At 61.7% G+C, this 266,377-nt stretch overlaps 12 protein-coding genes across 28 annotated transcripts; 3 read left to right on the forward strand and 9 right to left on the reverse strand.

The window, feature by feature from the left end:
* Positions 1-13,189: 13,189 nt before the first annotated feature.
* On the reverse strand, positions 13,190-17,162 carry RFNG (RFNG O-fucosylpeptide 3-beta-N-acetylglucosaminyltransferase). Its single transcript, XM_045984694.1, has 8 exons — positions 16,794-17,162; positions 16,227-16,275; positions 15,625-15,727; positions 15,335-15,488; positions 15,038-15,126; positions 14,763-14,928; positions 14,213-14,295; positions 13,190-14,126 (listed from the first exon to the last, which is right to left on the reverse strand). Exons 1-8 carry the CDS (start codon positions 17,079-17,081, stop codon positions 14,045-14,047), a joined length of 1,014 nt encoding a protein of 337 aa, XP_045840650.1. The 5' UTR covers positions 17,082-17,162; the 3' UTR covers positions 13,190-14,044.
* Positions 17,163-17,194: 32 nt separating this feature from the next.
* GPS1 (G protein pathway suppressor 1) lies at positions 17,195-22,586 on the forward strand. Of its 4 annotated transcripts, none has more exons than XM_045984687.1 (14): positions 17,195-17,266; positions 18,171-18,263; positions 18,918-19,099; positions 19,603-19,767; positions 19,841-19,976; positions 20,084-20,161; positions 20,326-20,386; positions 20,797-20,882; positions 21,112-21,206; positions 21,377-21,482; positions 21,557-21,637; positions 21,718-21,855; positions 21,942-22,076; positions 22,165-22,586. In XM_045984687.1, exons 1-14 carry the CDS (start codon positions 17,234-17,236, stop codon positions 22,237-22,239), a joined length of 1,464 nt encoding a protein of 487 aa, XP_045840643.1. In that variant the 5' UTR covers positions 17,195-17,233; the 3' UTR covers positions 22,240-22,586. The 4 variants fall into 4 exon arrangements, with proteins under 4 accessions (XP_045840643.1, XP_045840644.1, XP_045840646.1 ...); XM_045984688.1 differs by having other exon boundaries at positions 20,329-20,386; XM_045984690.1 differs by lacking the exon at positions 17,195-17,266 and adding an exon at positions 17,484-17,660 and having other exon boundaries at positions 20,329-20,386.
* Positions 22,587-22,837: 251 nt separating this feature from the next.
* DUS1L (dihydrouridine synthase 1 like) lies at positions 22,838-29,827 on the reverse strand. 3 transcript variants are annotated; one of them, XM_045984693.1, is made up of 14 exons: positions 29,238-29,827; positions 27,645-27,891; positions 27,059-27,167; positions 26,541-26,591; positions 26,124-26,236; positions 25,555-25,637; positions 25,307-25,410; positions 24,971-25,115; positions 24,726-24,822; positions 24,557-24,645; positions 24,026-24,171; positions 23,708-23,745; positions 23,365-23,440; positions 22,838-23,249 (listed from the first exon to the last, which is right to left on the reverse strand). In XM_045984693.1, exons 2-14 carry the CDS (start codon positions 27,879-27,881, stop codon positions 23,110-23,112), a joined length of 1,428 nt encoding a protein of 475 aa, XP_045840649.1. In that variant the 5' UTR covers positions 27,882-27,891; positions 29,238-29,827; the 3' UTR covers positions 22,838-23,109. The 3 variants fall into 3 exon arrangements, with proteins under 3 accessions (XP_045840649.1, XP_045840648.1, XP_045840647.1); XM_045984692.1 differs by lacking the exon at positions 29,238-29,827 and adding an exon at positions 28,480-28,853; XM_045984691.1 differs by lacking the exon at positions 29,238-29,827 and adding an exon at positions 28,173-28,395.
* Positions 29,828-34,486: 4,659 nt separating this feature from the next.
* FASN (fatty acid synthase) lies at positions 34,487-52,296 on the reverse strand. Of its 2 annotated transcripts, none has more exons than XM_045984722.1 (42): positions 52,043-52,296; positions 50,309-50,442; positions 49,507-49,659; positions 48,186-48,359; positions 47,867-48,067; positions 47,635-47,757; positions 47,432-47,547; positions 47,216-47,350; positions 46,231-46,699; positions 45,966-46,153; positions 45,688-45,877; positions 44,998-45,092; positions 44,734-44,868; positions 44,447-44,650; positions 44,155-44,270; positions 43,681-43,856; positions 43,392-43,583; positions 43,229-43,309; positions 42,927-43,115; positions 42,550-42,729; positions 42,262-42,462; positions 41,413-41,717; positions 40,769-41,161; positions 40,529-40,693; positions 40,328-40,446; positions 39,974-40,128; positions 39,637-39,840; positions 39,315-39,465; positions 39,054-39,232; positions 38,848-38,967; positions 38,616-38,738; positions 38,280-38,503; positions 37,993-38,194; positions 37,749-37,900; positions 37,547-37,638; positions 37,141-37,292; positions 36,795-37,040; positions 36,369-36,557; positions 35,916-36,146; positions 35,593-35,816; positions 35,411-35,509; positions 34,487-35,264 (listed from the first exon to the last, which is right to left on the reverse strand). In XM_045984722.1, exons 2-42 carry the CDS (start codon positions 50,433-50,435, stop codon positions 34,875-34,877), a joined length of 7,560 nt encoding a protein of 2,519 aa, XP_045840678.1. In that variant the 5' UTR covers positions 50,436-50,442; positions 52,043-52,296; the 3' UTR covers positions 34,487-34,874. The 2 variants fall into 2 exon arrangements, with proteins under 2 accessions (XP_045840678.1, XP_045840679.1); XM_045984723.1 differs by having other exon boundaries at positions 50,309-50,468.
* A 3,075-nt stretch (positions 52,297-55,371) lies between these two features.
* CCDC57 (coiled-coil domain containing 57) lies at positions 55,372-146,612 on the reverse strand. Of its 7 annotated transcripts, XM_045983997.1 has the most exons (21): positions 145,701-145,891; positions 137,322-138,318; positions 136,879-137,078; positions 136,238-136,628; positions 133,792-133,900; positions 127,499-127,600; positions 126,212-126,369; positions 126,015-126,089; positions 120,729-120,929; positions 116,941-117,099; positions 113,727-113,889; positions 113,153-113,287; positions 108,151-108,373; positions 107,419-107,574; positions 103,153-103,256; positions 100,166-100,336; positions 95,893-96,082; positions 86,331-86,437; positions 81,484-81,615; positions 80,785-81,001; positions 55,372-55,978 (listed from the first exon to the last, which is right to left on the reverse strand). In XM_045983997.1, the coding sequence occupies exons 4-21, from the start codon at positions 136,618-136,620 to the stop codon at positions 55,776-55,778; spliced, it is 2,988 nt and encodes a 995-aa protein (XP_045839953.1). In that variant the 5' UTR covers positions 136,621-136,628; positions 136,879-137,078; positions 137,322-138,318; positions 145,701-145,891; the 3' UTR covers positions 55,372-55,775. The 7 variants fall into 7 exon arrangements, with proteins under 7 accessions (XP_045839953.1, XP_045839952.1, XP_045839951.1 ...); XM_045983996.1 differs by lacking the exons at positions 137,322-138,318; positions 145,701-145,891 and adding an exon at positions 146,530-146,612; XM_045983995.1 differs by lacking the exon at positions 137,322-138,318.
* Positions 146,017-157,014, reverse strand: LOC123930085 (basic proline-rich protein-like). Its single transcript, XM_045986293.1, has 8 exons — positions 156,784-157,014; positions 156,215-156,481; positions 155,666-155,755; positions 155,168-155,422; positions 153,665-153,780; positions 151,003-151,090; positions 150,119-150,273; positions 146,017-147,073 (listed from the first exon to the last, which is right to left on the reverse strand). The coding sequence occupies exons 1-8, from the start codon at positions 157,012-157,014 to the stop codon at positions 146,017-146,019; spliced, it is 2,259 nt and encodes a 752-aa protein (XP_045842249.1).
* SLC16A3 (solute carrier family 16 member 3) lies at positions 154,799-164,917 on the forward strand. 3 transcript variants are annotated; one of them, XM_045986435.1, is made up of 6 exons: positions 154,799-155,043; positions 160,346-160,488; positions 161,474-161,721; positions 162,120-162,263; positions 162,554-163,312; positions 163,939-164,917. In XM_045986435.1, exons 3-6 carry the CDS (start codon positions 161,499-161,501, stop codon positions 164,193-164,195), a joined length of 1,383 nt encoding a protein of 460 aa, XP_045842391.1. In that variant the 5' UTR covers positions 154,799-155,043; positions 160,346-160,488; positions 161,474-161,498; the 3' UTR covers positions 164,196-164,917. The 3 variants fall into 3 exon arrangements, with proteins under 3 accessions (XP_045842391.1, XP_045842390.1, XP_045842389.1); XM_045986434.1 differs by lacking the exon at positions 160,346-160,488 and having other exon boundaries at positions 154,800-155,043; XM_045986433.1 differs by lacking the exon at positions 154,799-155,043 and having other exon boundaries at positions 159,345-160,488.
* A 136-nt stretch (positions 164,918-165,053) lies between these two features.
* CSNK1D (casein kinase 1 delta) lies at positions 165,054-196,480 on the reverse strand. 3 transcript variants are annotated; one of them, XM_045986437.1, is made up of 10 exons: positions 196,077-196,480; positions 189,288-189,398; positions 178,411-178,559; positions 177,690-177,918; positions 177,085-177,255; positions 176,579-176,727; positions 174,776-174,947; positions 174,049-174,188; positions 170,997-171,061; positions 167,766-169,868 (listed from the first exon to the last, which is right to left on the reverse strand). In XM_045986437.1, exons 1-9 carry the CDS (start codon positions 196,150-196,152, stop codon positions 171,029-171,031), a joined length of 1,230 nt encoding a protein of 409 aa, XP_045842393.1. In that variant the 5' UTR covers positions 196,153-196,480; the 3' UTR covers positions 167,766-169,868; positions 170,997-171,028. The 3 variants fall into 3 exon arrangements, with proteins under 3 accessions (XP_045842394.1, XP_045842393.1, XP_045842392.1); XM_045986438.1 differs by lacking the exons at positions 167,766-169,868; positions 170,997-171,061 and adding an exon at positions 165,054-165,252 and having other exon boundaries at positions 196,077-196,238; XM_045986436.1 differs by lacking the exon at positions 170,997-171,061.
* A 2,180-nt stretch (positions 196,481-198,660) lies between these two features.
* LOC123930086 (serine/arginine repetitive matrix protein 3-like) lies at positions 198,661-199,979 on the forward strand. The gene is made up of 3 exons (XM_045986294.1): positions 198,661-198,736; positions 198,823-199,379; positions 199,635-199,979. Exons 1-3 carry the CDS (start codon positions 198,661-198,663, stop codon positions 199,752-199,754), a joined length of 753 nt encoding a protein of 250 aa, XP_045842250.1. The 3' UTR covers positions 199,755-199,979.
* A 24,078-nt stretch (positions 199,980-224,057) lies between these two features.
* CD7 (CD7 molecule) lies at positions 224,058-227,834 on the reverse strand. The gene is made up of 4 exons (XM_045985424.1): positions 227,319-227,834; positions 225,698-226,012; positions 225,320-225,450; positions 224,058-224,595 (listed from the first exon to the last, which is right to left on the reverse strand). Exons 1-4 carry the CDS (start codon positions 227,392-227,394, stop codon positions 224,488-224,490), a joined length of 630 nt encoding a protein of 209 aa, XP_045841380.1. The 5' UTR covers positions 227,395-227,834; the 3' UTR covers positions 224,058-224,487.
* A 1,532-nt stretch (positions 227,835-229,366) lies between these two features.
* Positions 229,367-242,567, reverse strand: SECTM1 (secreted and transmembrane 1). The gene is made up of 7 exons (XM_045986397.1): positions 242,447-242,567; positions 234,099-234,247; positions 231,924-232,022; positions 231,251-231,562; positions 230,463-230,519; positions 230,123-230,286; positions 229,367-229,808 (listed from the first exon to the last, which is right to left on the reverse strand). Exons 2-7 carry the CDS (start codon positions 234,178-234,180, stop codon positions 229,794-229,796), a joined length of 729 nt encoding a protein of 242 aa, XP_045842353.1. The 5' UTR covers positions 234,181-234,247; positions 242,447-242,567; the 3' UTR covers positions 229,367-229,793.
* Positions 242,568-259,830: 17,263 nt separating this feature from the next.
* On the reverse strand, positions 259,831-260,975 carry LOC123930087 (testis-expressed protein 19.2-like). Its single transcript, XM_045986295.1, has one exon. It carries the CDS (start codon positions 260,881-260,883, stop codon positions 259,831-259,833), a length of 1,053 nt encoding a protein of 350 aa, XP_045842251.1. The 5' UTR covers positions 260,884-260,975.
* Between the last annotated feature and the right edge of the window lie 5,402 nt (positions 260,976-266,377).

Genomic DNA, 266,377 nt, shown 5'->3' on the forward strand with positions numbered 1-266,377 from the left:
TGAGTGTCCGCAGGGGCCCCGCACTCCTTCCAGGACGACCGTGGACACTTTCCTCACCAGGCCTTGGGCTGGGGCCGCCCCTTCCCCTGTGTCTCCAGCACCGGGAGAAGCAGCCAGCTCAGCCCCCGTCCCCGCCGCGGCCTGCCGGGGGAGCGGGGCGCTGCTGCGGGTGTGGGGACGCACGTCCCGCCCACGGGGCCCAACAGAGACCCAGGGCCCAGCCTGCTGCGGGTGCCCAGCTGCTGCCAGAGTCCCTCGGAGCCTGGGACCCAGAGGCCACGAGGGCCACCCGGCAGAGGCGCCAACACGCGGGGCGGGGCAGGCAGACCTGGAGGAGACAGGGCCTGAGGGCCTCCCACAGCCTCACGCATGCCCCCAGGCCCCCCCCAGGCACACCACGCACCACACATGCCCGTGCACACACTCGCCCTGATGTCTGCATTGCCGCCTGTTTTCTATCCCTGAGATTCTGGCTTTTTTTTTTTTTAATATTTTATTTATTTAACAGAGAGAGAGACAGACCGAGATCACAAGCAGGCAGAGAGGGAGGCAGAGAGAGAAGGGGAAGCAGGCTCCCTGCTGAGCAGAGAGCCGGATGTGGGGATCAATCCCGGGACTCCGAGATCACGACCTGAGCCGAAGGCAGAGGGTCAGCCCGCTGAGCCCCCCAGGTGCCCGAGATTCCGGGGTCTTCAGTCTCCCGAATCAGCCATCCAGGGGCTGCCCTCCGCTCCAACAGGCCGTGGAGGCTGCCTTCCCAGGGATCCGGCTGAGGTGACCACGTGAGGGCACCCACACCCCAGGGCAGGATGCGAAGGGTCTCCGTGTCCAGATCAGGGCCGATGGAGCGAAGACTTGCCAAGCACCCGGCAGCGGCCCAGGCCCCACACGGGCTCACTGCAGTCTCGGAAAGGAAGGTCATCGGCTCCTCACTGAGCGACACGTCTAACCACCACAACCCCGCCTGTGCTCTGTGCTTGGGACCCACCCAGAAAGGGACCATGAAACAGGCCCCCAAAAGGGTGTGACCCATGCTGCGGCAGGCGGCCTGTGCACAGAGTCCCCGCCCGAGGCTGGGGGCCAGGCGCAGGTGCTCACCTGCCTTGCCGCGGCTTGCATGGCGGACCCGAAGCCCTCTCAGGCTGTGTGTAGTGGAAAATTAACTACAGGGGCCTGACCCTTGTCACTGCTCCTGGGACAGGATCTCCAGGCCCCTACCAGGTCCCGCCCAACAGGCGTGTCTGGACTTTCCTGGGAGCCTGGGCACAGGGTCGTCTCAGATGTGATTTTCGATGGGGGCTCAGGGCCTGATCTCTGGGGGGATACGGAGTCTAAGGTCGGCCGGCCACACAGGAAGCCTCCCTGGTTGGCAATATTCCATGGGCATTGTCACAGGTCAGGACTCCAGTGGGAAGAGACAGTCGAAGGTTGGCCCCTCCCAGGTGCCACCCTCTGTCTCTCTCTTTGGTGATTTTCCGTATCCATTTGGTGTCACAAAACTGTAATTCTAAGGACCTCTTCTTGATACCAGTGGGTCATTCTAGTGACTTATGGAAACTGAGGATGTCTGGGGTCCCCTGCATTTGCACCCAGCTGGTCTGCAGGGAGGGTGTCACTGGGGACCCCTAAGCCGCTGCTGTCTGAGATGAGGGTTGTCTCCTGGGGGTGTCCCCAGGGCTGCCACTGGCTAAGCTCCTGTGGCACAGGCCAAAGCTGTAACCTCAGGGGCTTGATGTAAGGACACCTTCACTCCCGCTCCCACCGTGGCCGGGGCGGCCGGCCGTGCAGCGACTCCAGCTGGTGCAGGCTCCGCTGCCTGGTAGCTGTGCCGTCTGGGCCCTGGTCATCAGCTGCACGAGCTCTTGGTGACACACATTCCTTTGCCCATGGCCTGGGCTGGGATGAGCCTCTTGGTCCCACCCACTTAGAGCCACTGGGGCAATCAGGGAGCAGCTGAACGTTCTCCACCGCACCTGGCCCGCCCAGCTGCCTCTACTAACTGCAGACCAAGAGGATACACCTGCGGTCATCACTCGCTCCCTCAAACGGCCTGGCCTCTCTGAGCTTCCCAGTGACCGCCCACAGTTCCCAGTCCTTCTCACCTCCCGTCGTCCCTGCAAACCCTCAGTGCAGGCCCTCCTCCCTCCCCGCTGATGGCCCGCAGCACACAGCCTGTCTGCTCTCCGCTCCCAGCCCTGTCCTCCTGGAGGAGCCTCTGCTTCACGAGTGACCCTTGCCTCCTGGCGTCCCGCAGCCTCCCCAGGAGTCTCTCCCTGCTGCACCCATAGCTTGCTATTGTCTCTTCTATTTTTTTTTTAAAGATTTTATTTATTTATTTGACAGACAGAAATCCCAAGTAGGCAGAGAGGCAGGTGGGGCGGGGGGTGGGGGGAGCAGGTTCCCTGCTGAGCAGGGAGCCCGATGCGGGGCTCGATCCCAGGACCCTGAGATCATGACCCGAGCCGAAGGCAGAGGCTCAACCCACTGAGCCACCCAGGCGCCCCAACTATTGTCTCTTCTTAAAAGCAACCCAGGGATGCTCGGGTGGCTCAGGGGGTTAGGTGTCTGCTTTCAGCTCAGGTTATGATCTCAGGGTCCTGGGATCAAGCCCCGCATCAGGCTCCCTGCTCAGTGGGAAGCCTGCTTCCTCCTCTTCACTCTACCTGCTTGTGCTCTCTCTCTCTCTGTGTGAAATAAATAAATAAAATCTTAAAAAAAAAAAACAAAAACCAATCCAGGAACCTGAAGAAAAACTCCTTGAGAAGAAGCTGTGCCCCGGCTGCTGCCCCAGGAAACCCGTGTGAATGGAGCTCCTGTGTGTGTCCGGCCCCAGCCGTGCCCCCAGGCCCTGCCTCACTGACCTCCAGCAGCACACAGCTGGGGGCGCCGTGGGGGGGCAGCCCCGGCACACACTTGAACACACCCGCGGGCCACGAGCACACTCTTCTGGCCACGGGGCTTGGCCGTCGGAGCAACGGGGAGGGGGGGCCGGGCGGGCAGTGTGCTGAGGGCCGGGAGCAGGACTCCAGCTTCGAGGGGCAGAAGGGGCCATGGGGGGGCGGGGAGGCCTGTGGTGCCCCTGGACAAAGGTCCTTCCTGAGCCCCCGAGCTAATTTCTCAGGTTTCCTCCTCGAGAGAGGGGAGGTTCTCTTTCTCCTCCTGTTTTTCAGGGCGAGGAAAACACTCTTGAGCAGACCTGCCCGAAACTGGAGCTGGCCAGGCCCCGGACGGGACACCCGAGCAGGGGTGGGGGCACGTGTCAGAGCCGGCTGGGTCCGGGGCCGGCGGAGCTCTGAGGGCCAGAGCCGGGGCCCCCGGGAAAGGCCGGGCTGCAGGCTGCGCTCGGGAAGGGCGGGGGCCTCGGGGAGGCTCGGGCACCTGACAGGCCTGGGAAGGAGGGCCCCCTCCGCAGGCCAGATCCCACCCCACTGCCTGGGCTGGGCAGTTTCTCAATCGGGAAGGCTTGACGCCACCTTGAACATTCTGGGGTTGGGAGACGCGGTCCCACGGCTGTATTCTGTGCACCTGCGGAAGGAGGCCGGGCGGGGAGCCGATGCCAAGTCAGACCGTCCCTGAGCCAGGGCACACTGGTGCCACGGGGAGTGTGGAGGGGGGCTGCCCCGGGGCCGTTCATGCTGAGCCAGAGGCTTCTCTCTGAGTCGCACGCGTCTGCTGTGTGACCCAGGGCCCAGAGCTGCCCTGGTTCCAGAACTTTCCTCATACTCCACTGGCCTCCTGCTTCCCAGCAGGCAGCACTGGTCTTACTTCATGAGGGTCTACCTGTTCCCAAGGCCAGGTCGCTCGGCCTGTCCCGTCCCGTCTCCCAGCCCTGCTTAGCTCCTGTCGCATCGGCCTGGAGGGGCCCGGCCCCCGCCCTGCTGGCCGCTGGCCGCTGGCCGCTCAGCTCTTTGCTCCGTGCACCTTCCTGGCTTCTGGGTCCAAGGAGGCAAGCTGGGACATCGGTTTCCCTGAGGGTCACCCCTCTGGGTTCCTGCAGCCCTGGGGTGGCCCCACAACAGCCGCTCTGGGACTCCTGACAGCCTGAGCCCTGGGGGCAGGGCGCCCTGGGGCCTCGGTGTCCTCAGCAGCCGGCGAGATTGTCCGTGTGTCTGTGGACTGAGGAATGAATGAACACACATTCTTCTTTTTTTTTTAAAGATTTTATTTCTTTATTGGGGCGCCTGGGGGCGCTCAGCCCGTGAAGCGTCTGCCTTCAGCTAGGGTCAGGGATCGAGTCCCGCATTGGGCTCCCTGCTCTGTGGGGAACTTGTTTCTCCCTCTCCCCTTCCCTGCCGCTCTCCCTCCTCCTGCGCTCTCTCTGTCTCTGTCAGATAAATAAATGAAGCCACGTAGACACTCCGGGTCAGACCTCCCCTCCTGGGCCTCTGTGCCCCCAACTGGGAGCGGGATCCAGGGCTCAGGCCAACCCAGGAGTTCAGTGTGGGGACGCCTTTGCCTCTGGGGGTGTCTGTGGGCTCAGCGCCAGGCCTCTCCTGCTTCGAACGCCCCCTCTGTGGACAGGCGTCCAGGCTATGGGCACCCCAGGGAAGGGACTCCTGCAAGGTTTCCTTGGAGGACTTGGGAGCCCTGCACGCTGCCTCCATCAGGCCACGCGGGACACGCTGCAAACCACAACTCGTTGGGTCTTTTCCTCGGCCATGGTGGCCAGGCCTTACCCAGCCGCGGGGGCCCCGAGCTGCGGGCGGAGAGCCCCGGGTGTCTGCGGAGGGGGGTGCCCTCGGCCCTGCGGAGCCGGCTGGGAGTGCAGGCCAGAGCCACAGCGGAGGTCCCGGTCCTTCTCAGGGATTCCCAGCCCTGCCGGCCTCCAGCACCTCCTGAGGGGCCCCAGGCCCACTCCGGGGTCACCCCTGCCCTCTCGGAAGCTGTTTCACAGCCTGGCGCCAGGGCTTGGAGAACGACAGGGAGGCCATGGCTGTCAGGGTTAGTGGGCAGGGGCCCCTTCCTGGAAGCTCCTGGGTCCTTGGGACGGAGTCTGCCCCCCCACTGACAGCTTCTCGGGTGGGAAAAGGCCTCATTAACGGGGTGACAGCGGAACGTGTCAGGTGTACAGAGGCTGTTCAGGCAGGTCTCCCTTGCCAGGAACCTAGTAAGCTGCTCGCTGAGGTGGCCTAACGCACAAAGGCCTGTGTGGGTGAGTGTAAGGCGATGCCCCTGGGAAAAGGCATGGGGCTACTCCCAGGATTAGGCCCGGGGGCACGGGGCAGAGATGTAGTGCTGGGAAGGGGACGTCAAGCTTCCTGCTTGCAAGCTGTCTCCCTGGGCCTGTCCCTGGGCCCTTTGGGAGTTGGCCCCAGCCTGCAGGCACAGGTGTCCTCCTCCCCCCACAACGTGCTGCGTGTCTGGAAGCAGAGGGCCCAGCCTTGGGGACCTGGGTAACTTTCTGGAGGTTTCTAGGGGTTTCTCGTCCCCAGGCCAAGTCACTGAGTTCTCACATCCCTTGACCTCTCCCGGTGCGTGGAGAAGCTGGTCCCTTCTGCCAGCAAGACAGTGTCTCTGGGGAGCTGGCCCAGCTTAGATGAATTTCTGTCTCCTCAGACCCCACTAGACCCTTCCACCAGCTAGTGCTTCCTCAGGAGCAACTATAACTTGGCCCTTGGATCGGAGCAGGGAAAACCGACCAAGATTTACACTGCAATGTCCTCCCCATAGCCTGAAAGTCTCGCACGCTTGCTCCCAGTGGGGATGTTCTAACTGGCTCCCAGACTAGCCTTCCCGCTGTGAGTAACCGTGGAGTTTGACAAACATACGCAGTAGTGGTTTCTGGAAATGGACAGTAGCAGCACGACACTTCCACCCTTGGTGGACAGAAGCCCCGAAGCTCAGACCCCCAGATGCTCTCCGGGGGTAACGCATCCACTGAGGGGCAGGGAGTCAGAATCTAAGCAGAACCTGTGGTCCTGCCACGCAGCGGAGGCAGACCAGGGTTGGAGGCAACGGAAGGGATGGGATCTTCAGGGAGGGGAGGAGGCTGTGCCCAGAAGTCTGGGTGTGGTCTCTGTCTGCTCCCTGTCTTGATCACCCAAGAGTGGCTCAGGACAAAAGAGAGCAGTTGTGATGGGCCCAGTGCTGGGGACCTGGGAGCTCTGGCACAGCCAGAGAGGGTACACCTCCTCCACACCTAGTGCACACCCTGGGCATCCGGCCAGGACCAGGATCCTTAGGAGTCAGGGCCAGTGCTTCTCTCCCTGAAGCCCTAATAGAATACAAAGGGGAGACTGTTTGGAGGCTGAGTCCCACTGAGTTAGAGGACCCAGGGAAACAGCAGAAGTCTTCTGTAGATAACCCTAATAAAGCACAAAATCAAATCCAACAAACAACAACAACAACAACAACAACAACAAAAAACCCAACACTCTTCAGAGGAAGATAACAAAATCCAGACTTTCTATGGTGTATCATCTGTAATGTAATGAAATATTTCTAGGAATGAAAAGAAACAGGAAAACATTGCCTATAGTCAAGGAAAAAGCAGCCAACTGAAACAAACATTGCCTTGAGATACCGAACAAGACTTTATTTATTTTTTTTTTTAAGATTTTATTTATTTATTTGACAGAGAGAGATCACAAGTAGGCAGAGAGGCAGGCAGAGAGAGAGGAGGAAGCAGGCTCCCCACGGAGCAGAGAGCCTGATGCGGGGCTCGATCCCAGGACCCTGAGATCATGACCTGAGCCGAAGGCAGCGGCTTAATCCACTGAGCCACCCAGGCGCCCCCCGAACAAGACTTTAAAGCACATATTTAAATGTGTTCAAAAATTAAAGGAAAATTACATTTTGATGAGCAAACAATTACAAAGTTTTATCATAGAAATGGAAACAATAAAAAAGAATCAAGGGGCGCCTGGCTGGCTCAGTGGGTTGGGCCTCTTTTGGCTCGGGTCATGGTCTTAGGGTCCTGGGATCCAGCTCTGCATCGGGCTCTCTGCTCACTCGGGGGGGGGGGGAGCCTGCTTCTCCCTCTCCCTCTCCCTGCGTCTCTGCCTGCTTGTGATCTCTGTCTCTCTCTCTCTCTGCCAAATAAATAAATAAAATCTTAAAAAAAAAAGAATCAAGTGGAAATTGTGACTTTAAAAGTATAATAACTAAAAGAAATTTGCTGGGTAGTTTTAATGAGATTGTAGGTATCACAAAACAGAGTCATTACACTTGAACGCAGGTCAATAGAAATGAGCCAATCTGAAGAAAGAGAACAAAAAGACCAAAGAAAAATGAAGAGACCCTCAAGGACCCTCTGGATAAGGGTCAGATAAATGGTCTAACATGCAGGTAACTGATGTCCCAGAAGAAGAAAATGAGAAGAGAAGTAAAAAATATCTGAAGAACTAACACCCCCAAATTCTCAAACATTTGATTAAAATGATCAACATACAAACCCCAGAGCTCACCAAACCCCAAGCGGGATAAGCAGAAAAAGAAAGACATCGAAGTTCATTATTATCAACCGGATGAAACCAAAGACAAAAGGAGGGTGTGGAAAGAGACCGGGGGAGGAGCTCTCATTGCCCAGAGGGAAGCGGAGCAGGAACGATGACCCCTCAGAAGCCAACAAGGAGGCCAGGAAGCAGTGAAATGACATCTCCAAAGGGTTAAAAGAAAAAAAAAGTCTGTCAATCCAGAAATTCTAGACGCAGCAAAAATATCTCTCAGCAATGAGGTGAGGGGCGCCGGGCAGGCTCACTGGGTGGGGCAGGCGACTCTTGATCGTGGGGTTGTAAGTTTAAGCTCCGTGTTAGGTGTAGAGATGACTTAAAAATAACACCTTAGGGGCGCCTGGGCGGCTCAGTGGGTTGGAGCCTCTGCCTTCGGCTCAGGTCATGATCCCAGGGTCCTGGGATGGAGCCCCACATCGGGCTCTCTGCTCAGCAGGGAGGCTGCTTCCCTTCCTCTCTCCCTGCCTGTCTCTCTGCCTACCTGTGATCTCTGTCTGTCAAATGAATAAATAAAATCTTAAGGAAAAAAAATTAAAAAGAAAGAAAGAAAGAAAGAAAGTGATTCCTGGCACCAATTCCAAGAAAGAAAAAGCAAGGAGGAGAAAAAGGGAGGGAAGAGGAAAGGTGGCAGGCGGGAGAAAAGGGGGAGTGAGGGAGGAGGCAGGAGTGGGAGGCGTCTGGGGAGACCTCCCAGAGCTCTGCGTCTTGGGCTGTTGCTCCTTTCTCCCGGGCAAGGGGAGTAGGGGGATAGGTTAGGGGCCCAAGGCCACTCTGTGTGGCTTCAAGCTTTTAGTTTATTATTTTATTTTATTTTGTTTTATTTTATTTCATTTTTTAAGTAGTTGCCGCGCCCAGCATGGAACCCGTGTGGGGCTTGAACTCTCGACCTCGAGATCAAGACCCGTGTGCTTACCCGACTGGGCCCCCCGGCATCCCTCAGGTTTCTTCCAGGAACCCCCCTGAGAACTGTCTGCCCTTCCAGGGCCACGGTTACCTTGGCCTTGACCAGAGCACAGCTGGGAAAGTGGCCTCAGGAGGCTGGTGGGGCCCAGGCTCTGGCTCAGGCAGGAAGAAGGACGTTGCTGAGGTTCAAGGGCTGTGGGACCGGGGAGGAAAGCCCACCGGCCAGGCCAGGGGGCAATGAGGCCTGGGGTGCAGAGCAGGGGGGCCCTGGGCCCGGCACAGGCGCGGTGACGCAGCCTAGAGGTGGTGGCTGTGGGCAGGGCGTGGGAACCGGAGCCCATGCAGCCCTGCACAGAGGCCAGGACCCCGTGGAGACCCCTCCTCGCCGGGGCGACTCCCCACAACTGAGCTTTCTAAAGGCAATGCTGGTGTCCTCTCCTCCAAGAAGACAGAAGACCGTTGCCCCTGCCTGGGTGCGTGCCAGCAGCCACGAGCAGAGGGCTCTGACCTCCACGCCCTGCCTTTCCCCTGCTCCTCCTCCTCCTCTTTTAAGACTGGATTTATTTATTTGACAGAGAGAGAGAGAGAGAGCACAAGCAGGGGGAGTAGCAGGCAGAGGGAGAGGGAGAAGCAGGCTCCCCAGAGAGCAGGGGGAGCCCAATGCTGGGCTCCATCCCAGGACCCTGGACCACGACCTGAGCCGAAGGCAGTCACCAAACCACCTGAGCCACCCAGGCACCCTTCTTTCTCCTTCCTCTTTCTTCTGCTTCCAGAACCTGTTGCTGGCTGCTGGCCTGGCTTCGTGTTCCACGTCAGGAAAACGTGGCCGAGAACAAGATGGTTACTACTGGCTGAAAATAGGTGTTTGTGTCTCTGGTAATGACAGGCGACGGGTGCTTCGTAAGATCCCACCCCTGCCCCCCGCCGCCAACACAGCGTCAGAGCCCCAGGGCTCCCGCTCCCTATGTCCGGCGCGCAGGGCACGGGATCTGTCCGGCAGGCTCAGGGCACAGGCGTGCCCAGCCCAAGGGCTCCTCCACACTTCCCTGCTTCGTCCTGCTGAGCTGGCGGGAGCGGGGAGAGGACCGTGTCCCTTCTGGACTTGGTGCTCCTGATACTTCTCTCTGCCTCCGTTTTACCCACTGATGCTGGGGCGACTTGGAAACCACACATGGTGGCCCCAGAGGTAGGGGCGCCCTGGGTTCCTGACCCACGCGATCGCCGCGTCATGTGAACAAACGCGTATTTTGGGCTGAGTCCTTACCGCACCGCCGCCCGGCCCAGCCCGCTGACCCTCCGTGCTGGCGTTTTCTTTTTCTCTTTCTCTCTTTCTCTCTCTCTTTCTTTCTCTCTCTCTCTTTCTTTCTTTCTTTCTTCCTTCCTTCCTTCCTTCCTTCCTTTCTTTCTTCTTTCTTTCTTTTTAAGTCAAAACAAATGACTTCATGGACAGATTCTAGCCCTGTTTGTTGAAAAGACTCCCCCATCGGCTTGCTCTGGGGACCTTAGTGGCCCCCTGTGACGGTGGCCGTGTGCACCTGCGTCCGGGCTGTCCTCCGGGCCCTCGGGCTCTGTGTGTGAGCCTGAACCGCACCCGCCGTCTCTGGACTGCAGCCCCACGGCAGGTCTCAAGTCCTTGACCTTGTTGTTCTTTTCCAACGTTGCATTTTGGATCCCACTAACGTGCTTAGAGTTTCCGTACGAAGTTTCAATTCGGCGGATCAACCTTTCTGTAACGTATTTGTCAGCCTTTGGTACCAGACTTATACTGGCCTCACAAAATGAGGAAAATGTCCTCTTCTGGCCTGATTTCTGGAAGGTTTTGGGTAATGTTGCTACTCTTCCCTTGAATGTTTGATAGAATTTGGCAGTGAAAGCTCCCGAAACTGGGTATTTCTTTGTGGGAACTCCTTTGGTGAGTACACTGAAATTATGCAGCAAATATGGGCCGCTCCTGTTCTGGATCTCATCCCCGCTCACCTCCTAAATGACGTTTTTATTGAGACATCCCTGGTATCAAAAGGTGCCCAGTGTTGAAGGGGCAGTTCGGTGTTTTTATTATGTTCAGAGAGTTGCGTAACCACGACGACTGTCTAATCCCAGAGTAGGGTTAATCCCTATTACTCACGGTGGGACGAAGTCGCCACAAAAACTGAGTTCGCTAACACCGAGCCCTTGCTCTTACCGGCTCCTGCACAGGCACGTTTCACGGAGATAATAACCCTAGACATTGAGACACAGTTCCTTCTGGTAGATTCTGTTTGACAAAAGAGAAAAGAAGGCTCAGAAGAGTCGCGCCGACTGGCTGGGAGTGGGGACTCGGCCCTGCGCCTCTGGCTCCAGAGCCGGAACCCTCTGCCCTCCGTGCACCCCTACCCGCCCACATCCTCGGGCCTCACCTAGTCCGACCTTGACCTCGGCTGGGGACCAAGGCCCCCGAAGACCACAGTCTTCAGATGAGGACAGGAAGGACTGATCTTGAGATTACAAAGTGTGATCAAGCAAGCCAGTTTGCAAGCGCTCAACCTTCCAGTGGGGATCACGGGGTTTTCATGGCCCCAAGAAAGCCGCACCCATCAGCAGCTGTCCCTGTTCACTGGCCCCCAGCCCCCAGCAGCTGGCCTGCTCTGTGGGCCACCAGCCCTCCAGGGCTGGCCTGGGGTCTGGCCTGCAGTGACACGGGGTGTCCTGATGTTTATTAAATACTCGTTCAAAGAGATGTTGGATGGAGGTCCAGGGACGCACGATTGAATTTTTAAACTTAATTTACAAAATTTTAACTTTTTCTGATGCTTTGTCTACTGCATGTCCTTTATATGACATATTTTGTGATGTGTAAAATGCCATAAAGGAGAAAGAGAAAAATCCATTTTACTGGTTTTTGCATTTTTCAGAGACAACTAAACATTTTGGTGTTTCTTTCCAGGCTTTTTGTCCTCCCTGAGAAACAAAGGCGCCAGCTGGTCTGGCAGACCACGCCGCTCGCCGCTTGGGAAGCCGGCCAGTCCCCCCTTCGCTTGGAGGCCGCCGGGGGTCTGGGGACGACGGTTCCTCCCAACCCAGCGAGGGGTCTGGGTCTCTGAGGGGCCCAGCCTAGCGCTCCAGCCGGCGGGCAGCCGATTGGGCCAATTCGGTGCTGTGCTGGGTGCGTGCTCTGTGTGTGCAGGACGCAGGGGAGGCGGAGGGCCTGAGCCGGCTGGGGTCTGGGAGGTTTGGCTAGTGTCCCGGTCTTGGGGGGCTGCGTGCTCTATGTCTGGGAGTGTGGGGGGCGTCCCGAGCAGGGACAATGCCTGGCGACCTGCCACGAGCCCCCTCCCGAGTGACTGGGGTCCCATGCCAACTTGCTGCTTCGGGGCTAAGGGCACCCCTCTCCCAGGACCCCAACTGGCATCTCCCACACCCTGGACTTCTGGAGCCCACGTCCACCCGTCCTCAGGCTCCTTTCCCAGTCTGAGGTGCGGGCCACCTCCTGGTGCCCGTCTCACCCTCCACCCTGATGGCCCCCCGCATCCCCAAGCTCGCCCGGTCTGCCTGTCTGCCGCGGGATGCGGCTGGGGTCGCGGGATCCTCTCCCCAGGAGCCCCGAGCGGTGCGACCATGCGCCTGGGGATAGACGTTTGAAGCAAAGTGGGAAACTGCCTGTTGTAAAATTTCATAAGCCAAGTCCAGCAACACAAACTGGCTGTGCTGGGGCCACTAGTGAGAAAAGCCTCAAGGCCTGGGTGAGTGGACGTGAACTTAGACCCCAGCCAGAGCGGGAAAAACGGCTCAGACCTGGCTCATGAGCCCGTGGCAAATCCCAGCCCGGAGGACGGTTTGGAGAGCAGAGCGACCAGCTCAGACTTGATGGCGTCTGAATGGTAAGCGGTGTAGACAGAGCGGAGGTAGAGTGGACGCGATGCTCCACGGCAGAGACGTCCCCCGTGAGCTCAGCATGGCCCAGGCTGAGGCGAGGGCGTAACGGAGGCTGAGGAAGGGGCAGAAGGAGCCCCACCTGCCGCGGACGGACACGCGCACCCACACACCCACACGCGGCGGCCCGCAGGCCACACCACGAGGCGCTGACCTGGGGCTGAGATCGGGTGCCCGTTTCCGCCGCGGATCCCTTCCCCGTTGCTGTCAGTCGTGCAGCGCCAACGCGAGGTTTCAGACTTGCTGAAATTCGCACTCCCTGCGTTTGCCTGCACCCCAGTGTTCCTCTTCCTGCCCCGACCGGGCATGGTCTGGGGCTCCTCCCGGGACTGTCGGCAGCCCCGGGGCCTGGAACCCGAGACACTCAACTCCCAGTGACCCCCGGACGTGTCTTCCTCCTGGCGGAGCGCCATCGAACCACACACGGACACCAGTCCACGCAGACTCCAAGCTGCTGTCTACGAGCTCCCTGCCTGCCCTATGCACACGCATCGGCACACACCTCCACAACTCCCTCACGTACGGCCTGCACACACGTGCATTCACGCACGCTCACATACGGCCCTGCACACACGCACGCTCACGCACAGCCCTGTACACACACACGCAGGCACGCTCACGTACAGCCTTGCACCCCCCCACGCACACACTAGTTGTCCCGCACTGTGCTGAGAAAGCAGGTGAGACGGAAGACTAGCCTCCGGGGCCAGGTTTGCCGTGGGTCCACCGTTCCCTGCAGGGTCCACCGTTCCCTGCAGGAGCCGCCGTCCAGCCCCCGCTGTGCGCTTGGGACCCCACGGGGGAGCGCCACGGGCAGTTAAGGCTTGGCGAGCGGGGCCTTGCCTGGATAGACCCTTCCTGGGGCAGCCGGAGGCCTGTCAGCTCAGCTGCCAGGTGCCGGCTCGTCCATTAAGCCAACGAGCCCGAGGGGAACAATCAAGCCTTTATTCACTTCCGGCAACTGCACAGCCAGGACCCCGGACGAAAGTGCTGAGTCCCCTCGTTCCGCTCTCTCTTCCACGGAAAGGCACAGTTAAGGCGGGTCGGCTGCAGGGGGAGCCCCGGACAGAAGGGTCCTGCTGCTTTTTGGACTTGGGGCAGGGGGCGAGGTCAGCGAGGAAAAGCACTGAGTGGCGGGTCGGGTCGGAGTGGGGAGGTACAAAGACCTTGGCTGAAGGGACCCGGTGAGGTGGCCTCCGGGTGGCGATGCCCGGGGCAGGAGTAAGCCGGTTCCGAGCCCGCTGGCCGGAGGGAGGCCTTACTGCAGCGCCTTCAGAGACCAGCCAGGTGGGGGGAGGGCGGCTCCGAGCTCCAGGCCTGCCTGTGCAGCGTCCGCACCCACTGACGGCCTGCCGACGGAGCCCACGCACGACCCCGGCCTGGAGCCCACTCGGGGAGCCTAGTCTGGCCGGAACCCCCTCTCCAGAGGGTGAGGAGGACAGGACGGGGCTCTGGGAGCAGATGCCAGCCTCCTCCCAGGACCCTAGGTCCTAGGGACACCTTTCCCGCGGGAACACACCTTGGGGGCTGCGCCGGGAGGACCCACATCTCCCCCTCCCGCCTTCTGGGGCAGCAGGCACACGCAAGCCTGGACCCCTGGGTGGGGGCAGGCTGCTCACCCAGAGAGCCTGGTCACCTGGCCCGCCAGGGGCTCTGGGCGGGGGCGCTCTGGGGGAGGCCTGCAGCACCCCCATCTCCCTGGACGCGGCTGTGGCCAGCTAAGAGAGCCGAGGCCGGAAAGGGTCAGCAACGGTCCTGCTCCCTGGGTTGGGAGTCCAGGGTCACCGAGCAACGAGGTCACGCTGCTTGTGCATAGGACACCAATCCGTGTCTGGGTACAGAAGGCAGTGGACCGACTTGAACCTGGGAAGGGAATGGGGAGGTCAGGCCTACCGGGATGTAGGTGTTGTGGGGGGCAGTGCCAGAGGCCCTCCTCACCGCCCACTCACCGTGTGGGGTCCTGCTTCAGGCTGAAGCCTCCCACGTTCACCACATTATGTGGGTTCTCTGGACCCCCGTAGCTCAAGGTGACCTGAGAGGAAGAGGGAGACAAGTCACTCCCAGGATCAGCTCTTCCCCCACACCCTCCTCTGGCCTCCGGAGTCAAACCAGGAGAGGCTGCTGTGCCTCTGGCTCCCCAGGGCCCTCCAGGGCAGGACTGCCCCCCATCCCGGGGTGCCCAGGGCACGACCTCCTCCCTACCTTCCAAGGTAGGTGGAGGACCCACCCAGGCCAAGTCTGGGCCCACCCCCCACTCTCCCCGCACAGGGCAGGGCCGTCCGCCTCCATCTCGGGCATCCAGGCAGGCCCCTCACAAACAAGCCCCTGTATCCAGGCCCCTGGGTCCCGGCAGGCCAAGCACACGGTCAGCAGCAAGTTCGCGGCGGGGCTGGGAACGCTTCCCTGAGCCCTGGTGATCGGCCTGAGATTGGGGCGGGGGGGGGAGGGCCAGGTCCCGGTGGGGGGCAGGCGGGGGGCGAGGCCCGGGACTGGGCGTACCTGCCGCAGCACGGCGTCGGGTGGCAGCCTCCGCAGGTCCTCCAGGTGGGAGTGGAAGAGCGAGCTGGGCAGCAGGCGGGCGCCCAGCAGCCCCTCCACGATGTAGCCCACGGTGCAGTCATCTGGCAGTCGCGCCCGCTCGGCCGTGCTGATGAAGCTGCCCAGGCTGGTGGGGGGCCGGGGCCAGCGGGTCAGGGCCTCCTCCGTCCTCAGCACCGCCACGCCACGCCCGCCTCCCAGCCCGGGCAGCCGGCACCCCACGCGCCGCCCCTCACCTGGCCCAGGGGCTCATCTTCAGAGCGAGGCCTCTGCTCAGGCAGAAGCCGGCTCCGCCCGTCGCAAACCAGAACTTGACGGTGGTCACCTGAGGAGGAGAGAGAGAGACGCCGGGCAGGGCGGCGTCCTCAGCGGCTCCCCCTCACGAAGGGCAGGGGGGCCTCTGGACACAAGGGAGGGGCTTCCCCCGGGGCCCAGGGAAGGGCCCCACGCCAGCATGGGCCAGACTCTCGCCCCGCTGCCCTTCCCCAGCGGGGTCTCCGCGCTCTCAACCGCGCTCCGGGCCCGGCACTCACGGTGCCCCCTCCCGGGACCCTCTCGGCGGCCTCGATGGGGTGGTCCAGGCTGGGCCGGCCCAGGTAGACGTCCTGGCTGGGCGAGAAGGCGGAGAGCAGCCGGAGCAGGCCTCTGGGGTTCACGTAGTTGTCGTCGTCCACGTGGCAGAACCACCTGGGGGCGGCGAGGGGTGCTCTGGAGCGAGGGGCTGGTGCCGCCGGGGACCTCCCCCTGCTGGCTCCCGAGCGTGTGTGGGCCCGGCCTCAGCCCTGGGCTCTCCCGGGGGCGCTGGGGCAAGGCCAGCACGTACTTGCGCCCGGACTCGATGAACTTGTCGTACTCCACGGCCATCTTGCAGCACAGCGCCCGGCGGGTGTGGACGGCCGAGCAGTTGGTGTTGATGACGCGGCTGCCTGGCGCGCAGGAAACGGGGAAGGTGTGAGGGCCAGCCCGCCCCGTGGTAATCGGGGCAAAACGGGGCTGTCGCGCAGGCTTGGCCACCTCGCCCTGCTTGAAGCCCCCAGGCCGGGTCTCACCGCGCAGCCCTGGCCGGCTGCTGACCCACAGGGCCCAAACCGGTAACAACCACCGGGACCACCGTGAGCACAAAGCCGCCCGGGGCTGAGGACGTGACTGGGAGTGGAGATGCCAGGAAGGAGTGGCCCTCTGCTTGGGGACTGTGGCTCCGGCCTGAGGCCCTGGGAGGCCTGCCAGGGCTGCGGGAGGCAGAGTCCGGCCGGTGGGGTGGGGTGGGGTGGGTGGGGGGCGCCTGGATGCTGGCCCTGCTCTCCACCAGCTGTGTGACCCTGGGCAAGCGACGTCCCCCACCCCGCCCCGGGCCTCTGTACACAGTAGGGAGACCAAAGGATCCGTGAGGGGCCCGGGTGCATGCAGGCTGGGGAGTGCACTCACCTGCCCGGAGTCGCAGCTCAGGGTCATCCCCGTCCGTGAAGATGAAAGTCTGGGGAGAGACAACCTGTGAGGCCCCAGGGGGACCGGGATGGAGCCGCAGAGACGCCCCTGGGTGAGCCTGGGCTTCAGGGATGGAGCTTCAGGATGAGAAGAGGTTGCCCAGGACGGGCCTGGACGCTTGGGGTTGGGACAGTGGAGAGGGGAGGGTCCCCAGCGACGGCCTGCTGCTGGCCCCAGTGTGTCCTGCTGCGGCTGGGGCCAGGCCTGCTCTCACCGGACATCTGTGCGGCCTTGGAACAGTGTCAGCTGAGAGAACCCGCCCAGGTGGGAGGGTGGCATGGGTCCCCACAGACTCAGGGTGAGGGTCTGGCCGTCACTCTGGGGACACAGCAGTGGGCGGGGGTCCCGGCGATGGGATCTCCGGGGCAGCCCTTGTGGGGACAGGGGTGTAGGGGGCGCCGACGGTTGCGATCTGGGGTCGGGATCCTGGCTGTGGGCTCGGGGGATAGGGGTGCCGGGTCGGGGGGTCAGGGGTGCCGAGATCGGGGATCCCGGGGCGAGGCCCACCTGCTGGCGGGCCCGGGAGATCCAGGTGCTCAGCAGCAGCCCCAGGCGTGGCCCGTGGTTCTTCTGGGTGGTCTTGACAGCGATGAAGACGTCCTCGGGCCGCAGGCGGGGGACGGAGGCGGGTCGGGCGGGGGACGCCCGCCGGCCGGGGCTCGGACTGGGAGCCCGGGCAGGGGCGGGGGCCGGCGCCGGTACGCGGGGCAGCGGCAGGGGCAGCAGCAGCAGCGCGGCCAGGGCCGCGGCCAGAGCGAGGCAGGCCCGGCACAGCGCCCCCCGCGCGCGGCTCATGCGGCCGCGGGACCCGCGGGCACCGCCCGGGCCCAGGCCGCGCAGCGGTCCCTTTAAGAGCCGCCCCGCCCGCCGCGACCCGGATGCGCTGCCCCGGAAGTGGACGGCGCTGCCCCGGAAGTGGACGGCGCGCCGCGGCGGGGTCGGTAAAGATGCCGCTGCCGGTCCAGGTGTTTAACCTGCAGGTAACGAGCCGCGGCCGGCGACCCCTCCGCGCCCTCCCGCACCCCTGCTCCCGCCCTCCATCCCCGTCGCCGCCGGGCCGGGGCCGGGTCCCCGCGCGGCCTCCCCTCCCCGCCGCCCGGCGGCCTCGCGCCGGGGCCCCGCCGTGGGCCGGGCAGCCTGGCCGGGCGCTAACGCTCTCTCTCCCTTCGGCCGCAGGCCCGCTGGGAGTCAGGGTCGGGGGGTGCAGAGAGTCAGGACAGGACGAGGGGTAGCGCGGCCCCCAGCTCGGCCTCCTCGTCCGTGACCGATCTGTGCCGCGCCCCTCGCAGCAGGGGGTCAGACCTCTTCCTGCGGGGCACGGCCGGGGACTGCAGCCTGAGCGCCCGCCTGCCGGCCTGTACGCTGCTTTCCGAGGTACCTTCCGGGACAGGGGCCCAGGAGCGAGCGAGCGCGGGAGGGGGGCGCGCCCGGGCCAGCCGGCGCAGGACGCGCGCCCCAGGACACTGTTCCGCCGCCGCCGGGGCGCGCCGCCCCCGCTGCCGGGCGCTGCTTGAGGCTCGGAGAAGCTGCGTCAGGACGGTGGCTGCGGCCGTGAAGGGACCGTCGGGGGCGCCTGGGCAGGGCCCCGCCGCCCCGCTGCCTGCCCGCGCGCGGCCCCGGAGACCCGCGGTGGAGAGGGCGCCAGGGCTCTCGGCTCAGCGGCCGCGGGGCTTGCGAGGGGCGGCGCCGGACACGGGCTGGGAAAGGGTCAGGGACGGCCGGCGCCTCCGGATGGGGTCCTGGACAGGATCCCACGGACAGGATACGCGGGACAGGATCCTGCCGGACGTGGCAGCGCGGGCAGAGCCCGACTCGGCACAGTGAGGGTTTCTCGCCCTTCCTGGGCCGTCCAGTTCGAGTGCCAAGTGCCCGCCTGTGTTGCAGGGGGCCGTGGAGCCCATGCAGATCGATGTGGACCCCCAGGAGGACCCGCAGAATGCGTCTGATGTCAACTACGTGGTGGAGAACCCCACCCTTGTAAGGAACCCCGGGGGCGGTCCTAGGGCAGGCAGCAGGGGGCATGGGGTGTCAGTCCTGGCGCGGGGGGGTGGGGGGGTGGGGGGGTGGGGGGGGTGGGGGGTGGGGGGTGGGGGGGTGGGGGGGTGGCTAGGCCGGGCTCCCCACCCAAGCCATGTTTTTCTCTGAGCCATAAACCTCTAGGCTGTTCGGTTGCCCACTGGTCATGGGGGGGGGGCGGGGGGGGCGGTATCCCAGTCGGAGACCATGTCCCCACTTCTTTTCGTGGGGCAAGAACCCACGTGCAGCTCTCCTCAGACCGAGGACAGGTCTTTCTTGGCGCCCAGCCTACGGAGCACAGCCGCCTGACCGCTCTGCCTGGGGACTGGCAATCCCGAGTCGTGCCCATCTGGCTCTGGCCATTCACCCCCTCAGCGCCCCAGGCAGCGCTCTACCCTGGCCCTGTCCTGGCTCATGCCGGGTGGCCTTTGCCAGCACCAGAGAGCCGTTTGGCTGGTGCCTGAACACCTCGTTGTTCTTGCTATGGACATAGGGCTTCTCGGACACCACAGAAGGGTCAGCGTCTGGGTCCTGCTCCTGGTTCACCTGCCAGAGCTTGGGATCTGGGGTCCCGCCTTGCACAGCCTCCATCCACTCCCGCCTCCCCGACTGCAGGATCTGGAGCAGTACGCGGCCAGCTACAGCGGGCTGATGCGCATCGAGCGGCTGCAGTTCATTGCCGACCACTGCCCCCCGCTGCGGGCGGAGGCCCTGAAGATGGCCTTGTCCTTTGTGCAGAGGACCTTCAACGTGGACATGTATGAAGAGATTCACCGCAAGCTCTCGGAGGCCACCAGGTGACACCAGGGGCTTGGCCAGAGGAGGCAGGGCCCTTGATGGGAGCAGACTCCAGGGACTGGGCGTGGTGTGTGTCCCCCTTGAGTCTAGCCTGGGCAGGGGCCCTTCCTGTGCTCCTGACGCCTGACACCTTCCCCGTGTGGGCACTTAATAGCGTCCCTGCCTCGATGTGGGGATGTGGCCTTGTTAAAAAGCCAGGAGGGGCGATAGATGGCAAAACAGGCCGGGTTCTCAGTCTCCCCATCGTGGGGCTCTCTGCGTCGCCCTGGTCTTTCTCTGCATGCGCGTGGCACGTCGACGTCCTGGCGGGAAGCGGGGCTTCCAGAGACAGCACCTTGCTCTTCTCTGGGCATGGCCACAAGCACACACCTGCTCCTGGCGGGCGTGCCCTCCAGGCCGTGGGCCCGTGTTCCTGTGCTGCCTGGGCGCTCCCTCGGCAGGGGCCCCCGGGAGGCACACCCTGCCTGCACCTCATCCCCTGATGTCCCGAGCACTCCCTCAGGGAGCTGCAGAACGCACCGGACACCATCCCCGAGAGTGGCGTGGAGCCGCCGCCCCTCGACACGGCCTGGGTGGAGGCCACTCGGAAGAAGGCTTTGCTGAAGCTGGAGAAGCTGGACACGGACCTCAAGAACTACAAGGGCAACTCCATCAAGGAGAGCATCAGGTGCTGCTCTCGGGAGGCTGGTGACAAGGCCTGCGTGGCCCTGGGCCAGGTCCGCTCACGTCTGGCCCCACAGGCGCGGCCACGATGACCTGGGTGACCACTATCTGGACTGTGGGGACCTGAGCAACGCCCTCAAGTGTTACTCCAGGGCCCGGGACTACTGCACCAGCGCCAAGCACGTCATCAACATGTGCCTCAACGTCATCAAGGTGGGCCCTGCCTGGGCGGGGGTGGGTGGTGGGCAGGGCTGCAGGGCAGCGCTGCCCCTGAGCCAGGAGGGGGCGCCCCAGCTGAGCCCAGCCCGCCTGCCCACCAGGTCAGCGTCTACCTGCAGAACTGGTCTCACGTGCTGAGCTACGTGAGCAAGGCCGAGTCCACGCCGGAGATCGCCGAGGTAACGGCGGCATCCCCACTGTTCTCAGACCTGGTTCCCGGGCTGCCGTGCCCCGGTGGGCAGGGCCCTCCCCAAACTGCCCTTGTCCCTCAGGCTGGGGCAGGGCCTAGGAAAGGACCAGGGTGTGGAGGCTGGTGGCTCACGTGTCCCACTTTCCCCTGCAGCAGCGTGGGGAGCGGGACAGCCAGACCCAGGCGATCCTCACCAAGCTCAAGTGTGCTGCCGGTGAGGGCTGTGGGGCTTTGGGGAGGACGCCACAGCTGAGCCCAGCCCCGGGGGTGGTGTGTGCGGGTCGGATGTTGGGTCTCTCTGCCAGGGCGGAAGGCCTCGTCGCCTTCGAGCCCTGCGCCACGGCCCCAGGGGTGCCCGCCAGGCCACGGTCCTGGGCAGGAGGCCAGTGTGCGGCCAGTGGTCAGGGACGGAGGCGTGGCTAGCAGGTGGGCCTGGGAGTCCTTCTTAGGAGTCCCCAGGGCTGTGCCCTGCTTCCCCAGGCCCTTGACTCCAGAGTGCCCTAGGCCAGGCTCGCGGGCATGGCCACATCTTGACCAGAGTCCCTGTCCCTGACCCCGGGAAGTGGCTGGGGTGGGGGCGGCAAGGGCGCCGGACTTCATTCTGCCCACCTCCCGCCTCCGCAGGCCTGGCCGAGCTGGCCGCGCGCAAGTACAAGCAGGCCGCCAAGTGCTTCCTGCTGGCCTCGTTCGATCACTGCGATTTCCCCGAGGTGAGGGACTCGAGGCCGTGTGGGGACGCGCCCTTGCTGGGACTCGGGAAGCAGGGGGAGAGCTCGTGGGTTACGCTCTTTATTGAGGGGACACTCCCGCGGAGTCCTGCATGTTATTCTCGGGGGGGGGGGGGCAGGGGTGACCCAGCCTTGAGTCTGTTTCCTCCTGGGATTCTGTCTTGACTGTCAGTGACCCCGGGTGCCTGGTCCCAACTCTTCTTGCCCTTAGCTGCTTTCTCCCAGCAACGTGGCCGTCTACGGTGGTCTGTGTGCTTTGGCCACTTTTGACCGGCAGGAACTGCAGCGCAACGTCATCTCCAGCAGGTGGGTGGGGGATGGGGGGCCGGCCCAGCGCCCCCCTGGCCTGCTCCCTTCCGGAAGTGTGAGGAGGAGCGCCCGGCGGGACTGTGGGGGGCGGCTCTGGCCCTCGGCCTTCGGCGCAGGTACCCGTCCGGGCAGGTGCGGGACCGGCTCTGAGGGCCGTGCGTCTGCAGCTCCTTCAAGCTGTTCCTGGAGCTGGAGCCACAGGTCCGCGACATCATCTTCAAATTCTACGAGTCCAAGTACGCCTCGTGCCTGAAGATGCTGGACGAGATGAAGGTGGGGGACCCGCCAGCTTGGGGGAGGGGCGGAGACCTGGGGGGCAGCGGGGCCTGAGCAGGTCTCCTCACCAGGACAACCTGCTCCTGGACATGTACTTGGCCCCCCACGTCCGGACGCTGTACACCCAGATCCGCAACCGTGCCCTCATCCAGGTAGACGCGGGGGCGCGGAGGCGGGGCGCTGCGGGCGGGCCTGGGAGTGCCCCGCGGCTGACGCGGCCCCGGCCCCGCAGTACTTCAGCCCCTACGTGTCGGCCGACATGCACAAGATGGCCGCGGCCTTCAACACCACCGTGGCGGCGCTGGAGGACGAGCTGACGCAGCTCATCCTCGAGGGGCTCATCAATGCCCGCATCGACTCCCACAGCAAGGTGGCCGGCCCGGGGCCAAGGCCGTGGGTGCAGGGCGGGCCCCCGAGCCGTGGGGAGCACCGCTGAACCCCATCCCTCCGCTGCAGATCCTGTACGCCCGGGACGTGGATCAGCGCAGCACGACCTTCGAGAAGTCCCTGCTGATGGGGAAGGAGTTCCAGAGGCGCGCCAAGGCCATGATCCTGCGGGCAGCCGTGCTGCGCAACCAGATTCACGTCAAGGTGAGGGCAGGGGCGGCCCCCGCGCGGACGGGCCACAGGGTGGGCACACACGCGTCCCCTGGGCTGAGCAGCCCCGTCTCCACCCCAGTCCCCTCCCCGAGAAGGGAGCCAGGGGGAGCTGACGCCGGCCAACAGCCAGTCCCGGATGAGCACCAACATGTGAGGGCGCCCGCTGGCCTCCAGGACTGGCTCGTGCCCCGCCCGCCCCTGCCCGCGGCCCCCCCCGGCACTTGTGGGGGGGCCTGTGTACCCCCCGGCCCCCCGCTCCGTGGGGCCTCCCGTCGGGGCATCCAGGCCCGGCTTCTCGTGTTCCCTCGCCCCTGCTGTGCCCTGGTGAGGCGGCTGCTGCTGCTGCTCAAGGCCCTTCCCGGAAGGAGAGACCTACGGGGCTCACCTGTGTGACCTCCCGGTGTCACCCCCGCACCCTGGCGAACTGCCTCCCAGCTTCTTTGTTGCGTCATTGGGGGTGCAGGCGAGTTCGTCAGTCCATTAAAGAGCAGCCTGAGAACATTCCTCGTGCCATTTCTTCCTGCTAAGAGGGCTTCTGAGCTCCATCTCCATGAGGTTTTAGGGTCAGGGCTCCCCACCCATCACGTGGGCTGGGCGGCGGGGAGGGGGCTGAGGCCTGCCCGCTCCCCCTCCTTTAGGGACGTTTCCCAAGGCAGCGGCTCCTGCCTGTGGCCGCTGACTGTCGACACGGCCCCAGCTCCGCCCTCCCAGCCTGGTGCCGAGGTCTCGCGGGCCGGGGCTGCTCACGCCAATTCCAGTTCTTAGCATCCTTTCAGAGATGCATGTTTATTGTTCACTTTTGAACACACGTGTTGCAGGGAAGGGGCAGGTCCAGCCTGGGCGCCTGCTCCCCGGTGCAGCATTTCTGGGCTCCTGGCGTCGGCCGAGGGGAGACCAGCTCTTCCTTCCGCGCTGAGTGGCGGGAGGCTCCCTGAGTAAAGGCATTTCCTTAAGTGGGACGCGCAGAGGTCTCAGCAGCAGTCCTGGGGCCTGGGGAGGCGCTGTGTCCGGCTCTGGCTGCCCCTCAGGCCACGGCGCTGCCCACCACCTCAGGAAGGCCGCCTGGCTCCGTGGGTCCTGCTGGCTGGGGCTCCTGCAGCCGGGATGGGGCCCCCTTCCAGGCCAGAGACTTCTCCAGTTTGGTTTTAAACAGCAATCCGTGACCTGGCAGCGGCGGCAGAGGAGGAGGGCGGTGGGGCTCAGGAGGCTGAGGGTCCCACTGCCCGCGGGGGGCGGGGGCTGGGAGTGGGGGGGTGCGGGCGGCAGAGGCGCCCCTCACCTGGGCAGTCGGCGGCCTCTCGGAAAGCTCGCTTCTTGCAGCAGCCCCGGCACAGGTTGAACACGCACCTGTTGCCCTGGATGCGGGGAAGCCAGTGAGCCCGCGGCTGAGGCCCCTCTACGTGCGCCAAGCACCCCAAAGCCCAGGGTCGGCCAGGAGCACCGGTGGGCTGCAGCCCGGCCCAGGGCCTGCCGTCCACACCATGAGCAGCTGTTGTGAGGCTGGCAAACAGCCATCTTCCCTGGGGCTGGGGCTGCCCCCGCCCCGCACAGTGTCAGCGGGGACCGCCCCGGCCGCCGCCCCCTAACGCTGAGTTGGGCCCAGGCAGCACGGCCAGACTCACCTTTGGGTTTCCACACTGATCACACTTAGCGTATTTTGCTGAGAAAAGAACAGAAGCAGGTGTCGGTAGAGCCGGTCAGCCGGCCCGAGGATGCAGCGCACGTGCCCCCGCTGTGCACTGGGTGCTGGCCGCTAGAACCTTCTCCAGAGGGTGGCCCCAAAGCCCATCCCCACCTCCACACAGCAGCCAGGAAGCAGGTGGCAGGCCGGGTCGTGGCCACTCAACGTGGCAGCCTGGCTCCCAGTGGGCCCTTGCCATTGCGCTCCCTCCCCCCGCCCTGGGGGCAGCCCCTGGGGCCCCGCAGGGGAAACTGCTCACGCTTCAGCGAGGGGTCAAAGGTCTTGTGAGGGTTCCTCAGCTGCTTCTTCTGCTTGTTCTTGGACAGGACCTCTGTGCCGCCTTCCTCCTCCTCCAGGGCCCGCTTGCTGCGCGCACCCCCATTCTCCTTGCTCCCTTCCCTGGGCCTGAAAGGGAAGGGCAGCGGGCAGAGCCGGCCCCTGTTGAGAGGTGACCCACCAGCCCGGGCCCCAGGGTGAGGACGTGTGTACAGCGCCCCAGCAGCTCGGCTCCTGGGGCCATGGCTGGGTCTGAGTGGCCCCAGAGGACAGCCCAGCCACGGCTGCAGGGACCCAGGGGAAGCTCAGGGATGCCGGCCACTCGCCGTCAGGACAAATCCCCTGGGACCGCTTCGGGGAATCATCCTACGGGGCCCAGTTGGCATCTCAAGACAGAGCCGAGCCACCAGCACCCTCCACCAGGGCCGCAGAAGGCCCACCAGGCCCCCGTGCAGGGAGCGGGGTGCCCTCTGCTCCGTGTGTACCCCGGCCCGCGGGCTGGCGGGAAGCTCACCCTGGCCGCAGGTAGGGCTGGCAAATCCAGTGGAAGAAAGGCAAGCCTCCAGGGGGCTTCTCTCCCTCCTGCTGCTTGGATATATCCTCCTGCAGAAGCCGGGAGCGCCCCCTGTCACAGAGCCCAGACCCCCTCCTGCCGCCCTGCCCCCCCGCCACCCCCCACGTGCCTCACACCGCAGCTTCAGCTCCCGGCTCACGGCCGCGACACCCTCCAGGGTCTTCACCTTGGCCAGCTCCTCCCGGAGCTGCTGATGGACCTGCAGCCTGAGACAAACGCTCCGTCCCCGAGCCGCCCCCAGGTCGAGCCCCTGCCCGGCACGCAGACCCGATTCGGGAGCGAGCCCCTGCTAAAAACCCCCAACACCCAGTCAGGGTTCAGACCCGCCGGCATCTGCCTTGAGGAGCAGCTCACGTGTGGTGCCACAGCTTGAAGAGGTGGGCCCGGACGCAGGACAGGGGGCAGGGGTGCTGCCGCACGATGTCCAGGTACTCCTCGGCCAGCTCCCACACGGCAGGGCTGCGGCCCTCAAACAGGGCAGGGTTGTGCAGGTTGCCCTCTGGGGGGAATCGGGGGGAGGAGGGCTCAAGGCGGCAGGCGCTCACGTCCCTGGAGGGGTGCCCCCCCCCATGCAGGCCACGGGCAGTCGAGGCCTGGGAGTGAGGCCAGCACAGGCCCCGGGCAACCCGACGGGGCCCAGCCCCTCCGTGGCCTGCCAGTCGTGGCCCATCAGCCACGGCCCTGCCTCACCTGCACTCATGACCCCCTGGACTCCTGTGTCCCGAATACAACGCTCCACGTCCCGCAGACACTGGATGTTCCCGTTGGCAAATACGGGGATGGTCACTGCCTTCCTGTCGGGAGCAGGGAGCAGACACTCAGCAGGGAGAACCGTGCCCCTTCATCCCGCACACCAGGCACAGAGCTCCAGCCCCCACACCCCACCCGAACCCACCGCACAGTCTGCTCGGCAGCCGCGGCGCCCTCCGTGCACTCACCGCACGGCCCTGATGTGCTCCCAGGAGGCAGTGCCCGACAAGGGCCCCTTCTGCTCCTTGGTGCGCCCATGCACGGTCAGCAACTAGAACACAGTGAGGTCCGGCTCTACTGTGCTGTGACCGCAGACCCTAAACCAGACCCTGGGCCTCACGTGCCCAGTGCCGGCCCCCCAGTACCCCGGGCTGCAACTAGGGGGCGACTACCTGTGGCTCCCACATCCCACAGATCCACCCAGCGTGCAGAACAGAGGCGTCACCCTGTTCAAGGGCCAGTCTTCATGAAGTGGCAGCACCCCAGGTCCAAAGGTGTTGGGGGGGCACCAGCCTGACCTTAAGACTGGGGTCAGGCAGGGGAGGGCAGCTGCGGCCCGGCTCCTCCTTGGGAACACGCAGCTCCCCAAACCCTCACCAGGCCTTGCCTCGTGGTCCCCTCAATTCCGGTCCTCCCTGGTGAGTCAGCGCCTCAAGGGAGCTCCTGGGGGCAAGGACCCCTCCCTACCTGGTTCAGGGTGCAGGGGACACGAGGCAGGGGAGAAGCGTGTGGACCTGCGAGCCCTCAGCGTCCTCACCTGGCAACCAGCCTTCTCCAGCATCTGGGCATACTTCACAGTCTTGTCGATCTCCGGGAAGACTCGGATTTTGCACGTGACAGGGACAGAGAGCTTCTCGTGGGCCAGGAGAACTGGGGAAAACGAGAGTCGGCTTCTGACGAGCGTTCCGTTCACTTCAGGCAGGCTGTGGGGAGCGCCGCCTCGCACCGCTCCCCTCTGCCAGGACACTGCAGGGCCAGGCTGGGCCGGAATGCCTGCCCCCAGCTCCCGCTGTCGGGTCGAGGGGGAGTGGCTGGCGCGGGGCAGCGGTTTCCCTGCCCCTCCTGCAGCCGCAAGTATGCGGTGGCCAGGACTCACCGGCCACCATCTGCAGGCTCCTTTACCAACCATGACCCAGCCGGACCCCACCCTCGCCCCAGCACGCAGCCAACTCACTCATTCTCTGGAGCAGGTCCCACTCCTCCTGCAGGAAGGCACCGTAGTGACCTGCACAAGAGCAGCACAGTCCTCGGGACCTGTTCTGCCACATCACACCTGGGGGCTGTGTGCCCAGCTGCCCGAGCTCAAGGGCACGGAGTGGGACGCCCACCACGTCTGACCAACCAGCAACCCCTGAGACTCAGCGAAGAACAATGTCTGTGCCCCAGGCCGGGGAGTGGTCCCAACGCCTAAATTACACTGGGCAGCGTGCAGCGGCAGGGCGGGGCGACGGGAGACCTCCATGCTCCCCAGGTACTAAAGGGACCGACGAGCCTCAGGCCAGCAGGACCCTGTCGCTCGAGGGAGGAGCAAAGACAGGAAGACAGGACAGGGACACCACCAAGAGCAGAGCACCAGGCCCTCCCCTGGTCGTGTCCACACCCTGGCCTCTAGGTGGGCCCCCTGTGGTTTAGGGCCTTGCCACCCCCCCCACCCAGGCAGTGCCCCACACAGCGACCGGCAGCTGAGCCCACCTCTTTTGGCTATCATCTGCGGGCAGCCCAAATTCAGGTCGATGGCGTCACAGTAATCCTGAGCCAGGAGAGCCGCCTGGACAAACACCTCCGGGTCATTGGCACAGAACTGGGAAAGACACAGGTGTCGTGAGCCCGAGACAAAGCCTGGTGTCGCAGCTCCCCGGCCGCATAGGGCACTCAGGGTCCCCGGGGCTGCCTGCAGGATGGCATCCTGTGCTAACGTTTATGCGTCGACACACACAGAGGGGGAGTCACAGACGCACGTCCGTCCCGACTGTGACACAACGCTGGCCTCGCTGACTTCAACTGGAGAGCAGTGTCCCTCCCCAGCGTCCAGTAACGAGAGGACACGCGGCAGACAGGCAGGCGAGGGGGGAGGGACTGCCTATCTTGCACAGCACTCAAGGCGTCCCCTTGCCCAAACTGAGCCGGCGCCCCGGGAAGGGGTCAACCTCTGGGAGACCAGCCCCAGGAGCCCCGGGAAGCCCGGAGCTTCGCCAAAGCATGCCCGCCACCGCCCCCTCCCCGAAGCTGTTTCTGGAAAGATGCTCCACCTGGCACTCCCGGCCAGGCCCCTGCCCACCTGCACGATGAGAGGCCGGTCCTCGGGGCACACCTCGCAGTACAGGTTCTCCTTCCGGTAGTTGGCGTCGCGCACGAAGACCTGGGCGTGCAGCATGGGGGTGTAGCAGAGCTGGGCCCCGTGCCGGCGGCTCAGCAGCCTCCAGGCCAGCTCACTCTGGTCCACCATGGGCGCCACCACGTGGCGGGCGCCCCCCAGGGTGCGGCTCCAGAACTCGAAGCCCTGCAGCTTTGGCATCGCCTCCACACTGAAGGGGGAGACCAAGGGTCAGCCACCCGGGCGGAGGGACAGGGCGGCCGCAAAAGCGTAGGATGGAGCCCAGAGGACGCACAGCCCTCCCCGAGGCCGCTCAGGGCAGCCTGACGGTCGCAGACACAGACATCAGGGTCACCCTTGCTGCAGACCCAGGGCCATCACCTCCCGAAGAGCGTCCCCACCCGCTCGCCAGTGAGCCAAAGGGCCAGGGAACGCGCTGTCGGCGCCCTGCCTCCCCCGGACACCTCGGTCAGGGAGGACGGCCCTGCCCACCTGCTCCGCACAGGAAACGCCTCAGTGCGCTCCCGGCTCATCGCACCGCTGCCCTCAGATGCCCTCGGGGCGCCGGCCCTTCCCTACAGGCCGCCAGAGCAGCCGCGGCCGCTGCCTCCCCCAGCGGAAGCCCGGAGGCAGACCCCGCAGGGGCGCCCGACCCCGCGCGCCGAGCTCCGCGGTCACGAAGCAGTCACCGGCCTGGCCACCGACCGATCGCGCCCCTGGGGGGCTGGCACTGCCCGGCCGAGGTCCCACGGGAAAGTGCCGAAGCACAGGCGCCCGGCCGGACCCGCAGGACACCTACCTGCTCGGGCCCCTCCCGGACCGCCGGGGGAGCCAGGGCGCGGCGGGGGCTCCCTCGGTGCCCGCAGGCCGCCACGCCGGGGCCGCCGCCCGGCCCAGGGCTCCGCGCCGGGGCCGCCGGAAGGTGCCTCCGCCAGGGCGGTCCGGGCGGCCCGCGGTGCGGCGGGAAACGCGTCCCCGGGAAACCGCGCCCGGCCGCGGAGGAGCCCCGCCTCGCGAGGTCGGAGGTCAGAGGCCGGAGGTCGGCCAGGCCCCGCCACGGCGCGGTGGGGCGGGTAAGGGAGACGCGCCGGCCGCGGGCGCCGAGGCCCGGCTCGCCCGGCGCCCGCTTTCTACTCCGGGCTCCCGCTTCTGCCTCCCGAAAGGGCCGCAAGTCCCCTCCTCGGCTCGGCGCTCAGAATACTCCGGGAGCCCCCGCAGGCCGGAAGTGCTGCCGTCCGCGGGGCCCCACCCCCACCCCCGCACTTCCGGGCTAACCCGCCTGAAAGGGAGCACGCACGCGCAGAGCGCTCCTCGCCGCGGGGGCTGGCGCAGGTGCGCCTGGGAGTGGGCTGTGGTCGTGGCGGGGGCCGCGCGCGGCAGTGGCCGCCGTGCGGGCCTTTCCCCTGGCGGTTCCCGAAACCCGCTCGCTCCCCCGCAGGAGCCCGGGCGCTCCCCTCTCCGCCGCTAGCGAGGCGCCCGAAGCCCTGCCCGTGGCTGCCGCGCGAGCCTCGGCCGGCCCGCGCTCGTGCTTTAATTCGCGGGCCCCTGCGCACGAACCAGACAGTGTGGAGGGACGGGGCAGGCGTTTCGTTCCGGCCTTGAATACGGCCGCGTGCCCGATGGACGGGCGCTGGAGGAAGGACAGGTCCGGAGCGAGAGACGCGTCAGCCCGCCCGAAACGACAAGCGCACCGAGCACCTCCGCCGGGTCCGCGGGGCCGGCCGCGCCGGGACAAAGCCAGTCAGGGCCGGTCCGTGCTGGGAGCGCGACCCGCGCAGGCTGCGGACGCTCGGGGAGGGGCAGAGGCGCGAGCGTTCGTTCCTGGCCTAGGCTTCCGGGTGCAAGTGACCGTTCTTCGCTGGGCTTCAACACGTTATTAAGAGGAAGGTCGTGCGGGCGCCTGGGGGGCCCCTGGGTCGAGCGTCCACTCGTGGTTTCAGCTCCGCTGCCGGTGTCGGGTTCGCGGGATGGAGCCCCTTGCGGGAGTCTCCCGGGGATGCCTTCCGCTGCTCTGCCGCTCCCTTCCCACCTGCCCAGAATAAGGAAGTGAGTCTTTAAAAAAAACACACACAACAAACCCGAAATCAATGTCAAGCAGTTTTTAAAAATACGGTGACTAGAAAACTTAAAATCACCTACGTGGGCAGGATTTCTGGAATAGCAGACTGAGGAGTTTTCCAAATCCCTTCCCAAAAAAGCAGTGTTTAAAACAGGACAAATTGTTTAAGCAACCATTCCAGGACTCTTTTTTTTTTTTTTTTTTTTTTTTTTAGTATTTTATTTATTTATTCCACAGAGAGAGCACAAGCTCTCTCCCAGGTGCCCCCCATTCCAGGACTCCTGACCAAAGACATGCAACATTTAAGAGCCCTTAGGCGGAAGCTATGAACATCAGGCGGGCCTGGCTGGCTCGGTCAGCAGAGCCAGGGGTCGAGTGTGACCCTTGATCTCCGGGTTGTAGGTATGAACCTCCATGTTGGCTGCAGAAATTACTCAAAATCTTTAAAAAAGGGGGGGGCGCCTGGGTGGCTCAGTGGGTTAAGCCTCTGCCTTCCGCTCAGGTCATGATCTCAGGGTCCTGGGATCGAGTCCCACATCGGGCTCTCTGCTCGTCGGGGAGCTGCTTCCCCCACTCTCTCTGCCTGCCTCTCTGCCTACTTGGGATCTCTGTCAGATAAAAAAAAAAGGGGGGGGGTGACTGGGGGGCTCAGTGGGTGAAGTGTCTGCCTTCTGCTCAGGTCATGATCCCGGGGTCCTGGGGTCGAGCCCTACGTTGGCCTCCCTGCTCTGCGGGGAGTGTGCTCTCTGCCTACTGCTCTCTCTGCTCGTGTGCTCGTCCCCTCTCTCACTCTCTCTTTATCTTGCTGTCAAATAACTAAAATTCTTAAAAAAAAAGGGGGCATTCTGTGGAGTTTCGGGAAGGGGTGACTTTCCTTTCCTCCCACCCTCTGGTAATTCCACCAGAGTCAGGTGGGCCTCCGGGACCCGACCCCAGGGAGGGCTGATTAGAAACCCTCCCAGCGTGTTTGTTGAGGAAATTGTAGTCGTGGTGCCAGACAGCGAACTGGAGACCCAGCCGCCAGAGGCCCCGGACCGGCTGAAGCAAGGACAGTCCAGCCAGAAATTCAACAAGGGGACTCAGTCGACGAGACAGCAGCCATCTGGGCAGCCACCGGCGGTGCCTGGAAGTCTGCAAAGCCGAGTGTGTGCTCCGCAGGGACCAGGCTGCGTGCTCCCAGCTGCACACTCTTCTCTGGCTGCATTTGAGGCTTCGCACCGCAAAATGGAAAAACCAGGGCTGAACTGCAGACTGCTAGGACTTGGAATATGTCCCCAACCTACGCAAAACTGTCAGCAAAGGACGCAGCCCTCGCTAGTTCACGATGCTTACGCGCACCCTCTGACCAGTAACTGATGGTCGTTAAGCCGTACTGACTCAGGGAAGCAGAGGAGACCAGGGGCACCCGGTGGGCTCCGTCCACACAGCTCGAGAATCTTTTTTTAATATATTTTGACAGAAATCACAACTAGGCAGAGAGGCAGGCAGAGAGAGAGGAAGAAGCAGGGGCTCAATCCCAGGACCCTGAGATCATGACCTGAGCCGAAGGCAGAAGCTTGAACCCTCTGAACCCCCAGGCGCCGCCCATGGATCTACTTCTGTGGCCTGATGTCAGTAAACACACTGATTATTGCAGCTTTGTAATAAATCTTGAAGAGTCTTGGAATCAGGCACCGAAGCTTCTCCACCCCTGCTGCTCTCCAGCGCATCCCACGGGAACTGACTTTCGGGTCAGCATGTCCCTCCAGACAGGCTGCTAGGATTTCGATCGAGGCTGGACAACGTGTGCGGGGCGTGGGGTGCCTGGGCGGCTCCGGCGCGGCTCGTGGGGCTCCTGGTCTCTGGGTCTTGAGTCCAACCCCACGTTGGGTACAGAGATTGCTTAAACTTAAAATCTTAAAAAAAACAAACCCGTAATGCTCATTCTGGGGAGAATGGACACATCAGCCCTGAGTTTTGTGACCACGAGCTCGGCACATCTCCACACCCGCTCCCTTCACCTGGCTCAGCAGCGCCGCGCCCACCTTCCATCGGGCTGCCCCAGCTCTGCCTTCTCTGAGGGGCGACTGGCCCTGACTTCTTGATGGCAGCGTCTGCCGTTCGCGTCCCTTGTCGGTACTTGCATGAGGGGCTCAGACCCCGTCTCTGCTGGGGTCGTCACACTCACCGCCCTCCATCTAGCAGGTTTCCAGAGGGCCCATCAGCGTCTCCGCGCCGGGGACCGTGTTGCTGGCAACTGGTGTCATTCCTTCCTTCTCGGCCGGACGCCTTTTCCCTCCGCTCTTTGACTCGCCGTGCGGGCCCGGACTTCCCACGGCAGGTGAGTCTCTGCCTCGTGCCTCGTCCCCCGTCGCAGGGGGACGCCTGCTCTGCAGTCAGTAGGGGCGACGCGGCTGCATCTGGGTTCATTAATTTTCTGTTCTGTATTTTATTCAGCTGGTTTTCACTCTGGCGTGTATCGCTCCCATTATTCTGCTGAGCTGGGTCTCGTTGGCCCGCACTGTAGTGTCTGAAGGTTCATCTGAGCCATCGGTGCCTTCCTCCCTGCCGCGCCGCCCGCCAAGCGCGGTTCTGCGCTCTCAGCTCCGACACCAATTTCTCTTTCCAGTTTTTCTTTAACCCGAGGATTCTTTAGAACTGAGATCTGCAGGACACCAGGGGGTTAAGCGTCTGCCTTTGGCTCAGGTCATGATTTCAGCGTCCTGGGATGGAGCCGCCCCCGCCCCTCGGCCCCCCCTCACGCCCCCCCCCCCCATCCTGCTCGGCGGGAGCCTCTCCCTCTGCCTGTGCCTGCCTGGGATCTCTCTCTGACAAACAAAAGAGTAAGATCTAAAGCAACTAAACTGTGATCTGATTTCCACACATTTGAAGATATTCTAGAGAACTTAATTGGGGTCAGAGAAAATATTTTGTAGAAGTTGAATTTCTTTTTGACTTAACGACACTTTTTTTTTTTTTTTTAAAGATTTTATTCATCCATTTAACAGACAGATCACAAGCAGGCAGAGAGGCAGGCAGAGGAAGACGAGGAAGCAGGCTCCCCGCTGAGCAGAGAGCCCGATGCAGGGCTCGATCCCAGGACCCTGAGATCATGACCTGAGCCGAAGGCAGAGGCTTTAACCCATTGAGCCACCCAGGCGCCCCTAACGACACGGCTGATAACCCAGAACGTGTGTTCCCTTGGTAAATGCTCCGTGTCGGTTTGAAAAGAACCGTGTTGTGCTGCTGCCCGGTGGGTGTCCTACCTCCGCCGGGGTGAGTGGGCTGGTCACACCGTCTGTCTGATTCACCCCCGACATCCCGTCTCCGTGTCCTGCCAGTTTCAGGACACGGGGGGGCTTTTAGAATCTCCAACTTACATTGTACATTTGTGGTTTCTCTTCGGACGTAGAACCTTGTTTCCTGTGGTTTGGAGCCGACATGGGGCATAGGGGCTCAGGGTTATTACATCCTTTCGACCAGCTGACTCTTTTACCTTTTTTCTCATTATGGAGGAACCCTTTTTACCCCCGGTGCATTTAAAAAATTTATTTTTTATTTGACAGAGATCACAAGCAGGCAGAGAGTTGGAGAAGCAGGTTCCCTGCTGAGCAGAAAGCCTGATGTGGGGCTCGATCCCAAGACCCTGGGATCATGACCCGAGCCGAAGGCAGAGGCTTTAACCCACTGAGCCACCCAGGCGCCCCCCAGGTGTATTTTTTGCTCTGAAATCTGTTCCCTGTTGGCACACACAGAGCCATGTGCCAGAACAACGGCCCTTCCCACGGCAGGAGATTCCAGGCGGGAACAGACCGCATCTGTCCACTGTCTGTTAGTGGACACCTGCTGGCCGTCATGAGCAGTGCTGTGAGCACTGACACACACGTCTGCGCGAGCCCTGGCGTGCCATTCTCTGGGGCATATACCTGGGAGCATAATTGGCGGTTCACGGTAATTCTATGGTGAACTTTCTGAGGAATACAGAAGAGCCCCTGGTCTGTTTCTGGTTTTAACTCATCCCTTTAGCAGCCTAGAGGTGGGCCTGATCCCCTGACCCTGGACTCCCTGGCTGCAGGGTCCAGCTCTCTCCGCTCATTTCCAGTTGGCCCAGAACTCAGCTCCCCACACCCCATGGATCCACTGGGGTCTACCTCCCCCCTTGGCGCTCAGGGTTCTGATGCTCAGGGGACCTCCCTGCCCCCGACTTCCTTGGATGCGCCTTTGTCTGCCCCAGCGTGACGGTCAGTCTCTCGTTCAGCTCGGCCCGTTCTGCCCAGAGCAGCCTAGGTGTGGCCGGGAAGGCAGTGTGCCCACACGATTCACACGTAGGACCCCGACTCCCGGTCAAGATCATGCTCAGTTATGTGGGCAGGACCCCTCAAGTGAGCAGAAACCCCGGCTTCCCTGAGGAACAAAGGCATTCCGGCAACAAGCAATAGCGCCGGGGACCCCACACTCAGCCTGGCCCACCTCTTCAGTCTGCAGCGGCGGGTTATCTGCATCCCACTGGCTATGTGTTCCCAGCAGAGCTTCCGCCTGGCCCTCCAGGAGCCTAGCCCCGTCCCTGCCTCTGAGGGCTGCAGGGAGCAGAGGGGCAGCCTGCCACCCCAGGTCCCCATGGCAGCTGTCAGAGGAGGGAAGGAAGGGTGACTGGAGGCCAGAGCTCAGGTGGGGTTCAACTGTGGGGAGGCCGGTGGGCCTTCACCGGGTTGGGGTGAAGACGGGACATCGTCCAGACGTGGCCCGTGACACGGACAGTTACAGTAAATTCCAGAACTCAAGCAGCAACATGAATCATGTTTCTTGAAAAACGAATAGAGACAAACACAGACCGGGTGCCCGTGTGCCCTGGGATGCTCCTTTCCACAGGCCCCTGCATCATGGGGGCCCCAGGGCTGGGGCTCCTGCGCCCCCCGCCTTCCCAGGGGGGGACGAGGCCCTGGCGTCTCCCAAGCGACGCAATAAATAGGAGAACCGAAGGGGCGAGCGGGGGGAAGACCCCGCGGGCCCCACACGGCACCCCGCCCGCCGGCCGACCCTTCACAGACCCCGCGGGTCTCCGAGTCGGCCGCTGTGGCGGCGGGGGTGGGGGTGGGGGCGGGGCGTGGGCGGGGTCCCACCGGCAGGACCCCGGTCCCCCGGGGCGCGGGGGCAGCTTAGCCCTCCCGCACGCTGACGCGGGGCTCGGCCAGGGAGCTGTGGATGATGCTGAGGATGGACTCCAGGCCGCTGCCCTCCAGCAGCGTGCGGTGGTCGCCCTCGATCACGTGCACCGACACCTTCCCGTCGCACACCTGCGACAGGTTGTAGTCTGCGCCCAGGCCCTCGCCGTACAGGCCGCCGGTCTTGGCGCGCAGCAGCGTCACGTTGCCGTGGTAGGTGGCCCGGGGCGCGTACTGCTCGGCGGCGCGCAGCTTGTCGTAGAAGGAGCGCCCGGCGAAGCTCAGCTGCCGGCGGTCCAGGCCCGCGTGGCTGCGCGCGATCAGGTCCACGGCGGCCGCCACGCGCTCCTCCAGGCCCCGCAGCGGCAGGAGCATCTCGAGCACCTGCGGGCCGGGGCACGGGACGCCCGTGAGCTGCGCGCGCGGCCCCCACCCGGGGGTCCGGCCCCACCCCCTGAGCCCCGCCCCGCCCCCACCCCAAGCCTCGCGGTGGCCCCGCCCCTGGCCCCGCCCCCCGCCCCCCGACCCACCCTGTCGCGCTCCACGTCCGTGAACTGCTGCACGAAGAAGCACATGGCCTCGGCCTCGGCCTCCGCCTCGCAGCCCAGGGTCATCTTGGCGCGGTAGCTCTGCGGAGGGAGAAGGGGCCGCTGCAGCGGGGCGGGTGGGGGCCGAGCGGGGCAGGGGGAGCCGCGGACGCCGAGGGCCTCACCTGCGTGTAGGCCAGCACGTAGGCGTGCGAGCCGTCGAACAGGAAGAGGCTATTGTGCGCGGGGGCGGGGCTGGGCTGCGCGGCCTGCAGCTGCGAGCACATCTCGAAGGCCACGCAGGCCCCGTACGAGTAGCCGGCGATGCGGTAGGGCCCCTCGGGCTGCACCTGGCGGATGCACTTGATGTAGTAGGCGGCCAGACTCTGGATGCTGTCCAGGGGCGCAGCTGCGGGGGAGAAGGAGGTCAGCGGCAGGTGGCCGGGGTGGGACATGCACACCACCCTGCCTTACTGGGGTGGGGACAGCCTTGCAGGACGGGTCCCACCTCGGGTACACTGCAAGCCGTAGGTGGGGATGCTGAGCTTGGCAGCCAGGCTGTGGAACACGGTGACGGAGCCCTCGATGGGATGCACCAGGAACAGCGGGCGCTCAGAGCTCTGCACCGAGTTGAGCCGCGTCAAGGTGGGGCCCTCCGGGTTCACCAGCAGGGTGCTCAGGTTCAGCGGGGCCTGCGGACTGGCAGGGCTGCTGTTCGTGGGCGAGGCGTCCGCCAGCTCTGTAAGGAGGGGAGGGTGCTAGGGAGGCCCAGGGCCAAAGATGGGTGGGGGGCCCGAGGCCCCATGAAGGGCTCGCAGGAAGGGGCCCGATGGATGGGCCCTGACCCCGGGGGGGGGGGGTGGCTTCGGCTGCTCGCGAGCCCGCAACACAGAGCGGCACCCGGGGCCGGGTGGCCCAGGGACGCTCCCCTTTCGGCAGCTCTGTCCTCACAGCCACGCACCTCTCGCCGGGCCGTCCTTGGCGGCCAGCTGCCGCAGCCTGCGGAACGAGAGCTGCCCAATGTCCCGCATGGACAGCAGGAGGTCGTGCTCGCGCTCCAGCATCTGCCGCACCTCCACGCCCATGAGCGAGTCCAGGCCCAGGTCCGCCAGCGTGCTGTCCAGGTTGACAGTGGCCAAGTCTCGGATGCCTGGGGACAGGGACCCCGTTGGCAGTTTGGCAGGCGGGCCGGTGGGGGGGGGGCTGGGTGGGCGCGGACGTGCCGGCGACCGGTGCCCTTCCCAAACCACGGTTGCCTGCTTCCCGCACGCAGCCTCCCACCCTGCCCCGTGCCAACCCCGGGCGCCTGGCCTCTCCCGCAGCGAAAAGGCACAACCTCTTCCCAGCCAGGACGATGGCAGTTAGCGGGGACGGTGGGCTCCCTCACCCAGGATGTGGGCCACGGCCTTCACGAGGTCCTGCTGGGTGCTGCTGTCTCCCTGGGCGGCGGCCTTCTTCTCAGCCAGCACAAAGCTGCTCAGGACAGGGTAGGGCTGGCTCAGAAAGAAATCCAGCACCTCCAAGCAGGAGCTCATTCGCTGAGGCAGCGTCCCGCCGATGACCGTGTCGTTGGAGCCCGTCGACTGCATGATGAGGCCCACGTCACCGATGGCGCCCCACTGCACGGCGAGGCCTACGGGAGGACCAGGGCCAGCGGGCCAGGGTGAGAGGGGGCACCCGTCGGGGCTGCGGCAGGCGGTGGGGGCTGCCGGGCGGGGAGCGGGCTGGCCCACCTGGGAGCCCGTCGTGCCGGCGCCTCTCACACACGCGCTCCATCGTGGAGTTGGCGAAGCCGTAGTTGGTCTGGCCGGCGTTGCCGCGCCCACAGCTCACGGATGAGAAGGCCACGAAGTAGTCCAGCTCGGGGCATGCCGCCCGGGTCACCCTGTGGGTGCTCGAGTCACACCCTGCTTGCCCAGCCCACCTGCCGCCATGCCCAGGAGCCCCCACCGGCTGAACCGCCTCCACGGCCCCGAACCCCCAGCTCAGGCCCCAGCAGAGGCCGCCGCCTGGTCCCCGAGTGGCGGTGGGAACTGTGCTGGGCTGCACGCAGGGCAAGAGACAGCTGCTCCCAGGTCAGAGCCAGGCCGGGCTGGGGGACGGACACGGGGACAGGGCTGGGAGGGCCGGACACCTCACCTGTCCAAGTTCACGGTACCACTGTACTTGGGCTTGTTGACGTCCTGGAAGAACTCAGGAGTCTGATTCTCTAGCACGGCATCTCTCAGGACCTGGGAGTCAGGGACTCTTAGCAGCTGTCCTGACCTCATGGCTCTGGAGAGAGTGGCCTGGGAGGGCCTTCCCCAGGGGGCCTGCTCGGGAACCCCTCAGTCACACTCACCACGGCCAGGTTGAAGACGCCTCCCACAGGCCCCAGCTGCGTGGCCTCCGCGATGAGGCTCCGGGCCCCGTCGAGCGAGCTGGCGTTGCTGGTGGACACCAGGACCTGCACGCCCTGGCGTCTCCACTCGCGGACTTGCTTGGCCTGGTAGCCTGTGGACACGGGGCAGTGTGGTCGGCCCCCTGGGCTTCCAGACCCAAAAGTGCAGAGCTGAGCGGGCGTCCCGGCCCTCAGGCCCGCTCACCTGTGCGGATCCCGGAGCGAGAGGTCAGCACGAGCCTCTGGGCGCCCCGCAGCACGAGCCAGTGGGCCAGCTCCAGGCCGAAGCCGCCCAGGCCGCCCGTGATGATGTAGCTCTTGTGGGCCACGCAGAACGTCTTGGACACCGCGGTCATCAGCCTGGGCCTGGGCACCTGTGGCGCTGCCGCCGGCTCCTCCCCGAGCACCTGCGGCCCAAGCAGCCCCGCTCAGGCCCCGACCGCAGGGAGGGGTGGGGGGGTGGGGGCCGGGAGCCTCAGGGGCTGTGCTCACCTGCACCACCACTTTGCCGATGTGCTTCCCCTGCGCCATGAAGCGGAAGGCGTCCTCCACCCGGTGCTTAGGGAACGTGGTGCACTTGAGGGGCCGCACCACGCCGTCCCGAATGCCCGCCTGCAGCAGCGCCGCCACCTCCCCCCAGCTGTGGTTCACGTCGTTCAGGAGCGAGTCGAGCAGGATGCCGTGGAAGGTCACGTTCTTCAGGAAGACGGCCATGCCTGCACGGGCAGGGGGAGGGCTCACCACCCGCGGCACCCCCTCCGCGGCTGGCCCTGCGGACCTCGCCCGAGAGCTGCCCCCCGCCGCCCGCCCGCCCGCCGCCCGCCTCACCCAGCTGGTGGTTGTTGGAAAGGTCGAATTTGCCGATCTCCAGGAAGCGGCCATGCATGGCCAGGCAGCGCACGCTGGCCTGCAGCTTCTCCTCCGCCAGAGAGTTCAGAACCAGGTCGACACCTGGGGGCGGGGGTCGGAGAGGTCACCACCGGGCCCAGGTCCAGCCCCGGCCCCTGCCTGGGCCCGGGGGGGGGAGGCGAGGGGTGGGTGTGCTGGGGCCACCGCTCACCCTTCCCGGCCGTGTGCCGTAGCACGTGCTGTTCGAAGGACGTGTCCCGGGAGTTGGCAAAGCTGGTCTCGCTGAGCTGGGGGAACCTGGCCTGGAGATACGCCCGCTTCTCGGCGGACCCTGGCAGGGAGAGGCGCGTGCCGCTGAGCCAGGCCGTGGGGCTGGGGTTGGCAGCCCCAGGCTCCCGCGAGGGCCGGCGGGCTTACCCACGGTGGTGAAGACGCGGCAGCCCAGGCTCAGGGCGATGGCGATGGCGGCCTGGCCCACGCCGCCCGAGCCCGAGTGGATGAGCACCGTCTCCCCGCGCTGCATGCGCCCCCGCACGATCAGCGAGTAGTACGCGGTGCTGTACACCACGGGCACGGACACGGCCTCCTCCAGGGTCCTGCGGGCACAGCACGGGAGGTCAGCTCGGCCTGAGGCTCGGCCACAGCCGTGCAGGGCGACGGGCCGAGACCCCGACTCACCAGCTGGACGGCACATCCCACAGGAAGTCCTCCGACAGCAGGACGGAGGTGGCCAGGCCTTCCGCGGGCACTAGTCCCATCACGCGCCTGCCACTGGCATCCCGGCCAGAGAACTCCATGCCCAGCATACAGTCCCGGGAGGACCATTTTCCTGGGGACAGACGGCTGCGGTGAGCCCTGCGTCTCCCGCGGGCGGGGGGGGGGGGCGGTGCACAAGCTCAGGCACCAGGAGGCTCCAGGTCCTGAACGCTGCGGTCGGGGACCCTCCTCCTCCCAGCCCCTGGCCCAGAGCGTCCGCCGCGGCCGAGGATGCGCTCCGCACCTGGGATGGCGTCGGGGGACAGCTTGCCCGTGGCCAGCATGATGTCTCGGAAGTTGAGGGAGGCGTAGTTGACGGTGCAGAGGTGGACGTTGGGGTCAGTGGTCTGGGTGTGGCGCAGAGGCGAGCAGACCCAGCGGATGGAGGAGAGGTCCCCCCGGGTGAGAACGTTGACAAAGGCGTGCTCAGTCTGCTCCTCTGGCAGGCCTGACGGCAGGAGGGAAGCGGGGCTGCCACGGGGGCTTTCCAGCCAGGGCCCCCCAGGCCCCGTCACCCTCAGCCCACCCAGGTGTAACGCAGGGGGCCGGTGGGGGTCGGGGAGTTATCTCGGGGCGCTCACTGTGCTCCAGCGGGAAATGGCGGAAGGTCCCCCACGACCCGTCCCGGTAGACATTCATCACGAGGTCCCCCTGTAACACCTTCTGCAGCTCCGAGGAGCTTGGGTCCATCTTGGGGGTGGGGGACGTGTCGCTGAGGTTGGACACCAGGATGCATCTGGGGTGGGGGGGAGAGAGGGCAGAGCAGGGAGAGGGGGCAGGGCAGTCAAGGGAGAGAGCCTGGAGGGGAGAGGGAGGGAGCAGTGGAAAGAGTAGGGGGGAGGCAGGAGAGGAAGAGAGCAGGAACCGGAGAGAGGAAGGGGGCAGGGCGGGGCGGGGGGAGGGGTGGGGGTCTGCAGCCCCGGGCTGTCCCTCACCGGACCCGGTGCCCGCCGGGCTCCCGGCGGAGACAGTTCACCATGCCCACGACGCCCGACGTGGGGCAGCTGGCGGCCGTCAGCCACACGGGTCGGGAGGAGCTGTCTGCCAGGATGTTCTGCGGGACGAGGGAAGGGCTGGTGTCGGAGCGGGTCCCCAGGCCCGTGGGCGTGGTGCTGGGCGGCCCCGCAGACACTGACCTTCAGGGAGTCCACCCAGCGGAAGCTGGTGTCCTCCACGGGCAGGAAGACGGGGCTGCCCTGCCGGGCCGGCCGGCGGCACAAAAAGAGCGCGGAGCCGTAGAAGGACCTCTTCAGGGCCACCAGACGCAGGGACGCCTGGGCAAACAGCCCCTCCCACTCATCCTGCGTGGGGGGCGGGGTCAGTGCTGGGTCCCCGTGGCTGGCTCCCGCGCCCCCGCCCACAGGCTGCCTCTGCACCTGGCTCAGGAGGCCCTGCTCGCCTCGCTGGGGCTCCGGGCAGGTGAGGAAGGCGACCGTCTCTCCCAGGAGGTGTCCTCTGAGCAGGGTATGCAGCAGCAGGAAGCCACCCTCCTTGAGAGCGGCCGCCATGTTGCCAAGGGCCGCGGCCGGGTCACAGAGTGTGGCCGCCGCACCGTTGCACGCCACCAGGTCTGCGGGGCCCAGGCTGCTGGGGACGGGGCCCGCAGGGTCCCACTGGCCCTGGGTCAGGTTGTACTCCTGCAGCTTGGCCTGGGCGGCCTCCAGGGCCTGCGGGTGGCGGTCCGTGGCCGTGTAGTCCAGCTGGAGCATGGGCTGGGTGCTGAGCAGCGGTGGGATGCGGGAGTAGAGGCAGCCGGCACCCGCCAGCACCTGCAGGTGGGGACAGCACCCTGGCCCAGCGGCCCACCAGGCACACGCCCTCGTCCAAGCCGGCGGACGTCTGCCGGGAAGGCTCACCCGCCCACCCTGCCGCAGAGACTGCCGGCTCGTGCCCTCCCCCCAGCCCACCTTCAAGCAGGGCAGAAGGGGCAAGGACACGAGGGCAGCCTCGGCACAGCCTCTCATGGGGCCCTGGCGCTGCTGACGTCTGAGCCTGCTTAGATCCGGCCCCACACACCCACCTCGATGACGCGCATGCGGGGGCTGGTCAGGTTCTCCATGGAGGTGTCCAGGCAGGCCTTGAATGCTGGGGCGTCGAGCAGGCCGCAGAGCAGCGGGTCGTCGTGCAGCAGGGGCCTCTGCTGGGCCAGGAGCTGCGCCAGCTCCATCGGCGGGCTCCCGTTGAGCTGGAGCTGACCGGCGGCGGCCAGCAGCTGCGGCAGGCCCTGCTGCGTGGGCTCCTGGGGGACCTGAGCCCCGTCCAGCCCGGGCACCACCATCTTCAGCCCCTGCTGGGCCACCTTGGTCTGCAGGGCCTGTGCCAGCCCTGAGGAGGGGAGAGACGGCCACTAGGGAAGGGTCCCACCTGCACCCATGCTCCCTGTGCCCGCCCTCAGAGCAGGCCCCATCGCTACCCAGGGCCCGCTGCCCGCCCCACCCCTGCAGAAGCGAACAGATGGGAGGGACGGAGTGGGCAGCCTGGTCCTCCAGGACCAGGAGCCAGGCCCCTGGGTATCATCGAGGCATGAGCTCCGCAGAGTGCAGGCTCAGCGCCCCACCAGTCACCCCCCCACCCATCGGCGCTGGGGCGAGGGCAGGGTGCCGTCTGCCGGGCCAGGACCCCCGCACGCCCCACCCCCCGCGATGGCTGGCTGGGGACAGAGGCCGGAAGGACGAGTCTGTCCTCATGCCCCAGGCCGACCCTGGATGCCAGGGGCCTCTCAAGGAGGCGGGTTTCTGCTCCTTGTGAAGCAGGAGGTTGTGGAGCTGGAATGGGTCCGGCGAGGGGCTGCGTGGGCAGGTGAGGCTCCCTCCCGCCAGAGGCAGCGGTGAAGGAAGGGCGGGGCACAGCCGCAGGGACCGGGACTCACCCCTGCACAGCTGCAGCTCCTGCTGCAGGGCCTTGTCTCCCGCCAGGAGCTCCCCCTCCACGTGTGGGGTGAAGCAGAATTTCTCCAGGATGGGGGACAGGTGCTCCAGCCGCCGCGGGGCCGTGGAGGCGTGCAGGCCCGAGAAGAGGGCGCCCCCGGCCACTGTGCTGTTCAGGCAGCTGCTCACCACCACGTTGGCCACTGTGGGGGACAGGCAGGGGCGAGTTGGGGGCGTGCGGGCCGGGGTGGCCGGGGGTACAGTGGGGCGGGGCCGGAACACGGGGCTACCTTGGGCCTGGCCCTTGAGTGAGTACACTTTGCGCCGGTGCGTGGCGGGGTCGATGTGCACGGAGGTGATGCGGGTGGGCAGGCGCAGGCTGCACTGGGCCGTCCCCAGGATGGAGAGCTGCATCATGGCGTCCAGGAAGGTCACCCAGTTGTCCTTCCACAGCAGCTGGCCTGTGTTGCCTGTGGCCGAGGGGCCGTCAGCGCGGCCAGGCCGGGCCTCTCGCGCTCACGGCCCCTCCCCTCCACGTGCCCCCTCACACCCTGTACAGCCTCCCCCACCCGCCGCCCCCACGATGGCTCCCGGATGCCGTGTGGCCTGAAGGGAGGCGACCCCAAGGCTGGTTCCCTGCCCGTCCCACGAGGACGTGGCGCCCTACCTTCAAGGTCGGCCTCCAGGATGCCCTGGAAGTGGGGGCCGTAGTCATAGCCGCGCAGCCGCAGCACCTTATACACGTCCCCCTGGGACAGGCGGAACGCAGCTGTGGGGTCCGCGGGGTCCGTGGGGGCCGGGCCATCCTGGCTGTCGAAGAACTTGGGGTCGGGGTCCTCCCACTGGTACACCTTCCCTGCGGCAAGGGCAGAACAGTCTGAGGTGCATCCCACGGAGCTGGCCGTCAAGGGCCCCCCAGAGGCCAAGCCCCCCAGAGAGCCTGGGCCCGGCCGGACGCCCGCTGCTCACCGCTCACGATCAGGTTGCCGTTCTGAGACACCTCGAAGGTGCGGGAAGCCTCCAGCAGCCGCACTTCCAGAGCCACGATCCCTGTGGATAGCAGGGCTGGCGCTGAGCCGCAGGGGTCGGCCGTCGGCTCTCCTGCCCTCGCCCGGCGGCCGCCCCACCTCACCGGTCTTGGGCAGGACGGTGGCCTGGTGCAGCGTCACCCCCTCAAACACCACAGGCGTGTCATCCATGTTCTGGGTCAAGGCCCGCGCCAGCGTCCTCCAGACCAGGCACAGGTAGCCGGTGGCGGGGAAGAGCACGCGGCCGTCGATGCAGTGGTCCACCAGGTAGTGGTCGGGGGACTCGGGACTGGTGTCTGTGTGGGCTGAACCTTAGTGCCGGCACCTGGGCGGGCGAAGGCGAGCCCTGCCAGCCCCGTGCCCCGGCCTTGGCTCCCCTCAGCCCCTCCTCACCGATGTTGTAGATGGTGGCCGCGGAGGAGCCGCTGGAGCCATTGGGGAAGTCCCCCGCCGCAGGCACGTCCCAGGTCTGACTGTGGTCCCACTTGATGTGGGGGGAGATGAGAGGGGTCCCCCGGGGCACCGGGACCTCCATGGGTGGATACAGGTCATTGGGGTTGGCGTCAATGCTGGGGGAGAGGGCGTGGTGGTGTGAGGTGCCTGGCCCGGGACTGCCGCGTCGCAGCCACAGCCAGCCGTCTCCCACGAGGCCCTGGAGGCCACCCGGACGGGGCACGGTGGGGGCCAGAGCAACGGAGCTTGGGGTGGCCCGGCACCCACCTCCCACTCCCCGGGGACGACCTCAAGGCCCCCCGAGCGGCCCTATAAAAACGCTTTGCTGTCAGGGAGAAGCTCCCTGTGGCCCGCCCCACCCCGCCCCGGAAGCTGGCCCCCTCCCCCGCGCCCCGGCGGGGGCAGCCGACCCACCCCAGCAGGTGCAGCCTGCCCACGTTCCGGAGGAAGAACTCCAGGTTGTCCGTCTGGTCCTTCTTCATCAAGGGGACGGTGGTGCAGCTGGAGTTGAGGCTTCTCTTCAGGACGGCCTGGCGGGGTAGACGGGCTCGACCTTCCTCACCGGCTCCCACCCGCCCCCAGGCCCAGACCCTCGGCTGCTCTTGGCCGATGCCCTGAGACCAGGGTCCCTCCTGGGACCGGCCGGCCTTCCCCACCCCGGCCCGGGCCCCGGCCCCGGGGGCGGTGGGGGGGGGGAGGCACGCACCTGCAGCAGCGCGTGGGGGGCGATCTCAAGCACCACGGCGTTCTCGGGCACGTGGTAGAGCGCCTCCTGGAACAGCACCGGGCTCACGAGGTTGTTGACGCTGTACTCCGCCGAGCACGTGCGGGCCAGGCTGCCCTGCCACTGGGCCTCGGGGATGGAGGTGCTGAGCCAGCGAGCCGAGCGGGGCCTGGGCTCCCGGATCACCTGCGCACACGACCTGGTCAGCGCAAGGCCTTGGCCGCCGCCGCCCTGCCTCCGCGCGGCCCCCCCGAGGGCAGCCGACCCACCTTCTTGAGCGCCTGCAGCAGCGTGGGGGCGATGGGGTCCATGAAGTAGGAGTGGAAGGCCATGCCGCCCGTCCGCACCTCCTTGGCAAACACACCCTCCTTCTTCAGCTGCTCCAAGAAGGTGACCATCTCGGCCTGAGGACAGAGATGTTCAGAGCTGTACGGGGGGAACCGCACCGACTGCCTGCCCACCCCCGTCCCCACGGAGCTGCCCCCAAGGGACGAGGAAGGGACTCGGGGACACGCCTGGCCTCGCGGGCCCACCTGTGGTCCTGAGATGGTCACCGTGTCTTCGGAGTTGTGGCAGGCGGGCACGACGCCGGGGGGGCAGCGCTGCTTACACTCCTCCCAGGACAGGCCTGTGGGCAGGGGTGTCCTCAGGGGCCGCTGTGGAGAGCCAGGCGCACCCCCCCGCCCCCGCAAGGACGGGGCCACCCGAGGCAGGCCCTAATGACGGGTGTGGTAATAACAGCCGCGGAGCCGGACCTTTACGGGCACTTTCGCTCCTGCTGCGTTTGATCTCAAGGGAAGGTGCTCTCTCTGTTGTCCCACGGGCGGGCAGCTGGGTCCCAGATACTTGAGGCCACCAAGGGCCTTGGCCTCTCCCGTCAGCCCCTCAGGGTGATGGCTCTTGGAGGTGACCCTCCTGTCTCCAGCCCAGCCTACCCAAAGCACGAGCAGGTGCCAGTGGAAGGGAGCCACAGCGAGCCACCCTGATGCCGCCTTTCCCGAAAGCCCTCGGGCTGCTTGCCTACAGGTGGGGGCTGGTTCTCAACCCCACGTGGCTTCAGCCCTCCCTGTGGCCACTGTGCCGGCGTTGACAGCTGGCCGCCATGCTGCACCCAGCAGGGTGCTGGGGTGGGTGGCCGCCTCTGCCCCGTGGGAACATAAGGAATCCCAGGGATGACACTCCCACCCCGGACCCCCAGGCTGGCGGACCTCGGGGACACCCACCCACGGCTGCCATGGCTCCTGGAGGAATGCTGGCCTCCTTGATGCACTGGCCCCGCCAGTAGGCAGTGAGGATGGTCTCCTCCCGAGTGAGGCAGCCGTCGGCGTAGCCACAGGCCACCTCCCCCAGGGAGTGCCCGATGATGCCGTCCGGCCGCACGCCCATTGAGGTCAGCAGGTCTATGAGAGCGATCTGGGGGGAGGGGGGAGGGGACGTGACACGTCACGCCAGTCCGGCCACCAGCACCGTCCCAGCAGCCCGTCGGGCCCCCAGGGCGCACCTGGATGGCGGTGAGGCTGATGAAGGTGTGGACGAGGTCATCAAAGGTGGCCTCGTCCTTGCTCAGGAGCAGCTCGGACACCTGAAGGCCCAGGGGCTTCACGACCTCGTCGGAACGCAGGATGGACTCCCGAAAGCCGTGCAGGCGCATGAGGCTCGACCCCATCCCGTGCCACTGCGCGCCCATCCCTGTCCCAAGGAGACGGGTCAGCGCTGGCAGCCGCCAGGCGCCCACTCTCCCCCGCAGGGCGGGCCTGGGCTCTCACCGGAGCAGATGAACCAGACCGGCCGCGGGCCGGCGGGCAGCGTTGGCGCCTCGTGCACCTCCAGGCTGCCGTCCTGCACGCCCAGCACCGTGAAGCCCCGGAAGGGCATGGTGGTGGGGGAGCTGGCCGCGACGTCATTGAGCATGCTCACGAAGGCCAGGTCGCGGTGGTGCCGGTGGCCCTGTTCCAGCAGGCAGCGCACAGCCTCCGCGGTGCGCCCGCTGGCCCGCAGCAGACGGGGCAGGGTGATGTGCGGGGTGGGCGAGGGCAGCCGTGAGTTAGGTCTGAGGATGACGTGCACGTTGGAGCCGCCGAAGCCGAAGGAGTTGATGGCCACGATGCCTCCGCGGACAGGCAGTGGCCGGTCTACCACCTGCAGCCGCCCTTCCCGGAGGGCGGGGATATTAGTGTTCGGGCTGCGGAAGTGGAGGTTGGGGGCCCAGAGCCCGTGTTCCAGGCACAGCAGCACCTGCGGGAGGCTCGCAGTCAGTGGGGCAGCCGGTCCCGGACACTCAGCACTGTTGCCGGAGGCCTGCCTGTCCCCAGCCTCAGCCCGCCACGGTGCAGGGACCCAACAATCTGACCTCGAGTCCCTTCCCCTCTCTGAGCCTCCTGCCTTCACCTAGGGCCCCATGGTGGCCCCCGATGGGTGGGATGGGGGCCTAGACACAGAGGCACCCCCCCATCCCTGCCAGGGCTCCCTCCAGGAACCAGTTCTTACGGGAACCACCAACAGGTGACTACGTCAGCCCGAAGGCACCTAGAGCACCGGCAGCTACAGGGCGTGGTCTCCCCACAGGCCACCCAGTCCCCGCTGCCCCCCTCTTCTGGTTGAGTGTCTGACCCACAGGGAGCAAGAGGAGAGACCCGTCATAGGCCTGGCTCCTGCTGTCCGGGCCTCCGTGGCTCACGCCCCTCAAGCACAGCCCGTGGGACCTCCCACCCCGGCCTGGCAGGCAGGACGGCTCTGGACTCGCCCACCCACCTTGGCCAGTGCCGCGAGCCCTGAGGCGGGCTCTGGGTGCCCCATGTTCGACTTTGTGGACCCAATCAGCAGCGGGTCCCGGCGGGTGGTGCAAAGGGCTCGGTCAATGCTGTTCAGCTCCTGGGGGTCACCCACCTGTGGAGGACAGGAGGAGGGTCAGGACCCTAGCCGGGTGCCTCTTGGGCGTGGGGTGTGGGGCGCTGGCGGGGCGCTCACCTTGGTGCCTGTGCCGTGGGCTTCGATGTACTCCAGGGACTCTGGGGCCAGCCCCGCTGGCTCGTACAGGGAGCGGATGAGCTGCTCCTGCGCCTCTCCGGAGGGGAAGGTCACACCTGCAGGACGAGCCGGGCCTCAGCCCCCGGCCGATGACCCCTCGCGGTAGCCCGGCCCGGGGCCCCTCCAGCCCCGCTGGCACCCACCTTGCTCCTTGCAGCCGTCGGTGTTGGTGCCGGCGTTCAGGATGGTGGCGTACACGCGCCGGGCCAGGGACTTCTTGGTCAGCAGCATGACCACCACGGCCTCCGAGCGGCAATAGCCGCTCCCTGTGGGCAGAGCGCCACTGAGGCCCGGGGTGCTGCAGACCCTCAGCCTCCAGGCCAGGTGCCCTGGGGCTGCCGCCCGCCCCACCCCCGCCACCTGCTGCCAGCTCACCAGCCTCGTCGAAGGACCTGCACATGCCCTCGGGACTCAGCATGCCCAGCTTCATGAACTGCACGGAGGTGTTGGGCTTGAGCAGGATGTTGATGCCGCCCACGATGGCGCTGGGGCACTGCCCGCTGCGGATGGCCTGGTACGCGTTCTGCAGAGCCATGAAGCTGGACGAGCACGCTGTGTCCAGAGCAATGCTGGGCCCTGGGAGCAACAGCACAGTGTGGGGGCCTAGCGGCTCGAGCGGCGTGGCCTCCCCTGGGAGCCCCGGCCAGCCATCCTGGGGGAGCCAGGGGCCCAGAGGAGCTGAGTGGGTACCCACCTTTAAAGTCAAAGAAGAAGGAGAGACGGTTGGCCATCATGGCACGCTGGCAGCCCACCATGCTGTAGCCCACGAGAGTCTCGGGGTCTCGGCTAAGGGCCTCCGAAGCCTCAGAGCCGCTCACGCCCACCCAGACACCAGTGTGTGTCCCTCGGAGTGACGCTGGGTTGATGCCTGCAGGAAGCGACACTGAGACCTGGCGGCTGGGCCGGCTGCCCAGCTCTGGGGTAAGTCCTCCCCTCTCGGCCCGACTCTGGAGGGGCCTGAGCAGAGCAGCCAGCCCAGGTAGGGTGGAAGACAGATAACTGGGTCACAGGGAACTCGGGGCCCGGGAGACACGTGGGGCTCCAGCCTCTAGGTCAGGCAGAGGCCAGAGAAAGCCGGAGGTGAGGACAGAAGGCAGCATTGTCTGCGGGACACTCCCCTGGCCCCTGGTGTCACCAGTAGGGTCTGGCAAGCCCCAGGGACCAATGAGCACCCGAGCAGCAAGGGCAGCCTGCCCTAGGACAGGCTCAGATAAGGAAACAGGGGGAGACAAAGGCTGAGTGTCCAGGCTGGGAAAGGAGGGAGGGACCCTGGCCAGCCCCCCGGGGAGCAGAACCCAAGGTCTCTGCTTGCCCTTCACTCCAGGGAGCTCTGTGCCGGCAACACTGTCGAGTTCAGGGCCCAGGGGCTGGCCAGCCGCAGGGCAAGCGAGCGGGAAGGCCGGGACTGCCGGCCGCCAGTGCGATGGGTCGGCCCCCAGGTTCCCCCTCAGGGCCGGGCTCCTGCCACCCACCTGCTGAGGTGCCCCGCCCACGAGGCCAGCCTCCTCTTCCCACCAGGCGGGACTCCTAGGCCCCTGGGGTGGCAGGGACAGGTCTGTGCCCCGCGACAAGGGACAGCTGTCTCAAGGCACTTGTACAAGGCCAGACACAGCCCAGACAAGGGGAGAATGGAGGGCACGAGTCCTGGGGACCGGCCCCCACCTCCCGGTCGGCCTGGTACTCCACCCTCGCCCCAAGAGCAGCCGTCCTCTGGGGAGGGAGGGAACTGGGGCGTCAGGGCACGCCAGGGACACCTGCGCGCGCTGTTATGAAACCTCAGCCTGCTCCCAGGCCCACGCCTCCTGCACCGCCCTGAGCCCATGGGCCCTGAGCCACGGCCCTGGAGAGCCACAGCGCCCTGGGCTGCTTCCTTGCTATTTCTGGTCTTCAGACCTTCTGCTTTTAGAAGCGGGAAGAGGCAGCGTGGTCACGATTTCTGGAGAGGCGGGAACCTCAGGGACGGGCCCCCAGCCCCAAGGAGGCCACGGCTGGCCCGCAGCCTCATGGGGACCCACCTCCGTCCAAGATGGCCTCGTAGGCGACCTCCAACAACAAGCGCAGCTGGGGGTCCATCGTGTGAGCCTGCTTTGGGTGGACCCCGAAGAAGGAGGCGTCGAACCTGGACAGGTCCTTCAGCTTGCCGGACCGCCTGGGCAGGCCATAGAGCCCTGCGGACACGGGCAGGTGGAGGGCTGTGGGACCCGAGGGACCAACGGCAAAGTCCCCGCCGTGATGGGGAGCCACGAGCTCCTCAAGAAGACTGGGCAGGGGCCAGTGCTGCTGGGTCTCGGGGGCCCCGTGAGTGACAGCAGCCCTGCTTCTGAGCAGGGGCCCCACTGGGTAGCCACGTGGGAGGTGGCCTCGGAGCAGAGCACAGTGGGGACGGGGCCTCCTCCCGCTCACCACTGCCCCAGCCGGAGACCCCTGCCTGCCCTAATGCTGCCTGGCGGCAGCGGCCATCCCAGCTCCACCGGCTGACTCACACCCCGCAGATCAGGTACAACGGCTCTGGCTCTGCGGAAGCACCTCCTGGGCGGGAGGGAGTCAAACCAGCTTCCCGAGAGAGCCTGGCATCTTATCTGGCAGTGGCTGGCTGGGCTCGGAGGGACAGGGTGGTGGGCGGTGGGACCAGGGGTGCCTGCCCCACCTGGCCTCACCCTGGATCTGCCCCCCTCAGTGGGTCACCTAGCTCGGCCATGCCCGGGCTCGCAGTCCCCAGCCTTGCCTTGGTGTCCAGTGGCTCTGACGCTGGGACGGGGGCTCAGGCTGGAGCCGGTCAGCCTGGGCGGGAGGGGAGTGCGGGGGCCACCCACTCACCAGCCTTCCATCTCCTGTCGTCGTCTGTCACCATGTCTATGCCGCCGATGAGATTGGCCCAGAACTCCTCCATGTTGTCCGACTCGGGCAGCCTCCCGGACATACCAGCGATCACCACCTCCTCCATGGCTGTTCTGTACAGGGAGGGCAGCGTGCGGGCCTGGGGCTGGTCAGCTGCGGCGGCCACACCACCAGGATGCAGCCTCCCGCCCTCTCCCCTGGCTTCCCGACCCCACAGCACCACCTATGGGTCTGAGAGCTCTGAGACCACAGTCCACAAGGCCAGCTCCTGTGCCCTGCACTGGCTGGGACAGAAGCCCCGCGTGCGTGGGGTGGGGGTCCATGGCGATGGCGGTCCAGCCGGCCCTTACTCATCATTGGGAGGGTTGGGCCCTCCAGCCTTCGGCACTGACCTGTGCCATGTGGGGCCCTGGCCTGGGTGACTAAGCTGTGGCCCTGCTGCCCTGTACTCTGTGGGCAGGTGGGCTCCGCACCCTGCTGCTGGGGTGCTCCTGGGACAGGGCCATCCTGGAAGGGCCAAACTCTTCCGGGGACGGGGCCACTTGGCCTTCAGTCTCTTAGAAGCTGACCCTCCTGGAATCAAGCGAGCAGAAGAGGGGCCAAAGTCTGATGGGAAAGCAGCAGGAGAGCTGGGGGAGTTGGCCCACACTGACCAGTGGGCCCTACACCCCACATGCCGGCTTGTTCTCCACTGGGGGCAGTCCATGGACTGCCAGGGCTTGGGAGGAACACGGGAGTCCCAAGTGACCCCCTGCAGGGGGACCCACCCAGCTGGTCAGACCACCCAAGCAGGGTCCAACCTGGGAGATCCGTCCTTGGTTGGGGGGGGGCAAGGGCTGCTCACGCCCGCACACCTGTGCAGGTGAGGCCTCAGGACACCCCCGGCCGACCTCTGCACAGCCCGGCGGACCACCCAGACTCAGGTCCCCCGAAGCCCCCCTGCGCGGAGAGCCCCCACCCCAACCTGAGCACGAGCCCTCCTGGGCGGCCCCTGGAGGAGGGGGCAAAGCCAGGCTTGGTCCGGCCACTTCCGCCAAAGCCCCAGGGCCTCGTGGCGCTAAGGACCGGCGGACACAGCCTCCGGCCGCCCCGGGTCCCCGAGCCTCTCCGAGCCAAGGGCGCGTGAGCGGAGAGCAGCGTCCTCGTCGCGCGGCCCCGCGAGCCCGAGTCCCGGCGCGGAGGGAGCCCCCACCCCCAGCGCCGAATAAAGAGCCCTTTGGCGGCCCGGGCGGCCCGGCTCGGGGGCGGCCGCTGCCTCCAGAGAGCGCCCGCGGTCCCCCTACTTGCTATTCACCGAGCGCGGCGCGGCCCGGGCAGGGGCTGGAGACCCCGCGGCGCCGCCTCGCCTCGCCGCCCGCCCGCCCTCCGGCGCCTGGGGCTCCGCGCGGCGCCCACGTGACGGGACCCGGCCGCCCCCCCGCGGCCCAGCACCCCGGCCGCGGCCCTCGGCACCGGGGCTGCGGGATGCGGCCGGGCGGCGCGGGCCGCGTGGTCCAGCCCGCGACCAAAATGGCTGTTCGGGGCGCGCCCGGCGTCCGCCCTCGCCCACCCGCCCCGCCGGCCCCGGCGCCCCGCGCACCCACAGCGGGCGCCTCGGATCCGCGGCCCGACGGCCCGTCCCCTCCCCGCGGGAGCGCCCCGAGCCCGCAGCGTGCGGGCCGCCGCCCCGGCCTCCCGGCTCCCCGGCCCCGGGCCCCGCCGGGCCGCTCGTACCTGGTCTGGCGCGGGCGGCGGAGCGGGCGGCGGAGCGAGGATGGAGCGGGCGGCGGAGCGAGGATGGAGCGGGCGGCGGAGGGGAGACCGGGCCGCTGCCGTCTCTCTGGCTCCCTCTAGGCCGGCGCGACTCTATTTAACCGCGGCCGTCCCCGCGCGGACACGCCACATGGGCTGACAGCTTGGCTGCGCCGCCCAGGCCAATGAGCGTCGGGGCTGCGCCCCGGGACCCGGCGCGCCGCCGCCGATGGGGTGATGCCGCGCGCCGCCGAGCCGCCGGGACCCCGCGCGGGGGCGCGCAGCCGCGGGGAGCCGAGGCTCGGGGGGGGGGGGGGGCGCCGGGAGGGGCGCCTCGGCACCCCCTCCCCCCGCCCCCGGCTTCCGAGCCCCGCCCCGCCCCGCGGCCCCGCGCAGAACCGCCGGAGGCGCAAGCGCACGCGCCGGGGCCCGAGGCCCGCGGCCGCCCCCCGCCCCCTCCCGGGGCCGCCCCCCGCCCCCTCCCGGGGCCGCCCCCCGCCCCCTCGGGCCGCGTGGCCACGTGTGCGCGCCGCGCGGGGGAAGCTGGACGGGGATGTGCTTGGGCGCCACTCGGGGACCACGCTGGGGGCACGCGGGGGGGCCGGCCGGACCCCCGGGAACACCGACCGACCGGCCCGCGCTCCGGCCGCGCGGAACGGGGCTGGCGTGGGGGGGCGGGGGCGGGGCTCGCTCCGCCGCCGCGACCAATCGGGGGCCGGGGGCGTGCGCTCCGGCCCAATGGCGGCGCGCGAGTGGGCGTTGCTAGGCGATAGGGTGATGGGCCGGGCGGCGCGGCGGTCGTTGACCCCTGCCGAGGGCTCCTGGGGCGGGGTCACTGCCGGTCACCGCAGCGGGGCGCGGCGGGCCTCCCCGGTCCCGCGGGCCGGCGCGCGCGCCCCACGGCTCCCGGAGCCCGCGGGTGGGGCGTGGCACGGACTCCGCTCGGCGTGGTTCGAACAAAGGCGCCCCCCCTGGGCAGAGGCGCGCGCGCGCACGTGGCCGCTTGCACCCACGGGCGCGCACACGCCCGGCTGGAGGCTCCGGCCCCGCGTCTCCGCGCACTGCCCAGCTCACGTGCTGGTCCAACTTACAGAAAGACCTGGGCTTCCAGACCAAAAGGAGACCCACCGCCTGTCTAGGGGTCAGCTGACACTCCGGGAGGGCCGCCTCCCTCCCTAGTGGCTGTGCCGTACGGGACCCAGGCGCCGTATGGGCCCCCAGCAGGTCCTTTGTGAGGCTAGGCAGTTCGTGTCGGGCCCAGGACGGCCAGTGCCCTGCTTCCTGTCCACCGCCTCATTGTCTTGAAATCAATGCTGCGCTCCTCGGTGGCCCCTCCGGCTTTGCCTCCGGGAGCTCAGGGACTGTGGAGCCGGAGACACTGGCCAGGGACGCTCAGGGACAGCACAGAACAGGACTGGCGGGGTGACACCGGTAGCCGCAGCTTCACTTGGCCGCATGCCCCTGGATGCCCCACGGTGCTCACCAGCCGTATGAGGTCCTCGTGGTCCCTCCACGCCCGGACGCTTCCATCCTCCCTTGGCGTCTAGTCACTGGGGGGCTTCTAACTCCTGATAGTGGAAGGAAGCGCAGGCCAGGAAAAGATAGGAGAGTGTCCTGAAGTCCAACAGCCAAATTAATGTCCTGAACAACCTTCCCATGGGTTTTTCTTTCTCTTCCAAATTAAAAATTTTTCAGCTACCTTGTACCCTGGGCCGGGAGTCACTGGACCATGGTGCATCATGCTCCAACCTTGGGTGACTTGAGCGATCCCAGGCTCATTTCTTGCTGGTCAGTGGGGCTCTGCTCACGGCAGCCTGCAAGGGGCCAGATGATGGGGGCCTACCCCAGGCTGGGCCAACCTGAGCTGGAAGGCCTGGTTGGCACCTTCAAGGGAGGGCTCGGAGATTCGCTCATGGGCTTTTTTTTTTTTTTTTTAAGACTTTATTTACTTATTTGACAGGGAGAGATCACAAGCAGGCAGAGAGGCAGGCAGAGAGAGAGGGAAGCAGGCTCCCCACCGAGCAGAGAGCCCGATGCAGGGCTCCATCCCAGGACCCCGAGATCATGACCTGAGCCGAAGGCAGAGGCTTAACCCACTGAGCCACCCAGGCGCCCCGCTCATGGGCTCTTAAGTGCCTCTTTGGAAAGTCACAATGCATCTCGGTTCAGGTTCTCAGCTTAAGGAAGTCACACAGCCATGCCTCACTTCTAAGGACACACCAGAAACGGCAGAGCCCTGGCACCCCCCCCTCCCGGCAAATCTTCCTCCAGGTTGCTGCTTCCTGGCACAGCGGGAAGGGCCCAGCATGGCCCAGCTCCGGGAAGCACAGAGGGCCCAGGGTGAGTATTATCCTGTGGCAAGGATGTCCCCAGGCCCGTGTGCCGTCACATGGAGCTCAAGGGTGCACAGGACGGGGCAGGAGCCATTGCAAACCACTGGGGCCTGGTCTGTGATCTCTTGGCCCGACCTCAGGGAGACGCGTGAGCTGCACCACCACCGGTTTGTGGCCTCTCCCTGGGGTGTGCTTCCACGCGCGCCCCTGCGCCTGAGCCAGGCGGGGAGAGCACGTCGTGCACATTCTGCTCGAGGTCAACGGAAGCCACAAAGGTGGCGTGAAGTGTGCCGGTCGGCCTTCCCGGACACTCTCCCATCCTCCCGGAGAAGCCGTCTGCCCGGTTCCGTGGGAGCCAGCTGCGCAGAAAGGGAAAGCCTCCGTGCAGAGAGCTCAGGCTGCTTGCGGGCACAACCGCACTCTGCCTAGGGTGGGGACAGGCTGTCTCCGTTGCTGAGCGCTGCTGTGGGTACGGAGCGGCCTGGCTCTGCCAAGCAGGTGTGGACACCAAAGGAGCCAGAGGCTGAGGGCTGCAGGCGAGCACAACAGGAAACTGTGACCGCTCCCTGCAGAGCAAGTGTCAAGCATGTGAGGTTAGGGGGCGTGAGACGTTTCTCAGGTGGGGAAGTGTGGGCGTGGTTTCGTGGTACTTGGGGCAAGGGGTTCAGTGCCCGGCCCCGGGCACCAGGCTGCTGGGAATGCCTCACTTCTGTCCTACGTGGGGGGCGGATGTAGAAGGCTCCAGCCTGACCTGCTGGGTTGGCCTCATGGGGCCAAAGAGGTCTAGAAGTCCCACCCCCACGCCACCAGCGGCCAGAGGCCAGCAGCTCGGCCGTCCCTTCTTCCAGGAGGTCCCCTCACACGGGCAGCACCCTGTGGGGAGACACCTGGTTTTTTTTTTTTTTCAAAGATTTTATTTATTTGACAGATAGAGATCACAAGTAGGCAGAGAGGCAGGCAGAGAGAGAGAGGAGGAAGCAGGCTCCCAGCCGAGCAGAGAGCCCGATGCGGGGCTCGATCCCAGGACCCTGGGATCATGACCTGAGCGAAAGGCAGAGGCTTTAACCCACTGAGCCACCCAGGCGCCCCGAGACACCTGTTTTGTGGGCGGGCATTCTGCTCCCCGTGCCCCTCAGCCCCGCAGCAGGCTCACCAGCCACGCTGCCCTCCTGGCTTCCTCTCCCAGGTAAGGACCACAGGGCCGAGCACGAGCACGGGACACGCAGGCTTTAATGGCTCTGGGTCGGTCAGTGGGGCCTCCGCTCCGGGGCCGTGGGCTCACCCGCACACTCACACTCTCCTCGTGCACATGTGGGCACGCACACACACCCACCCCTGATGCGGGATGAAAGCGCAGGCCCCACGTGCCACCACGGGAGAAGTCAGTCCTTCACATTGTAGTTACGGATCTTGCGGGGCTGCTGGCAGCCTTTCGTTTTTGCAGGGGGAGCTCTGGCGGGTCTGGCGGGGAGGGCCTTTGCCTGCGCTTCCATCTTCATCCCTTCGACGGCAAAGGCTGCCCCTGTTGCCACGGAGCATCCGTCCAGGTGTCCGAGGCTGTCGGCTGCTGGCCGGGCCGTGCACCCTGCAGAAGGACAGCAAGAGAAAGACCTGTCACAGCATGAAGGGAGGAAGGGGCAGGAAGCCTGGGCTCCCCGAGGACGAGCTAAGCGGCTGCGCCTCTCGCCCGCACAACCCAGAAACCCCACGCCTTGGCCCTCGGAGCAGAGCCCGTCAGGCCAGAGGTCCTCCCTGGGGCACGAGCTCCACGGCTGCAGCTGTGCCCCGGGGGCCGGGCACGGGGCGGATCTCTGGGACACACACTCCCCAGATGCACCGCAGGGCCTGGGGCTGCTCCTCCACCGGACACTCTGGCCACACCATCTCTCGCCGGGACCATTTCGTAATGGGTCCCCCGGGGCGGGTGCTGAGTTAATGGTTGACCCAAGGCAGGTCTCAGGCTGTCCCCAGCTGTCAGCCACCTTCTGCCTGCTGGCCGTGCTTGCCAGCCCCTCCCGCTGCCCAGCAGTCCTGATGTGTGCGTCCAGGCACAGGCCGAGGACCCAGGAGCCTGGACCACGTGCCGCACGCGTGGGCCCACGCTCAGGGGCAGCCCTTCCAAAGTGGCCACTGCGGCGTCTCTGGACTCGGGCGCGGTAGGGGCTTCCAGTTTCCAAGCTTCCCTCTACTTGACAAGTTTTTAGAACTAGGACTGTATTTCTTTTGTAAACAAAACAAAACAAAAAAGATGGTGGTGGGAAGCAGCTACCGCGGTAAGGTTCCCTGAGAGGTCAGAGTGGCTCTCTCTGTGGACTGGCCCAGCGGGGAGGGCCGGGGTCCCCGGAGGACCCCAGGAGGGTCCCGGCGAGTGGGAGAAAAGCCGCCCCAGAGAGCACACGTGGGGCAAGGTGGGGCCCGGCACCAGCATCTCACACAGAAGACACACGGGTGACACCACGCCACACGTCTCCCGGGGCCTGGACCCCACAGGGCGGCACGCAGCACAGGAGGGGGACACCGCGTGGCGGGGACCCACTGGGTGCGGCCTGAGGATGGGCCGAGGGAACGGGAGAAGGACACACAGGTGAGGCACACTGTGGGCTTGCTGGTAGTGTCCCCAGCGCTGGGAGGTGGAGGCCTGCCCTGTGTGCCCAGGTCCCTGGCCCTCGCCGTGGGCCTCCTCTGTCCTCTCAGGTACCCGGAACTGGTCTGTTCCCTACAGGCTCCCTGGGGCCACACAGCCTTAGGCCCCCTTCCTTAGGCCCTTCCTTAGGCCCCGTTCTCCTCCCGGGGCCTGGGCTCCAAGCACCGGCATCCTGGAGTGGGGCAAGGTTGGTCCCTGGATGTCCCTGTTCCTCTCTGCTTCCCGAGGCCATGGCTGTGTCTCTCTCATGGAGGAGACGCCCGTGCCTTTGGTTCTCTAACTGTAGATCACTTCCTTCCCCGCACATGCCCTCCTGCCCCCACTTTCACCGGCCCCATGCTGATAGCTGATAACATCTGGGCCCGTCCTGGGCGCCTGGGTGGCTCAGTCGGTTGGGCGACTGCCTTCAGCTCGGGTCATGATCCTGGAGTCACAGGATCGAGTCCCGCATCGGGCTCCCTGCGTGGTAGGGCGTCTGCTTCTCCGTCGGACCTGCCCTCTTCTCATGCTCTCTCTTGCTCTCATTCTCTCCCTCAAATAAATAAATAAATAAATAAATAAAATCTTAAAAAAACCCCAAAACTAGGCCCATCCTCTGCTCCGAAGGCAGTGGCCAGCGGGGAGGGGCAGAGTTGGGACCCTGACCCCACAATGTGAGGGACCAGCCCCCCGGCCCTGCAGGGATTCCGCAGGCCTGGCCCGAGTTCCCCCTCGCCATCCACTGCCACCGGGGTTGGAGAGGCGGGGGACACTGACGCTCTGGGAGGAGGAAGAGCCCAGGCCCCGAGGCCCTGCGCTCGGGGCCCGCGACGCTGACAGGGGGAGCAGGGCCTCTGAAAGAAGACGGCGGAGGCAGCCATGCGGTCTCGGGGGTTTTTGTCAGGCCCCTTCCCGCAGAGCCCTCCCCGAGGCGGCGAGGAGGCAGCCAGCTGGCCCAGGTGTGAAGCTGGACGGGTCATGCCTGTTTGCCCTGTAACCATAACCTGAGACGCACCCTCCTCGCTCAGGCACGTGGCTGGTTTGTGGCGGGGGGATCCCCCTCCGCTCTGCCCTGCCCGATCCCCACCTGCAGAGCCCGGCCTGGGACTGCTCTTTCTGCGCTGGGGCCTGACTTGCCTCCTGTCAGCTGCCGGTCTGGCTCCGCGGCGCCCAAGGCCTTGCGGCTAAGAACCTGAGAGTGGGAGCCCGTGTCCATGCCGGGCTCCCAGGGCTCTGGGAGTGCTCCGAGCTGCCCGGTTGCCTGGAGCGGCTGCAAGCCCTCTTCTGGCTTGGGGAGGCTGGCGGCTCTCAGGAGCAGGTCAGGCTCACGGCAGCCTCGGTGGGTGCAGGCAGCCCTCCCGGCCCCCCTCCTTCCATCCTGGGTGCCGACAGGCCCTGCTTCCACCGAAGCCTCCCTCCTGCTTCCGCAGGAGCCCCTCATGCCGCGGGGTCCAGTCCTTCTCAAATGAGATGAACGGTACCCGCACCTCGCCTTGCCTCTCATCCCAACCCCTGCAACTTTCCTGTAAGCGGGCTCCATGCCCAGTGTGGAGCCCAACACAGGGCTTGAACTCACGAGCCCGAGATCAAGACCTGAGCGATCGAGAGTCGGATGCGAAACCGACTGAGCCCCCCAGGCGCCCCCCAACCCTCCTTTTGATACATGGTTGTGAATTAGAATATGCCAAACTCCCCAGAACCTTTCAAGGCTTCCTACCATGGTGGGACGGAGCCCAGGCCTTTGGGAGACCGTGCATCACGCGGGGCGGTCTCTCTCTCTAAGCCCACGCCCTGAGTCTCCAGAAGCTGCCAGAGCCCCGAGCCTGCCCGGAGTGACCCTGCAGGGAGATGCTGTGTGCCCTCAGTACAGAGACTCTGGGTGGACATTCCGGGCACAGCCATACTCAGCAGGGGGAGGGCAGTGCACAGGAAACCCCAGATCCTTCAGGGCCCCTCAGGCTGCCCCTGGCCTGGGGCTGGGACCCTCGTGCTAATCACACCGGCATGCCTGCTCTGCCCCTCCTCCCTGAGGTTAATACCCAATGCCAGCCCTTAATCACTCCTTCCTACGCTCATTTTTGGGGTGCCCCTCCCTAGATCTGAGTTTGCCCAGGCCTGTCTGCTGATGCCTCTCAGTGTGGCCCGGCCCGGTGTGGCTCCTGTCCTGCGTCTCAGGAAGCGCTGCTGGGCAGCAGGGAGTGTCCTGGGGCCCCGGGGAAGGGAACTGAGGGGACATACCCTGTGAGAGCAGTGAGCCCTGCCCTTGTCGGGGGCTGATTTGTCCGAGGCGAGCAGGCAGAACCCGGAGAGCGGCCCAGCCCTCCACGTGGCCTCTGTTCCTTCTCTGGGCCCTGAGGCTGGGCAGCACAGGAAAGAGGCCAGAGGTGGGGCGCGCAGGCCGCAGAGGTGTGGGTGCAGGGGTGGGACGGGGGCGGGGCTGGGACGGTGAGGACCGCAGGTCCCAGGCCGCAGGTCCGGGAAGGGGCAGTGAGTGACAGCCGGGCCGCTCAACCCCGCAGAGGTCGTGGCGGGAAGAAGTGCCCGGGCCCCAGCAGGGGAAGCGTGCAGTGGACAAGCCGGGGGTGCGGCCTGTGTGAACGGACGTCGGGACCCTGGGCCGAGGGCCTGGGGAGCATTCAGGGAGCCGTCCTGTGAGGCACAGGGTGGAGAACGGAGGGGGAGGGGTGCGCTCTCGCCTGCCTCCTTTCCACAGATCTAAGCCTAAAAGCTGGCTACACGGGGTGAGATTCACGAAGGACTTGTGTCCACACGGGACCGTGGCCGGCGCACCGCGGTCACGGCTGGCAGGCTCCCTGCCACACGTGCTGAGCCGCCCGGCCTCGTGCCCCGGCCACACGCTGCAGTGAGCTGCTCTCTGCCCCTCTTGGCGGAGGAGGCCGCTGTGGAGGACTGAGGCAATGCCTTCCTTTCTCTCGAAAACACGGCCCCTTGGGAGGGCTGCCGTTGGCCATGCACCCACAAGCTGCCCATCTTGCTCAAGGCGCTGAGCCACTCCGGCCAGAGGCTCCCCACACCAGACCCTAAAATGGCTCTCTGGGGGTCTGGTGAGGGCTGCACGCGGGTGCTCTAAGGTGCCCCAGAAGCAGAGGCAAAGGGACAGAATGCCCACAGGCCAACCGCCGAGGTACCGGCAGAGCGGGGGGTCCCCGCGCAGGTTTCCCTGGGTCCGGGCCTGGAGGTCAGGCTCTGGGACGTGGCTTGTGGCTCCGGTGCGGCTCCCTGTCTGGCTGCAGCCGCGTGGGGAGCGGGAAGGCCTGCGGTGGCTTCCCGGGGCGCTTCCCTCCGGAAGGGCTGGCCACGAGAGGACGCGCGTCCTGTGTGCCGAGCCCGGACGCCGAGCCAGCAGGGCTCAGGGCACAGCTTTCTGCGCGCATTCCTGCCTCATCCCCGGGCCGCAGTGTCCCCGTCCCCCTTCACCGCCCCTGACCCTCTCCAGGGGACCCAGGGGACAGTGGTTAACTTTGCTCCAAAGGGGCCTGGGGCGATAGGCGTCGGATGCCCCCCCCACCCCCCACCCCCGCCCGGGAGGCCAAGCCAAACTGCGCGGAGACGTGGGCCTCAGGGCCTGAACCACAGTGCCACGGCGTGCTCCCGACTCCGCCTGGAAAGGGGCCCTGGCCACCCTTGGGGGCTGGACTCCAGCTTGAAGGGGGCCTCGGCTGCCCGCAGGGGCCGGAGTGTCTCTCTGTCGTGTGCCCCAGCTCAAAGGAGGCTTCGCAAAGCCCAGAAGCCGACCTGATGGAGCCCCTGGCTTCCCCACAGGAGCCCACGACACGTCGGCCTGCCTAGAGGGTTCTCCGCCCACAGGGAGCCAGGGGCCCTGATGCGCGGCCCGTGGGCGGCTCTGCGAGGCCCGGGGTGGGGGGGGCAGGCGGAAGCACCACGGACGGGCCAGAAGATGGCAGGGCTGCAGGGACTGGCGGAGGGCACTGGCTGCTCCTGGACTGTCCGGCAGAGGCCCGGCCCTCAGGAGACAGGTCTGCCCTCCTGCCTCTGCGGGCTGCAGTGCCGCTGGGGGCTCTCAGGACAGACGCTTCCAGAAAAGGCTCCTGTACGGAAAGGGGGGCTGGCTCCAGGGCTTGTGGTCCCCACGTGGACACCGAGGCAGGGTCACTGTGCATGTCAGAGATAAAAGTTCAGAAAACGCAACGGGGAGGGGCGCCTGGTGATGCGGTTGGTGGAGCCTCTGACTCTTGCCTTCAGCTCAGTTTGTGACCTCGGGGTCCTGGGATGGAGCCCCGCATCGGGGTCCTGGGATGGAGCCCCGCATCGGGGTCCTGGGATGGAGCCCCGCATCGGGGTCCTGGGATGGAGCCCCGCATCGGGGTCCTGGGATGGAGCCCCGCATCGGGGTCCTGGGATGGAGCCCCGCATCGGGGTCCTGGGATGGAGCCCCGCATCGGGGTCCTGGGATGGAGCCCCGCATCGGGGTCCTGGGATGGAGCCCCGCATCGGGGTCCTGGGATGGAGCCCCGCATCGGGGTCCTGGGATGGAGCCCCGCATCGGGGTCCTGGGATGGAGCCCCGCATCGGGCTCCCTGCCGGGCGGGAAGCCTGCTTCTCCCTCTCGCGCTCCCCCTGCTTGTGTTTCCTCTCTCCCTGTCTCCCTGTCAAATAAATAGATAAAATCTTTAAAAAAAAGGAAAAAGAAAAAGAAGAACTTATCTCAGTAATGCGAGGCTGGCTTCTTCTCAGAAAATCGACAACATATTTACCACATCAAGGAGTGAAAACGGAAAAAAGTCATGTCTACCATAATCAGTGTGGAAAAACTGACAGTTTAATACCTATTTGTGATGAAAGCTCTCAGTAAGTGTGGGTTATAGGAGAAATCTTTAATTTGATGGAGGGTGTATTTTTAGAACACAGCAATCATACATATTTGGTGGAAAATCCAGCCTCACTGCCTTCGGGTTTGTGAGTGGATGAGATAGATGCCCACCGTCCTGCGGCGGCCGTGGGGTCCAGCCAACTCCACAGGGAAAGAGCGAGGGATCTGGAGTAGAAGGCTTGGAGGGGAAGAAGGCGACAGTCGCCTTCTGAAAACGACAGCATGACGGACTGAGGGAAGACGGACTGCTGGGATGAGTGTGCGTGAGTAGGCCAACCCAGGAACTCTGGGGAACGTCCTAGAACAGCAACCGCCTGGTAGGGAGGATAAAATGTCAGAAACAGGGAAATTGTGAGCAGGACGGCCGCCTGCTTCGTGAGTGCAGGGGCCCCCGGTTACACACTGTGGGGGGCTGGCGGGGGGCCGCGGGGTGGCCCTTCCCTAGCAGAGGTGAGTGAGTGCGACCGATCTGCAGCCTTCTCCAGACGGGAGGTGACCCCATGAGGCAGCGGACGTAACGCCTGAAGCCGACGGGAGCCGGTTACACCTCAGGTAAGAGCGAGCGAGAAAGCCAAGTAGGTTTGTTCTACACCCGGGTTTAATGTCTTTTAAAGGGTAATGTCTTCACCTTTGCCGACCCGCAGGGGCTCCTGGGGCCCTTCCGAGAAGCCCGGGGGCCCCGCTGGGAGGACACAGGCTATGGTAATGACCTCCCCCAGGAGCTCCTAAGTTCCACGGCGCGGAATAATTAAGAGAGCTGCGCAAATTGATAAGAATTACCAGGCTCCTCCGAGGTCCTGCAGGGACCTGGAAGGGACGCGGGTGATGTCTTTCGCGACGGCAGGAGAGAGACCGACACACGGATGCCGGCCGGGAGCAGTCACTGGACCACCGCGGCTCCTTACTGAGAAAACTGCTTCTGTCCAGTCACAACTTACAGGCAATAAAATGCACCCCCCTGCTTTTTAAAGATTTTATTCATTCATTTACAGAGGGCATGAGAGGAGAGAGGCCAGCAGGAGAAGCACACTCCCCGCCGAGCTGGGAGCCCGATGCGGGACTCAGTCCCGGGACTGCAGGATCACGACCCGAGCCGAAGGCAGTCGCCCAACCAAGCCACCCAGTCGCCCACTGCACCCATTCTTAACTGCACATTTCAATGGCTTTTAGAAAACATACGCCTTGACGCATTTGGAACATTGACCCCCCCCCCGCAGCCCCAAGCCAGCCCTGCCTTCTGCCACCACTGACCACACAGTCTCTTCCAGAGTCTCACGTCAATGGAACACAAGACCCTGGGCACTTTTTGAAGTCTGGTTCTCCCAGAAACCAAAGACATGTTTCCTGAGAACATTCCTGTTCTTATGAACGACCCGAGCTCCTTTACTTGCGGGTTAGTATTCTGTTCTACTCTGGGGGAGTGCTCGCCTCGTCCCCTATCTGGGCTTGAAGCAGCTATAAACATTCGTGCTAAACTCTTCGGGTGCATGATTTAAAAAAAAAACTTTACTTATTTATCAGAGAGAGCGAGCGCACCCAGAAGCCCCTTTGTTCCCCACTTTGATCTTTACTATTTTCTCCTACTATAAACCTAAACTTTGAATAGTTTGTTCTTATTTTCCCAAGATTTTTTTTTTTTTTTTAATTTTAGAGATGGGGTGGGGCACTCGGGTGGCTCAGTCGGTGAAGCCTCTGCCTTCAGCTCAGGTCATGACCTCAGGGTCCTGGGATGGAGCCCTGCATCAGGCTCTCTGCTCAGTGGGGAGCTGCGTCCCTCTGCCTCTCCCCCTGCTTGTGCTCTCTCATTCTCTCTCTCTGTTAAATAAATAAATAAAATCTTAAAAAAAGAGAGAGAGAGAGAGATGGGGAAGGGGCAGAGGGAGGGGAGAGAGAAAATCTCAAGCACACAGTGTGGAGCCTCATATGGGGCTCAACCTTACCACCCCGAGATCATGACCTGAACTGAAATCAAGAGTCGGTCGCTTTAACCAACAGAGCCACCCAGGCGCCCCTTATTTGTCTAGCTTTTCGAGGTGGGCCAGGTGGGTGACTGAATTTAGAACAGTGTTCTCGCATGTAAGTATTTGGACGCTTAAGTTTCCAAGTACTACTCTGTGATTTCTTCTTTGACCCACGAGTATTTTTCTGTTGTTATTTTCTGAGATACTTCTCTGTTCTTGATTTCCAATACAATATGTTTGCAGCCGGCAAATACAGTACGTACGATTACCATCTTCTCAAATTTACCAAGACCAGTTTGATGGTCAAATGTCCCATGTGCATCTGAAAAGAGTGTGTGTTCGGGTTTGGGTTACAGAGCTGTACGCATGCCTGCTCGGCCCAGCTGGCTGACCGAGCTGCTGAAACCCTCTAGACTCCGACTGACTTTTCTGTCTCCTTGTTCTGTTGATTACTGCCAGAGAAATCTGCAAGGCCCCAAGTATAATGATGGACCCTCTACATTTCCTTCCACTTCTGAGAGGGTTTTCTAAAAAAGATTTTATTTATTTATTTTAGAGAGAGCAAGCGAGCACAAGTGTGGGGGAAGGGCACAGGGAGACGAGAGAGAATCTCAAGCAGACTCCATGCCGAGTGCAAAGCCTGATGTGGGGCTCGATCTCGCGACCCAAAGATCACGACTCGAGCTGAATCAAGAGTGGATGCTCCACTGACTGAGCCCCCCGGCGGCCCTTTTTCTGAGAGCTGTTAAACTCCATGCGTTTACCATGCTTGTATTAGGAGCATACACACTTGGGAAGGTTGTGTCCTCCTGATGAACTGACTTCGATGCCGTCACGAAATGTACCTCTTAATCTTAGTACGCCTCGTTGGGAAGTCCACCCTGCTCGACGTTAGGCAGCCGTCCAGCCTCCCCTGTCTCTGTCTCTGCATGTACAAGCAGGTTTCGTGTAGATAGCACACAGTCGAGACTTCTGCTCCCAGTCGGCTTCTTAACGCAATATTTAGACCATTACGTTTAATGTAATTATCAGCATGACTGGTTTCAATGTTTCAAATGTATCTTCTTGCTAAATCGCTGATCGTTTCCTGTCCCCCGTCGGTCCTGGCTCTTCTCTCCCTCTGTTGGAGGCTGCTCTTGCGTTGATGTTTTCACTCCATTGTGCCTATACTGCACTACTGGCTCTTCTTCGTCCCTGGTTTTATGGCCGTTCTGTGGTTTGCGACGTGCACTTTTAACTTACCTCACTCTGCTGTGACACGCTGCTCCAGGAGCCTGGCAAGAGCGTGCTTCCTCTTCCCTGTCCCACCACGCCTGCCATCTTGTCACCTCGTGACAGGTAGCACACACCTCTGACTTCCACATGTCTCACAAGCCCCATAAGACACCGTTAATATGTGCATTTTAAACAGTCAGTTAGCATTTGAAGAAAAATGTAAGCCTGTCCTCTTCATTTACCTGCAGACCCGCCATGTCTGCCCTCCGGGTTATTCTCTGGTGACCCCGTTTCCGTCCAGCGAAGAGCATCCTCTAACTCATGTAGTGGGCTCAGTTGGTGGTGAATTCTATCAGATTTGTTTATCTGTGAAAGCTTTTATTTTGCCTTAATTTTGGGGGGATATTTTTGCTAGATACAGAATTCCATTTTGACAGCTTTTCTTTCAGTATTTTAAACCCAATGAGCCTTTGTCTTCTGGCTTGCACAGTTTCTGAAGAGAAGTCTGCCATGATTATTTGTTCATCTCTATGTACTGTGTCCTTTGTTTTTCCTTTGACTGCTTTTTAGATTTTCTTTATCACTGATTTTCAGAAACTCAGCTGCAGTACTCCCTGGGTGGCACGCGTGTGTTTAGCCAGCTGCTGGGGTCGTTGAACCCGGATCAGTGAGAGAAGAGTTTGCATCAAATTTAGGGGGGGAATCTGTTTTTTGTTTTTCTTTTACAGAGAGCGAGCATGCAAGTGGGAAATCTCCAGCAGACTCTGTGCTCAGCGTGGAGCCTGACATGGGGCTCAATCTCATGACACCAAGATCATGACCTGAGCTGAAATCAAAGAGACGCTCAACCAACTGAGATACCCAGGTGACCCTAGTCATTATTGCTTGAAATAGTTTGTCTCTTCCTTGTTCTCTCCCCTTTCTGTCAGACTGATGGACACTGGCAGGAGGCCGAGCCTTCTTCTCTCTGAGTATCATTTAGGACAGATTCTCTTGCTATGACTTGGAACTTTCTGTTCTTCCTTCTACCATCTTTATTCTTGGGGTAATCCCATCTAGAGAGCTTTCCTTATCAAATATTATAGTTTCCATGTACAGAAATTTTGTTTAGAACTTTTCATATTCTCAGTTCTTCTCATCACATGAATGTTTTCCTTTAAATATTTGAACGTGGTCATTCCAGTTCTTTTTACTATCTTTGTCTGCTCCCGCCTCGTCACAGTTATTTCTGGGCCTCTTTCTACCGATGGATTTTCTTCTCGCACGTGGATCACGTTTCCCGCTTCTTCACATGTCTGGCAAGTTTTGACTGGGTGTTAGGCATTGTAACATTTCCTTGAAAAAATTGTTTTAGACTGTTGGTTTTATTTGGGTGGGCAGTTAGGCTCCTTGATTGGCATTTGGAAGATTTTTAACTTTTCTAGTCTAAGTCTACGTGGGGCTTCACTCCAGAGGTACCTAGGCCTACTGCTGATGTGTGACTTCTCTTGGTCTCCACTAAAGGGAGGTGACGATGGAGACTCATCACTCGGACTCAGCATCTCCCTACTCTGACAGCTCTGGAAATGGTTCGGCTTACAAGTTGTCTGTCTTTCCTTCCCCTCTTTGTATAGATAGCTACGCTACGAGTCTATGGGCTAGTACGCAGGGAGGACTCAAAAAAATGCCTCTACAGGTTTTTGGAGCTCTCTTCTGTGTAGTATCCTCCTTTCTAGACTGTCCTGCGACTGCCAGTCCCCTCTGCCTTCCCAAACTCCAATTCCCATTTTTGCAACTCAGTAAGGCTGCTGAGTTCTGTTTGGCCTCCCTCTCTGTCTTCAGCCCAGAAATTGCCTTCAGGCAGAAAGTCGGGGATTCTGGAACTCACCTCATTTGTTTTCCTTTTTTCAAGGACCATGGTCCTGTGCTGACTATTGCCTGATGCCTGAAAACAGTTGTTTCATGTATTTTGTCCAACTTCCCTAGCTGTTTACGGAGAGGCATGAAAGTCTAGTCCATAGAATAGCCCAGCCAGAAGAGGAAGAGGGCATTAGCCATGCTGCGGCCCCAGAACACACACCGCTGAAGAGTAAGCCCATTTGGCTATTTCTTAAAGTATTTACTTTGGTATAGAAGTTTTTTCTACATAAACTTTCTCCCAAGTGGCATAACTGTTTCATCAAAATGCTTTCAAGAGGAGAGCTAACAAAGACCTACTTGACCGTCGCTTCTCAAAAAGTTTACAGGACACTCTGCACTTCCTAAAATGTCTCAGGTAGTAATCATTAGCCCAGGAAGGAAGCCGGCGCTGCTTGCCCAGCTCGGGACCCGGCGCTGCTCCCTCCTCTGACCGTAACGCTGGTTCTGGGATTTCTTTGGTTGTGATCACAACAGTGCCGACAGGTAGCGCACAGCAACCCGTAACAATTTCACTGGTGCCAGGTGCTCCCATCCAGTCCTGCCTGACAGTGGGAACAGGCAGAGCCAAGAGGGTAAAGGGTGCTGGCCAAGGGGGAAGACCCCTTGCCCCCTGGGGTCCCATAACCTAACAGTCACAGTGCTGAATAAGCTTCCTGGTTCTCAGGGCCAGCCCTTGCCCCCATGTGCCTCACGAGGTCTCTCTGTGGCAGTGGCCAGCAAGAACGCGTGCTGAGCTCTCCAGCGGGAGGCACTCCACCCCATCAGCAGCTCCCAGAGCCCAGCCAATGAGCCCTGACTGGGAATTGCCTCACAACATGTTTCTGGTGCAGAGGCCAGCCCCCCTGGCTCTAGCTGGCCTCCTTTCCTGTGGCTTATGCTGCTGGTCTCTGAGTAGGGTCTCACAAGGTTCTCCTAGGTCTGTCTGTCTCACAGACGCTCACATTCCAGTAAGGCTCTCAGACCCAAGGGGAGGTCCCTGGTTAGTGCCCAGGTATGAGGACTACATGGGAAGAAGAGAATGTATTGTTCCAGGTGCATTTACAATGGAATCACAAGACATTCTTTCAGGTCACCTAACCTGTGTCATTCTAACCTGCCTTACCACAAATCCGTATCACAAGTGGCCATCACTCAAAACCAGTGCTGGGCCATCGGCCTGCGGTCCTGTGTGCAAACCCTGGGTTTCATGAGAAAAACAGGAGCATCTCTGGGGAAGCCAGATGGTAATACCCTTGGTCTTCAGCAGACGTGGATGGGGTAACTCTAAGATCCCACGTTCACTGTAGGTTTTTATGATCTCAGACCAGGGCTGGGCTCGCAGAGCCACAGCTGAAGCAAGGAGCCTTCAGAGGAAGGTCCAGACCCTGCTCCTGAGCCCGTGCAGCCTTCAGGGAGGGCACAGGACAGTCTCCGCTCAAGAACACAGACACCAAGAAGGGGACAGATAAGATGGAGTCCTGGGGACCCACACAGCCCTAGGCAGAGGCAGGAGACACGCTGCAGGATGGAGGGCCTGGTGTGTTTGCCCTGCGATAACAAGCGGAAACATACCGGGACTCTCCAGGAGAGAAGCCCAGTTTTCCCAGCAGTCACCAGACTCCCCGACTGGGAAGGACCTTTGCCAGCGGCTGGGCCTCTCTCTGGAGCCCACCTGGCACATCCGGGTCGCTGCAGCATGTGGTCTGTCTCCTCCTTGTGTGCGTGCAGTCCTAGGCACAGCCCCCCGCCGGGGGGCCACACGGCACGAGGCGGAGCCGGGCCCGGCTCAGGGGAGTGTGTACCTCACAAACCAGCGGTAATTTGGCCCACGCATTGTTCTGATTTTAATTAGTTGCCAATACTCAAAAACGAAAACATGCTATATAAAAACAAGATTTCCAGCTTCTCTTGAAAAATGGGACAATCTGGCTCGTGGACCGTCTGCCGTTGAGGGGCAACCGCAGGACAGTGTCACGGGCTAGCTAGAGCCTGCCCGCGGCCCGCCACCACCACCACTCGGAGGACCGCCCTGTGGGTAGCGCGGCCCCGAGGCCTGCACGCAGCCATCCGTGCCTGGCGTCCATGGGCACCGTGACGTGACGCGGACTCTTCTCAGCCGGTGGGCTCAGGGTCCGGAGGGCAGCGGCTTGGACTCTGGTCCTAATCCCCAGACCGGGAGCTGGGAGACCTTAGGGGAGTGACCTAGCGTCTGTGGGCCCAGGTCTGCTCACGCGAAGGCAGAGCCCCGGCCTCTGAGCTCCGGGAGCTGCTGAGAAAGGGACCTGCTGCCGAGAGACCCTCCACGCGTGCTCGGGCTGTGAACACGAGGTGGCTGGTTCTGTTTTTATGTGGATCGCTGGTTAAGAACAGCCTGGCAATGTGCTTATCTGATTTAGATGTCATCTCTGTAGAGAGAGCTCTTTGGAAACGTTCTTACCACACAGGATTTAAAAATAATTTTGGATTAGAAGCCAGTTAGTAGCACCAGGCATAGCCTTTTCTTAACCTTTTATGCAATCCTTTTTAAAGAGAAAAATGTTTAATTTCAGGAAACACTTATGTAATTTTCAAAAGAACAATAATTGAAAGAAAAGAAAATGACACCCGCATTGTATCCTTTGAAAGTTGTCCTCATTTTGATCCCCTAGGGGATCCCCTTGGGCGCAGCAAGGGAGGGAGGGGGAGGGTCTCCACGCAGGGGCGCACTGGGTGCACAGAGGGACCTTTTCCGACCCCACCCTAGAACTCCCCCCACCAGCTGGAGCAGGACCCGCCTTGAGTGGGCAGGGCCTCGGACACTCCTCCTGTCCCCGCAGCCACATTTCTCAGGTGCCCCGGGGCCATTATCTGTCTGACCTCTGGGACAGTCTTGGCCCTTCCCCCAGCCACCTGCCCTGGCTCTGGTCTGGCCTGTCGCCTCCGGAGCCTCAGGAGTGCAGGGAGGACCAGGACTTGGGCCCTCTGGCTAGGCGCTCCCCCGCCTTGGGCAGGAACTCAGAGTCCTGGGCCTTGGTTTCCTCACTTGAAAATGGGACAGCAGTGGTCCCACGGACGCTGACCCCGTTCAGGTGATATTCATGTGTAAAAACAGATCCTCAGCCACCCACTTCCCAGAGCAGGGTCAGAGGCCCCTCCTTCTGGGTTCTGACTTTCACAGCTCACAATGAACATGCATTTTCTTACTCTGCGAGCCTAACGACCAAAGCACCTGAAAGACAGCCTGCCTCACCCATAGTTTAAAACTGCCAATTAAAACAGTAATGAAAGTATTTTTCATCATCACATTGGCAAAAGAGAAAACGCTTGATAAGAATCCAGAAGTGCGGGGCGCCTGGCTGGCTCAGACAGTGAAGCCGCTCACTTGGTTTTGACTCAGGCCCTGATCTCGGGGTTGAGTCCCACAAGGGGATCTGCGCTCAGCTCAGTCTGCCTGAGATTTTCTCTCTCTCTCTCAAATAAATAAAATCTTAAAAAAAAAAATCCACCACTATGGGAGTTAGGAAACACACTCATACGCCCTGCAGCCGTGAACACAAACCGGGCCAGCTTCTTGAGGGTGATTTGGAAATAGCTCCACAGAACTCAAACACTCACACCTTTGGCCCAGTGATTCGACCTGGAGATACCATCCTGACAACAGACTCCCACAGCCCGGCACATACACTGCAGCACGGTCTTAGGATTGAAGACCACAGGCCATTGAAACGTCCATGAATACAAAGCACTTAAAGCAGCGGATCACTGACCTACTGGGAGATGTTAGCTCTGTTTGTGGTCTGTACCGACGCAGAGAAGGACGGCAGATGGGGGTTTAAAAAGCAAGCTGTCTGCTGCTGTATACAACTGAAAAGAAAAGGGGAGGCATGCACACTTTTAAATATTTGCTTCTGTGGCCACAGAGAGCAGGGCGCACCTGGAAAGGAGCAGGGGACCGGACAGTTGTGGTCTGGGGGACAGAGATGGGACTGGAGGCAGGCAGGGGAGTGGTAGGGAGGGAGGAGGGAGAAGGGGACTAACTTCTCGCAGAAAACCCTCTACAGTGTTTAAATGTATTTCTCGGCCATAAGGAAGTCGGTGTCCACCATCCGCCGCAACTAGCTGAGGTCTGGAGCCCCCTTTGCCCCAGCGGGCGTTCTGCTCCCTGCGTGTCCACACACGTGGCAGGGACACTTGGGAGGCCGACTGCCCCAACCACCCCGGGTCAGACACACCAGCACACTGCTTCCTGGAAGTCCCAGTGCCCCGGCCTGCCCCTCCGAGTTGGGTCAGGCTTCCCAAGGCAGGCGCCGAGTGGCCAGTGGGGCCCGACCGCTGTGCTTTTCTGCTGCGGCCCTGGCCGCGTGCTGCTGTCCTGCTCGACTGTGATGAATCACTCATATGTGAACTTTGTCATCTTGCTTCAGAAAGTCTCTATCCAGTTAGGTCATTTTTGAAGTGAAAAAGGGATTATTTTAGACATGTGAGACTTTTCCATCACATCGCAGGTTAACCTTCTGGTCTTCCGTGAATCCTCAGTCCCATTTCTGTACATCTGTCGGCTTGACTTTAAGTCATTTAAGTGCGCGGCGGGTACTGCTGGCGGAGGGCAGTCCCTTCTGTTCGGACTGGCCGTTCCAGGCTGGCCTCTCCTTACTGAAGCGCCGGCATCCAGAAGGCTTGGTTCTTTCCCCATACGACCTCTTCCCCTTGAAAACACACTCATTTAGCTTCAAGGGAAACTAGCAACCGGCTGCTTCAAGGTGGAGAAAACAGCTTTACGAGATGTAGTACTTCCTCCCAGGAAGAGTCCACTGTAAAAACCTACTTTCTCAACAATGCTGGGCCCTTGCTCTAATCATAGGTTCTTCCCGGGAATCCAGGTCCCTGGGCTGCAGACTAAGGGCCTCCCTGGGCTCCATTCTTTCCAGCTATCTCCCTGCTCAGCTTGATTGAGCACTGATTGTGTACGGGCTCACGCTGACCACGGGGGGTCAAGGATCAAGGCCGATGCCCCCAGCCCAATCGCACGTAATCCCAAGATGGGGTCTGGTGCTGGAAGCTAGCAGGGCTTGCGGGGGAGGCAGGCAGGCACTTGCAGAGGAAGGTGGGGAGGAGGTGTCCACCAACGCAGGCTGGGGGGGTGAGGCACCACGGTTGTAGTCCTGAGGCCCTGCAGTGGGGCAAGAGGAGAGAGGGGTAGGAAGCAGGTGTGGGTCGGGGTTGTCGGAAGTGGGGCTTGGCGGAGGGCTGGGGTGGAGGGTCCTACCCTTCAGATAGGATGGAGGAGGGAGGCCCTGGGTGCAGCCAGGTGATCTGGACCCCAGGCAACTGTCTGGGTGCAGGGGGTCGGGCTGGGGCTCAGGCCCCGGCCTCAGATGGGGGTGCAGCAGGGATCGGCCAGGCCTGCTGGGGGCAGGATGGGGGTGGCTCTTGTCCCGCCTGGAAACCAAGGAGCGTGCGTGTCCTTCCAGGGTAAGAACCACGTGTCCCCTGAGATACACCGTGAACTCAAGGTAATTCTCCACGTTTAAACGCAGATGTCCCACACCGTCAAACCAGTCAGCGCTCTGACCGCTCACGGTTGCTACTCACCATGCACTGAAAATGGGCAAACACGGAACCCACTTCACCTCAGTTTCTAGAATGGAGCCTCCAGACTGCTTGTCTGGGGTCCGATTTCCAGCTTTGTACTCGCCCATCGGTGCTTGGGAACACACGTTCCCCCTCCAGCAGAGTTCCTGTCTGCCTAAGAGTGTCTTTGAGGAAACCAGCGAGGTCTTCAAAGGTACTCTTACACGACGTCGAGTATCAACAGGTAACTCGGTCATGCGCACTCGGTACTCCGGTATACAGCTCTGTAGGTCATTCAAACATCCTAAACCGCATTAATTTCAACCTGTTCCTCCCACCTCAGTTTTTCAAAGGGTGAACCAAAAGCCTACATGAAATGCGTCTGTCTTTTTAATCACAAAGCCCTGCTCACCAAGGACAACAGCAACCCACCCTCCCCTGCACAGACCGTGTTGAAGGCTCCTCCACACCAGCTTTCCCCAGCTTTCCCGCTGAGGACCCCAACACAGCCCCTGGCTGCTGTCCTCAGGGTTTGAGACAATGCCCTGATGAGGTGGAGGAGGGTCTGTCAGGAGCTCTGGAGAAGCATTTCCATCTGCGTTGAAGAGAAAGAGAAGCACACCCTCCCCCGCGATGGTCGGAGCTGCTGCAGCCCTTCTGGACCACCAGGAGCAGGGAGAATCCCAGAGGAGCCAGCCCCAGGCTCACCTGCCTCTGGACCTAACGTGCAAATTGAGGGACTCCCCTGTGTGGGTCAGTGTCGGTCCCACAGCTGTGCCAGGCGCACCGCAGGTCAGAAATGTGACCGAATGCCCACCACCTTGGCTGTCCCGTCCTGGCTGCAGTGAGCACATGTAAGTTTCTGGGGGTGCCATGATGAGAGAAAGTGTTTTAAGTCACTCCCATGAGGCTGTCCCGTGACCTGCACACAAGGATGGCAGGCTGTTGCGGGGGGGGGCGGGGGGCTGCACTCTTCCCCACGCAGGAGGGTCTCTGCCATCACGTGCGGCAGCCAGCTGGCTGCCCTGCTCACCACTGACGCTGCAGGGCCGTCCCCTTCCACCTGCTTCCAGACTCGTCCAACAACCGTTTCCCAACTGGGTTCTGCAAGCCTCCCACGGCCTCCTCCTCTCTGAGCCGTGGCTCTGGGTCACACTTAAATACAAGGGGATCTGACCGGAGCCTCCTTTCCCACCAGCAGACCCGCTCCCAGGACGTCTCTCCAGTGGTCTCCGGCACCTCTGCTGTCCGAGCTCGGACGGCTTCTGTTCTGGACTCGCCCATGGGTGTTTGTGCAGGCGGCCGCAGGCGGAGAGGGCAGATGGGCCCGTAGCCCACTCCCAACTCCACCTTGCCCCGGTGTGGGAGAGGGGCTGAGGAGACAGGGGACCCACAGCCGTTGGCTGTGCCAGGAGAGACAAAGCCTCACACGTGTCCTTGGGGCCTTGTGTCTTCTGCCGGGCCCCGTGAAGCGGTGGCGGGTGCCCTGTCAGCTGAGCGCCCAGTTCCGGCCACCCCTAACGCCCCTGCCTCTGTCCTGTCATCAAGAGAGGCCTGTCGGGGCGCCTGGGTGGCTCAGTGGGTTAAAGCCTCTGCCTTCGGCTCGGGTCATGATCTCAGGGTCCTGGGATCGAGCCCCGCATCGGGCTCTCTGCTTGGCGGGGAGCCTGCTTCCTCCTCTCTCTCTGCCTGCCTCTCTGCCTACTTGTGATCTCTCTCTGTCAAATAAATAAATAAATAAAATATTTAAAGGTCAAAAATTATACAATGTAAGAGAGGCCTGTCCTCTCCAACCCCAGCCCTGCATGGCCTCTGGCCCTCTTCTCCTGTCTGCCTCCCCCTGCGAGACCTACCGTGTGCCCCCCCACCCCGCCCGCCGCCTCTGTGGCCCGCGCGCAGACAGGCTTCCTCCAGCGCGGTCCTCTCACAGGGTACGGGTTCCGGAATAACTCGTCCACCCTGTCCCGGCCTCCAGCCGCTCCCCGGGAAGCCCGGCATGACCCCGCCCCCAGGCCCCGCAGACCAGCCGTGACCCCGCAGTGACCACCTCACCACAATACAGGCTGCCTGACCTCCCCTGCCCTCCCTGCCACATGCCCCGCTGGTGACCACTGTCGCCGTCTTTAAGCACTTCCGTTACAGGAGGTGCCCAGATCTCAGCAAGCACACGCACGTGTGGTTTCAGGACCAGAAACAAAACTAACGAACAAAGCCGACAGCCGGGCGCCCGGCCGACCCCCGCTGGGACGCGCAGCCCATCTCCAGACGGAGAGTCCGACCCGCGTGCTGGGTGCTGGGCTCACTTAAAAGCAGCAGCAGAAAGCAAACGGCTGTGCACCGAGCTCGCTCAACCGCTGCCCCGTTTTCCTGAGTAAAGTTCCGTTGGCGCCGCACGGCTTGACGGCCTTTGGTCTGCGGCCCTCACAGAAAAGCCAGCCACCTGCCACTTTGGGTCTTTTGGTTTTCAACGAGGGACAGGTGGGGCCGAGCTGCTCAGTTCTCATTGTCTGTGAAGTCTTCGTTTCCCGGGCTTGGTGAAGGATGCGTCCCCGGGCGGGGGCTCCGGGCCCCCAGCACGTGCGGACGGCCCGGGCCAGGCGTCGCAGGCGACCGTGTCAGCCGCCAGCCGCGGTGGCCGCCGCCCGCCCCCACGCGCCCCGCGCCCGGCTTTGCGAGGCTGCCCGGGGTAGAGGATGAGGGCCGCGGGCGGCTGCAGCGGATCTTCCCAGGGCACCTTTGGCCCAGACTGTCTTTTGGAGGCTCTGGCCGGCAGGCGTCACGTCACACCTGCTTAAGCCGTCCTCGTGGCTCCTGACCTGCTTTCTTTCTGCTTCTCTTCCAGTCGCTTTCTCTCGGAGTAATGTCTTCACGTCTGTCTGTCACCAACCTGTTCGATCCACCCACCAAGATTTTAATTTGAATGATTACATTTTTCTTTTCTTCAAGTTCCTGTTTGTTCTTTTCTTCAGCTTGCTTGGTCTTTCTTTATAATTCTTTGTTTCCTGAACGCGCTTTCTTGTGAGTCTCTTACTTGTTGGAATCTACGAAACTCGGCCGGTCAGACCGTGTCTTCCAGGTTCGTGGGAGGTCTGCTCCGCCGGCTCATTCCCGGTGTCTTGACCCTGCGTGCGGGATCCCGTTCTCAGCTGGGATCTGATTTGTGGGGACGCTTACGGTCCGGGACAAAGGGGCCCCTAAGGCAGCCCGTCTCCACTGCCACCGGAGCTTGGGGGCCCCACCGGTTCAGAATCCTGAGAACTAAAATCCTCAGGCCACCCAGGCCTTATAACTGGGACCAACTCACACGAGAGCCATTCTCTCACGGTGACAAGTTAGAGGTCACAGCCCTGACCCCGCTCCGGGCAGGCGGGGCACGGAGCTGTTTCTGACTCACCTTCCCACTGAGGTGTGGGGCCCTTCCCGGTCTCCGTCTCTGAGCCAGGATCGCCTGTCACTCCCTCACCCTGGATGGGCCCTGAGTTTTGTCACTTGCTTTCTGAACACCGGGAGGCTACAACACCCGCGCCCAGTTTGCCCAGTTTGACAGAGGCCCCGGGGTCAATGCTGCTGGTGGCGATCAGCCCGCAGTCAGGGCCCCTCCTGCACGGGATCTCTGGCTTTAAGAATTCTTCACCTTCTTGCCACATATGGGTGCCTTCAAGCATGACTGTGGCATGTTTTTTTTTTTTTAAGATTTTATTTATTTATTTGACAGAGAGACATCACAAGTAGGCAGAGAGGCAGGCAGAGAGAGTGAGAGGGAAGCAGGCTCCCTGCCGAGCAGAGAGCCTGATGTGGGACTCGATCCCAGGACCCCGAGATCATGACCTGAGCCGAAGGCAGCGGCTTAACCCACGGAGCCACCCAGGCGCCCCATGACTGTGGCATGTTTTAAGAGCACGCTCTGGGCTACGTATTTTGTTGTACGTAGGATCCAGCCAATGTGGCGCTTGAACTCATGACCCCGGGACCAACAGTCAGCAGGGTCCACCGATGGAGCTGGCCAGGCACCCTGACTGTGGCATTTCCTTTGGTGGGTTTGTGGGGCCGTGTGCAGAGGCGGTGTGAGTCCAGCCCTCTGCTGGGGCGCTGGGACATGGGGTTGAGCTTTACGCTTAACTAGAGTGACTCAGACGCAGGGCAGAGAGAACTCTCTCCTCATATAAGGCCTGAAAGAGACTCCCATTAAAAATTCTCCTTTAAAATTATTCTGGAAGAAGAAAAACATATCCAAAGGCTACTAAGAGAGATTTGCAAAGCTCATAAGGATAAATCTAAAAGAATTTAGTCAAATTTGGGCACCTCACTGGCTCAGTCAGTTAAGCATGTGGGTTCAGCTCAGTTCATGATCCTGGAGTCCCGGGATCGAGTCCCACATCGGGCTCCCTGCTCGGCGGGGAGTCTGCTTCTCCCTCTGACCTTCTCCTCTCATGCTCTCTCTCTCTCTCATTCTCTCTGTCTCTCTCGAGTAGATGAATAAAATCTTTTAACAAATAAAAATAAAAAAATAAAAGAAAGAACAAGAACCATATGATACTCTCAACAGATGCTGAAAAAGCATTTGACAAAGTACAGCATCCTTTCTTGATCAAAACTCTTCACAGTGTAGGGATAGAGGGTACACACCTCAATTCATCAAAGCCATCTATGAAAACCCACCGCAAATATCATCTCAACGGGGAAACTCAGAGCTTTTCCGCTAAGGTCAGGAACACAGCAGGGGTGTCCACTATCATCACTGCTATTCAACATAGTACTAGAAGTCCTAGCCTCAGCAATCAGACAACAAAAAAAATTAAAGGCATCCAAATTGGCAAAGAAGAAGTCAAACTTTAGCTCTTTGCAGAAGATATGATACTCTATGTGGAAAACCCAAAAACCTCCGCCCCCAAATTGCGAGAACTCATACAGGAATTCAGTAAAGGGTCAGGGTATAAAATCAATGCACAGAAGTCAGTTGCATTTCTATACACCAACAGCAAGACAGAAGAAAGAGAAGTTAAGGAGTCAATCCCATTTACATCTGTACCCAAAACTGTAAGATGCCCAGAAACAAACCTAACCCAAGACACAAAGGAGCTGTACCCTGAAAACTACAGATGAAAAAAAACTACTCATAAAAGAAATGGAGAAAGGTACAAAGAAATGGAAAAACGTTCCATGCTCATGGGTTGGAAAAACAAATATTGTGAAAATGTCTATGCTGCCTAAAGCAATCTACACGTTTAACGCAATCCCTATCAAAACACCATCAACTTTTTCACAGAGCTGGAACAAATAATCCTAAGATTTATATGGAACCGGAATAGACCCCGAATAGCCACAGGAATGTTGAAAAAGAAAACCAGTGCTAGCGGTATCACAGCTGCAGACTTTAAGCTTTGTTACAAAGCTGTCCTCATCAAGACAGCCTGGTCCTGAGGCACCCAGGTGGCTCAGTGGGTTGAGTCTCTGCCTTCGGCTCAGGTCATGATCTCAGGGTCCTGGGATCGAGCCCCACATCAGGCTCTCTGCTCAGCGGGGAGCTTGCTCCCACCCCCGGCTGCCTCTCTGTCTACTTGTGATCTCTCTCTCTTTCCAATAAATAAATAAAATCTTAAAAAAAAAAAAAAAAGACAGCCTGGTACTGGCACAAAAACACAGATCAGTGGAGCAGAATAGAAAACCCAGATATGGACCCTCACCCCATGGTCAACTAATCTTTGACAAAGCAGGAAAGAATGTCCAATGGAAAAAAGACAGTCTCTTCAACAATGGTGCTGGGAAAATTGGACAGCCACATGCAGAAGAACGAAACTGGACCATTTCCTTATACCACACATGAAAATAGACTCAAAATGGATGAAGGACCTCAATGTGAGACAGGAATCCATCCAGATCCTGCAGGAGAACACAGGCAGCAACCTCTTCGACCTCAGCCACAGCAACATCTTCCTAGGAACATCGGCAAAGGCAAGGGAAGCAGGGGCAAAAATGAACTACTGGGATTTCATCAAGATCAAAAGCTTCTGCACACCAAAGGAAACAGTTAAGAAAACCAAAAGACAACTGACAGAATGGGAGAAGATATTCGCAAATGTCTTATCAGATAAAAGGTTAGGATCCAAAAATCTATGAAGAACTTATCAAACTCAACACCCAAAGAACAAAGAATCCAATCAAGAAATGGGCAGAGGACATGAACAGACATTTCTGCAGGGAAGACATCCGGATGGCCAACAGACACATGAGAAAGTGCTCCATGTCACTCGGCATCAGGGAAATACAAATCAAAACCACAGTGAGATCCCACCTCACACCAGTCAGAATGGCTAAAATTAACCAGTCGGGAAATGACAGATGCTGGCGAGGATGCGGAGAAAGGGGAACCCTCCTGCACTGTTGGTGGGAATGCAAGCTGGGGCAGCCACTCTGGAAAACAGCATGGAGGTTCCTCAAAATGTTGGAAAATAGAACTACCCTATGACCCAGCAATCGCACTACTGGGTATTTGCCCCAAAGATACAGATGTAGGGATCCGAAGGGGCATGTGTACCCGAATGTTTATAGCAGCAATGTCCGCAGTAGCCCAACTATGGGAAGAGCCCAGACGTCCATCGAAAGATGAATGGAATACTCTGGTTTCTCTTCAGATCGCATAAATCTTTCGCCTTTTACTAAAGAAAGATGAATGGATAAAGAAGATGTGGTTCATATATGCAATGAAACACTACACAGCCATCAGAAAACGAAATCTTGCTATTTGCAATGATATGGACGGAACTGGAAGGTATTATGCTGAGAGAAATAAGTCAGTCAGAGAAAGACAATTAAATAATTTCACTGATACGAGGAATTTGAGAAACAAGACAGAGCAGCAAAGGGGAAGGGAAGGAAAAACAAAACAAGACGAAATCTGGGGAGACAAACCGCAAGAGACCCTCAGCCACAGGAACCAGACCGAGGGTGGCTGGACGGGCGGGGCCGGGGGCCGGGGGCACTGGGTGACGCGCACTGAGGGGGACACGGGATGCGATGAACACCGGGTGTTGTGAGCAACCGACGCGTCACTGACCTCTGTCCCTGAAACTAATAGCTCACTCTGTGTTAACTGATTGAATTTAAATGTGAAAATGTTTAAAAATTTTTTTTAAAAGTCAAATGAGAACCTGAGGGGTGGCAGGGTGGCGAGATCTGTAATTCCTGTTTCAGGGAAGGCCTCATCCCACCACAAATGATGAGACAAAGACAGCGACCTCCATGTGCAAGGGGGCGGACTGAAGGCGGGGAGACGTGCGGACTCCGGAAGGGCGCCACCTCCCAACCCCGGGGCTGCAGACGCTGCCAGAGCCCCAGAACCGGCAAAGCAAGGCCCCGCCCCGCAGGCTGCAAGGCCCTTCGCTCTAACAGGACGTGTATGACCGAAGATCGGAAATAACCCGCAAGTCCACAGCAGGGACAGCGGTCACACGGGTGGGGCACATCGACCTAACGGAGCTGCATGGGACTGGAGCCAGAGCAAGGACGCTCTGTGCACTCGGATCCCTGAGGGGCTCCGCACGGGCCGCCCTCCCCCGGCCTTCTTGCCACAAGGGGGGGCACGCGGCTCCCCGGGAGGTGCGCCCTCCAGGTGGACCCTTGGGACATGGAGAACACCAGGCGGGACTAGGGCGAGGACAGAGCCATGCTCGTGGGGCCGACAGGCACAGAGTGTACCCGGTCTCCCAGGTGGACGCACCAGCTCCCCAGGGAGGGACCCCCGCGGGCGGCCTGCAGGGCGTGCGGTGGGTGTGGACGGGCCTGCGGGGGACGTGGCCGGAGCGCCCACACAGGAGGCTGCACAGGCAGAAAGAATGCTGTGTGTCTGTCCGCAAGTCAGCCTGATAGTGGTCACCCGGCCCCGCCGGGCAGTGGTGGGGACAGCACACCACACCTCTGTTCTGACCTCCGGCCAGATGGTCATGGCTCCAGTTCTGCCTTCCCACTTCTCTCTGAGACCCTGAGAGCAGGGTCCCCAGTGGGAACTAAAATTCCCCTTGAGCTGGAAGGACTGAGCCAGCAGGATCCCCGTGACTGATCCCATGACAGGGACCGACCTGGCCGTCACTGCCGCTGGCACACACTCATGGACCTTTGTCCCACACGGTCCCTACGTAAACTGGGACGGGTTTCCTGCACTTGGAGGGTTCTGAAAGCTGGTCTGCTGGCCTTCCAGGAACGGCATCCCTGAAATAATCTTTCTCATGTCACCACCGCCGTCTCTCTGCCTTTGGCTTCTGTCGGCAGCCAGGGGCCGAGCTTGGCCTGTTGAGGACCCTGGAGCCCCAGCCTACCTGGTGTCGAGTCGTCCTGGGACGTGAGGCCAGAAGGGCTGGATCCCAGGTCCAGTATCTTCCACGTGTCCTGGAGGGGACCGCTGGCCACCGAGGAGGAGCTCCCAGCCGGGCGCCTACTCTCCGGGGGGCATTCGTGAGCCGGGCGTGGCTTTGGGGACCGGTTTTCTTTGTGCCGAGTGCCTCTGCAAGTCGCTGCAGACATTCTGGGTTGCCTCTGGGGAAGTAAACAAAGACAGAATGATCCCAGACAGCTGGCTCTCCCCGCCCCTGGAGTCAGCGGCAGGACTGGGGGCACAGCTGGACGCCAGGCCGTGGGCTGAGGCTTCAGGGACTGTCGTGCAGAGGCCCTGGGGAGAGGACCACGCTCCCAAGCACACTGCCTGGCCAGTGTGGGACCAACTGGGGTTCCTACGGACCCTGGAAGGACACAGCAGTCTCGTCTCTATGCAAAGATGCCCAGAGCCCACCTCTCTGGCTGCGCCAAAGCCCCCTTTGGCGTCCGTGCCCACCCGTCCCCCCGCGCCCCGGTGCGCCCACTCTGGGGAGGCATGAGAGCCAACTCCCTCCGTCCTAAGAGGACCATCGGGGTGGCCACAGTAGCAGCCCCCTGCGAGGACCCCGGGTGCTCTGCTGCCCGCGGCTGGTCCCTGTGCCGAGACGGGGCGTGGCATCCCTAGCACCCGCGGCCCAGCGTACCTGCTCTGACCTTGTCACTGTTCCCGCCGCCTGGCCCTGCGGAGACTGGCTTCTCCCGGCTGTCTGGGCCAGGCGGGGCTGCACCTTCCCCGAGCGCTCGGAGACACGGGTCTTCCTGGGGTTCCCAGAGCCCTGCCGTGGAAATGCAAGCGGAAGGAATCCAGGGCCGGTGGCCGCTGATGGGCTGTTACCAAGGTCTCCCTCGAGATGAGGAAGGACTCCCTGTGTCAGGGACTCACTCAGGTCGGTGGCAGCCGGGAAGGGAGGGGCGTGGTCATGTCCACCCGCCAGGACGAACAGCGTCCCCAAGCGTCCCTCCAGCCTTCAGGAGACGAAGCGCCCCGACATCATGTAGACCGCTTCCCCGCGGCCTGACCCCCACGCCCCAGTCTGCTGGCAGGGCCCTCCCACCCTCCGAGGGGACGTCCGCCGAGCTGTCGAGGGGAACTGTAAGGAGCCTTAGGAGGCACTGAACAGAAACTGAACAGAAGAAAATGGAGGAATTAAAAGGAGCCGAACTAGGGCAGACGCTGAGCAGCAGGCCGCTCGCGCGGGAGCCGGCCAGACCCCCAGCCTCTTCCTGGAGCCCCAGAGGATATTCAGGCCCACGGCACCACTCTTCTCTGCTCTCGCTGGATTAATATTTGAATTGGACTGAGTAATGCAGGCGCGTTTTTGGTTTTTTAACGGGCGGCTCTGATGATGAAGGGGTTTCTCGTGTTTGTTGAGCGACTCCCTGACCTGCTTCCTCCGTGGTTTCTTTTCTTTTTCTAAACATTTATTGACTTGAGAGAAAAGGAGAGTGAGCACAGCGGAGTGGGGCAGAGGCAGAGAGAGAGAATCTCACTCCCCACTGAGCAGGGAGCCCGACACTACGCGACACGGGGCTCGATCGTGGGACCTGAGGTCACAACCTGAGCCGTGATCGAGAGTCAGACACTTAACCGACGGCGCCTCATAGGCGCCCTTTCTCCCTGGTTTCTGATCATATCCGCTGCTCATTTATCTACTGGTTCAGAGAGTGGGCCTCAGGGAGTCGTCCTCTCCCAAGTTTTAGGAAAGGGGTCATCTCACTGGGGTAGCGCAGATGTGAATTTTGTAGTCAGGAGGGGGTTAATAGAGTCTAAGACGGTATTTAACAGACCAGAAGGAAGTGGAGATCCAGGGACCACCACGCACGTCTTACTGTGACAGGACGCCACGTCTGTGCGACAACTCGGGAGATTTTCTTCTAACATGTATTTAGAATTTTGATCACTGCAGGTTTGAAAGTCACAAACTGCTACGTACTCCAATGCTTCCACAGCATGTCCACAAGTGGTGACGGGCTCCTCCAGGACAGGGGTCCGTGCGGGGGAGGGGGGTCCTCTGGTGGCAGCAGCCATGGTCTTCAGCGCCTTTTCTGCGGCCGGCCCTGCCCAGGTTCTCGGGGAGCGTCGCCTCGCGGCTGCCGTTGTACAGGCCTCTCCTGCAGACCCATTCCGGGCACTGTCCGTGCTGTCCCCGCCGTCCCGTGACTGAGACATTGCCCTTTGCCGAGGACTTGTGCTGCGGCCCAGCGGAGGTCCCCCGACCCCCAGCCCCGTGAGGTGTGCGCCCGGTGGACGTGTCGGACGGGCGGCTCGGGCCTCGCCAAGCCCAAGCCGCCGTTGGCCTCCCCATGCCCAGCAGCCGGGTTCCTGGCCGCTCTCACATTCCAAAGCCATCCCACAGCGAAGCCTGGCTTCAGCTGTCTCCGGAGGGGACGCGTCTCCCGGCTGGCCGCCCAGCCCTCGTGCCCGGCCCCCAGGGCAGTGTAGAACCTGAACACAGCCACGTTGCTCGGGCCACCGTGGGGCTCCCGTCAGCCCAGGTCGGAGCAGGCTGTCTGTCTCCCAGCTGCTCCTTCACTGCCAACGACCGGAGAAGGCAGAACCACACACTGGAGACGACCTTTGCAGAGCACGGGCAGTAAGGTTAGTCTCAAGACTTCAGGAAACTCCCCTACCCTTCGAGGAAACCGAACGCTGGCGAATGACACACGACACCCAGCGCCAAGACGCGCGCTTGCTACTGCCATCGGCGCGCGACGGGCGGGAGCTCCTAGCCGTGCCGAACGGCTTGTGAAGAACGGACTCTGAAGGCAGCGACGCCGGGCCCGCGCACGCAGGTGGCTGGCACGCCGGAGGCCGTGACCTCTGTGGAAGGACAGTGGCATCCCGCCGGCCGGGCCCCGGGTCGTGGTCGGGCCAGAGTCAGAGGCACGAGCAGACAGAACGCAGCATCTGTTGTGGGTAAGAACTCAGCAGAGCAGGAGAAAGAAGTTCTAACTGATGAAGGGTCGGTCTGAGGTTGAGCCGCAAGAAACTGCTGATATTTAACCACTTCTGACTCAAAGAAAAGGTCATTTTGTAGGATTCAACTTAATACCCAAGTCGATAGCAAACTTTCTAGGTGAATGTAAAGTGCAAAAAGCATTTGGGGTGCTGAGCGGGCCCAGCGGCTGGAACATATGACGGTTTGAGCCCCACGTTGCATGTAGAGATTGATTAGAAAAATAAAATCATTACCAAAAAAAAAAAAAAAAACCCCGCAAAAGAGCATTCTATAAAACAGGACAAAGGTGTGGATGACCCTATTCCCCGCGACGCGTGGGAGTCCCGGACAGCAGCACGAGACGGGACTGTGAGGGGAGGAGCCGGACCCTCACCACAGACGCTCTCTGTCCGCGCAGAGAACCCAGGAAAACGGCTTCCACACGTGTTAGCGCCGACCTGTCCTGCAGCGTTGCCAAATGCAAAACATTTGATAAAAGCCAACTATGGGGGCGCCTGAGTGGCTCAGTGCCTTTGGCTCAGGTCATGATCCCAGGGTTCTGGGTTCGAGTCTCACATCTGCTCAGCGGGGAGCCTGCTTCTTCCCCTGCTCGTGAGCGCTCGCGATGGTGGACACGTCGTTACACACGTGTGCAAACCCGCAGAACGCACCGTGGCGAGAGTGAGCCGTGACGTACGCCACGGGCTCCGCGTGACGATGGCGTGTCCGTGCGGGCCCGTCAGCTGTGACAGACACACCATCTGGTGGGGTGCTGACCTGTGCGCACCAGAGGACTTTCGTAACAATGTTTACAGCAAAAACATCGTAACTGTCCCCTGAGAGAACAGATGAGCCAATGTGGTATTTATTCAACAAAAAGGACGTACACAGACCAGTATGTAGACCTGGGCTTGGCAAGCCACACCTGGCAGAGGCCAAATCCCCACCTTTGTCCAGCCCATGAGCTAAAAATAGTTTTTACGTTTTTAAACAGTTGAATAAAACCTGTTTCATGACAGGAAGATTACATGAAATCAAAGTTTCAGAGTCTACTGGGCTCTCGTGAGGCGCACCGAGGCCCGTCTTCTCACGTACCACCTGCACCACAGCTCGTCCTGCAACAAAGTCGCGCACATGTTCCTGGGTCTGTGTGCGTCATCCAACCACCCATCCGTCCGTCCACCCGTCCATCCATCCACCCATCACCTCTCTATCTATCTAAAACGTCGGGGAGGCAGAGGGAGGGAAGAAAGAGAAGGGCAGAGCAAATGTAGTGGTCAGGTAACAACGGGTGAGTGTAGGTGAAGAATATAGTGCTATTTTTGCAACTCTGTGTAAATCTGAAATTATTCCAAAATAAAAAATGAATTTGAAAAAGACATAAGCAAGAGTTTAAATGTTTAGCACATGACCAAAAAAATCAATTCAAAACCAGTAAGAAAAAGGAGGATAATTACTTAAGGGCACTATGACAGTGAAACAGAAAAGCTAGAAGAAATGGGTAGATAATTACCTAAACTTGAAACAGAGAAAACACACAGTGAAATAAATCCTGAAAGTAGACTGACAGAGCTCTCCGTATTAAAAAAGGTATCTGCGGATTAAGGAAACGAAGCGAGGATGAGGCAGATAACTCTGGGAAAGGTTCTAACGGACAATCCAGTTCCCTCACTGGTAAGGAACTCCGGAGAACCAACAAGTACAAACACAATAGAACGATTAGCAAAGCATGCGTATAAATAACCCACAGAAGAGGAAATATATATGGCCAATAAACAGATTACAGGCTTTAATACCACCAAAGAAACAAGAAAATTCTAAAAGATGAAATTTTTTTAATGCACCATATTGGTAAAGATTTGAAAAACAGGGGACACCTGGGGGCTCAGTCAGTTGGGCGTCTGCCTCAGGCTCAGGTCCTGGTCCTAAGGTCCTGGGGTCGAGCCCCACATCAGGCTCCCTGCTCAGTGGGGCACCTGCTTCTCCCTCTGCCTCTGTGTGTGTACGTGTGTGTGTGTGTGTGTGTGTGTGTGTGTGTGCTTACTCTTCTGTCTCTCAAATAAATAAAATCTTAAAAAAAAAAGAAAAAGAATGCCCAGATGGGTAAGGCTACGGTAAAACATACGTACGATGTAATTGGTAATTTTATGTTTGTTATTTACTCAGGTCACTTTAAAATCAATAGGAGCGACGCCTGAGTGGCTTGGCTGGTTAAGTGTCCCACTTCTGGTCTCACCTCTTGGGTTCAGCTCAGGTCACCATCTCAGAGTTGGGAGACTGAGCCCCACGGTGGGCTCTGCGTTCAGTGGGGAGTCTGCCTGAGATTCCCTCTCCCCTCCCTTGCCCCCCATCTAAAATAAACAAATCTTTAAAAGGAAAACAGGAGGCGACGCCCTGAGATGCTACTGGTAGGGACACTTGGGTGTGAACATCAGAGGCCTTTCCCGCTGTGCTTACTGGGTTTTCCGACTCCGACTCCGTAATGGAATTCCCTAGTCAGGTGACCCGTAAACAGGTACTAAAGGGACACTTCTCAGATAAAGGAGAATTACCTGAGCTGCAAAACAGGGCTGCACTTGTCCCAAAGGGGCCTCGCGGGTGACTCTCCGGTTCTGGTTCTGCACCTCGTGGCCGGGCAGGGGGTGATGAGGCGCTTCCCCTAGAAACAAGGGGAGGAGAAGGATTTGCTTCTTTTTGGTGTTTTGGTTTGGTTGGTTTTCATGGAACCTCCACGTGGGCCTTGAACTCACAACCCGGGGTCAGGACCTCGCGCTGAAGCGATGGAGACAAGGCGCCGACGGGGTTTGCTCTGCGAGCGTCGGGCCCTCTGGCTCCCGGTGGCCGCACGAGCACTCGCGCCCCGGGCCCTGCTCCCCGCACGTCTGTCCGGCGGGGTGTGGGCGGCCGCGGGGGCAGGGGCCAGGGACGCCCTGGGGACGCGCGAGGAGCCTCGGCGGCTCGTCCGGACCTGGCAGGGCTCCCGGGGCGGCGCGCGGGCTGCGGGCTGCGGGGTGCGGGCTGCGGGGTGCGGGCTGGGAAGCCCCACGGCCGCCGCGCTGGGACCCCAGGGCTCGGTGCGCCGGTCCGGGACACAAAAGGACGCGGGACCGGGTGTGGACACGAGCTTCTTCCCTTCGCCCGCCGGCGCCGCAGGGTCGGGCCGCAGAAGGCGGTGCGGGAAAAGCCGGCGCAGGAGGACGGCGGGGTCAGGGGGTCGCGGGGTCGCACGAGCCCGGCGCCCCACGGTCAGCTCGGCAGCGGCCGCCCCGAGCTCGCGGCCGGGGAAGGTCGCCCCGAGGGACGCGCTGTAGCCGCCGCCGGGACGGACGTGGCCACGGGCCGGCGCGTCTGCCAACCCGGCGTCGGGGGTCCCGGCGGCCCCGCTCCCGCTCCGAGCCAGGTCTCGGGGGCTCCCGCCGCGAAGCACGTGGACTCCCCGGACCAGAGGCCGCCCCGGGCGCGTGTACGGGGTCGCGGGCTCGGCGCCGCCTGCTCCCGCCTCCGCGGCCGCGTCTGACCCCGGGCGGCCTCGTGTCTCCCCGACGCGACGCTCGTCCCCGGAGCGGGAGGGAGCCGCGGCCGGGCGGTCAGGGGGCGAGTCGGGGACGACCTTGGGCAGTCGCGGCCCCCCAAGGCCTCGTGGGACGGGAGCCCCGCCCCGCCGCCGCCTCCAGCTGCCCGCGCGCGGCCCGGCTCGGACGAGGCCGAGGAGCTGGGTCGGGGCCACTGCAGCGGGGCGGGGGGGCTCAGGTCCCGGCGTCCCTCCCCCGCGGGGAGCTGCTTCTGCGCTCCGCCGGCTCCAGCCACCCGCGGGCGTTGTCCCGGGAAAGGCCGAGACGGTCACCAAGTGCACTGACCGGGGAACGGCCCTGGACGGGGCCTGAGAGCGCTGGCCGCGGCGGTGAGGGTACGGGCTGCGTCTGGCTGACCGCCCCTCCTCACCGTAACTGGACACGCACAGCCTGGAAGGACTGACACGACAGCTTTTGCCCGAGCAGCGTCTGGGATTGAAAGTATCTGGGTCTTTGGTTTATGGCCATCTGACAACTGAAAGCTGATCCTAAAACTTCCAATTTATAGGAAAATTATAGCCTTTTATGTCTTTAAAAAAACTTGCTGGGCACCTGGGTGGCTCAGTGGGTTAAACCTCTGCCCTCGGCTCAGGTCATGATCTCAGGGTCCTGGGATCGAGCCCCGCATCAGGCTCTCTGCTCAGCAGGGAGCCTGCTTCCTCCTCTCTCTGCCTGCCTCTCTGCCTACTTGTGATCTCTGTCTGTCAAATAAATAAATAAAATCTTAAAAAAGAAACTTGCTAAGGAGTGTTTGAAAACTGTCTACAGGTTCCAATTCAGCCTGTTTTCTGGGCATTCCATAAATTTAATCATTTAATCTTGAACGGCCACTGTCAGCATTGGAGTCTGCGACATTGGTCACAGCACCTTCCAGAATAAACCTCTGCAACTGAACTCAGTGGCAACGATTCAAATGAGGGAGACTCCGGTATTTATGTTCTACCTTGTACCAGTTAGTGGCCCACTGTTTCTCGTAAGAATAACATTGGTTTTATTGATGCTGGTTTAGAATTGTAGCTGTTCCTTGTTTCTTTCAGGTTGAAAAGTATAGTAAACTCAAAGGTTTTCATTTGGCATTGTCTTTATTTTTTTATTTTTAAGATTTTATTTATTTATGTACTTGACAGAGAGAGAGAACACAAGCAGGGGGAGGGTCAGAGGGAGAGGGAGAAGCAGGCCTCCCACAGAGCAGGGAGCCCAATGTGGGGCTCGATCCTGGGGCTCCGGGATCATGACCTGAGCCAAAGGCAGAGGCTTAACGACTGACCACCCCCTCCCCCAGGCTGGGCCCAGTCTCCATCTGTAATTCAGTTTCTTTATTCTGGATAAATCTGTGTACCAGCTTTTCCTCGGAACTGGCTGTAACATCTGACTGGTCTCCTCACTATCTAGTGAACAGAAGCAAACCCTAAACCTGCGCCCATTTTCATAGCTATTTGAGCCATATTTTACGTTTCTGGAAACGACCCTTTTAAACACCTGATTAAAAATACCGACGAGTGTTACTGGACATCAGAAAGGACGGCGCGCAGCGTGAACCAGGCCGAGCCGTACCTCTGCGGGCACTTCACACCAAGTGACGGCGCAGGAGGAAGGGAAGGGGAACTGGGCAGAAACGTGGGAGCCGCGCCAAGATTTCAACACAAAATCATGGTTCTCGGCAGTTCAAGTTGACAAACACATAAATTTAGAAAAAATGTGAGTAAGTATGTATGATAAGGCTGCTTAACAGAACAGATTCAAAAGTAAAACTCAACACATGTTTAAAAATAACTAAAAAATTCTAAAACTCTCCTAAACTACTCACGTGAACGAGAAAACCCGGTGCATAATGGCAGACTATCTGGAAGCTAACGACACCAACAATCCTGCCCCTCCAGACCCCCGAGACCCAGCCACAGCAGCCCTCAGGTGGGGACGCGATCACTAAACAAGAATAACGTAACCGTTAAAGAAATCAGGGGAAGATCAAAAACCAATGAAAGAAATGAACAAGCACAATATGTAAACTCCTCATAAAGATAAAGGAATCCATCCACTGGCTCTGAACTTTCCCTTTGGGGAGCCCCGGGGAGGGAGGAGGGAGGAGGGAGGGAGGGGGGGGAGGGAGGGAGGGGGGGGAGGGAGGGAGGGGGGGGAGGGAGGGAGGGAGGGAGGGAGGGGCTTCCAGCAGGTCTAATGAGGTCTCCAGAAGAGGCCAGAAACAAATGGGAGGAAGAGTCTTGAAAGAAACGATGGCTGAGAATTTCAAAGAATGGGAAAAACAACCAACCAACCGTAAGTCTCAAGATTTCAGAAGACCAACCAATTCCTGAGCAGGTAAAATAAGGCAAACTGATCTGGTCCAGACAGCAGCCGGTAACACAGGAGGAAGGCAGCCAGAGAGAAAAGGGAGGCCCTCCCCAAGAACAGGGCTCTGACGGAGGGTCAATTTCTCTGAGGATGCTGGGACATGTGCTTTAAAAAAGGTTGTAAGAAAATGCCAGGTTCTTGTTCCATCCAAGCCATCCTTCTAGAAAGTGGTCACAATACAGTCATTTCTGACAACAACACGTGTGCTGCCCTGGTGCCACGGTCACGTGGGAGACACTGGCGTCCGAGAGCCAGCCCGGCACGAGTCTCAGTCACGCCGGACACACAGCATACTGAAAATCACTGCTTCCACGCTGGGACAGTTTCACAACAGGATTTTAGACGCATGTGTAGTAATGAGTAATCAGCATAAATGGAGATGTCAGTCATACACACATGCCCAGTAAGTCGTGGTAGGTTCCCAGGCTAAGGCTAGGTCCCTAATCTGTTTTTTTTACCAAATAATTTTTTTCTAAAGATTTTATTTGAGAGTGAGAGAGCAGGATGGGGAGGGAGAGGCAGAGGGAGCGGCAGGCTCCCAGCTGAGCACAGAGCCCAGTGCGGGTCTCGATCTGGGACCCTGGCAGATGCTTCACCGAATGAGCCACCCAGACGCCCCCTGCAAGTCATTTCTTGATGAACAAAAACTTCATCAGGAAAATGACATGATAAGGAGACATGAAAGGCTCCGTGCTCCAATTCCAACTGCGTGACCCCGGGAGAAAGGCAGAACAGGGACAGTGAAAGGGTCAGTGGCCTCCAGGGAGGGGAGGGACACGCAGGCAGAGCACAGAGATTTCTGTAAAATTCCTCTGCACGATGCCACCCCCAGTCCCGTGGCGGGTATGTGTGGTGACATGCCGGTCCCAACCTGTATGATGTCCAGCACCAAGAGGACCCCAGATGTCAGTGTGGACTCTGGTGCCGATGGCGTGTCGGGAGGTTCATGGCCCGTGACCGCGGAGGCCCTGCGGTGGGACGCTGACTGCAGGAGGCAGTTCTGAACCTAAAACTGCTCTGAAACGCCGAGTCTTCACAGCCGTGCTAGATGCTGAGACCCTCGGAGAGAACTTCTGGAGCCCGCCCGAGATCCGGAGGGTGTGGGCGGCAGGGTTTTCCGGGAGCAGCAGGGTTGGCAGGACGGCGGGAAGGGACAGGCCCCACGGCGGAAGGTGTGCCAGTCCCCGCCTCAGCAGTGAGGGGTGAGCCCTCGGGACGGCCGCCCCACAGCCGTGGGCCCCCCCCACCAGGCTGCCAGGGCCAGTGCAGTCTGACCGCAGGCCCACATGCCGTCAGCCCGTCGGTCGGTGCAGAGCCCCAGGCCTCCCTGACCGGAAGCCTGACCCCGGGTGGGAAGGGCATGTGGGGTGAAGACTGGGCAGCCAGAGCCAAGGCCAGCGAAGGGGCTGGGGCGCCCGCTCCCTGTGAGGGTGGGGGGCCCTTCCCAGAAGCAGCTGGGGCGGATGCACCCTGGGGCGGGTGCAGGGGAGCCCCAGGTGGGGTGTGCTGGGCGGGGCTGGGCCCACTGAGGGGCTGAGGAGCTGGAAACACCTCCAGACGGACGGAGGCTCCTGGCGCCACCTGGGCTGGGCCGTCTGGCGTTATTCGTTGTCAGATGACGATAAGATGCTTGTGTCGCAGTTGGGTTATAAGGCAGATGTATTCACGGACCAGAGAAACTGTCTTTGTAAAGAAAGAAAGCAGACAGACCAGTCTTGCCGAAAGCCTTTGCCGCCGGGCGGAAGCTCCTGCGCAGACAGTAGAGATGCTACCGCGGGCGCTTTCCGGGGAGGACGGCAAAGGAAACTGGAGGCGCGTTTGGCGGATTTGCAAACCGCAGATATCAAGGAAGTCCGGGAGAGAACTCCCTAAATCTCATTCACGATTTTCCTCCGCAAACTACCAACTGAAATTGCTTCATGTCCCCGCGGTCCCCCGCGTCCGTAGTTACACATGCGCGTGCACGCCCCGCCGGCGTGTCTGCTAACACGCGAGTGTGCATGCTTCCTGCGCAGATGGCTGCGTCCAGGCCGCATGTGCACAGGAGCGGTCCACGGGCCCGAGGTCCACGCACTGTTGCGGGCTCAGGAGAAAATGATAGAGAAAATGAGAGTAAGAGTTCGGGGCTGTGGTGGTCACCTGGAACTGCTACCTTCCTCCTGTAGCTGCCGAAGTACCGTCCTGAACGGACTGGGATTTAATGGGGAAAAACGGCTCTGACAGGTCTGAGGCCAGGCGGAGGCAGCCGCCTCTGGACTCCGGTGCCCAAGCACGAACGTGTGGACCGGTCCCGATGACTTTCTCATGGTAACAAAATGCTGCTAAGAACAGCCTTGAGGGGTGCCTGGGGGGCTCAGTCGGTCCAGCCGCTGCCTTCGGCTTAGGTCATGATCCCAGGGTCCTGGGATCAAGTCCCGCATGTGGTTCCTTGCTCAGCGGGGAGCCTGCTTCTCCCTCTGCTGCTCCCCCTGCTTGTGCTCTCTCTCTCTCTGACAAATAAATAAATAAAATCTTTAAAAAATAAAAACAACAGCCTTGAACATACATCTACTCCACATCGGTGAACAGTCTTTTAGGTCGGTTTCTAAGAGAAGCGTTGCTGATCCAAAGGTACCAACACTGTAACCCTCGTCGGGGAGAGCCCAGCTGCTCTCGCCAGCGGCCCTGCTCTCCTCCCACTGCGGGCGACTTCTCTTGCCGAGTCAAACTCAATGCTGACTTAACTGGCCTCCGCAGGCTCCTGAGGAGGCTGCGTGTTTCCCGCACCCTCATCGGCCCCGTGGATCTCTCCCGGGCCCCACACGTGATCTGGACACACCTGCTGCGGTGTTGGTCCCCGTCACCTGCCAGGCGCGTCGTGAACTCTTCCCCCAGCCCGTCATTTCTTTCATCCTGTTTACAGTGTCTTTTCCTTCGAGACTTTAAAAACGTAACATCCTGTCTGCTGATCTTTGACTTCCCCTGCTTGGGGGGTGTTTTAATTTTTAACCTTATTTAGGGAAGCCTTTCTCTGTGCTTGCGGTTGTTGCGAAGATGAACTGAGGTAACGTGTGCACAGCTGATGGGGAAAGGCAGTGTGGACCGAATCCCAAACCACTGCTCGTGTGAAGTTAGAACATGAGGAGAGAGAGCCACCGTGGGACACAGTGCTATGGGCCACCATGTTTCACTCACGTTACAGGCTGCAGACCACGAATAGTTTCCTGGAATGGAAATGACTAAAAGTGATCCAACGAGAGGCAGAAAATCCACACAAACAAATCACTGTAGAAAAAAAGGAGACAACAGTAGAAGTCTACCATTAACGAAGTCACCAAGCATGGAAAATTCTTTGGCTGAGGTCTCCCCAACCTTCCGAGGAGGCTGCAAACGTAGTCACTAGGGATCTGTGACCTTCTCGGACACCGTGAGGCAGGAAGTGGAAGTGTGCAGGCTGGCAAGAGAGACAGTGACTTTAGCCAGATTTAAGGCCCAGAGACGCAGAAACTGCAGGAGGCAGGAAGTGACTGGCACGTAGCGGCAGCTCCTCTGTCCGGTGGAGGGATGACAGACGGACAGAGAGATGAACAGATGGGTGGATGGGTGGGTTTGTGGATGGATAAACAGATGTGTGGAGGGATGGATGGATGGATGGATGGATGGATGGATGGATGGAAGGCTAGATGGGGGGATGGGTGGGGGGGTGGGTGGGGGGATGGGAGGATGAGAGGATGGATGGTGGATGGGTGGGGGGGTGGGTGGGTGGGGGATGGGGGGATGGGTGTTGAGTGACTCACTGAAATTCTTGACCATAAGGCCAGGCTGGCTACAAGTGACCACGATGAGGAAGAGAGACAACTTCACTGAATGTCGGAGCAGAGGGAGAGAGAGGCATGGTTCCCATCAGAGAAAAGGTCTCGGGCCTTGGGGGCCATCAGAGAGAGCACCCTGAGAGTGGTACGGCACGGCAAGGAGGCTGAGGTCAAGGGCAGCAACCTTCAGATGAGGAGGGTGTTGCTGGTTTGAGGACAGGAGAACAGAACGGAGTTCTGGAGAATGGCGAGGAAACAGAGCCACAAATGCTAAAGCGGCTGTGGTCCCCGACTGAATGACAGGTGTGAGGGAGGAGGGTCAGGGCAGATGGCACAGCCTTCCAAGAAACAAGGTGCCCAGTGAGCTGGCAGAAGACGGTCTAGAAGTGTGTCTGACAAACAAGCAGTCAGCCTTCCTCTCCGGCCGGTGACCTGGCGGGGGACGGGGAAGGCTTTCACTGAGCAGGTATCGAGGCCAGTCCTTGTCAGGGCTGCGGGCGAACGACACCGTGGCGGCTGCTGTGCGTGCTGCCAACAGCTGGGGTCCCCCTCGCCGTCCCCCTTACTCTTCCTTCTTCCAGAGGCGGGATCTTAGAAGGACAAAGCCTCTGAAACAGGCTCTCCTCCATTACCCTACAAGGCAGCGTGGGTAGCCCACTGGGGTCTCCAAGAGCGATCTGGGCTGACTTTACCCATTAGGTCTGGCTTGCTCCGCCCCTTGGGTCCCTGGGCCCACAGCAGACCCTCAGCAAGACAGCCGAACGCTGCCTCCTCTGCGGATTTCCTCGGTGGTCGGCTCCCTCCCTCCCACAGACATGCACGTCCTGCCACTCCGCGGCCCAAGTTCTCCCACATTCCCCTTCCCACTCACTGGATAATTCTACTGGTCATGTCCAGGCCGAAAACACTAATGTAACGAGAACTACTACTACTATCCACGCAGCTTAGCCATGGGAGTCCTGAGGGCGAAGCACAAGGCCTGGCCTCCCCCTCCCTTCCCTGGTGTTGGGTCCTCAGGGATTAGGACGCGCCCAGGGAAGCTAAGACCACAGTTGCCAGAGGAAACACTTTTTGCTAATACTTCCTTTGTGGTGCCCTGGGCTTTACTTCTAAAGCTGAGCCGTTGGTGGGTCTGCAGCCCTCCGACCTCCCCGCCGCTTCTAGACAATGGACAGGAGAGTAGGAATGACCTGTCTCCCATCGACCGTGGGTGGAACCCCTCGTCCCTCACCTCTGACCATCACAGAATCTGTGATTCTGCACACAGAGGCAGAAGCCACGTAAGGCGAGGGGATACAGTGCGAGGAGTGGGGGCCACAGGGCAACGAGGACTGCTGGTGAACATGGGCTGAGAGCCGCGTGGCCAGGGGCTTGCTCTTGGGGCTAACTCAGAGTGCTCGATCTGGGCAAGGCTACTCCTGGCCGGCTGTGGTGACAGTCACGCAGCTGCCCTGTGGGGACATCGTCTTGCCCACCCACACTGGCGCCTCCGGTCCTCTGGCAACAGGGGACCTTGGCTTCATTGCTAGGAGCTGGGTGTCTGCTCTCCACGCGTGACTCTACGCCAGTCCTTCCGAGGACCCGCGGGGAGGAAGGTGCACCTCAGCGAAATCGGGACCTTTCTCCTCCCATCTCTCCCTGCAGTGAACAACAGTGTGGTTACTTGCCGTCAATTTGGAATATATTATTTCCTTACTGGCTCATCAAGAGACGGTGTCCCGTAAGCTCCTGGCTTGTGGAATATGATTACAAGTGGTCATTCCTGCAGTGAGCCCGTGTTGACCGCATCACTGGCAAAGACAGAATCAGCCCGAGCACAGCCTGCGGCAGACGAAGCCCCGGGCTTCTGCGTCCTCCGCGGCCGCCGGGGCTGGGGCTGCAGGCCTGGGACGAGGACATGCCTCTTTCTGGTCTGGCACCTGGGGGCGGCTGGGCAGCCACTGCCGGAGGTCTCAGGCCGCGTCCCAGTGGACCCAGGGCAGCCACCAGCAACAAGTCCGGGCAGGGGCAGCAGAGAACACGGCGGCTGCGGCTGCCCCCCACAGTGCAGCCCAGAAAGGCCACCGCTCTCCCCTACAGTGCTGTCTCACAGAGCTGCCCGAGGCTCGGGTTCATGGACACATTCCCCCCCCCCCCCCCGCCCCCAGCAGGATGAAGCTCCGCTCTGTGCCTGTGACCCCTGACCCCGGCTTCCCTCCACAAGGGCAGCCTCTGTTCTCCCTCCCGCCTGCCAGGGAAGTCAGGCCAGATGACCTCCAGGGCAGCACAGCTTCTCTCCTCTCTCCTCCCAGGCCCCTCCCCTCCCCCTTCCAGAGGAGCCACAAGAAAGGCCTTCTGGGAGGGCCCCCGGCCCCCCGACCCCACCACCTGGCAGCGCAGGCCACGGCGCCCAAACTCACCCGGGGCACGACGGCCGAGCTCTGCACGGAGCCTGTTCCCCATCTCCAGGAGCTGTTCTTTCTCCAGGCAGAGGCGGAGGATTTTTCGGGTGGCCTCCTTCAGTTTCCTCTGGAGTTGGGGCACAGACAAGGCCTGTGGGGGCTGTGGCCCCTGGTCCTCAGTCGCCGTGGGTCCTTGGTCTGCAGGGCTCTGTGAACGAAGCCGCAGGCAGACAGCCTGTGAGACGAGCCATCCAGCGGGGAGAGGCATGAGTCGGTGGGGACAGAGGGGTGAGGAGCAGCTTTGCCAGCGAGACGGGGACCTCGCATCACGGATCGCTCCTCTATAGTGGGGTGAATGGAAGCCGCAAGCCCCTGGGCCAGGCCTACTTCTGGTGCCCTGTGGCCCCCACCAGGCCTGTGTTTTTCCAGTGAGGACAGCGAGGAACCGGCTGGAACCCGGGCCGAGTCTCTGAGGGGCCCCAGGGACGTGCAAGGGCTGCCTGTCTGACCGGGTCCCCCGCGGGGAACCAGGGTTACGGGCTGCGTACACAGGTCACAGGTAGCGGGCCACATGGTGCGGAAGGGGCTGGCAGAGAACAGATGCACAGCCTGGGGCCGGTGCCTGCCTTCCCATTTCCCTCCCACCTGGACTGTGCAGCAGGGTCCCTGTGCCGGGTCACCACACAGTCCCCGGACTGACACCACTCACCGGGACGGTGTTTGGAAGGAGGGGGCCGCGGGGAGGAAGAGAAAGGAGAAGACAAATGTGTGTGTGCCAGACAGAGGTCCGGGAAGAGCCAGCCTCCAGGGCCCCAAGGGACGCAGGTGACCTCTTTCACTGCCGGTGAAAAGCTGCCCTGGGCCATCTTGGCCAGATGAGCCGCAGCCAGAACAGGAACGGGCCCAGAGTCCCTGGAACAGACCAGTACATTCTGTCCTGGCCCCATTTCCTGGTGCGCCTTCCCAGGGCTGGTAGACGCCCGCACACGTGGTGGCCACTGTCCTCCAGGTGGCTGGAGCCGCGGTGGCTCACACGGGTGCTCTTGCACGGGCTGCGGGTGAGCCGGGCAGGAGGCCGGAAGTGAGGCAGCAGAGGAGAGTGGGAGATGCCTCTGGCCCACACCCTGACCCCTGACAGAGCGCGGGCCCGCGAGCCTCGCCGGCGCTCTCCTGAGGACCCGGGATGGGACTAGGGTCTTCGGGCCCGTGGAGGGGCTGGGACAGAGCTCGAGGGAGGACAGAGGCGAGGGGGGACACGACGTTGGGAGTCTCTGGTGCCACTTCAAGTGAGGAAGGACACTGTGCACCCCAAAACTCGGAGACAGGCAAGAGAAAGCTCGCTTTTGGGAGCTGACCCAGCCCACCAGCAGCCCCCCACGCTGGCCCCGTCAGCCCTCGCCTGCTCAGGGGCTGCTCCCAGAATCCTGGCCGGGGGAAGGGGTCCCCGTGAGGGAGGGGTCCGCTCATGCGGTGGTAACCGCGCTCCTCAGAGGCCGACGGCACAACATGCCCCAGCGCGGGGGCGCAGAGGGCGCCTGCCAGGGCTGCAGCGGCTCTCGGGACGTCAGGGATCCCAGGCCTCCTGCAGGGTCCCGGGTGCAGCCACAGCCTGTGAACACTGCCCCCGGGGGAGCCGCAGTGTCCCTCCCGCTGCGCTCAGGGGACAGGGAGGAGCCGTGGACGGGCGGTGGGGAGAGCCGCGGACGGGCGGTGGGGAGAGCCGCAGATCTCAGTCAGTCCTCCCGGCTGGGAGGTCACAGGGACACGCCAGATGCTGGTCCGGCACTGGCCTCTGCTGCCCACTGGGAAAGGACTCTGAGTCCCACATGGGCCCCTGTCCTGGGCTGGGCGGTGGGGGACCGGCCTCCACCTGGGAGAACGCCAGACTCGCACGGGAGCACCAGGATGGCGCCACCGGACGCCCGTCCCTCTGCCTCGTTGCCACCAGCCCCATGTGCCGTGTGCTTCTTCCTGAGCCGCGGACGGGACGCTGGAGACATCGCGCTCGTCTACGCCTCGGTTCGTACTTCCTGACTCGGATATTCTCTCGGAAACCACAGTCACGCAAACCAGAAATCCACGACAGACAACACTGTGACCCAACTCACGGCCCACACGCACACCTCACCCACTGTGCAGTCGTGTGCTACGGGTACGGCGGGGACCCCACAGGACATCTGCCCCCTACGTCCCTGCAGGCTCTGGTTGGGCACATGCTCCGCGGCGCGGGCCCATTTTAGCTCATGCCTGGCGGCTGGAGTGGCCGTGAGGCCGTGAGCCCCGCTCCCCGGTGCAGCTGGCTTCGAAGCCCAGGACGTCTCTCTGGCCCAGCGTCTGTGCGAGGAGCACGTCCCTCAGCAGACGGGTGTCCTCAGGCTGCACCTGGAAAGCTGCTCTCTTCCCATCCCTGAGCCGCGCCCCCTCTGTGGGAGACACAGAGTCCCAGCCCTGCTCCTCCTCCGTGAGTCAGGACGGCTTCCGGGCACACGGGCCGCCGTGTCTGCAGATGCCGTTCTGGCCAAGGACCAGCCCTCCTCCTTCCTCCCTCTCCCGGTCAGCACAGGCCCAGGAATCCCACTTCTTGTGTGGCTGGCGCCTGGGGGCCTTTGGTGCCCACGTCCTTCTGTCCTGTCTCCGTACGTCCATGGTGGAGCCAAGCACCCTGCTTCCTCTCAGCAGAGCAAGAGATGCAGAAACCCGTGTCTCAGCACTGGTGACGTTCAAGGCTCCCGGGCCGCCAAGGTGTTGGCCCTCTGCGGACAGCCTGGTCCAGACATAATGACCGGCCACTGGATTTCCTGTGCCTCAGGTGCCCCCCAGGCCACAGCTGCTTCAGCTCCAGCCCATTCGTCACAGACTTAAACATCTTGATTTCAAATCCTGCCAGTGCACCTGATTCCCTCTTGCCGGGAGAGCGCGATCGGTGAGTCAGGCTGGGAATAGAGACCCTGGGGCCACTGACCGCTGCGGCTGGGCACGGGCAGCGCCTGGAATGCACGCAGGGCACGGGGTGAGGCAGATGTGCTGCCCGCCTGCCTGTGGCTCAGTGGTCCCGCGGCCTCGAGCTCAGGACTGCAGGAGTCCTGGTGCAGGGCCGGGCTCTGGCTCTCCAGGCCGTGTCCACTTAAGGGCGGTGCTGGCAATTTTGGGTCCCGCCTCCTGGTGACCCCTGAAGGCCTCCCCTCTGCGGCCGTGCTTCACCCATCCATCCGTCTGTCCGTCCCAGGGCCTGTCTGGACCCTCTTGCTGTTCCTGAGCCAGAGAGGAGTGGGCGCCCCCTCCCCTCCGGTTCTTTGGGGCGGGCTGTCGTCCTGGAGCCGGGTCCCCCTCGTGCCTCTCAGCTCCGCCTTCCACACCTGCTGCCAGGGCTCCCCACGCCTCCCAGATACCGCGGTCCAGTCGCAACTGCGGGTCGCCACGGGGAACGCAAGTCACTGCAGGTCACCATGAGTAACCCAGGTCACTGCAGGTCCCCACAGGCAATTCACCACAGGTAATACAGGTCACCGCAGGCCGCCACAGGTAACGCAGGTCACTGTAGGTGCCACAGGTCACCAAAGATAATCACAGGTGGTCCAAGTCACCACAGGTAACCGACAGAGTAAGGAGTGTGCCCTTGACAGCATTTCCATCACGGGCGTCGGTAAGAAGAGAAGCGGCCCGTGTGTCAGAGCCGTGGGGACGGCGGCTGTGGGCTCTCTGCACAGCTCAGAGCCATGGCTTGGGCCAGCCGCGGAGCCTGCTGGACACCAGGTGCGGAGGCCCAGGGCCAGGACAGGAGCCCCACTGTCCCGAGCGCAGGACGGTGGCCTCAAACCCTCTGAGGACCCGCACGAGGGTCCTCTCAAAGGAGAAGCCCAATTCTGCGTTCAATTTCAGGGCCCTCCTACCAAGAGGCAGGGACTCCCTTCTAGGGGAAACAGCATGGTTTTCCCACGCTGAACTTATTATTTTTTAAGATTTGTTTCTTTATTTGGGGGGAGGGGCAGAGAGAGAGACTCTCAAGCAGACGCCCACTGAGCGCAGAGCCTGAAGCAGGGCTCCATGTCACGACGGTGAAACTGTGACCTGAGCTGACACCAAGAGTCAGATGCTTCACCGACTGGGCCACACAGTGACGCGGACGTCAAGGGGCGGGGTCCTAAGGCCTGGAGGCCACGGACCAGGCCTGACCAGGAAAGCCAGCCGCGGGGGAAGCCAGGGATGGCTCCACAGAGAGCCACTCGGGGACTCCTGCAGCAGGCCCCGGACAGGACAGCAGCGGCGGGAGAGATCAGCACACGGCACCTACCTCCCACCCGAGGGCCACCTCGTCCAAGGCGGGCAACAGCGGCCTGTTCCCGAGGTGCTCCTCGAGCTCAAACACCTGCTTCCGCAGCTCCGAGACCTGCTGGTGCACCTGGTCCACCTCACGGGGCAGCGCATGCCGGATGGTGTCCACGTCCAGGGGTCGCTGCAGCACCTGGGAGGCCATTTGAGGGGCAATGTTAGGCCGGAGGGCGGGGAAGCAGAAGGGCAGGCACACTCAGCCCACACTGCGGGAAGACGACAAAGGACACGCGTCTGTCCGTCTCCCGCCTCGGGCCTGATGCAGCCACTCCGCAGGCCGCCCCCCGCCGCCCCCTGCAGTGTGCCCTGCGGGGCCTGTGGCGGGGCCTGCGCTGGACCCAAGGCCGGCCGGGGAGCATCCAGACCTGAAACCCGCTCTTCCGGAGCCCAGTTCAGGCGGAAACCAGCAGGTGTAGGAAATGCTGGTGACCAGGAGGGGGCAATCCAGGGCTTGGGACGGGAGCTGGAGCGGTGGGAGGGGCGAGGCCTGGGCTTCGGAGGAGCTAACGGATAAGCCAGAGAGAGCCTGAGCACGGAAGGCAGAGGGCGGAGGAGGACGGAGGGTCAGGAGGGCAAGTCCCAGGGGCAGGGCCGCCTTGGTGGTGACGGGTCGGCCGTGAGATCTTCAGAGCTCCCAGGCCGGAGCCCCAGGGCCAGCCCCTCACTCTGGCAGCTTCCCTGGACACCTGTCCTCCTGCTGATGGAAGGAAGGAAAGAGGACAGAACGAAAGACACCCCCTCTGTACTCGCTTCCACTTGATTCTCGGGAAGAGGAAATATGTTCCTTTTCCAGGAAGTCCTACAAGGAATCGCTGGTGAATATTTTATTCCTTGAATTTGTCACACACACACCAAGAAGGTGACCACTTGCTAAAGAGATGCTACTAAAAAACAAACAAAAGCACAGCTTGAGGCGGACGTTTTTCCCTGTAACAGTCTCATCAAGACAGAATTAAGAGCTTGTACTTAAATGATTACTTCCTGTTTGTAAAGCGCGTGTTGAGAGGTCCCAGCGGCGGGCAGACCGGGAAGCAGCAAGGCTGAGCGTCCTGAGCCTCCCCCACGCCGCGAGCAGACAGGAGCCACGAGCTCCCCTCCGTCCTGACCGGCAGCACAAGGCAGCAGCCGCCCCCTCCAGCGGCCGGGAGGCTCGGACACGCTGCGCCCAGCGGCCAGTTCTGTTTCACGGAAGACGCGGGGCACACAGGGCGGTGGGATTTGTGTTATTTATGGACTTAAAAGGACATGTGAGAACTTCTCGTTTCCTCATGAAAAACATTTCTGTGCAAAAGGCAACAGGATGGGATGACACCAAAATTATAAGCAATTAAAAAAAAAAAGACAAAACAGGGATGCCTGGGAGGCTCCGTCGTTGAGCATCTGCCTTCAGCTCAGCCATGGTCCCCAGGTCCTGGGATCGAGCCCCGTGTCGGGCTCCCTGCTCCGCGGGGTGTCTGCTGCTCTCTCCCTCAGCTGCTCCCCCAGCTTGTGCTCGCTCTCTCTCTCTCAAAAAAGGAATAAAATCTTTTTAAAAATAAAAATATTTTTAAAATATAAATAAACTGGAAATCATAGAAACTAAAACATTTGTGCTTTGAAGCACATTGTCAAGAAAGTGAAAAGAGCAGCCTTGGCGTGGGAGGAAAACTCTGCAAACTGTGCACCGAATAGCGGGCTAGTACCGGCGCACGTCAAGAACTCTCAGAACCCAACAGAGAGACAAACAATGCGGTGACGAACGGCGGCGAACGGCAGAGGACCGGGACCGACCCGCGAACGGCCAGTGAGCGCACCAGAGCTGCACACCGCGCCGCCGGGGCAGACGCAAACCACAGCTGCGGCAGCGGCCGCGTCGCACCCACTGCACTGGCCGCAGTTAAAAAGAAACTCGGTCACGTGGGTCAGGACGCGGGCTGTGGGGATCCTCACGCACGGCCGGGGGTGCAGGAGGCGGGGCAGTCGCAAGGCGAACCGGCTGGCTGGTTCTTGGGAGAGTGAGCTGCGGACTCACCACATGACCCAGCACGCCCGCTCCCGCACGTGCCCAGAGCAACGGCGAGCAGCAGGGACGGGCACCGAGGCCCGGGGCCCACGTTCGCAGCAGCGTTATTCACAGTTGCCAAGAGGAGGGGACACCCGAGTGTCCGTCGGAATCCACACGTGTGGGGAACACAACGGGCTGTTCCTCAGGTCTCAGAAGGTGCCAGGACTGACAGGTGGGCCCTGAGGACACGGTGCCGAGGGAAACGAGCGGGTCGGCAAACGGCAGCTGCCGCAGGACCCCGGTCCCGGGAGAGGCACCCAGCCCGCTGGCAGGACGCTCGTCCCAGGGCAGCCTTGCCGTCTCGCGCCCGGTGGAGGGGTCCTAGGGGAGGGTGTGGGGCTGGTGCTGAAGGGGACGGTTCCTGCTCAGATGATGGGGAAGTTCGGGGCCTAACAGACAGCGCCGACGTTTACACAGTGTTGCCAATGGAGCTGACGGCACTGAACGTGCACTTGAACATGATAAGCTTCACGTTGGTATATTTTACCACAATGAAAAACACGAAAAAAGAGGAACGGTGAATTTGCAGCAAAAGCTGGGTGTGACCCAGGCCGCACGTGTAGAGGGGAGAACGTGCGCCCGGGGGCATGACTGTGGCCGGACCCCACACAGGCTGCCGAGGCGTCTGGACGCGCTCCCACCACACCCCTGCGCCCAGACCCGCCGCCGAGTCACGACGCACCGTGCTCTGGGCCCGCAGCCCCCCGGTGCGGCAGAGACGGCAGGCCCTTGCTCCACCACGGCTGCCCCCTTGCTCCGGGCTCATTTCCCGGGTCTTCCCGGGTGCCGTCTAGCGACCACACTTGACCTCACAATAACCCCTTCTTGGAAGAAACTGAGGCACGAAGAGGTCGAAGGGTCCAGCCAGGAGAGCTGCCGGCCCACGTGTCAAGGGGAAGCCGTACCTTCTGCCCGAGCCGGGCCACCAGGCGGTTCACGACATGCGCCCTGTTTCTGAGCTTCCTGAGCGCTAGCCCAACGGGGGCACCTTCGGCCGGCCCAGCTCCTCCTGCAGAAAGAGTGAGTCTGTCGGGCTCAGGTCTCCTGAAGCCCCGGAGAAGGTTCCAGTCAGCTGCCTGGTCTGGGGAATCGAGCCTGTGCTGTCCAGGGCAGAGGGCCCTGCTTCACTGCCCTCCCCGAGGGATGCCCGCGAGGGATGCCCGCTGTCCCTGTATGTCCCAGGGAGGAGAAGACGCTCTAGAGCTGAGTGGAAGGGCCGGGTCCCCAGCAGCACTGAGAGGCGTGGGGGATGAAATCTCATCCTCGTGCCAAGAAAGCAGGAGCTTCTGCGGGAAGACAGTGCAGCCCTCTTGTGCCCGGGGGAGGCCGGTCAGTACCAGCCCCCCTCACTTGGGCATTAGGGAAACGTCCCTAAACCATAGGTCAAAGGAGGAATCAGCACAGGTTAGAAGTTATTCTGACCTGAACTACACTAAAACACCGTTTATCCAACTTCCGGAAAGCAGGGCTGCCTGCTGGCTCAGGCGGGGGAGTGAGCGGCTCCGGGTCCGAGCCCCGTGCTGGGGTAGAGACCACTTAAAAATAAATACTTTTTTTAAAAATTAAGGGGCGCCTGGGTGGCTCAGTCAGTTGAGCGTCCAACTCCTGATCTAGGCTCGGGTCGTGATCTCAGGGTCGTGAGATCGAGTCCTGCTTTGGGCTCTGAGCTGAGCGGGGAGCTGCTTCTCTCCCTCTGCCCCTCTCCATGCTTGTGTGCACGTGTGCGCTCGCTCTCAAATGACTCAAGAAATCTTTTAAGAAATTTAGTAAACATGGGCCCCTGGGTGGCTCAGTCGGTTGGGCCTCTGCCTTCGGCTCGGGTCGTGGTCTCAGGGTCCTGGGATCGAGCCCCGCGTCGGGCTCTCTGCTCAGTGGGGGGCCTGCTCCCCCCCACTCCTGCCTGCTTTTGATCTCTCTCTGTCAAATAAATAAATTAAAAAAAAAAGAAATCTAGTAAACAGGGGCGCCTGGGTGGCTCAGTCATTAAGCCTCCGCCTTCGGCTCAGTCACAACCCTAGGGTCCGGGGATCGAGGGGCTCCCTGCTCAGTGGGGAGCCTGCTCTCCTCCTGCCTCTCCCCCTGCTCTCGTGCTCTCTCCTTCTCTCTCTCTCAAATAAGTAAGTTAAAAATAAAATTCATACGATGATACTATGAGTAATTTTTTGAAAATTTAGATGAAATGGACAATTTTCTGGTAAAATATAATATAAAAAAGTGACACAAAAAAGAAAACGTGGGTCATCCTTTACCGTGAAAAAGAGTGAATTAATACTTTAAAGCCATCTCACAAGGAAAATCCTAAACCCAAAGGGGCTCAGAATTGAATTCTGTTCACTGGCTCACGAAAAATTAACCTAAGTCTAACACAAAGGTTTTCAGAAAACAGAGAAAGAGGGAACATCCCCCAACACATCCGAGGCCAGATTCACGGCCCTAAGACTTGACAACGGGCATCAGGAGAAAGAAAGGGTAGAAGCCAAAGTCACTCACAAACATAAACGGACTAATTCTCAGTAAAGGATCAGTAAAAGAATGAATCACATGTGGAGTTTATCCACAGGCGTAAAGCTGGTGTAACACTCAGAAGCCAAGGCTCGCTCGCTGCTCCGAACAAGACGCGTGTGCCCCGTCCCTCTCCTTCCGTGCAGCTGAAGCCTCGAGCGACTGTGAGGGAAGGCCCAGCAGGCAAGGGCCAGAGGCTCCGGGGACACTCCACGCTGGGCTCCGTGTCTTTTTTCTTCCTGTATTTCCTGGCTTTGATCCTGAAGCAGCCACAACCCAGAAAGACCAGGGAGCTTAGGCCAAGAAAGGCCAGGCCTGCTCCCTGCAGCAGAAGGGCCTGGAAAGAAAGGCAGAGGCTCCCGTGCACCGTACTGGGAAGAGCATGTGGGGAGGGTTCAGGGGGCGGAGAAAGGAATTCCTTAACTCTGTGCACTAAGTCCCTGGGGGGCTCCCTAGAAACCAGGCAGCGTGGATACAGCCAATGTGTTGGGAGCTGAGCTCTGCGAGGCGGGGAAAGCGCCAGGACCAGTGGCCTCGGGCAGAGTGGGACAGCATCATCACAAAGGCTCCGGTGACCAAGTGGCCTTTCAGATGCAGCCCGAGAGACGGGCCAGGACATGGAGGTGTGTCGTGCCCCGCAAGAGCAGAAGAGGGCTCAGGCTTTCAGAGCTCCCGCTCGGTACGTGCGCCTGTCACAGTCCAGGGCCACGCATCGCACGGACAACCAGGACAATCCCAACTGACAGGACAGATGTCTGAACCACATGGAACAGGGCATCAGTACACAGAGTTAAGGAATCCCACCACGAGGAACAGGGAACAAGGGATTTAAAACGAGCTGATACACTCTTAAAACAATGGGAAAAAAGAAGTTTCAGCAGAGGAATAAAAGATAAAGAAAAACCAAATGCAATCTTAGAAATGACACTGAAATAAAAGTGCCCCAAAGGGCTCCAGAGCAGCTCGGAGGGGACACCGCGCCTGCGAGCTGGAAGATAGACAGAGAAATCACCCGTCTGAGCCACAGAGGAAACAGATGGAAAAAAGGCCCAGAGTCACAGGGACCTGTGGCAGAACAAGCTGGCGCTTTTGTCGTCAGACCCCAAAGGGACAAAGAGCAGAGAGTAGAGGAAACACGTGCCCAAGTCACGGCTGAAAACTCCCAAACCTGGCAAAGACAATAACCTTCGGATTCAATGCCAACGGGTAAGCCGAGACACACCACCATCAGGTTTCCATCCTGAGTGACAGACGCGGGATGGGGCTGGTGGGAACAGGGGCTTGGATGGCCGGTTCCTCTCGGAGGAACGCGGCACCACGGCTGTGAGGGCTGGGAGCTCCTCCTCTCACACCAGCGAGTCAAGTCCCTTCTCAGACCAGGGGAAGCCAGAAGACGCGGCAGCAGCTGCCCTAGATGACGTGGAGCCTGGAACATGGGCCTCGGGAGGGACACGTGCCAAGGGCAGGTGCCCGGGTGAACCTCACAGCCTCTGGCTTTCCTCCTGAGTGTCTCAGGTCACACGGGACAGCTCCAAGCAGGGCCGCCAACACTACCTGCAGCGGTTCCCCATGTGGGAGAGGTCGGTTTGTGCCACGGGGCCTGACCTCCGCTGGAAGCTGCGCTGCGTGGACGGGAGCTGGCCGTGGTCCTGCAGCCACGGACCCGTGCTGCGCGGGTGACCCATGAGCAGAAGTTACCGAGGGACAGAAAGCAGGAAGGAAGCCGCTGCTCCCGCCCCAGCTGGGGCCAGGGTGGACGGTGTGAACGTATCGGTCAGAGGCGTCAGCAACGTAGGCCCCAGAAACTGACCCACCTGCTGCTGCTGCGAGAGTCGCCTCAGCGGTGGGAGAGGCGGGTGACAAGGGGAAAGGGTCCTGAAGGTAGGCCAAGCAGACGCTAGCCAGGGGGAGGCCGAGTTAGTGACCAACAGCACACGGAGCGGACCCCGGGGCAGGGAGAGAGGACCATTCCAGGACCACTGAAGGGTCTGATCCTGTCACAGCCATGGCCGTCCTACACGTCCAACGACAAGGCTTCAAAACACACTAAGGAAAACTGACAGAATCACAATAAAAAACAAAGATCTGCCTTACAACAGGAAGGGAAAGGAATTTTCTTGCTCTGACCCTGTTCCCCCCAAATCCTTACAAAATATTTAGGAGAAATGCTGAAAATTTTTCTTCGGGCTCAGGAAGAAAGCCAGCTGTTACCAACATCATACTGGGGATGCCAGGAAAAGCAGTATAAGAAAATAAAAGAGACCAGCTCTGGGGAGCCGGCCAGCTCCTGAGCGGAGAACCAGACGACCTGGGGGAAGAGCCCTGCCCCCTCCCTTCTCCTCGTGTAAACCCTCGAGATGCCTGGCCTGCGTCCATCCCCCTAGTCCCCCCAGGCGGGCCCTCCACCGGGCCAGCGCCCCAGCCTGGCTGGTGTCAGAGCAGGGGTGGGGCAGGGAGGCACCCACACAGAGTGGTGAACGGGAGCAAACACCTCGAGAATGGCCTGGCCCGGGGACTCCTGGGGGCCAGGACAGGGGACTTGCAGTCTGTGGTCACTCCTGACCTGTGCGTTTGCATTTTGTGACTTTCTGTGGGGTGTACACTTCAGTGCACACAAAGGCAGTGTTACTGGGGCAGAGCGTTCGACAGGACGGGACACGGACTCTTACCGGGGACGCCGGCCGAGGTGTGGACACTGCGTTGAAAGTCAGTGTAAGAAGAGGAGGGCTTCTTTGAAGGATCGAACACGTCTTCTAGTCGTTCTTCCAAGGCTTTAAATTTATGCTTTAGATTTCCTATTTCTGTTTCAAGGACCGTAACGTGATCTGCCGCAAAAGACCCAGGAAACACACAGGCATGCACATTTACACGTCCCTCAGCCATCGCCAAGGCAGAGGCCCACTCAGGCTGGTGCTGCCTGTCTGCCAGCCCGTCCCCCACAGCGGCCCCCGGCCTGGGTACTCACCGAGGAGGGCCCCACAGCCCGGCAGACCCTCAGCGTCCCTGCCATGAGCCCTCACCCGTGGGAGCACAGCGTGTCCCCCTGCTGGTGGAGCTGTGGCCTCCGCTCACGGCCGCTCCTGGGCCTCCTAATGCGCATGGGGCGCAGCCAGCGTGGCTACAGCACCAGACACCCTGAGGAGGGGCCTGGTGCCCCCAGTCCTGACGCCCGCGCCTCGAACACGCAGCCCAACCAGCTCCCCGTGCCAGCGGAGCCCCGGCTCTAAGTCCCAAGTACACAGCCGTCACCTTCCTCTTCCCCTTCCCCAGGGACACGTCATCGCACATGACGTAAGATGCTCCCGTCAGCGGAAACGCTGCTGCCGTTCTTGGACCCCGTGGAGACCCGTGTCCCCTGCCCTCCCCTCCCTTCTCCTCCTGCTGCCCTCGTCCTTGCTCACCAGGCGCCTCAGCTGCTGCCTCTGGGCTTGGACGGGGCTGCTCTGGGGCGGAGGCCCGAGCCCCCGACGGGGCAGGAGGAGGCACGTGGTCACTCAGAGTCTCCATTTCTTTCCTCATCTCCGCAACAGCCCTTCGTAAGCTTGCGTTCTGCTCCTGGAGCCTCTGGATCTCACGGGACGGAAAACTTGCCCTTATCTCTTCTTCCTGATGCCTGAGGAGCGCCTGTCAAAAAGGGCAGAGGATGCTTACAGCTGCCGAAGAAACCCGCGGCTCGCTGCCCGTCCAGGGCCGTGGCGCGTGCCCCCGCCCCCCGCCGCGTCTGCAGTCCCGGCCGTGAAGACCCTCCGCCTCAGCTGACGACGCTGACCCTCCAGTTCTCACAACAACGGGACTGCTGTTCGCCAGAGGCAGCTTTCCTGACAAACCTGGGGGCCCTTCCTTCTCAGTCCCGAAGCTGCCCCGCACCCGCTGGGGCGGCTGGCGTGGAAAAGACCGGCCAGAACGTGCCTGCGAGCAGGCAGGCGGCGCGGGGCCGTCACCCGCTGTAAAGGCCGCTCACGGGCCTGTGACGGTGCATCGCTGAGCAAGACGGTCTGGCGGCTCCTCGAGGGGCAAACTCGGAGCTGCTACCCGACCCACGATCCCCCGAGACACACGTCCACCCAACACCTCGAGCGCGCGTGTTCACGGGCTTCTCGCAGGAGCCGAACGTGCCGACACGAATGTGCCAGGGGATGAAGTGACAAAGAACGTGACATGGTGAAGCGGCCACAAACGGGACGACGCCCCGACACACGCCAGCAGGGGCGGGGCCGCGAGGACAGAGCCCAGGGCGGCTGTCATGCGACCACGCCCCGGGGCTAAAGGAAAACAGGCCCATAGCAGGACGAGGACGATACTTTGAGACCAAACAGCATCTGCAAAGATGAGAAACACGCTATTTGAAATAAGAAATTCCCCGAGAGGACGGCGTGAGCGCAGCCCGGACGCGGCAGGAGGACGGATCCGTGAGCCGAGCACACGGCCACCGACGGCTTGCCCGGTCCTGCGCACGCGGCCGCCTGGGCAGAAGGGGAGCCAAGTGCACGGCCGGGCGGCCTTAGGATGGCAGGCGTGAACGGTCAGCGGCCGCGGGGAAGAGAAGGGCCACAACCATTTACATCAGGAACCGAAGAATCACAGAAACGGGAGACATTGTTGTCACAGAAGTGGAAAAAGGACTCAAGGTTACATAGCACAACCTGAACTCCATGAAAACGACACGCGCTCGGGGACTCGCTGGAGGCATCGGAGCACCACAGCGCAGTGCCCGGAAGGTCCCACCAGGGGGACCCCGTGTCCTCGGCCACACGGCTGCCGGATGCTCCGCAAAGGGGTTGCATCACCTGGAGGAAGGAACAGACGCTCCAGTAAGCGAGTTAGCGAGGTCCCACCCAGCCACTGCGCTGGATCCACGCGGCCCCCATGTGCTCAACCTGCCCCCGCGCCGGGCTCTGGCCGCTCATTCATTTCCCATGAAAGTACCACGGAAGCTGCAAGAGCCGGTCTGCGTGGTTGGAGCCGGGCCCGCCTGCTTCCAGAGGCCACGCCGGAACCGGCATCGCTGCACCCTGCCGTGGCCACACATCACTGCTTCCAGAAGGAAGCTCTTTCCCACCGAACACACACCCCAGCTTCCCCTCCCGGTCACAGCCCCACGGGCTCCGCTCCGCACCGGCTCTGCCTTCTGGCCCCGGCTCCCTTGCCCCACTGCTCACTGTGGACCCGGCAGACAGGAAGGGTGGCCTGTGTCCCTGCAAACCCCCAACCTCCCTGGTCCGTGCCCGTCGGGACATCTCCCACAAAACCTCGCAGCTGCTCCTGCAGACCCCGCAGCAGAATGGGGGACCTGCCGCCGGCTCTATCTCAGAGATATCTCTGGCCCTGCTCAGAGGCTCTATCTGCTGCCTGCAGGGCTGGGACCGCCCTCGTGGGGTCTTGGCTTCCTTATCTGTAAGACGGACTGGCAGCCCAGGCTGCTCCGGGAGCCCCGATCTCGTCGGTGACATGGCATGGTGACCAAGCCTCCGTGGCACAGGCTATGTGTTCCCTTGCACCCTGTACTGTGACAGCCAGTGCGGTGGAGGCCGGGACTGTCCCCGCTGGGGGACTGATGTGGTTCCGTGCACGTTAACTTGGTACCCATGGAAGGAAGAGGCCGCCGCACCCCAAGACGCGGACCCTCGGCACAGTAGGGATGGCGCCGGCTCGCCTCGCTCTCCACCGCCTGCCGACACACCCGCCTGCCGCTCCCACCCCGTGTTTGGCACAGGCCCCCCTGCACCCGTCGGGCAGCCACACTGTGCACCTGCTGACGGCTACGACACCCCGAAGCAGGCCGACCCACAGCAGACCGGCCGAGCCTGCCAGACACGCACACGGTCCTCCCACCCCAGGCCTGGCTCTAAGCACACGCCTCCGACCACGGGGCACGCGAGCTTGTGCCTGTGGACGGCCTTGTGGTGTGGCCGCTATGCCCACTCGCCTTGGCTCCGGGCCCCATGGCCAGGCCTCCTGCACGGACTCAGAGGCGTGTGCGTTCACGGACCGGAGTGGAGTGTTTCCTCAGCGTGGCTGGACGGACGCAAGCAACTTCATGCGACTTTCAGGTCAGCTCGTGCACGCTCCGCTTCCCGCCTGCCTCAGACACTAACCACAGGGAGGGCACAGCCAGAGGCTGCGGGGGCTGCCTTCCCCTCTGCGACGAGCGTGAACCACTGCCAGCGAGGACGGGCCCCCAACAGCCTGGCCGACGGGGACGCCAGGGCGAGCCGGCCCGCGCCGTGGCGCTCGTGCCTGCACGGCCCCCACCAGGCCGACATCAGCCGGGGGAGCGACTTTTCCTAGAGGGACAGAGGTCAGAGTCCTGGACACGCGGGCCCTGGAAGCAGGAGGTCAGTGTCCAACAGACCCCGTGGCACTGCCCTGGAAGCCTCCTCGCCTGCCGGCTTCCCGCAGGGGCCTTGTGGGGACACTCGCGGTGGCTGCGGCGTCCCGTGGGGCTGGCTGTGGGGCACACGCCTCGGGCCGGAAGCAGACGCTCCCTCGGGGACTCTGGATGGAACCCTTCCCGCCTCCTCCAGCCTCTGGCGACCCGCCCTCCTCAGCGTCCCTCAGTCTGGGGCCACGTCACTCCCGCGTCTGCCTCTGTCCGCACCGGGCCTTCTCCCTGCGTCCCTGCCGTCCACGTGCTGTGCTTTTCGTAAAGACGCCAGCACACGGGACTGGACCCACCCTGCTCCGTGTGACCTCATCTGAGCTGGTCACATCCACCAAGACCCTATGTCCAAGTAAGGCCGCACCCGGAAGAGCCGGCTATTCGGACCCGAACCTGTCCCTTCGGGGCCGGCCTTCAGCCCACGAGCCTCTCACGGTCAGGCTCTGGGCGGCTACCCATCAGCGAGGACATCTTTGTGCGGAGAACACGGCCACGGCTCAGACACCACGTGTGGAGACGCGTGTCTCTGGGATAAATTCTAGGCCCTTAGTCCAGCCCTTCCTGAGAGCCACAGGCTTCAGTTCCAAGACGGCCGCTGGCTGCACCCGGGGCTCTCCCTCCGGACGTGTGACGGCACACCGTGTCCTCCACGGCCAGCACCGACGCTGACAACCCGGCCGGGACAGGAAGCATTCCTCACAGCTTTCCAAGCGAGGAAGCGACCGGCTCTGCGGCCGGTAACGGGGGCGTATCTCAGAGGGACACTCTGGTGCACGTCCCTGCCACCTGCCGGTCCCTCCCTGTGAGCCTTCCTGCTGCCTTGCACTGCCGAGATCGAAGGAGCCCCGGTGCTCACGGACCACGTCGTCCTTGAGGCTGTGGCTCCCGCCTGGCTGTCCAGACAGGCGCCAGGTCAGCGTCCTGGGTGCTGACGATTCTCACCAACGACCGAGACAGGGTCGTCACACGTCAGCTCTGGGTCTGAGCTGGAACGTGGAACCCCGAACAGAAGCACTGCAGGTCCTGGGCCGCACACACAGGCCGGGACAGCTCGGAACGTGCGTGTGTGTTTTAGCGAGGTCTGCACCCAACGTGGGGCTCAAACTCACGACCCCAAGATCAAGAGTCACATGCTCTACAGACTGAGCGCGCCGGGCGCCCCAATTTACAAACATCCTAACACTGCTTAGGAGCTGACCTATGGACACATGGCCACGGCGTCGTCCCGGAGGAAACCTTGCCCGTCTGGGTCCCTGTGAGGAGCCAGAAGTCTGAGCAGCTGCTGCCTTTGGGGTGGGGATGGGACCAATGGGAAGGGATATGGGGACCTTCCTGGCGTGACCGAAATGCTGTTTCTTGCTGGAGGGCTGGGTCCCATGGGCATGTTCACGGCAAACACACTGGCCCGTGTGCACTGAAGACCTGTGTGTGTCACCGTGTGTCATACGGGAGCCATTCACGGGCCTGGGGAGCCTCCGCCTGCCCCTCCTGATCTCACTCCTTCCACCTCACGCTGCCCCTGCCCCTCTGGCCGCGGACCTCGGAGCCCAGCCCGCTCCTTCCAAACTGTTCCAAAGGGTCCCCGCGTCTTGGGCCACGGCACTGTCCTCAGCATCGGAGGACCCAAGGGCCAGGACACCAAGTCCTCGGGCAGACCTGCTGCAGGGAGGTACCCAGGCCGTCCCTGCAGACGGGATCACGGCACACAGCAACGCCCCCAACAGCTCCACAGAGAAGGCCGCGGCAGCGAGGTTACAACACCCGTCTGTAGGGCAGAATGTTCGAATGGGGGGTTTCTGAGATTTCGAGAACTAAAGAGACACGGAAGTGTCTGAGCACAGGCTCACCTCAGCTCTTCCAGGTGCCAGATTGGCCTCGTGGCGTCGACAGACACAGGAAAGGAATAGGGCTGAGAAGACCGACCTCCCGTTTGGGTCTGTGTGGCCCTCTTCTCCCACGGCCACCGCTGAGGAAGGCTCAAGGAGCTGCTGTGCTCCTGGGGGGGCCCAGGCGGTGGCACTGACCTGCACCTCCTCCTCGGGAAGGAGGCCGCGTGTCCTCAAGGCCTGCACGGCCTGGTCTCTCTCCAGCGTCAAGGCCTTGAGCACCCCCTCCTGGTCACGCAGTGTCCGTTCCGTCTCCTGGAGCTTGGCAGCCGCCTGCAGACAGATGTGGGACTCAGTGCCCGCTGGGCGGGTTACAAGGCAGCAGCCGCCTCTCAGGTCCTTCCCCGGGAGCAGACAGCAGGCGCGTGAGCGAGCGGCCCCCGCGGCCCAGGACCACGCGGCACACGGGGCCGGACGAGGGCAGCCCCAGACTCGGGTGTGGCCCTCCCAGCACACGGGAGCCAGGGCCCCCCCAGCCCCGTCAGTTAGGGGAGCAGCTCGTGCAGTAAGAGGCCCCCAGAGGCTGTGGGCAGGACAGGGACACCGTCCGCTGCTCCAGTCATCGTTACATCTCACGCTGCTCGGTGAGGCTCGGCATCTTCCCATCCCAGCAACAAGGTGGGGACAGCCCAGGGCCCTCGTCCAGGAGCCGCAGGGCGCTCCCAGGCCCTCCCAGCGCACGGCGACACCCGACAAGCCCAGGGACGCAGACCTGATCCCGCGCCTCGCTCAGGGCCCGAATCAGGTCCTCGGCCTTGCGGTAGTGGTCCCGCTCCACGGCGCCGCAGCGTTGCCGCCAGTCCAGCTCCAGCTGCGCCTTCTCGCGCTCCAGGCCCCGCTCCCTCTCCTCGGCTGCGGACAGCTGCTGCTTGTACCTCGGGGACAGGACAAGCACGGAAGTTAATGTCTTGCACATGAAGCAAAGGTGTGCTGCGGTGACAGGGGGCGGGTGCCACTCACTGCGGTCGGGCCCCTCCAGGCTGGCCCATTCCCAGGCACTCGCGGGCACGCGGCATGCCAGGGGGTGGGGGCGCGCAGCCGGGAGGGGTCCCTGCAGCGTGGACACGGAGGGCAGGCTTGGGTTCAGGCAGGGGCAGCCAGCAAGGACCCCCAGCTCCGAGGAAGCCAGCACCACGGAAGACCAAACTCAAGAAGCACAGGATCCCGTCCAGAGGAAGAGAAGGAAGAAAGCCAACAAACTTGGGGGAAAAGAAGGAGAAGTGGTTCCAGCAGAGAAATGTGAGGTTTCAGAGTGACCGCTGGAGAGCTTGGTGCCCCCGGGACAGAGAGAGCCTCCAGGGCTCAGAGGACCGACGCCCATCTCAGAGCAGGTCTAGGGAGATCAGAACCGAGCAAGCAAAGGAGAAAACCCAGCACAACCCGGGGAGACACATGTCCCTGGACCAGACGGGCTCGCCAAGCGCTCGCCGGGGAGCTTCACGGAGGCACACGGAGGCACTGCGCACAGTACTGGCCCAGGATGAAAAGCCTCAGGGGAGACAGAGTGCGCGCCAGATGGGTCCCAGGCCTCTCATCGGCCGCGTGGGGGCGACGCATGGTGGTGGCTCTGGACACCCTCCCCGCAAGGATGGACGGGGTGTGCACGATGGGATGGGCGTGCCCCTGACCACATGAGGCCACGCAAGGCCCCGTCCTGCCCACGGGAGGGAGTTTCCCGCCACCCCGAGAAGCCACAGAGTCAGGCCCTGCAGACACCTCTGGGGCTCATAGCCGCTGGAAGAACCCCCCGCCAGCCTGAAGCAGCCTGGAAGGAAGGGGCGGCCTGGCCGATGTCGTGGCCCCAGCCTCATGAGACCCTGTGCCGGGGACACAGCTGAGCCGAGCCAGACTCCTGACCACAGACACCGAGACAATAAGTAGGTGTTGTTCATGCCAGTAAGTTAGCAGTGATTTGTTCCAGAGCAACAATAAAGTAAAACACAACGGGTTCCAAATCCGGCGGACGGGGCGCCTGGGCCACTCAGTCAGGTGTCTGCCCTCGGCTCAGGTCATGATCCTGGGGTCCTGGGGTCGAGCCCCACGTCAGGCTCCTGCTCAGCGGGGAGCCTGCTTCTCCTCTGCTGCTGCTCCCCCTGCTTGTGCCCTTGCCGTCTCTCTCTGCTGAACAAATAAATAAAATATTGAAAAACCCAGGGGAAGCGACTTGGAACTTAGCATTCCAAGCCCAGCAACATCAGCACTGACACGAGAAGGCAGAGATGGGACCCCCAGACACAGAAGCTCAGAGCAGCGGGACAGGGCTTCGCAAACGTGGTGAAAGCCCTCTTGTTTATTTCTTTATAGAAGATTTATTTATTCTTGAGAGAGAGAGAAACACAAGCCGGTGAAGGGGCAGAGGGAAAGAGAGAGTCTCGAGCAGGCTCCCCGCTGAGCACAGGGCCTGATGTGGGGCTCGATCCCATGACCCTGAGATCACGACCTGAGCGGAAACCAAGAGTCGGACGCTCAACCGACTGAGTTCCAGGGGCTGCCGAGTTGTTTATTTATTTATTTATTTATTTTTAAAGACTTTATTTATTTATCTGTCCGAGAGAGTGAACACAGGCAGAGGCAGAGGGAGAAGCAGGTTCCCCACTGAGCAAGGAGCCCGATGTGGGACTTGATCCCAGGACGCTGGGATCATGACCCGAGCCGAAGGCAGCCGCTTAACCCACTGAGCCACCCAGGCGCCCTGGTTGTTTATTTTTAAATGTGCCCTGAAGGCCGTAGCTCTACAGAACGGCAGGAAACGCCACAGCACTGTCCCGTCACCACCAAGTCCCGGAATGCCTGTGCTCCCTGCACGTGGGTCCCGTGGGCAGGAGCAGACACGGAACGTGTTCTCTGTCCGGAGCAGAAGTGAATTAAAATCGGTAACAGAAAGATATCTGGACATCTCAAAATGATGGGAAACCTAGCAACACATTTCTCAACAACCGCCGACCGAGGAAGAAATCACCAGGAAAATTACGAAATGATTTTAACCGAATCATATCAAAATTGGTGGACGGCAGCGGAGTAGTTCTCAGGAGGCCACGCCCAGCATGAACTGCTTACGTTTCTCAGACAAGCAGAGCCGTGAAAAGAACATCCAGCGGAAGCCGAGCGAAGCCGAAGGGGTGAAGGTCAGAGGGGAGATCCTGGAGAACGGGGGAGGCTCTCCGAGAAGATCGGTAGAATCGACAGATCTCCAGCGAGACTCACCCGGGACAGCAGAGATGGCGACGACAGGCTGTGCGCACACCGGGAGACAGACCCCAGGAGCGATTCCGGGCCCATGAAGTCAGCAACGACACGAAATGGGCAAAGCCCCCGAAAGACTCGAAGTCGCAAACGGACACAGAAGCACAGAAAACCTGCAGCAGGCACGCAGGGAAGCCGGAGGCGAGGTGCCCCCCGGATGGCAAGTGGAGCGGGGGAGGCTGTGGGGCTGGGGCGCGAGGAGGGGGTGCCAGCCGGCCAGGGCCAGGTCTCAGGTCTCGGCCGCGGGGGCAGCAGAGCGGGCACACGCCGGTCAAGACTCCCCGACCGTGCGGCCGAAACACAAGCGTCTCATTACATTTCAGTGACTCGAGAAAGCCAGTGCGTTCTTGACTCAAGCATTCACTCCACCTGGTGATGGCAGCAGCCGCCGCGGAGACCAGAAGCAGCGTCTGTCCCCACAGGACCGAGCAGCAGGAACGCTGCCGTGTGCCTGTGACAGACCCGAGCCCACTCCCACGGCAAGGCCTTCTCTGGCCGCCCTCCGTCACCCCGTCCCCTTGCTCCCCTCTCACAACCCGACGTTCCTCTTCTTCCTGTTTCCTGTCTTTCTCCCTCAGTGGGCTACGAGGCCAGGGCCTGGATTCGGTTCCCATCTGTACCCCTAGTGCCAGAACGGCGCACACAACGGAAAGACCCCTTGGGGAGGCTGTGGGGACAGTCACCTTCCAATGTCCTGCTGGCATCTGGCCAGATGTGCCTTGAGTTCCACTGCCTCTGCCCGCAGCGACTGAATCTGGAGGTCCTTGGAGATCATCTCCTTGGACAGCTCGGCGATCTGGGCATCCCAGCCGGATCTTAGAGCCAGAGCGTCTTCCCGAAGTCTGCACAGAGAAGGGAGGCCGCACAAATGTGGGTGTGGTGCTCGCTCGAGCTCTCTTTTCCACAGTGCCCCCAACACGCGCACACCTCCACACACGCACGCCGCCCTCGGAGGACGTCTGCACGCCAGCATCTCCCCGTCAGGGTGGGGCCTTCCTCACCCAGACGAGGAAACGGTCCTACCCGAGCAGAAGCACCCGCCCACCCAGCCCGCCGACCCAGCTGCCCACTGAACTCCGACGACGCGCTAAGTCCATGCCAGGCGTGCGGGGCAGATGTGAGCCATGGGGTGGTCCCCGGGGCTCACCTGTGCCACGCCTCGCACAGCCTCTACGTCGGGACATGTTTGCAAATTCAACGATGACATGAGCTTGTACAGAAACCCCTCCTTCACCTGGCAGAACTCCCCAAACTTGGATAATATCCCCAGAATAAAACCGCAGAGAAGACACCTAGAGCTGCTGCCCAGGGACGTCGTAGAGCTGACGGCACCAGAGGCCCGTGGGGTTCACTCCGTCCGCAGCCCGGTCACCGCAGGAAGAGGCACGGGGCTGCCCCCTCTAGAGGAAAGCAAGCCGGGGAGCAAGCGTCCGGTCTCGGAGCCCCGCTGCTTGAGGCGTCTCAGGCGTCTCAGAGGACGAGGAAGGTCTGTCGACACAGATCCAGCTTGACTCTCGGCCAGCGGAGAAAGACCATTTTTCTTCATATGCTTTCAACAAGTTACTTCTAGTACGATGCATACGAACTCACCCTGACCTCGTACCTGTTCTAACGGCGGGAAGGGCTACACAAGCGGGGCGCCTGGGGGGCTCAGTGGGCTGAGACTCTGCCTTCGGCTCAGGTCATGGTCTCGGGGTCCTGGGATCGAGCCCCGCATCGGGCTCTCTGCTCGGCGGGGAGCCTGCTTCCTCCTCCCTCTCTGCCTGCCTCTCTGCCTACTTGTGATCTCTCTCTCTAACAAAAAAATAAAACCTTAAAAAAATAAAATAAATAAAGGAAAGGCTGCACGAAGTTGGAAGCTTCAGTACACACGCAGTTAAGACAGCACGCAGGTGCGAGGAGCTGGTCTGAAGTGAGATGAAGCTTCAAAATTCAGCACCCAAAAATGCAAAATATCTCCATATTCTTTTTTTTCAGGCAAAAATTACTAGTTCTTACTCTGATTACTTGTTACTGATGCAACATGTGATTGGGTTAAACAGTCTCCCCTCTCTTTCTGTGCCTTAACTGTGGACACTGGAAAGCGGCCCCACCGTGGGGCCAGTCATGACTGTGTTGCAGGAGATACAACGACAGAGAACACAGACGGGTTCTCACAAAGCCTCTCGGGGCCACGGCCTCTCTACTGTGGCATTCACGACCTACTGCCCTCAGGAAAATCATCACAAATACGCCCGAAGAAATAGATCAAAATATGGGGTGTTTTTGTCGCTGGTTTTCAAACAGCATATGTCTTAGTAGGAGAAGACACGGTCTGTCCCGGGCACGGTGGCCCCAGGCAGCACTCGTGTCCCAGGCCACTCAGAGCACCAGTGAGGAACGAAAGGCAAGAGCACGTGGAAGGAGGCCGGCCCAGGGCCTCAGGTGAGGAAGTTCTGTAGACGCTGCCGGCAGCCGCGGGAAGGGCCCCCACAGAGCCTCGCAGCCCGTCACGTGCACCCGTCAGACTGTCACTTCTGCGTCTCCAACTGCTGCTGCTTGTGTTGAACAGATCGAACACGACCGTGCGTCCAATCTAAGGAAAGCTTCCTGAAGGAGCGCTAGCTTCCTGGTGCTGCACGGTTGCAAGAACCGTCTTCCCCTGACGGAGACGTAACTGGGCAGAGCGCCGTCCCTAGAACGCAGCCCGGCTCATTCCCCAGACAGACAGGAAAAGCCAGTTGCTAGGCACGGTGAACGCTGGCCAATGGCCGATTTAGCTTGATCAGACGGTTTCAGTAAACACGGCTTCTCCAAGCATCACCTCCTCCCTGGCGGCCGGGAGACTGGAGTCCAATCCCCAGTCCTGTTCCCAGAGGTTCTACACTCCCGCCCGCCTGCCCAGGCGCTGCCCACGGAGCCCGCCAGCCTGCACGCACACCGTGCACAGTGCGGTCAGCACCCTGCTGACGGTCATGCCTGACTGAGACGCTGGGAAGAAAACTCCGGTTAAGAAGAAACCAGTGGGGGTGCCTGGGTGGCTCAGGTCATGGTCTCAGGGTCCTGGGATCGAGCCCCGCATCGGGCTCTCTGCTCAGCGGGGAGCCTGCTTTCCCTTCTCTCTCTGCCTGCCTCTCTGCCTACTTGTGATCTCTCTCTGTCAAATAAATAAATAAAATCTTTAAGAAGAAGAAAATACTACGCAGCCATCAAAACCCCCGAAATCCTGCCATTTGCGAAGACACAGATGGAACTAGAGGCTGTTATGCGAGCGAAGTAAGTCACTCAGAGAAAGACAGTTTCATATGATCTCCCTGACACGAGGAATTTGAGAAACAAGACAGAGCAGCAAAGGGGAAGGGAAGGAAAAACAAAACAAGATGAAATCTGGGGAGACAAACCACAAGAGACCCTCAGCCACGGGAACCAGACCGAGGGTGGCTGGAGGGGCGGGGCCGGGGGCACTGGGTGACGGGCACTGAGTGGGACACGGGATGCGATGAGCACCGGGTGTTGTGAGCAACCGACGCGTCACTGACTTCTGTCCCTGAAACAATAGCTCACTCTGTGTTAATTAATTGAATTTAAATAGAAAAATAAAGTTAAAAATAAAAGAAACCAGTTGATGGAGAAATTGGAATCCTTGTGCAAAACAGTGCATTTGCTGTGAAAACCAGTCTGGCAGCTCCTCAAAAAGTTAAACACAGGGGCACCCCGGGGGGTCCATCAGTTGAGCCTCTGCCTTTGGCTCAGATCCTAGTCTCAGGGTCCTGGGATCAAGCCCTACATCGGGGGGTCCCTGCTCAGCGGGAACCTGCTTCTCCCCCTGCCTCTGCTCCTCCTGCTTTACTCTCACGGTCTCGGACAAACAAACAAGTAAAATCTTTAAAAAAAGTCAAACACAGATTTACCATGCGATCCAGCAATCCACCTTCCGGTGTAACCCCCACAAGTGAACAGGCAACCCACACCCACACTCGCGGCAACACCGTTCACGACAGCCATGAGGTGGAAACAACCCAAGTGTCCACTGATAGGCGAATGGGTACAGACAGCGGTCCAGCCAGTCAGCCAGGGAAAGGAAGGACACCCTGTCACCTGCCCCAGCAACGGTGGACCCAGGAGGCGCGACAGCCAGTGGAATACGCCAGTCACCGAAGGACAGACACTGCAGGATCCCGCCCAGACCAGGGACCAAGAATCATCAACGTCCTAGAGACACAGCGTGGACCGTGGGTCCCAGGAGGTGGGGGAGGGGATCGGGAAGGGACATTTGGTGGCCGTACAATGCAGCCAACTGTGCACTTTAAATGGCCAAGATGGTAAAAGTCACACGATGCTCACTTTACCACGACCGCGTACGTACACACATACGCACACCCAGCACGGTGTGAAGACAAGACGAGGAGAAGGCGGCCGAGAAGGACCAGAGACCGAATCCTCCCCGGCCGCGGTGGGCACCATCAGCCGCCGGGCCCTCCCGCACGCTCACCTGTCCAGGGCGGCGTCCTTCTCCCTCAGCGAGTCCCCCTGCCTCTGCTCGGCCCGGCGCAGCTGCAGCTCGAGGGCCTCACAGCGGGCCTGCAGCTCCCGGGCCCGGGCCTCCAGCACCTGCAGCTGCTCCGCGTGGGCGCCCTTCACAGCCGCCAGCGCCGCGTCCCTCTCCCGGGCCAGACGGTCCAGCTCCTCGTGCCTGGAACACAGGCAGGTGTCACAGCGGCCCTGGGCCCCGCTCGGTCCCCAGACCATACACGCGTCTCCTGTGCTCAGGGGCTGGGGTCCCGGGACCTGAGCTGTGGTGCGTCCCACCCGGCCACCGCGGGAGCGGCCACCGGAGCTCACACCGCTCAGGCAACCACTGGCAGAAGGGCTCTTAGAGGCCGGGTCCCCGAGTGACTCTGGAGCTGATGTCCCCAGAAGACAGACGGCAGCGACAGGGCTCTGGTCAAGCAGTCCCACCGATGCCCCCACCGGCTCTCTTACTAGCCCCTGAAAGCAGGGCACAGCTCAATAGCCGCCTGCCACCCAGAACCCTGAGACCGTCCTGAGACCGTCCCTGCGACTGGGGACCGCAGGACGCTGGCTGCTTTTCTTTTTTTTTTTTCCCAAGATTTTATTCATTTATTACGGAGAGAGAGTGCAAGCACAGGGGAGCTGGAGAGGGAGAAGCAGGCTCCCCGCTGAGCAGGGAGCCTGGCATGAGGCTCGATCCCAGGACCCCAGGACCATGACCCGAGCCACAGGCAGACACGTAACGACTGAGCCCCCAGGCGCCCCTTCCATTAGCATTTCTGTTGGTGAAGCCTTATTCAACCCGGTCACGTTAACATACTTCTCGCTCTAATTACAATCAGGCTTCACCTTACCCGTGTTGCGACCTGCTCCGTGTTTCCTACCCTCCGTCAGCAAACACACGAACGCGCTGGCGTCCGGCAGCACAGGCCCTTCCCGCGTGGAACCGGGAGACGTCGGATGGCGACGGCTGGGGAAGGAGCAGACTCACTTCCGAGCTGCCCCGCGCGGCGGCTCTCAGGGCCTCTCCAAAGCCAACACAGACGCCGGGCTGGGAAGCTCGCCCTGCGTCACCGGGGTCCCCTGTCACACGGCGCGGTCCCACGTGAAGCATCTGGACGCGCTCGAACGTGTCACGTGGATTAGCACCAAAGTGTCCGAAGCTAGAGCGCTTGGGTGCGTTTTACAAGGTGTGCTCTGTGCTTCCCCGTGTTTTGACAATTCTCCAAACACGTGCAGACCCGCTGGGCCCGAGACGGAGTGAGAGGCCCCCGCAGAGCGCCCTGACCGGCTAACGGTCTCCCAGCAAGGGCGGGCTCTCCCGCGCAGGCGACCGGCTCAACACGGTCCCTAAATGGAAACTGAATCCGTGAGCCCGAGGTTTTAGGGAGAAATGATAAAGCTTGCGACAAAATTAAAAGCATCCTACTGTGCGCACATCACGCTGGCGGGCGCGTTCTCTGAGTCACAACCTTCCAGTCTCCCAGCTTCTCGGGACGAGGGGTTCCCACGCTGCCGCTAAGCAGAAGGGCGCCGGGCGTACGTAGTTACAGAGTAAGTCTCAGGAAAGCCTCTTGTGCAAACTTCCGGAAACGGCGACCACGGACGACCCTGCCGGCGGAGCAGGCGGCACCAGCTCTCTGCTCCAGAGCGGCCGGCAGACACGAGACCCACCGTCACGCTGGGGATGCAGCCAGCAGGTGGCTCCCGGCTCGGAACTGGAAGGTGTTCAAAGCCCAGGGGATGCTGCCAGGGTCCCCCAGCTGCCCTCCGGCCATGTGTGGGACGAGGTGGGCAGCCCCACTCAGAGGCTCCCAAACTGATGTGGGGACCCCCTCCCCTCCGTCGGGGGAGCATTCCTAAGGAGACTTACACTTAATCACTGAATTTTATCGTGTGGTATATTGTTCTGTAAAGTATGTGCAAATAATCAGAATGCCTTCACTTAGAAACCTTTTAGAAGGGGCGCCCGGGTGGCTCAGTGGGTTAAAGCCTCTGACTTCAGCTCGGGTCACCATCCAGGGTCCGAGCCCCGCATCAGGCTCCTCTGCTCAGCGGGCAGCCTGATGGAGATGGAGATGCTGGGTCACCCCTTATATCTTACCCACCCTTCTGTTTCTCCTCTCATCCTGCTCAGGGCACAGTTTCTCCTCATCCAGATCCTTACTGAACATTCCCTTCTAGGGATGTGACTCCAAATCCCTTCCCCAGGAACCCACCCTTGCCTCTGCCTACTTGTGATCTCTGTCTGTTAAATGAATAAATAAAATCTTTGAAAAAAAAAAAAAAACTTTTAGAACACTTATAGCCTTGTGACCCCAGCAAGTTTCATTGTTTTTAGTTTATATAAATATATTGTTATGTATACATACACACATGTATAGAGAAGATTGATTTCAAATCTTTTTTTTTTTTTTTTTAAGATTTTTTACTTGACAGAGACATAGCGAGAGAAGGAACACAAACAGGGGGAGTGGGAAAGGGAGAAGCAGGCTTCTAGTGGAGCACGGAGCCCAATGTGGGCCTCAACCCCAGGACTCTGGGATCATGACCTGAGCCGAAGGCAGACACCCAACCACTGAGCCACCCATGCACCCTGATTTCATATCTCCTAAAGCATAAAAAATACATTATGGGGTGCCTGGGCGGCTGTCAGTTGAACGCCTGCCTTCAGTTCAGGTCATGGTCCGGGGGTCCTGGGATCGAACCCCACAATGGCCTCCCTACTCCGCAGGGAGCCTGCTTCCCCCTTGGCTGCTCCCCCTGCTTGTGCTCTTTTGTGGCTCTCTCGAATGAATGTATAAAATCTTTAAAAAGAAAAAAAGAAAAGAAAAATACCTACTCATTTCACTACGCCGTGACAATCAGATTCCTGATCTCAGCTCAGTTCATGACCCCAGGGTCCTGGGATGGAGTACCGCATCAGGGAGCCTGCTTGAAGTTCTCTCCCTCTGCCCCTCCCCTCATACGTGCACGCTCACTCGCTCTCTAAAATAAATCAATCTTTAGGGGCGCCTGGGTGGCTCAGTGGGTTAAAGCCTCTGCCTTCGGCTCAGGTCACGATCCCGGGGTCCTGGGATTGAGCCCCACGTCGGGCTCTCTGCTCAGCAGCGAGCCTACTTCCTCCTCTCTCTCTGCCTGCCTCTCTGCCTACTTGTGAACTCTGTCAAATAAATAAATAAAATCTGGGGCGCCTGGGTGGCTCAGTGGGTTAAAGCCTCTGCCTTCGGCTCAGGTCATGATCCCAGGGTCCTGGGATTGAGCCCCACATTGGGCTCTCTGCTCCATGGGGAGCCTGCTTCTTCCTCTCTCTCTGCCTGCCTCTCTGCCTAGTTGTGATTTCTCTCTGTCAAATAAATAAAATATTAAAAAAAAATCTTTAAATCAATCTTTAAAAAAAAGTGACCAGTTTTACTTCTTTTCTTTCTTTTTTTTGTTTTAAAGAGATTTTAAAGTAATTTCTGCACCGAATGTGGGGCTTAAACTCACAACCCCAAGAACCAGAGTCATGTGCTCCAACAGAGCCAGCCAGACACCCCCGAACAGTTTTGCTTCTAAACGTCAATATTTATAATGTGCTAAACCGTACTCATCTGCGACCGTTTCGGTTCAAGGCTCTGTTGGTGGTGTGCGGCTCTTGATCTTGGGGTTGTGAACTCAAGCCCCACGTGGGATGTAAACATCACTTCAATAAATAAACTTGAAAGGAAAAAGGCTCTAGCTATGGGCATGAGGGAAACGCTGTCTGTCGCCACTGGCCCGTGTGGGTCTGAGCCGGACCACATCGTGCTGTGTCCGTGGCGCCCACGTGTCCCTGGCAGGGGCACAAACACCACGTCCGCCCCTGCAAGCCAACCAGGCCGAGGCGTGCGCAGGCCGATGGCATCTGCACAATGGCCCGGAAGGCAACCCCAGCTCTGGTCTGACTACGGGTGAAAAGGCCAGAGACAGTCTGTAAAGCTCTTCTCCTCGGGGTGCGCACACCACACGAACATCACAGCCAGAAAACCCAGAAAGGCCCCAGACGGCCCAGGCGCCACCACCGTCCCCCGTTCCGGGACCATGTGGCCTCACAACCACACCTGTGCTTAGCCTGGGGCTTTCCAAAAAAGGAAGAAAGCGACTCCTGTGGCAGGTGGAACAGTGGACACTGCCCCCGCCCCACCCTGGGGCTCTCAGCAGTCCACCTAACCCCAGGCCAGGGCTGCTCCTGAGGGCACGTGCTCCCCCCCGGAGCGTGCCTTGTGCCTCACTCAGCCCCCCTCATCCTGCGGGCCTCGCGCGCCTCAGCCCGGACGGGCCACCACGGGCTCTCTCAGGGTCCCCGCCTGGGGGGTGCCGTCCGTCTACAGGCTGGGCGTCCCAACACCGCAGCACAGGGCGCGCAGCCGGTCCTGAGGGATGCGATGAGCATCTCTGCAGGGAGGGGGGTCCGGGGGCTCTGGGGAAGGTACAGCCAAGTTCTACAGCGTAGAAATGAAAGGCGACTATCACCACAGTGACCTTCGTTGCTGTGGTCTGAAACTAATGAACTGATTCATAAAACTTTTTTTTTTTCCGAGACAGCTCGTGCCTGCGCTGAGACTGGGGGAGGGGCAGAGGGAGTCCCAAGCAGGCTCCGTGCCCAGCACCAGCCTGATGGGGGGCTTGATCTAACCCCAAGATCATGACCTTGAACGAAATCAAGAGTCATACCCTTAACCGACGGAGCCAGCCAGGAGCCCCTGGTTAATAAAGCGTTTATGGGGGCGCCTGGGTGGCTCAGTGGATTAAGCCGCTGCCTTCGGCTCAGGTCATGATCTCGGGGTCCTGGGATCGAGCCCCGCATCGGGCTCTCTGCTTGGCGGGGGCCTGCTTCCCTCTCTCTCTGCCTGCCTCTCTGCCTACTTGTGACCTCTCTCTCTGTCAAATAAATAAATAAAATCTTAAAAAAAAAAAAAAAAATAAAGCGTTTATGTTTCAAAGTCTCAAAACACCAGGGTGCCCGCCGGCTCAGCACAATGGAGGACGCACCTCTGGGTCTCGGGGTCCTGACTTTAAGCCCCACGTTGGGTGTAGAGATTACTTAAAAATAAAACCTTGGGGAAATCTTTAAATAAAAAGTTTTTTAAAGACTAAAAAGCCTAACTACACACACAGAAAATCCTGAACAGAGCATGGAAGCAGACCCAAGCAGGGAGTTCAAAGGCCAGACGGCCCGCGGCTGCTGGGAGCCTCGGCCTGGCCCTAACCCCTCGCGGCCAGGCTGGGGGCCAGGAGCACTCACTTCCTCCTGGTTACCTCCTCCTCTTTCTTCCTGGAGAGCTGCAGACCATTCAGTCTGTCCTCTAAGTCCTTTATCCTAAAAAGGAGGAAATGTCACTGGGAAAAGCAGACGAGGGCCCCCCAAAGCCGGCTGACCGGCGGAAGCCCCCAGCCCGAGCAGGCAGGGGCAGGCAGGGGCGGGCAGGCGTGGCTGCGCACCGGACGTCCTTGGCAGCGGCCACATCCCTGAGCTCCTGGTCCCTGCGCCGAAGCTCTTCCTCCAGTCCCGCGCCGGTGGCCTCCGCGCTCCGCAGCGACTCCGCGGCCTGGGCAGCTGCCTCCTTCACAGCGGCCAGCTCCTCGTTCAACACTTTCACCTTCAGGAGATGAAGAGTTCAGGAGGAGGCTGGGCCTGGAACCGAGCGGTGAGGAGGAAACGAACGGAGCCGCACAGTGGCACGTCGGCGGCAGGTTCTCAAACCAGCTTTCTGGACTCAGGCTCTGCGGCTGCGAACCGCGGCCCCGGTAAGGGCTGCAGCGCCCGCAATCACTGGTGCGTGGAAGCTGCCCTGCCCTCCCGGGCAGGTGTGCGGGGTCGGGCTCGGTGGGCAGAGGGGAGTGAGGCAGGGCCCATCCCACTGTGGACCTGGGGACGCGGCCCCACGGTCACGCTGGCCCTCTCCCCACCGGCTCTCACAGGTCCCCAAGGCCTCCTGAAGGTCACTGCAGGGCTCCCCCTGGAATGCAGTTGGGCGCATGGGGCCACGGGGCCAGACGCCACCGGAGACTGGAGCGCTGGTGTCCCTGCCAGGACGTGAGGGCCGGTGGGGAGCTGCCCGGCCCGTACCAGTCACCAGGACTGGCCAGGGTTCCCGTGCCGTCTGGCTGGCCCAGCACTGCCCCGGGACCATAGCATTGTGGGGAGGCCGGAGGCCTGTGGGAGGGGCCCTCCCTGACCGCGGGGGCGGGGTTGCTCCTACGGACAGCTGCTGGGTGCGAAGCAGATACAACCCGGGGAGTGGAGGGGGCAGTGCCAGGCCAGGAGTCCTGCCCTGCTTCCTCGTCCCCGCACAGCCTCCCACTTCCTCAAAGCCGGCCCTGGATCCGCGCTCAGGTTCAGACGTGCTGGCTGCTCGCTGACGGGCGCTCCCTGTGGCTGCGCAGGCCCTGACCGCCTGCCTGGCCTCCTCCGCTGTCAGCGGGGGACGAGCACACCTCCCAGAGGCACGCTCCCAGCGCTCACAGAGGACACACCAGTGACAGTGACCGGACGGGGTCGGGGGCACTTTATCCTGGGAGGGGCCCCCTTCTCCAAGGCCGGGGAAACCAGAGTCTGGCACCAGCCCTCCTCTCCCTCAGGAGAAGGGCCACGTAGCAGGCACCGCGGTGGGCATAACCCTGACCCCAGTACAGCAAGCGAGGCCTCTGTGTGAAGCCTTCCTGCGGCCCAGCGGCGGTACCAGATGTCTGGGGAGGGAGCGGTCGTCCACCAAAGGCCTTCCCCACCTTGAGCTCATGAGTCAAGACCACATTGCTCATGCTGTCTGCCTGCAGGCGGAACCCGCGCTCCCGCTTCTGCATTTCCGACTTGAATTCCAGCAACAGTTCCTGAAACAGAAGGGCTGGCGGTCAGAGGAGGCCATCAGCCCCAGCAGCGAAGCCCCCACAACGGGGACCCGGTGAGCGGGCCCGAAGCCGGCAGGACACACACGAGTCACGCCGTGTGCACCTCCAGGGGCTCCCGCAACGTCCGAGTGCCTCGAGGGATTGCCCCAGGGCTGCTGGCAGTGTCTGCGGGCGTCCACGGAGCCGCCGGGCCGGTCCGCTCGGCACACACAGACGAGGACCTGCTGGGGACCCGCGACAGAGGTCCCTGAGCCTGCTCACCGTGCTCCCGCGTGCAAGCTTTCTGGCTGATTCCGGCCGGTTCCAGTGGGGTGTCCAGGCCACGCCAGGCTCCCCACCCGTCTCCCCACCAGGAGCCGCATCCCACTCCCCCCAGGATGCTGACAACGGCTCGGCGAGCAGCCAGTCTCCGGAGTTTCACCCCCAGGCTGAGTCCACACACCCAGTCCGTCACCGTGACCGTGAGAGCCCTCGGCGTGCACCACGCGGGAACGGGGACCACAGCCCACACCTGACCGCCCCGGTCTCTTCTGGAGTTTGGGTTGCCCTCCGGCCTCCCCCACCTCTCTCTTTCCGGTCATCCTGTGCCCTCACGTCCCTTCGCACCATCCACCTGGGCAGCGTGACCCTCTCTCCTGGGGTGCGGCCCCTCCAGGGGCGTCAGCCTCCTCACTGTGGCCTGGCATCTCCCCGGACCACGGCCCGGCCAACCGTCCGGCCGGGCTTCACCCCCCCCACCCCCCATCCCCATGCGCTCCCTGCACCGCCTGCTCTCTGTGGCTTCTTCCTGGTGGGAGGAGCCTCTGCCGCCCCCACGCCCCCCGTGGCCTCACTGGGGGTCTGGAAGCTCAGCTCTGGCCTGGCCCGGGGCCTACTGGCTCCTGCAGGGCATGCTGGGACTCTGAGGCTGGGGCTATTCAGGACGCACCAGGGAGTCTGCTCGGCTCAGGCCCCCGTCTCCGCTCCCATCGCTCGGTTCCCGCTGTTCTGAACCCGCAGGGAACGGAGGCAGCTGAGGGCTGAGCCCTTGGCCCCTGGCCAGGCTGCAGAGCAGGCTCCAGTAACTGCCGGGGGAGGCCCGCTAAGCCTGGTCTCCGCAGGTGCCCCCCTCCACCTGTGTGTACGGACCCGAGGGCCCCGCACTCACGCCTCACAGCCCGTCCGCTGTCCTCCCCGCCCGCGATTTCCCGGGGGGCCTCTGCAGCATCTCCCACTGTCGCCCCAGCCTCTGCCGGCCCTTCGCTCTGAAGCCCCCGCCCTGAGAAGCGACCAGGCCACTTCCTCCAGAGTCGACCCCTTCCTGGTTTCCACTGCATGTTTCTGGAACATGACTGCTGGATTGAACATCCCGATTTCTCTTCCACATCTCTTAAATTTCTCCTAGATGTGCTTTCTTACCTACATTCTGAATTTTTCTTTAAATATACTTTTAATCGTCCAAATTCTTCCTTGTTTTGTGACCAGCGCGTCCTCCTAGCACCCGCTCTTGGGTTAGAGGCAGCACTCTCTGCAGGCAACAGCCACAGAAAGACCCTGCAATACCCCCAAGAGCCTGCAAACCATGGCAGCATGAGGCGAGGCTGGCCTGTCCCCACCCCACTGCAGACAGGCTCGAGTTCCCACCCGTGGCGAGAGCAGGGGGTCACGGGATTGCCAGCTCGCCTGCAACGGCTAGACTGGCGCGGACACCGGAGGCCAGCGTGGGCACACCTGCCACCTCGCCCCAGAAAAGGACACACAATCGGGGGGGGCTTCAGGGTCACCAGCCCAGGAAGCATCATTCTTTCAGGGCCATTTTCCCTTTAACTCTTGGCTTCTTTACCATGCAGCCGGCGATTCTCAAATGTCTCAGTCTTGCCTCAGCTGCGTGCTGCTATTCGAGAACCCGGCAATAAAACGCACTGGAATGTCAACAAAGTCAAATCACCTGCTGTTCACACGATCCCGCTGAGGAAAGGAAAAGGCCGCGCCCAGGACGGAAGAGCACCAGACACACGTGCGCAAGGATTCGTTTCCGGCGTCTGCCGGCTCTTACGCGTCAGTAACATGAACACAATCATCCACCTTGGGAGAAGGGCAAAGAAAGTGAATGGACCCGTCACCAAAAGAAGTATCTTAATGGCCAACCAGCACATGGAAAGATGCTTACGGGGGTGCCTGGGTGGCTCAGGTCATGGTCTCAGGGTCCTGGGATCAAGCCCCGCATCGGGCTCTCTGCTCAGCAGGGAGCCTGCTTCTCTCTCTCTCTCTGCCTGCCTCTCTGCCTACTTGTGATCTCTCTCTGTCAAATAAATAAATGAAATCTCTAAAAGAAAAAAAAAAAGAAAAGATGCTTACACACTGACCATCGGGGACAGGCTAAAACCACAACGAGACAAAGAGCATGACCCGGCCTGTAAAATGGCTGAAATGGGAAAGATGGATGACACTCCGTGCCTACAGGGACACAGAGCAGAACGCCAGCCACTGCGGGTGCTGGTGGGAACACGAGACGGTGCAAATGTCTGGGAACACGGTTTGACAGCTTTTGACCAAGTAAAACGTGCCCCTCGCACACAACCCAGAAACTCTGCTCCCAAGTTATTTACCCAAATGAGCGGAGACCTGCCAAGAATGTCCACGGCAACTGCATTCGACATGGCCTCGAACTGGAAACGACCCAAGTGTCTGAGACGTCTGTCTGCAGGTGAGTGGGCCGCCGGCTGGTGCAGCCACACAGTGCGCTCCTGGCCGGCAACGGAAAGGACAGCGCACCGCCCCCACGACACCGTGTGAAGGAGGCCAGAGAGCAGGTGGCGTGTGGCTCTCCCGACGACGGACGTCGCCAATGGGCCCTCACCCCCAACCTCTCGTTGAAGGCTCTGCTCAGGGCCTTTACACCTGCCCTTTGGTGATGTCCCAGGCTCCCAGCTCCGGACTCCATGAGCTGCCCAACACGCAAAGTCCCCTCGGACCCACCACGGCCACACGGAAGGCCAGCAACCACCTCCCGCGCAGCCTGACGGCACAACACGGCCTCCTGTGAGCCTCCGCCGCCCTACCGTGGACTCCTGCCCGGGAGCGCCCACCACTCCCTCCACGCCCCTGACCACCAGCAGGCTTCTGTCACGACTCCCCCTCCTGCCCAACTGTGTCATGCTGGGGACACCCTGGGGTGCTGCACTAGAGACCGTGCTGGTTGGTGTCCACTGTGACCCTTGGAGGACCAGCTCGCTCCCACAGCAGGCAGGTCCAGGCGCCCACACTCTAACTCCAGGGCCTGGGAGGTGCCTAGCACATGGTCCACGTTCAAAAAATATGTGTTAGGGGCACGTGAGCCTGTGACTCAGGTCATAATCTCAGGGTCCTGGGATCGAGCCCCACGTCGGGTTCTCTGCTCAGCGGGGAGCCTGCTTCTCTCTCTCTCTGCCTGCCTCTCTGCCTACTTGTGATCTCTGTCAAATAAATAAAATCTAAAAAAAAATTTTTAAAATATCTGTTAAATGAACGAAGAAATCAATCGTCCCGTTTCTATGTCAGTGGCTTCTAACCCTGCGCTGCTGACCGACACAGAAGGCTTCCCTTAACCCCACAGCCTACAACTCGCAGGTACACTAACAGCCAAACAGACAACTCTGTTCTCATCGCCTTAAATTTCATCTTTCAAGACAAAAATCACTATCAGCATCGAATCAAGTCTACTCTGACAGGTCGCTCACGGACAGCAGAGCTTCAGAACAAGAGGCAGGAAACCAGCCCACGGAGAGCGGGAAGTCGGGCAGCAGGAGCCTCGCTCGGTCACTGAGAGAGCGAGACGCGGGCAGTGAAGCAGAGGCTCAAGCAAGGGCAGCTGCTCCCTGGGAACCGGCGTGGCTCGCGCTGCCCCAGAACCGTGCGGGACCTGTGCCACCCACGCTTCCAGCAGCCGCTTCGGGTAGACCAGCAAAGCCGGAGAGTTTCTGTCCTTCCAGGGGCAGGGTGACCGACCGCGAAAAGCAACGTCCCCCACGGCTGGGAGGGGCTCCTCGACGATGCAGGGGCTCGAAGCTGGAACCAGCCCGAGTCGCAGCAGAGACTGAGCGTGGATGGCCTGGGAAGCCCCGCAGAGGCCTGGCCCAGCCACCTCAATTCCCCGGACGTCACTGCTGCCTCTGAGGGTCACTGAGACCCGGGTTGCCCGGCGCCCTTCTGACGTTCCTGCAGGAGTGACCCTGGTGCTGCCTGAGGAAACCTCAGAACTACCCAGCAAGCCACAAGGGTCCGGTGGTGACCCTGCTGCTCAGACCCCACTCAGTGCCCCGCCAACTGGGGCTGTTTCCAAAAGGCCAAGCTGCCCATAACGGACGAGACTCATTAGTTCTGGAAAACTCTAGAAGTCCTCTGCAGATTTCAAGAGCTGTCAGGGTGCTCTGAGCAGTTGCAGCATCCCGAGAATGAATGTGGGGCTTCCAGAGGGGAAGGAAAGGGCTGTTTGCGGGGCCTCGGCCTCCTCGCCTATGGTCAGAGGACAGTGATGTCCCTGGGGCCTTTCCACCCCGACTGGCACAAGGCCTCTCAGGAGACACGGTTCTGTCTCAGGGGCTGACACGGCACCTTGGGACGGCAGGACAGGTCTGTCTGTAACTGCTGCCCCAGCACCTGGAGCAGAGCCAGCACGGCCACGCACACCATCTGATCTGCCCCGCGGCACAGTCACCAAGAGACAGGGAACAAGCCCAGGGTTCAGTGCCGCGAGAACAGGCAGAAACAGGACACGGCGCAGGCTGACTTCCGGATGATCCTTTCCCCCGTATCGTGAACAGGAGTCTGAAACTATGACGGGAGGAGCCGTGAAGGGGTTCAGGAGGCCCCCAGAAGGTGCCACTCCGGCACACGGATTGTTCTGAGCTGAAGGCATTTGAGATCCTGCAGTCTCCAGAGAAACTTCTGTCCCATTCTTAATCACAGAACGATCTAAACTGGGCATGTTTCCCAAAAGAAGGGTCGTTAGCCGAGATAAACGTTACCTGAGTGACCCACCTGTGTGGTGGGGCAAACATCTTTTTCTCTTCTACACACACACGCGTGCACACGTCTATATATGTGGATGCTTGTTAAATAACGTCTGTGTGCGGCATGGGGCTCGCACTCATGACCCTAAGACCAAGAGTTCCACGCTCTACCGACGGAGCCAGCAGGGCACTCCGGGCAGAACAAACATCCTCCCGCCCCACGCTGGCTCTGCTCACTGCCCCGAGGGGCCTGCCTTCCCTCTCAAGTGCCAGCCCCGGCCCCTTCTCCCCGGTTCAGACTGACATGCAGACCTCACTCTGCCCGACTCTGGGGTTTCCGCAGCTGGACGCCCCGAACACACACCTGCTATGTCTGATGCTCTCCCGCTCGCCTGCCTCACAGCGATCCGACTCTTAGCCCAGCTAGAAGGACCTCTCCTGAGGGGACGGCGCTCCTGCTCCCCGACAACGGCGCCGGCGGGCCGGGGTAACAGCGGCTCAGAGCCTACACACTGGACTCGGATCCCGTCTCTGCCATTTACTGAGGGCATCTCGGGCAGGTCACTTCATGCCTCTGGGCTCGGCCCCCATCTGGGAAATTCGGATCGACACTGTGTCTCTGCTGTGCGCGGCACGGGGAGCTCCCCAGAGGCAGTTTCCACAAACGCTGCGGTTGCTATGGAGGACGCAAGCTAGGCACGCGCTCAGAGGACCCAAGGGGGCCCTGTCGTCCCCGCCCCTGCACTCACACGGCTCCCCCACGTACGTCCCCCCCCCCCCCCGAGTCCATGCACGTGGACGCGGCCACATGTGTGAGCCGCACCCTTTGACCACACCCCCACGCCCACGTCCGTCACAAGTGCAGGCCGAGTCTCAGGGTCCGGGGGGCTCTGGAGACAGGTTAGGCACCGCCTGCAGGCCGACGCGTCTACACGGACACTTAGGACAGCTCTTTTCTACAGTAAGTAACTCAAATTTTGATTTTCAATACTTTCTCCTGAAATAAATAAGGGAGAAAACATGGACCCCTCCTGAGGAGAGAGAACACTGAGGGAGTTTCTAGAGACGGAGGTTTGGACGCCCACTGTCTCCCTCCAGGCCACCCCAGAATGCACACCTGCTCCAGTAACTCAACTTTGATCCCAGGGACACTGCACAGTTAACAAGAACGACATCTTCTCCTCAACAACTTGGGCGCCCTACCTGCCTCTGCAGAGCCAGCTGGCCACCAAGCTCCGCGAGCTTTCTCTCCAGCTGCCGGTTCAGGCTTTCGTACTGTTCCCGCTGCTGGTCCATCTCGCTGTTCTTGTCCCTGTGCAAGCAGGGCGGTGTGAAGACGAGTCAGATGTCTGCAGGACAGGCCCTCGGGAGGCTTCAGTGGGACCTGCGTGCTACGCCACAAAGGCGACTGCCTGCAGAGGAGCTGAAACGGGGTCCAGAGTCTCCCAAGGTGCTTCCCAAAGTGCCCAGGACACAAGCCCAAGTCACGGGTCACACTGAGAACAGGAAGGTCCCCACCCAAGCGGGAAAAGGCAGTCCGCACGTGCTAACACGGAGACGACACAGACACGGAGGTTTGCCGAGGGTTCTAAAGCAGCCGTCATGCAAGACTCTGGTGCACTCTTGAATAAAAAAAATTAGAAACTCTCAGCAAAGGAAAACTTACAAAGAAATTAGAAACTCTCAGCAAAGGAAAACTTACAAAGAATCAAACGGAAATTGAGAACTAGGAAGTAGGACGACCAGACAGAAGACGCACCAGGGTGAGCCCAACAGCAGGACGAACATGTCAACATGACAGACCCAGGAGTCCATGAACTTGAAGCCAGAACGACAGAAACGGCCCCAGAAAATGACGGAAACAGAATGAAAACCAGGAGCAGGGCCTCAGGGAGCTGTGGGATAGTCCCAGAAGCTGAACGCTCACGCCACTGAGCCCCAGCACGGCAGGAAAAAGAGGAGCGCTGATGTGTACTTGAAGAAATAACGGTTGGAAAGGTCTCAGATTAGGGAAAAATTTAAAGGGGGGCAAATGACGTGAGAAGACGCTTCACAAGAATGATGTAGAGCCCTTTAAGGCCTCTCCAATGCAGCTGTGAGGAAGAAAACCAGCATCCCACAAGCGCAAGCTGGCCCACGTGGCCCAGCACTGTGAGCACCTGCTTCTGACCTGCCAGGTGCATCTCAGCGGGGGGCGGGGGGTGAACAGCTGGGGAACGGCCAGGATGCCAACACCCCTCCTGTGGGGGAAGGTCATGGAGCCCCGTCCCTGCTCCAGGCGACGCTGACCTTGGTTCAGCTCTGTACCTGTCTTCCCTGCGCCCAGGGAGGGTGGCATGGGGGGTGAACGCCACCAGCCACACAGCTCCCAGGAGCGACAGGCTGCCCGGCATCGGACCGGCAGCATCTGCACTGGGGCCGTGAACAGCTCGGGCTTCCAGGCTTCCTGAGGATGGCGGCACCTGGGACCCAGGAGCTGGGTCCACGCGCTCTTACAGGCCACGCCAGCAGGGCAGAGGCTCGGAGCCCGGCTGGTCCCACACCCACCAGGCCGCCCCAGCACGCGCCTGGCCCGCCATGGGAAGGCTCCGGCCACAGAGTGGTGCCGCACCAGCAGGCCCCGCAAACACAGATCGGGGCCAGGGAGCCATTTAGAGGGACGTGGCAGGGGCGCCTGCTGGCTCCGTGGGCTAAGCCTCCACTTTCAGCTCAGGTCATGGTCTCAGGGTCCTGGGATCGAGCCCCACATCGGGCTCTCTGCTCCGCGGGGAGCCTGCTTCCTCCTCTCTCTCTGCCTGCCTCTCTGCCTCCTTGCGATCTCTGTCTGCCAAATAAATACATAAAATCTTTAAAAGCAAAGAAAAGAAGGACGTGGCAGAACGCAGTGCAGGACACGAAGAAAAGCCGCCCCCGTGGATGGCAACTGCCCCAAGCCGGCTGCAGGCCACACGCACGGGCCGCGTCTACGTGGGCACAAAAGTGAGCTCTCCAAGGAGAACACAACACGCCCCTCAGCAGCTTCTCCCTTCACCGGGCCGCCCTCAGGAAACAACATCGTCCACAGGAGCACCGTCGCCGGCGACACCTCCCACTGGCACCTCCAAGTGCACCTTGACAACACGAAACCTCAGGATCCCACTCTCAGTGCCGGACGCCGCCCGCCGCTCCAACGTGTGCGCGCTCACATGCGCTCACACGTGCACGCACACGTTCACATGTGCCCACACACGCTCATACATGTGCACACACGCACGCACACGCTCACACGCACAGACGCACACGCGTCTACACGCGCACCACACAGACACACCCCGACAGTTAACGTGACGTCACGAACACACACGCGGAAATCCGGGCAAGGACAGCCGGACAGTTTACACGAAGCCCATGTTCTCTCTCGTCACGGAGGAGGGCGCGTGTGACACGAGGGCGGCCGTCCCATCGGGGGACCCGCCAACGGGACCCTCGGAACCGAGCCTCAGGGTCTTCGTGGGCCTGCCTCACCGGAGCACCCTGAGCTTGGGGACGAACAGCCGTGGGCTCGGGTATCTTCGTGGAAATGCTACGAGTTCGGACATTTCGGAGAAAAGCCCGGCGGTGGCAGCCCCTCCCCGCGCCCTCGCCGCCCCGCGCCCCCGCGCCGCCTCACCTGTGCACGCGCTCCAGCTCCCGCCGGTGCTCCTGCAGCTCCCGCTGGTGCTGCCGCAGCAGGTCCTCCCGCTGCTGGGTCACGCCGGCCAGCGCCTGCCGCAGCCGGGCCGCCTCCACCCTGAGCTCGCTCACCTCCGCCCGCTGCGCCTCCTCCAGCCCCCGGGCGCGGGCGAAGGCGGCGTCGTAGCACTGCAGCTCGCGGTCCCGCTCCTCCAGCACCTGCAGGTTGTGGACGAAGTCCTCCCGCAGGCTCCGCAGCTCTCCCTGCGCCTGGTGCAGCCGGCCGTGCGCGTCCTGCAGCGCCGCCTCCCGCAGCGCCCGCCACTCCTCCTCCTTGCGGGCCAGCAGCTGGCTCAGGGCCTGCCCCGTGGGCGGCAGCATCAGCGCGGCTGCAGCAGGGGAGGTGGGCCGCCGGCCCGGAGTTAGGGGCTCAGGCTGTCCTCCTGCAACACCCGCCCCAGATCCCCATCCTCGGCATCGGGGTCACCACCTGGGGACACGCTCTGGGCCAGCGGGCAGCTGTCTGGTCACGCGTTCTGAGAGCTGCAGGGGGGCCCCCAGGGCGAGACCTTGAGGGCCCTGCTTAGCCTGTCCTCACCCAGCAGCGGAGGAAGGAAAGACAGGAAACCGCGGGCTCACCGACAAGAGCTGGGTCCTTCAGAACAGGCTCCCGAAGAGATGAGAAAACGCAGCCGTGAAGGATCCCAGCAGGCGCCGGAGCCCCTGAGAGCCGCCGGCCCCGCGCTGCGCCCGCCCCGGTCTCCAGGAGATTCAGCACTCACGAGCCGCTTCCTTGCCTCTTGTATCTCCAATCCACCGCGGACCGAACTTCCCTAAAACTGCAAAAATAAATAGTAAAGGAAAATAAAATTAGAAAACAAACATACATAATACGCAAGCCCAATTTCTAAATTATTTGATTCAACAGCATGAAACTACTTTGTCAAACTGCTAACAAGTGTCTGAACCCCTCTTGCTCCTGCGTGTCCGCCAAGGATGGGCCGCATGAGTGTGCATGGGGTGTGGCTAGCAAGGGCGGCCAGGCGCGTGAGAGACCACGTGGCCTGGGCACGTCCCCTTACCTGGCAGAGAAGGGGCGGCCTCTGACACATAAAACCATGTGGTGCTCCGGGCCCTGACCTACGCAAACAGGCCCAAGGCCCCACAGCAAGCCCAGACGGCAGGCAGGCTGGGCCCAAGGGCCACGGTCATCCCGGGGGGCAGACGCTCCAGGGGCAGCCACAGCGCTTCTCTGAGAGCACCTTCCCAGGAGGGCTGGGGGCGTATGAGTCGGGGATCCGGCAGGCACAATTGGATATCACCGTCATCCCAAAGAATCTAAAATGTCTGATTCACGCAAAGTGGGTCTTTTTAAAGAAGGAATCCCAGGTCACCAGGGTGGCTCCGTCAGCTGAGCGGCCGCCTGTTGGTTTCAGCTGCGATCATGATCTCAGGGTCGTGGGATCAGGCTGCACAGTGAGCCAGGGGTCGGCTTCCCTCTCCCTCTGCCCCCGCAACGTGCTCAAGCTCTCACTCTCTCTCAAGTGCATGAATCTGAAGATGGACGAGGAGAGACAAAGAAGGAAATTCCCGCCACCCCACGTCATCCTGACTCACTTCTTCGTTTGTGGTTGGGACTGGGGGAGACCTGGGCAGGACTCCGGAGCCCTGCAGGGACGCTCTGAAACGGGGTCACAGAAGTGCAGCGGAGCCGCTCCTGAGGGGACCCCCAGAGCAGCCACACGGTCCACCTTGTCAGCAAATACACACAGAAACTCCGAAACTGGAACAAGAGAAACTCAGGGCTCCGGCTCCGGCGTTCCTCCCGCTGCCCCGAGCACTCTCCAGTAAGCGGCCACGCTCTGAACCAGCTGTACGACGTCTTGAGGGACGTGAAGTGTCGTTTCCCTCCTGAAGTTACTGATGAAAACCACCAACGAAAGATCATCCATATACTGAAATCCGTTACTGTACCACTTGGTGATAAAGTCAGAAACGGAAATGAACAGTGAACTCGGGTCCCCCACGGACGCCACATGCGACTCCGGCCTGATGAACGGAGTTTGGGAGGCATCCTCACTACAAGTTTTTAAAAAACGAAAGGAAAGGAGGAAAAAATACAAAGTAAAAGAGAAATTGTCGAAAAGGCCCGGGCTGGTATTTGGAGAGTCCCAACATACCGTCAGGAGCCCCGAAACAATGACAAGCCTTTTGCAGAGGACGTGCGCCGTGCGCCGAGCTGCCCAGGAACGGAGGACGCGCGGCAGCTCTGAGCTCAGAACAGCGCTCAGACCGGGGGCAAAGGGCGCGTCTGGGGGGCTCAGTCCGCTCGGTGTCTGCCTTTGGCTCGGGTCATGATCCCGGGGTCCTGGGATCGAGCCCTGAGCGGGGCTCCGGCTCCTGACCTCGCCTTCTGTCCCTCCCCCACCCGCGCTCTCTAACTAACTAATCCCCGAGCGCGGCTACAGTAGAGGAAAACACAGTGTGACAGACATCAGGGTCAGGCAATGGAGGCCGCGTAACCGCCGCTGTAGATGGCGCATCCCGCCAGAGGCTGGAGGCCGGAGCGCCAGGAATGGGACAGGGCACCGCGCCCAGCGTCTTCACAAGGAAAAGGCCAGGCGATCTGTCAGGTGAAGCCAGTATTTCCTGGCATCCGCCACCGGCCCGAATGAACTCCGTCTGCGGCGACCTCTACGGGAGTAAGGAGTCCCGCCGCACGGGGCCTGGCCGACTCCCGCTGCAAAGGCAGCTGGTAATTCTCAGGGCTCTGTGGGCCACAGCGCCTGTCGCGGCTCTCCAGCTCCGTGCAGAAGCAGCCCCAGAGCGTGGAAGACGCAGGCTGGGTCTGGCCCGTGGGCCTGCGCTGCCGAGCGCTCCAGCTCTGCGCAGGGACACTTCCACGAGTGCCGTGCGGCAGCCTCCAGCGCTGGCCGGCCCAGGCCCTCAGGGCTCACTTCCAGCCTGGCCGGTTTGGGGGTGACTGGCCGCTGGACAGGAGCAGCAGAGCGCGGGGGGAACGCCGGCGCCGGGACCCAGAGCAAGAGGCTGCAGCAGAGGAGAGCCTGCAGAGGCTGCAGGGACCGCAGGACCCTGCCACGTGCGATGTACTGAGAAACACAGCATGGCCTTCGTTCTCAGTTCCTGGCACTCGGCTCCTAAAACCCTCACGACCCCACGGGGCAGCTTTGGTTCCATTTAGTGTTTGTTCCCAGGTTCTGAAATAAGTCCAGGTGAGAGGGTATCTTCTGTTTTTCATAACAAACCTGTCAACACACCTGAGTTTAGGAGGCGACTGTGGAAAGGCCCAGAAAACCATGGGATGGAGCTGGCTGCCAGGGGACCAACGCCGGGATGACAGGGTCTCCCTTCCCCCCGCCAGCTTCCCCTGGGAGGCGGACTCAATCACCAGTGGCCGGTGGATCCATCAATCATGCTTATGTGCTGAAGCCTCCACAGAAGGCTTGGCCAAAGGGTTCAGAGAGCTTCTGGGTCGGGGAACACCCTGGGGGAGCCCAAGACAGCACGGAAGCCCTGCAGCTCTTCACCCGTCGCCCTGGGCATCTCTTGCGTTTGGCTGTTCCTGAGTGACAGCCTTTCAAAATGAACTGGTCATCTAGAAAGCGGAATGTTCTGTGAGCCCATGGAGCAGGTCGTGGGACCTCTGTTGTCCCGCAGGTTGTCGGCAGCACAGTGACAACCCAGACTTGCCACTGGCAACCAGCTGGGGCCAGTCTTGAGGGGCCACCCCGGCAGCGAGTCGGAACCCAGTTCCACCGCAGATGGTGCCTGGCGGAGGGAGGGAGGCCCGGGAAGCAGGGGACCGCTCGCTGGGGGCAGCAGAGCTCCGGGGGCCTGACGGCCGCGTCCTCCCCAGGGTCGGCCCTGCCCAGCGGCAGCCCCAGGTCTCCTCCCTGCAGGGGCCTGCAGAGAGGCGGCGCTCCTCTGCAGCCAACCACTGCCAGAGCCAACAAGCCTGGGCCTCGCACCAGGCTGCAGCCCTAACCCTGTGGGCCTCTCGGCCTCGGCCAGCACACCGCGTCCCCCCCACTCCGCCGTGACACATTCAGCCGGGCACCTGCTTGCCATCCTGAGTTACAGACCGCCTGAGCCCAGCACCCCATGCTTCTGCCCTCCGGTTTCCCTGGCTCCTTCAAAGGCAGCCCTCTCTGCAGCTGCCCAAGCTCCAGGTGCGGGGTGAGCCTCCCTGCTGCCTCCCACCCCACGCACCTCAGCCGCCATCATCCCTGAGCTGCAGGGAGTCCCCACGAGAGCCCCGAGCTGTGCGCTCACTCGAGCGCCACCGAAGGGATCTTCCAGGAAAGGAAAAAAAGCCTAAATTCCTAGGGCTTCCCCTTTGGGGACACTTGCAGCCATCGCAAGCCCTGGAGCTCGCCGCGGGCGGGGTAGTGTCAGGCCCCCAGGCGGCTCCATCATGGGAATGGGGCACCCCATTTGCTTCCTCCCAATCCAAAATACCCAAGCACCCCACACTGCGATCACCAGCCCTCATCCCTCCAGATCCACGACGACTGAAACTTCAGACGCGTTAGTGGATGGATGAATCGCAGAAAAACGAGAGACATTTCCTTCTGGAAGCGTTTATTCAATGAGAAAGGGCGCTCTTGGCCTCAGGTCCAGTCAGTGACTTGTCTCCCCCAAGCAGACAGCTGAGATGCACGGAGGTCACTCAGGCTCTGTTCTGAGCCCAGGCCCCAGCACGCAGACGGTGACCACAAATGTCTGTCCCGCGCAGGAGCAAAGCCCTGCAAATGCACATCGCCGTCAGCAGAAAGCAGCGATGCCTGCAGCAGAACACCCCCACGGACACTGCAAGCTTCCTAGAACCCTCCTTCGCCCCTCCAGCAAGTCCTTATTCCGCGGCTACCAGGTGCGAGGGGCCGGGTGGCCTCCTCTGCAGGCGGGCAGGTAAGGGCCCCGCATCCGTGCACCACCACCCCGGGACGAGACGGAAGCACAAAAGAAAACGGGCAGAGGAGGCAACTCCGCACACCAGCAGAGAGGCTGGGCCCTGGGCTGCCCGGGACAGAGGCCAGGGAACCCTCCGCCCACTGGCACAGAGCACAAAGGGGCCCTGCTTGGCCTTCAGGAGCCTTACAGGTCCTGCCTGGACCATGGTCCCTGAGCTGGCTGCAGGGCTCCCGGGACCACTGAGAACCCGGGAGGACGGCAGGCCAGGCAGGCCACCAAGCCCAGCAAAAGCCCGGGGTGGAACCGGTGGCCTCCACGGCTGGGGCTTTGCCCACACTAACTGTGTATCTGCCGGCTGCCCAAAAGCCCCAAGGTGCACGTGCCCCGCTACCAGCCAGCGGGGAGCTGTACGTGTGGCCCAGGAGCTCTGGGGCAGGCGCAGTTTGGTCAACAAAACCTGGCGCTCACACAGGCCACCCACACGCTTGTGCCCACTCACAGGGGACGCCTGGGGACTAAAGCAAACACACGCCACCACACGAGGCCCCCGCTACTGTGACCTCTGGTGACTCAGACTGTGGCCCAAAGCGCCCATAGTCATCACCACGGTCCTATGCAGAGAGCACACCAACGTCTGCCAGGTCTCCCTCCTCCGGGGACCGCTCACGAACGCCCTGTCCTGTGCCGGGCACCCTGCCGCCACTTCGCCTCGTGAAGGCTCTGGTCACTCAGCTACCCACAGGGGTACTCCCGCAATCAGAGAGCCGACCACGTGATACCATGTCTGTACGGGGTCCGGACATGGCTCCGGCCGTTCTCAAGGTAAAGTTCAACCCGTTTGGGACAGTCTTCGGGGCACCCCGGCACAGCTCCCTCCTAGGGAGCGAGCGGCTTGGACGGCGCAGCACCCGGCGGTCACCGCCCTGCAAAGGCGCACACCCCTTCCCTCCTCACGGAGCAGCCTGGGCCCTGCCGCAGGGTGGTCCCACCAAAGGATGACCCTGAAAGCCCCGAGGCTGACAGTAATCGGCTTTAAATGGCACAGAGTCAGATGGACCCAACGGGTGGGCCAGCAGACGTCCCCAACAAGCGCCCAGTTTTCAGGAGGGATGGCGTGGAGCTTCTGGGGAAACTACAGACATCCCACTGAGGGGAGAGACACACCGTTACCCTGGCTTTGCGTGTGGCGTTCCCGGGGTTCGAGGGGACCGGGGGGTCAGCAGGCGACGGAGCAGGGCCATGTGAGGCCACACCATCACCCTGACTTCCGTGCGTGTGGAACACGGAGCTTTCCAACCCTTACTTCAGACCTAGCCCCTGGAAATCCCCGGGCTTAGGGAGATGGGAAGAACGCCTCACGAAAGCCACGGTCCCCCCCGCACGGAAGACCTGCGGGCCCCGTTCGGGTGTAGGCAGCAGCGGCCCCGTCTGGAAGATGACCTCGGGCAGCCACACACATGAAAGCACCCCAGGGGCCGCCAGGAGTGTGGAGCAGCTTGGGGCTCACCTGAGCCCCACCAGAGGCCGCGGCGGGTGCCCCGACGACAGGGGCGGCCTTGTCAGAGGCGAGGTGGGGGCAGCGCCTGGGGCTTGGCGCGCCTCGCGCAGAGCACAGGGCGAGGGAGGCTCAGAAGCGGGCAGTTCCCGTCAGTGAGAGACGCCGACGAGTCCTCGCGAATTCGGGGGGAGCCAGAGACGGCCAGAGCCGCCGGGGGAGCCCACGCCAGGTGTTCTGACAGCTGGCGCCACGGTTAGGAGGACAGAGCTCGAGACAAAGGTAAGTCCCAGGGAACCACAAAGAACCACGTGGCGGGTACCGAGCTTCCCAAGCACGGGGGCTCCGCAGGGGGCGCGCCGTGTCCTGGGGCTGTCCCCAGCTCTAGATGCTGGACGAACAGGGAAGGAGTAGGACAGGGTGCTTCTGTCCCATGGGTTAATCTTACCACTCACCCAGGGGACCAGACCATCAGAGTAAAACCCATCAGACAGGAGCCCGCGAGTTACCCGACCCGCAGATAAGACACTGGAATTACTCGCGCGCACTGTGGGGCTGACCAGATTCGGAGCAACTTGTTTTGCAATAAACATCTGAGGAGTACTGAAGAGCCGTGCACGGATGACCGCGCTACAGCAAAAACGCTCACAGACACGACGACTGACACACGGGAACGTCTGTGCAGGGGAAGCTGGTCACTAGACGCTTACGAACAAGACGTTTGGGCGCGCCGGCTGAGCAAAGGGCCGTCCAAAGCAGGGTTCCTGTCCACTCCCTCCTGAGGACTACGTCCCCGGCTGCATGAGGCTCTGGACTCGGCCACTAGTAAGATGAGCCCCGCCACTCCTAATGCAGGAGAACCCGAACGGACCTCATTAAGGAGTGCTCCCTCGTCACTCTGTAAACACAGGCAGTGAGTTTAATTTACAAAACGTTTTTGTGGGACTTGAAGGAAAGTGCAGAGGAGGCTCATCTCCGTTCTGCACTCAAGCTGGGACGCAGCGTGGGCTGTCGGAGCTACACTCCGTACGTTGGCTCTTCCGGCACATCCAGGGCATGAAAATCATGGGCCTGTGACCACGAGCCTTTCTTCCCATCCTTCACTGACTGCCAAATAGTCCCACAACCATCTGCAAAATCGGAAATGAGAGACAGGAGCCAAAACGGATCTTAATTCCACCAGTGGCGCTTGCTGGGGCCGGGGGCAGCACTGCAGGGTGGGGGCGTGAGGAGCTCTGTTGTTGGGCGCACACCTGCCACACCCCTTGGCCAACAAAAACAAAAACTGAGTCAATGAGAAATAAAGTGGAAGGGAAGTCGAACCAGCTTACAGTTAAAAGCTGTTGACGTTTTCGTTGCTTATTTACGTGTTTAAGTACTCTCCACACCCAGCGTGGTGTGCTCCCCCTCCCCAACCTCGCTGAGCCAGCCTGCCGCCCCGGGAGCCGCTGGCTTTCAGAACAACACGGTTCACAAACCGAAACTCCAAATCCGTAAGGGCTCCCAGTGAGAGATGAACAGAAAAAAATGAACCTGACTTCATGACAAACAATTAACATACATGAAAAAACCTGCGTACGTGCACCAAAATAACTTGGTAAAAACATATCTGGACTCTGTCTTCTAAGGATAAAAACAAAACAACTGCATGCAAATACTACATTCTGGCTAACGTGTTTTTCACAGAAATACGGATTGGCGATTCTAAAATTCCTCCGTGTGTGGTCCAGGACTGAGCACGGAAGTAAACGCAGTGACAACAGGAACCAGATTTAAGGAGGAAAAAGAACGTAGAATGAACCTTGGGGTAACTGACTGGAGATGTCAGTACACACTCGCAGCTTTTATTTTTTATTTTTATTATTTTTTAAAGTCAAAAGTTAAAAAGTCAAAAGTCAAAAGTTTAAAGTTAAAAAGGCTGCAAGGCCTTTTTACTTTATTTTATTTTAATATTTAATTGTTTGACAGAGAGAGAGACACAGCGAGAGAGGAACACAGGTGTGGGGAGTGGGAGAGGGGGAAGCAGGCTTCCCGCGAGCAGGGAGCCCGATGTGGGGCTCAACCCCAGGACCAGGGATCGTGACCTGAGCCGATGGCAGACGCTTAACGACGGAGCCCCTCAGGCGCCCCCCAAACTCAGCTTTGATAGATACACAGACCTACACATACAGAAACAGATGCGGACGGGTCTGATTCCTGGCTTTGCCCGCTGAGAAGGCCACAAAGCAGACACCGCAGTCAGCACACCCACAGCCTGACGCTGGTTTCCCAACGCGCCCTTCAAAACAAGGAGGAGGGGCGCCTGGGTGGCTCAGTGGGTTGAGGCCTCTGCCTTTGGCTCAGGTCATGATCCCAGGGTCCTGGGATCAAGCCCCGCATCGGGCTCTCTGCTCTGCCAGGAGCCTGCTTCCTCCTCTCTCTTTCTGCCTGCTTCTCTGCCTAATTGTGATCTCTGTCTGTCAAATAAATAAATAAAAAATCTTTAAAAAAAAAAAAAAAAAAAAAAAAAAAAAAAACAAGGAGGAGCCGGAGCTCCTCAGGGAAGTGGCCGATTCAGGCCAGGACAAGGGAAGCTGGGGATGAGCCTGAACATCTGGTGGTGCTGAGAAATGTCGGGGGACATGCTGAAAAGGCACAGAAGCCCACTGGACGGGGCTTCCCAAGTCCACATCTGGAGAATCGGCAACACGACACAGCAGTGGATTATAACGAATGGAATAAAAACAAAATAAAAACATCTTTACCAACACGAAGAGACAAATGGGGAGAAGGGAAGGTTTCTGGGGCACCCAGCTGGCTCAGTCGCTAGAGCAGGTGACTCCTGACCTCCGGGTGCTGCGCCCCACGCTGGGAGCGGAGCCTACTTAAAACTGTGGGGCAGAAGGTTCCTTCTTACAGCACGATTCCAGCGAATATGTACAAAGAATAATGGAAATAGAAAGTCTTTATTATTATTACCTCCCTGCAAGGTGAACTACTTGCCAACAGGAAAACGGTAAGGATTCTGTAACGGAGACCCACCCAAACCACTTACCCAAGTGTCCCCGTCATGGCACAAGCTGGCATCACGCGGCTCCGGAGAACAGCATGATGTCACTGTTGAGGTTTCCTTCTAAAAAATGCCTAACTTGGGGCGCCCGGGTGGCCCAGTGGGTTAAGCCTCTGCCTTCGGCTCCGGTCATGATCCCGGGGTCCTGGGATCGAGTCCCGCATCGGGCTCTCTGCTCCGCGGGGAGCCTGCCTCCTCCTCTCTCTCTCTCTGCCTGCCTCTCTGCCTGCTTGTGATCTCTCTCTGTCAAATAAATAAAATCTTTTAAAAAAACTAGATTTCTTTAAAAAAAAAAAAGTGCCTAACGCGGAGGGGAGCCTAGCCGGCTCAGTCCAGGGGGGTTCCCGCCTCCGCCGGGGGTCGAGGCGACCGAAAAACCGCGCCAGGACGAGGCAGGAGGCGAACCCAGGGGCGGGCATGGCGCCCCACCGCGAACTCCCACCAAGTGCAGGAGCGGCGGGGCCACGCAGGCCGCGCCCCGCACGCGCGGGGGCCGGCGCGGGGCAGGCGCTGGTGGCCGGTGGCGGGCGAAGGCGCGAGCCGGGCAGAAGCCACCGTCCGGCGGCCCCTCGGCAGCCCTCGCGCGAGTCGGGAAAACCCGCCGCACATCCCTGGGCCCGACCGCGGGCGGCGGGGCTGCGGCCGCCCACCTGCCACCGGGCCGCGCGCCCGCACCTGGGGACACCTGCGGGGGCGGAGGGAGCGAGAGGAACGCGTGACCCGCGGGGCGGGGAGAAGGGGGGACGCCCGCACCGGGGCAGGCGCCCCCGGGAAGAGAGACGCGGCAGTGAGGGGACCCGCGCTCGCCGCTCACCGCGCACGCCGGCCGGGACTGGCCTCGGGCCCGCCGCGTCGCCATAGTGACCGGAGTCCGGCCGCCGCGGTCCGGGTGCGCTGGGGGCCGCTCCGCGGCGCCGGCCGGAAACGCGAGCTCCGGCGCGAGGTTCCGGCGCGAGGTTCCGGCGCGAGGTTCCGGCGCTGCCCCGCCCCCCCCACCGCGCGCAGGCGCCGACGGGCGAACCGGGCCCCGCGCCCAGCCCCGCCGGGAGAGGACGACCCGCGGAGCTCGTGGCGGGCCCGAGCGAGGGCGGCCGAGGCTCCCCGAGCGCAGCGGGCGCGCGGCCGTCGTTGCTGCCCCGACGGGCCGGGGCTGGGGGCCGCCGGAGGAGGGCGAGCCCCCAGCCCCCAGCATCCCGCCCGGGCCGGGACCCGCACGCGGTGCGCCCTTCTGTCCGCCGTCGGGGTCACCGGGCCGGGGCCCTCCAGGCGAGATCAGTAACTCAAGCCTCGGGAGAGTGGAGGCTTCCGTGACCGCCGCGGGGCCGGCCTGGAACCTGCCCCCGCAGCCGGGGCCCTTGCTGCCTCCAGACCAGGCTGACCCGCAGCCCCAGGGCCGGGGCTCAAATCCCAGCCCAGTCCTGTCTTCGTCTTTGCAGGACTGTCTGCCTCGGCGCTCCCTTCCCCGCTGCTTGCAGGGTCGGAAACCAGCTGAACCGCTCGGTCCTGGCTCAGCCCCTCAAGGGGCCCCAGGTGTGTCTGGGTAAACACAGGGGTCTGGGGACCTGCCTGTTTCAAGGAGAACAAGAGCTAACCACGAGCTCCGCTCTCGCCATCCTGGGCCCCAACCCTCGTCCTATAGTGACCACAACACGAAGCCCTCCCAGCCCCGAACCCATGATAACCCCAAGGCACAGCATGGCCTTGCTTCTCGTGGGTAGGGCCAGCTCCTACCACCCTTTGGTGGGACACACTTCCCTGCCCCTTCAGGACCCCAGCAACCCCAGAACTTCTGACCCTCTCACCAGAATCCCACGTAAGCCTTCTGGGGCCCCAGGTCCAGAAAGGGGCTGTACTCGCCCCCCCCCCCCCCGCATGTCCCACAGCCAGCAGGATGGTGGAGGCTGGACTGGGCCCATCCAAGAGCCTCCTCCCACGTGGCCCGTCCCGGCACCCGTCCCCCAGGTCTGCAAGGCAGCCTCCCCAGGCTCCTTATCCACACCCCATGCCCAGTAGCCCAGTACACGCCTATGGGGAGATGAAGGGACATCCTGGCCACCAGAGTCAAGCCGGCAGAGCCCTTCTGAAGTCTCTGGCCCGGTCTGCCCGTGCCCCTCTCAGTAGTGCCCACCCCTGCCTCAGGCCCCTGATTGCCTCATCCCTTACTTATCTAACCACCCAGCCAGAGCCCACCCGCCCTCCCCTGTCCTCCAAGGGCTCCAGCCTCCTAGGCCCACCAAGGATAACATCGGCACACGGCGACCTCTGCAGAGGTCCGCAACGACAGGGTGACCCCCGGTGAGGCCAGCATTGGCACACGCGGTGACCCCTGCTTCCACTGGGCCCCCAGCACTGAAGCCCAGACTGCGTCTCAACACTGGGAGGCAGGCTGACTCCGCGGTCGGGTGTCATAAGCCAGGAAGAGCTGTGGCTCAAAGGGCTGGGTTTGGGCTGTGGCTCCAGGATCCTGGGGTACAGCCTGACTTGCTGGCCAGAGTGGCCCCTGGGTGGACAGCCTGGCCTGGAACTATACTCCCTCCCGGGACAGTGTCCCAGGGAGATGGCAGGGAGCACCAGGGGGTGCCCAAGGAGGCCCCGTCCTGACGGCCCAGGACTCCTGGTACTTCCTCCTACGCTGGCCTCGGAGCTGACCTCATTTGGGGATGTCCCTTGCCCGCCTCCCATGGGGTCCCCCCCGCACAGCAGTCGGGCGTGGGACTGGTGCGCGCACAAGCCTGCACGGCATTGAGCAAGTCACTTCCTTCTGGAAATGCCCTGCCCTGCACCCCTCAACACGTTGGGGCCACAGCAACTTCTCCATTTGCGTGCAGGGCCCGGGGACAGGGACCTGGGCTGCCACCCGCTGCGGGATCCTCTTCTTGGAAGGATGCCTCCAGACAGGGTGGGCGACACCCCGATGGGGGGGTTGGTGGGAGATGTCCTCTAACCCCCAGTGTGTCCAGGTGCCGGACAGCCAGCTACATGGTCCCTGCCCCCCCAAGACCAAGAGCTGCCCTGTGAACCTGAACCAGGCAGCAGGCTGGGGCGGGGGAGGGGTGCTCACGGCTCCAAACCAGGAAAGGGGCAGGATAGTGCTCCGAGAGGGACAAAGGGACAAGAGGGCCCTATGTAGTTGTTTCTCAGAGGTCAAAGCCCAGAGGCAGACACAGCTGTCAGATGTCGCCCCCAGGGCCCCTGTGAAAGGGCCATGCCGCCCAACAGGTGGGCACCAAGAGGGGCGTGTCCCGCCAGGCCAGCCCCCAGGGCTGTCTTGACCAGGGGGTTGGCGTCCGCCTTCCTTTGCTGTCCTGATTACTACACAGACAGCAGCCTGGGGGGTGATGCCCGGGGTTGGGGGACCCCATGGGACTAGCAGGTTCATATTGTTAGTCTTGGACACTGTAAGGTTCAGGCCTCTGGGCTGGAGATGATGGAAGCCAAGAGGCTTGCGTGGGCCACACACAGCTGGGACAGGACCCTGCCCCTCCACGCCCAGGGGGAGCCCACCTGAGGCCTGGCATCCCTGGGTGTGGCATGGGACCGGGCGCCTGCTGTCAGAGTCCCCGACCGCCTCCCCTCCTCTCCCAGCCCCCAAGTGGTTCTGCCCGGCTCTCAGTGCTGACTCACCAAGGAGGGGGGACTGCGGTCGGAGCAGGAAGGTGGGGCAAGGCCTTCCCCTCCCCGTAGGCGAGAGGAGCGCTCATGCTTGGCACACAGCCCGGCCCCACTGGCTCAGCCCCTGGCCGAGGCCTGGCTGCCGCCCTCCTGCCCTCCACTCTGGCCTGCAGAAGGCTGGGACACCTGTCCTTCACCTGGTGTCACTCTTCACAGTACCTCCATGACTTCCATCCCCTGGGCCCGGAATGCTCCACACTGAGATTAGGGGGACTCGTGGGGGCTGGACAGCAGGATCAAGGAACTGGGTGGGCCCGCGCCTGTGCCACACTCAGCAGGGACACGGAGCCCCGCTGAGTATAGGGTCAGGTACGCGGTGTTGGGGGCTCCATCAGCCAGGCCATCAGGCAGCCCACCTGGGCGGATGAGATGTTAGTGGTGGCCGAGGAAGAGAGGACAGAGGCCCAGCCAGGACGCCAGACCATAGGGGTGGGTGGTTTGGTGTGAGGTTCCCTTCGGCCACTGCGTGGGCAGAGACTGGACCAGGGAGGGGCAGGGCTGGAGGCTCCACTGGCCTGTGGGGCGCTCTCTCCCACGTGTCCCTCCCTCACCGGCATTCAGGGAGCACCCGCTCTGTTCCAGGCATGGCTCCAGGCACGGTTCCAGGCACTGGGGTAGGTCGAGGCTCTACCAGCCTTGGCGGGCCGTGGCCCGGGCAAGAGAAGCCCAGCATTTGCCTGGGTCTGGCTGTCGGCACAAAGGAGAGAGAAGAACCCAGAGGGAAGCCTGACTTGCGGAGGGCATCAGCGGGGTCAAGCGGGGTCGCAGACGGAGTTCTGCCCGAGCCGAGCGGTGTGGGGTCCCGGGGAGCCTGAGCTCCAGTGCGTCTCAGGATCACGAGCGCAAAGAGGGTCTTGCGGGCCCTGAGAGTGGACAAGGCCACGCCCTAGTTGGCATGGAAGAGCAGAGGTCGGGAGGCAGGGGGCACCCTCGAGCTGCAGGGGGAGAGCCTGGCAGCGGACCCCTGCGGGCTGGGGCCTGAGAAGTGGCCACCGCGTTTGGGGGTCGGGGCTGGGGGCCTGACAGGGAGCAGGGGGCAGCGCGCCTTTCCCAGGGGCCCCTGCCGGCGCGAGAGTCTGTGCACAGTCAGGCTCCGCCAACCGGCGGGGATGGCGGAGCCTCACCTGAAGGGCAGGTACAGGTGTAGGCGCCGCGTGGCCGCCCTCGGGCCAAGCCCTCCGCTGGCAGAGGTCCTGGAGGCCCCAGTTTCTGCTGGGACCCACGTCCCTCAGGCAGCTAGGATGTGCAGGGCCAGGCCGGGGTAGGGGACGGGCCCCCACCCCTGCCCGCCACAGTGGTGTCTGAGGACCCTCCTGGATGTCCCCCCGCTCCTCAGCAACAGCTCCCTCAGCCAGGGTGGTGGTGGGCACACAGTGGCAGGCAAGGGAGCAGGGTCGCGTTCCACAGCCACTGCCTCCGGGTCTGGGGCGCAGGGAGGAAGGCCCAGACCTCAGGCCGCAGAGGAGCTGTCTACTGGTTCCTGAACTGGGGGGCTTCCAGGAGCAGGGACCACGGGGACCAAGGCGGGGGGACCTGGAGGGCCCAGGTCCAGGAGGACCCTGTGGGAGGAGCGAGGCCAGCAAGCACCAGTCCCAACCCTGATTTGTGCCCAAACCTGCTCTGGTCCCATCCGCAGGGCCCCCAGCTTGGGAAGCATGGAGTCCCACAGCGCCTGCGGGCATCCCCGGGGTGGAGGGCAGGAGCTGTGGAGCAAGGGGGAGGAAAAGCATATGGGGGGGCAGACCAGGGCCTGGGGGGCAGCAGGGGGGACAGGGGGAGCCCAAATGCTTGGGGCTGCTCCCTGTCCAGCCTCCAGGCCAAAAGGCTGAGCTGCGGGGATGGGGTGGGAGTGGGGGGAGGCCGTGGCAAGAGGGAGGAACTTTTATGCCTCCAAGAGCAGTCAGGGGGCTTCACCGTGCCCACTTCCCAGCCAGGAGGCCGGTCTGGAGAGGTCCCGGGGTTGAAATCAGCCAGGCTCTGCTTTCTGATGCCTCCTCTTCCCCAACCGGAGCAGATTCTGGGGCGCACCGGCCCAGCGATCCCACAGACCCGGGGCTGTGAACGCTCTGCCGCAGTGAACCCCCACCCCAGACACCCTCAGCCTCCCCCAGGCACCCTGACCCCCAGACACCCCCAACTCCAGATACCTACCTCTAATCTCCCTCCAAACACCCCCAACGTCCCAGAAACCCCCAGTCTCCCCCAGATCTGCCCAGGGCAGACGCCCCAACCCCCACCCCTGTAACAGACACCACCCAACCCCCATGCCCAACACCTGCCCTGGGTGGGGACTGCAGGTGAGTCATGCCAGGCCGGGCTGGGGTCCGGCCTCCGCAGCCTGTTTCCGCCTCTGTCCACAGGCTGGGCCGGCCAAGCGGTAAATGTGTTTATTTTTCTGGGAGCCTGAACACAGCGCAGGTAAAGGCCCTGGGGAGAGGGAAGGGGTGAGAGGGAAGTGGTTAGAAAGCCCTGGCCTCAGGCCAGCTGCCCTGCTGGGCAAGGGTCCTCCCCCAGCCCCCCACCCTGCCTCATCTGCAAAGGTGGCCTCTCCGCCCGGGAGAGGGTGAGGGTGCAGCTTCAGGGAGTGGGAACCGGCTGTGCGGCCAGACCACCTGCTCCCCGAGGAGGGCTGAGGGCCGTGGTGCAGCCCAGGTGTCTGTCACGCGGTTTGGCTTTCTTCACCTGTCCTGGTCCTGTCCGTTCGGTGGGTGGCATGGCCTGGAGTCCAGTGGTGGGTTCCCAGGACTCGAGAATGGCTTCATCAGCAGCCTGGTGCCGCAGATCTGGCCCCAAGCAGGAGCGGGAGGCCAGTCCTTCACCCTCCCTGTGGCCGCTGCCCTCCAAAGCGTCTCTAGGTGTCCAGGGTCCTTTCTGGAGATCAAAGCAGAGCCTGGCACCTGTTTCTGGATGCACAGGGAACATGGCGATGGGACCAGCAGCAGACGTGCTGAGCAGACAGCCCGCCTCTGAGTCCATCTCCAGACACCAGCTCAAGAAAGGTGGAGTGTGTCCCCCGGGCACTGCAGCTGGCTGGGCAGGACTGGGGACAGCCCTGGAGGCCCTCGGAGCTGCGGGGCGTGATAGTGTCCGAAGCTGTGCCTTGCAACAATTCAAGGAACTGGGAGCCTGGGAGCCAGGGAGAAGGGGGAGGCAGGGTCAGGGCTAGGTCAGGCCATCAGGGAGTGCCCCTCACCTCGTACAGGGCCGTTCTGTGGAGTCACCCCCTCGCCAGGATGGAGCTCCCTTGGTCCTCCACTCCCTTCTGTTCAGAAAGGGGCAGCCTGAGCTGTGGGGCCAGCCCAGGGCCACTGTCAGGGAACAGGCATCGGAGCCAGATCTGGGGTGGGTGCCCTTGGCCTTCTCTGTCCCTCCCAGAGAATTGCAGCCAGTACGGCCTGCAGAGCACAGGGCACTGTGGGGCTCCGTGCAGGATGGAGCCTGGCCACCCGAGACCCTCCCAGTGCTGGGCTACTCTGTTGGGGCTCCTGCCCCCGCCCCCGCAGGACTGGTCCCCATGAAGCCCTGGGGAAAGTCTTCCTGGGTTATCAGCCCTGCTTCCCATGGAGGAACATCTCTCCCACACACCAGCATTCTGCCAGCACCGCCCCCCAGTTGAAGCCCCCTGCCCTGGAATGCTCTGCTGGGGGCAGGGGACAGGAAAGCCGGTGTCTGATCAGCCTGCCCTCCTGTGCCTCAGCTCCGAGGGTCCGGGAGGACAGGCAGTCTGGCCCCAGGACACACACCCAAGGAAGACGGTGCCTGAGGGGCTCTGAGCCTGGGGGACTGTCTCCTCCGTTCTCAGGGCTCCCGCAGAACCAGGTGTCCCTGGCTGACCGCCTCCAACTCTCCCAGCTGGACCCCCGAGGCTCCTTCCCTCCTAGGAGCCCAAGTGCGGAATCCCGGGTACTCGCTCTGATCACTGGGGGAGGTGGGGGTCCTTCCAGGTCCTGGAGCTCAGAGAAGACTGAGCCGTGGGCTGAGGGAAGCTGGGAGAGAGCAGGAAGACCCCAGCCACCCCCACCTGTCTTTCCTCGTTGGCCCCTCTGTGCTCTTCGGTCTTGGGTGGGGGCGGGGACGGGGTCAGGGCTGAAGGCTTCTACCCAAGAGGAATCTGCAGTCTTCAGGGTGGGGTGCACTAGCCCCCAAGTTCCAAGAAGACGGGGAAGCATCTGGGTGGTGGCGAGAGGGACCCTGAGCTGGGCAGGGTGTGTGTCTCGGTAACCCGAGGCAGGGGAGCACGGTGGCCCACACTCGGCGGGGGGGGGGGCTGCAAGTACCATCCCAGGTGGGCGATTCCTTCCTGCAGCCGCGCCCTGCCCCACGAGGCTTCGCCACGCCCTCGGATGCCCTCCCACATGAGGGTGCCCCCCCAGCCTGTGGGTTGAACATCTGCCTGGGGGGGGGGCAAATGGGGGTCGTCCCTGAGGCTGGGCTGGATGGTGGGAGCCTGAGGGCACTGGCTTCCCCACGTGCTCCTCCAGACACTCAGGATCCAGGCCTGCATCCGGGAGCCCGAGGACCCGCTCTGGAGGCCTGGGCTCTGCTCACCTTCTCACGGACACATGCTTCCACGGCCGTTTCTTCAGCAGTCTGGAGTGAGGGTGGTCCAGCCGCGAGCCGCAAGCAGGGGTGGGGACCCGCCCAGCCTCTGTGAGTGCCAGGGCTCTTTTCACAGGGGACACGTGCGGTGTGGTTTCTCAGCACCCCAAAGGGAATGCAGAAGGTCCTGGTGGACGTGGCATCTCAAGGGGCAGTCGGTTGGTGGACCCAGCCAGGAGGCCCACACTGTCCTTCTGCGAGCTGCCCGGTCTCCGGGAGTCCATGACCCTCCACTCACGCTGGACGCTCACTCTGCCCTCCATCCCCATGGGCCCAAGGTCGCCAATGTGTCAGCCTCCTGTGGCCCCTGGAGACTTGGAGTGTCATTTCAAAGTCTCCTGGGTGGAAAGTGTTCCTGTTGTCCCCGCTGGGTGGCCGCCACCAACAGCCACACTCCCTGGCACAGCCTCAAACTTGAGCCAGCTCTTTCCGTGCGACAGACGCGAAAATGGGGCCCCAAGCACTGAGTAGGGACCGGCTGGGACCCGCCCACCCAGCGGCGTGGGCCAGCGGCGGCGGGTGTGCGACGCGCGCCCCGGGACTGGGGTCCGCCCCACGGCGGTGGTCCAGTGCCCCAGTGCCGGGAGCCCGAGAGGAGGGCACCGGCTCTATCTGGCTTCCCGGGGCGCGGAGCCACATGGGGAAACGGAAGGTCGGGGCGGTCGCCCGCCTGGTGCGCGAACCCCCCCGGCGCGGGGCCCCCGCCCGCTGCCCAGCCTGGGAGGAAGCCGAGGCTCGGATGGGGCGGGGATTCCCGGGGGCCCTGGGGAGGGAGGCCTGAGCGCCCCCGAGCTGAGCCGCGAGCTGGGAGCCCCACACCGTCGGGGGTGCAGCCGGGGGTGGTGCGGGGGCGGGGCCGGGGGCCCGGCGGGGCGCGGCGGGGGCGGGGCCGGGGGTCCCTCCGCGCGGCGCGGGGTCCGGGCGGGGCGGGCAGGGGCGGCGCCAGGCGGCGGTGACGCGCGGGGGACGTGCGGCGCGAGCGGCCGGAGCTGCGAGTCCCCCCGCGCGGCGGCCCGGACCGGGAGGACAGAGGCGCGCGGCGGCCGAGCGGCGGCAGGTAGGCGCGGTGCGGGGCGGTGCGGGGCGGGGCGGGCCCGGAACCCTCCGGGGAGCCCGCGCTCCCGCCCGCAGCCCCTTCCCCATCCCGGCCTCGGCGCGCCCCCACCCCGCGGCGGCCCTACCCCCAGCGGTTCCGGGGAGCCAGCCGCGCCCCCGCCGCGCCCTCGGTCCCGGGCCCCGTGCGCCCCTGCGCGCCCCTGCGCCCGCCGGCCCTCGGGCTCGGCCCGGCGGGAGGCGGATGCGCGGGGCCGCCGAGCGCGCCGCGGAGGGAAGAGCCGGTCTCCGCGGCGGGCGGCGTTTGGCTGCGGCCGGCCGGGCCCCTCCCGAGGCCGCGGGGTGCACGTGCGCTCCCGGCGTGGCGCTCCTGGCGCCTTGGCCTGCGGGCCTCGGTCTCGCCCACCTCCTCCCGCGTCTCGCCGCGCCCAAACACTCGCGGCCCTCACCCGCCCTCGGGCGACGGCTCCCAGCGCAGGCCGGGGGCAGAGAGGGAGGGGGCTCCCTCTGAATCAGGCTGGACGCCCTGGTTCGTGTCCACCCCTCCTCTCCTGCCAGGCCCCTGGCCCGTGGGAAACCTGGCGGAGCCTCAGTTTACTTGTCTGAAAAGTGGGTGCACAACACACCTTCCGGGATGCTGGCTCAGGCCGGTGGCCGGCAGGCGGTGAGTGTGGGAGGTTAGCTGTCGGGTCATGGCCACTGGGGGTGCCCGGCTTCTAGGTGAGGGACGAAGAGGTGGCCCAGAGGCCAGAGTGCGTTTCTACCCCAGCGGCACCGAGCTGCACGTCCAGAAATGCACTCGGGGTGTGAGGGACAGACAGAGACGAGTGTGCCGTCGAGGCTGGACCCGGCCTCTGTGGGTGGTCAGTGGGACTGAGGAGTTGCTCCGAAGCCGGGGAAGCCGGGAAGTGCAGGCGCAGAGCCTTCCTGCCCCAGGGCCTGTGGTGTGGGCTGGGCCTGGGATGGGCAGTGGGAGGCCTGGTCCCAGGGCAGGCTCTGTTACGACTTGGTGTGACCTTGGGCAGGGCATGGTACCCGGGAGACAGCCTGGCTCGAGCGGACTGCAGCCAGGACCTGTGTGGAGGCGCGGCCGCAGACGGGGCTTGTGCTCTCCCGGAGAGTGGCGGGGAGTGTGTGTCATGGGGGGCTGTGCTTTCCCCGGGGCCAGGCCCTACTTGCTCCAGGGTGGGGCCCCATGGTGGCCCGGCCAGCGTGAAGAAGAGCCAATGCCACTCAGGCAGAGAGTCCAGGAGGGTGACGGCTGCCTCACGGAGCGGCCAGCCCATCGGCCAGTCCATCCAGACACCCTGGATCAGGCTCACAGGGCCGCCGGCAAGTTCAGACCTTCGGGCTTCAGGCGCCATCCGTGAAATGGGCGGGGCGGGGCAGCCAGCCTGCAGACAGGCCATCTCGGTCCGAGCTGCCTCCGTATGGCCGGGCCCCTGCAGAGGGAAAATGAGGTCGGTCCGGGCCTGGGCGGGGCCGCAGGATCTCCTTGGGCGGGCGGCGCTTGGCGGCGCCCAGGGCGGTTCCGGGGCTCCCTGACCCCAGCGGCCCCCGCGCCGCCCTGTACGGTAACAGACGGGGAGGGCGCCTACTCCAGGCCATACGGTGGCGGCTCCTCCCTTGGCGCGGTCACGTCCCCCACGTCCCTCAGCCCAGCCAGTGGCTAGCGGGCGGAGCTTGCTCCCTTCCCACACCCCTCCCTGTCTCTACCGCCCCAGCCCCACCAGGCCCAACGCACTGGTGGTGGGAAGGGCCCTTCCTGGCGAGTGGGGCTAGCTGATGCAGGGACCCCGCCCTGGCCCTGGCCCTGTTCCCCTGGCTTTAGGGTGGGGGGCGGCTGCAGCCAGTCCAGCAGTGGGGCAAGGTGGCCCTGTGATGGGCAGGCCAGGTACTGCCAGGCTGGGCAGGCTCCAGGGCTGGAGGGGGTTGCTTTGGGCCTGCTCCAGCCCCGACTGCACGCTGGCCCCATTGTGCCTTCTAGAGGAGGGTGCCCTGATGGGAGAGCCCACAGCTGTCCACAGGGCCACCCACAGGGCCCACAGCCCCCTCCTTGTCACATGTGGCACAGGGCTGGAGAGAGCTTGGCCTTAGTGCAGTTTCCGATCGGACACATGAAGCCAGCATTTTTGCCCCACTGGCCTCTTGTGAGCCCACCCGAGATCTGAGGGCACCAGGCATGCCCTGCGGGGCTTCGTGGTCTGTGGAGGATGGAGGGACGGAGGGCCCCGGCTGGGCATAACAGGCCTGGATCATGCCTGAGGCAGTGCCCAAGGCCCACCGCCCTCCAGCCCCAGCTGTGCACTCAGATGGTGGGGGGAGCAGCATCTGGGGGCCTGCGCAGGCCCTGGGAAGGGGACAAGCTGACCAGTGGTGCTTTCTGAGCCCTGGGCAGGCAAAGGCATTGGGATATGCTGTTAACCTGTTTGCACAACAGAGGCGGTGGGGAAAGGAAGCAGGGGGGCCGGGGAGGCCCTCCCTCCCCTCCGGAGGCGTGGCACTCCTGTGTCCATCAACCAGCCCCTTATGCTCCAGAGACCCTCGGGGCTCAAATGGAGCCCAGCACTAGCCACAATGGGGCGGGTCTCCCAGGCCTCCCCATGCAGGGGGAGTCCAGGAAGGAATGCAGTTGCCCCTTTGTGCCCCGCCCACCCAGAGCTGGTCTCCAAGGACTGGAAGTCTGCTTAGATAACTGACCGGTCTCCTCGGAAGGTGAACCTACAGGGCACCTGGGATAGGCCACAGGCTCTAGAGTCAGAGGCCACCTCACTGAACCCAGGGGACATGGCGTGCCCCGGCACCTGACAGACCCGAGGTGGGTGCAAGGACGTGGGGCACGGGGATCTACTGGGGGTGTGCCAGGGTGCACTGGGGACGGCAGTGGGTCTACAGCCTGGGGTGAAGCTGGCAGGAGGCCAGGCTGGCTCAGGGGCTGGGGCCTGCAGTCCTGACCCCAGCTGGGACTCAGCCAGCCAGGGGACCGCTGAGGGGGAAGCTGGTGGGCGCCCTTGATTTGGGAGAGCACAAGGGCCCCGGCCCCGTCGACTGTGGTCTGCTGCGTGTGGGCACTCCCAAGGGATCCCCATGCTCGGCTCCCTGGACCCTCCCCTGCTCAGCTTACAGCCGCCTGGGGCGGTGGTGGGACCTTTTCGGGAAGTGGGGGGGGGGGGGCAGCTCCCAGAGCCTCACCTGACCCGGAAGCGGGTACACTCGCCCCACCAGGGAGATCAGCTTTCTGAGGCCCAGAGGGCGGGTTATTTCTGGGCTGGGACGTGGTTTGCATGCTTCCCTGGAGGGGAAACGTCATCACAAGGCCTCCCGGCTGGTGTGAACCCACAGACATGCCGGTGCCTTCTCGCCGGTCCCTACCAGCCCGCAGAAGGGACCACGCCTCCCATCTTGGGTTGTCCTGGGAATGTTGTCAGTCTGGGCCTCTGCCGGCCTCCCCCAAGGCAAGCTGGGCTGACAAGGCCATTTCCTCATGGAAATCCCAGCCCCTTCTCCACTCCCCCCTCCCCCTGTCCCCCTAAACCTCGAGGTCCCACCCATTCCCTTTCCTGGCTGAGAAGCCTCACTTGGAGGACTAGCCTGTGTGGGGAACGGGGAGGGCAGCGTTTGAGCCTGGCTGGTACCCCAGGCTGGGGGGTGGGCTGGGAGGAAAGGGAAGAGCCTCGGGGGCGGCTAGGACTGGCTGGGAGCGATGACCGTGCTCCCCCACGTGGTCTCCTGGGGCCCACGGAGGTCCTGAGCCGCAGCACCTGCCCCTTGCCCTCCCGGGTCCTAGCTCAGGGGATGCCCTGGGCCCCATGGGTGGTCAGCGTCTGTCTCCTGAAGACCAAGGGAGCCTTGGGGGTGGGCGGGGGGGGTCCAGCCTGGTGGGCAGATGAGCGGAGAACGGGGCAGCGAAGGCTGGGGGTCGTGTCCTGCTGGTGAGTGCTGGGTGTGGCTGGTGCAGCTCTCAGAGGCGCCCAGCTTCTCCGAGAGCCAGGGGTACGTGGTTGAGAGCAGCTGCTGGCGTCGGCTTCAGACACACTCTCCTCTTTGGCCTCTGCATGCCCGTTTAGTTTGCTTTTAAAAACCAATGAACGTCTGTAAACCCACAACCCGAGAAAAGCCAGGACTGTGGGGACACCTGGCCCTTCAGGGCCCCCACAGCCACCAGCCCCATCGTCTGCCCTGGGTCTGGGGTTTGTGCTTTCTGCCTTAAACAGTGTCACGGCACCCTGACGCAGTCCTGAGACGGGTTTTGGGGTTTTATTAGGTTTCCCCGCTGCCTGTACTTCGGGGACCTTTTAAGCTTGACGCCAACAAAGGGCAGGGATACCGCAGCTTGGTGCCCCCACTGGAGTGTTCTGGCTGCCGGACAGCATTTGCCCATGTCCCGTCCCAGCGTCGGGCATGTGGCTGCAGTCAGGCGGGGATCTGGAGGACAGAACCCAGGGGTGAGCCCAGACTGCCCAGGCAGAGTCCAGTCCCAGGTCCCAGGTATGCCCAGGACGCGGGAATGGGCCGCCTGGGGGCCAGGTCCCAGGGCTGTGGGCACATCCGCAGGAGGCCCAGGGGCTTCCTCGGCCTGGGTGCCCCCCCCCCCCCAGGGGCTGGGGAGCTCTTGGCCTCAGGAACACCCTGCACTCTGCTCTCTGGTCCACGAGGCTTCTGAGCACTCGGGGGGGTGGTGCCAAAGGGTACAGGGTCTGGGAGCCCAGGGAGAGGAGAGGTTGTTCTCTTGGGTTTCCCAGGAGCGCTGCCCATGGCCCTGAAGCCTGGCCCAGCCTAGGGTGGGGGCCAGGGCCGTGTTCCGCTCCAGTGGGCTGCGTCTGCCTTGTCATCGGCCAGGCGGCCAGCTGGCTCCTGGAAGTCCGTCATCTAACAGTCGTGCTCGTCAACAACTGCCTGGAATCACCCAAAAGGTCTTCAGCAAACACCCCCTAACACCTGACACACCCCTGAATCGGAGTCCAGACCTCCCCCTGCCCAGGCTCCTGTGGCCATGATGCTGGGGGCAGGGGCAGGGTGGAGGCTGGGAGGGGGTTACTTTTCACATCCCTTCTTCCCGTCCGCTCACCCTGCACTCACTCCAAAGTCCTGGCCCACGTTCCATCTCCGGCTTGCATACAGAAAATGGGCCGCCCAGGGGGCTTTGCAAGGTCAAGGATGTTGCTGGAAAGGGGACGGGGTGGAGCCAGGCGGCTGACACCAGGGCTGTTCAGTCTCCTGGTTGGGTCGTTCCTGGCTGTCAGTGGAGGCAGAGTGTTCCCGCCTCGGCACTGGCAAGGGCTCCCCATCAGGACTTCTTCCCCCAGGGCTGGGCTTCTGCACACGCTGGTGGGGGCCGCCGGGCAGGCCGCAGCGTGGGCTGGACCCCATAGGCCCAGGCCCCGGGGGCTGCCCTCCCTTCCCCGTACCTGTACCGGGGAGGCACTCTTCCGGGAACAGCCTCTGTCAGGTGAGGTGGGGAACCAGACATCAGCCTCTGGGATTAGGGGATTTCTGGCGCTAGGATCACATGGAGGTGGGGGACGAAGAGGGGAGGCTAGGGTCTCCAGCTGGACGTCTGGTCCCAACGTTCTTTGTTACTGTGCCTCAGCGGGGCTAAGTTGTGGCTTGGAGAGGGAAGCGGGCCCAGGGCTGCTGCGGGGTTTCGGGCCGACACTGGGTACAGGCAGCCCTCTCCCGGCCTTAGCAGTCTGGGGGCCGGAATGGTTTGCTCCAGAGGGCCGCACGGAAGCCTACCCCTTCCTTCAGCCCTGCCACCCACCCTGGGACCTCCCCTTCCTTGATCCGTGGAGTGTGGACAACTGGGAGTGTGGGAGGAGTCGGCCCGGCTCGGCAAGGGGCCCTCCTCTGCTGCTCAGAGGGCACGGGATCGGGGGGGATCCCCTGTGTAAGGACTGTCTGCTCCCCGACAGTCTGCAGGCCCCTGCCGGCTGCCCCCGACTCCGGCCCGCACAGTCGAGCCCGTGAGTCTTCGCCCCTTTCTCAGGCTCTCACCCGGGGCGGGGAGGTGCGACAGAGGACAGAATCGGGAGTCCTGCTGCCCTGGGGGTGGGAGAGCACGGCCAGCCACAGCTAGCTGAGGTCTCCAGGGACACCAACCCAGGTGGGGCCCCAGGCCCCCTTCTCACGAGACCCGCCCACAGGCGGTGGAAAGGGCAGCCTATTCCCCCACACGGCTGGCCTCAAGTCCCTGCTGGGGTCTGTCCTCCTCAGAAGGTAACCTGAGACTGTGCTGAGCCCAAAAAAGCCACTGCCCTTTAGAGCCCGCGGGGTGGGAGCAGGCCAGGCCCGGGTGGGGGAGGGAGGAAGCGCTGCCGGCCGCCCAGACAGGCCGAGGCAGGTGAGGGCCAGAGGTGGGGCTGACAGGTGGCTCGGGCCTGGGACCCTGCTGTGGCCGAGGCTGGACGGCTGAGTCTGCTTCCTTCCTTCCTCAGGGACGCACAACCTGCCCTCCGGGCCATGGGTGGCGCCGTGGTTGACGAGGGCCCCACGGGCATCAAGGCCCCGGACGGAGGCTGGGGCTGGGCCGTTCTTTTCGGCTGCTTCGTCATCACCGGCTTCTCCTACGCCTTCCCCAAGGCGGTCAGTGTCTTCTTCAAGGAGCTCATGCGCGAGTTTGGGATCGGCTACAGCGACACGGCCTGGATCTCCTCCATCCTGCTGGCCATGTTGTACGGGACAGGTAAGGGTCCGTGATGCCCAGTGGTCGCCTCTGGGGTTCACCAAGGGCCGCTCTGGTTAACAGCCTCACACACCAGCAAGAAGGCTGGGGACCGGCAGGGGGACCTGGTGTCTGCGGCCCAGGTTCGGGGGTGACTGCGAGGAACCCTGGAGAGGCTGCTGCCCGAAAGCCGTGGCTCCCCACACGGCCACACTGGGCACACGTCAAGTCTGTCCAGGACATTTCACTGTGAACTGCGCTTTGCTCAGGAAGGCGTGTGAGTGTGACCCGTACCCCGGGCACCTGGTGTATCCGCCGGGGCAGGGGGTGTCGGGGGAGGGAGGGGCCGTTCCCGGCCGCGGCGCCAGGCCACGTCTCTCAGTGACCGTGGAGAGACCCCGTGTCCCCACCCCCCACAGGCCCACTGTGCAGCGTGTGCGTGAACCGCTTTGGCTGCCGGCCTGTCATGCTCACGGGGGGCCTCCTGGCGTCCCTGGGCATGGTGGCCGCGTCCTTCTGCAGAAGCGTCATCCAGCTCTATCTCACCACGGGGGTGATTACAGGTGAGTGGGGCCCGTCTGGGAGCAGGGCAGGCTGTGGCCCACTGGGCCCTCCGGTGGGGGGGGCAACGGCTCGGGCAGTGGGGGTGCTGGGGCGCTGTGCCCAGAGCGGGGCCTCTCAGGAGCGGGCCGCTGTGGACGGCCCCCCAGGCCTGGCGCCAGTCTGTGCCCGCTCCCCAGCAGACAGTCTCTGCTGGCCTGTCAGTGGACGCCCGGAGATGCCCACCCAGGGCCGCAGGGACGAGGGCCCGGGTGGGCCGGTGTGACGCCTCTGCCGCCCGCCCCTCCCGCAGGCCTGGGTTTGGCGCTCAACTTCCAGCCGTCGCTCATCATGCTCAACCGCTATTTCAACAAGCGGCGTCCCATGGCCAACGGGCTGGCGGCCGCAGGCAGCCCTGTGTTCCTGTGCGCGCTGTCCCCACTGGGCCAGCTGCTGCAGGACCACTACGGCTGGCGGGGCGGCTTCCTCATCCTGGGCGGCCTCCTCCTCAACTGCTGCGTGTGCGCCGCGCTCATGAGGCCCCTGCAGGCGCCCGGGCCAGCTTCGGGACCCGCGCCCCAGAGGCCACCCCGCCGGCTGCTGGACCTGAGCGTCTTCCGGGACCGCGGCTTCGTCATCTACGCCGTGGCCGCCTCCATCATGGTGCTGGGGCTCTTTGTGCCCCCCGTGTTTGTGGTGAGCTACGCCAAGGATCTGGGTGTGCCCGACACCCAGGCCGCCTTCCTGCTCACCGTGCTGGGCTTCATAGACATCTTCGCCCGGCCCACCGCCGGCTTCATCACAGGCCTCAAGAAGGTGCGGCCCTACTCCGTCTACCTCTTCAGCTTCTCCATGTTCTTCAACGGCTTCACAGACCTCACGGGGTCCACCGCCAGCGACTACGGAGGCCTGGTGGTCTTCTGCATCTTCTTCGGCATCTCCTACGGCATGGTGGGAGCCCTGCAGTTCGAGGTGCTCATGGCTGTCGTGGGTACCCAGCAGTTCTCCAGCGCCATCGGCCTCGTGCTGCTGCTGGAGGCCGTCGCCGTGCTCATCGGGCCCCCGTCGGGAGGTGAGTGCTGGGACGCAGGCAGGCGTGAGCGTGCCTGCTCGGGAAGGGGAGCCCACCATGGGAGGGCTCTTAGCTGCAGGGACCCCACCCAGGTGGCCAGCAGGTGTCAGGAGCAAACACTGGCCGAGCCCATCTCCTGGGCCAAAGGCTGGCATGTAGGGGAATCCCGAGGGCGGTGCCCCGCACCTGGGCCAGCCCAGAGGGTCGGCTTTGGTTACGTTGGGCTTTTGCTCTTCTTGGTGAAGGTGGAGAAAATCCTGGGGCGTGGCTGGCCTGGGTCTCTCCAGCTGACTCCATAGGCCGCCACCCATGGGACCCTGTGAGCCCCAGGGCTGTGCCTCATTGTCCTGGGGTCCTTCTGGGGCCCCAGGCGGTTCCTATGAGGGCCACGGGTGACAAGGCCTCCAGCGACAGCAGTGTGGCCAGGTCACTCCCCGGAGACTCTGTCTCCTGCACCCGCTCGGATCCAGAGCCTCCCTCAAGCCTCCTGGTCTGTGCTACCTTGCGGGGTGGGGGGGCTGGGACAGGGTGCCCCTGGGATGTCCCCAACAGCACCGTGGTGCACAGGTAGCCGGTGACTGTGGGGGTGGCCTTCAGCCCGGGCTGACGCGGTCACCCCCTTGCAGGCAAGCTCCTGGACGCGACGCACGTGTACCAGTACGTGTTTGTCCTGGCGGGGGCCGAGGTGCTGGCCTCCTCCCTCGTGCTGGTGCTTGGCAACTTCTTCTGCATTAGGAAGAGGCCGGAGGCGGCCGCGGAGGAGGAGGAGCGCCGCAAGCCACCCGCGGACGTGAGGGTGGACTCCCGGGAGGTGGAGCACTTCCTGAAAGCTGAGCCCGAGAAAAACGGGGAGGTCGTTCACACGCCGGAAACGAGCGTCTGAGCCCAGGAGGCCAGCGGGGGTGACGGAGCCGGACAGAGACTTCAACGCTCATGTTTATTTCACAGTCAGGACTAGCTCGGCCGCCCGTGTCTCTCCGGGAGGTGGTGGGCGGGGAGCCGCGTCATTCCACACTGTGGTGAAGCTGAACCGAGAGGTCACGAGCCGTCTGCACTGGGGACCCAAGCCTGCTGACCCCGGAGCTGCCCGGTGCCCACCGCTGAGCTCAGGGACCTAGAAACCCACGCTTCAGAGACAACATGGCAGGCATCAGAAGGCGGGGCTGGGGCGAGCCGGTGGAGTGGCACCATCTCGGGGGGGGGGCCTCCCCACGTTCCTGGCTGTGCCCCAGCCTGCCCCTCGTGGGGCGCCTGGGGGACAAAACTCCCTTCCTGCACCTCTGAAGGTCTGAAATAAACCTGCGTGTGGGGGGAGCCACTTTGGAAGGAACCTCTTTCAAGGAGTGGGATGATGTTCTACGTGGGGCAGGGGTCTGACTGTTCACTCCAAATTCATTTTCTCAACCACCTGGTGGTTTTTACAGAGTGGCTCTGGCCCCGGCCAGGCGGGTCACGTTTCTAAGCGCTGCTGGTTTTGAACCCTGCCCTGCTGGAGCCCAGACAGCTCAGGGCGTCCACGCAGGGCCCCAGTGGCTGGCAGGGAGGGGGTTCGTGCTGCAGGCGTGTGGCCGTGCCCAGCAGCCCGTACAAGGCGTGTGCACTTAAGCTGAGACATACGTGTGGTTCTTGTTCACTGTGCGTGTGTTTAAAGAAAATGATCTTCCTGCCTTCCGTTTATTCACCCCTCAGCTGCCGGATCGTGGCCCTACAGCGCCCAGCGCGGGCGTCTGCTCCCGTCCTCCTTGTCCAGCCCTGCTCGGCCTCGCCCCGGGTACCTCACACCCACCTGCCCTCATGGCCAGTGGTGGCCTGTGTGGCTGGGAGCCCGGTCAGAGGCCGCTGGGGCCGCCTCAGTAGGTGGTGCGTCGCGGGCGCTGGGGACGGCAGCGGGCACCCTGGCGGGCCGCGTGCAGCCGGAGAGATGCCACGTCCCTGCTCCTCTGCAACGAAAAGCAAGTGAAAGCTCACATCTTGTCCCACCCGGAGAGGTCACCCCCGAGGGGCCTGCTGCTCCCCCTCCTGCGCCTGCCCATCAAGCTGTGCGGAGGACCAGGCACCTGCCGGCGGTGCTGGCCCGCAGCCCCAGGGCCCTGGGCACATCCCCCTCCCCACCAAGCCCTGCCTGGACCCTATGCTGGGGCCTGGGCTGTGGGGGTGTCAGCAGTTGCGGGGCTCAAGGCAGAGCTGCGCCGGGGCCCTTTGCCACCACACAAGCTCCACTCGGCGGCTGCTGGTGACGCAGAGCTGCTCCAGGCTTCCTGGACCTCACACTGTCCCTGACCCTCGCCCTCCTCGCTTCCCTGCTGCCGGCCAGGAGCGACAGAAGCATGCGTCCTCGCCTGTCTCTGTGCCTGTGTGCAAAGGCCTGGCCCAGTCTGGGGACGCTTAATGTCAAGCAGTCCTGAGACGGTCAGCAGGTCAGCGTTGCTCCCACTGAGGCAGGACACGCAGCAGGCTGGGGTCCATGTAAGCCGGCGTGTGCTCCAGGGTGGGAGTTCGGCCACCCTCCCTGGCCTCAAGAACACGGGCTCATCTGTCCCTCAGTTGGCACCTCGGTGGACATGCTAGGTGGACCCAAGGGACCCTGCCCACCACAGTATTAACAACGCCTCCACCCCAGACTGGAGGCTGGGGTTCGCGGCCCACGGGTGAGCAGACGGTCTTGTCTGCCTAGGTTTTGGTTCCAGAGGTTTCCAGCTGGGCCTACTTAGGAGAGAGGACGCTTGCTGTCCTCAGAAAGCTGTGGCTACCGAAGGCTGAGGCCTCCTCAGTGTTCGGGGGGCCACGGATAGGGCTACCCCTCACCCTCCGTCATGGCCAAAGGAGGCTCACAGGCAGCACCCTTAAAGCCCATCCTCCCGCGGACCAATAAAGATGCCTGTGCTGTGCCCCCCTCAGCAGGTACACCCGCCATGGGCCCTCCTCGCAGGACATGCACACATCGCCCCAAGCCACCCTGGGCTGCTGGCCGTAGCCTGGTCAGACCTGGGGGCACTGGCCACATACACACTTGGTGGGGCCTGCGCGAAGACCCTGGCACACACATGTGGGCTCCAAGCGGGGGTGCCTGGGGGATCTGCCTGGGATATTTTGGGAGGCAGCTGCCCAGGACCGGCAGGGCCCACTAGTGGGGGTCGTGAAGGGCTGGGCAGCCCTTGCCAGTATCCAAACCATGGCCCGGAAGACGCAGAGCCCGGTGGACACTCCCCTAGGACCTCAAACACACCTGTGCGGGCGCAACAGCACGGAGACTGCTGCTCCCACAGGCCCCACCAGACACAGGTGGGAGCAGGACAGAAAAACAGGGTGCAGGAGTTTCCAGAAGGGCTTCCCAACAGCCCTCTGGGCGGGGGCGGAGCTGGAGGCGGCCTGGTCTGCACATACTGCTGAGCGCGGAGCCCGCCATCCAGCCCCGGGGTTGGGCCCTGGGTCAGGAAGTTGTGGGGCAGCCAGGACGCATCTCCCGGCACAAGGGACCAAGGAACAGGACAGGCAGGCCCTGGGCAGAAGTCGGTGCAGTGGTCCCTGTCCTGCCTGCAGCCCCTCCCGGCAGAACAGGGGAGGACAGCTTGGGGCTTGTGCCTCTGGCCCTTTGGCTGGACGCAAGGGTTGGCAGCTGGGGTGAGCAGCAAGGAGTCCGGGTGTTGCCTTCTCAACGCTGGGAGCCAAGTGAGAAGGGCTGACCACCGAGGAAGAGCCCAGCCCTATTCCAGAACCTCAGAGCCCACTGGGCTCAGCCAGTGGCAGGAAGGGGAAGGCCTGAGCAAGGGGCAGGGACTCAGGGCCCACACCCTCCAGGACACCCCCAGGCCCCAGGGGCCGAGCGGCAGGGAGGTCAGAGCACACAGGCCAGCCCCGCTTTGGCGTTCAGCTGGGGCTCCTTGGGGCTCCAACAGCTCAAGCGGGAGAGGGAAGCCAAACCACAAGTACAAGGGATGGACCCACCCAGAAGCCACGGAGCTGGGAGTGGGGGCGAGGATGGGCGGGCGACACCGGGGAGCCCCAGGCACAGGGCACGTGCGCCGGCCTCCTCGGGGATCGGGGCTGACAGGCCTGAGCCCCTTGGTCGGGCAGGGGCCCCAGGAGCCGCCTCGCAGGAACCACACACGCCTTCCGTGGCAGCAGAGCGCCGCTCGCTCCCCAGAATGCTCGAGGCAGCGGGAGACTTCCTTCCGGGCTGCGCTGAGGCCCAAGAAGCTCAGGCACCTGCTCCATGGGTTAAGCCAGGGGAGAAGGGACTGGCGCTTGGGGACGGCCTGCACGGGTGTCGGCTCTGGGAGCTCGGGCAGGAGCAGCCCGTGCCTGCGGCCTGCAGCCGACCGGCCTGTCGAGACAGCACTGCCGGACAGGAGAACAGACAGGAACGCCCCTTCGCAGATGAGTTTCCACCAGGTCAACCTACACACACCAACCCCTCCCGGACCTGAAATAAAGAGCAGCGCAGGGCGGGGGGGAAAGGTAAAAGTCATCACGGGTTTATTATTTACACGGTGGTTAAGCACATAAATGCGGTGGTCACACAAACGTGCCGCGTCAGGGACCGGCCACCAGTACACAGGTTGATACAGACGTTGCAACTACATTTCCTGCAGCGGGAGGGCAGCAAGTGCGCGCGGACGGACGGACGGACGGCCGCACCGCTGAGGGCCCAGGCTCTGTGCCCACCTCTCAAACCCAATCCAGCCATTTCAGGTCGAAGCCCTGACGCCGAGCGAGGGCAGGCTGTCCCCGGTGGTCTCCGGCACTCCGGCGGCAGCCGCAGCCACTAATAACTCGCCCACAGGGGCAGGGCCACCTCCCACCTCCCGAGAGGGCACTGGGTCACGACAGCCCCCCACCTCGCCCTGACCCGGCCCGGCTTGCGCCGCACTCCCAGAAACAGCCCCACTTGGCCAAGTCCCGCGCCCCGCAACAGAGCAGCCCGCTCGGTCCACGCAAAGCAGCCAGGAGCCACGCTCTGCCATCAGCGCACACCCGTCAGGGCGTCCCTGGGACCCACGCTCCCATGCTAGGGGCCCAAGAGGGCCAAAAGCGGGAAAACACAGACACGGACGCTCTAGGCCCCTCACTTGCTGCCAGCGCCCCGGTCTCCGGAGCACCCTGCGGCGGGGTGGCCGTACCCCCAAACACCGATTATTGCACCTGGTTTCCCACAACGGGGGCTCCCGGCTACTGGCTGCCGCCACCGCCTGGGCCGCTGCCTGCTACCAGATGAGGGAGCGACCAGGAAAACCACCAGGAGCCCAGCAGCCCCAGTGCCCTTCTTGCAAGACTCAGCCGTGCCCTGCTGCTTGACCCCTGCGGGTCCGCTCCGTCCCAGCGCAGGTCGTGGAAGGACGCAAGCGACGCTGTACCCTCCTGGGTGACCCGGTCGAGTCTCCGGCTTCTTGGCACTTCAGGGTGGATCCCCTCTGGGCGAGGCTGCTGTGGTCCCGCCTGGCCCGGCGCAGACGGCCGCACCCTTGGTTCTGAGCACAGAAACGTTAACACACATCGAGGGCCAATCTATACCGATCACGTTCACAGTCAGTTCAGAGAACGTCCCAAATTCAAAGACACTGAGGCACCACCACCACCAAAATAACCACACGTGACCCCGAGGAGGGGCCGATGTCTCTCGATTTGAAATCCTCTCCTGAGGGACCGGCAACGCCCACGCAAAAAGCCTTGGCCTCCGAGGTCTTCCGTGCTTGGCTTCGTTCTCGTGCGTCGGGGGCACTCAGAGGACCGCACGACGCAGGCGTTCCGGTGTAGATGGGGAAGGGACGGTGACAGCCAAAACCAGCGTAATGAGGCCACAGGACACACGGCACACGACACACACAGACGCACACACGGCACTTACACACACGTCTACACGGACAGCACTTCTGGCGAGAACCCCTCTCCGCAGCGGGCCACACGGCAAAGGGACCACGAAGCAGAGAACGGGCGCCCGCGCGCTCTGCTCCCTGACGCGCTCTGCCCTGCACAGAAACTCCACTCCAGCCTTTGTTCCAGGGCTTGTCAGAGTCAACATCGGTTTTAAGACCGCAAAAACAGACGAGAAAGAAACAATAAAAAGACGGATTTCTTTACACAGATTTAAGCCAGTAATTTTTAGCAAAATGATACAAAACTGTCTTAACCAAGTAGAAGATCGGTGGCTACAGTAGGCTCGTCAGGGAGCAGGGCACACCGCCACTGGAGGGGAACCGAAAGGCTCTGGAGCGGGAGTTTCGTTCTCTCTGCAAGTGTCTCTCACACTCTGCTTTTCTTCCCAGCCCGCGACAACCGAGTCCACGTGGGGGGCCCTCGGTGCAGCCCCTGCGACGGCAGCGCTTTGGAGTCTGTCCGGTTTAGTTTGTGTTTTGTTTCCCCCACGGGCGTCGCTGGGTGGGCGGCCTGGAGAGCTCCCGGTGTTAACATTTCGGTTCTAGACCGGGGGGCGCGTCACTAGTAAAGCCATTGTAACAGAGTAGATCAGCCATGCATTGTCTGCCCTTCACAGCAAAAAGGAGAGTTCTCATCGGTGCACCACAGACTGAAGGCCACTGGAAGCCACCCGACCGGGAATCTGTCGGAGCCAAAGCACAGGAGAAGGTCAGCATGAGGCCAGAGGCACGGGGCCGGTCGGTAAGGCTTGGGCACGAAACACCAGTGACGGCGAGGGGACACAGACGCTGCCCAGCGCTACGCTACACGCCCACACCCCAGACACTCTGGATGGCCCCTCGGCGGCCAGGACACGTGCTCAGCAGAACGAGTGACAGGAAGACGGGGAAGGAGGAAGAGGCATGCAAGCAAGGAGGCCGGGTGGCCACGGAGCCAGAAGCCCAAGAACGACCGCACCAGACAGAGTCCTAGCGGGAAGAAGTACTCGCTCCCAGCACTCCTTCCTGGAAAGTAACCTGGTGTTTTGTGAAGCAAGGACCAGGCGCTGTGTGGGCCCTGGGGGTCCCCGTGGCGGGAGGCATGAAAAGCAGCCCCTATCGAGGTGCCCCTGAGAACGCAGTCACGCCGGAGCTGTGGCCGTCTCCCAGCGGCAGGGAGCCTGGCTCGGACGCCCAGCCATGCGCCAACGGCAGGGGAGCAGGCGGCTGTGGCTGATGGGTTAATACAGACTGCAGCACGGATGGGACGCTGAGCAGAGACCGAGCTCGGAAAGAAAAACAAACGAGGACAGAAATAAATGCGAAAGAAGAGAGTGACAAAGCCAGGGCGGCAGAGACCACCAGGAGACTCCCGCAGTGAGAGCGCAAGAGCCCCCACCAAGCACGGCCGCTCAGCTGAGCACCACACGACACACGCCCCGCACCACGGACCCGGGGCCGGGCGGCTCGAGTGTCCTGGGACCGCTGGAGCCAAGCCCGAGCGCAGAGCCCTGGGCTCCTGCTCCCTGCCACAGGCCCCGGACTCTGGAGACCGCCGCAGGGCCAACAGCCAGCCAAGGGTGGGCGGGGTCCTGGGGCCGCCCCGTTCGGAGACGCTCCAGTCTGCTGGCCCCCGGACTGGGTGACCGAGCACGGCTGCTCTGGGATCCACGTGAGGAAAAGCACCGGGCAGAGGGACCGCACTCGCCCTGCGGCGCACCTGGCATGCAAGCCCAGTCCCGCCTGCGCACCCCCGTGGTGGACGCTGGGGTGGTCAGGCCCGCCCCGCCCGGCGCCGGCTGTCTGGCAAGACCCCCCGTGAGCACACTCACCCGGTGCTGCCTTCCAACGGGGAGACGCGCAGCTACTTGCCGTGGTGCTCGAAAGGAATGCTATTCTGAGGCGGGGAAAAGAGAGCTGTTGGTGAGGGCTCAGCGGGCAACAGACACGGACGCCCTCCTCGCCTCGCTTCCGCCACGTCCACCACTGGCCGTGCCGCCTCACGGGGAACCCAGGGACCTGGCGAGTGGCCCCCAAACGAGAGCAGCCGCTGTTGCTCCTCTAGGCCGATGGGCTGATGAGGCCGACTAGGGGCCAGGCAGACCCTCCTCACTCCTCAGGCAGTGCGCGAACCCGACACCCAGACGGCGGCCTCTGCACAGGCCCCTCCCGAGGCTCTGCCTGCTGCTCAGCGCGGTCTGCGCCGGGGCCGGGGGAGGACTGGCCACAAGAAGACCGAGGGGCTGCAGGCCTTGTGTCGGGAGCACGAATGCAGACCAACCAACCGAAAGGACTGACTGGCTCAGAGACGGGGTCCTCTTCTACGAAGAGCACGGGAGCCAGGGGGCCTTTTCTTCTCGGAGAGAAAAACCCGCAGTAGGTTCACTGACCAGGTGCTCTTTGGGCTCCGTGCTGCTCTGGCTGAGAAGCCAGACTCACACCCGGGGTCGGCAGCGGGGGGACTGGTCTGGCATAAGCCGCCCTGAGAAGGCAGTCAGGGCAAGGGGCAGCCACCCTCCTGCACAGTCTGAGTGCACCATGGCTGAGGGGTCAGAACAAAGAACACCGGCGTCCACGGTCCCCCCCGATGCCTGCAGGAGGGTCAGCAGGGTCCTCCCACAGGCTGGCCGTGGCTTGAGGACCTCCTTGCTGAAGGTGAACTACTCCCTTGGTCTTGAACATCTGCACAGAACACATCATCTCCTCAAAGCACACAAAGAACCCAGAGCAACGGCAGCCACCAGCCACCAGCCACGGGGGAAGCTGGTGGAATGCGGCCTCAGCCCCAGGGGCATGACCAGCCGCACCAAACAGAAGCATCGCTGGCTCTGCCTGCGCCCCCTTGCTGCGGGCAAGTGCCACCGGAAGCTACAGACTCGAAGACGCTGGAGCAGCCCCGCTCACTTTGGAACTTCCAAAGCCCTGGGGCAGGCGGGGTGGGGGGTCAGCCCCTTGCTGTGAGGCTCGGACAGAGCCTCTTGCTGCCCTGCAGAGTCTCCTGAGAAAGCGTGCTGGTGGGTGACCAGGAAAACCCAAAGAAGGGAGCAATCCCTGGGACGGGAGTGCCTCGGGGACACGCCCCCAGGGGCTGTGTCCTCAACATGAAGATCCTTAAAAACCGCCTCGGGAGACCAGTGCTTCTTTCAGAGGGGAAATGCCCCCAAATCAAATCTCTGGAGGCCCTTCCCCCCGGCCAGCCCCGTATGCTTGCCCACACGGAAAGCCAAATCAAGAGCAAAGATGCCCGACCCCTGGGTGCAAGCCTGCCTCAGCTAAGACGACCGCACGGGAATGCTCTGGGGCGTGCGGGCTGAGGCTGGCCACGTCGTGGAGAAGAAGGTGGGCTCAGACCCAGCGTTTTCCTCAGTGGTCCCAAACCATCCAGATACTTTCTTTCCTCTCAAGGAGAATTAGGTTTGCCCTTCCCTTCATCTCTGCTGGTGGAGGCCCCACATCTGGATCCCGAGTCCAGACAGACCCTGACTGTCCCTGACTGGGGTGTTTGGGGCCCCAGAGCAGACTGCATGCCTGGGCTCTCGGCCACGCGTGGGCAGACACTGCCCAGGACACGTTCCTGGCTGCTGATTCATGGATTCCAGGGCCGGTGGGAAGAAGTCCGTAGCCCTTTCTGTGTCCTGCAGGGAGGGCGGGCTGTGGGGCTGGGAGCCGTAACGGGCCCAACCTCATGACCCCGGCCAGACTCCTTAAGCCCCACAATTCCAACTCCCTGCACCCTTAGTCTCTTTGGGAGAAAGTTACCATACAAAGCCAACCCGCTTCTGACCAAACTACCGACACACGGGAAGCGTTCAGAGTGAAACTGTGCGTTCTCTCGATGAAGTGAAAAACCCAGGAGCCTCCCTGTGCCCGGGCTCCCGCACCCCGTCTGCCGGACACCAAGCCGACGCCGAAGGACTACGGTCCTGGGCGGTTCTCACAGACCCTGCGCTCTCCTAACCGGCGTGCTCCAGCCGCCCGCCCACCCGGCACCAAGCACTTGCTGATGGCAGAGCCCAGTGCTAACTCGTCCGCGAGAGCAGCCACGGTGACCCAGAGGGGTGCTGCAGAGTCCAGGACGCGGGCTTCCAAGGCCTTCCTGAAACCAGTGCTTGTCCGCCCGGCAGACACTGCGGGGCACAGGCAGCCCGGAAGATCCCCGCCGCCGCAGCAGAAATGCCCTGTGACCCACCAGGGCCCTGAGGGCTACACGAAGAAGAACGTCCGCGTGTGTGGAAAGAGCTCGTCTGCGGAGCGCACGTGAGCGAACAGAGAAGAGCCACGGCACCGAAGCCAGAGAGGGAAGAGGATCGAGTGGAGGGGACCCGCGTGACACCGCCATTTCCCTGAGGACACCTGCCTTGTCAGAAAGAAGGCACGTGGGCAGGGACTTCAGGAGACGGGAACCCTCACCCGCGGTACATCGCCTGGTGCCAGGCTCCGACAGGCTGGCCCACGCCACCTTACAGGGGCCGCCAGCCACCCCCACAGGCTGTGTGCGCCCGCGACAGACGCCATATGAGCAGCCAGGGCACTGCCAGTCTGCACGGAAGACGGCCCGGCCTCCGGGGCCGGCTCGGGGAGGGGGCCGGGGCCGCAAGGACGGCGGCAGAAAAGAAAAAGTCCCATGGCCTGCGGCAGCGCGGCTGGGAAGCCAAGCCCTTTGCCCGCACAGCCGGCCTCAGGCTCCCAACCGAGGGGCTGCACAGCCGCGAGGGGCAGAGTGTCCCTCTCCAGGTAAAACTCAGAAATGGGGGAGAAAGTAAAGGAGGGAGGAAGCCCTTCAGTACCCGCTCCCCAGTCTGCTTGGTGGCCTCAGAGCAGCCCAGAGAGGCCTGCGGCGCCTGACCTCGGTGAGCCGGGGTGGTACCCGTGCGGGGCGCGTACCTGAGAGGTGGACATGCGGGAGGTGTCTTGCCGGCCCGTGAGATCGGAGGACGAGATGTTGACAGGGGCGCCGCGGTGCAGCCGCATACTCACTTTCCGCTCTCTTTCCACGCCGGACACGGGCCGAGGAGAGGTATTAGCTGGAGGGGGAGACAGGAGGGGCGGTGAGGGCTCGGGGCAGACCCCCGACCCAGCACGGGGGGGGGCTCTCCTCAGCGGTCTCGGCATCCAGCACCACAGGGGGTGGGCGCTGCCACGCACACCAGATTCGCAGGGCGGCAACAGGCAGCTGACCCCTAGCCGGCCTGCACCCCGAGTTCGAGGTCAGCAGCGGTGGGCAGGGCCCGCAGAGCACTGCCGGACGCCAGCGCGCTGGCCCTGGGGGACTCTCCCAGGAGCGAGGCCCAGGAGTCCGGCAGGAAGGCAGCCTGAGGCCCCCACGCTTCCGATGCCGCTCACAGAGGCGATGGAGGGGTGGGTACTGAGAGGCCGTAGGGAGCAATCCGTGTCACGAAAAAGAGAAACGATGGAGAAAAAGAAAGAGATGTCCCCTGGCCGGCCAATCCTCAGAAACCAGAGTCTACCAGGACCGGAGGCACTCAGCCCCGCCCACAACACGTGCCCACCATGAGCCTGAGTGGGGCCGTGGCTCTAACAGCCAGAGCGGCCGACACACAACCAGAACCCTCTGGGGCCTGCTGCGGAGACATGGAGCTAGCCCACTCACCAGTGTGTGAGGTAGGGGTGAGGGGGGTGGGTGGAGCCACTTCCTGGGTGCCCCGCAGGCGGCCAGAGGCCGTGGAGGGGAGGCCACGGGCGGCTGGGTTTCGGGAGTGCCTCAGCCGCTCCTCTCGGTCCCGGCGCTCCCGCTCAGCATCATCAGCGGCCCGGCTGGCCCCCTGCAAAGCAAACAGCGTTAAGACCCGACTGAACGGGGTTTGGTGGAAAAAAACCCCAAGGGCCCCGGCTGTCCCCTGCTGTCGGAGAACCATCCAAGGTGATGTAGCATGATGTAGCAAGGTTGGCCATGAGGCCTCCCTCCCTCGAGGACAGAAGCCTGCCCCGGACCCTGGGAGTGCGCGGATGAGGCCTTCCCAGCATTTCCAAACCCCAAACTCGGACGGCAACTGGGTGGCCTCGTCCCCCTGGGCATCCACACAGGAACGGGAAATCGTGCGAGGTCGGGTCAGCGCTGGGCCTGAGGTGCTGGCATCTAGGGGATCCGAGAGGCACGCGCAAGCAGTGGCATCTGGTTGGCGGGGGCCCAGCCAGAACCTGGGTGGATGTGGGGCCAGGGCCCATGTGACAAGAGCGCAGGCAACCACCGCTAATTCTACTTTGAGCAAATGACGACCCAGGAGTGGGGGCGCGACTCCAGGGCCGTTGCAAGAACAGCACTGGGACGCATCTGTCTGCAAACCGCAGCCCACGAGCTGAAGCTGGCCGCCAGCGGTTTCCGCCAACGAAGCGTTACCGCTGCAGCCGCACCCACCGGTGCCCGCTCCGCCCGTGGCGGCTTCCCAGCCGCAGCACAGAGCCGAGCGCTCGTCCCACCACATGCACACCGTGAAGCCCAGGAGAGTCATTCTCCAGCCCTGCCCGGAGAAGGGCGGCCAGCCCCACTGGGAGGGCGATGGTACCAGAAGGTCACCCCAACACTGGGCGATCGGTGGTCGCACAGCCCGAGCCAGCCCACAATGGGGCACCTGGCTCTCCCCTGCAGGGCACAGACCTTGCACAGACACCCTGACACCTGCAAGGCCACAGGACAAGCCTTTCTGTCTCACGTCCTCTGAAGAGGAGGATCCACTCCTCCATCAGATCTTGTCACCCTGGAAAGGTCCCAATTTCTGTCTTAAGCTAACTAAACAGGAAAAATTTGTAACGGAAAATGAAGTAGAAGTTCCAAAAAAACCCTGGAACTTCCTGACAACAGTGCCTGAAAGTTAATTAATTAGTCTCATACAAGAGACTCAGGGACGGGACGCCAGACTGAGAGAAGGAAAACATCGAAGCTCGAGGTCTGCACGCATGCAAACGCCTGCGCCCACTCAACAAGGCTGGCAACGAAGCCCACCACTGCCGAGCACCTCTCTAGGCACCCACCCTGCTCGCTTGCCCGCACGGCTGGGTCAGAGGGACGAGGGGCAAGAGGTCACCCCGCCTGGCCGGAGCCCGTGGCCTTGGCCGTACCCTCCTGCAGGACACGCTGACGGCTGTCACACACGTACCTTCCGATTACAGATTTGTCGGTCAAGAGCGAGCCGCGGTTCCACACACAAACCTGCGCTTGGGAGACCCGCTCTGCTGGCTCCCGGGGCCCTGCGCCTATGTGGCCACCTCTGCTCTCCCTTCATGGGGCTCTTGCTTCTCAGGACTTCCCACCCCAGGGGGGCCCCACCCGGGCCACGGCCCTCACGGGGACACTTGGCCCCCCAGTGCGGCGGACGCGCCTTCTGAAGCCTGCCCCGCGTCCGGCGGAGCCTCTGGCTCACTTCCGTGCCGGGGGTGAGCGAGCTGGCGCACTTACGAACTTGAGCATGTTCCAGTCGAACACGTAGTCGTAGGAGAAGCCCTGGCGGTGGAAGAGATTCCGGAACAGCTGCCGCAGGTAGGAGTAGTCGGGCTTGTCGTCAAAACGCAAGGAGCGGCAGAAATTCAGGTACGTGGCGAACTCAGCTACGAGACAAGAGATGCGGTGCTAACCGGCACTCCCCGACTGCATGTCTGGCGACATGACGGCCACCATCCGCTGCCGCACGCTTAGGAGCTAGAGACACGGCGTCTCGCTGGCCACACGGGTCACGGACGCTTAAGAGCAGCAGCACAGCGAGCGCACCTGTGGCCCTTCTCCGCACGAACGAGGAAACTCCCCGGGTCGTGGCTCCGGAAGGTAAAGGAGCAGCAAGGACAGAAGGCTGCCACCAGCTCAAGGACACTCTTTGCTGTCTGGGACCCAGCCTCCCCGTGCCCATCCCCCCCCAACTGCCACCCCGAGACCGCGGCCAGCCCGGCGCTGCCCTCGGGGACACGCACAGGGGTAGCTTTTACACAGCACTTCGATGGGAGTGGACATCTTCTTCTCGCTGATCCGCTCGTACTTCTGCCTCTTGGTGGCGGCCTTCAGCCCCTGCCAGGGCAGAGAGCCCAGATTGAAGTACATGAGCACATAGCCCAGTGACTCCAGGTCGTCTCTCCGGGATTGTTCTGGGAAAGATGGAAACGGGTCAAGGACAGCATGTACGCGCCTGCAGCCGCAAAGCTAAGACCCCAGGCACATTCTGACTGTAGAAGCGAACTTGTCAAACCACAGAAAAATAGTCTTGGATTCTGTTTTACCAGAAGTTGCCCCTGATGTGCCCCTAGGAAACTGTGGCACCCCTGGATGAGTGACACCAAGGTTACAGGGAGGGTCGGGAAGTCCGACCACTCATTTACCTGCCGCCACCAAACCTCCCAACAGGTTTTCCAGAGTCGGGGAGCTAGACTTTGCTACAAAGGTCTGAAGACAGCCTCCATACCAAATGTGCTGACCACTTCCCCAGGGCCCCCCAAGAGGCTAGCCTTTCTCTAAGAGATGGCCATGCCCGAGGCAGCCTAGTGACCGGGAACACGGGAGACCCCAGCACCCACGTGCTCACCGATTCCAAGGTGCGTGTTGATGGAGGCGTACCGCGCCGTCCCGGTGAGGTTCTTGTTCTCACGGTACGGGATGTGCTGGTGGGTCCGTGCGTCCCGGTACTTCTTGGCCAGCCCGAAGTCGATGATGTACACCAGGTTGCCCTTCTTCCCCAGCCCCATGAGAAAGTTATCGGGCTTCACGTCTCGGTGGATGAAGTTCTTTGAGTGAATGTACTCAATGCGACTGATCTACAGGCAGGGAAGTAGTGACCAGAGGCTGAATTCCAGCAGCAGCCTCAGGAAAGGCCCCTGCTTGGCCGAGGGACGGCTGTGCCCTCAGCTGCACGTCCCGCGGCCCTTGGCCAGAGCAGAGCAACTCCGCAACCAGGGAAGGCTGCTGAAGAGATCATCTTCCACACCCCCCGCGTGGCCAGGGCAGTTCCCCTCGTTGGCCCCTGGGGTGGGGGTCGACCGACAGCAGCCTGACGGGACCACCCCTCCCTGACCAGGGTCTGCACCAGCAGCCCTTCCTTTAGAGACCCGCTGGGAGCCACCCGCATGTCTCCAAACCCAGCCCCCAGTCACAGTCCTGCGGCAAAGGTGACTACACCCCCGCCCGCTCTCTGGGCACTAAGAGGCACAGGAGGAGAATGGCACCCGAGACTGCCATCAGACTGCTGACTCACGCCGAGCCACGTCCTGAAGGCCCAGGCTCCGTCATCTCAGAGACACGATTCTTACCATCTGGTCAGCAAGCAGCAGGACAGTTTTGAGGCTGAATTTCCTCGAGCAGAAGTTGAACAGATCCTCTAGGCTTGGCCCCAACAGCTCCATCACCATGACGTTGTAGTCCCCCTCTGCCCCGCACCACCGGATGGTGGGGATGCCCACTGCAAGAGAAACCCGACACGCCTATGCTCGCATACAGGGACACAAGGGACACAAGGGCCAGGCGGGCAGTGGCGGGCAGCTACATCGGGAAAGAATGGGAGAGCGTCCCAGGCGGGGGGGTGAACAGATGCTAAGAAAGCTTCCTACAGGCAAGCAGTGAGCTGCGTGGCCCAAACCAGGAACCAGCCTGGCTTGCTGTCGGTCACCCAAGTCCATCCCTGGATTTCCTGTCACACCCTCTCTCCCCCCCAGTCATCGTGTCTCCCAGGCTCCTCGGGGCTGAGCCGTCTCTCACGTCCCTGGCTTTGGGGAGCCCGGCAATTCTTGGCGGGGGGGTTCTGGGGCCACCCCTCCACCAGGATCGTGAGAGGACGGGTGACGGGTTTGGGGAGGAAGACCGCAGAGCTGAAGGGCCTTATCACCTCACGTCAGGGGTCTGTGCTCAGCGGGACTCGTCACCGAGGATGGGACCTTGACCCCGGGCTGGGGTGTGTTCATTCTCCCCAGGGTGTGTACTGTCCTCTCTGGAAGGACGTCACTCGTGGAGCCCACACTCTGGAGATGGGGGCGGGTCACGTTCTACTTCCCCAGGGCAGAGCACCTGCACACCACACTCAGATCTGTCTCTTCCCTCCGTTTACTCACTTACTCATTTTTTTAAAGATTTTATCTGTCAGAGAGAGACCATAAGCAGGGGAGCAGCAGGCAGACGGAGAGGGAGAAGGAAGCTCCCCACTGAGCAGGGAGCCCGATGCGCGGCTCGATCCCAGGACCCTGGGATCATGACCTGAGCCGAAGGCAGAGGCCTCACCAACTGAGTCACCCAGACACCTGAATTTTATTATTTTTTTATTAAAATTTTTTTTTAAAGTATGCATGCTGTACAGTATTCCCTCTGGAGAAAAGGTCACAATTCATCTATTCTTTCATCTGGACTGTCTGGGTTTGCTTCTATTACAAACGGTGCCACTAAGTATACCCTTATTTGCGTTCAAGGGTGGAAATTCTTACACACGAAATTCTTGTTCACATCCAGTCTCCCCGGGCACAAGCCTACGAACACAGCATAAGCTGTCTGCCTATGAGGTAATGTCACCTTGGTTCCCAGCCAGCCAGCCCACTCCACACGCCCAGCAGCAGCGCGCTGGTGCGAGACCACCCGACTGCTCGTCATCAGCCGAGCGGTGTGAGCCGGCATCTCGCTAACCTGCGATCGTTCATCCGTGTGTGGACCGGCCACACGCTGTTCCTCTCTGAAATGTCTACCCTGCCCTTTGCCAATTTTCCTATCAGAAAGACTTTTGTCTATTTATAGCCATTCTTTAAAAATTCTGGGTACTAAACCATTGTTGATTTCATGTGAGGCAATTTTTTTTTTCTTCTGGAGCCTTCTGATGAGAAATTTTAACAAAGACAAACATATCAGTCTTTTGCACGATGAGTAATGTTTTTGGTACAAGAAACCCTGAGTCAGAACCAGATACTATCATGATCTTTCAAGAGTTTAAAAGCTCCTCTGTATCAACAAGATGGAGCGGCAGGAGCCCGATGCCTGCTCACGTTGGGGAAGACCAGAAGGCTGGACATGTGGAAAGATGGTTTCTAAGACATTAAACGGGAGGCAGCGAACACACGCAGAGCTGAAGGACAGGACACAAGCCGCATGGGCCTCAGACTGCCCCTTCCTCCCTCGACTATCGGCAGAAATGCAAACACTGAACAGAATAAAGTAACTTGACCTCACCCCGTAACTAAGCAAAGAAAGAACCTGAGCAACAGAGTAAAACACCAAGCACGCAAGCAAGTAAAACTCATAAGGTCCGGCATCCAGAGACGACCAGGGATGCGAAGGAGAAAACATCCATACTGAGGAACAGTTGATCACCTGAAACGGGTTCAGATCTAAGAATGAGTAGAGGACAGTAAGAGTTACTACAGGGCAAGTGGGTGGCTCAGTCAGTTAGGTGTCTGACTCTTGATTTCAGCTCAGGTCATGATCTCAGGGTCGTGGGATGGAGCCCCGAGTCTGGCCTGTGTCTCGCTCTGCACTCAGTTGGGAGCCTGCTTGAGATTCTCCCTCGGTTCCTCTCAGCTCTGTGTGCTCTCTCTCTCTAAAAATAAATGAACAGGAGCACCTGGGTAGCTTAGTTAGTTAAGCATCTGCCTTAGACTCAGGTCATGGTTTCAGGGTCCTGGGATCAACCCCCACATCAGGCTCTCTGCTCAGCGGGGAGTCTACCTCTCCCTCTCCCTCTGCCTGCCACTCTGCCTACTTGTGCTGTCAAATTAATAAAATCTTTTAAAAAATCTAAATAAAAATTATTACAAATTCTAATTATATTCTGTGTCTAAAAAGCTACATGACAGGGGCGCCTGGGTGGCTCAGTGGGTTAAGCTGCTGCCTTCAGCTCAGGTCATGATCTCAGGGTCCTGGGATCGAGTCCCGCATCGGGCTCTCTGCTCAGCGGGGAGCCTGCTTCCCTCTCTCTCTCTCTGCCTGCCTCTCTGTCTACTTGTGATTTCTGTCTGTCGAATAAATAAATAAAATCTTTTAAAAATAAATAAATAAAATAAAAAGCTACATGACAGCATGGCATGGGAGATTTATAAAAGACTCAAATCCAACTTTTAGAGGTGAGAACTACAGTTTCTGAGATTAGATGGTACAGAAGAAAAGATGTGTGACTCGAAGGCAAAGCAACAGAAACTACTGGAAAAGGAACAGAAGCCAGCGTCGAGCCACCTGGTAGCTACACCACCAAAGCCCCCAGGAAAGGTGGAGGGGGACAGAGATGGCAAGCAGCTGGATGAAGACGATACACCCACAGCCCGCACACACAAGAGCCATAAGGACCTTCACATCAATGTTCGTGCCTGCGGATCGCATCACTCACAATGAGGGATACAGAGAGCATCTCGGAAGCAGCCGGGGGGAAATTCGTATCACAGAAAGAGGGCAAACACCAGGATCGCTGCAGACGTCTTGGCAGAAGTGAGGCGCGGAGGAGCACAGGAGGACAGCACCTTTCAAGCGCTGAGGACACCAACCTCCAAAAGCCAAGACAAATGAGATTTTCAGATATAAAAAAGCTGGAAGAAGCCTTCGGCAGCAAACCTGCACTGCTACGTATGGGAAAGGCCACCCTGTGGACAGAAGGCAAGCGATGCCGGCCGGAAGTGTGGGCCCACACAAAGGGATGGAAAGCACTAGAAGTAACAACTAAGTTCACTCATAAGAGCTTTTAACATTACTTCAATCCCTTTAAAAGCTGTGACTGTTCGAACAAAAATAACAACGCGAGGCAGGTTTGTAACACGCAAACGTCCGTGCTGCAGGACAGCGTCGCAGAGGCCCGCAGCGGGGAAGCCAAGTGCGCCGTCACAGGCCCGTGTGCTCCACACCAAGCACGAAACACGGCAAGGACACGGCACGATTTGTTAAAGATGACACGATAAACCCTAACTCAGTCACTGAGGTAACAAAGAGGTGCCAGAGAGCCAGCAGAGGAGCAAGTCGTAAGAAAAACCATTAAGAAATGTAAATAAAGGGGAGCCTGAGTGGCTCAATCGGTGACTCCCTTTGGTCCTGGGATGGACCCAAGCCAGGCTCCTGCTTCACAGGGAGCCCGCTTCTCCCTCTGCCTCTGCCCTCCCTGCTTGTGCTCGCCTTCTCTCACCAACAAATAAATAAAATCTTAAAAATGTAGATAAAATGATGAATCAAAAAGAAGGCAAGGGAGGAGGGGAGACAAAACCAGCAGCAAGATGGTCAACCAAACCCTGGCAGGTCGGGAACCACATCGGGCGTCCATCCTCTCAACACACCACACGAGGCGCGTGTTCTCAGACGAGAGAGAAACGCGCGCCCTTGCCACACAGGCAGCTTGTAAGAAGGGCAGCGCAGGACACCAACTTTAGACAGAAAGGGACACGAGAGCCGGGTCTGCACAGGACGCGGCAGGCTGCAGAGAGCGTTTCCAGGGACGTGCCTGTTACAAGGATAAAGCACCAGCATGTCCGGAAACACAGCTCCACGCGGCCCCCGGCGCAGCCTCAGGACACGCGCCGCGGAACTGCGAGGGACGGACACGCGCGCCGCCCGACAGCGCCCTCAGCACCCCCGGGGCAGCAGCGCCGAGGGCCGTGGACCGAGACAGGCCTGCACCCTCAGACGACGATGGAATTCGATCAGAAGTGACAGGGCTCCCTGGGAAGCTCCCAAACGCTGAGAAGCTGCATCGCCCACGTCAAAATAGCCCAGGGACCAGGGAGCAATCAGGAGGGGAGCAGAAAGCTTTCTGAACTAAATGAAAATGAAAACACAACACGTCAGGGTTTATGAGACGTGCTCCAGGAGCACCTGGGGGAAATTTATAGCAACAAAACACCTGTATTAGAGAAGACAGATCGATGATCTCAGAAAACAGGAAATCAAACCCGAACAGATGAAATACCAATGACCGCAGCAGTAATCAACGAAACGAGACACAAAGAGAGAAAAATTAGAGAAACCAAAGCATGTTCTTTGAGAAAATTTCTATCACCCTCTAACCAGGCTGGTGGGAAAGAGAGAGAAGGCGCAGTGAGAGACCAGCCTCGAGCAGGTTCTACGGCCGTTCAGAGGCCAGCGGAGGACACCAACTTTAGCCAGAAGGGGACACAGGAAGTCAACAGCCTCCCGCAGTAAAGTCGATCACTCGGACAACACGGATAAACTGCTGGAAAGACACCAACCATCACAGCCGTTAACTGCTGGCAAGGGTGTAAAGGACAGACACCTGGAAAGCAGCTGACTGCTTATCCAAAAGGAAAAATATTCACCTACTTCTGATTCTGCCATTCCTAGATACTCACCCAAGACAAAAGTGTCCACGCAAATACCCACACAAACGTTTATAGCATCTTTGACCGCCCACGGCTCGGGGAGGGACGGAGAACATGCTGGATGCACCCAGGGGCCACTGCACAGTACCGTGAGGACGACTCTCTCAGGGGCCAGGCCGGCTTCCTCCGGCTGCCCGGAGCTGCGGGGCGGAAGGGTGCTGCGGCCGCTGTGAGCGCACAGCCATCGCTCCAGACGCACCTGCTGCGTCTCACTGTCCCAAAGAACGGCCCTCTGGGGCCCACGTTCTCAGGCTTCCAAGTGCCCTGGTCGTGCACAGATCTTGTGCATTCTAACTCTGCTCTGGATGTAAGCGTTCTGGCTTTATGTTCCCGTGTACTTCCGCGTGATGCCCTCTGTGCGCTGGGCTCTCGGGGCGAGGAGACTTTGGGGGAGGGGCAGGCAGCAGCCACACCTGCGCCACACAAGATGCTCTGCCGTCTCCCCGGCGTGCAGGACTACTACTCGGAGTGCACGGGAACCCCCCGCTGTTACTGGGGCAGCCCAGGACTTGACCTCTCCCTCCTAGAAGACCCAGAATTCGTCTGAACAGGAAAGCTGGCGTACAGGTGTCAGCAGAAGGTGCTGAGCGGCAGCCACGGCTGGGGGAGGCTGGTCCAGACCAGTGATGAAGGATTCCCACTCTGGACCTCCAAGCTCATGGGCTTCCTTCACCGACCAGATCCCTCACTGGCCCAGACCAGCACCTGCACCACAGCACCACAGCGCCACAGGGTTCCTGCGTGTCTCTGAAAATACGCAAGCTGGTCACGACAAGTTGTGAGAGAGCCTGAGCTCCCCTGGGTAGCGTATGAACCAAAGACTCTAACCCTTAACCTTGAACCATGCCCTTAACCTTGAACCAAGGGTTTTCTTGCCTTGGCTTGCAGAAACCACGGTGTCCGGGGCCAGCATCCTGCACCGCCACAGCAGCGGTTAGTGCCACGGTGGCGAGTGCGACAGAAGGCACTGCACCAGCCATGCCTCACCCTGGTTTCGAGCTGCCCCTTGGATCGCTCTGTCTGCTGGGCCCTCGGCGCTCACAAGCTGCCAGCTGGGTGACTGACAGGCAGCCTAGCTTGTGTAAACAGGAGCTCGACTTTCTCCACGCTCTTCTGGGGTTTTATCATTTACCAACTTGTTTTCCTACTGAGGGAAAAACAGCCGGAGGCTGACAGAAGGCTTTGTACCAGGCAGAGGATCTGACACCCAGCCCTGAGGGGCCCCTTCTTGAAGTGTGTGCACGCATGGGGGAGGGGTAATCTTAAACCATCCTTTCTTGGAGCCCCTTCACCTAGTTCCTATTTTGGGCCAGATCTTCTGTCCTGAAAACTTGCCTCCTACCCTACTCCTTCCTCTATACTCCCAATCCCCCCGAAAAGCTCGAACACCCTTACATTTAATTTCTGGAGGGATCTCCACAATTCTTAAATGGTTTGTGTAAAATTCCGAAGAAGCCAGAAATATTCCATGCCTTGTTCCCAACGTCCCAAGTCAAGGCTGTTCTTTGACACGATTCAGGCCAAACACACCGCTGTATTTAGATGGACCAAACCCGCCTCACTCGTCTCTAATCCTGGGAAGATGTGCTAGGCCGGGGCCGGGGCGGGGGCGGGGGGGGGGGGGGGGGGGGGCTGGGAAACCAAGAGGGGAAGATGACTGGGCCTCCAAGCCACTCAGGAGCATCCGTGAAGGTGTAAGACACACAAGTCAAGGGTCAGAAGACTTCCGTGGGATGTGGGTGAATGGGACTCCATGTTTAATGCAGGAAACCAAAGCTCTGTATGGAGTCTTGAATTTCTGGGGAAGGAGGGAGAGGAGGGAAGCATGTGCCTATCTGCCCTCTCCCAAGCTCCAGGAGGCTGAGCCCCCAGGTTCAGTGACTCTGTCCCTGGACGATACGTATGTGACAGCTGGATCCCCTGACACTGTCACACGCACTGACCCTTTCCATCCCCTCAGAAAACAGTGAAGAAAAAGACGCCCTTAATTTTTAATGCCCCTTGTCTTGTGTGCTAGCCAAGGCACCCCACGCCACACTACAGAGGGATGGTGATGACGAGACCAAGAGGATGTGGCTCCAGCAGAAGCCGAGATGCCAAGCCGCTGGGACAGAACGGCCCTGCAGGCACGTGCAGCCCTCGACGGCATCCTGCAGGCCAAGCACTCGCCTGCTCCGTGAAACACAATTCCACTCGCAAGCGGTGCGCCAGAAAAGATGTCTGGATGCCATCGAGGCACCGTCCCCAAGAGCAAGATGCCAGAGCAGGAGAGAAGCACTGCTTACGGAGATGTGAGGTTACTCAACGCAGCCGTGTTGGCGCAGGGGCGCCCCGGGAGCGCGCGGGATGGAGGAGAGCCGTGTGCCACGTGGAGACCACACGCACGGACTCCAGTGTGGCATGCGTCGGGCAGATGTGCATCAAGGGCTCACGATGTCTGCTGACACCGACAGGGTGTTCCGATGGTGGCACCCATTTTTTCTAGCGGTCGACACCAGCATGCCTTATCACCCCCACCTCAGGGAGCAGACAAGATGTGGTCAAGGCAGAGAGCCCTGCGGTAAGAGTTCTCTGGCCAGAAGATGCTAAGCTCTCTGTGTAGCCTGCTTTGTCCTGAGCGGACTGTCTGGAGAATCAAGGAGTGAGGCCCCAGGAAGCAATGAGCTAAGCTACTCACAAGCATGTTCCCGCCGTCTGTCCAGACTGCTCCTCTGGGGACGGCGAGATCAGAAATCTGAGAATGCACGCTACTGCGGGGCCGTGCAGGAGCAAGCAAGGCCCGCGAGGCAAGAGCAGCGGCGACCAGCACGCTGCCCCCACCCGTGGGCCATTCGGATGGGAACTGGGTCACCTGGCGCCACTATGCGTCACTCTCAACGCCCGAAGGAGTCCAGCGATGCCAAAACCTACACTTGGGAGTGGAAAACTAGGGGACAGGCTCAGGCAAAAGTGCTTTTAATTTTTACTTACGAGAAGTTTCAATATTCAACATTAATGCAAATACAAATTTTCAGTTTTCGGCAATTCAAACCCGAAACAACTGTAAACCGCCAAACCTTCTGACAAGGCCACTGGGTTTTTAAAAACAAATCTCTTAGGGTGACAGAGAAACAACTTAGAACAAACCAGGCAGGGATGTTAGGGGCAACCTCTGGACCGTGGCTTCTCTCCCAGAGTGCACTGGGACTGACATGAGGGCACTTCGGGGGGTCCCTACCGCCTCTCAAGCAGGTGGAGCAACAGGCATTCAATTTGGTATGGATCCCCACAGATTACATACGTTCTTGGCTACCGTGAAACATTTCTTAACAAAAAGATAGTGACTGTCCAAAACACAGCATGGGCACGGACGAGAGGAGTGACCTCGGGGGATGCCGCCAGCTTCTGCTGCACAGGCAGGTGCCGGCCCCCCTCACGGCCCGCCCGGACTCCTCACACACGGCCCACTCATCCCTCACACATGCCACACCTGTCCTGAGCCTTGACCAGACGCTCACGTTCTTTACTGAGGGATCACCAAAAAAGGGCTGGTCCAAAGCCACTGTGGGGACATCAGGATGGGAAAGAGCAGTCAACGTCTGGCGGTCCACTGCATTCTGAGAAGAACCCAATGTCTGCCCAAGTCACTCACCAGCACAGCTAAACAAGACCCATCCCTGCTACTCCACGTGTTCCGTCCCCGCCGGCAGACTCGCGGCAGGTGGAAGCATCTGGGGTGCGCTGCTGGCGGCCGGGGAGGGCAGCGGCACGCCTCCCCAGGAGCACAGCCGCTGTGCAACAGTGGCCTGGGTGCCCCGATGCTCAGGGTCAAATCTCTGTCCTCTGGGAAGCTCCGCATCGGTCTGTGCGTGTTTCCTCACTCAGGACACGAGGCTGGCTGACACCCACTGCGGAGGACAGTAGTGGCAGCAGACGTGCCGGGGTCTGTAGCGAGGCTGACTCCTCCCGCAGGTGGCCGGCCCGCCTGAGCGCTGCTCTCTCCGGCCAGGCTCAGCAACACCACCATGGTCCAGGCAGCGTCCAGAGGACCCTGCACGGCAAGCTAGAGAGTGCACGGCAGCCTCTCAGCTTCCAGCTTCCTCCTAGGGTACCACGTGCAAGGAAGCCCAGAACACAGCATTAAAAGCATTGAAGAGCCACAATCAGAGGCCCTGGCCATCCCTTTACCACGACCAAGTGGTCTGTGTGTCCCGGCACGAGACGGGATGCAGAGGGGGATGGACAGCACGTGGACCCCTGCACCGTCCACAGTCTCAGCTGCGTGGTGGTCAGGAGCTCACGCAACACTACCAGAATCATGGACGCTGCGTTTATGGACATCATGTGTTTTCAAAAATTGAGATCTTTTTTTTTTAATTTTTAAAGCACCTTGATAACATCCACCAAGTGCACGTCTGAAACAGAAGGAAAACTCAACCTGCACGTGGGGGATGGCTGGGCGGGGGAAAAGCCTAGGTTTCTAGGATCCTAGAGGAGGGGCACAAACCCTACAGCAAGGATTCAAAGTGAGATGCGATGCTGCCGCCTGCGCCCTCAGCCCCGCGGCACACAGCTGTGGTCCGGGGACCGCGAAGACCCGCTCCGAAGGGAGTAAGTTCTTCTCTGCTCAGTGTCAGCCACTTCTCCAATTCCTATTTGGGGCATCAGGGACAGTTTTCTTCCCTTCCGCCCTCTGGCCCTCCGGCTTACAGACTTTCAACAGAAATGCGGCCTGTTAACACTCAATAGGCTTTCAAGCTGGAAGCTTTCCTCAACCCCTGGCCATCAGGCCCTGTCCAACCATGAAGGCCGCACCCAGAGTCACCACCTGACAAGCTGTGTAGAGTGTCCCTGATGCCTGAGAAGCCCTCTGCCGAGTGTCACCAGAGGGCAGACGCACTGGCCGGGCCCTCGTGGACCACTCCCCGGGGCCCACAGGTGTTTTCACCCCGGGGTGCCAGTCCAGAGTCCAAAGCCACCCCTGGTCCCGAGAAAGCTGGGACAGGATGCCCGGATGCCCTCTGTGATGGGTCCTGCAGGACTGTCCGTGTTGTCTGATGTGTATCTGTCACTAAAGGACGTTTGTCGCAGCGCGAAGCAAGAAATGTTGGTTGCTAGCGGCAGCACAGATTAAACCATTTTTGTGGAGGAAAAGACGCCAGAGTGGAATCATCAATGCTTCCTTCTCACCCGAAAAAAGCGAATTCAGACTCTGAAGACAAACTTTCATTTGGCGAAGCGCTGAGAGCACACAAACTATGAAAGCACCCAGAGGCTTCTGCCACTTCTGCCACGAAGCGTCTCGGACAGGATGCGGCGCGGCCGTTCTTCAGGCACGGAGCCTTGATCCCAAGGGCGGCTCCTTGCGGTGAAGCACGGACATGTCCCTCCTGACGCTGCAGAGTCTTTGGGACTCTGAGACCCCCAGCAAAATCCCCACCTGCTCCAGAAGCCAGACTACTTGGAAGTCCAGGGAACTCTAAAAGTTAGACTCTGAGATCAGGATGAGCGCTCTCCAACATCAGACACCCTCAGGTCTGAGCGGTTTTACACAACGCTGTGAGCAAAGCGTGTGACTGACGGGGCACACCCAACAGTCAGGAGCCTAAAAAGCCAAAATTCACATGAACCCTGAGTTCAAAGACACTACTAGCTAACGTGGGGCTAGGGAAAAGCAGAAAATCACGTTTTCTGTTGAACGAGGCCCTCGGGAGGCCTCCTGGTGTCTGAAGGAAGCCACGTGACCGAGTCAAGCGTAGGGACGTTTTCCTCCCTTTCCCAAATAAACCAGAGGCTGCGATTCATGACGCGTTCTCCCCCATCAAATACGACCCGGTTTTCTTTTGAACAGGTAAAGGGCATACCTCCTCCCTGCATCATTTTGTAGATTTTGCTCTCAATGTGGAGCTGAGGGTGTTTGGTTTTGACGCATTCAAGCTTGATGGCAACTTCTTCTCCAGCAGCAATGTCCGTACCTTGGCAAAGAAAGAGAACAGCAAACGTTAATAACCTGGCGTCAACCACCTAATGCAACGCCACGACACACTTCTCACCCTCCACGCTGCTTTCCACCGTGAAACGCTGCCAGCAGTTGACAAACCCCACGGAGAACCACCATTACTTCCACTCTTTACGCTGGAAGCCTTTGACATGCACAGAGAAGTTTACTCGGTTTTCTCTCACCCACTTCCATAGGTCCCCACTCTGATCACGCCAACAGGGGACTCAGAGACAGGGCAGTGTCGTCCTCTCTGCAAGAATTCCCATCGTTTTTGCCCGGAACCTTCCAGTCCACCTACCGGTCAGCCCCCGTGTTCGCCCACCCAGAGCCAAGCAGTGGGGGAGTTCCAGAGTGACTGTATGTTCCCCGTTTCTCCATGCTGCCCGGACAGGCCTGTGTGGGTGGGTTTGGACCTTTCCTTTCATGAAACACCGACCTGGCTGCGGTCCACCCGCCCCGGGTGTTGAGCCGCACGCATCCTGGAACAGTCACGGCGCTTCCCAAGCAGAACTGGTTCCCATAAGCAGACTCCTGCAAACCCCCCTCCCGAAGAACAGGACGTCGCTGTGCGCTTATTACTGACACTGGCCCAGAAGGACAGATCCTTTCTCAGAGCCCCAGTGAGCCCCGTCAACACACGCCTGTCATATACCTTTTGTTAGTTTTATACTAAAACTGGCAAAGTATCTGCTAATACCTCCTAATAACCAGACCACGGGTTGGAGGCAAAGTCAGAGCTTTTATCTAAAAATGTTCTCTCTGTTTTACTCCAATCAAGTAATTGCTGATGCGCAACACCCTGCCCCAGGCTTCACACAAACGCTCCTGAGCTCTCCTGTGCCCCGAAGCCGTGCCGTGAACCCTCCTCAAGAGGCTCCAGCTGGAGAGAACGGGAAGAGCCTGCACAGTACACACCTGGCTTCCCCTAAGTGCGCCTGCGTACAGGCGTCCCCTCACCTGCAGCCGGCTGCGTCTGTTAACAGATGGTGGAGCTCCCGCCCCATGGTCAGCAGCGCAGCAGCCTCACCCGAGCTCACAGGCCCGCACCCCTCCCCTCCCTCCTCTCCTCGTGACCGCGTCACCATCTCCCGGCGGCGTCACCACAAAGGGGAGTAAAGCACAGTAAGGTTACTCTGAGAGACCCCGTCACAGACCTTCCGGTACGGCGCGCGCTGCAACCGCTGCCTTATCCTTAGCCGCTGCTGGGAACCTCTCACTGCACATCATGTATGAACATCACCATGGGTCAGTACGTCTGGGAACACAGGTGGATGCGTCGTGTTCGGTCCCGTCTGCGGTTTCAGGCATCCCCTGGGGGTCATGGAATGTGTCCCCCGTGGATAAGGGGGTCTGATGTATAAACCATTTTCATCCTTCCCAGGAGTATGTTTATCTGTACTGGTTCCAGCAGCTCAACAGACCTAGGACATTTCCAACTCAACTGAGATCCTAGTGCTGGACAAAGCCACCTCAGCTGCCTGGTTTCCTTTCTCCACAGGTTTAGGGGGAGAAGTGCGGCCTGTTTCATGAGACGCGCCCAGAGAGTGGGTTCACGGATACAAAGCACTCTGAGATTCCCAGGCAAAGGACAAGGACGATCAGCAAGCACTAAAGCCACGCTGAGCCCGCGGGAGTGCCGCTGTTCCTGTGGCCTCTCAATGCCCAAGAACCCCCGAAGCCTCCTCCGGACGGCGCAGACGGCCACGAGCAGCGCAGGGCTTCTGCCGGGCCTGACTCCAGAACCATGGGGAGGAGCCATCTGATCGCGCCAAGCGACCACCCTAGATGAAAGAACTTCATTTTCCGTTCCGCAGAGACGCCTGTGGCACTCGGAAAGAAGGCAGGTAATACATTTTTGTCCTTCCACCCGCACTCGCGATGATCTATCCAGTTACAAGAGAAATGACTTCATCGTAAATGTGCTGTGCAAACGGGAAATGCACTGGGAGTTCCTGTGAGGACCTGGACTCCGAGCTGAGCCTGCCAGCCCAGGAGGCACAGAGAAACGGATGACTCAGCTTTCTGGTCACAGCAGCAACTCTGCTCCCCACGGCGCAAGCAGTGGCCCTTCAGCGAGAGCACTCCTGCTCCACCGACCATGTCCGCGCCGCCGCCCTTGCCACAAAGCAGGTCTTCAATGACAAGACAGCCCGGACCCACGCAAACTGCCTACCAGACCAGTACCTTCAAAAGGCAGAGAACATCCCAGCTCCACTCCATTGTGCCTGATAACGCAAACATCTGGCCATCAATCCAGCAATACCGACCTGACGGTCTTGGAGACAAAGGACCATGGGCAACTGTGGAGAACAATCTGAATGCCATCCTCCTATCACGGTGCCAGGCTCCCTGCAGGACCACACCTGCAATCCAGCCAGCCAGCCTCCCCCAGGATCACGGCAGCAGCAGGGCCAGCCTCCCTCAGGATCACACCAGTAACAGAGCTAGTCTCCTCCAGGATCACACCTGAAGACAGGACCAGCCTCCCCCTAGCATCGTAACTGTGAAAGTTGCCAGGCCACATGATCCAAAGAGAGCCGGCTTGGGCTGTGCAGATAAATGTGAGCACAGCAGACACTCCGGGCTGCTTCTTTGGAAGATGTCTGCCCCGTGGGTCGATGTACAGCAGCCCAGCTTTAATTCCCGGACACTCCATGAGGAGCAAACATCACAGGCAAAACCGAGGCCCACCCGTCTATATGGCCCTGCAGCCCTGCCCTACTTCCTGGGGCGGGCCTCACACCTCATACTTCACTAGGAACGCTGCTCCAAGTCTGGTGCTCAAACCACACCAGCCCATGGGGGGGCGAGGGGGACAGGGGGGACGACGGGGACAGACCAATACCGGGCAGTGGGAGAGCAGCGAGGAGCTCTGACAGCAAAGTGACGCTGCTGCGACATTTTTATCTTATTCTACAAAAACAATGGTCTGGGAAGGACTGGAAATTACAAAACCTGGTTCTTCAGCATAACTGACTTTTACAAGCACTTGTTCTAGACAGAGAACAAGAATCTGAAGACCCGACCGAGCACTCGGTTTCAGAGTCACAAGTCAATCCACAGTGTCGGTTTACACTAAGCCTATTTATCTCCCGAACAACCTCAACTCCGAGGTAGCTAAGGAACCCCACCCAGGCGGGTACGGGCTCCTCTCTCCAGGCAAAGGTACTAGTCTCTCCGTAGACACAGGTTAGTGGTCGTCCTGAGAGAACAAAACTACGTCTCTCCAGCTGAGCGAAGTCAGATGGTGAACTACGTGAACCCAACCCCAGGCTTGAGTCTGTCCTGCACAGCAGCCGGCCTTCCACCCAACACCCGCCGAGGACTGTCTTATCAAAGCGGCCTCTGGGTCGCCAGGCAAAGGTCACTCTCACAGGGCAACCGTTGACAAGGCAACTGAGGCAGGCTCACCGCCTCTCAGTACAGCCTCTCCCAGCTTCAGCCGCCACCCTAGGAAAGCTTCAGCCAGTTCAGGCAACTGGTCTTCTCTCCCCACGGCCAGGCCGCCGCCGCTTCGGAGCCCCTACTGTGCGCCAGACATCCTTGCACACTGCTCCCGAGAGAAAGTCCGTGAGAGGGAAAACACAAAACCAAGTATGAGGAGGTTACTAAGCTTAAGCTCTCTAAAGGTGCTTATGCGCGTTATGACGTCAGACCGCACGGTCCACCCAGGTAACACGCGGGCAGAGGCGGCCATCCCCTGCTCAACGGAGTGACTGGGTCTGATCGGGCATGGGCAGGAAGAAAACCTCCATTCCGCCGCTCATGAATGACAGAGGCAGGGGATGGGAGGGCCCCGAGGACCCTTCTGCCAGCCTCCAGCAGACAGACATGGACAGGAACAGACAGAGCCCGGGGCTCGCAGACACTGTCCCACCGGCTGAACAGAACAGAGGCTGTGCCAACTGCAGCACGGCCACCGCGCACACTCCTTTCTCCCCTCCGCTCTGCTGACCACAGAGAACGCGCGGTCCACGTGAGAACATGGCCCTCCCCGTTTTCAGTGTGAGCAGGTGTACGAGAGGTACCCTGACCCCAAGTGAAAGGGATCCTGGTGTCCAGTGCCTCACAAACATCGCCTCCGGCAGCGAGGGACCAAAGCACGTGCAAACTAAAGCTGAGGGCGGTGCAGGGCTGGGAAAGCCTCACCCCCACCAGCGACGCGGAGACCAGGCAACGTTCTGCCCAAGTGTGTGCTGTACAGGACACACGAGCTCCAAGGCCTTCCCAGCCCGTCGTTCCCAAGAGCCTCTGGGATCTGGTAGGCTTGGAGGCAGACTGAGGATTAGGACCATCCATTCTGGGGTCCACAGTGGCCCAAGTCCAGTACGTAAACTTTCTGAAGTCCAGGCATTGGAGAAATAGTCCCAACGTACTATCCCCTTCAAAAGGGCAACTGTGGGAAGGACTGGCATGACCGGCAGGGCACAGGGCTGCCTGACCGCCTCAGGGCAGCAGGCCGCTGGGAAGGCAGGCCAGCACTGGCTCTCTTGGCCCACACGGCCCTCCGCAAGTTGAAAGACGGGCCTCCTCGCAGTTTCCAACCTGTGAAAGCACAGGAAGTTCCAGGCAGAAATCCAAGACCCCACATGCCAGGACCACAATGAGGTGAACCCGCCCAGAGGAGTCGAGAGCGCTCTGATCAGAAGCGCAATGACGGTGAAGTGACTTAAGTTGTCATCACACCAGAATATGGGGCACATAACAATTTTCAAGACACGAGGACCCAATTCCTTAACTTACGCCTTCACCTACACAGGAAAAATGTGGTATGGATGACTCCCTCCCTCCCAAGGTCTCGAGCAGCCGTCTTTGACCCTGAACCACAGTGGCTGGTGAGCTCTCCAGCCACATCTCATTCTCGTAACAAGACGCCTCTCCTCAGCGGGGCAGCGCGTGGCCTGAATGGACCACCGTGCCGGCCAGGAGCCGCCTTCAGGAAACATCAGTTGCGTCTTAGGTGCACCTCAAAGGACGGGCCGTGGGGCTGTTGGGAGCGAGGGCATGAGAGGCACAGCCCATGGGTCCTGGGGACAGAGGACAGACCCTCTGGGCAGGTCAGCCTGATCTGAGGATCGAGAGCTCCGAGGTGCGGCCCGGAGGTGGCAGCGGGACCGCGCAGACAGGGCTCCCGCAGCAGCTTCGAAAGCACAGAGCCCACCGGAGGACGGAACGTCTGAAAACAGCCACTTTCTGATCCCCGTGTCAGGGTGCTAGTGGACGGGTTTTCAGAACGGCTCCTGCACCCTGGGTTAAAACTTCAGCCAAGGGGCACCCAGGGGGCTCAGTCGTTAAGCGTCTGCCTTCAGCTCAGGTCACGATCCCAGGTGCTGGGATCGAGCCCGGCATCGGGCTCCCGGCTCGCAGGGGAGCCTGCTTCTCCCTCTCCCGCTGCCCCTGCTTGTGCTCCCTCTCGCTGCGTCTGTCAAATAAATTGAAAAACAAAAACAAAAAACTTCAGCCAAAATGTACTGTTCTATAAATAACGCAAACCGTTTACATTCCGCCGGCGGCTCTCCGAAGCCAGGGCCGCAGGGCGCAGCCGGGCGGCTGGAGAGAAACGGCTCTGCAGAGCGGGGCGCAGCAGCACGGGTCAGCAGGACGGCGGGCCGGGGGCAGCGCGACCCGCCGGCTCGCTGCGGGGTAAGAAGGCGCCGAAGGCGGGGACGGACTCCGCAGACACGCGCGCCTCTGACACGGCACCCAGCACGCCCGGGGGCAGGAGGGCAGGCTGGGGCGGGGCCCCCGACAGGTCCGCGGCCCCGCAGAAGGCGGCCCCGCACGTCCACCCCAAACGCGCGGCCCGGCCGCTGGGCTGCCTTCGCCGCGACCTCGCACGCGCGCCGACCCGCACCGACCCGGAGCGTCTTCCCACCCGGCTCTGGCGACCCACCCGCGCGTCCTGACGCTGGAGGGCGGCCTCGCGAGGACAGCGCTTTGCTACTTCCCCGCCTCTCGTGCCGCCGGCAGGGCAACGCCGACCTCGGCCGGACTCCCCCAGATCCCGCCGGCTCCCGCCCCGTGCGCAACCTGCACTCCGGGACGGGACGGCCCGCCCCGCCGGGGGACCCGCCCCGCCCCGGCGACCCCGCGCTCGGTCCTGCGGTCCAGCGGCCCAGGGCCCAGACCCGGGGGAGCTGCGGCGCCGCGGACGCCTCGAGCCGGCGCCCTGGACTGTCCCCGTGCCCACCCCCCCGTGCACAGGACGCAGGGGGCCGCACACCCGCCCGGTGGCCTTTGTCTGCCTGCGGGGACACCCAGGCGCGGACACCGGGCGGGCGGGGGCGCGGGCCGAGGCTCAGGGCCACTCCCCGGCAGCCCCGGGCGCGCGTCTGGGCAGGTGACCCCGAGGGCACGGGCCTGGCCCCGCCGAAGGGCCGAAGAGTTCGGCCTCCCCACACCCGCCGGGGGCTGCGGGGGCCCGGATCGGGCGGGGCGAAGGGGGGGCGGGCCCGGTCCCAGCCGCAGGCCGGGGAGGGGGTCCCCGGGGCGGCGGCTGGACGAGGGCCGAGGGGGTCTGGCCGTGGGTCCCCGAGTGCTCGGAGCGGAGTCCTCGGAGCGGGGTCCCCGACCCGGGGCCCAGGGGGCGGGGGCTGGGCGGACGCCCGCCCGCCCGGGGGACGGCCCCGGCCCGGGGGGAGGGGCGCCTCACCGAGATAGATGTCTCCGAAGGAGCCGCTGCCGATCTTCCGGCCCAGCCGGTACCTGTTCCCGACTCTGAGCTCCATGGCGGCGGCGGCGGCGGGTCCGGCTCGCTCCTGCCCTCCCGGCCGCTTCCTGGGTCTGAGCTCGGGGAGGCGGCGCCGCTGCTGCCGCTACGGCGGATCGGGCTGCCGGCTCCGCCCCCCTCACGGCCCCGCTTTCACCATCGCTTTCCGGCCGCCCCGCTGCTCCCAGCGCCTCAATACGGGGCGGATGGGACAGTCCGAGCGCCGCCGCCCCTGCTCCGGCCCCCTCCGACCCCGCTCGCCCTCTCCCCGCCGCGGATGGACTCGGATCTTCCGGGCCTAAATCCCCCTTCAGCTGCCTGAAGGAGCCGCCGCCATCGCGCTGTGACGTCACTTCCCCTAGCAACCCGGCGGGGCGGGGCCACGCTGCCCGAGGGGCGGGGCCATGGCCTCGGGCGGCGGGGCGGGGTCTGGGCGGGGAGGGGCGGGGCCCGGGGCGGGGAGGGGCCAGTGCGCACCCGTGTCCTCTGGACCCCGGGACTCCCAGGCCATCCCTCTTTCTCTCTTTGCCTCGCCGCTGCACCCCGCCCCGGGAGACCTCCTGCCCTGCCCACTCCCACATGCAGGCTCCACGTGCTGGCGCGGGGCCTTCGTTTATCCTGGCAGGTGTCCGGGAACCCAGCGGCTCCCCGCGACGGACCCGGGACAGGCCCCAGGCAGTGATTTTTGCAAGAGGGAAAGAGGAAGCCGAGCTTGTCTGTCTGTCCAGGTCCTGGCACCCGCAGGACACAAGCTGGGACACAGGGACACAGGTGTGCGGGGCCTCTTGGGCTGCCCGTGGTCTACCCGGCAGCTCCTCTCCAGTCCTGCGTCACCTTCCCTGCTGCACGGCGGGCTGCTGTCCTCCCACGTAGGACATCTGTCTGGTCGTCTGGTCCTCCGCGCTCAAACCCGGAGCCTGCTGTCGGACCCGAAAGGAGAAGGTGAAGCTACCAGGGCCTCAGTCCCATCTTCCTGGGAACGGAATCAACCTTTTCATCTCGTTTGTGTTGGGCCTGAGTGTTCTTCCTTGGGAAAGAGAGCAGGAGCGCTAAAGTTGAGAGTGGCCACCAGCTTCAAAGACCCAGAATCCTGATTCTGACCACTGGGAGGGAAGTCCTCCAGAGATGTGTCCAAAGCAAGAAGGACTGACCTTCGTGGCATTGCTTCTCGAGGCCTATGCCCACCCAATGTGGAAAGGGAGAACCGTCAAGCATCATGTTTTGTTTGGTTTTTAATATTTAAAAAAAATTTTTTTTACAGATTTTATTTATTTGACAGAGAGAGATCACAGGTAGGCAGAGAGGCAGGCAGAGAGACAGGAGGAAGCAGGCTCCCCGCTGAGGGGCCCCACTGAGTCACCCAGGCGCCCCAGCACCATGTTAAGACAGACTTCTGAACATCGAGTGGATACCCACTGCTCTGTGCACAGGGTCCCGGCAGGTGTGGGCGAGACAGCAGCACAAGCTGACCTTCCCTGGGGTGGCCAGGAAGAAAGCAGGGGAGTCAGTGCTCTCCCCCCTGCACAAAGCAGGTGGGCTATCCCCCTGGCAGGTCTCCCCTCTCCAGCAGTCAGTCTCAGGAGTGCAGCCCCTGCCCCAAAAGGGCTGGGGAGGCTGATATCAAGTCCTGAGCAGTGTGTAGCAATGCCTAGAGACAGGAGAGGCTGGGAATGCCCCACGGCCTTGTGTCAGCCTGGTTTCTCTGTCTCACAGGGTGGGCGTGGGGGATTTTGTCAAACCAGTAAAAATAGGTTGTTGGCAGAATTCCCAGATGAAAAGGGGCCTGTTCCCCCTCCCAGAAAGCGGTGAGTACAAACTGGGAACAGAAAGGGGCCTGGAAGTACAGTCCACCGGCCACTCCCTTAGCTGCCCTAGGCTGGTCACAGGCCAGCAGTCCATTCTGGGGACTAAGTGTCCTCTCTCAAAAAGAAGCTGCAACTCTTTGGGTCTCCCCCAGGCCCAGGGTTCTGCCCATGTCACCTATTTATGCTTGGACTTGGTCAGGATAATCAGCCAACAGCAGGACCAAAGTCCTTGTTTGTGTTACTCCCCCTAATGGGGGAGTACCCGGAAGGAAGAGACTGCGCAGGACCCAGGACCGGAGGCACCTCTCAAGGAGCCATTCACCAGGGCCTGTGCCTTGCACATTCCTTAGTTTCCCGTTTGTGAAGCACCTGTAGGAGGGGGGCCTGCCAAGGCCGCGCTATGACAGATGCTCCCCCACTTGCAGCCTCCAGAGGCCAGGATGCCTCAGAGTGGGGCTGACCTGGCTGGTGAACTCTCCAGAGTCCTCTCTGTCCTCATGTGCTCTGCCATTCACTTGTCGTGCGGGGCCGAAGTCGATGCCCCAGACCCTTGGAGCGTCGTCGGTGAGAGGACCAGGAATGATAGAGCGAGGGGGCCGGCACAGGCGCGCCTGTGGTCTTGTTGGGAACAGCCTGACCGGTGTCCCAGCTCACACTGACCCAGGCAACACCTGCAAGTGCCGCCGGCACGTAGTGGGCCCTCAGCAGACCCGGCCTCGAGAATGGCTCACACGGATGATGCCCCACTCCCGAGCCAGGCCTTTGCCGCTGGGGCGGCCTCCCCCGGTCTCCCCCTGGGTGGGTTTCCCTGCCCCCTTCACGGCCCGCTGGCCCCGTCTGGCAAGGGCGCTGGCCCGTGCCGTGTGCTCCCTCGGAAACTCCAGCCCCGGTCTCCCCCGGTGTGCTCCCGACTGGGCTGGGGGGGCTCCTCCGCCGCTCCCCGGGGTCTCTCCCGCCAGACCCCGCCCCCGCTGCGCCCCACCCCCAGACACGCTCCGCCCCTTGCCGCCCGGGGCGCCGCGCTTCGCGGTCCGCAGACCTTTCCCGCTGCCCCCGCCTGCGGTTTCAGGGGACTCTGCCAGGCACTGTCCCCGCCGCTCCCACCCCAGCGGCCTCTGGCCTCTTGGGCAGCCCGGAGACCTCGGAGGACAGCGGGTCCCGCCGCCCCGCCGTCCTCCCGCGGAAGCAGAGCGCGATCGGGGATCCGGGACCGCCCTCGCCCGCGTCGCGGGGCGTCTGCGCGCGGCCGGACACGCGGTTCACTCGCTGTCCAACCCGCGAGGCGCCGTTCGTGCGCTCACGGGGCGTCCCCGCCGTCCGCTTTACGGTGCCATCGCCCCGAGGAGAAGCGTGTGTCCGCCCCGGGCCCCGCGCCCCAGGAACCATCCGGGCCCGCGCTCTCGCCCGCCGGCGTGGCCGGGGCTGGCACCGGGCTGCCGAGGTTTGGGATTTCCCGCCCCTGCGAGCGCACAGTCCCGCTCCCACGGCCCGGCCCGGGCCCCCGCCAGACTCTCCGCTCTCGGGACGGAGGCGCGCGGTGCGCGTGTCCCGGCAAAGGGCCCGGCCCGGGACGGGGGTCCCTGCGCACGGACTCCTCCCCCCGGCGGGCGCGCGCGGGTTCCCGTGGTTTTAGCTGCTCTGACCCGAGAGACGGTGACGCCCCGGTCCTGATTCGCCAGTTCTTTCTCTGCCCCAGGTCGCAGGTCGCCCAAGGAGCTTGCCCTGCAGCCCACGAACGGGGACTGAGTCCTTTGCACGAATCACGAGGACCTGCGGCTCCCCTGGGCCAGAGCTTGGGGCGGCTCTCGGTCACTGACAAGAGGCTCACACCTGGAGAGAAGGTCACCCCGGCGGCCACCTCTTCGTCCGGGTCCCCTGGGAGCACGGAGGTGAGCGGGCTTCTCGCTTCTGCCCCGGCGGCGTGTGACAAACCGGAGCGACGCGAGCGCGCTGTCCCCTCAGTACCATGTTCTCCGGACGCAGAAACTGAGGCCCAGAGACTGTCCGGCTAAAATTGCTAAGCTTTCCGGGGCGGCTGCAATTTAAAATATCCGTATGATTTTTTAAAAAAAGATTTTATCCATTCGTTTGACAGAGAGACAGAGCACGAGCGGGCAGAGGGAGCAGCGGCAGAGGGAGCAGCTGGCTTCCTGCTGAGCGAGGAGCCCTCACCTGCGCAGGGGAAGAGCTGCGAGGGGAGGCGGTAGGAGCACCACGTGCTGGCAGGGTTGGGGAAGGGCGGTGTGGGACACCCTGAAGCCGGTAAGCCGGAAGGGCCCCCAGAGGCAAGGAGGGTACAGAACGCGATCTCAGGACAGGGAGGGAGGCAAAGGGATAAGGGGCCTCTGCCAGCCCCTCTTGTATCTGTACGTGTGCCTGTGTGCAGGCGGCATGCATGCACAGGTGTGTGTCTGTGTGTGCATGTGTGCACCGCCAGAGGGGCAGGCGCCACACGGAGCCGTGGGCATGCATGTGTGCACCTGTGAGCTCATGCTGTGCACACGGATGCACACACGTGCCCATATACCCATGCATGTGGGCACACAGGCTTGCATGCATGCTGCGTGTAGTGGGAATGACCATCGCTCTGGAACTGGGGAAAGGAAGCGCTAAGTAAAGACTCTGTATGGAAAGGACCACTGGGGGGGGGTGGGTTCTAAAAAAACTGGAAGCTGGGGGCAGGGACTGAGGGGAGTAGACTTTCCAGAGGTCTCGTTATAGGCAGGGAGGAGGGGAGCAAAGGCGAATAAATGTCTTCTAGAGATTTATCTTGTTGGCCACAGCTACATGGCCACAGGCACTGTTCGGAAGCTCAAGTCCCACGCAGGAACTGCTCTGCTTAAAACCACTGTACTCCTGGTGAGAGTGCCAAGCGATGCAGCCGTTTTGGAAAACTGGAAAATGGTGGGGCGTTCCCTCGAAAAGGTGAAGGTCAGAGCGCCTGGGTGGCTCAGTGGGTTAAGCCTCTGCCTTCAGCTCGGGTCATGATCTCAGGGTCCTGGGATCGAGCCCCGCGTCGGGCTCCCTGCTCAGCGGGGAACCTGCTCCCCCCCAGCCCGCCTGCCTCTCTGCCTACTTGTGATCTCTGTCTGTCAAATAAATCAATAAAATCTTAAAAAAAAAGAAAAAGAAAAGGTGAAGGTAGTGTTCCCGGGTGACCCAGCAGTTCCCTGGAGAACTGAAAACGTCGTCCACACCGCAACATGCCTGCAAGTGTTCAGAGCAGCGTTATTTTATGTATAATCACAGTATTCTAGCCTGAAGTAGAAACAGCCCGAATGTCCATACCAGATGAACGGATAAACAAAACACGGTCTGTCACAGAATGTTTACTGGAATGGAGAACGGATGCCCGCCGCAGGATGGCTGGGCCTTGGACACAGTGCACTGGGTGAGAGAAGCCAGACTCAGAGGGCCATGTCCTGTGGGGTTCCGTGGATGTGAAATGTCCAGAACAGGGACAGAAAGTGGATTGGGGGCTAGGGAGGGAGCTGCGGATGGGGCTGCCGGCAAACTGCTGACAGGCGAGGGGTCTACTCCTCCTTTGGGGTGACAAAAACATCTCAGAACTAGGTAGAGGTTATGATTATGCGACATCAAGAATGTGTAAAAAGCCACTTTACTGTATACTTTAAAATGGCAAGAAGGGTGAATTGTACATTAAGTGAATTTTACCTTAAAATAACACAAATTAGCCCTGGGGACTGAACTCAGATTCCTTGCTGGGGTTTAAATGGTCCTCACTGTGTCCCCTCTCATGCCCCCACAGAAATGACTTGCAGTTCCCTGAAAGCATCAGTGACTCCTGCCCCAGGGCCTTGGCACATGCTATCCCTTCCACCTGTAATGTTTTTGTCTCTGACCTGTGCTCAACTAAGTTCCCTGTTTCCCTTTCCCCAGTGACTGATACTGATCTAGTGCCCATGGGACACACAAGTGGCAGAGGACCAAACAGGGTCAGAGGAGCCGCCGCCCTAAGGGCAGTGGCTCAGGGGCTGAGCTTGGAGCTCGCCCCAGCGTCTGTTCCTGCTCTGCCACCGGCTCTGCAAACTTGGGCAGGCGACTCCACCTCCCTGTGCCTCTCCTTTCTCCTCTGTGAAATGGAGATAATCCCCCGCCAAGTCTGGAGGCAGTAGAGAGGGCGAACAGGGTTTAAAAGAGGGCCCAGAGCCGAGCAGTGGCCGTGTGAATATTAGCTGCTCACAGAACTACTGTTTATTTGGGAAGTTAGTCGTCAGGCAGGTGGCAGGGTGGCGTGCGCCTGCAGAACTGCGCATGGGACCTGGGCCTGACAGTTGCCTCCTGCTCAGATCACAGAGTGAGTCGGGACCCACGCCCACCCCTCGCCTCTGGACCTGTACCCACCTGTGCACTGAGGGTGCTGGGCCCAGCGCTAATGAGGAGCCTCATTTAACTAACAAAATCCACCGGCTGCCTCCCTGAGGGCATGAGGAGGGACAAGCCAACTGTTGTAAGGTGAACAGTAGTTACCAACTGGACAGGAGCAGCAGGCAGGCACAGGCTGTGGTTTAGCCTCCAGCAGCTTCTCCCTCCTCCCCCAGAGACCTGAAGGAGTGACCTCAGCCCAGAGGAGGGGAGCCAGCAGGAAGGGTCGGTGGTGGGGCCTGACGGGTCTCCTGGGGGTGAGAGGCTGCTTGTGTGTACGTGTTCCATGCAGCTGGTGTCCAGCCGCCAGCCAAGGAAAACTCTGGGAAATGCTGGGGTCACCTGGGCCCCAGCTAGCCAGAAGCACCAGGAGGAGCCAGGAGGAGCAGTCAGGTCCCAGGCACTCGACGCCAGCCTTGCCACTGGCAAGCAGAGGCGTGCAGCCTGAACCCACAGCAGCAGGGAAAAGGAAGTCTGTTCATGACCCCAAGCACCTTCCAGGGATCTGGGACAGAGGCCAGGCTTGGGCTGGGACTCCAGCCCCAGTAGGCATCTGCTTTGAAAGCAGCCACCAACCTCGCATAGCTGTTTAAACTAATTAAAACGAGGGGTGTTCAGTTGGTTAAGCAACTGCCTTTGCCTTGGGTCGTGGTCCTGGGGTCCCATGGGATCGAGTCCCGCATCAGGCTCCCTGCTCCTTGGGGAGCCTGCTTCTCCCTCTCCCTGTGGCTGCTGCTCCCCTTGCTTGTGCTCTCTCTCTCTGTCTCTCTCCATCAAATAAATAAATAATCTTAAAAAAATATTTTTTTGAGAACATGATTTTTATTTTGTAATATTGATCTTTATTACATATATCCGTATTTCATTTGCAGTCTTTATCTCTAACTTACCTTGATCTCTCTATTTCAATATGTTTCCTAATTAAAACAAAACAAAAGTACGGATCCCCTTCCTCAGCCTCACTCGCCACGTTCCAAGTGCTCAGCGCTGCCTGGACTGGACAGCACAGAACAGAGCATTTCCATTCTGGAAAGCTCTCATGGGCAGGCCTACAGGAGATCAGGGGGCCCAACCGGGCTGGCGGTGTGGGGGGCACGGCCAATGTCTTGTCAGTTTGGGGCTTCCTGGCCCTCGTGGGCGGAGGTCAGGGGTGCTGCTGAGCACCCCACAGTGCGCAGGGCGGACTCCCGCAGAGAACGGACCAGTGCCAAGCGTCAGTGGGGTGTGGTGCGGGTGCCCTGCCCTCGACCGAGCCAGCACCTGACTAGCTTCCTTGACCGCTCAATGGAGGCCTCAGTGAGCCTGGCTCCTAAGCACACCTTCACCTAGATGGCGAGGGCGTGAGCCCAGAGGATCCCGGGAAGGGCCCTGCTGTGCCCACGAGCCGAAGTGTTGCCTGCCACTCTGCAGGCTGGGGGCCAGACTTCCAGAACGAAGCTGGTTCAGGTCTGACATCTGGAGTCCTGAGCTTTAGAGCTGCAGGGGTGAGGGACACCTATCGCACAGAATGGGACACTTGGCTCTCCCCCCCGCCCCCCTGGGAACCCTGAGGCAACTGGCCACGGGAGCTGGGCACGGCGTGGGCCTCGGGTCTCTGGTGGAGTGGGGGAGTGCCCTCAGCCCACGCCCAGCCTCCAGGAGGGCAGAGGCCCTGCTCCCACCGCACACAGTAGGGCCTCAGCATTTATGGAGCAAACGACAGAGGGACCAGCAGGGACTTGAGGCAGCCCGCTGGCTCCTCACCTCTCCTCTGGCAGAGAGGGACCGGCGGGACCCAGCCCTGACCTCTGACCCCAAGCTCCCACCCCTTTTCCGGGTCCCTGTTTACTTCCCAGCCTCAGGGAGGTGGTTTCCAGCTCGAGCTGCTGGCTCAGGGGGGCCCGGAAACAGGAGGTGTTCTTGGAACTTGCCCTGCTGTGACCTGCTGCTCACGGACTCGGGAGGACCCAAAGTGGCCGCACACCTTGCTCCTGGCTGGGAAGCAGGCCCCACAGCTATCCCGGAGTCCACGGGCGGAGCCCCTTGGCCTTCTAACCCTGTTGCATGGGCTGCTGGTGACCCTGCCAAGCCCCTCCTGCAGCCTTTCCTGGCCACATCACCTCTCCCCCTGTCCCCTAAGCCCTGCCATCCTCTCTCCATCATCATCTCCTGCCGGGCAGGGTGGGGACTGTCCTCTGGTTGGGGTCTAGACCTGCTCCAGCCCTCCTATCCACACCAACCCCAGAGAGCCCTGTCTTGGGGCCCTGACGACGGCAGGGCTGTCGATGCCGTTCCAGGGGCCAGGGGCGGTGGCCTGCAGGGGGGAAGGTGAGGCCCTGGCACCAAAGTATCTGTGGTCCTGACCTGAAAGAAGCCAAGGTGACCCCCGAGTGTCCCTGCCTGATGAACCAGGCTGTTAGCCTGCCAGGGCAAGGCTGGGGGGGAGGGCCACGATTGTCCTTGGCCTCAGGATGGTGTCCTCTCTCTCATGGCCCGCGGCATACCCTGCAGGGAGGCTGGCCGGGAGAGTTCAGCTCTGTTGCCCGGCATTCCCGCTCACACCCCCCAATCACCCGCGCATCTCTGCCTCTCCAACTGTGCTGCGTGACTGGGCAGTGAGTCACTGGGCCCGGCCTCTCTGGGCTCCAATGCCTGCTGGGGTGTCCCACCTGCCCCAGGGGAGCAGGGCCTCTGCCGGTGCCCCTCCCCCCATGAGCTGATAGCCACAAGAACTTCCCCAGGACCCCTTCCCCTGAAGCTCCCCAGGTCTGCCCGCTGGGCAGGCGTGGGGCTCCTGTCACACTTCCAGAAGTCCTGCAGCGGTGGGAGCTGGGCCTCTGGAGAAAGAGGGACCCTCCCCCCCAGCAGTCTCCTCCAGCCAGGACACCCCAGCAGCTCAGCTGGCAGAAGGTGGCTGGGTTGGCTGACCCAGGCCAGCAGGAAACATGCCTCCTCGGGAGGCCTCTGGGAGGGGTCCTGGGCGCTAGGGCAGGAGTGGAGGGTACTGGGGTCAGGTTAAGGCCAGACTTGGAGCACTCTGAAACAGGGCTGACAAGACCTGCGTGGAAGTACAGGACGTCATATCATGATCAAAAGAGCTGCAGTGACTTCAAGAAAGGGGCGAGCTGGTAAAGGCAGCTGGCTCCAGACCAGCTCTGCTGCAGCCAGGAATGGATTCCAGAAACGCACCTAAATTCGGAGCACCTCCCCTCTCCCCACCCGGCAAGAATAAAAGGAGAAAAGTACAAGCAGCGATCACTGGAAGACTGGGGACTGAGGAGGACAGAGCCGGAACACAACCGAAAGCCGCCTCATGAGTGGGAACAATCGCGTGAAATCACCCTGGCAAGAAAGAAGGGAAAAAGCAGGACAACACAAACAAAATATACGAGAGCGGAAAGAACAACAGACCCAACGTAGACCTAAAAAATAAGAGGAACACCTACAAACTAATAAAACAGAGCACCTAGATGTAGCAGACAAATTCCTGGAAAAAATATAAAAGGACCAAAAGAAGGGCAAAAAAGAACAGGAATAGACCGAAACGTGGTTGTGGGAGCCCTTCCCTCCCCAGCCTGGGCTGCAGGCTGTTCTGTGAGGGGGTCCCACCCTGAGCCCAGGGACCAGTAACTTCTGTCTTGGACAGAATGTTCCGGGAAGTGGAAAAGAGGCAAGGCGGATTGTGGCTCCTAACCACAAGGATAAACAAAAGAAAACACAGGAGGTCTGTTTCACTCAGGAACTTTGGTGCAAAAAATCTGAAAATACTAGGTAACTGACAATTACAAGTGAGAAATCGACCTCATGATCTGGGTGTCTCTGGTCTCATGTCAAACAGTTTCAGTCCATTCGTCCCATTAATAGACTGAAGAAGAAAGATCCTATGATTAACTCAGTAGGTACAGAAGAGCCTTTGACACTTGTATTGAATACAGTATTTTCTCACTGATTAAGAAGCTCTTAGCACAAAAGAAATAGAACATTTCCTTCGCAGGGTGGAGGTTAGACCTCAAGCCTACAGCACCACGTATACTGTGGAGAAACTGGGGGCCAAGATCACGACCAGGACAAGCTGCCTCACGACGCTGATGTTCTCATGGTCCCAGACGCTACGTGACCCAGCTGTCCTGCTCGGCGGTTGACTAAACGTTAGTGCCCCCGCTCTCCGTTCCTATGCTGATAGTGTGAGGAGATGGGGCCTTTGGGAGCTGACAAGGTCACGAGGGCAGTGTCTGTGATGGGATTCGTGCCCTCTTAAGAAGGTGCCTGGCAGCTTCCTCGCCCTCCCCACTGTCCGCCACACCACCGGAAGACCCAGCAAGAAGACAGCAGTCTGTGAGTCAGGCAGCAGGCTCTCATCAGACACGGGCCCTGCCAGCCCCTCGACCTTGGGCTTCCAGACTCCACAACCATGAGAAAGAAATATTTGTTGAACTAAGATGTGCTTCTAGTATTTACCCAAAGGAGTTAAAAATTTATGTCCACAGGAAAACCTTCATGTGAATGTTTCTAGCAGGTTTGTTCACAGTTGCCCCAAATCAAAAGAAACCAAAATGTTCTTCAGGAGAGGAATGGGTCAAGAAGCTGGAACATTCGAGAAGTGGAACGTTGTTCAGTAATAAGAAGGAATGAGCTGTCAAGACACACAAAGTCATAGGTAGATTGTAAACGCCTGTTCCTGGATGAAAGCAGCTGGTTTACAGTGGCTGTGGGCTCTTTATTTGACATTCTGGAAAAAGCAAACTATGGAGACAGTAAAAATCAGTGGTGGCCAGGGTAGGAGGGAGGGGGCTGACACACAGGGTTTTTAGGGCAACGAGACTATTCTGTGTGATACTGGAACACCAGACATGTGAAACCACACATCTGTTAAAGCCCATAGACTGTCCGGCAGAAGGAACAGGCTTTACCGTATGCACACTTTCGAGAATCATACAGGAGTGAAGGACGTCAGGGTGGCTTGAGAGAGGAATCTGGCTGCATCACACGTGGTGAAGCCACCAGATGCAGGTGGTGGGGTCACGGTGCTGAGCCAGGCCGCTTGGAAGGGCAGAAGGAACGTCACGGGACCTGCACTGCTGTCGGTCAAGTTGTTCCCACAGGGAACCTGTCGACAATTCTGAAAGCACAGCCCGTGCGCTGGGACTGAGTGACTGTGTCAGAGGGTGGCGGGTGCTGGGGCCGGGTTTCCACTGTTGGAGTGGGAGCTGACAGAGAAGCAAGGGGCAGGGTAGGTCCATCCATGTGGTGTGGGACTCATGCGTCACATAGGTACTTATGGGGAAACGTGGAACTACTTGTAGGTGTGTGTGTACGTGGGTTAGCGCACCCACGTACCTCCTTGCTCTGTCAGTGGAGAAGCAATGACACCAGGAAGAATGCCGAGCCCTCAGATCTTGGTTTCTCATACCTTTCTCCAAGACAGGGAACCAGGGCCGCTTGGGGAAATGGCTGATTTGAGGACTGGGACGTTGCAAGTGCAAGACGATACTGGGGCATCCTCTAGTACTAGTGTTATGGACTGAATTGTGTCCCCTTCCCCGCAAACGTCATAGGCGAAACCTAACCCTCAATGCGACGGTATTTGGTGACGGGGCCTTCTGGGAGGTGATTAAGGGTAAACGAAGTCGTAAGGGTGCACCCTGAGTCAAGGGGACCGCGTCCTTGCAGGAAGAGGAAGACACAGCAGGGGTGAGTGCACAGAGGAAGGCCACGGGAGACGTGGGCGAGAAGGCGGCGCCGCCAGCCATGGAGAGGCCTCAGGAGAAAGCAGCCCTGTGGCCTCCGGACCTGGGGCTCGGAGGACCGACGGCTGTTGTTCAAGCGCGGGTCTGCGGCGGCGCCGTAGCGCTCCAACACAGCCGCCCCCACGAAGGGGGCTGCGTCAGCGGGACGCGAGCTGCTCAAGCCGGACTGATCTGGGCAACAAGACCCGGAGCCGCCGGACGGAGGGACCCGCGAGTCCGCACCAGCCCGCACGTGCGCCCGCAGGAACGCGCGTGAACGAGGGCACGTGCACGTCAGCCAGGCGGTGGCGGCCACATGCACGGGTCCCCCGGAGCGCTTTGCCCCTGTGGTCTCCTCCCCAAACCCGCCAGCCTCCAGCCGCCGCCTGCGACCCGTCCCTGCCCAGCGCCTCCCGCAGCGGCCGGGTCCGCCGAAGCCAGGGCCGTCGGGGCAAGTCCCGGCCAAGACGCACCGGGGACGCGGCGCCCGAATGCGATGCGGGATCCTGGAGCGGTGAGGGACACTCGACGACAGCGGGTCTAGACTGGGCGTCGGGGAGCGCGGCGTTTGGCTGACGGCGAGGCCGACGAGAACCCCGGGACCTGGCGACGTTTCCGGGACCGCCATCTCCGCGAAGAGAAGGGCGCTGGCCGCTCCCCGCCGGCCCGTCCTCGCGTCGCTCACGGCCTGACGAGCTCCGATCGGTCGTACTCGGCGGTGGCCTCCGGCTGGGCGACGCGGGGTCCACCCGGCGGCCGCGCCGCTCTGGGGGGCCGGGACCGACCGGGCACTTCCCCAAGGGAGTTCCGTGGGACACGCACCGGCCCCAGGCCCCGTCCTCACCCCGGCAGCCGCGTGCTCCGTCCGGGACGCGCCCCCACCGCCCGACTCCGGGGCCACAGCGGCCGGGCGCTTCGTGACCCGCGGGTCAGGGCCCCGACCCACAGCTGACCTCACCGCGCCGGGCCGGGCCGGGGAACGCCGGGACTGACCGCCAGCGGCGACCCCGGGGCCCGAGACACGTGGCCGTCTCCGACCCGCCGGAAGTCGCGCGGACCAGGCCCCGGAAGGCCCCGCGCCCCCGCTGCCGCGGGCTCTGCCTCAAATAGGCATCCGGGAGTTCTGATTGGTTAGTCAGAGTCATGTGCCCACCCTGGTCCAATCGGACAGGCCGCGGCTTGTGCTGTGATTGGCCAGGTCCGGTCAGGCGGTCGCAGCCGCGGCGGCCCGGAGCGCGGGGCCTGGGGGTGCGCTCGGTCCGGCGCGCGCTGCCCGGGGACCGTGGGGCTCTCGCCGCCGGCAGACGCGTCCTCCAGCGCGAGCAGCCCCGGAGAGCCCAGAGCCGTTTTCCCCCTCAGGCTTTTGTGTACCGAGACGTTTCACGCAGCGAGCACCGCCCAGATGGTGCCTCAGCGCTCAGGACCCGCCGCGCCTCCCCCTGTCGCGCCCCGGAATGCAGGTGCCGCGGTGCCAACCCGCTGAGCGGTGCGGACTGAGCCGGCGGAAGCCCCTACGGTCACAAAACGCGGCCCCGGGAGCACTCGGCCACCCTCTGCCGCCGTCGCCACCCGCGGTCACCCTCGGCCACCCTCGGCCACCCTCAGATCCTCAGTCACCATCACGTGGGCCCCCGGTCACCTTCAGTGACCTCAGACGTTGTCCGTCACCATCTGCTCTGAGCCTCGGCCACCCTCAGACATTTTGGTCACCCTGAGACACCCTCGGTCACCGTCCACACTGGCCTCGGCCGCCCTGGTGCCAGCTGCACGGGACCAAAGGGCGTCCCCAGACTAGTTCCAGAGCACAGCAGAGCCCGCGGACACGTCACGCGCAAACGGAAAACGCACCTCTGCCTGCGGTGGCCCCCGAGCCCGTCCGCCCGCCCCGCGAGGCCGTGTCCGTCGTCCTAGTCCTTGTGTCCCGAGACACTTGGCTACTTCATCGTCCGAGGAGCCATTCTCGTGACCCATCCAGCCCTCCCAGCTGCGCGCTCGGGGGCTAAGATAGTCAGGGAGCGAGGAGTGAGGGCATCACCGGGACGGCGACAGGGACACCGGCGTGCGGGGCTGACTGTGCCGGCGGCGCCTGCTCACGGGCTCTGCGGGCCCTGCGCGCCCTCACCCCGCGCACCCCAGGGCTCGGGTCTTCCGTGCGCGGCCACCAGCGCAAAGAGGAGAAACCTGATGGAGGACACGTCGGAAGACAGAAGGGACGGAGCCCGCGCGGCCCGCTGAGGGCGGAACAACTGTCCCCAGACGATGAGCTTCCGGACGAAGCACCCCAGGCTCCGGCTGCAGGGACCGAGCGGTGCGTTTCCCAGCCGGTCAGTCCTTCAGCAGCTGGACGTGGCCAGAGCCCTGTGGCCCGCGCCCGGGCCATCTCGTGTGTCCGCAAGGACCCGGGACCGGATTCCTTCATCTTTTATGATGTCTGTGCCTCAAAATGTACTTGGTACAAATGCAAAGAGGCTTTCTCTGTTTCAGTTCTTATTAAAGCTTCTAATAAACACTCTTATTACCCTTTTATTTTTACTTTTATAATTATTTGTAATCTGAATTGAAGTATAACAAGTAAGAGGCCTTTCCGTTTCCTGCCGTGCGGGGGGAGGTCTGCCCTGGGGACCCGTGCTGCACGGAGCTGGGAAACACCTGACCGTCAGGCCCCTTCCCTTGGAGCCCTCAGTGGGGGTGACCGTGGGGAGGTGCTGGCCTGGAACAGCTGAAGGGGTGAGGTGCTGGGGGAGAGTCCCATAGGACCAGGGGGCACCATGGGAGGGGAGCGGCCTTGTGTAGGAGCACACTGTGCGTTGGGGGACGGGTTGTGTGTGTGTATGTTGGTGAGGTAGGCTGTGTGTGTGTGTGTGTGTGTGTGTGTGCGCGCGCGTGTGCGTGTTGTCTATGTGTCTTGGGGACAGGCCGCGTGTTTGCGCGGTGTGTGTTGCATGTGCGCCGTGGAGCAGACTTATCGGGGTCTGAGACCCTCCAGAAACTTCTGCTGGGATGCGGCCTCCGGCCCCCAGGAGGGCTCCCTTCCTGTGCTCGCCGCGTGCACTGAGCCATCATCCCGGGCCGCTCCCGTGAGTTCCCCTGACTCGCCGGCGTGCACAGTGAGCGGCGGCCAGAGGTGACCAGGAAGTTGCGGGCTGGGAGCGATGACAGCTCGGGGAAGGCGAGCGATCAAAGACTCAGCCCTCTGCACGGGAGTCGTAACACACGAATCCAAACCGAGCAGCCCCGACTCTCGACTGACCCAGAGTCACAGCCAACGTCGGCGCCACCGTCCTTGATCACTGCGCTCCTCGCACCGTGCCTCAAGCCTCCGCACCCTGTGTGGGGCCACCCCCAGGGCTGGCAGGGACTTTGCATCCAAGCAGTGTCCCCAGGACCCCCTTCCCAGCCCAGACAGGGGTGGCTTCTTTGGGTGACCTGGCCCAGTGTGACCCCCCAGTTGTCTAGGGCGGTGTCTGCCCCCGAAGGGGAGCCGTAGGCAGGCCGGTCTGCGGGCAGGACCGAAGTCCACGGAGAGTCCCTCTGAGTCCCTTGAGTGCGTCAGAGGCCCGGGGCCTCGAAAGGTCAACACCACCTGACACCAGTCACAGCAGTGAAAACCCGACTTATTCAGCGATGGTTTGTCGGGGGCGGCAGGGCAGTGCGGAGGTTTGATCCGAATTTGTGCAGAGGTGGGTACGTCTGAAGGGAGAGGAGGGTGGGGAGAGGAGGCGTGGGAGAGTCGGGGAGAGGAAGCCCGCAGCCCCCGGAAGGGTATAGGCCGCTGACTGGTGTGGGGGACTTAGGCTCCTGCCCCCCACAGAGCCCCGTCTTCCAGTGTTTTTCAGGCGGGTAGAGGCAAGGGGCAGAGGGTCCTGGAGCCCTGGAAGGGGAGACTAGCGCCCCCCACATTCCATATCCCCTCCTCCCCCACACATTCCCGTGCCCCCTCACCCCTCCACCCCCCTCACTACAGTCCCCACCACCACTTCCTGGCAGCTCCCCCCACCCCTGCCCCTTCCCCCCCTCGCCGGCAGTGGGCAGTGTGTTCTTAAACTTCGGTTTCCTCTGCTCTGCCCTGGTGAGTCCCTTCTCCCGAGCTGCTGGCTCCGGGCCGCCCCTCCTCGGAGACGGGATTGAGTTCTGGCCGAGAGAATGGCCTCCCCACATGGACACTTGTGACTAGGCTTAAAGCCCAGGACTTGACCGTTGCAGGAGTTTCGAGGCCAAACCCAAGTCCCCAGGGCTGGGAAGTCTGGCGAGGCCTCGGACCTGCAGGGAGTCCCCTGAGAGGAGATCAAAGGCCCAAACACCCCCAGAAGCCAAGCTGGGGACCGCTGGGGACAGCTGCGGGGGTGCTCATCTCTCCGTGAGCCCAGCAAACTGGGGAGGACGCCTTGAGGCTGGGGGTGCTCCGCCTCTGTCAAAGCCCCCTGCCGCGGGTAGACCTTAGTTCTCCTGCTGCCAAGGAGAGTCCGGGAACGTGGTCCTCCTTCCAGGCCTAGCGAGGAGGCGAGCCCCAGGACGCCCTCTGGGCCGGCCCCGCCGCTGCCGGGTCCCGCCGCCAGAGGGCGCGCGGCCCTCCTCGGAGCCCCGGCCGGCCCTGGGGTCAGGCTCTGCAGCAAGGCTGCGGGCTGCCCTGCAGGTCAAATGGATTTGCCCTCCCCTGCGTGCACGGAGGGTTGGGGACCCCACTTAGCCATCGTCTGCCAGTCCAGGGGCTGCTTGCCCCAGAGGGAGGCTGACGGGAAGGAGAGTGGGCCGTAGGGGGTGCGGGGCTGGGCAGAGAGATGTGGAGGCCGCGGCCCCACAGGGCCCTTCCTTTGCTTGGACCCCCCACCCCACCCCCGGCTCCCTGGAAGCAGACGAAAGCCGAGTCCCCAGTGAACCAACTTCGGGGCCTGGCCACTGCACTCGGCCCCGAAACCTGGCAAGTGACAGCCCCTTGGCCAAGGTGGTTAAGGCGACAGAGATGGGACAATGAGTGTCATCCCGGTCCCTTGAGAGGCTGCAGCCTAGAGGCCCAGGTGGGAAGAGACCCACTCAGGCAGAAGATGTGGGGAGAGATAAGGGCAGGCAGAGGGCCCTGTGGTCAAGGTGGTCTCTCTTTAACATGCTGAGCACAGCCCGGACCCTCCTGCCATGCACCGCGTCCGGGAGAGAATATGCAGTTGCCCTGATGCCCTCTGCCCCTCCCCCAGGAGCCCCCTTTGAAGAGACCGCCTGACTCACCCCGTGCCTGCCCCAGACCGGAGCGTCACTGCTGTGACCCGCATCCCACAGGCCCCGTGTCACTCGGACTGTAGCAGTGTGCCTGCTTTCAACAGGTTTGCCTCACCAGGTGCAATCACTTCTGTGGGTGTCACTCCCAAAGGGGTCTTGCTTCCGGGGCCTTCTACCGGTCGGCGGTCAAGGCGGCCTTGAGCGCGTGGGGCATCTCCTGGCCCAGGCTGGCAGGTACCCAGCAGCTGTGGGGTGGTGGAGTCCTTTGGAGGACCAGAAAGTTCCATCTCACCATAATGGGGTGGGGGTCTTCTAGGGTGGGGAGCCCTGCAGGGAGTGGGGGCTGTCTCAAGCACCAGGGGCAGCTGATAGAGGCCCCAGGCCATGGGTAGATGGCTTTGGGGGTGGTGAGAACACTGTCCCAGAGCTGAGGGTTTTCATAAGAAAGAGCACCCCAGGAGGGACAGGATGTGGTCTCCTGCACATCTCTGAGAGACAGGAAGCCCTGCCTCCAGCAGCTTCGACCTGTTGGGCTTGCAGGGTGCGCCTGGTCTTGAGGAGCCGAGGGTCTGGGCTGGCTCCCTGCGGCCAGTGCCCTGGGTAGCCCTGCAGGGTCACAGAGCAGGAAGGCCTTCTCCCTTCACCTCTGGGAGCTGTGCCCAGACCCTGCGGCAGGCCTCCCCAGGCCTGCAGGTGACGGCCAGCAGGCCTGGGACAAGTGGTGTGGGGAAGGGCTACCTCCTGGCTGTGGCCTGGAAGGTTCCTCAAAGACCCGTGGGCCCGGGTGGCCCCCTCTCACCCAGACGGCCCGGGGACCCCAGGTCCAGCCGGTTGATCTCTTGTCCATAGCAGACATTCCCTCTCCCCCGGGGCACCAGGTTCGGGCACAAGATGGCTCCTAGGAGCCCGCAAAGGGGTCTCTCCACCCCCCACCCCAGTTTTCTGGTATCCTCTGTGATCTCCAGGGAAACCTTATCTTTGACTGGGGAGGCCCTGAGACTGAGCTGTGTGCACAGAGAGGGGGACAGGCGGCCTTCCCCAGGGCCTGCACGCGAGCAGCCGCCTGTCCCCCGAGACCCAGCGTGCGGATTGCCCCGGCCATTCGCTGTGTGTCACTGGCTTTCCCCTTTCCCTTTCCCTTTTGTCAAATGGGGAGACGCCACCCCTCCCGTAGGTCTTCCAGGGAAGCAGAGCCCTGTCCTCTCCCCAGCTCCGGGGCTGCTCTGGTCTGAACGGTGGGGGCTGTGGTTTGTTCCAGATGCTTGTCCAGCTGGGGCCGTAGGACATTCCCCGGGTGTTTGCGGTCCCCCCTTCCGGGCCATGCATCCAGTCGCCTCGCAGGCCTCTCCACGGCAGGGTTGGCTTTGTTAAAGGGGGTAGCAGGGCTCTGTGGCTGATAGAGGGACGGCCGTAAGGCCGGGGGCAGGGGTGGGGGCGGGGGTCTCGGGAGTTGTTGGAGCCCCGGGCTGAGAGGTGTCCTCCAAGCAGACAGACCGCTGGCCGATGGCCAGTCCGTCCGCGGGGAGACCAGGAAGGCTTGGGGAGGGCCTGGATGAGGCCGCCCAGCAGCAGGGAGATCAGAGAGTCTGGAAGGGAAAAGGGGAAGAAGGGGGAGGACGGGGAGAAAGTGGTTAAAAAGAAAGGTAAGTGGCAGATGGGGAGGGCCGGCTAAAGGCTCCAGAGGCCTGAGGGGGGAGTAGCAGGCAGGGTGGGGGCCTGGGCCCGGCAGGACCCCGCTGCCCCGGAGGCCAGGCGCGCAGGGACCCGGCCTACGTTGGGGCTGAGCCCTCGCTGCAGCAGGGCTGGGGCCGGGCTTCCAGGTGGCCGTGGGCACCTCTGTGCCTGTGGTGATGCCGGTGGTGGGAAGACGCTGTATTTACCTGCCTTCACCCACCTGAGTGTGAAAGCCCGGATGCGGGTGCTACTTTCGCCCTTGCCTCTGTGGGTGCTGGGGGGCTGTGGAGGACTCAGCGGACGGGGCTGCAGGCCTCACCAGTACTGGGGCAGCGGCGAGGCTGGTGGAGGCATTGCAGGCCCACAGCTCCTTCCTGCCCACCCCCCCCAGCCCCCCCCAGCCCCCCCCCCCGCCCCCGCCAGAGCCCCAGCCGGGGTGGGGGTGGTGCTCGGCTCTGTGCTCTGCAGCTCGGAGCCCTTGAGCTCTTGGCCGGTGCTGAGGGCCACCCCAGCGTCTTGCCAAGGCCCTTCTCCTCTGCAGGATGTCTGCTCGGGCTCTCGCACCCCGAGAGCCAAAACCCTCACCCCCTTCTCTTCTCAGCTCGGGCCAGCCCAGCCTTGGCTTTTCGTTGGCTGGTCCACCGCAGTGTCCGGACCAGACCATTGTCATGGTCCTCAGCCTCCATCTGCTCCAGGCCCTGCTGCCCCTGTCCCCAGCCAGAAACCCTGTTATCCTCTTGGTCAGGTCACACTCCCTTCCCTGCCAGACTGAACATGTGGCCTGACTCCCCTCGTCCACGACACCTGTCCCGCCTCCCGTGGTTTCTGCACCCCGGCCTCTCACCTCAGCCAGGTTCCCAGACACACCGGGAGCTCCCGTCCAGTCCCTCTGCCATCTCCCTGGCCTGGACATGGTCCCCACGTGTCCCCACAGCAGCGCTTTCAGCACTGTGGGTCCCTCTTCTCCCCGCACCACGAGGCTCCTCCGCACCCTGGCTTTCTGGCCCCTGGGGTAGTTCCCTTCTGTCTCCCCGGGAATGCTGGCTCCTCGGCGACATGAACCCCTGTACCCTGTGTACAGTGGCCACTCAGTCAGGACTGTCAGATGGACATGAAAGTCCCTCACTCATGTAGAGGGACAGCAACCTGCTCCTGGTGCCACGTGTCGCCCCCACACCGGTCTCAGCCACGTGGGCACCCGTCAGGCACGGCTCTGCCTGTTCTTCCTGCTGGGCGCCCACTGCCCCTTCCCCGGGGGTTCCTGACCCCGCGGGGCCCAGGCGAACCCCCAGCAAGTCTGCTGCGCGGCGGGGCTGCCAATCCCCATGGCGGGGGGCAACCGCCATCCCATGGTACACCTTCGGGGAAGCTTCAGGACGTCTGCGACCCGGGTGCAGGGCGGCCCCTCAGCCCCCTGGACCCCACCTCACCTCCCATAACAGAAATGACCACCCGCCCCGCTTTCCGATGCCTCGGGGGTGGGGGGCAGCGTCTCCAGAGGCCAGCCAGCTGCTGGGCCCCAAGCAGGGGTGCGTGCACCTCCTGCCACTCAGGCCTCAGCCCCTACCCGGGCCGACGTGCCCAACGCGCATCCTCACCACAGCGGCGCCGAGCCCCGTTTCCTTCCCTGTGCGGCCGTGGCTTGGCCTGGAGCCCCTCGGAGTCCGGGCATACATGATCTGGGGTCCACCTAGGGGCGTGTGGTCTCTCCCAGAGCGAAGAAGTTCCTGCTGTCTGTGTGGGAGGGGGATGGTATACGGGGCTGAATGTTGCCCCGTCCCCCCGAAAGTCATGCCCGCACAGAAGCCGAGAAGGGGACCTTATGTGGAGATGAGGGTCTCCGCAGACATCGTCAAGTTAGGAGGAGGCCGTCTTAGACGGTGCTAAACCCAGTAGGATGGCGTCCTTGCAAGACGGGAGAAACGTGGGCACAGGCGGCACCACAGAGAAGTCCCCGTGATGACAGAGGCCACAGGCCAAGGAGTGCGGATCACAGGCAGCCGCCCGCCGCGGGAGAAGCCTGGAGCCGAGCCTCCCTCAGGTCCCCAGGAGGACCCAGCTGGGCCTTGCTTTTGCATTTCTGGCCTCCAGAACTGTGAGAAAATAAATTTCCATTGTTTGAAGCCACCGAGTTTGTGGTAACATGGTACAGCGGCTGCAGGAAAAACACGGATGTGCTGCAGGCGCACCCAGCTGGTCTCCGGAGCGTGTGGGTGAGGCCGCAGGCTGAGAGGGGCCCGTTCTCCCGAGCGCCGCCCTGCTGGCCGGGAGCGAGGTGTGCGGCCTGTGGAGCAGGACACCAGGCCAAAGCTGGGTGCTCGTGGGAGCGTGGGAACACCTTTCACCTCCAGGACGACGCACCGTGATGAGCCCGGCCCGGTGATAACGGTGCCATCCCCCTTTTATTCTTTTTGGATGAGAGTCTTGAAAAGTAGAATTTCCCAGAATCCTCCTGTTTGTAGGGAGACAAGGCCCACGTCCTCTGTTCGCTCAGCTGGCCAGGCACGTCCTCACCCGTGCTGTGCCGTAGAAGGAATGATACTTAAACTCTGTGCTCTCGCTAGAAAACGGCATCACGAAGTCCTGGTCGTCTGAAGGGGAGGCCAACGAGCAGGCAGGGAAATTATGTCACAAGAAGCAGAATGGTGGGTGGTGTCCATTATTTTAAAAAAATATCATTTTCTGGACGGTTTTAGATGCTTTTAGAAATTTGTGATTTTTTTCCCGTCCTGAATATGCACTTCTGTTCCTGATTTCTACCTGTGATCTTGTGTTCGTTTCTGGAGGGGCCCCTCTCAGTCTGCACGGACTCAGACTTGACGAGGCTGGACTTGCTGCCTTTCCCGGGGAGCACCCACAATGCCCCGTGTTTTCCGCATCCACGCAGGACCATCTGGGAGGCTGCCTCCCCAACCACACCCAGGGTGCAGGGGGACAGGGTGAGGACTTGGGTGCGGCGCAGCCTCGGGACCACGTGGCCCTCAGGCTGGGCCCTGATAGGGGCCCCTGCGGACTGTCCAGGGGACTCACGACCCTCTCCACCCCTCCTCAACATGCAGGGGCCCGCTCTCCTGTCATGCACCCGTCCCTTCCCGGCTGTCCCACTGGTGGCCTCTCGAGTATGACGGAAGCCATCCCACGCCTCCAGTGAAGGTAAAATGTGCACTCCTCCTTTGGGGGTGCGTGTTTGTAATTCATGGAGACTGCGTTGGGCCTGTAGACCTCACTCTGTTTCTGTTTTTGCTCAGAACCTGAGGACGGTAAATGATCATTTAAATAAAAAAGGTTCGCCTGTGGTTTCTGCTTGATGAGTGTGGGATTCTGTATGGATGAATGGCACGATTCAGATTCGAAGGGTCGTGCTAAAACCTCAGGTTGAAATGGTTGATTTATCGACTCCTCCCAGTGCCTCTGTCATCCTGGGTTTACATATTTTACCCATTTATTTAGGTTCATATGTACCTACATTCTTTCTATATTTCTGTTCTATTGTTTTTACCAGTATTTCTATTTTGTCAGAAAATGGGATTGATAATTCCAGCTTTCTTTTGGTTCATACTTGCTTTTTCTGTTTCCCACCCTTTTATTTCCGACCTATTAGTGTCCTTTTGTTTAAAGTGTTATCTCTTGGGGCACCTGGTGGCTCAGTGCATTAAAGCCTCTGTCTTCGGCTCAGGTCATGATCTCCGGGTCCTGGGATCGAGCCCCTCATCAGGGTCTCTGCTCAGCAGGGAGTCTGCTTCTCTCTCTCTTTACCTGTCTCTCTGCCTACTTGTGATCTCTGTCTGCCAAATAAATAAATAAAAATCTTTGAAAACAAATAGTGTTATCTCTCACCGATCATATATTGTTGGATCTTTTTTTTTTTAAAGATTTATTTATTTGACAGACAGAGATCACAAGTAGGCAGAGAGGCAGGCAGAGAGAGGAGGAAGCAAGCTCCCTGCTGAGCAGAGAGCCCAATGTGTGGCTCAATCCCAGGGCCCTGGGACAATGACCTGAGCCGAAGACAGAGGCTTTAACCCACTGAGCCACCCAGGTGCCCCTGGATCTTTTCTTTTAAACCCAGTTTAACCCTATCTTTTAATTGGTGAGTTTGACCCATTTACATTTATTATGAAGGTGTTTATTGTATACTGTGTTTATTTATTTATTTTTATTTATTTATAACTTTAAAAAAGATTTTATTTATTTATTTAACAGAGAGACACAGAGAGAAAGAGCGCACAAGCAGGGGGAGCAGCAGGCAGGGAAAGAGGGAGCCCCACTGAGCAGGGAGCCCTTTGTGGGGCTCGATCCCAGGACCCTGAGATCATGACCTGAGCGGAAGGCAGGTGCCCAACTGACTGAGCCACCCAGGCGCCGTGTGTAATCAAGTCAGTTGTAGGTCCTGTCATCGGGGCGAACTATGCTTGCTGTTAAGTTAGTTTATTTTGTCACCTTATTTAATATTTTCTATTCACTGCACATTCTTTGCATTGATTTTTTTCTCTTTTCCTGTTTCTGCTAGGCAGCTCTTTCTGCTGGTTTATGTAGTATGTTCTGTTTGGGTTCTCACTGCGGCTGCGCTGGACCCCCTTCCTGTTCACTTTCACGGATTGATTTCTTTTCTTTTTTTTCCTTTTTTTTTTTCACTTTTTTAAAAGTTTCTTTTCAGCGTAACAGTATTCATTGTTTTTGCACCACACCCAGTGCTCCATGCAATACGTGCCCTCCCTATTACCCACCACCTGGTTCCCCAACCTCCCAGCCACGGATTGATTTCTTAAGCTTATCTTTGCCTCTTCCTTCTGGCGAGATAGGTGTCTCAGCAAGTTCTCGCAGCCTTTCATCTCCGCCCTCCCCATCTCACGGTGCTGGTATTAATCTACAGTTTCAGTTCTAGATTGTCAGTAGATTGCCCATAGATTGTAGATTGTAGGTTTATTTTCTTTTGTCATTGGTTTTTGGAGGAAAATAAACTTACTTGTAATTTCCGTCTTTTTTCTCCTGCGTTTGGGTCTCCTTTATTTGAACACGGCCTCCAAGAGTGATTCCAAAGTCGATTTTTGATGGAGTGTCTTAAGACTTTATGTGCCTGAGAAGATCTTTATCACGTCCTTACACTGAAATGATAATATTTCAAGTACAAGTTATTTTCTTTCAATAGTTAAGGGTATTATGCCATTGTCTTCCTGAATTCAGATTTGTCTCTGAGAAGTCTGATGTCACTTGAGATTTGGGATTTCTCTCTTGCCCCTGGAATGTGTGGGTGCAGGCTTGCCTTCTCCCTCTCCCTTTGCTGGGGGGCTGTCTGGGCCCCTTTACTGAGACTGTCACCATGCTCTGCCCCTAGGGCTCTCACCATCCTGTCTCCCTTTCTTGGGCTTCCTTGAGTAAGTTTCTCCTCTACTGCCTGAATCTTTGAGAACTTCTTTTCTTCTCTTTTTCTGGGAGAGTTCCTCCATCGGATCCGCCCTCTCTCTCTCACTGCTCATTCCATCTGCTATTTCTTGGGTCAATAATTATGGTTTTATTCCCGACCTTTCCAAGTAGATGTTTTGATGACGGTCCTCTATGAGTGTCTGTTACTCTGTCCTTGACTCAGGTTTTGGTTAGCCCTGTCCCCAGAGGGGGACGTGGCCCAGTTGGTCAGCTGTCTCCTAATGATATGAGTATCAGGCCATGAGTCTTGAGGCAGTCAGGCCTGGTCCAGGGTCGTGGGGCAGGCCAACCTGGAGTGGGGAGGGGTGAGCCCGGGGGTAGGCTGAGACCCCACCCCTCCATGCCAACCCCATGCCAAACCCCTCCCTGTTGGCTGTCCTCCCTGGCTCGCTCCTGTTTTGGGAACTTAGCTTTCATGGGAGGGTCAGTGGCCATCCTCTGGCTTTGGAGGCCAGTGTGGGAAGGAGTCAATGCCCTGTGGTGCATGTTTCCACTGTTTCCCACTGCACTCGACCACCCTGTTCTCCAAGTCTCAAAGTTCCCTGCCCCCATCTGTGGCCTGAGGATGGAGACTGTTCCTTCAAGTTTTGCTTCTCACAGTCAGGGTCCTGGCTTCCACCTTCTGTGTGTGCAATTGACAGGGCATTTGCTCAGCGGAGGCCTATCCTGAGGGTTTACCTGTGGGGTTCAGTCCTCATGGTGCCCTACCAGGTAGGGCAGCCATTTCCCCATTTTACAGATGAGGAAATTGAAGCCTGAGAACCTCAAGTACGGAGGAAGACAGTGGGGAGCCAGGACTTGGACAATGCTCAGGCTCTTCGTCACAAGAGGAATGAACCAGGCATATTTAAGTATCTGTCTGCCTAACATGCCCAGCATAGAATGATGCTCGATAAGGGTCAGGAGAGGTAGGGGACGTGGAAGGGGAACCCAGCCCTGCCCCCCCGCCCCGTAGTCATAGCTTGGAGTGTGGAAGGAAGGGCGGACATGGGACAATCTTGAGCATGGAGGACGGAGGGGGACGAGGAGGGGGTAGGTCCACGGGGGCACAGACTCTGGTCACTGGGGTGGGGTCAGGTCAAGCATGCGTCTGGTGACAAGGGCCTCTGGAGGGAGGCTAGAGGTGATGTCTTTCATCTACAGGAAGTTGCTTCAGAAGGGCAGGGAGTGGGGAAAGGTTGGAGGCTCCTGGGAGCTGGTGGCCGGGGCAGGCGGTGGGAAGCAAGTCCGGCCAGGCCTGGAAACCACAGAGCGCCCCTCCTGAAGAAAGAGTAGAGCCCAGACCCCTTATTTACAGAGGGGAAACTGAGGCCCAGAGAGGCAGGACTTGTCCAAGGCCGTGCTGGTGAGTGGTCAAGAGTGGGGACCAGAAGCGAGCAGTCCCCTGATAGCTGTATATCTGGGTCTGCAGACTACCTGCATTCCTTCTGGGGGGTCCCTGGGAGGCGGGGACACCAGGACTCGGTGTCTCTGTTGGTCTTCCTAACTGCCATTTGGGTCCTACTGGCAGGCCCCTGGTGCCGTCCACGAGAACCACTGAGATCATGTTCCTAGTCGTCTCCCCCGAACCTGAGGTGACTCCCCACCCTGGTGAACACACATCCCACTACCCAGGGAGAACCAGGGTCCAACCCCCGTCTGTCCTTCTATTCTGGACATGAGAATGGAGTCGCAGATTTAAACAACCACGTGTGCCCGTCTGTGCTTTAGAAACGTGGGTCACACATGCTTTCCACACCCAAGGCCATTGTAACGCTTGCCATAGGGGTGCACCGTACTGGATACGGCAGTTCTGTTCTTTGGACATTTAGATCATTCCTGAGTTGTGAGTTTTTGTATCAAAAGCAAGCAATGGCTAGCAATGTAATTTTCTCTCTGTGCCCAAAGATCATTTCCCAAGATGCAATTCTAGAAGTGGGATTTCCTAGTAAAAGGAACTTCCTACTTTAAGGACACTGTGATCTTGGCAAACCCAGTGAGTGAGTGGAGGGTTATCTCAGGTCAGCTGATAACCTCATTGATAACTAGCAATTTGAATGGTTTCCTGTTTTTCCTGTTTATCACTCATTTTTTGTTATTTGTATATTTTTATCCAAGTTTTTGTTTTCTTTCTGTGATTCAGATCTTTATAAATTAAGCATATTAACCTTTGTTCTGTAATGTATCTCCCCCTAACAAATCTGTGGATGCTTGCCATGTATTTTTGTCTATAGTGTTTTTCTTTTTTTTTTTTTTAAGATTTTATTTATTTATTTGACAGAGAGAGATCACAACTAGGCAGAGAGGCAGGCAGAGAGTGAGAAGGAAGCAGGCTCCCCACCGAGCAGAGAGCCCAACGCGGGGCTCGATCCCAGGACCCTGAGATCATGACCTGAGCCGAAGGCAGCGGCTTAACCACTGAGCCACCCAGGTGCCGCTATAGTGTTTTTCTTAAAGATTTTATTTTTATTTTATTATTTTTCAATATTTTTAAAAGATTTTATTTACTTGACAGACAGAGATCACAAGTAGGCAGAGAGGCAGGCAGAGAGAGAGGAGGAAGCAGGCTCCCCGCTGAGCAGAGAGCCAGATGCGGGTCTCCATCCCAGGACCCTGAGATCATGACCTGAGCGAAGGCAGAGGCTTTCTCTGCCTTTCACTGAGCCACCCAGACGCCCCAAGATTTTATTTTATTTATTTATTTATTTATTTTTTTTTTAAAAGATTTATTTATTTGACAGATAGAGATTACAAGTAGGCAGAGAGGCAGGCAGAGAGAGAGAGAGAGGAGGAAGCAGGCTCTCCGCTAAGCAGAGAGCCCGATGCGGGGCTCGATCCCAGGACCCTGGGATCATGACCTGAGCTGAAGGCAGAGGCTTTAACCCGCTGAGCCACCCAGGTGCCCAAGATTTTATTTTTTAAAGATTTATTTTATTTATTTGAGAGAGAGAGAGAGAGAGCACACACGTGCTCCTGTGGTGGGGCAGGGGCAGGTGAGCCGGGAAGGAGAGAAGCAGACTCCCTGCCTGGCGGGGAGCCTGAGGTGGGGCTCCATCCCATGCCCCATGCCCTGGAGACCATGACCTGAGCCCAGATCAGCGGCTGGTTACTCAACAGCCCAGGCCACCGAGGTGCCCTGTTTATTTATCGGAGAGAGAGCAGCCTGCGATCTGGCAGGGAGGCTGGGAGGGGTGAGGGAGCAGGGAGGGGAGAGGTGGGGTGGTGCTGGTGCCCTACTGAAGGGCTCAGTCTCCAGATCCTGAGGTCGTGAACCCAGTGGAGATGGAGTCCGAGTCCGAGGGGTCCGAGGGTCCGAGGCTGCTGAACCAGGTGCCCCTTTACGGTGTCTAAGGGCCAGGATCCCCGCATCAGGCTCCCTGCTCAGCGGGCGGTCTGCTTCTCCTCCCTCTGCCGCTGTCCCAGCTCATTCTGTCTGTCTCTCAAATAAATAAATAATCTTAAAAAAAAAAAAAGGCTCCAGGTTTGGGAGCTCCCGTGCGAAGGACCACGACAGTTTTGTTTGTACGGTTTTGGTGGGAGATTCCAGGGCGCAGGACGGGGGTGGGGGTGGGTAGCACGATCCGCTGTCTCTAGGCAGACACCCCACAGCTCTCACCCACAATGCGGGTGCCTTTTCCTCTCCCCGGACAGCAAGCAGGTTCCCCAAGTTCCCACCTCCCCCCCCCCCCCCCCCCCCCCCCCCCCCCCCCCCCGTCCCGCAGGAGCATGCCCTGGGGCGGCGATCAGTCAAGCCGTCCCCCTCCCTGGCTCTGAGCTGGTTGAGGAACAGATGCTGGAGACAGAAGGGGAGAAGAGAAGCTTTATTTCCCGCAAGCCTGGGTTGGGGTTGGGACTGGACTTCCCCTCCCTCTTGCCCCTCTGCCAGGCCCTGGGCCCAAGTCCACCCATAGAGAAGCTCCTCCCGCATGTGGGGGAAGGCGGCCAGCAGCAGGACACAGAGGCTTCCTCCCTGGTGGGCCCAGGGTGCCAGAACCAGCCAGGCAGGGCAGCGTGGCAGGCAGGAGGTAGGCAAGGAAGGCTTCCTAGAGGAGGCCCCGGCACGCAGGAGCCTGATGGCTGCAGGGAGCTGCCGGGGTGACCTTGCTGGGTCAGGTGGTCTCTGTGGGCTGCGCCTGGGTGGAGGGAGGCTTGGAGAGAGGACTGCCGGGCTCACTGGTACTCGTTGGGGGTGCACACCCTGTTCTGGCCTCCGCGGGACATGTCCTCGTATACCACACATGCTGAGGCCTTGTCCTCTGGGCAGCACAGTTTCTTGACCTGGAAGGGAAAGCCTATCCTCTTCGTACAGGGCCGGCTCGCGCCGGGACACCCTCTTTCTTCCGCGCACGCCCGCTCAGGAAGCTTTTAGACCCCACCCTTGAAATGCCGCTGGGCTTCGGGGCCTGTGTGAAGTCGGTTCACAAGGGGCATTGGGCAGCTCCGAGGTCTCCCCAGCGGCCCCAGGCTGGGGGCGGGGGTGGGGTGGGATGGAGGCAGTGGCAGGGCGGTAGAGGATGAGAGGGACCTTGCCCCGGGGGACCTGGGGGGGCTGTCTCAGGGGGACGTGGAGCTGGGCAACGGCAAGTGAGTGACCAGGGCAGAGCTGACCACTCCCGGCACCTGTCTCTGTCACCCCCCAGCGCATGTTCACACCTGCCCCCATCAACCTCACACCTCCCGACTCTGCGCACACGTGCTCACACTCGCACGGCCACACACATGCGGCCCCCATGCTCTCTGAACGTCTGCCTGGACCCTCCTCCCTCCCCTCAGTGTCTGTCAGCCTCTGGGGGGCCGTGCCGTCCCTGCTGACCGCACCAGTTCCTGGGTTTCCCTCCCACCTCGGACCCTGCCCCCTGAACCCTCAGAACTCCCAGAGACCCCGCTGAGGGGGTGGACAGGTCCTGGGGCTTCTCTGGGGCTCAACCTTCTCCTTCCTGCCCTGCTTTCTTAGAGGAGCTGGCTGAGAGGACACAGGTGATGTCTGGGGGGTCGCACTGACCTGTGTCTTCCTCAGCACACACGCTGCCCCTATCGCCAGCCCGAGGAAGAAGCAGCTCGCAGCCAGGACCACAGGGAAGGCCGAGGTCAGCTGGGACTTCTGGCACGTGTCTGCTTCCTGGGACGCTTTGTCTGTGAAGAGGAGTGGAGAGGTATGTGGCAGGTGGTGGATTCCACTCCACGAGAGCCTTTGGGGTTCGTGGAGGGGCTCTGGGGTGGGGGCATGGGCAATCCAGGGTGCTTCCTGGAGGCAGTGGGCTCCAGCCGGAATGAACATCTCAAGCAAGCGTAGAGGACACTTCGGGGCAGACAAGGGCAGTTGGAGCCTGGCCCACGATGCAGGGAGGCGGAGTGGGTCCCAGGTGGGCACGTTCCCTACCTGTCACCAGCACCAGGGTGCCAGGGCCCCAGACCTCGTCATCCATGACCGCCTGGCAGACGTAAGCCCCAGCATCAGCCAGCTGCAGGCGGCTCAGGGTGATGGTCAGGTTGTGCTGCAGCCCGGAGAAGGTGACGCGACCTCGGAAGCGCTCGTCTACCGTGGGCTGCTTCTTGTCTTCATAGTAAATCACGCTGGTGGACTTGGGCCACCTTTGCTTCAGGTAGACCCCGGCCAGGGGCCCGCTCGTGGAGCAGGAGATGTTGATGGAGCCCCCCTCTGAGGCAATCGTGTAGGGGGGGAACTGCCGCACCTCTGCAGGAAGGACCCCCTGCTGTCACCACGGCCTGGCCCCAGGACGGGGGGCAGGGACCCTCCTCTCTGCAGGGCAGGCCGGAGGGACAGAGGGGCCCTGGGACAGCCCGCTGTGGCCATGTCACCACAGTGAGCCCTCTCACTGGACGCTGCTCCGGGGCACACACCCCTCGGTGGCCGGACACGAACACTAATGGGGCCACACAGGGAGCCAGCTGCCTCTCTCCACACTGGGGCCGCAGGGAAGCTCGGGCTGCAGCTCCTTCCTTCCAGAGCAGCGACCACTTCTCCCCGCCCCTGCACCTTCTCCTTCTCTGAACAGACTGTGCCCGAGATAGCAGGACAGGCTGCGCTGTCTCCTCTCTCTCCATTGCTGGCTGCCCCAGCGTCCCCATCATTTCCAGACACCTAGAGCTGGTGGTTCTGTGGGGTGGGTACATTTGGCTTGTCTGAAGGACGCCCGGAAATGTCTCTGTCTGCCCAGCAGGGGCCCAGCCAGACCAGCTTCCTGGTGCAAACATGAAACTTCTTTATTTTTATTTTATTTTCCTTTCCTTTATTTTATTTATCAGAGAGAGAGCGCGCGCACAAGTAGGAGAGCAGGAGGCAGATGGAGAGGGAGAAGCAGGCTCCCCACTGAGCAGGGATCCCAACATGGAACTTGATCCCAGGACCCTGGAATCGTGACCTGAGCCAAAGCAGACGCTTCATGGACTGAGCCACCAGGTGTCCCGGTGAACTTTCCGTAATGTAATCCAAGCATCAGCCTCTCAGCAAACTAAATTCTGGAACTTCCTTTTCCTTTTCTTTCTTTTTCTGCTGTCTCCCATCCCAACCCACTATTTCCATCTTACTGCAGAAATTTGCACATGTATCTGTTTTAAAAAGCAAACTAACAGGGCGCCTGGGTGGCTCCGTGGGTTGAGCCTCTGCCTTCGGCTCAGGTCATGATCTCCGGGTCTTGGGATGGAGCCCCGCATGGGCCTCTCTGCTCAGTGGGGAGCCTGCTTCCTCCTCTCCCTCTCCCTCTCTGCCTACTTGTGATCTGTCAAATAAATAAATAAAATCTTTTAAAAAAATAGGGAAAAAAAGCAAACTAGCGGACATTCTCTCATAACCAAGGTAACCTTGCTAATTATGTAAAAGAGAATCGCCAGACATTTGAGTAAAGAAAAAGATTCTGCACCCAGACGTCACTGGGGGTGGGGAGGTCACGCTCAGGATCCCCAGACCACCCCCTTCCCACGAAGGCGCATCCCCGGGTGGGGCACGGCGGGGGACGCGGCGAGGCACGGGCAGGGCTTACCTTGGGTGGCCAGAGCCCCGAGCAGGGTGCAGGCATAAGAGAGGCGCAGGGGGAGCAGAGGGAGCTCGGGGGCCATGCTCGCCGCCACCCTGCCCCCCGCAGACCAGCGCCCACGGAGAAGCAGGCCGGCTCGCGGCTGGCGGAGACTCTTCCTGTCTGCAGCGCCCGCCGCAGCCAACAGCTCCGAGGCGCCGCCCCGAACCCCCAGGTGGGAGGCGGTGGCGGGTGGTCGGGGCACTCCAGGAGGGCTTCCTGGAGCGGTGCCGCCGGCAAGGGGAGGTGCGGAGGGCCAGGCTGGGAGGGGCGGTCCTCACCCCCGCTCACCCCTCCGCACTGTCCTGCTGAGAGCCCAATGGGTGACCAGTGGTCCTGGTCCCCCCCCCGCTGTGCCTCCACAGGCCCGAGGTGGGGGGCAGGACCAGGAGAAAGCCGGGGAGTCCCTTGAGGGGTGGGTTCAGGGGCCGGATGCCTGGGTCCTCTGGGTCACCTTCTGTCCAACCTGATGGAAGCCTAGAAATCTGGCCTGGGATTCAGTGACCCACGCGTTGGGGGCGGGGCCCGGAGGACCCCAGGAGCAGGGGGCGGAGCCCCAGGTGGGCGTGTCCTGGAGGCAGGGCGGGGCCTGGAGGCGCGGGCGGGGCCGGGGGCAGGGGCGGAGCCTGGCGGCGGGGGCGGGGCCTGGCGGCGGGGGCGGGGCCTGGAGGGAGGCCCCAGAACTCAATCTTCTCATAGAAACCGGAGAAAACACAAGCCACAGGGAGGAAATGACCACAGTGGGGGACCCAGGCCCAGGACTTGCCTGCAGGCCGGGCCTGCAGCCTGGGCTCCCCGCGGCGAGGGAGTGGCCGCCCCAGCAGCTTCCTTGGAGGCCTTTGCGCCTGGTTGGCGCTTTAAGACAGAAGCAGCTTCTTTTCGTTTTTGTGTTTCCCACTTAAAACGCGTGTGTTTCTCAGGTCATTCGATGATTTCTGGTTGATTTACTTTATTCGTCGTAAAGATTAGTGCTATGGGGTTTCAGGCACCGAATGTATATTTTATTTACTTATTTCTTAAGTAGGCCGCTCGCCCAGCCCGGAGCCCATCGTGGGGCCTGAACTCATGACCCTGGGGTCAGGACCTGAGCCGAGATTAACAGTCCGATGCCTAACCGACTGAGCCCCCCAGGTACCCCGGATGTGAACTTCAGAAAAACCTGTGTGTCCCTCTTCAGAATCCACCCCATGGAGTCACACGCTGCAATTATGAAGACGTCTGACAAAAGGGTCAGGGACAGGGAAGGGCCTGCAGGTGGGCAGGTGGGGGAAGGGAACCTGCGGCTGGGAGGTGGGGTGGGGAGGGCTGTGTGGACCCCTGACTGCCAGGTGCCCCCCTCTGCCTCCCTAGCAGAGGGGCTCTGGCTACGGCGACCCCTCGTGGTGCTCATGTCTCAGGCCTCCTTCCCCCACAGCCTGACCTCAGGACCGGGGGCAGGAGGGACGCCAAACTTGTTCTTGCCCAGGGCCACAGACAGGAATGTGCCCAAATCAAGCTAAGACCCAAGCTGGGCATCTCCAGGGCACAGCAGCCTGTCGCTTCTGCACCTGAGCCCGGAAGCCCAGGTGCCAATGGGGCAGAGAAGGAAGAGGTTCTTTAAGGTCAACTGTTTTAGATTTCTTCCCCCGCTTTTTTTTTTTACAGACTTTTTCTTCTTTTTTATTAAAAGATTTTATTTATTTATTTGACAGAGATCACAAGTAGTCAGAGAGGCAGGCAGAGAGAGGAGGAAGCAGGCTCCCCGCTGAGCAGAGAGCCCGATGCGGGGCTCGATCCCAGGACCCTGAGATCATGACCTGGGTCGAAGGCAGAGGCCTAACCCACTGAGCCATCCAGGCACCCCAAAGATTTTTTATTTTTTTGAGAGAGGGAGAGAGAGGGAGAGAGAGCAGAAGCCAGGGGACAGGCACAGGAAGGAGCAGCTCCCCGCTGGGCAGGAATCCCTCCCAGGAACCTGAGATCCTGACCCAAGCTGAGGGCAGACGCTTAATGACTGAGCCCCACAGGCGTCCCTGAGATTTTCCCATTTATTTTATTTTATTTTTTTAGATTTTCCCATTTTTGACCAGAGAATCTGGGGGGTTGGGGGGGCGGGTAGTCTGGGAGCTGAGACAGCTGCGGGAGGCTGAGGTGGGGGGGAGGGGTCAGCCTGGGTCACACCCTCTCCTCCCACCCCTCCCTCCTCTGCACCGCAGAAGCTGGCCTCTGGGGCGGAAGGGCAAGGGTGCAGCGGTCTCCTGCGCCACAGGGGCCTGCTTCTGTCCGCCGCCGCAGGGTTCATGGGCGCGGGCAGGTCAACTGGATGGAGTTGGGACACGTGGCGCTCCACTCCTGAGAGGCGGGTTTGGGGTGCTGGTGGCCTCAGAGCGGGCCGGACTCCTGGGGTCGGCTCTGGGTTCTAGCCCGTTCATCACCCTCCTCACAGGCCCTCCGACCGCCAGTTCAGAACCAGCTCCCCTGGGGAGGGAAGGAGGGATGAGAGCCGAGTTGGAACGTGTGGGCACACTCAGGTCACGTGTGCTCACACGCATGCAGACACACCCGCTGGGCCACATGTCTTAGGTCTCCCGTAAGGAGCCAGAAGTCCAGCCTCTGTGCTGCCCCAGGGTGTCCTGGGACAAATGAGTGCTTTGGGGACCCAGTGGGCCTGACCGGGAGGGAGGCACCTGCCACAGCCCGCTGGGTCCTCTGAGGGAGGGGCGTGTGCTCTCTCTGGGCCCGAGGTGACCCCCACCCCCACCAGCCCACAGACGAGGTGCAGGGCCTCAGACCTGGGGTCCTGAGCACTTCTTGGGGGAGTGACGCAGGGGGCCTGTGCTTTTGGCGCAGGCCAACACGCCGAGCACCAGGAAAAGGAGGCCAGCAATGGTGCTGCTGACCACGAGGACCACCGTGAGCGGGTCTCCGGCCTCCGGCGGGCATGGCGTCTCTGGGCCTGTGGGAAGTGGGGGCAGGGGGACACTTGTTCACCTATGAGAGCCGCTGCCTGCCTTGAGCGCACCCTGGAGGGAGACATCACCCCCATGGCCGGGAGCAGGGGCGGGGTGTGCAGGCCGGCACGGAGGATGGGGGCAGCCCGGGGGGACCCGGGTGTAAGGAAAGAACACCTACCACAGGGATTTGCAAAGAGCAGACGTCCTCTCTCCTTCAGGTCTTGGGACACTGCCCCTGATGCAGCCCCCCAGGAACAGGAATCAGATGAGAGGAGGGTACCAGGAGTCCCCGAAGGGCTCGCCGGGTCCCTTCCCTGGGCTTGGCCAGGCTGGGGGCACCATTCTCAGCCACATCTCAGCCACCGCACAGCCCAGGGAGACTGTGATTGGAACCGGTGGGGCGGGCGCTGCCTGTGGGTCTGAGCAGTGTCTGGAGGGGACATGGGACAGGGAGCGCTCCTCAAGTGGAGGGGAAGTGAGGAACCACTCGCGTGAGGGCAGTGGAAGGGGGACGGCAGGTGGCGGGGGCATGGGTGTGGACTGGTCAGAGGGGAGGCCTGGTCGGAGGGGACCGCTGGACCCTTCAGGTGGACAGTGTCCAGGGCAAGGCTGGGGGAGCGGGACCCACTCGGAGAGAAGGGGAGGCATCGGGGGCATCCGGGTGAGAGCGGGGAGGCGGGCCCTTCGGGGGATGGAACCTCCCCCCCAGCTGGTGCGTGGGAGGGTGTCTGGGGCAGAGCGGGAGAGGCGCCCGGCCTCGCCTCCTCCCTAGACAGGGCAGCCTCCTCCTGACCCCCTCGTGGCGCAGGTCCTTGGAGGAGCGGAGGCTGGTCTCGTTTCATTTGCTCTGTCGGAACCCAGGCCTGCGTTCTCTGGGCCCTTCTGGGAGGAAAAGAACGGCCCCCCTGCCCCACCCAAATCCGAAAGCCCCTGGGGTGGGCTGGGGGACGAAGACGCTGCCCTCACCTGAAACATTCAGCGTGGTGACCCCGATATTTCTCTGCAGACCCTGCAGGTACCACTTGTAGCACCCAGCCTGGGAGTCGCTGGCGTTGGCGATCAGCAGCTGGGCCACGCCTCCCTGCACCCGGAGCTGCCACCCTTCCCGGCAGAAGCACCCCGGGGACCGCACGCGGAAGAGCGGCTGGACACTGGCCCCGGGGGTGCCCAGGGCGACGGCCAGGCTGAGGAAGGGGTTGGAGATGTTGCAGCCCATCACGGCGCGCTCCCCTCGGGGCACGGACACCACTCCTTCAGTGCAGGTGGGATTGTCCCATTCTGTGTGAGGGGACGGGTCACACACGGGTCATGGCGGGGCCTCAGGATGCTCACTGACCGCCCTCCCTGGGGTCGAGGGAGGGACAGTGGTGAGGCGAGGGCCCCAGGGACGCCCAGGCCCAGCTCAGGGTGCTGGAGGGCGCGGGGAGCTCCGTACCCACCCATCGGACACATCAGCACGTGCGCCTCAAGCGGGAAAACAAGGCAGAAGTAACAGCGGGGAGGCTGTGTGTGTGCGTGCGTGTGTGTCCCCACGCGCAGCTAGTGCGGCGTGTCACCAGGCCTGGGCACGTCCTCCAGAACCCCCCCTCCTTGCAGGCGGATTCTGGGGAAGGAGGGCGCGCGCAGTCTGTGCACTCACGGGAGTGTTGTGCAGTCGTGGCCAGACCTGCAGCCGCCTCACCGTCCCCGGGCTCCTGGGCCAGGCGTGCACACCCAGCGCCACAAGGAAGGTCCCCTCCTGCAGGACACCGCCACGGTCAGAAGCCACGAGCATGGGCCCCAACCGCCACCTGCCTTGCTGGCCGTGGAACCCGCCCCACCATCTTGGGAGGCCAAGTCCTGGAACAGTCACCCGTCGCCAGCCTCGCCGCACAGTCTGAGCGAACTCTGACCGACCGGGACCCAGAGCCCCGGCTCACAGCAGTCGGGGCCTCGCACAGCATGAGCCCTCCTAGTCCTGCTGCGGCACTTTCCGCCGGGGACAAGGCACAGGTGGACAGATGCCAGACGGTGGCGCGAGCTCTGGGCACGCCATGTGCACCAAGTCCACACAGCGTGGCAGGTGCCACATGTGGCCCTGTGCCCAGGGCTTAGGAGCCCACAGCAGAGGGTGTGTGAGGTGGAAATTCTGCAAGGCAGGCACAAGCCTGAGCAAACCTGGAGTGTGGGGACCGTGGGCCCCCTCCCAGGCAGCAGTCCCATGTCTGCACCTTGTACGGCTGGCCAGGGCGGCTCAGCCAGCGGGCACGGGCCAGCAGGCACCAGAGTGGGGGGGGGGGCTCGATTCAGGGAGGCCGTGGGAGCAGGCAGGAAACTGCCCGGGTTCCAGAAGGCGGCTACAATGCGGCCGGTCAAAGCTCCGTGGACATAGACCTCCACATGCGTGTCCGCAGCAGGAGCCCGACCCAGTCTCCCCACTGTCCCCTCAGCAGCTGGGGAGTTTGTCCTGAGGAAGGGTTTTAAAATGCCTTCTCTGCAGATGTGGTCTATAGAGGAAAGGGACACTACGCAGCCATCAGAAAGGATGAAATCTTGCCATTTGCAAGTGCTCAGTGAATGTCAGTCAGAGAAAGACAATTATATAATTTCACTGATACGAGGAATTTGAGAAACAAGACAGAGCAGCAAAGGGGAAGGGAAGGAAAAACAAAACAAGACGAAATCTGGGGAGACAAACCGCAAGAGACCCTCAGCCACAGGAACCAGACCGAGGGTGGCTGGAGGGGCGGGGCCGGGGGCCGGGGGCACTGGGTGACGGGCACTGAGGGGGACACGGGATGCGATGAGCACCGGGTGTTGTGAGCAACCGATGCCTCACTGACCTCTGTCCCTGAAACAATAGCTCACTCTGTGTTAATTAATTGAATTTAAATAGAAAAACAAAACAAAATGCCTTCTCTGCATCTTTACAAAATTGTCGAAGTGCTGCGTGAACATCTGGCACAGAAATTCAAGCAACTCTGAGGCACCCCCTGCCCCACCTACAGAGAGGCTGCCGGGCGGGGGCCCCAGGCCAGACAGAGCCCTCCGTGCTGGTTGCCGGCGCCGCCACCACACCCACGAGGGGCGCTGACTCGGGCTGTCAGAGTCCGGCAGAGCTGGAACCGGGAGGGGCCGGGCAGGACGGCCGTCATCTGTCCAGTGCCTGGGAGCTCCCGGCCTCTGCGGCTCACAGATTTCCTGCCGATCCCAGATGTGCCGATGATCCAGCCTGGGGGCCCCCCATCCCGACCACACCCGGGAACAGCCCGGGTGGTCGTGTGGTCGCAGAAGCTCCCCCCGCCTGTGATTTCTTCCACCGGCTTGAGGTGCCCTGGGGTCCGGCGTCTACTCTGCCCTCCCCTGGAGCTGTGTGCAAGGGGCTGGCCTGATTCTGCAGGGCGGGGCGCGCCTGCACGTCTAACGAGCTCCTGGGCCATGCGGGAGCCACTGGCCCAAGGAGGGATCGGGGACCAGAGCAGAGGCAGAGAACCCTCAGACTTGTCCTGCTGCCCTTCCTCTGGCCACAGCACTTGTCACCAACGGGCCCGACCCTCTTTCCCATGGACATAGACGCACTTAGCCGACCCCATACGCGTTCTGATGGTCATCACCGGGCGCTGGAGCGGGTACCCCCTGTCTGCCATCCGTGGGAGGACTTGGCGCATCCCACTGTGGCCCAGGAGTGCTGGGCCAGCCCCTCTGAAGGTCACGGTCACTACCTGGGGCCTGGGTCCCACTGGGCCTGATGTGGATCTGCTCCTCCTACCCCTGCCTCCTCCTCCCACACCCCTTGCTGGGCCACCCGCAGACAGGGAGGCATCCTGAGACTTACTTCCCTTCTGAGCACTCAGGGAGGTGACCAGGACGATCCATAGCATCTGGGGAACCGAGAGGGGGAATGTCAAGGTCAGCATGGCCAGGAGGACAGGGAGGCAGGCCTCAGGGGTCTTGTGTCCTCTTCATTGGTTCTTGGGACACTCCCTGGAGGAAGGAAAGCCACAGGATCAGAAGTCTCCCGGCTGCAGCCTGGCCAGGAGCGCGTAGCAGTCCTGAGCCCCTCCCTGACCAGCTGTGCCCAGAGGCCAGAGCCCCCGCGAGGATTCTCCTCCTGCACCTTCTCTGTACCTTTATAATGGACGCGACGCTGGCCACTGACAGACAAACAAGAAACACGGACAAGCCAGGAGGGACGTCCCTGGGAGAGAGCCCTGCCGACAGCACCATAATGACGATAAAATGTGCAAAACTGAATTGTGTTCCTGTGGACACGGGTCATGCCCTCTCGGGATCTGACGCTATTCCTAGACCGCCTTGGATGCCCCTGCCCTCCCCGCCCTCGCCCTTTCCTGGGCTGGGGGCACCTGCTTCCTTGGAGACGCACTTAGGGGACGGGATCTTATCAACCAGAGGAGCCCTCCTGTGGGACTCACAAGGCGGCCTTCCATCTCCTTTCACGCAAGCGCCCCTGCGGGCTTCTGCGACCCTCTTGACGGGTGTTAATGTGACATTTTCTTCTGATTAAATTATTTAAAAGTATTTTATTTTATATATTTGTTTTTAAGATTTTATTTTTAAATCAACTCTGCACCCAGCATGGGGCTTGAACTCACAGCCCCAAGACCAAGACTCTCGCCTCCCAGCTGCTGAGCCGGCCGGTCGCCCTTATTTAAAAGTATTTTAAGATTGCTTGCCAGACCATTTCTTGACCTTCTGATTAAAAAAATAATAATAATAAACTTTTTGTTTTGTCTTTGGGCAGTTTTAGATTTACGGGAAAATTGGGCAGAAAGTGCAGAGTCGACACGTGGGAGCACAGGGGCGGCATGCGCGTCGCTCGTCGTTGCTCGTTGCACCCGCCGCGGCATGTGCGACGCGGTCCGTGAGCCGGCACACACGCGGGCGATGCCCGACGTCCGTGCTTCGCACACCGCACGGCTCACGCGTGTGTCGAACAGAAGGGCCGACCGGACAAACGCATAACGGCTTGCATCCATCATCGTGTCCCTGACAGAGCTGTCCCCAAACCCTGTTCTCCAGCTGCTCGTCCCCTTCTCCGGGCCCCTGGCAACCCCTGGCAACCCGTGGCCTTCCTCGTGTCTCCGCAGCTTTGCCTGAATTCAGCTGTTTGGGGGGAATGCGGCACCAGGGTCACGGGCACTGGGGACTTTGAACTTAATGGCCTCCAGACACTTGGGGCCACTGGTGACCAGGCCCAGTCCTGACCCCAGTCAGGGGAGTGGGGCTGGGAGGAATGATCCCAGCCCCACCAGGGCCACACAGCACCCCCTTCCGTGCTGCTGTGCGTCGCTCCCCAGACCCCCGGGGGCCTGAGCAGGCGGGTGTGTCCTCCCACCTTGACCCCACCAGCCAACACCGGGGTTCGTGGTGGGTCTTCTGGTGTGGTCTTCTGTGAAAACACGCTGATCCGGGGGCCTTGGAGCGGCGAGAGAAGGCCTGCCCTGCCCTGCCCTGCACAACCTCTAAGAAAGGAAACCGGCCAGATCCAGCTTTGGAAAGAAACATCTAATTTGGGGTGGGAAGAGTTTCAACGATGTTAAGGGCAAACCACCTGCTGGGCTCCTGGCCTCTGGCCCAAGGGGCTCCGGCTAGGCGTCCACCCTGCTGGGGAGGGTAGGGAGGGGCCCCTCGCACAGGCTGTGCCCATGGGCTCCGGGCTGGCCTGAGCTGGCTGGTCCTCCACAGAGACAGGTAAGGAGGGACAGACAGAAGGACGGGCATTCGGCCAGGCTGATGGATGGAGGCTTTCCTTCTCTCTCAGTCCACACGGGGCTCTGGGCTCCCGGGGCCGAGAAGCTGTGCTGAGCCAAGTGGCCCGTGTGTGGGTCACAGACCCTGAGTCCCCGCGGCTGAGGGTTTTGGCTGACGAGCTGCACGTGCTCGGCGTCTTAGGAAGCTCCTCGTCGGGTCCCCGCCTGCTGCATCGGGGGCTGCGCTCGCTGTCTTTGCAAAGTCTGCCGGCGTTTCTGGGGGAGAGCGTCTCCTCCTTACGGGGCTGTAAGACTCATGTTTTAGAGAAACAAAATGTCACCCGCAAGGCAAACGTGCTCCTGCTCCAACATTTCTCCTTGGACTGTTTCTGGAGCAACGAGACTCTACATGTTTTCTTTGAAAGTCACGGTTTTGTTAAGTGAAGTGGTACTTGTTTGCTGTTTTCAGGTGTCCTTTTCCAGACCTCCCAGACCGTGGGGCATCCACGGGCACAGGACTGGAGCTCCGTGTGCGAATCACGAATCCCCTCAAGGCCATTTTGCAAGCGTCGCGTGACGGAGTCCACGCTGCTTTCTTCCAAGAAAGTGGGCTGCGCCCAAGACATCCCACGTGTGGCACCCCCGTCCCGTCCATCCCGCTGCTAACCGTGGGCGACTCGCCCGGGCCGCCGCCACTCCCAACGTAGCCTCGTCAGCTGTGTTCACCCCGGGAAGGCAGGCCCTCCCCTCTGCTCTGTTTATCTTTCCCTACAGGTTTGTTTCCCCACGAGAATATTATTAGCATAACCAAAATCAATTTTCTTCTTCAAACCAGAACTTGCTGATGAGTGGGGAGGGCCGTCCGCCCGGGGCCCGCCAGGATGGCTCCGCTCTGAATAACACAGAAGACGGGACGTTTCCCAGCTGGAGGCGATCCCGCGGCAGCCTTGCGGGTTTCGATGCCTGTCAGCATCACCAGATCAGGTACGCACAGCTCATTCCCATTAAATGCTGCTTATGTGGATGGAAGGTTCTAGGAAGAGGAACCGAAACTGACTGTGCTGGTCTCTTCCTGGCACCTCAGAAAGGATCTGCTCTGCTGTTCCCAAACATTATTACAAAATAACTTTGCTTAAATTAGAAGACACACATTTTTTTCCTTTCTTTCACCCCCGACAGAAATCTTCTGAAATGGGAAAACAGCATCCTTGCTGATCCCGGTGGTCTCTCCTGAGCCTGTGGCCAGAGACCTGTGTGCCAGCTTGAGGGAGAGCTCTGTGCGGGCGCCGGCCTCCCCGCGTCGGGCCGCGGGTCACCATGCGAACTGAGCACCAGCCCCGTCTGTGGCGTCTGGCCTCGGCCTGACCATGGAGGAGACCCTAGGCAGGCCCCACGGTACTCTGTCCTCCTGCCTCGAGGACAGTCCGCAAGGGCCTCTGGAGTTCCCTCGAGTCCTCGCGGAGCTTCCCAAGGTCGCGCCCTTGTGATGGGGGCCAGAGCTCCCCCCAATGTGGTCTCCTCTCGGGCATCAGTGCACCTTTCTCTTCCCTGCTGCCCCGGCCAAGCTCAGCGCCGCCTCGGTGCCCTCGCTTCCCTGCCGCTGCGACGTGGGCCAGGGTGCCCCAGTCTTGGGGTGGGGGGAGGCAGGCCAAGCTCTCCTCTGGCTGGAGGTGGGAGCGCCCCCCAGGGAGGCCAGGCGCTGACCCAGGCTCTGGCCCCGCATGAGAGGTGAAGGCGCACGGAACTAGGGGGCAGGTGTCCCCAGCACGGTGGGCAGGATTCCCATGGGAGCCAGAGTGCCACCGGGCAGCCAGCCGCCGGACCTGGGTGCTGAGGGAGCAGCAGAGCCTCCCGGTGGTGGCCCGGTGCGCACGGCATGCCCAGCGGACGGGGTGCTGCGCCCTCTGTCCACTTTCACTGGTCGGGCGTGACCTCGGGACTTAGAGGGAACGGCAGGGGGTGCCCACAGTCTGCACTATCTAGAGCCCTTCCCCCCGAAACCTCCCTCATCCGGCCTTGTCCTGCCTGCTGCCAGGTGTCTGTCCTTCTCCATAAACTTGGAGTCATGTTTCGGGTTCCAATGAAACCGTCCGGGACGCTGACTGAGAATAAACACACGAATGGGCTCTTTCACAATCCCACACCAGGGCCTCACTCCACGCAGAGCCAGGGCCGTCTCTGTGGGGTCTTCTGGGTTCCCCGCCGGCTCCCGGACCCCTTGCCACCCACGCGCACGGCGGGTGCTCAGCCCCAGGGACCTGAGCGGCCTCCCCGCCAGGGCCTACTCTGGTCCTTCCTTGGACCAGGCAACACGGAGAGCTGGTCACCGCCGTGAAGGTGTGCGCGTCACACGTGCTGACCTGACCTGTGGGACCTGGAGCGGGTGTGGTGTGCCAACCAGCAAAAGGAAAGTCAAAGGCAAGCAGCCTGGCCTCTGTCACATGAGGCAGCTGGTGTGGTAGATGCTGGCCGTCCTCGTCCAGGGCACGGCTCCCTGGAGGAGATGGGGCGTCGGGGGCCCCGAGCCCCAGGCGGTCCTGGCCTGGTCACCCTCTGCTCTCAGGTTTTCATCTGCCCTGAGGGAAGCATACCAGCGAGGGCCGGCCCCGCCAGCCTCTGCAGTTTCTAACACACCATGCATCCCCCAACCCTAACAATTACTTTACATTGACTAATTTTTAAAATCTTATTATCTACTCTGACCTCACCTTAAGAAATACACATCTATGGGGCGCCTGGGTGGCTCAGTGGGTCGAGCCTCTGACTTCGGCTCAGGTCATGATCTCAGGGTCCTGGGATCGAGCCCCGCATCGGGCTCTCTGCTCAGCAGGGAGCCTGATTCCCCCTCTCTCTCTGCCTGCCTCTCTGCCTACTTGTGATCTCTGTCTGTCAAATAAATAAATAAATTAGAAAAAAAAGAAATATGCATCTACAGCGATGGTTAGATGTGCTGTTTCTATGTATGTTTTTCTTTCTTTTTTTTTTAAGATTGTATTTATTTATTTGTCAGAGAGAGAGAGAGAGAGCGAGCGAGCACAGGCAGACACAATGGCAGGCAGAGGCAGAGGGAGAAGCAGTCTCCCCGCCAAGCAAGGAGCCCAATGTGGGACTTGATCCCAGGCGGCTGGGATCATGACCTGAGCCGAAGGCAGCCGCCCAACCAACTGAGCCACCCAGGCGTCCCTCTATGTATGTTTTTCTAATGTGCACTGAACTGTCTACACAACAAGCCAGGAAGTGTCCCGGACTTCCTACTACCACCGGCGTCCTCCTGTAGCCCCTGGCCAGCTTCTGCTGTGTCCTCCATGGCAGGCCGGATATTGTGCCCACTGAGGGCATGCGCCCCGGGATGGGCACTGGCTGGGGCTCCAGGCTTCTCTTCCCGCTGCCCAAAGCCCTCCGCCTCCTCTGAACCTTCCTCCAGGCTCTGACGGCCTCCCTCACTCACAGCCTCTCTCAGCCACGCTCCGCACTTTCCTGGTGTTGGGAGGGGTCCTGCCTCTTGGTGGGTCCACACTTAGGCTACGGGGCTACCCGGGTTGCACCCTTCCACTTCCCTGTGGCTCTGGGTGGCAGTCAGTAGAGCATGCAACTCAGGGCCCTGAGTTCAAGCCCCACATCGGGTGTGGAGCCGATTAAAAAAAAAAGTTAAAAAGAAAAAGAACCGGACCAGAGCCTGGGAAGCTTCCAAAGTCCTCTTGTACATCCTGCCGCCCTGAGCCCTTGGGGACGCCCACAGCTGTCCTGGGCACCACCGGGCTTTTACCACTGACAAGTGGTCCTCCTTTTGGATCGGGGCACGGACCTCCGCCGGGCAGGTGGCATGGGTGCCAATGCTGAACCCTGGGCTTATCTATGAGGGCATGCCCTGGCTCGGCTTGTCCCCCTTGGAACGGTCCAGAGACCAGAGGGCAGGGCAGGGAGCCAGGCGGGGTTCCCCCTCACTGCTCATGGTGCCGTTCTGGTTCTCTTGATACTCCTGCTCCCAGGTCTGGGGAATCCCATCTTTACTGGGAGGCCCAGAGGTCGTGTGAGTCCCGTTTGGATGTGGTTCCGGGGACTTTGCACTTTTGACCATGAGTCACAGGCGGTCACTCTCGGGGCACAGAGCCAAAGGCAGCAGAGGTCCCGCAGAGTGCAGTTTCTAGGTCCTGCCTCCTGGTGTGCCGGCTCTGCCCGTTCGTCTGTGAGGGACAGAACCCAGGCCGGGCCATCTCTGGGTGGCGGCCCTTACCCAGTACAAGAGCTGGACCCCCGGCCAGCGAAGCTCATTGCTAGGGAGGCCAGCTGGGCCTCCAGACCTCCGTGCCTGGGTGCTGGAGGCCCCTGAGGGCGGCTGCCGGTACTGAGCCACGCTCCTCCCCCGCAGCGGTGACTGTGTCCACCTGCCCCAGCCCTGGCTGACCTGACCCCCCGTGGCTGTTTGGCGTCGGATTCAAGCGCAGCCAAGGACAGGTGTTGGGCTGTTCTGGGGAATTTGCCAGGAGAAAATTCTCTCTGGTGACACAGGCTCCTCGCTGGGCTTGCCAGGCGCAGCACAGACACCCAGGTACGCCCGAGGAGCAGATCTGTAGCCCCTGCTCCGTGCAGGATTGAGGCCGTACGTGTGTGAAGAATGACTCATCTGTCGAAATCAAGTGTGTCTTTTAATTGTGGCGGCTTCGCTCCCCTGCCTGAACTGTCTCACTTCCCAACACAGCAAAGGAGAGGAAAACCAGAGAGAGGGAGCGGCGTGACTGGGAAAGGGGCAGGTGAGAAGACAGCAGCTTGGTGTGCAGCAGGAGGGCGGCAGCCGGCGGGAGCTGCAGGCGGACAAAGGTGGTGCAGGCTTCCCCCGGTGAGTGCCCCGGGACGCACCTGCTGCTGGGGAGGGGGCGATACAGCCGGCCTTTGTGGGTCCCCGACCAAGGGCGACTCACGGGTTCTGGAGCTATCCACACGTGGGGGTCAGTGACAGTGATGAGGGGACAGAAGGGTGGCTAAGGGCAAAGCAGAAGCTGAGCCCGGCAGCCTTCCCCCGCCCCCACTGCTGGGTGGGACATGCGTGACGTCCTCCAGGAATCTCCCAGCCGTCAAGGGAATAAAGACCTGGGCAAGGGCATGGCCCCCAGTGCTGCATCCCCGTAGGTCTTTAGCATATGAAAGTTCTACCGAAACCTCCCTTTTTCCTTACCTCCCCTAAACCCATACCTGCCTCCCCTCCCACCCCCGGGGCAGCACCTCTTCCTGCCCATGGGTCCTGCCCCTGGGCTTTGACAAACCACCATTCTGCACCAAAACCGTCTCAAGAATTCGTTCTTGGTCGTGGGCTCCGGACCTCACCCTACTGAACCTCATCCATATTCTAAAAGTCAACATGATCTGGAAAGTGCGTGTCTGGGTTTGGGAAAAGGGAAAGCTGAGGGAGGGGGCCGGGTGCTCCCGCAGCCCCGAAGAGAGGCCACTCTCTCCCCTGCAGCAGGGGACCATGAGCCTGTGCACGAGGTCGAGCAGGCCGGCCCAGCCTCTCACCGGAGCTGTGACCAAGTACCTCCAGGAGACAGGTGCGGCCCGCAAGGGCTCTGGACCCCAGTCTGAGCCAGAGTAGGGGAAGCGTCCAGCCAGGGTGCGGCTGCCCCCCACCCCCGTCAAGGGCCCTGCGGCTGTGGCTGGGAGGGGTCCCCCACTGGGCAGTAAAGTCCTCCAGGCCTGGGGACTGGGCGGGCACACACTTCCTGTCTCCCAAGCCGCCTCCACCAAGAACCCTCTTCCCCACATCAGCCCTGGGAGCCCCCTCCCATGGGCCCTGGGGCCAAAAGCACACCTTCCCCCCACCCTCACCGTCACAGTCCGGGGGGACAGGGGGCCTCCCAGGGGCTTGGGCTCCTCTGCTCGCAGGCCCAGCCGGGAAAGTGGTTCCCGGGCCGCAGCTCATTAAGCAGCCGCGGGTGACGCACGGAAGCGGAGATCGCCGCCAACCGAACGCCGAGGGAAGCGCGAGAAGGGGCAGCTCCTCTCCCGGGCCGCGGGCACCGGGTCCCTCTCCCGCCGGGGACGTCTCCGGCGCCTCGTTTCTCTTTCATGGGGTGTGCGAGCGGGTGTGCGCGGATCCTGGTGAGTCCACGCAGGTGAGTGTGAGTCCGCGGGACCCCGAGATGCGCCCTCCCTGCCCTCTCCAGAGTGGGCCCGCGGGGAGGCAGGTCCCCAGTGCGACCTGCGGCCTCTGTCCCTTCCCCTCCCCAGCCGCGCGCACCCGCTGCTCGCTGCTCCCTGGCGCACGGGGCCGCTCGTCTGCGGCGCGGATCAGCGCAGCGCCCGGGGGGCTCCGTCCCCGCTCCCGGAGCCCGCGGACCGCGCAGCCCCCGCCACGCCCTCGCCCCTGCGCGCTCACCTGCGCCCCCGCGCCCCCGCCCCTGCGCGCTCACCTGCGCCCCCGCGCCCCCGCCCCTGCGCGCTCACCTGCGCCCCCGCGCCCCCGCCCCTGCGCGCTCACCTGCGCCCCGGGCTCCGCGCGCAGCTGCTCCGGCCCCGCGGCCGCCCGCGACGGCTCCCGAGGCGGGGAGGACCGGCGGGCGCTCGGGCGGGCGGGGCCAGGGCGGAGGCGGCGCTCGGGCCCCGGGATCCCGCCGGGAAGGAAGCCCCGAGTTCGGGGAAGTCTGCAGTCCCGGGAGCCGCCCGGCTTCACGGAAGAGGTCCCGCCCTTCTCGGGTCCGGAACACTCCCCTGGTCGGACACTGAAGAACTGGAAGGACGTGAAAACTTCCCTGGGCGCTGGGCCTGCGGACGGCAGGAGAGCCGCAGGGCGTCCTTCCAGAACGCTGGCCCGACGCCCGCGGGGAGACCCTCAGGCTCTCTTCAGGGACCCTCGGCCAGAAGGCGGCCTCCTGCCAGCGCGTCCCCACGGAGCGCCCTGCGTGGGCCGGGATGACCGTCCCCGAGGGGCGCCTGTACGAGGTCAGCGCCACAGAGCAGCTTTGGGTGTGAGGGGCCGCGCGTGGCCCGCGTACGCACGTGGTTCTTAGGAGCATCACTAAGAGGCAACTCTCCCCTTCGGTGCTCGGAGAGGGAGCAAGGAGGCGCGTGCGGAGGTTCGGCTGGTGTCCGGGTGTTTGTTCGCTGGGCCCCGGCCCAGCTTTCGAAGGCCAGCCAGGCTGGGCCCAGCTCGGATTAGCTCAGACCCAGATGGGGAGCCGGCCTTTCGCGCCCTCACTGCCGCTCCCCACCGCCCAGCCCGCTCGTCCTCGCAGAGGATCTGGCCTGCGGGCAGGGAGATGGTCCACAGGAGGAACATTTGTCTGGTGGGCAGAGAAGGCCCAGAGCTGGTCGTGCTCCCAGGAGGACGGCACTTCCCCGGGGGTACAGAGGCCGGAAGCCCCTGCTCCTACCCAGAGCCCAAGAAGCTCTTGAGGGAGGCCCCACGAATGATCACCCAGCCTGCCCCAGGCCCCTGTGCCTCCCCCCAGCCGAGCCCCCCAGGCACTGCCCCTGCGCCAGAAGGAGGGGCTCATCCCTGAGGCCACTTCCCAAGTCAGCCCTACCTCCCCATCACAGCCAGCATTGCCCAGGGGCCCTCGGCTCAGCAGGGGCTCCGGGGCAGCAGCTGGTGGCCACCAAGACCCTGAGGCACAGGGCTCTTCAGTGGGAGTATAGGAAGGTCCCACCCTGTGAGGGACCTTGAGCGTCAGCTGAGGGCTGAGACTGTTTTATCCCTGTGCGCAGGAGAAACACCTTGCATCCTGAAAGTGAAACAAGTTTGTTTATTTTGGAAGTCGTGCAGAAACCTTAAGCAACCACTGAAGTGTTCCAGGAAGGAACAATGAGAGGTGCCGGTGTGGCTCACGGAGACTCCTTTCTCCAGAGGACACGCTTGTGGACACCACCTCAACTTCCTAGAAATGTTCTGTGTGTGTACAAACACATACATATCCCATGTGTGTATCCTTCCCATTTCTTCTTTTTTTTTTTTTTAAGATTTTATTTATTAATTTTGACAGACAGAGAGAGATCACAAGTAGGCAGAGAGGCAGGCAGAGAGAGTGAGAGGGAAGCAGGCTCCCTTCAGTGCAGAGAGCCCGACGTGGGACTCGATCCCAGGACCCTGAGATCATGACCTGAGCCGAAGGCAGCGGCTTAACCCACTGAGCCACCCAGGCACCCCTCTTTTTTTTTTTTAATCAGGCTCCATGCCCAGCGCGGAGCCCAGTGCAGGGCTTGAATCATGACCCTGAGATCATGACCTGAGCTGAGATCGAGTCCGACGCCCAACGGACTGAGCCCCCCCCCAGGCGCTCCAGGACCTTGTCCGTTTTCCTGCAGCCCTGGGATCTAGTCTGCGGACAGACGCGCGGCTCCTTCCAAAGTGGCCTTTGGAACTGTCCTCTTTCTCCCTCTCTGTAGGCTGCCCCGTCCCCTACATCTCCTCGGATCACAGCTTCTGCCGCATCACATGACGTGTGGCGTTTCGCTTTCTTTCTTTGGGTTTCTGGAATTTGTGGTTTCAGTTGTGATTTCCTATCAGACTGAAAATGCTGGTCAGCAGCGTGTTCTCACACTCCCCACGGCTGTCTGGTCACCTTTTTGCTACTAGCGGGCGACCCCATTCTAACTTCATTCCTCATCTGGTTCCCCTTCTCCGAACCTTGCAGCAGTTTTGGGCATGGCTCAACCGGTCAACTCTTGGGAACACCTCGTGTGTCCTGAGATGTACGCACGTTCCCTGGCCATGCCCCTCATGCCAAGGGGGTCAGTGGGGAAGTGTGCTCGCCCCCGTACTTGCCGATTTGACAGGCTTGCTCTGTCGGTAATCGAGAGGGGCTGGACGCCCTCAGCGTGGTGGGGGCTTGTTGGTTTCCCTGGAGCTCTAGCGATCTTCAGTGGTACATTTGGAAGCAATTTTATTCGACGCAGATTCTAAACTGGTGTGTGTTCTTGCTGAGTTGAGCCTTTATCGTTAGTGACCCTCCGCACCTCGACCGTCCAGCACCTTTCCGGCTGCGTCATCAGCTGTCAGCACGGCAGCACCAGCTTCCTTTCCTTAGAATATTCCTCATCCTTTTCCAGATTTTCCCTTCCAGCCGCTGCGTGTCTACAAGCTTTAGGTGCATCTCTGGTAAGTGGACATTACCTCACCATTTTTTTTTTAAGATTTTATTTATTCTGAGGGATATATATGACTGAGGGATAGAGAGAGAGCAGAAGCAGGGGGAGCAGTGGAGGGAGAGGGAGAAGCAGGCTCCCCGCTGAGCAGGGGACCCAACGCAGGGCTCGATCCCAGGACTCTGGATCATGACCTGAGCGGAAGGCAGACGCCTCACTGATGGAGCCCCCAGGTGCCCCTCATTTGTTGGTGTTGTAACTGCTCTGTTCCAACAGAGTTGGAACTGCTGCTCACCTGGCAGACATTTGTGGCGGGCCGAGCAGCGTCAGCCCAGGGAGACTTGCCTTAACCCTGACCTCAACCCCACGGAGTCCCATGGGACCAGTATCTGGGATCAGATAGCGCGGGGATTTCCAAACATGGAGCAGAGGCAGCCTTCACTCTGACGCCCACCTCGCCTTGGCCCTGAGTCTGTCCCAGCGCTCTAGACACACCCGGGCACTGGCGCGAGGGGCCCCCACACCTGTACCGCGTCCTCTCCCTCCAGCGGCTGGCCTCCGATTCCTAGAAATACCCCAGAATTAGGACACTTCCCTGGGGAGATTCTAACCCCAACCCAACCAGAGGGCAGGCCAGGACGAGCGTCCCCAAGGTCCTTGGGCCAGGATGAGGGACAGCAGCTCCTTTGGACCCAAAGGCCTTCTCAGGAGCCCCTCCCCCCTATGAGCCCTGTGGGAAGAGGGAGGTCGCGCGAGGCATCTCCAGATGAGCAGTTCGCACAAAGGGAAACACCTTAGCTGGGGACCACGGAGACAGACCTTCTCCAGGGGCTGCTTGGAGGGTGGCCTCGGGGATGCCACAGGCTGGGTAGGGGCTGGAGACTTCTCCAGAGACCCGCCGGGCATGACCCAGAGAGGCACCTCTTGGACCACCCGAGGGTCCCAACAGCGGCTGCAAGAACGTCACACAGACTATCTGGTGTGGACCCCCGAGGGGCTGCGCGGAAGCCAGGGCGGGTCCAGTGACGGCGTCTGGGGTCGGCAGCTCCCGGCGGCCACACCCAGGTGGGACAGACAGCACCAGCCTGATCCCGTTTCATTTCAATCTACTTATTTATTCATTGGTGTGTGAGAAAGAGCAGGAGTGGGAGGAGGGGCAGAGGCAGAGGGAGGAGGAGAGGGAGAATGTCCAGCAGACGCCTCACTGAGCGCAGAGCCCGTCACGGGGCTCGATCCCTCGACCCTGAGATCATGACCTGAGTCTGAATCAAGAGTCAGACACTCAATACACAGTGCCACCCGGGCGCCCTGGTCCAATTTCATTTTGAAGACACACAAACGTAAAAATAAATAAATAAACAAACACTCAAAGGTGTATTTCCTGAAAAGCTAGACAGGCGTGAAATGTTACCAGAAATTAACTCTGAGTCAGGGAACTGCGGGTTTTTGCAGTTTCTTGTACTTTTTCTTTGTCCTCCAGAATTTCTGCCGTGGACATGTACTTCAGTTATCTGGGAGGGCCACGTTCTTTAAGAATAAACTGCAACTTCTCTTACATCAGAGAGAGAGGTGCTCTGACTGGGGAGGAGGAGAGCGGAGGGAGCCCTCAGGCTGACTGGGTGGCATGTGGGTGGTGGGGACAGGCTGGGACGGCCCTGGGCTGAGTGCGCATGCGGGATCCTAGAAGGCCATCCTGACTTCCAGCCTGTCTCAGGGGAGGGCGGGGGGCCCTGGCCTGCAGCACGGCCTCTCCTGGCTGAGGCTGTCCTGGACCCGGGTGACTCCTGGGTGGGCTTGACACCCTCCCCTCCGAGGCTTACTCAGCCTTGAATAGGAGGCGAATGCCATGGAGGTTGCTGGGGGTGGGGAGGACTCAAACTGGGGAAAGGATTTGGCCACTTAGGGCTGAGCAGAGGAACCCTCAGCTCCAGGACATTCTAGGAACAAAGGGACACCTCTTGGCCCTCCCCTTTCTGTCCATCCCACAGATGGTTTATTTTGCATTTGACCTCTGATCTCCCCTCCTGGCCCACAGCTGGACCAAACAGGCCTGGGGCCATTGGGCTTGAGACTGACCAGGTGGCTGTCCGGAACAGGGAGTACTCCCCAAGGCCAGATGGTCGGAACGGGTCCTGGGAAGGTGCAGGCAGTCCTTGGCCCCGGGGGCAGATTCGGACATCACGGCCTCCCTCGGTGGTCCCCATGTCCTGCAGCCTGAGCCTGGATGTGCCGGCGGGAGGGAGGGAGGCCCACAGCTAGGGTCAGAGCTAGAGAGCCACTGGGCTGGGCTGCTACTCGGAGAAACCTGATGCGGAACGTCCCACTGGGATTGGCACCGAGGTAGAAGAAAATCTTAAAATTTCTCACCTGCTGACAAGCCCTTGAAACTGACAGAGCGACTCTCCTCTAGGGACTCAACTGCCCTCACCTTAAGGTTTTGCTAAGGACAATCCTAGCCTGACCGACGCCCTACCCTGACAGTCCGACCAGAATCCTGTAAGTCTACTCTAACAACTCCTTCAGGAAACTTTATCTCTAAACCTCCAAGCTGGCGTCGAGAATCATTCCCAAGCATGTGGCCCACTGATATACATCTAAAGGGTCTCATGAGAAGATTTTTATTACTGGTAATAAATAACATTTCTCCCAACAATAACTAGCCCCTCAAGGTCCTGGAGACCTTGCTTCCTTAGAGACTACATCATCCATAACCCCCTTTGTCCTCACCCACCGCCGAGTCCACCCCTACTCTGCCTTTAAAAAACTCGGACTGTGATCTGGTTCAGGGTCCAAGTCCCTACTCCGCTGTGTGGGGTATACCTGGGCCCAAGCTTCAGCTTGTCAGATAAACCCTCGTGGGATTGCATCGCTGTTGGCTCCTTGGTGGTCTCTCGGACGCGAACACTCGGGCACAACAGTCACCACTGGGGACGGGTCGGGGAGCAGAGGGTGGAGAGGCCCGGGCTGTGGGGGGTGGGGGGCGCAGGGTTAGCTGCCAGCCTGCACGCTTCCTTCAGCAAGGGGTCAGCAACCACGGGTGTTCTGCTCCGGCCACGTTCCTGGTCTTCCAGACTGACGCACGCCTCCTCTGTACACAGTAGGTGCTCCGTGAGTGCGGCTGACAGGCGATCAAACCCTTGCCCACGTCAGGGAGGCATTTGTGCCGGGCGACCTCCCCAGCCCTCGTCCCTGCGGAGGCAGCGGCTGGTGCAAAGGGAGGTGAGGGACCGCAGGAAATTTCTCGACATCGCAGACACCATTTTCCTTTTTTTAAAGATTTTATTTATTTATTTGACAGAGAGAGATCACAAGCAGGCAGAGAGGCAGGCAGAGAGAGAGGGAGAAGCAGGCTCCCTACTGAGCAGAGAGCCCGACGTGGGGCTCGATCCCAGGACCCTGAGAGCATGACCTGAGCTGAAGGCAGAGGCTTAACCCACTGAGCCACCCAGAAGCCCCTCATTTTCCTTTCTGACTAAGGAGCTCCCAAAAAGGACCAGAGTAGAGTAAATTACAGTAAACTAAGACAGTGAGTTAATACGTACCAGGGATAGTTTTCTTTGCGATCACCCATAAAACAACGCGAGAGTAACCAGAGGCAGCTCTGCCCGCGAGCCCCAGCCCACTTTTCTCTTCTGTTTTTCAGCTAAATCACGTAATGACTCGTCCCCTCGTGGTCCTAAGAACCTCTTGCTTTCCCCCCGTGAGCGGGACGTTCTGGTCGCTCTGAGTCTGCGCCCCCCGAGCTGCCGTCCCGAGACCCCCAAGAGAGGCCTGCGCTCTATTTCGTTGTCCTGTCCGTGTCGCTGCCGTCAGAGGCAAGCGTGTTTTCTGGAGAATCCGGGCTCAGGTCTGCTTCATAAAACACACAGACGCTTCGCAGAGCTCGCTGTGTCGCGTCCGGGCGGGCATCTTGGCGCCTGACGTTGGGGCGCGAGCCGTGGCCATGCCCCGGGCTTCCCTCGGCGCAGAGCTCCGGGGCCCCCGGGGCCTCGTGACGCCGACGCCACACTGCTGTGCGCAGGCTCACCGCTGCGTTTTAAAAGCATCCGATGTTTTCGTGTGGGTCTCCGTTTAAATGGGCTTCTCGGGGACGGCGTATAGCAGAGTTTCATTTGCGTGAGTTGTTTTCTCAGCAGAGAAGACTTCCTCTGTGTAATTACAAGGAAATTCATTTCATTGCTTGGTTGCCTGGACACGCAGTGCTATTTGCAGACTTCCAGCAGACTCTCTCTTAGCAAAGTACAATCAGTGATACTTAGAAAATCTTTCAATGATCACGGCACGATGGCGGCTTTCAGCCTGCCAGCTCGGGCCCTGTCCGAGGCCACCAGGGGCCCCGCCCGCAGATGCCCGCAGCGCCCGAGAGGCTGACCCCTGGTGTCAGAACACAGGCCTTCCCGGTGGTGAGCAGGCGGAGTCAGACTTTGTATCTCTCCTTAATCAAGACAAAAACCTCCCCCCTCCCCCCGTGGCTGGTCTGCCCCTCAGCTCTCATCCTGCCCCCCCACCCCCCCCCCCCGGACTTTTGAAGCCCTTTGCAAGCTGTGTGGGCGCCACACCTCACCGGCTCACCTAGGGACGGTTTGATGAGATTCGGAGGCTGGAGGGAGGTGTGGACCTTTGCTCCTGAGAGAGAGGCCTGGCCAGGGGTGAGGAGTCACGTCTGATGAGGGAATTTCCACTCTCGCCGGCTCGTAGCTGGCACAGGCGGGTGGGGGGGGCAGCGGGCGTGGGTCCTGGGTGGGACGGTCTTCCCTTCCCCAGAGCCAAGCTGGTGAGGGGCGGTCGGCCCTGGACGGAGCCGCCGGCCCACAGGGAGCCCCGCCTTCCGCCCCACGCACCCTGACACGCCTCTGGGATGGTGCGAGACCGTCAGAGGGTGACTGGGTGGTGGTGGGAAGGAGGCCTGTGCTCCTGTCCTTTCCCAGGTCAGGCCTTCTCTCGCAGGTTCCAAGGGAGTGGAGCCTTCGTGGGTGTGCCCAGAGGGCAGAGTCAGCCTGGCCTTCAGCTTCCTGCTGTCCCCGCTGTCCTGCAAGCCCATCGCGCGGCCCCCAATGGCACCCAGCTTCCTGGGAGCTCAGGGCTGGTCCAGCGGATGGCTGTCTGTCTGTCAAGATGTCTGGGACCCTCAGTCCTTAAATCAGAAGGAGTTGGAAACACCCTTGCTCATAGGAGGAAGGAGGACATTCTCACCCAGGAATTTCCTCTCCCACTTTTAGGGGGAAGGAGGAGCATCCCCTGCCCCCAGCAGCCACGCGCCGGCCACGCCTGCAGCCAGCCCCTCTCCGGCAGTGAATGACCCTTCCCAGTTTCCTCCCAAACCCTACCCCAGCGGACCTTCCGCTTCTCTCCAGACTTGCCTGCGGTTCCCCGTCGCGTGCACGTCCTGAACCATACTTCCTCCTGTGCTCCCGAATAAACTCGTTTTCTGGTAAAATAACTAGCTGCTTTATTTTTAAGGTTAACAAAACCCCCTCAGGAAAGGACCTCTTTGCCTTCCCCCGGGACCCCCGACTTCTCCCGGCCCCCCCGCTTCACACAAGGCCCAGACTCGCTGGTCCCTCCTGACTGTCCCCCAGGACGGGGGACACAGCCTGCCTTACAGGGACCTGGGGGCCTCACGGGCCCTTCTTCGGTTATTTAGGGACCATAGGGGAGAGTTAGATTCTTCTCGGAATGGGGTTTGGACCAGCAATTGAGTCGTCTGCACAGGCAGGGAGTGGCGAGGAGTGCGGTCATGTTCTTCTGTCCTTCCGGACCCTTCCAGAACTTCTTTATGCAAAAAAACCAAAGAAAATATGCTTTTGTCCACTCCCACCGCACGGGACAAAGGCAGCCGGTGGATCCTGCGTGGGGAACCGAGGGCAGCTGGGCTGTGACGGGGCCTTGGGCCTGTGTCCCGCCTTTGTCAAATGAGTCTGCCGTGACAGACACCCTGGGTTCTCATTTTCCAGGTCCTGAGTGTGGCTTCAGGGCAGAAGCCCGACAGGAGCAGCCGATCGGCTCCTCCAAGGGGCTGTGGTGGTGACGAGCTTGGCCTCCCCTCCTGACACGAACCCAGTGGCCGGGGAACGCTCCCCATGCCCGAGAACGTGCTGCCGGCCTCCCCCTCTCGGCTCTGGTTCGGTTCCTCACCTGCCTCGTTCCCGTGAGCTGCCAACCCCCCGCCCCCGCCCCGGCTCTGTCACCATGCAGGGTCGTGTGTACAAGTCAGAGGCAAAGTTCTGAGCACTTATTGGCCTTTGCCTGTCGCTGTTTGTCCCCACGAGGACTCACTGGCATGAAGTCAGACAGCCACGTGGGCCACTGCTCGGAGCCACGGCCACGTCCATCAGTCTCTGGACGCAGCTTTCCTTGGCAGAACCATCCAGCTGGTCTCCAGCGTCTATGGGCACTGCTGGGCAACTGCATTTCCCAGACCCCTGCATGAGGGGGGACCCAAAGATACCCATTGACCTGAAATTAATAAAATTCGAGGTCATGGGCGCCTGGGTGGCTCAGTGGGTTAAGCCTCTGCCTTCGGCTCAGGTCATGATCTCGGGGTCCTGGGATCAAGCCCTGCATGGGGCTCTCTGCTCAGCGGGGAGCCTGCTTTCTCCTCTCTCTCTCTGCCTGCCTCTCTGCCTACTTGTGATCTCTGTCTGTCAAATAAAAAATCTTTTTAAAAAACTCGAGGTCATTCCTGAGAGCTTGTTATGAGACTAGAAAAACTGGTTCTAAAATTCACATGAAAGAGCAGAGGGTCTGGAGCAGCCGCGATGTTTGAAGGACGACGGAAAGGGGGTCTTGATCCTCTGCGGCTGCGGAGCTTCCCGCCGCCCGGCCCCCAGGCCGACTGAATGGGTGGGGCCGGTCCCCGGGGCAGAGCTGGTCGGGAGAGAGCGGCCAGAGGACCGGAGGGGGCAGGGGGGCATGTTCTGCTGGGTGAGGCTCTCTGGCCGTCACACACCTCGGTTGTGTGGGTGTGCACAGGTGCGCGCCTGGGAGTGGGGCGAGGCGTGTGTGTGCGCGGCAGTCGCGGGCCTGGGACCCGGGTCTGCCCGCGGAAGGCGCTCTGAATGGGACGCGGCTATGACAAAGGCACAGGCCTGCCGGCCGAGGACAGCTCCGACCCTCAGAAGACGCTGGGAAGGGGAGGCGGAGGGGGCAGACCCGTCCGGAGCGGATGCCGGCGGGGCCCGGGGAGGCAGGAGGCTCGCGCACCCTGGATGCCAGAGTCCCCCCCGCGCCCCACGCTCCGCCCGCCCCGCCGCCCGTGCAGTCCCATGCACGCAGGCCGCGCGTGTGCACACACGTGTGTACATTCGCAAGCGTGATGCACACACTCACCCGCGGGCGTCACGGGCCGTCACCGCTTTCCTGGAGCCAAACTGGAATGGGCTCTGGGACAGGTTCAGTCCACGAGCTGCCGGATTCGCTTTACCTTTAGAACCGCCCGCGGCCGAGGGGGCGGCTGAGGGGACGAGGTGCCTGCGGGCGCGGCAGGGAGAGGCCGGAGCCAGCAGCCCCTCCCGCAGCTCGGAAGCCGGGGGCTCCGCGTCAGGCCGTCCCGACCAGCTCCGGGGGCAGCCGCGGCCGCCGGGAGCCTGAGTGGGAGTCGGGGCCCCAGAGCCCCCGGGCCACCGGCCGGACACACACCGCGTCCCGCAGAGGCGTGTTGTTCCGCAAGGATGTCCCGTCGTTTCCTTTCGCGGGAGCCGACTTCCCGGTCCCGCGTGTCGCCGCGCCGCCCGGTCCCCGCTATGGGAAGTGGCTCCTGATTCCGATGTACGCCCGGGCCCAGGGCTTGGAAGGACAGAAGGCCCGAGAGCCGCGAGGCCGCAGGCGGCGGGTCCTGCAGAGGCCGCACACTCGGTGCCGCGGGGGGCCGCACGCCCGCCTCGATTCGCCCCGACGGAAACGTGTGCGAGACCGTTCGCGGCGGCCCCGTTCCTCACCCCCGCGGGTGCTACACCGCAGGCTGCCCGCCGCCCAGTGGGAAAGCCATGGGGGGCCAGACACGGACGCGGTGACGCGCCAACACCGGGACGAGGCGCGGGACCTCGAGCTGAAGGCCCCCCCCATGGGCTCCGTCTACCCGGAGGGCCCAGCGCAGGCAGATCCACCGAGAAAGAAAGGAGATCGTGTTTGAGGGGGCTGGGGGCTGGGAAGGGAGTGACGCGGCGCCCCAGGGTTTCCTTTGGGGGACGAAAGGCCCCATGATGGGACAGACGCGATGCTGGCACAGGGCTGTGGACCCACGAACCGCCACGGGACTGTGCATGTGAGCAAAGCCCGCCGGCTGAGTGTGCACCTTGACTTTGACCCTCAGCACCGGCCATGCTCCCATCCTCTGTGCCAGCTCCAAGTGGTGCTGAGGGTGACCGCTGTGCCCTCACGCCCCTGTCTGGCTGGGGTCACAGCCACGTGCCCTCCAGTGTCCGTGGGACCCCGTCCTAGGTCCTCCAGGCTCACTGGGGATGTGACAGGTGACACCAAGTGGTTCTCCAGTGTCCCAGCGGAGACAAGACCTACCATTCTCGCCCTGGGGCTGCTGAGGCAGAGGCCTCAGAAAGGCTGATGTCCAAAACAGCTTTTATTCTGAAAAGTCCCAGCGTCAACACAAATACTGAGTGACGCGGACACCCTGAATCTCACCTTCTTTCCTGCTCCGGCCTTGTCCACGTCCTCCCTGCGTCCCCGTGGAAGCAAGGTCTGGGGCCCGGGCTGGCGTGTGCGATGGGACATGGCCGGTTTCAATTAGCAAGTGACTTGGTGACCTCCTTCCCCCACAGGCTGGGCACGGCCTGTCTTCCTGCGTGTGGGAAACCGAGTTTGCTGTATTGGCTTGCGTGCAGCTTGGGTTTGACGGGAATAGCATTTCTCTTACAAGTTTTCCCGATTACGAAACCGTTGGACCCAGGCTAACGTCCCCTGAGCCCCTCTGTCCTGTCCCCCACGCCCGGCACGAACGCCTTACGGACCCCTGGGTCTGTTACTTCGAGGACAGGGCTCTCCCAAATGTCCCGAGGGTCACGCTTCTAGACTCGGGCTTTCCAAGAGGGAATGCAGGGCGTGGCTTCAAGCAAGGGCCCGAATGGGGTGTCTGCCCCGTGCCACGTCCCCTCATCCACGGGCAGCCCGTCACTTTCCCGTGCTACCTGGCATTTTTGAAAGCCTTGGATGTTAAGCAGTTGGTGTTTTCAGCTGTGCCAGGATGACCCTGGGGTCGAGCCCTTTCATCAAGACGTGAGCACTGCCCAGTTCTCGGGGCCTCTCTCCCGTGGGCCGGGACAGAGAACACGGTGCTCGGGACAAGATGCCCAGAGCTTGAGACAGTCAACGTCAGGCCTGAACCGCTAGCACGTGACGTTCTGCAGAGAAGGGTGACCTTTGGCAAGGGACGCAGGGCCCTGGACTCTGACATGACACCCCGCGTTTGTCCCGTCCTCAGGGGATTTCGCTGGAGTTGGGGCCCAGCTGTGGCGGGCACACCCAGCCGTCGGGCCCTTGGCAGCCTGGCTGTTCGAGGCCTGAGACCCTCGACGGGGGACACCAGCGTCACGCCGTCTTGGGACGAACACGCCTTCCTATGTACACGGCTGTCGTCCTGTGTGCATGCCGGGCGAGCGTGACCATCCCTGGAGCTTTGTGACAAACACCAGCTGTGGGCGACTTGGAGTCCTGGGCCCTGTTGCCGGCGCACAGGGCCACAAGGGGGTGCTGCAGGACCCACGCTGTCAACCCCCTGCTCTTTCCGGACCAAGTCCCAGTCGTCACCGTCGCCGGTGAAACGGAGCAAGCAAAGGCGGGCTTTGTCAACATCCACGACCACGGCGCAGGAGCTGGGCCCATGTCGGCCCTGGTGCCCGGGCCCGGCCTGGGCTCTCTGTCTGCGAGGGAAGGTTGCACCATCTCCTCCTGGGCTGTTTTCCACGCTTCTCGGTGGCTCGGCCCAGCCCGGGCTGCCGACAGCGTGAGAAGCCTGTTTGGCCGCCTCAGCAGTTCAAGTTCATTTCAGAAGCCTCGGAGAACAGATGAGCAGAAAGGGTTGATGTTCCGTGTCCTCCACCTCAAAGGGGACTTTTGCCAGCATCTGGGTCAGCCCTCGAACTCTGTGGCCCTGTCTTTGGGGTCAGCCTTCCCCGGCAAGGTCCTGGGGTTAGAGGCTGTTCCGTTTACTTGGGCTCTCCAGTCGGGCCTGGCAGGGGCGGGACCCAGAAACCAAGGCACCTGCTCCGAGGGGCCGGAGGGCGTGCACACACTCAGACACTGCACACTCACACTCACACCTGCCAACATGCGCCGCTCACACCCACGCCACGCGCTTGCCCACACCCGCAGGTGCGCACGAGCTCGCAGGTGCACCCTGCCAGCGGGTCTCCGCGGTGGGAGAGGGACGCGGAGCTGGTTTGGCGGCACGTTTCCCGTCCCACCACAGCCCGGCACCCAGGGTCTCTGCCAGAGAGGACCCCGGGCCCTGGGAGCCGTCTGAGCCCCCGAAAAGTGTCCTGAGCTCACGGGTCAGAAAACGGGCTCCAGAGCAGACTGCAGAGCTGGGCGCTCCCGGGGAGTTTCTGACGACAGGCGCGGGTGCTGGTTCTCCCGGGAGTTTCTGACGACAGGCGCGGGTGCTGCTCCCGGGAGCTGGTGGGAGACCAGGGAGAGCCTGGACCTGTGTGGGCTCTGGGACCCCCCAGGCCACGTGGGGGCGGGTCAGGCGCAAGTTGCCACGGTCTCATTTTCACAACCCAAACATTTATGGGTTTGATTCAACCCTGTGTTTATGTGCCTAGTTTTCGCCAGTGGCAGATCTTCAAACCAAGTGCGCCGAGCCCAGCCGGGTCAGGGACAAGTGAGAAGGAGCCCAGTGCCCAGGGGGCTTCCGGACCCTCCTCTCTGCCTCCCCCGCGTGGGCACGTCGCTGTGCACCTCCGCCGCTGGCCTAGCAGAGCCCAGCCTGCGACAGGACCCCAGGAGCCCACCCACAGGGGCTGGGTTCTCACCGGGGGGGCAAAGATGAAGGGGAGGCTGTGCAGCGTCTGTGTGCCCAGCAGTGTCCCCGACAGGGCTCCCACAGTGTCCCCGACAGTGTCCAGCTGCAGGGTCCATGATGGCTGTGAGGGCAGTGGGATTGACCTGAGGGTCACCCACATGGGTTTGGTGGCCTTCTCTCCAGCGGCAGGGAGGCGCGGCCTGCTCCCGGGGTCCTCCCGGAGGGGAGCTGAGTGGGTGCAGCCCTGGCCGGAGCCTCCCAGCGGTGCTCTCTGCAGTCCGGTCTTGCTCCTCCTTCAACATAAGCAGGTAGACTGAACTCGGGCTGTCTTAACCAAAAAATGTGATTCGCTGAGCACGGGAGACGAGGTGGCGAGCCAGTGTCCTGGGGGCCCACTGGCCAGTCACTGGGGGAGGCCAGTCTAACGCCACTCCAGATTTTTTTAAGTTTTTATTTATTCATTTATTTAAGTAATCCCTACACCCAACGTGGGGCTTGAACCCCGAGATCGAGAGTCACGTGCTCTGACTGAGCCAGCTGGGTGGGTGCCCCCATCCATCCAGAATCATAATCCTTGCTATTTCCTTTCCTTAGCTTCGCCCAACACGTTTTTAAGGAGATGCCGTTTTCCCTGGGCGGCGGGAGAAAAGATGGACCGTAGGGTCTTTCATGTTGGGTGCATTGAAGCAAAGGGGTCCGTGGCTAACGTCCCCACACCCACGGGTGCCCCCCATTCCTGGTGGGGTGCCGAGGAGGAGGCTTGTCCAGATCAGCACTGCTCGGAACTTTAGAAGGGGGACCCTCCCTCAAGCCCACGCAGCCTGGAAGCCTGAGCTCTGAGTCCCCAGAGGTGGTGGCTGGATGGGGAGGGCCAGGTGGTCTGTGATGTCAGGGGGCACAGGGGCACCCCACTGTGAGTCACGGCTTCTGCAGGCTGTGGTGGGGGACACAGAGGCCTGGAGGTGCGAATCTACCTACAGAACCTACAAGAGGGGAGAGCAGAGGGAATGTGAGCCAGCTGAGTGGTGTGGCCCCATCCTCCGGAACCTTCCGGTACAGGAGCCTGCAGCCCCAACGCCAAAGGCGCCCAGACTTCTGCCCCCAGCAGGAGCAGGAAGCCGAGGCTGGAGAGTGTCCAGGACAGTGGAGATGGGAGCCCAGCCCCTTCTGTGCCCACACTTGCCCCACGCACCAGTCTTCCTCCATCTCCCCCAAACCTGCTCGGCCCTCCATCCCCTGCCTGCCTCCACTGCATGGCGTACCCCAGGTGCTCCCGAGAAAGGGGGTGCACCCCAGCCGTCCCTACCCCACACGCCAAGACAGGCAGGACCCAGCAAGAATGCGGGAGGAAGGCGCTCTGAAACCAGCATCCGGCATTCATTGAAAACGAATGGACATTTTCAGCCCTGCGGCCTCCGCCACTTACCACCGGAGTGGCGGCACTTGAGGGCAACAGGCCCGGTCTGCTGCACAGGGGAGTCTAGAAAACACGACGATTGTGAGCCCAGGCAGGCCGTGTGGCTGCGGGGCCAGAACTGATCTCCCCTGGACCGACATGCGTGAGGGGGCGCCCTGTGGCCCTCAGACCCTGCCCTGGTCCCTGACTGGAGAGCAGCGGTTCCCAAGGTCGGACGTCCAGGCTCGGGCCCATCCCCAGCAGACACCACCCCGGCCGCACCCCGCCACAGCTGCGCACAGCTGTGTCAAGACCCGTCCCCGAGGAGGGGTCTTTGCTGCCTCCGCGGAGCAGCCTGTGTCCTCACCGTGGCCCCAGCTGCCCGGAAACCCCTCTTTCCACGATGTCAGGTTGTCTGCACACGTGTTCTGCTACAAAGCGAGGGCATGCCCGTGCCCTCTGGACCCCCAGCCCTCTCAGGGGAAGGATTTTGGACCCCAGCACGCATTCGCCCCTTTCCTGCTCAGGGACCATCTCCGGCACACGCACCCCTGAGGCCGCTGGGAAAGTCATGGACTCTGGATTCAGGGGCACGACCGGGCCATGAGGGAAAAGAGGGGACACTGGGCCTCCGCCAGGCTCTGGGCCTGCCCCTGGGAGATGGTAGGGCCACCTCACCTAGACCCCACCCCGGCAGGGACAGGGCTGGCCACACGGGACGTCAGGGCCTTGGCTCGCCCCTTCCTGCCTGACCTGCAGCTGCTCTTCCCGCTCCGCACCGACACAGACACCACACTGTGGAAGGGATTTGAACAAAATTTCCAGCGACCCCCAGAAAAAAGGCTATTAACGATCCGAGCCAAACAGCGACAGCACGGTCTGAGAGTTCAGTTACTGACGTTAATGTCCCTCTAATTCGCCTGTTTTCTGACTTGTGAGCAACGAATATGCAGTTTTGAAATAAACACTATTGGAAGCCGTTTCTAGAAGGGCGGCCTGTAAGTGTGTTATGACCCCGGTGCTGAGAACAGTGTCTGGGGCTCTAGTCACACACTCTGACACCCAGCTGGACACTTCCACACTCCAGCCTCCTGGCCCTCTGGAAGGACAGGGGCCACCAACCGGTCACGGGGCTCAGAACGTGGGCAAAGCGTGGAAGACAAGGAAAGTAGGCTGGACGTGAGGGGAAGTTGCCCCCGGTCTCCTGGACACGGTTTCCAAGAGGCCCCGCCTCCTTTGTACACCCGCAGCGCGCGTTTGCTCACCTGTCTCCCTCCCTGGAGAGAAGCCCCACCCCCGGAAGCTCCCCATCTGCTTTGTATGTTGACACATCCTGATGCCTGGAACATGGCATGGTACACAGTAGGGGCTCAATACATGCTTAGTGACTGATGCTTTCCAACACCAGTCACAGAAGGGGGTATGCAATGTCCATGGCACGATTTACCGACGTTCTATACGGACGTGTGCCCAGGGCACATGGGACACGTGGCGTGAGTTAACGTGACTGTGAGTGCTGTGGATGTGAGGTCCGAAGTCCCGTAAACCATGCCTGGGATTTCCACTGGATGTTCACTGGGTTTTTGGGGTTTCTGGCTGGGGCCGCGGGAGGGAGGAACACCCTGCCCAGCCTTGCTTCCCTCTCTTCCTGGGACACGTTCTCTACCCAGTCCTGATCCTTCCCACGAGTCCTAGCAGGAGGGCCGACAGGTCACCCTCCGGTTTCCCATCATCGCTAGCTCGGAAGCCATGGCCTTCTCCTGTGACTGGCGTAGCTGGTGTTGCCGGGACGCTTTTGGGCCAGAACAGGAGAAGACAAGGCAAACCAACGGGGGTTTCCGAGGAAGAGCTACGACAAGAGCCTGAAGCTAAACTCTTCGGACTTTATTTAGCTACAAAACAACACACAAAGAAACGGGTACTGAACGGTCCGACTGCATAGAAGGAACATCTGAAGCCAGGCATCTCCCGGGGCGGACCGGAGGCCCCACGGCGGCTGGCAGGGTCCCGCGGGGCCCCAGACACCGCCCAGGCAAAGGCAAGGCCGCATCCCCGTCGCCCCCACGTCCGCGTGCTCCTGGGACACGGGCCCCACCAGAGACCGGCCTGCGTGTGGCCAGGGCAGGGCTGGCGCCCAGACACGCGTCCCGTAGCCACTCACCAGGCGTGTCCCGGGGCGCGTCACGCTCCTCGCTCCCTCCGTGGCCTCTGACGGAGAAGAACTTGTCTCCCGGTTCCGCGCCCCTGGGTCCCTTCCACGGAGGTGGCGACGGGTCCCCTTTCTCAGTCCCCGGGCAGCTCCCGTTGTTCCTCCCCAGGCACGAGTCCCCTGTCTCCCTCGCCACCGCTCCCCCGGCTGTCGTGGGGAGGGGACAGCCAGGACGGGAGCGGCCGCTTGGGCTTCCGTCCCTCAGTCCCGGGGCCCTGGGCTGAAGGGCCGGGGCGGGGGCAGCTGCCCCAGGGCCGAGGCTGCCCCGGCAGCCGGGCCCTCCCCGGGCCCCCCGGACCCCCCGGGGCCGCGGCCCTGGGAGGACGAGGACTGCGGCCTGGACGCCGAGGCCCCCTCCTCGGCCTCCCTCGTGGCCCAGGGCGAGTAGGAGAGGATGGTGAAGCCCCTCTTGAGCAGGGCCAAGGCCGCGGGGACCAGCTCTTCGGTCTGGCCCGGAGGCGAGGACTCCAGGAGGCTCAGCTGCCACCTGCGCAGGTCCTGCTCCTGCGGCGCGTCCTGCGGCCTCACCACCCACACCTCGTCGGGCTCCAGCAGCACTCGCCAGCCCTGGCCCGGCGTCCTCTGCGTCCAGCCCGGCGTCATCTTCCGCAGGTAGATGGCGTCGTAGCAGCCCACCATGGAGATGACCTGCAGGTCCCTCAGCCAGGCCTCGGCCTCGGCGGGGTCCATGGCCTGGGCGGCGCCCAGCTCCAGCACCATGGGCTCCCCCGGGGGCAGGTCCACCTTGAGAAAGCCCTGCCACGGAGGGGGGAGGCTCGGCCAGTGCGAGCAGGTGGGGGGCCCCTCGAGTCTCCAGGGGAGGCTCTGCGTCCAGTCCGCATCCTCGGGCCCCAGGCCCAGGGGGGCCGCGTCCTGAGGCTCCAACTCGGTGGGCACGAAGTGGTGGTCCAGGCCGGCCTCCTCGGACCCCGCAGGGGCTGGCGCCGGGGGCCCCAGCCCCCAGCCCGCCGCACCCCCCTGTGCGGGGTGACCTTGGCCCTGCCCCCAGCCGAGCCCCGAGCCCGGGGACGCCCCCTGCTCAGGCCCCGCCGCCGCGTGCTCCGCCAGCTCGAGGTCCCAGTCTTCGTCCTCCCAGTCTTCCAACTCCAGCAGGTCTCGGAGCTCCAGAAAGGCGGCCTTGAAGCACTCGAAGCAAAGCCCCGGCTGGGCCCCGTGTTGCAGCTGATACAGCCAGGACGCGTGGAGGTAGGCCATGCCCTCGGCCCCGTGCCGCGCGCTGACCGGGGGGCACATGGCCCTGCGGGGGGCGGGGAGGGAGGGGATCCTCCCGCGGTATCTGGGCCGGCCCGATGCAACAGGGACCCGCCGAGGTCGGGGACGGCGGGCTTCCGGAAAACTCTTCGGCTCACGCGATGGCGTCGTTCTCTCTGGGAAGCTGCAACGGACGAGCAACTGAGGTCGGGGCCCCAGCAGGCGGGGGGGGGGGGGGGGGGGGGGGGGGGACGGCCGCGGCCGCCGGGAGGAGCAGGGCAGGGGGGCGATGGGTCGAGACCGGCCCTTTCAGGCCTGCCCTGCTCCGCGTAGCTGCTCCCAGGCCCGTGGGGCACGCGGCCCTCCCCGCCGCCAGCCCCGGCGCCCGGCACCCCGGCGCCCGGTCGGCAGAACCTCCGAGAACCAGGCGGATCCCGACAGGACTTGAGGGCAGCGGCGGGACGGGACAGAAGCCGAAGAGCCGGGGCGCACCGGAGGCAAACTGAGGCCAGCTGACAGATCCGACAGGACGTCCCGGCGGCCGACGGGAGCTGAGGGCAGCCGACGGGCTCTGACGGAGCTGAGGGCAGCTGAGGGCCCCTCCCGCACGCTGGCACAACCCGACGGAGGCGGCCGGACGCCGAGGGCAGCGCTGGAGCCGACCCCAGCGCCCCCAGGCCAGGCTGGGCCACCTGGCTGCTTCAGCCTCCCAGCCCGCCCCAGCCCGCCAGCCCGCGGCCCCCAGACCCCGTCCTCGGCCCAAAGGGTTCTCACCCGCCCGGCACCGCCCTCCTGTGGGTGCCCCCCAGAGAGGAGGGGAAGCAGCCCACCTGGGAATATAAAGGGCCCTTTCCCATGGTGCTCTGGGCTCATCTGCATATCTCCCATGAGCCTCGGCCCACCAGGCTGAGAAACTGCTGAGTCATCGCCCCCACCCCGCCCCAGGAGAGCCCTGTGGCGCCCCCCAGGGAGGCGGGCTGCCCCCTCCCCCCAGCCCCAGGGCGCCTTCCCATGTGTTGCTCCGCCCCCCCCACCTGTTCTTCCCGGGGCCTTTCCATCTGCAGCTGTGCGGGCGGGCGCCACTTTGATGGTCCTTGTCCCTTCGTGGGGGACCTGCCTGGCCGTGGTCCTGTCCTGCGGCGGAGAGTGGATTCTCTAATGTTGCGTTGTTTTGGTTTTGTTTTTGTTTAAGAAGTTAGTTTTTGTTTGGGAGAGAGACACGGGGAGCACAAGTCGGGGAGGGGGAAGCAGGCGCCCGCTGAGCAGGGAGCCCGAGGTGGGGCTCGAACCCTGGGGTCTTGACCCGAGCGGAAGCAGAGGCCTCACGACTGAACCACCCGGGCGCCCCTCTTGTTGTCCTTTGATTAAAGGTTCCTTATGAATCCCCGAAACTGATCAAGTCTCAATTACGTGCATTTTAAACACATTTCCCCCTTTTGTGGCTCTTCTTTTCACTTTCAAAATTAGACTATTTGAACTCTTTTTTGAACACAGACTTTAGTGTTAGATCATTCTGCGTACAGAGCAAGAGGAAGTAGAAGGTCCAGAGTTCCTGTATGCGCCTGCCCCTCGCGCCTCTACCCCCGAACCAACAGCTGCTCGGTGCTGCCTCTGTCCTAACTGCAGAGCTGGACGGAGCAGGGCCTGCAGGACAAGACGCAGCTAGTCTGGAAACGATGAAGGCAAAGGTCCTTGGACCAGTGGGTCTCAAATTTTGCTGCACATTAAAATTTTCTTGGGAAGTTGAAGAGTCCCACTGCTCCTGTCACAGCATGTGACAGACACACCTGAGTGACCGCCAGGGGTCATACGCTCCCGGTGATTGGATGTGGAGCCTGTGACTCACTTCCTCCTATGAAGTGGTACAGGGGATCGATGCTACTGCCTGAAGTCACATCGTGTGTCCCTCCTGCAAGGACATTACCGCGAGTGTACATATGACCCCAAGCCAGCTCTTGCTGTCCCTTCCTGGCCTTGAAGAGGGAAACAGCCATGCCGTGAACTGTGCAGGACACTGGTCACCCTCTGGGACCCGAAAGTGGCTCCAGCTGACAGCCAGTGAAGCCGAGGCCCTTAGTCTCAAGCCTACAAGGATAGGAACTGTGTCGGCCGCGAGCGCAGCCGCTCCAGCACTTTGGCTGCAGCTGTGAGACCCTGAACGGGGGGCTAGCCAAGGCCTACCCCAACTCCTAATCCATGGACACCAGAAAGTAAATGTGTGTTGTTTGAAGCCTAAGTTCGGTCACTTGTTACAAATCAGCAGAAAACTAACCTTTGCCCACAGTAGTTATATCAGAATTCTCACATGGGATCCAGGCATCAGTCAGCATCTCAGACTCTCCAGATGTTTTCAATATGCTGTGCAATTCCAGAACCAGTGCCCAGACACCTGGATGAGCTTAGAAGTTTCCATGGACTCTGAGCCATTAATCCTCCACCCTCCCCTGGTCTTAGCCTAACTCATACTCAACCCAGGCTCTGCATGGAGCCCAAACAGCTGTGGTCACCAACGAACCTGTGACTAAACACCATCCCGTCACCTGCCACACACTGGAAAGTACATGATTGGACCGCCTCATGGCCCTTCCAGGGGCAGCAGGGACCAGAACCTAACCCCCAGAACTGCCCACATTCCAGAGCCCCATCACCACTGGCCCAGGACATGGGAGCTCTTGCAACAGGAAAGGGTGGAGGGGGAGAAACCAAAACACTGAGTGCGAGCAAGTCTTGTTGGACGAGAAGAGGACCAGGATGGCCGTGCCGGTCAAGTTGAAGGGCCCCCCCCGGCCCTAGGGGCTAAGCCCCTCGAGAGGAAAAAGACCAAAGGCCCTGGTGTGCCTCTGAGCTTTCTAGTGCTTATCTTCATCTCATCCATGAGGCCCACGCAGCTCCTGAGGCTTAGAGAACATTCCAGAGATGTTTGTGGGGTGGATGTGTTCCCGCCTCTTGGCTGGCCTGATGACCTCCGTCCTTGGGATGGCCATCGAAGGCCATCTGCGGCCTTCCCAGGCACAGCCTCTGCATCCCCTGGCTGGGTTCTTAGCCACCCTGGGGCCGGTGCCTTTCCTGGGCACAGGCTCTGCCAGCGCGTCCCAGAATCTGACCTGAGCATGGCCAGTCGTGCTCAGAGAAACCGCCTGACCCAGAAAGCCTACAAGTCCACGCCCGCTTGGGTCTGTGGGCAGGCGACCCAGTTGGAGTCAAGCCCTAATAGGAAAGAAAAGCATGTTTAAATAATCAGGCGATTCACCGAAGAAAACCTTCCGGAAGACTGTTGTAGTCATCATGACGGAAAGGATGGCTGTGCATTCGGAAGGAGTCCAAGTCCTGGGAGTTTCAATAAACATTTACATGTTTGCTTTTCTACTGCAAGAGGTCAGCCCTCAGCTCCTCGCAGACGCTGGAGTTTTATCCCCCGTCTCCTTTGTTCCTCCTCGCAGGCAGTAAAAAAGGAGAGGAACGGCTCCGTAGGTCTCCGCTGCAGAGGCGGGGAGACCCCTCCTGTCCACGGGAAGGAGGGATGAGCACACGAGGAGGCAGGGAGCGGGTGGTTTCCCGTGGCCGTGGATGACGGGGACGCCCTCAAAGAGGCCTGTTGACTTTTTTTTTTTTTTTACGGACTTACCCCATAAAGCTAGAGTTGTGTTTCCAAAAGGAACAGGAAGCCATGAAGAAAAGGACAAACAGTAATTCTCTGACCAAAAGAGGTTAATGATCCCGAGTCAGCCATACGACGAGTAACGGCCCTGAGTTCAAAGTGAAATCAGTTTCAGAGCCAACGGCTCCTGTCTCCCCAGTCACCCCGGGCCGGCCCGGGGTCGCACGAGAGTGGGGTCTCCGGCACCACGTCCTTCCGCTGGGCCGCGCGGTCTCAGAGCCGCAGTAACTCGGAAGCCACCGCGCCGGACTCGCCCGTCTCCATCCCGCGCGCTGGGTACACGAACTTGTCTTCGTCCGGCTTCATCTTACCGCTCGGAGTCCTAGGACAGAATGGTTCCGCTGCCTCTGTTTCCCAGTCTGTTCTGACGATGCCCCTTGCCGCCCGTGTCTCACCCAGCCGCCTGCAGCCTCCAGCCCCCACTGCTTAGAGCCTTGACCGCGAAGGACACTCTTCCCTGAAACCGGCCTTTTGCCCTTCCCACCCGCATGGCACGACACCGCAGGCTTCCCCGGTGCCCGTCGGGCTGGAGGGCCCCAGCCCCACACGCTGCGGTCCCACAGCGAGGCCCCGCTCCCCTGCCGTGCCCCTGTGTGAGACTCTTCGTCCCACCTGCTCCCGTCGGAAGTCGTGGTCCTTGTTGACTCTGGAGACTACTGTCCTTCTCTCCCCGCCGAGGAGCAGCCCGCGGGGTCTTCCGGTTTTCTCGTTTAACCTAAGACGAGCACTCAGCAGGGACTCGCCACGTGAGCCGCGGCCGGGTGGCGCGTGGACGGGCGACAGTGAGTCCCAGAGGGAGCGGCCCCCACCGGCTCCAGTATCCGGCGATGCAGTGGCACCGCGGTGGGGCCCTGTGGCTGTGGGGAGAAACGCCGGCCCTTCCAGAGCAGGTCTGCCCGCCAGAGCCCCACCCGAGGCCCGCGGCCCCGCATGTCCTGGAAACGGAGTGACCGCGATTCCCTGCTCCTGCGGAGCCAGCGGCCCCTCGTCCAGGGGGAGCAGCAGCCCCCGGAGACCAGCCAGCTCAGCTCTCCGCTCTGTCCCCAGACGCCACCTCCGCAGCCACGGCGCACCGGCCGTCCGCTCGCCGAGACTGGCTGTGCTTAGTTCACCCGTGTCTTCCCGAGGGTCCTGGGACCCCTCCAAGGCGCGGCTGGTTTGTGGCCAGAAGCCACGGGGCACCCTTGCCGGCGGCAGCGCTTCCCTAACCCCGATGTTGAAGGCAGCTGTGTGCGGCATGGAAAAGCACCAGACAGAAAGGAAGCGTCTGTCTCCGCCTGAGCTCCCCCAGCCCCGGAGAAGATGGCTGTAGGGAAAGTCACCCGCGGAGCAGCACTGAGCAGAGCAGGGCCCCAAACCCCACTTCTGACTCAGCCCAGCTTGTCACTCCCCAAAGGGCCGGCCTTCGCCGGGGCTTCTCGTTGGCGAAGGTCTGCACAAAGCTGTGGTGGCCCCGGGAAGCCTCGCCCAGCCTCAGCTCCTGCCGCCTGTGACTACAGGCCTCCCCATGACCTGTGACATGGGACTCTACTGCCCGGTTTTCCGGGAGGGAATGTGCTGTGGTCACAGGGCTGCCGTTCCAAGGAGGGAAACCGTGCCCATGTCCCTCTCCTGAGATCCCCATCGTCACCATCCATGCGCGACTCAACACAGAGATGTCACGTCAGCCCCGAGACTGGGTCCGTGGGGTGCTGTTCTCTGCCACATGGGGAGGGACAAGACAGCTGGCCCAGGAAGGACATGAAGCCTCAGATGGGGGACGGGTGTATCTCAGCCAGTGATCACACTCCTGGACTGTGTCTCCCACATGCTGTGGCTTCCGGAGGGTGTTCCTGAAGAGGGATGGGATTGGAGACCCCGTGGGAGACTCAGGAATGA

Source organism: Meles meles, chromosome 18, assembly GCF_922984935.1.
Source record: "Meles meles chromosome 18, mMelMel3.1 paternal haplotype, whole genome shotgun sequence".
Classification (NCBI taxonomy): domain Eukaryota; kingdom Metazoa; phylum Chordata; class Mammalia; order Carnivora; family Mustelidae; genus Meles; species Meles meles.

What these genes read in the sequence shown, in the direction of transcription:
- RFNG (XM_045984694.1), bottom strand. Translation starts at nt 17,081, where the DNA reads ATGAGCCGCGCGCGGGGGGCGCTGTGCCGGGCCTGCCTCGCTCTGGCC. An exon ending in TGAGCTGCGACTCCGGGCAG is followed by an intron (nt 15,728 to 16,226) that starts GTGAGTGCACTC and finishes CCTGCGCGCCAG; the next exon opens with GCAGCCGCGTCATCAACACC. An exon ending in TTCATCGAGTCCGGGCGCAA is followed by an intron (nt 15,489 to 15,624) that starts GTACGTGCTGGC and finishes CGCCGCCCCCAG; the next exon opens with GTGGTTCTGCCACGTGGACG.
- GPS1 (XM_045984687.1), top strand. Translation starts at nt 17,234, where the DNA reads ATGCCGCTGCCGGTCCAGGTGTTTAACCTGCAG. An exon ending in GCATCGACTCCCACAGCAAG is followed by an intron (nt 21,856 to 21,941) that starts GTGGCCGGCCCG and finishes CCTCCGCTGCAG; the next exon opens with ATCCTGTACGCCCGGGACGT. An exon ending in GCAACCAGATTCACGTCAAG is followed by an intron (nt 22,077 to 22,164) that starts GTGAGGGCAGGG and finishes TCTCCACCCCAG; the next exon opens with TCCCCTCCCCGAGAAGGGAG.
- DUS1L (XM_045984691.1), bottom strand. Translation starts at nt 28,213, where the DNA reads ATGAGCCGGGAGCGCACTGAGGCGTTTCCTGTGCGGAGCAG. An exon ending in GGACCTGCTCCAGAGAATGA is followed by an intron (nt 26,237 to 26,540) that starts GTGAGTTGGCTG and finishes CGTTTTCCCCAG; the next exon opens with TTCTCCTGGCCCACGAGAAG. An exon ending in CTTTGACCCCTCGCTGAAGC is followed by an intron (nt 23,746 to 24,025) that starts GTGAGCAGTTTC and finishes TTCTTTTCTCAG; the next exon opens with CAAAATACGCTAAGTGTGAT.
- FASN (XM_045984722.1), bottom strand. Translation starts at nt 50,435, where the DNA reads ATGGAGGAGGTGGTGATCGCTGGTATGTCCGGGAGGCTGCCCGAGTCG. An exon ending in ACTCAAGGGCCAGGCCCAAG is followed by an intron (nt 42,463 to 42,549) that starts GTAGCCCCGTGT and finishes TGTCCCCCACAG; the next exon opens with TGGCCAACGTGGTGGTGAGC. An exon ending in CCGCGTCTTCACCACCGTGG is followed by an intron (nt 38,968 to 39,053) that starts GTAAGCCCGCCG and finishes TCTCCCTGCCAG; the next exon opens with GGTCCGCCGAGAAGCGGGCG.
- CCDC57 (XM_045983996.1), bottom strand. Translation starts at nt 136,620, where the DNA reads ATGCTGCCGCCCACGGGGCAGGCCCTGAGCCAGCTGCTGGCCCGCAAG. An exon ending in AGCTGGCTCTGCAGAGGCAG is followed by an intron (nt 127,601 to 133,791) that starts GTAGGGCGCCCA and finishes CTTCTGTTTCAG; the next exon opens with GAACTGTTGCTGGAATTCAA. An exon ending in TGGCCCGGCTCGGGCAGAAG is followed by an intron (nt 100,337 to 103,152) that starts GTACGGCTTCCC and finishes ATGGCCTCCCAG; the next exon opens with GTGCTGCAGCGACCCCTGGA.
- LOC123930085 (XM_045986293.1), bottom strand. Translation starts at nt 157,014, where the DNA reads ATGGGGCCAGCGTGCAGTCGGGGCTGGAGCAGGCCCAAAGCAACCCCC. An exon ending in CTGAGCCAGCATCCCGGAAG is followed by an intron (nt 155,423 to 155,665) that starts GTGTGTTGTGCA and finishes CGAGGCCCGCAG; the next exon opens with GCCAAGGCGCCAGGAGCGCC. An exon ending in GCTCCCCGGAACCGCTGGGG is followed by an intron (nt 153,781 to 155,167) that starts GTAGGGCCGCCG and finishes CCCCCCCCCCAG; the next exon opens with GCAGATGTTCAACCCACAGG.
- SLC16A3 (XM_045986435.1), top strand. Translation starts at nt 161,499, where the DNA reads ATGGGTGGCGCCGTGGTTGACGAGGGCCCCACGGGCATCAAGGCCCCG. An exon ending in GGCCATGTTGTACGGGACAG is followed by an intron (nt 161,722 to 162,119) that starts GTAAGGGTCCGT and finishes CACCCCCCACAG; the next exon opens with GCCCACTGTGCAGCGTGTGC. An exon ending in CATCGGGCCCCCGTCGGGAG is followed by an intron (nt 163,313 to 163,938) that starts GTGAGTGCTGGG and finishes ACCCCCTTGCAG; the next exon opens with GCAAGCTCCTGGACGCGACG.
- CSNK1D (XM_045986438.1), bottom strand. Translation starts at nt 196,152, where the DNA reads ATGGAGCTCAGAGTCGGGAACAGGTACCGGCTGGGCCGGAAGATCGGC. An exon ending in CACCCCTACCTCACACACTG is followed by an intron (nt 174,189 to 174,775) that starts GTGAGTGGGCTA and finishes CTCCCCCTCCAG; the next exon opens with CTAATACCTCTCCTCGGCCC. An exon ending in CCCGCATGTCCACCTCTCAG is followed by an intron (nt 165,253 to 174,048) that starts GTACGCGCCCCG and finishes TTTTCGTTGCAG; the next exon opens with AGGAGCAGGGACGTGGCATC.
- LOC123930086 (XM_045986294.1), top strand. Translation starts at nt 198,661, where the DNA reads ATGGCTCACACGGATGATGCCCCACTCCCGAGCCAGGCCTTTGCCGCT. An exon ending in CTCCCCCGGTCTCCCCCTGG is followed by an intron (nt 198,737 to 198,822) that starts GTGGGTTTCCCT and finishes CGGAAACTCCAG; the next exon opens with CCCCGGTCTCCCCCGGTGTG. An exon ending in GCTGGCACCGGGCTGCCGAG is followed by an intron (nt 199,380 to 199,634) that starts GTTTGGGATTTC and finishes TCTCTGCCCCAG; the next exon opens with GTCGCAGGTCGCCCAAGGAG.
- CD7 (XM_045985424.1), bottom strand. Translation starts at nt 227,394, where the DNA reads ATGGCCCCCGAGCTCCCTCTGCTCCCCCTGCGCCTCTCTTATGCCTGC. An exon ending in CGGGGCTCTGGCCACCCAAG is followed by an intron (nt 226,013 to 227,318) that starts GTAAGCCCTGCC and finishes TCCTTCCTGCAG; the next exon opens with AGGTGCGGCAGTTCCCCCCC. An exon ending in CACCCTGGTGCTGGTGACAG is followed by an intron (nt 225,451 to 225,697) that starts GTAGGGAACGTG and finishes TCCTCTTCACAG; the next exon opens with ACAAAGCGTCCCAGGAAGCA.
- SECTM1 (XM_045986397.1), bottom strand. Translation starts at nt 234,180, where the DNA reads ATGCTGACCTTGACATTCCCCCTCTCGGTTCCCCAGATGCTATGGATC. An exon ending in CACGACTGCACAACACTCCC is followed by an intron (nt 231,563 to 231,923) that starts GTGAGTGCACAG and finishes CCCCTCACACAG; the next exon opens with AATGGGACAATCCCACCTGC. An exon ending in CACCACGCTGAATGTTTCAG is followed by an intron (nt 230,520 to 231,250) that starts GTGAGGGCAGCG and finishes GGGCTGCATCAG; the next exon opens with GGGCAGTGTCCCAAGACCTG.
- LOC123930087 (XM_045986295.1), bottom strand. Translation starts at nt 260,883, where the DNA reads ATGTGCCCCCCGGTCAGCGCGCGGCACGGGGCCGAGGGCATGGCCTAC.